The sequence below is a fragment of the Artemia franciscana genome, chromosome 7 (assembly GCF_032884065.1).
Source record: "Artemia franciscana chromosome 7, ASM3288406v1, whole genome shotgun sequence".
Taxonomy (NCBI): domain Eukaryota; kingdom Metazoa; phylum Arthropoda; class Branchiopoda; order Anostraca; family Artemiidae; genus Artemia; species Artemia franciscana.
Genome location: NC_088869.1, coordinates 19934776 through 20223133, shown reverse-complemented (window position 1 = coordinate 20223133; position 288358 = coordinate 19934776). Strand labels below are relative to the sequence as shown.

Sequence of the window (288358 nt, the reverse complement as noted above, 5' to 3'; positions counted from 1 at the left end):
TTTCGGTCACTTAAAAAAAGCACCTTAACTTTTAATTTTAGTTCGAATGAGCCCTCTCACGATATTCTAGGACCACTGGGTCGATACGATCACCCCTGGCAAAAAAAAAACAAACAAACAAATAAACACGCACCGTGATATTTATTCTTGCAGAAAATACAAAATTTCACATTTATTCACATAGGCGCTTAAAACTTCTATGACTTTTAGGGTGCGTTTTTCCCTTTTTTTAAAAATCGGGCAAATTTTCTCAGGGTTGTAGCCATTAATGGGTAAGATTAAACTTACTGAAAATTATATATTTGAAACCAGCCTAAAGTCCCGAATTTTTTTATTTATTTCTTGGAATCAAAATTCCGTTTTTTAGACTTTCGGTTACTATTGAGCCGGGTCGCTCCTTACTTACAGTTCGTTACCGCAAACTGTTAGATACCAAGCCTGATGTGTTATTGTCGTTGCCTCTTCAAAATAAATTGGTTCCATCCGCTTTTTTGTATATAATACCACATCCAGACAAGTACACGGGAAGGGATATGCCATGCCTCCCACCCTCCCCCCGGAATATCAAGACTTTCAAGAGTTATTTTGAATTTTCGAAACAGGTGTTGTTCACCTGATTATTGAGTACTTGAAGAGCTCATAAATACCCCTCTCCCCCACGAATGTGATTCCCCGTCCAATGAACATCTGTCTTACGACAATTACGATCTGTCTTCTGCCAGTGAAATCAACAACAACAAAAAAACTTGTTTTGTTTCTTTTTTGTCTGTTTTTAATTTTTTCTGTTTTTGTTCTTTGTTTGTGTTGTACGTCACGCTAGGGCCAGTGTGGTATCGGAATTTGTTTATAAGCTCCCATGTATATTCACGCACACCTTATTAAATTGAAGGAGTAACCCATTCTCTGGCGAATCAATAGTCAGGGGCATACACAGAAGGGAAATCCGACCCCTCCCACAAAATCAAAATTCTCTTGAATATCTGGCCAATTCTTATTCAACTTATCAAATAATATTTTTTTATTATTGCCTTCCCTTAAACTTTTTTTAAAATTGAGCCCTCAGAAAAAAGTTTACGTACGTACCTGGGTATTACTACTGCATTCCAGTACCTTCAATTGTGATATTGCCTGTTTAAGAGTATAATGATGTGAAAACGAAATCCATTGCCAATTTTTATACAAAAAATACAATCATGAAAATAATCGAGCAATTTAATCGTTGATTTTTGAATTAAAATAAGCTAGTTGTGGGCGTCAAGTCATGGCTAATTGTAAAAAAAGTCAAGACAGATAGTCCAATGGAGTGAGAAGCAAACCTGGCATTAATTGCACCCTTATTAGGATCGTATAAAAAGGAGGTTAGTTCCTCACCAAACAAAACTCAATAATATGATGATCTACTTTGCTGTAGCTCTTTATTAATATTTTTGTAAAACAGCTTTTCTAAGATAAAGGAGACCAGAGAGGGTACAGCACCCCAAATTCATAGAGGAAAGTAATTAAATAAGATATTTTAATTTCTATTTGAAAATAGTGAACGCAGAATGTTCGTTAATAGAAACATACTGAACATACAACAGTTCACAGATGTTCATCATGCACTTTGATTTACAAATTAGTAGGTCTCAACACGTTTCCAAAAACTTTTGCCAGAGTGTTTAGCGTGATTTTCGCAATACGAATGTTTGCGATGAACATTCACAATGTGAATGTTTGTGGTGGAAACGCAATTTCAAAATACTCTTTATTGATCAACGAACAACACGAACAAATGTGGTTTGTAGAGTTACCGAATGGGGCGCATTTTTTTTCACTTTTATGGTGACGCAACTTTAATCTATACATCTGAACACTGGTGCTTTCGTGTGCTGTATTCAACATGCTAATTTCATACATCGAATTCAATAATAAACACTATCTTCTGGAAGCTATAATATTTATGTAAAATATATTTATAATATTATAAAATATATTCGTATTTTACTATTCTGTAAATATATTTGTAATTAAAGATTGAAACTGTATATTTATGAAGAATTCAACAAGAACTTCAAGGAGCAAAAACTTTCGTATTCTTTTTTGGAGATGTTTGTGTGTGTTTCTGGTGGAGGAGATAGATATCAGCTATGGAGTAACAAAGTACTGCCCCGCAATAAGTAGAATTTGAATTTTGAGGAGGTATATTTGCCAAGTGGAAAAAGTCTTACTGGTTGAGAACTACAATTATTTTTGTAGGCTACGTATCAGGAATAAGCACAGAAAGGTTTGTGCTCGTTTCTTCTTGAGATTTAATGCTTTTTGTGATTTCCCCTCTAATTCCCATTGTGCTCCAAATAATTTGCCTGATATTTTTTTGTATTTTTTGGATGATCTTCTTTTCAACATTTAAATATGATTTTTTTTTTCTTTGCTGACTTTGAGGATTACATGAGCTTACAACCCTCAAATGAAGCTTCAGAATTACTTAAATTAATAAACTCTAGTGTTTCAAACGAAGTTTATGAGAGGCCTGGATTTGGAGCTATTCAATGGCATCAATTCCTAAAAATTTTGGAGGAGAGGCAAAATTTGCTTCTCAAAATCTGGGGGAGTCATCAGGGCCGTATCTAGAATTTTTTGGGGTGGGGGGAGGGATTTACACAAAGATTTTTCGGGGGGTACCCAAAAACCCTCAAAACGCATAAAAAATCGGTTTATATTCATTTTTTACGTTTTTACGAGTCAGAAAAACATTTCGGGTGGGGGGCTTCAAAACCCCTCCCCCCGTGGTTACGACTTTGGGAGTGGTAAATGTTTTATTTTATTTAGATTTCTCATTGAAAATAACAAACAAAATCATTTTTCAATGAAAATACCCAGAAATGGGCATCTTTCAATATCTATGGGAGGGTAAATCTTTGGGTGAATGTGCCTCTTTCTCCACAATTGATGTCAGTGGTACAATTGCTACAATTATCTTTCAGGATCAAAGGCTAATGCTCTTGATTTTTTCTACTAATTAGTCAAGCATCTTAAGGACCATTTGCTAATAATGTGAATGTTAGCGTGAGAAATAAATACAGAATAACAATTCTTTTTTTCTTTTTTTTTTGTCGTTTAAGCAGTCACATAAAAACTCTTTCCAGTTGTTTGTGCATATCTCTTGACTATCGATTCAAGGTTATGTTGACTATCGATTCAAGGTTATGTTTCATGCCATAATCTGTGTGTGAGTGTGTGGAGGGCAGGGGGTGGGGTTAAACGCAATGATGGTTCTGGCTTTACTTGCAACCCAGGCAAAATCTTGAGTCATGTCCCCACCCTCCTGTCTCCCAAAACTGTTCAGGCCAAACTTTAACATAAATTTTGTTTACTAGCCAAATTTGAATAAAAAATATCGCAAAAAACACAAAAATTAATTAAGTTCGGTCTAGTTACTTGTATTTTCAAGGAATGGTGATAAAGGTATGGGAAAAATGAAAATTTCGGATTCAATTTGCTTATACTTCCTGACAACTGCGTCCTCTACTTTATTTTAATAAAAATGAAATTTCAAAATTACAGAATAATTGCAACCATTAAACCATTTTTTTGAAATTTGGGCCCCTAAAATTTTTACAACCTGGGCTAGTGCCCCCTCTGTCCCTAAAACCGAGCTTGGGTTAACAGCTAATTAGCAAACAAGCACGGCCTTATTTTGGCAGAATTAAATTTATGAGAAAGTACATTGCTCGGCTGACAAACGTCGTACTTAATTAGTACTACAACTACTTTCGCAGGTTGTACCAGCCATGTATACATGAAGGGAAGGGGGATTTGGACCTATTTTTCCCTCAAATGTGAGACTTTGTGATCTTGCCGCTAATCTTCGATGTGTGTTACATGATTGGTCTATTTTTGCATTTTCGTATGGTATTTTTTTTTTAGCATTCGAATCTCCTTTTTCTTTTCCTTCGCTGTGAGTTTGAGGATTATACGAGTTAACAACCATAAAAGGCTAGTTTAAAATTACTTAAAAAAGCCAATACACTAATGTTTTTGATAAACTTAATGAAAGGCCTAAATTTTGTGCAATTTGGTCCAATTCCTGTAATCTTTTTTCAGGTTCAAAGGCTAATGTTGTAATTTTTTTTGCTAATTAGTCAAGCATTTTAATGACCATTTGCTAATAATGGGAATGTTAGTGTGAGAAATATTTACAGGATAATCATTCATTTTTTGTCGTTTAAGTACAGTCACATAAAAACTCTTCGAAGTTGTCTACGCGTCTCTCTTGTTAACTCTAGATTCAAGGCGGTGTTCCACGCGATTATCCCTTTTGTGAAAGATTTTAGTAATGCATATCTTGCCCGACAGATTCAATTAGTTTGATTTATTTCAAGGACAATTTTAAAAAGGATTTTACTTCGTGCTTTTTGTCCATTATTTATGGGCTGTAAACTGTAGTTGAAAGATATACGTTTAGAAATACCATAATCGTGTGTGTGGTAAAAATAAATGCATATTTAGTATTATTCCTGGACCTGCTCCTTTATTGTAAGTGCAACAGGCTTTACCCATAGGAAGAGGGGTAGGCCATAGTGTTTTTTTTTATATATATATATATATATATATATATATATATATATATATATATATATATATATAGAGAGAGAGAGAGAGAGAGAAGACGGATTCACAACACGAAAGACAGGTGAAATCATACTACCACTGCTACTACTACTAACAACTCACTGCAGCAGTAAACCACCTGAGACCAACAGAGAGATGCACGTTCCTTCTCAATCCCACTCTATTCAAAACCTCTGATTTACACCCTCCCAAGAAGTTTCCATTTCCCTTAAATTTTTCCTTATGATATCCCCCCCACCTCATTCGGGGACGATCTGTGTTTCGTTTGGCCCTAGACGGTTGGCTAACAAGGACTGTTTTGGTCAGTGCATCATTCTTCATTCGCAGAATGTGTCCTAGCTGTCTTGACCTTTTTCTCATTATAGCCTTAGAAAGCGGGAATGAACCAGGATTGCCACCCTTAGGGATTTATCACTATTTTTAGTAACTTTTTATATTGCTTAAACAAAAAAAACAAGAGCTAAGAGCTCATATGGCACTTGTGACGAGGCAAGAAGAGCTAAGAGCCAAGAGCTCATATGGTATGAGCTCTAACAAAATTCTAAGAATCAATAGATTGATTTAAAAGGAAAATCAGAGGCTTAATGCCGGTCAGGATTGAAAATAAGACCTTTGAGTCACGATTTCCTTCTAAATATCAACATTCATTACGATCCGATCACCCACTCGTAAGTTATAAATACCTAATTTTTTCTAATTTTTCCTCTCCCTTTAGCCCCCCAGATGGTCGAATCTGGGAAAACGACGTTATCAAGTCAATTTGTGCAGCTCCCTGACCCGCCTACCAATTTTCATCGTCCTAGCACGTCCAGAAGCACCAAACTCGCCAAATCACTGAACGCCTGCCCCCAACTCCCCCAAATAGAGCGAATCTGGTACGGTTACGTCAATCACGTATCAAGGACGTTTGCTTATTCTATCCACCAAGCTCCATCCCGATTCCTCTACTCCAAGTGTTTTCCAAGATTTCCCCCTCCAACTTCCCCCAATATCCAAAGATCCGGTCGGGATTTGAAATAAGAGCTCTGAGACATGAATTGCTTCTAAATATCAAATTTCATTAAGATCCGATCACCTGTTCGTAAGATAAAAATACCCCAATTTTCACGTTTTCCAAGAATTTCGGTTTCTCCCTCCAACTCCCTCCAATGTCACGGGATCTGGTCAGAATTTGAAATTAGAGCTTTAAAGCACAAGATCCTTCTAAATATCAAATTTCATTAAGATCTGGTCACCCTTTCGTAAGTTACAAATACCTCATTTTTCCAAATTACCCCCCCCCCAACTCCACCAAAGAGAGCATATGCGGTCCGGTTATGTCAGTCACATATCTTAGACAGGTTTTTATCCTTCCCATCCAGTTTCATCCTATTCTCTCCGCTTTAAATATTTTCTAAGATGTCCCCCCCCTACTGCCCCCCCAATGACGCTGGATCCGGTTGAAATTTAAGATAAGAGATCTGAGTTACGAGGTCCTTCTAAATATGAAGTTTCATGAAGATCCGATCACTCCTTCGTAAGTTAAAAATACGGCATTTTTTCTATTTTTTTCAGACCCCCCCCTAATAGAACAGATCCGTTCCAATTATGTAAATCATGTATCTAAGACTTCTTCTTGTTTTTCCCACCAAGTTTCATCCCTCCTATCTAAGCGTTTTCCATGATTTTAGGTTTAACCACCCCAAACTCCCCCCAGTGTCACCAGATCCGGTCGGGATTAAAATAAGAGCTTTGAGACACGATATCCTTCTAAATATCAAGTTTCATTGAGATCCAATCACCCGTTCGTAAGTTAAAAATACCTCATTTTTCTAATCTTTCAGAATTAACCCCCCCCCCCCACCTACCCCAAAGAGAGCGGATCTGTTCCGGTTATTTCAATCATGTATCTAGGACTTGTGCTTATTTTTCCCACCAAGTTTCATCCCGATCCCTCCACTCTAAGTGTTTTCCAAGATTTTAGGTTTCCCCTCCCAACTCTCCCCCCCCAATGTCACCAGATCCGGTCGGGATTTTAAATAACAGCTCTGAGATACGATATCCTTCCAAACATTAAATTTCATTAAGATCTGATCAACCGTTCGTAAGTTAAAAATACTTTATTTTTTCTATTTTTTCCAAATTAATGGGCCCCCACTCCCTCCAGATGGTCAAATTGAGAAAACGACTATTTCTAATTTAATCTTATCCGGTCCCTGATATGCCTGCCAAATTTCATCGTCCTAGCTTACCTGGAATAGCCTAAAGTAGCAAAACCGGGACCGACAGACCGATAGAATTTGCGATTGCTATATTTCATTTGGTTAATACCAAGTGCTATAAAAACACTATATTTGCACATAAGTCACTAGATTATTAAACAAAATCACTAAATGAACCAGAAAATTACTAAAATCTAGTGATTTTTTTGTCACTGGGTGGTAACCCTGGATTCAACAAGCGTTCGATTTTGTTACGAGCAAACGTTCGATTCTGTTGATAGACGAGCTTTGACGAAGATCTTGTCCTTGTATGGTATACCAGACAAATACATTGGAGTGATTAGTGTTGTGTACGAGAATAGCACTACTGCGGTTAAGGTAGAAAATGAGGTTAGCAGCTGGTTTCCTATTAAATTAGGAGTTAAGCAGGGTCGTGTTCTATCCCCCTTTAAATGGATTAAATAAATAAAAAAACAAGTTTTTTTAACTGCAAGTAAGGAGCTACATTAAAACTTGAAACGAACATCAATTGTTCCGTATATGAAAGGGGTTGTCCCCTCTTCAACGTCTCGCTCTTTACGCTAAAGTTTGATCTTTTGTCACAACTGCTTTTCAAAACAATAAAAAAAATTATTGCCGAGGGTTGCCAAAAAAATATAGGTTATTAAATCTGGACTAATGTGTTTTACCGTCAAAGTACCCGGTGCACTTTGCTGCTGCCCTGATTATTCACAGAAAAGTGAACTCAAAACAACACAGGAATTCCGTAGCCGCTAATAAACTACCAGATGTATCCCAAGAATGGCTGCTGAGAGCTCGGTATTAACTCTCTCTTGCAGTATTTTGGCTCATCACTCACCGGTTACCTTCTCTTCAGGGTTTCCACTATTCCCGAATTTTCAGGGATTTTCCCGTAAATTGCTTGGGCTTAGGGGTGCTAAAGATTTAAATCATGACATGGATATAGGAGCTTGAAACTTCTACAGTATGATTCTCCGATACGATGAATTTGGTGGTTTGATCTTCATTAAGATTCCTTAACTTTTAAGAAGAGTTTTCCCCCTTTTTCGAAAATCGGGCACATTTTCTCAGGCTCGTAGCCTTTGATGGGTAGCACTAAACTTGATGAATTTTTTATATTTAGAATATAATAAGCCGAATCTTTTGATGCTCCTATTGATATCAAAATTCGGCACTTTTTGGAATTCGGTTACTTTTGAGCCAAATCACTCTTCGCTTACAGTTCGTTACCACGAACTGTTTGATTTACTTTTCACCTGATACTTTTATTTTTCTCTTATGGCCTACTGAAGGAAGTGAAACAAAATTTGTGGAATACTAGATTAAAGCTGAAAATTACTAGTAAGACCAGTTTGGCCAATCATACCGAATGTGCTAAGATAAAAAAAAAAGCAGAAAAAAGTTAGGGCAATAACTGGAAAAAAGGGCATGAATTCGTATCGATCCGTCTTCAGTACACAAATAAAGAAAGAAAAAGAAGAGCTAAAAACGAAGACTAAAAACCTTCGGAGTTGAAAATCGAATCTAAAAAGCAAGATTGAGTTAAATATCCAAATGTTACTACGGTAATGTTCACAATGGCATTTAGAAGACGAAACTAATATGACGATGCCATTAGGGGAGAAGACATAGAGAAACCCAGGTTCAGGCATGCGTTTGGTTTGGGCCCCAGGTAGTAGTATCCCTCAAAGTCTTACGATGTGATTTTCTCATTTACACGCATTCTTACTAGCTTTTCTTTAGATCACCTGTTCTCCTTTTTCTGTGAATTTATCATTCCCTCTAAAACTACCCCCTCTAAGGCATCAGAGATCATTTAAACTTATGATAAATAAGAAAAACTTAGGAATATTAGAACATAAGGTTCCTGCAGTATTTTATCTCCTGAAAAATTCTAGACAGTCCTACCCCTCCCCTGCAAGGCCCGGCCTATTTCATTCCGAAAAATTTCCCTAAAATCCCTACCTACACAGAGCATTACCCCCGAAAAATTCCCCAGTGGAAAACAACCCCCTAGGAAATCCCCTTCTCAATTCTGAGGGGGGATTCTCCCTACAGGAAGATTCCCCTCACAATTCCTCCCTTAAAATTCTCCCCAGATGTTAAATTGAGCAGCCAAAGGGAAATTAAGACAAATAAAAGAAAAGAAAAAAGCGTATAATTATAGTCAGCTATTATGGAGGAGAGACGGTGGGTCAATTTGTAGGCGGTGGAGATGGCACATGCCTGAAAAAGTCCATGAACCAAAATTTTCTAAATGTCCATGAGCCTTAAGGTAAATATAGGAAGGGGTATAGGGAGGAGGGAATTAACCTCTCCCTTCATTTAGGATAAGCTTGAATGAGTGGACTGCGCGGTGACACCTCCCTTCTAATTGCATTAAAACGTTTCTGACATTTATGTTAATGCTAATTTTAGCTGAATTAATCTGTTCCATATCATAGACAGCGCAATATCGCTGCCTAAGTAAAGAGCAATGTGGGCACAATCTATTATTTATCTATTTTTTTTTAGATTTGTCGTAGAAACTTGAAAAAGAGGCCATTCGATTACAAATTGAGAGGACAGGTGCCTTTCTAATAGTCAAAAATGATTGCAGAGCAAATAGCCCCCCCTCACGCCGGTCATTTCCCCAAACACATCCAATCAAAATTTTGAGATAGCCATTTTGTTCAGCGTAGTTGAAAGGTCCGAAAATTCTATCTCCTCACAGCCATCAGGGCAAGGGTTGTAAGTTATGCCTTGGTGGCAGATAAGGCTCTTATAGAAAGGGTGGTCGTATTAACTTCGGAGGAGGCTCATTTCATTGGTAATTGGAAGTTTCAATGCCCTTTTTAATAGTCAAAGTTATCAGAGGGCAGATACCCTTTCCTTTTTAGTTTTAGACAAGGGAATTAACTGGCTCATTCGCCTGGAAATAGCAGCGTCTAATTCCCTTCTTAATAGTCGGAAATGGCTGGGGGCAAATATGCCCAATTTGTCCAATCAAAATTTTGATATACCCATTTTGCTCAGCGTAGTTGAAAGATCCAGTAATTATGTCTTTGAAGATGAATCCCCCCCACAGCCCTCAGGGCAAGAGTCTTAGGCTGTGCCACGGGGTCATACAAAGATTTCAAGGAAAGTATGGTCGTATAAACTTCAGAGGGGGCTCATCGTATTGGAAGTCATAAGTTCTAGTACCCTTTTAAGAGTCTGAGTGATTAAAGTGCAATTATCCCCCCGGGACGGTCCATTTTCCCTAAATGCATCTGATAGAAATTTTGAGATAGCCGTTTGTTCAAAACAGTCCAAAGATCATATAACAAGGTCTTTGGGGTTGAAAAATCCCCCGGAATCTGAGGCAAGGGTTGTAAGTTATGCTCTGAGGGTTTATAAGCTATGTATGGAACGACTGGTTGTGTGAACTTTAGAGGAGGCTCATTTGATTGGAAATTAGTTCTCTTTTACGAGTCAAAAGAGATAGAGGGCAACTAGAGAATGTTGAGGGGAATGTTGAACTAAAGCAGGCACGTTATTTGTATGGGGATTGTCAAAAGGGCGTAACTCATGAATTTCAGGGTATATTAATTTGGAATTTTCAGGAAATGATAAGGGAGGTGATCAAAACAAGAGTATTTGCATGCTGCCACTACTACTACTACTACCACTACTTCTACTGCTACCATCACTACTACTTCTACCACACCACTCCATTTACAATATTAAGGGAAAAAATGAATTAAATCAAAAGACGCTATGTGCATGCATATTGTCAAAAGAATGTATCTCTAGAATTGATTTGGTTATTAAGTTGGAACTTTCAGAGTAAAGGGGGGAAATCATCAGACCAAAGGGCAATAAGTGCACGCTACTGCTAATACTTCTATCACTGCTCATTTACTACCACTATTACTATTTCAACTACTACTTCTATTACAACTATCTGCAAAGGCAACATGTAGATTATACTGCTGCTGCTACTAGTACTATCGCTATTAGTATTAATACAACTACTAATACTATGACTACTATTACAACTATGCCTAAGAGTATATAAGGTGAAATTTTCATCGGATTTTCTTAAAGGGAGGTGAACATAATCACATTACGTCTGCTTAGGAACAATTTGGTGTGTGAAGCAGAACCTAACAGGGCTTGTTGCTGGGGATGTTGAACTAATCACAGGAAAAATATTTGTATCCTACTGCCACTGCTTCTACTCATACTGCTACTGTTATTACTACTTCTACTATTACTATTGCCACTAAAGCTAAGGATACTACTATCACTTCTACTGCTTCTGCTACTGCTACTGCTTCTACTAAAAGTAATGGTATTAAGGTTAAACATTGAGGAAATATTGAAACTGTACGGAACTAATTGAGGATTAGATTATCCTCCTGAGGGACACAATGGGATGGGGGGCTTGCCCCTCTAAAATCTATTTTTAGTTTCTTGACATGTCTTATTTGAATTATGCAACAATGCTTTTTTAATTGTCCCCCCCCCTCTCATCCCTAAGCATAAAATTCCAGTGTATGTGCCGGATCTTCGAATAAGAAAAAGTATTACCATACTTAAAAAGGATTCTATAAAAGTATTCCATATTGCTATATTACTATATTATTCTATATTGCTATGAATGTATTCAGTATTTTCTTCGTGGAAATTTTATCCATTATAATTTTCAAAGTAATGGCTTGTTCTTAGCATTGTGACACTAAAATCAGAAACTGTGATGGATATACGCCAATGATCTCTCACTAATTTGAGCTTTTAGTGCACAAAAAACCACATGTTCATTATATTTCTGCAAGTGGTTTGTAATTTTTTGTCATCCGCGCTTTTGCCAATGCCACAAATTACAACACTTATTTTTATCCTTATTATTATAACTATGTTTCAAGAAACTTGTCTTCAAAATATAATTTGACTCTTCTGTCAAATATAACATTTTTAAGTATGTTAATAACATCTATTTTTAAGCTGTCGTAAAAAATACTCAATTTAAGTTTTAATTTTCTTTTCTCTAAGTTATTATCCGGGATTTCCAGTTGGTTTCACCCTAGAACTTTGGCCAAATTTGGGATGTTACATTATATTTAAAAATTGTGAAGGTCTAGAATCGTAAACCTTACCATCGCAGGGATCAGGGGGTCAATTAACAAAAAGTGAAGAAGGGGAGGCAAAATGTACTTTTGAAAGTCTACGGCCGGGACAATTTTGTTGTTTTATCGATTTTATTCAATGAAATTGTAAAAAAGGGATATTTTTTAATGGGAATTCCAAAAAAAAGGTATTTTTAATTAAAATACCAAAAAAACAGTGTCTTCAAAATCTATGAAGCGATTAACCCCTTCCTAATTGACACACATGCCAGTAATTGAGGGAGAGGCACATTCAAACAAATTCAAAGTTTAAAGTTTTTCGCACAAGAGAATTTCAGTTGAAGAACCTTTTTGAATTTTGGTTCAAATCAGCCAAAATTTGCTCTTTACTAAGTTGTTATGATTATTTAGGAGCTTCATTTGACTAAATAGATTCGTTTAAGGCTTCATTAACCCATGCACATTGTTGCATTCTGGTACAAAGTTATTGTGGGGAAATCCAGTCAAGGGCCCCAGCTCGAAAAATGCAAGGTGGGGGAAGGATATGTCTCGTTATTTATATAAAGTTAAACAGTATTTTTGAAGTATAAGCGATAAGGGAAAGTTGGGAGGGCTCCCCCGAGCCCTCCCAACTTGTTGCTCCTGAAGTCAGTAGATCCTTCGTTTGATAGCAGGGGGAGAGTATTTCTTACCTTTCCATAAGAAGTCCTTCAGATTTTGTTTTTGCTGAAGATAAATATAAGAATCTTATTCGGATTGTATCCTTGAAAATTGGAAATTATTTATAGAATACAAAACTTTTTATCTTTAACATCAAAACAGAAACCTTTTCATAAATGACCTAGATTTGCAGGTATTTAAATACGTGAACAGTTACAATGTAACAGAACAGTAAAATATTCTTTTGAAGACATTCAATGAGCAAGAGTGTCCCCAGGATGTGGCTTCGGCCCAGAAAAAGCCAAATTCTATACACATTTTTCTATATGATTGAAAAGCCTCTTGCCAAAACTTTCAAAATTCTAGGGTAAAAGTATTGATAAAAAAAACAACAGTAATCCCAGTTCTGACTGAATAGTCAAGTTCGGAGAAAGATTTAAATTCAACCTAACATTTTAGTTCTTAATCTGAAAACTTTTAACTTGCCTGCAGCTCAAATCTTATGGTTTAGCTGTTGACAGTCCCAAGTCTGTAAAAGAGGAAGGTGGGCACTGGGCTTGCAATTCCCTTCCAGAACCAAGGGGGAAATTCCCTGGTTGAATTTAGTCTGCTAAAAAAATATCGAAGAAGAAAATAACCGAATTCCCTTTTTGATGACGAGCATTGCACTCACCAAACGTTCAAGATTTTTGAATGTGAAAACACCACTAAAAATTGGATTTAGGAACATTCGAACGCTAGCACAGCTGTCGAAGGCAGAACACCTGGAGAAGGAGACCACCCACTATCGAGTATACATCACAGTCCTCTCGTAAGTTTGATGGCTGGGAAGCAGAAAGCAACTGCTCAGCAGTCCAGACACCTTAGTCTTCAGTGGCTGTGAAATAAGACGTGACATTGGAGTGACCGTAGTCATTTTAAAACTTATTGCCAAATCACTGATTTTTTGGAAACTCGTGAGCAGCCGCATTATGATTGCATAATTCCATGGGAAGCCTGCCACGATAATCCTGGTTGGGTGCTATGCACCTACTAAGGAATTAACAGTTGACGGGAAAGACACGTTCTATAAAAACTGAACTATGTCCTCAAATACATACCCATACATGACATCCTCTGTATCACGGTGGATTTCAGTGCAAAGGTTGGAAATGATGGAGACTATTGTGTCAAGGTTCTAGAAAACCCTGGTATAGGAGATCTTACTGAAAATGGAGATTTGTTATAAGAAATTATTCAGTCCAATGTCTTGGTTCTTGGTGCCACAATTTTCACCCTCAAAGATATCCAAAAGTACTCCTGGATATCTTTCCAGTCACCTGACAGACAATCCAAGCTCTTGAACTAATGTATTCTGTGCTTTATAAGGCTATCAAGAAAAGCTTCCGTGCTGACAAGCGTCGTAGTCTTTAACTAAAAGCTGAGAAGACTGAAGAAGCTGCAAGATGGGGAGACTCTGGATCAGTACACCCTATCATCAAGAGGATAGTTTGAAAACATTCAAAAACAAATTGAACGTCAGGGATGAGACTATGTGGCTCCTTACTGATCCTTATAAAGTAAATGAAGCCTGGGTGACACGTTTCGAAAAGTTGCTAAGTAAACATCCGCCTAGTGATTCACCATATTTACCTGTTGCAGCATTTCTAAACCATTGACATTGAACCATCATCTGGTGGGGGGATACTACAGATGGCTAAAAAGCTAAATTCCGGCAAGCCCTTGGAGCTTGTTGGACCGGATCATGGCCGAAATTATCAAACGTTCTGTATCTGCATGTATTACCGTGTGGACAACGTTATCTCATTGACAATCTGGAGAACTGAAGAAATTCCTGGAAACTGGACGGAAAGCGCAATCATAAAAACATCCAAAAAGATTATGCTGCCAAGTGCAAAAATTGGAGATGTATGAGCATAGCTTCAATGCCTCGCAAACAATTAGTACATCCTCCTTAGTATGATTCAACTGCCACTAAATTAGCATCTTCGAAAGGAGCAGCATGAATTCCAGTCAAATTGTTCTTGCACTGACCACATATTCACTCTGAGAATGCTCTTAGAAGAAGCAAATGAATGGTGAAATAAGCTGTACTTCGTCTCCATAGACTTTTTTGATTGAAAAATTTTGACTCCATGAATTGCCAAACACTTTGGAAGGTCCTTCAATACAACGAGATCTCCAATAAGTTCGTCCAAATCAACAAAGCTTTCTACAAAGACATATAATGTTGCGTGAAGATAAATGATGGGAAGAGCAGTTACTTCCGTATTATGATAATGGTGAAGCAAGGTTGTGTACTATCAAATATTCCTATTTAGTACTATTCATTCTAATAGTTGACTATATTCTTCGGACTTGCAACGCCGTGGAGTCCAGTTAAGAAATAAGAGACTCTGAGATATCTACTTTGCTGATGATAGCAGTTTCCTAGAGACCTGAAAGGAAAAACTTCAGCAATACCTCAGCCAAGTGATAGACACAGCTTAACCTTTTGGCCTCAAAATCAATACCAACAAAACAAAATGTATGGCCTGGATCTCCGCTCATCCTACTCTGTGAAAACCAGACCATTGAGGGTGTCGTAGAATCAAAGTATGTAGGAAGCACCATCCACTACATCGGCTTTTGCTACAGAGAAGTCAAGCTCTAAATTGGTCAGGCGAACACATCTTTCAGGAAGCTGACTCGAATTTGGCAGAGCCAGCAGTACTCTCTCCAATCTAAGATGAGGCTGTTCAACAGCAACGATCACTCGACGGTTTGTTATGGTTCCGAAATCATGCGCTTGGAAAAACATCCTGAAAACAAACTCCTCGCGTTCAAAAATGTGTGTTTCAGATTTAAGGTGCATTCTAAATGTCCACTGGACCCAAAAAATAGCAAAGCTGGTGTACGACAGAAGATATCTCAGCCACTGATTATTGAAGTTATTAAATACCGGAAGTGGAGATACCCGGGCTTGTGTTTAGCATGACGGAAACTTGACAGCCATAGATCGTCCTCCAGTGGCAGCTATGCAGTATCAGAAGAGGAGAACGCCACAAAAACACTTTACGAAGCGCTACCGAGCCGACCTATCAAATCTCAGTACCTCGCTTCAACCTGAATGGGAAGATGTATGGGATGCTGCAGCGATGAGAGATGACTGGAGAATCTCCTTGGATGCCCTAAGCACCTCTGGAGGCACATGAGGATCTAAGGTCCCCCATTAACAAATATTAAAACTATGTACATTAAAGAACAAATAGATAATATTTGAAAGAAAACTTTGGCAGACGAAAAAAAATTCAAAGAAAATTAAAGAATGATACTAAAAGCCAAAACGAGCATTAATAGAATTATGTGATAAGTAAAACATAAAAAAAAACTTAAATTACAATTAATGCATAAATTAAATCTAAAATGAACATTTTAGAACATTAATTTAAACATTTTCAAATTAATATTTAGGTAGAATTTAACTTCGCCCTCTTTGGCATAAAGCTGTAGTTTTATGCCACAAAATGACAGAAAACGTCATTTTGCTGGGACACTACCTTTTAATGCTTAAAAAGGCGATCGAGATTTTCATTTTAATTGAATAAATCCTCTCCGGGCTTTCTAGGACTAATGGTTCAACACGATCACCCACGGGAAAAAAACAAACAAATAAACTCACATACGTGATCTCTTTCTCAAAAATGAAATGCAAGATTCGACATTTTTGTAGATACGAGTTTAAAACAACTGAAATGGGTTCTCTGATATGCTGAATCTGATGGTGTAACTGATGAAGGTCATTTGACTTTGATTAGTCGATCAAGGTCAAAGGATCAGTTGATCCTTGATCCCCCTTAAAATAGTTTTTTCTCCATTTTTCAAGAAGCAGGCAAATTTTTCAGGCTAGTAGCTTTTGATCAGTAACTTTAAACCTGATGAATTTTATATATTTGGAATCAAACAGTTCGTGGTAACGAACTGTAGTATGGAGCGATCCGGCTCAATAGTAACCGAAACTCTAAAAAACGGAATTTTGATACCAATAGTTACATCAAAAGAATCACATTTTAATGCTGATTTTAAATATCTAAGTTTCATTAAGTTTATTTTTACTCGTCAAAATTTTCGAGCCTGAAAAGTATGCCTTATTTTCGAAAAAAAGGGAAAACACCCCCTAAAAGTCATGGAAGAAAATCCCACCCATCAGATTCAATGCATCAGAGAACCTTACAATAGAAGTTTCATGCTCCTATCTACAAAAATGGGGAATTTTGTATTTTTTGCCAAAGACAGATCACGGATGCATGTTTATTTGTTTGTTTTTTTGTTGTTTCTTTTTCCCAGGAGTGATCGTATCGACCCAGTGGTCCTAGAATGTCGCAAGAGTGCTCATTCTAGCGGAAATTAAAAGTTCTAGTGCCTTTCTTAAGTGACCAAAAATTGAAGGCCACCTAGGCCCTCTCCCAGGCTCATTTTCCCCCAAAGTCACTGGATCAGAATTCTGAGATAGCCATCTTATCCAGCATAGTCAAAACACCTAATAACTATGTCTTTAGGGGTGACTTACTCCCCCACAGTCCCCGTGGGGGGGGCCTGCAAGTTACAAACTTTGACCAGTGTTTACACATAGTAATGGATATTGGGAAGTGTACAGACGCTGTCGGGGGATTTTTTGGCTGGAGGGGGAGGGCTTGAGGGGAGGGATTTATGCGGAGGGAACTTTCCATGGAGTAATTTTTCATGGGGGAAAAGAGTTTCCATCAAGGGGGTGCAAGATTTCTTAGCATTTCTTTAAAAAAACATTGAGAAAATAAATATGAAAAAGTTTTTTCAACTGAAAGTAAGGAGAAGCATTGAAACTTAAAACGAACAGAAATTATTACGCATATGAGGGGTTCACCTCCCCCTAATAAATCGCACTTTAATATAAAGTAATTTTATTAATTTCAACTATTTATTCTACGGCCTTTGTGATTCAGGGGTCATTCTTAAGGAACTGGGACAAAATTTAAGCTTTAGTGTAAAGAGCGAGGTATTGACGAGGGGGAGAACCCTCTCATATACATAATAAAAACATACGAATATAGAACTTCGTTACGTAAGTTAATTCGTAAGTTACGTATATTTTTAGTAATAAAAATGTTCGTAGAAAAAATTAAAGTTCTAGTTGCCTTTTTAAGTAACCAAAAAATTGGAGGGTAACTAAGCCTACTCCCCTGCTCCTTTTTTTCTCAAAATCGTCCGATCAAAACTATGAGCGACATTGAAACTTAAAACGAATAGAAATTACTAAGTATATGAATGGGGCTGTTCCTTCCTCGACGCCCCGCTCTTTACGCTAAAGTTTCTTACTGTTTTAAAATGTAGAGTTGAAAGAAAGAGTCAAACTTTGGCGTAAAGAGAGGGGCGTTGAGGAGGGAACAGTCCCTTTCATATACAGAGTAATTTCTGTTCGTTTTAAGTTTTAATGACGCTGCTTACTTGCAGTTAAAAACACTTGTTTTTTTTATTTAATCACATACAAAGCCAATTCTTTTTATGTATGCATTGCTATTAAAATTTCATTTTTGTGACTTTTGGTACCATGAACTATTTCAGTAACATTGCTCGTATATATCAGTCCCTTTCATAATTAAATAGAAAAAAACAAGTTTCTTCAACTGAAAGTAAGGAGCAATATTAAAACTCAAAACGAACAGAAATTATTCCGTATATGAAGGGGTCACCCTTCTCATCAATAATTTGATCTTAACGCTAAAGTTTTTAGTACTTAAAAACGGTTCTTATTCTAGTTAAACGGCCCTTGGATTTCAGGAGTCGTTCTTAAAAAAATCGGGACTAACAGTCAAACTTTAGCGTAAAGAGAAAGGTATTGAGGAGGGGGCAACCCCCTCACATACGGAACAATTTCTATTTGTTTAGAGTTCTAATATTACTCCTTAATTTCAGGTGAAAGAATCTTAATTAGCACCCTCTCCCCCCTCCTCCGTTCTCCCAAATAAAATTAGCCCAAATTTTAACGAAATTTTCATTTATAAAAAAATAATAAATTTAATAACAAATTTTTATTTATTTAAATTTGTCTTTCCTTAGTTTATATGGGAAAAAATATGGGGAAAATGAAAATTTCGGATTCAATTCGCTTATACCTACTGCCAATGGTGCCCTCTTATTTATTTTAGCAAAAATAAAATTTCTAGAGTTACATATTTATTATAAATGTTAGATTATTTGTTTGAAATTATGCACCCACAAAACTTTTGCGCCTGAGTAAAGTGCACCCTCTATCTCCTCTAAAACTACCTTTGGCATTAACCAACATATTTTACCCATTAGTCTTTAAATTACTGATACTTTAATAATAATTACAACGCGTATTAAGGCATTTGTTAATGCACCGTTCCAAGTCCGCAGTTAATCCGCATTAAATTTGAACTAAATCAGTGGCGTAACCTCCTCAAAATCCTGGGCGAATGAAGTAAAGTTGGAGCTGATTTTCCCAAGTCAAGTGAAAATGACTGTGAAAAATAAAAAATGAGCCATATAGTACCGCAAAGGTATACTAACGAAAACTGATCTGTTTCTGTGGATGTTTGAATTTTGTAGCCCTATCTTAGTTTTGACAATATTTTTGAAGACGCTAAATTTCAGCTTGGGGAGGGGGGAGAACTAGGGTCTGGGTGTGGCAGCTGCCCCCTGCGCCATAGTTAATTACGCTCCTGAACTAAATATGAATTAAATTGTAATTGCCATCAGGAATAAGCTCTATATCAACTTCAGTGGATAAACTTTTATGTACCCAAAGTTTTTCTGTGAAAAATTCAACTCATTTTGCAACTTGGTGTTACAACTTGGGTATTTGGTATATCTTGGGTATTACAGCATTGGGTATATCTAATCTACATGGCCGCAAACAAACTCTCCAGGTCACTGTCATACTAAAAATAAGGATTAAAACATATAATTATCTAACATAATGCATAATATTTATTCAAGAGCAATGAAAGTCAAAATAATAATAAACAAATTTCAGGGGAGGCCAGAAGCAGCTTTTATGGAATTTGAGACATTTCCGGTGGTAAAGGTCTTGTCAGTCATGATATCAAAATGACACATTTTATTCTCAGAAACGGGATTTTTCGATAGAGAAAAGATCCCTCTCACAGTCAACAAAACTGGATGATCCCTCTGCCCGAGCGATATCACTGAATTCGAAGTACCAAGAGCATCAAAATAAAAACTTATTTTGGACTCATAGGTATATTTTTACCAAAAAACCAAAATTTTCTAGGATTTTTCTTTGGTTGTTTCAACACAATGAGATTTTTAGGGCAGTTGTACGTTTTCATCAATGTTGCCTCGTTGAACCACGAAAAAATAGGCATAACACAGTAGGTGAGCTTGACAACGCATTTTGCTTGTAAAAAATTCGGTGCTTATGTGTTATAGCGAACCGACTCAAGAGGTGAAGTTAGGTTAATCCTAATGAAATATACCAAAGTATGATGGATATATAATACTTTAGAAGCAAATTTGGGCTATATATTTGCACATTAGGAGGTGGGGTGGGGGTAAAACATAACGGGTCTGCATCCGAAATCAGTTAGGTACAATTATTCTGAATACGTATAATGAAGTAAGAATTGTTTTCTAACTTCACACTGTCCAAGTAAGTTACCACCACCCCCCCTCCGAATGTGCAAGTATATAACCCAAAATTATATATTTCTCATCTATTCTGTCACTTGTCTTTGTCTTGTCTCACCTTAAGCTGAAAGAAACTAACGAAAGAAACTGGTTTTACAGAGCGTCTATTAATAAAGAACTTGAGTGGGGTCGCTATAACAGATAAGTACCAAAAACATTAAGAATGGGTTTATTCCCATAAGCAATTACACATTAGAAGGAAAAATAAAAGCTTCTTAATGAAATTAATGCTTCTATAACTTCTAAGCGGACACAGTACCCCCCCAACTCAAACATAAATAAAAAGCTCCAGGCCGCAATGTCCCTCCCCAGCTGTGGTAACTCCCTTAGAGCAGCCCTGATAATATTCATCAAAGTTGATATAAAACTAAATCTTCACACAGACTAAACTTTCAATGAAGTTAGAGTTGCTGAGACTATTTTCGTGTAAGAGTAGTAATAATAATATTGTATTTCGAAGCTTTTAAATCATGTACAAAAAAATGAAACGTGTAACACTAACAATGGAAGCAAAACATTAAAAAAAAAAAACATACTCGCTACAGAAATTCCACTTATGAAACTATGATTAAACTACTTTTGATAAAAAATATTGGAAACAAAGGGGTATTTTTCTTAAAAGAAAAAATAAATTTTGTAATACTAATTAAAAAAAAAAAAAATGGCAATAATAAGTTTTTTTCCAAGGCAAAAGGGATATCTAAACCTAAAACGAGTAGAATTAAATAATTAGGATTTGTAGAACATAAAAGTAACATAGTTTACTACAAATGAGTAAATGAAGCTTAAAAGATATCAAAATGAATAACAAGTCAATCGTAAAACGTGCAGAAATAATCGCTAATAAAAGCAGGTCTTTCACAATTTTAATTCAACTGTATGATTAGCGCTTAATAGCAAAAACGATAATGCATACTGTTCTGTGAAAAAAAGGAGAGAGTTTTTACCCTCCTTCCCCCAAATAGAAATTGTAGGCCCCTTACACCCCTCCCCAAAACATTTTTAGAGTTTCGACTCTATACACAGTCGTGAGGCAAGATGGTGTGTATTTATCAAACTACGGTAATAATGAAGCCTTTGAACGAAGCCTACAGACTGTGTGCAACATCTGCAACGATAAATTTTTGCGTGCAACATCTGCATTTGCGTGCAACATCAACATCTCTTTGGTTGTTGCACGCAATTTTTGCGTGCAGAATCCACAGAGTGTGTGCAACATCTGCAGCGATAAATTTTGCTTTCTTTTAGGCCTCGGCCACAAAAGAGTGAAAAACAAATACTCTCTTATGATGGTCAGAAATGAATTGGCTCTGAATTATAAAAGTGCTCCGGAAAAATACTGGCTGCAGCTAACCTTTGTGTAAACTTACGTTGTACCGCAATATCCGGATTCTGATTGTATATTCTTATTTCGCTAATCAACTACGGAAGAGTTTTACTTGTTTTTGTTTTTTGCAAAAACTGCCTGTGTCCTTTTTATCATAGCAGCTGCTTTGAATTTACCGTTTACGGTGATGGACTTTTTATTAATTAAATAAAAAAAAATAATTTTTTTAGCTGAAAGTAAGGAGCGACATTAAAACTTAAAACGAACAGAAATTACTCCGTATATGAAATGAGTTGTCCCCTCCGCAATCCCTCGCTCTTTACGCTAAAGCTTTTAATTTTTTTTAAAAAGTAGAATTGTGGCAAAGAGTCAAACTTTAGTGTAAAGAGCGAGGGATTGCGGAGGGGACAACTCATTTCATATACGGAGTAATTTCTGTTCGTTTTAAGTTTTAATGTCGCTCCTTACTTTCAGCTAAAAAAATTATTTTTTTTTATTTAATTTCTGAACGTTTTTGAATTAATGCATGTTTGGTTTTGGCTCTCCGCACATAAATTATTAAAATGAAATTTGTATAATAATTCTTTTTTCTTTGCTAAATGGCTTTCTCTTAGTTTTGATCAGACGATTTTGAGAAATAAGGGGTGGAGAAGGAGGCCTAGTTGCCCTCCAATTTTTCGGTTACTTAAAAAGGCAACTAGAACTTTTAATATTTAACGAACGTTTTTATTAGTAAAAAATATACGTAACTTAACAATTAACTTACGTAACAAACTTTCATAACCTTATATTTTTAATATGTATACGAGGGGGTTTGTACCCTCGTTAATACCTCGCTCTTTACACTAAATCGTAAGTTTTGTCCCAATTCTTTAAGAATGACCCCTGAATCAGAAAGGCCGTAGAATAAATAGTTTAAATTACTAAAAATACTTTAGCATAAAGAGCAAGGTATTTATCTCCTCCTAAATACCTCACTCTTTATGCTAAAGTATTTTTAGAACCCCTCATATGCGGAATAATCTCTGTTCGTTTTAAGTTTCAATGCTACTTCTTCCTTTCATTTGAAAAAACTTTTCATGTTTATTTTTCATTGTTTTCTTATAGTAATGCTTGAGAATCCTGCGCCCTTTTCATTGAATTTTTCTTTCCCCATGACAGATTCCTCCAAGGAAAGATCCTCCAACATAGCCCCCTCTCCTCAGCCCCACCCCTAAGCAAAATAAAATCCCCCTGAAAACGTCTGTACACTTCCCAATAACCATTACTATATGTAAACACTGGTCAAAGTTTGTAACTTGCAGCCCCTCCCCCAGGGATTGTGGGGGAGTAAGTCATCCCCAAAGACATAGTTTTTATGGTTTTCGACTATGTTGAACAAAATGACAATCTCAAAATTTTGATCCGTTGACTTTGGGAAAAAAATGAGCGTGGGAGGGGGCCTAGATGCCCTCCAATTTTTTTGGTCACTTAAAAAGGGCACTAGAACTTTTCATTTCCGTTAGAATGAGCCCTCTTGCAACATTCTAGGACCACTTGGTCGATACGATGACCCCTGGGGAAAAGAAAAAAAAAAAAAAAAAAAAAAACAAACAAATAAACACGCACCCGTGATTTGTCTTTTGGCAAAAAATAGAAAATTCCACATTTTTGTAGATAAGAGCTTGAAACTTCTACAGTAGGGTTCTCTGATACGCTGAATCTGATGGTGTCATTTTCGTTAAGATCCTACGACTTTTAGGGGGTGTTTCCCCCTATTTTCCTAAATAAGGCAAATTTTCTCAGGCTCGTAACTTTTGATGGGTAACACTAAACTTGTTAAAACTTATATATTTAAAATCAGCATTAAAATGCGATTCTTTTGATGTAGCTATTGATATCAAAATTCAATTTTTTAGAGTTTTGGTTACTATTGAGCCGGGTCGCTCCTTACTACAGTTCGTTACCACGAACTGTTTGATTGATGACTAAAGCAAAACTTAGATGTAAAAAAAAATGAAAAAGAAGAAAAAATCAAAGAGAGTCACCTCCTTCTTCCAATCAATCTTTCGTCGGCATTCTGCTTAACAACAAGTTCTCGATACGCCTATTAGCGCCATTACTAGAAAAACATGGGATATAGCGTTTCACTTTATTCGATCTCCAATTATATCTGTCCGTCAAAGATGACATTTCCTCCGGCGAGACGGTCTAACGATGAACTTGAAATTACACCCCTGTCATGTTATAGTCCCTGACATGCTGTCAAAAACTCTGTAGGTAATTCCACAGTACCGTGTCCTGTTATAGGTGTCCCAAGACGAGAGCAAATTAGGAACCAGTTGGAATTCAGCGTAATCATCATAATAAATCTGGAATGCTGAATTAAAGAACGCGTATAAATTATTTTTATCTAATTGCATGTTTAGACGTCCCATTCTTAAACATAAAGGTCATTCTTTCTAGCATGAAATAAAGTAAAATAAAATTTGGTTTCAAAATATAAGGTCTGTTTTTTGGTCATCAGATTATGCTTCATGGATGATAAAATTCCGTATATGAAACGGTTTATCCCCTCCTCAACACCCCACTTCTTACGCTAAAGTTTGACTATTTCTAACAACTCTACTTTTTAAACAATAAAAAAACTTTAGCGTAAAGAGCGAGGCATTGAGGAGGGGACAACCCCTTTCATATACGGCTATTCGTTTTAAGTTTTAATGACGCTCCTTACTTTCAGTTGAAAAAACTTGTTTTTTTTAATTTAATTTCTGAACGTTTGAAATCAAAGAATGTTTTGATTTTGGCCCACCGTACATGAATAACTAAAACGACATTTGTATATAATTTTTTTTGGCTAAATTGCTTTCTCATAGTTTTGATTGGACGATTTTGATAAAAAAAAAGGTGCGGGAGGAGGTCTAGTTGCCCTCCAATTTTTGGTTACTTAAAAAGGCAACTATAACTTTTTATTTTTTACGGACGTTTTTATTAGTAATAAATATACGTAACTTACGGATTAACTTGCTTAACGAACTTCTATATTTGTATATATTTTTTACGTATATGAGGAGGTTTGCCCCCCTCCGCAAATGCCCCGCTCTATAATTCTATAAGAATTATAGAATTATTAAGAATTATTAAGTCCCAATTCTATAAGAATAACCTCTGAATCACAAAGGCAGTAGAATAAATAGTTGAAATTACTAAAAATGCTTTAACGTAAAGAGCGAGGTATTGAGGAGGAGACGAACTCCCTTCTATACGTAATAATTTCTGTTCGTTTTATGTTTTAATGCTGCTCCTTACTTCCAGCTGAAAAACTTTTTTTTATTTTCTCATTTTTTGTTTGTTTAAATAATGCTAGAAAATCCTGCGCTCCCTTCATGAAAATTCTCTTTCCTTATGATAAACTCCTCCATGGAAAGATCCTCCCACGTAAATCCCCCATCCATGGAAATTTTTTCACGGAAATCCTCCCCCCTAATGAAAAGTTGGCCCCATGGAATATCCCTCCCTCCAGAAAAAATCACCCAAACAATTCCAACACCACTGAAAATTTTCCCTGAACCTTCCTTTAGAACATCCCCACATAAATTGAATCACCAAGAATAAAGTAAAACAAATATAGAGAATATATATTGGAATTCTCGCAAATTCCCCCTACGCAAAATTTTTCACGGAAGGTTCACCCCTGGAAACTTTCCTTTCCACAGAAAATTCTCTCCGTGGAAAATATACCCCGCATAAAATCCCCCCTCCCCCTGGAAAATATCTGTTTTCATCCCAATAACAAATCCTATTAAATTTCATAGCTTACAGTCCTTTCTCAAGAGGCTGTGGGAGTCATCTTATCCCCTCAAGCGCAATAATGGAACCTTTCAACTATATTGAAAAAAAAATGGCTATCTCAAAATTTTTATCAGATGACTTTGGGGAAAAAAGGGGCGTGGAAGGGGGATTGGTTGTCCTCCATTCTTTTGGCTTACTTAAAAAGGGCTCAATAGTTTTTGATTTCCGTTTGATTGAGCCCTTTCCCGATCCTTTAGGACCACTGGCTCGATACGATTACCACTGAGCAAAAAAATAAAGAAAATAAACACGCATCCGTAATCTTTCTTCGGGCCAAAAAAATGCTAAATTCCACATTTTCGCAGATGGGAGCTTGAAGCCTCTGCAGCAGGGTTCTCTGATATGCTGAATATGATGCAATTTTCGTTAAGATTTCTTCACTCTTTGGGGGTATTTTCCCCCTTCTTTGAAATTCACACAAATTTTGAACATCACGAAAAACGAAATCAGAGAAAATATGCATTTGATCGCAGACGTTAGTTTGTAGTAGTTGTATTTCCAAAACAGAATTCCAGTTTCCAGCAAATATAGAAGTAAAAGCATTTAAAAAAAAAAAAAACTCTTTTTCAAACAGTTCGTGGTAACGAACTGTAGTAAGGAGCGACCCGGCTCAATAGTAACCAAAACTCTAAAAAATTGAATTTTGATATCAATAGTTACATCAAAAGAATCGCATTTTAATGCTGATTTTAAATATATAAGTTTCATCAAGTTTAGTCTTACCCATCAAAAGTTACGAGCCTGAGAAAATTTGCCTTATTTAAGAAAATAGGGAGAAACACCCCCTAAGTGTCGTAGGATCTTAACGAAAATGACACCATCAGATTCAGCGTATCAGAGAACCCTACTGTAGAAGTTTCAAGCTCCTATCTACAAAAATGTGGAATTTTGTATTTTTTGCCAGAAGACAAATCACGGGTGCGTGTTTATTTTTTATTTTTTTTTTTTTTCTTTTCCCCAGGGGTCATCGTATCGACCAAGTTGTCCTAGAATGTCGCAAGAGGGCTCATTCTAACGGAAATGAAAAGTTCTAGTGCCCTTTTTAAGTGACCAAACAAATTGGAGGGCATCTAGGCCCCCTCCCACGCTCATTTTTTTCCCAAAGTCAATGGATCAAAATTTTGAGATAGCCATTTTGTTCAACATAGTCGAAAACCATAATAACTATGTCTTTGGGGATGACTTACTCCCCCACAATCCCTGGGAGAGGGGCTGCAAGTTACAAACTTTGACCAGTGTTTACAATTGGGAAGTGTACAGACGTTTTCAGGGGGATTCTATTTTGTTTGGGGGTGGAGCTGAGGAGAGGGGGCTATGTTGGAAGATCTTTCCTTGGAGGAATCTGTCATGGGGGAAGAAAAATTTAATGAAAAGGGCGCAGGATTCTCTAGCATTACTATAAGAAAACAATGAAAAAGAAACATGAAAACGTTTTTTCAAATGAAAGGAAGAAGTAGCATTGAAACTTAAAACGAACAGAGATAATTACGCATATGAGGGGTTCTAAAAATACTTTAGCATAAAGAGCGAGGTATTTAGGAGGAGATAAATACCTTGCTCTTTATGCTAAAGTATTTTTAGTAATTTCAACTATTTATTCTACGGCCTTTCTGATTCAGGGATCATTCTTAAAGAATTGGGACAAAACTTACGATTTAGTGTAAAGAGCGAGGTATTAACGAGGGTAAAAACCCCCTCGTATACATAATAAAAATATAAGGTTATGAAAGTTTGTTACGTAAGTTAATTCTTAAGTTACGTGTATTTCTTACTAATAAAAACGTTCATTAAAAATTAAAAGTTCTAGTTGCCTTTTTAAGTAACCAAAAAATTGGAGGGCAACTAGGCCTCCTTCTCCACCCCTTATTTCTCAAAATCGTCTGATCAAAACTAAGAGAAAGCCATTTAGCCAAAAAAAGAATTAATATACAAATTTCATTTTAATAATTTATGTGCGGAGAGCCAAAACCAAACATGCATTAATTCAAAAACGTTCAGAAATTAAATAAAAAAAAACTAATTTTTTTAGCTGAAAGTAAGGAGCGACATTAAAACTTAAAACGAACAGAAATTACTCCGTATATGAAATGGGTTGTCCCCTCCGCAATCCCTCGCTCTTTACGCTGAAGTTTGACTCTTTGCCACAATTCTACTTTTTAAAACAATTAAAAGCTTTAGCGTAAAGAGCGAGGGATTGCGGAGGGGACAACCCATTTCATATACGGAGTAATTTCTGTTCGTTTTAAGTTTTAATGTCGCTCCTTACTTTCAGCTAAAAAAATTAGTTTTTTTTTTATTTAATAAAACTATAAGATCTAAAGCCAAACTGGTCAGCCCTGATAAAGTTAAAAAATTAGAACATATAAGAAGTGAGACCTTAGACCCAAAAAAAAACACTTCAATAAAAGTTTTCAATTAGGCTAAATGAAAAATCAATTGCCTACAACTATGATGAATTTGCCAAGAAATTTGTATAGAATGGTAATATTTTGGCTTTCTAGTGTTTGCATAGTATTTGCATAGAAAGGCAATCTAGTGTAATAATCTTGACAGTAACGAAGCGGTTTTTTGGTGAAGAGTAAAGAGGTCATTTTTGCAGTTGAGATGTAAAAAACTAGGAGGAAAGAATTTTAGGCGAAAGGTCCGGTTCAATTGGGTCATTCAGTTATCTATTCTTTTGAATACAAATCTATTTGGCAAATAAGTATAATCTACTTGGCAACTCTGCTCTTCTAGATAGAATTATTGCTGTTAAGAGGAAGATCCGATGAAAAAATATCTCCCCTGCCCTGGAACCTGCTAAAGCCCTCCTTCTGCCTAGTATAAGGTCTGCCACTCTCGCGAAACAAAGCCTTGCCAATGGACCCAACTTCTGTCAACTCTGGCAGCATATGCAAGACGTCACACTATCTGAGTAGTTGTTGGGTAGTTTGAGTGGAGATGCTATTTGCAATGTTATGCACCTCTATAGTCAAGGTCGTAGAGATGAAGCCCCATAGTTCGAATCTCAAAAACATCCCATCGCTTGTAATAATGCCAGAATTAATGGAACTTCTCACCGTCAGGCAGAGCAGAACAACCCCATCGCTTGCATTAAAAATACACATTTTTGGACAGAACCTTTACATCAGTACAATTGATGGTTGAAATAAAAAAAAGAAAAAAATTAGAGGAAGGATGCTTTTTGACATGGATTCTTGCAAATTCACTAAAAAGAGTTTTACGGGGATTTCCCCATAATTTTTTCATGTTTTAATTCTTAAATTTAAAGTAGGTGTCCATCTTCAGTGATTAGCCTGCGTCTATTTAAGTTAGGAACATTTTATATGATTTATTATTTGATAAGTACGTATAATATGTTGCTCGTTGGAACTTATTTTGTTGCTTTCTCTATACCTCTCTAGTCCTCTCCCTCACTTCTCATTCTTCTCAGCTTCTAATCACAAGGAGTTCTTGCAAAAAATTTAAGAATCCAGATATTTCTGCACAACTTAAGTTTACACAACGGTTAACTGAAGCTAGTATTTCTCCGGAGTACTTTTATAATTTAGAGCCAATTAGTTTCTGACCATCAGAAGAGAGTATTTGTTTTTCACTCCTTTATTGCCGAGGCCTAAAAGCAAGCAAGAAGTTTATAGGCTTCACTCAAAGGCTATAAATTGTTAACGTAGTTTGATAAATACACACTATCTTGTCTCACGACTGTGTATCGAGTAAAACTTAAAAAATGTTTTTGGGGATGGTGGGTAAGGGGCCTACAATTTGCATTTGGAGGAAGGAGGGTAAAAAATTCCCTCCTGTTTTCAAAGAAAAGTATGCATTACTGTTTTTGCTATTAAGCGCTAATTATATTCTGGCCACTAATTGAATTAAAATTGTGAAAGACCTACTTCCGCATTCTTTCTTTGAATGATTTAATTTGCAGCGACTTAAGCCGGGCCATTTACTTATGTTCCCTATTAGAAGCGATTCCGATCGATCCACATGGATTCGAGGGTATGCAATGAATATTTAATTTCTGTGATTATTTACGCTCTGTACCGTGATCAAGGGGGGGAGTATCCCTAGGACATCTGAGGCCTTTGTGATTGACAAGAGCCACTCTGAGAGTTATGCATCGCCGCCCTTTCACTATCACTGTCAATCAAACTACACCGATTTGAATTAGCTAAAAGGACAATGGCTCCGATGAAAGAAATTAATAGAACATATATTTCTTATTAATTTTCTATGCAGAACGAATCATAACAAAGCTCGGTTCCCATTGGTTCACACAATTTTTGTTTTGGTTCCTATTCAAAAATTTTCATATAAGCATCCAGTTTTTTCTAAAGCTGGTGCTTGCGAAGCTTTAATTTTGACCTTTGAAATACATACAATTCTAATATAAAAATTTATCTTAGTAACACTAATCCATGAAAATGTAGGGGGAATGTATTTTTCCAAATCCTGGGGTGATTTCTTTTTCTCTTGATTTTTTAAAATAATAATGCCAAAAAACGTTTTGTTAGTGAAGAGACAAGTATTTTTCAATGTCTAGGGGGGGGGAGTAAATGACCCTCAATTGGATCCGAGGATACCTTTATCTAGAAAATGCAATTCATCTGGGTTATTTTCAGATAATTGAAAATAAATCACATAATTGTTAGTTTCTCCATACGTTTTTTGCCCAATTTGTAGAATACTGATTAGAATTGCAATATATTTTTGGTCAACAGATTCATTTAAATGTTAAGTGAGCCCAAATAATTTTTTTCAGTTTCACATGAAAGTGTAACAGTTCAAAATAGGGATGAAACCTTTTAATCGACAGTAAACAGATATAAAATTTTTAACTGGATATTTCAAACGTATATAGTGTTCATCAACAGTCCGAAATATCCAGTTCAGAATTTTATATCTATTCACTGTCGATTAAAAGGTTGCATCCTATTTTGAACTGTTATACTTTCGTCATGGAAAGGCAGTGTGGTCTTCGAAGTTATCTACATTCTATTTCACATATTTTTTACTTTATGTAAGTTTTGTTCAACCAGGCGGGAGACGTCCCCATCTACCTTTTCTAAAATTAGACAGAAAAAATTTTATTTCTGAAATATGTATTCTTTGTATTTAAATAACACCAGGATAGGGAACTGAAAATAGGGAACACTTTTTTCTAAAAATCATTGCGATATAATTTTGAAACAAAGCCCAAGGAAACATAGTTACCAGTCGAATTAAAACGCTGCTCTAGAGGGAGACTCTTTTCCTGTTTAAAATGAGTTAAATACACTTGTAGAAGGTAGTAGAAGTTTAGCTGGTGAAATGTCTTTTTCATCTTTATCTTTTTTTATTTTTATTTTCATCTCTCATAAATTGCATCCATTCTGTTGCTCTTTCGTCTTTGTTTATTATCGTCTTCACTTTGTTCAGCAACAGCGAGACAAAATAATTATCGGATGTAATAGTAATCACAGGAAATTAAACAATCACAGAGTGAGGGCTAAGAAACCTACTTAAAGATAAACGATTTGAATTTAAAATAATAATGTATATGTATATGAAAGTTTCCACTTAACTCAGTTAAACAATAAGATTTTCATTGTCCGTGGTACTTTGATCACTTGGTATTTTGGCCTTCAGATACATCCTTTTATTGAGAAATAAAAAAAGATACACTTATATCTTATATTTTGCAGCTTAACCTTCTATCCTCAAAGGGACTTTAAAACTCACCTTGGGAGGCATTCATTATACCCTCACATCCTTGTATATTGGTATGTCCATTAAACGCAGGAAAACCCGATTAAAAATTTTACAGATTCTGCATATTTCTTCTGCAAAACACTAGGAAAATATTAACCTGATTAATTTTAAATATTTAATCATTTGCACAATGTCATTTTGGGGGAAACCAAAATGGTATGTTCAGGATTTGATTTCTAGAACATTTTCTGCAATTATTTGGCCACAATTCGTGGCCAAATTTTTACAATTTTTTGTGAATTTGTGAATTTTCAATTTTTTGTGAATTTCGGAATTTGTGGCCAAATTCCAAAATTTCACAATTTTCTTCGGCACTAACTTTAAATTTTGAGTACTTAAGTTTTAATTCAGTGATCGTTTTCTTCTGTATATTTCATTTGAGTATACAGTCCAGACTAGCGTAACTGAGATGGTCAAACAGTTCGTGGTAACGAACTGTAGTAAGGAGCGACCCGGCTCAATAGTAACCAAAACTCTAAAAAATGGAATTTTGATACCAATAGCTACATCAAAAGAATCGCATTTTAATGCTGGTTTTAAATATATAAGTTTCATCAAGTTTAGTCTTACCCATCAAAGTTACGAGCCTGAGAAAATTTGCGTTATTTTAGAAAATAGGGGAAACGCCCCCTAAAAGTCCTAGAATCTTAACGAAAATCACACCATCAGATCAGCGTATCAGAGAACCCTACTGTAGAAGTTTTGAGCTCCTATCTACAAAAATGTGGAATTTTGCATTTTTTGCCAGAAGGCAGATCACGGATGCGTGTTTATTTGTTTTTTGTTTTTTTGTTTTTTTGTTTTTTTCCCCAGGGGTGATCGTATCGACCCAGTTGTCCTAGAATTTTGCAAGAGGGCTCATTCTAACGGAAATGAAAAGTTCTAGTGCCCTTTTTAAGTGACCAAAAAAATTGGAGGGCACCTAGGGCCCCCTCCCACGCTAATTATTTTCCCAAAGTCACCGATCAAAATTCTGAGATAGCCATTTTATTCAGCGTAGTCGAAAAACCTTATAACTATGTCTTTGGGGACGACTTACTCCCCCACAGTCCCCGTGGGAGGGGCAACAAGTTACAAACTTTGACCTGTGCTTACATATAGTAATGGTTATTGGGAAGTGTACAGGCGTTTTCAGGAGGATTTTTTGGTTTGGGGGAGGGTTGAGAAGAGGGGATATGCTGGGGGGAACTTTCCTTCGAGAATTTGTAATGGGAGAAGAAAATTTCCATGAAGGGAGAGCAGGATTTACTAGCATTATTTAAAAAAAAAAACAATTAAAAAATAAAAGTGAAAAAGCTTTTTCAGCTGGAAGTAAGGAACAGCAATAAAACTTAAAACAAACAGAAATTATTACCCATATGAGGGGCTCACCTCCTTCTAATACCTCGCTCTTTACGCTAAAGTATTTTCGGTAATTTCAACTACTTATTCTACGGCTTTTGTGATTCAGGGGGTATTTCTTAATGAATTGGGAAGTAAGGAACAGCAATAAAACTTAAAACAAACAGAAATTATTACCCATATGAGGGGCTCACCTCCTTCTAATACCTCGCTCTTTACGCTAAAGTATTTTCGGTAATTTCAACTACTTATTCTACGGCTTTTGTGATTCAGGGGGTATTTCTTAATGAATTGGGATAAAATTTAAGCTTTAGTGTAAAGAGCGAGGTACTGACGATGGGGCGAATCCCCTCATATATGTAATAAAACATGAGAATACAAAAGTTCTTACGTAAGCTAATTTATAAGTTACGTAAATCTTTTACCAATAAAAAGATTCGTAAAAAATTAAAAGTTCTAGTTGTCTTTTTAATTAACCAGAAAATCGGGGGGCAACTAGGCTTCGTCCCCCGCTCTTTTTTTCTCAAAATCATTCGATCAAAATTATGAGAAAGCCATTGAGCCAAAAAAAAAAAAATATGCAAATTTCGTTTTGATTATTCCTCTGCGGAGAGCCAAAATCAAAACATGCATTGATTCAAAAACGTTCAGAAATTAAATAAAAAAAACAAGTTTTTTCAACTGAAAGTAAGGAGTGACATCAAAACTTAAAACGCACAGAAATTACTTCGTATATGAAAGAGGCTGCTTCCTCATCAACGCCCCGCTCTTTACGCTAAAGTTTTTAACTGTTTTAGAAAGAAGAATTGAGAGAAAGAGTCAAACTTTAGCTTAAAGAGCGGGGCGTTGATGAGGAAGCAGCCTCTTTCATATACGAAGTAATTTCTGTGCGTTTTAAGTTTTGATGTCACTCCTTACTTTCAGTTGAAAAAACTTGTTTTTTTTTATTTAATAAAATAAAAATTCCAGACAATTGAATACCGTTATTTCTGCTAGACTTGTCAAAAAACTTTCTGTTAGCAAATTTTAGCTTAATAATACTGATTGTAAAACTCCTTATAGAAGAAATGATCTTAATTTGTAATGATGAATAATCCTGTACTGTGACCCTTGTGGCTCACTCTATTTTGATGATGCTGATGAAGAATAGCTTGGAATTATTAAGTTATGAAGATTCAACTTTTGCAAGATACACTACATTTAACGTTGCTATTTTAGCAAAATTCTCATTTAACGTTCAACGTTACATTTAACAAACACTATTTTGATGTCACAAAGCTCTCTAATATTCTCTAACAATACAATACCCTTGTTTTGGCTAGAAATATCAGGAAAAAACCTTGGTGCACGGATATAATTTGAAACGGACCCAACGAGAATCTTTGGCCAGCTGGACGTTCGGTTTTAAGAGTGTTGAATAGCTCCGTATGAGGGACCTTGATGGGGACAAGGAACTTCCGAAAGCTGGGATTTTTAAGGTTGGGTAGATATTCAATCATGAATAATAATGCCTTTAACATATTAGTAATAATATGCAAGGCAATTATAATTTGTCAATAATAAGACAATAATAATATGTCTTGTTATTGATTGGGTTATCAAAGAATTTCTCTGTTAATCCAGCTTGGAAACTTTTGTACCCTTCGGAAAAACACCCTCCCCCAAAAACGGTCCTTTATCTATGCTGCCTATACCTGAACGTCCCTTAGCCTTAATTTGCTTGCATAAATTAGATGCCGATCTACTTATTCTTATATATGATGATGAAAGGGGTGTTTAAGATACCGAAAAAACATCTGGGGGAAAATAAAGATGTAATTTGGAAGAATTAAGAGATCGGATACTCCTTAAATTTTAGGATGTTACTTCTAATTTTGCTCTTAGCTCAAGAATTTTTCTTTTTATTTTCCCTTTCTTTCTGTAAGAAAACTTTGAAAATTGTCTAAAGTCTTAAGATTTGTGATCATCTGGAGATTGAGAAAACTCATGCTCAATTTTGTTTTCTGACTCCATGCAAAGATGTATGGGTCCCAATAGTGAAATGGGAGATTAAATTCAACGTGAAACCAAAGGGTTCAGAAATACGAAAGCATGTTTATGTAATCACATAGAAAGCAACTAAACTTGGAGAAAATATTCTCTTGTGACTATCACCACCTAATGAGTTGGAGAAAAATTTCGACTATTAGCATTTAATGTATGACTTGAGACGAAAATTTACGCTTGTAAAAATCCTCAAATGAAATTATTCCGACGGTGAATTTTCTTCTGACTATATCCACTGCTGTTACCAAATAACATAAAGACCAACTTAGAATAGTGTCATGGACAGGAAGAGCAATTCATACAAATGTAGAGGGAGGCAAAATATACTCTTTCAAATCCAAAGGGAGGGATTTCGTAATTTTTTCAAGGAAAAAAACAAAAAATCTATTTTACGATGAAAATATTCAAAAACGTTGTTTTTTTCAAAATACAGGGGAAGGGGCAAAAAATCTAGGGACCAATTTGGACCCCAATTTGGCACCCCCTGCTATTGCATGCATAATGTACTTGTATACATTTTTTTATATACATTGTAAGATCCCATAGGCTGCAATCGTTTAAGAGACTGGCCTTGGTGAATGTCCATTCTTGGGGTCTGGTGAATGGGCATGGGCTAGTCCATTTTTCTTTTATGTGCCGGTGTCTAGCCTACTGCTGTTGTAATATTTTGAAAAAGTAAGGGGGGTGTTGGATATAACTAATTCAACAAGTAAAACAGCTTGTTCTCTTTGAAATTGTATTGTTATTTATTTTGAAGAATGAACAAGAAAACTCATTTGACTGCTTGAGTTTCCCATGACTGCTTCCTTTTTTGTTTATTTTTCTAACGAAAAATAAAATGAATAGTTGCTTTGATGTTTTCATTGATGTAACTCTAATAGCTTCTTTTCCTTACGTGGATCAGTAGCGACAATTGTATTTATTTTTGTTGGTGGTGGTTTTATTTATTTTTAGTTTAATGTTTTTTTATTTTTATCGTGTGCTGAGGACGCCTAGTTAAGATACAGGCGAAACATCCGCATTATTTTAGTCTTTCATCTCATTTCTCTCTACTCGCCGCAGTCTCGTTTAAGATTTTGTTTTTTTTTGTGGAGTTTTATCTCTTATTTTTTTTTTTTTTTTTTTTTTTTTGTTAATTTGCTTTGTTTGTTACGCGGACTGTCTTTTTCTTTATATGGTTTCCTTAACTATGTTTTATATGGTTGTATGGACTTTTAAAATGTTGTTTCTGTATGATAGGTATTTTTTTAATTGTTTAAAGGTAATTCCATTTATAAGGCTTAATGATGAGGTGCCGCAATTTAGCCTTTAAGGACTAAGTCAGGGACATAATTTATCATGGGAGTATGCCGAGGTCAGTACAAGAGCGGTTTGGACGGAAGCCATGCTGCTGCTCACGGAAGCTCATGCTGCTCTGTCAAGAAGAAGTTTCATTCTGTTGAGGATTATGAGAGCGAACAACTTTCCTGGGATTGAAAGGAGGCAGACACCACGCCAATTTTCACACTTTGTGGCATCTCCTTTTTAGTGAAAAGTTTTAACAGGGTGCTACTAGTCCAATCTTTAGGCACCCTTTTCGACTCCCACAATGTCTTGAAGAATTTGATCCACAAGGTCATGCAAGGAAAGACAGTCGTTTTAAGCATTTCTGGTGTGATTCTGTCTTTGCCTCGGGATCACCCATTTTTCAATCGTTTTACCGCCATACAAATCTCCATGGTACCTGGAGGGTCTATGTTGATTGGAAGGTTGAGTAGCGATACATCAGGGATCGTTGGTGGTTGTAGAGGGGGAGGACGGTTTAGAATCGTCTTAAAATGGTCTGTCCAGACTTTGCTCACATCTTTTGATCTGTTGCTAGACCTCCATTCATGTCTCGTACAGGAACTTCCATACTCTGACGTTTCCCACCAATTTCATTGGTTAAACGGTACATAGTCTTCGAGTCCCCTCTTCTTGCAGCTTCTTCAGTTAGTCCCGCTTTCTTCTCAATGTGGTTGTCATTCCCAGCAATCTTTTTCCCCATCTTTTCATGATACTGGTATGTCAGGTTGCTGAACACGTGATTCTTGGCACTGCAGTTAGGAAGAAGAAGTTTCACCTGCTTGCGTTTTTCAATATAGTCCCACGTTTCATCCGACAGCCATTGGTCTTTTGAAACCCCATTTTTGAAACGTCATTGGTCTTTTGGTTTTTTGAAACCAATGACTAACATTACGCGAATTTTCATATGCTATTAGCAAGTGATGAGGAAATTTTAATTGAATGAATTTTGCATATGTAAACTCAGCATAAACAATGGGTTCTATTGATGCAAGCATAAATCTTAGTGAAACTTGGCTTTTTTACAGTTTTTATTTCTGTTAACTAGGGTTGGTCTTTTCTTGCAATTGGTGACTACGAGTTACATGATCTAAGGCCCTCCCAAATGTGAGGAAGGCTAACAATCTCTCCTTCAAGTCTGTTTTTTGCATTAAAGTTTAATATTTGTATACCAATGTTTTGAAAAAGGATTATAATCCTGAAAAGTGTACCTAAAAAAAAATTCACAGGAAGAGGGGTCTGAAATATCAAAAATCAGTTTTAACTGAAATATCAAAAATCAGTCTTAGCGAAATTATTTTTACGGTTTCCAGGGATAATTGTTCAAAGAAACTTTTTGTCAAAGGAATGTTATCTTTGAACCTCCCACTTTGTGCAGGTCAGCTTAAGAAAGGAGTATCTTATGCTGTGCTTAAAATATTTCTGCAATGAAAAGGAGACCGGTCACCCCACATCACCCAAATAAAAAAACTTCGTCCAAATATATGCCTCAGAATGATATTCTAATAGGGTAGAAAATAGCCTCTCCCATAATTCTATATTTATATGTAGGCTCAGTGAGAGTTATAAAATTCTCACATTCAAATGTAGTTTTGAGGCATTAGCCTCCCTCTAATCATTGAAAGATTCATATTAGCTTATGCACAGTTTTATAGTGCCTCGAATGATTCAATAAAAATGAAGCTTCAGACAATTATCACCGTTAACTGTTTATTCTGAATAGACTTCTTGTATTGTTAAAAAAAGCACATGTAGCTTCTGAAATTGGGAAGCTCAGTATAAGGCTTTTGGGCAACTTGAAATCGATTCGGTTCTGGCCCTTTCAGACTCAAATATGGTAATAATAATAACCTCAGTATAAGGCTCAGTATAAGCCTTTTGGGCAACTATCAATCGATTTGGTTCTGGCCCTTTCAGGCCAGACAAAACAAGACTGGAGCCAACAGTTAGGACACAATATAAGATGAAAGACAATGAAATTTATTCTAGGGGTCTACATATGAATGATGTTTGAAAAGAGCAAAAAACAGATAATATAGCGGTACTATTTTATTAATTGTATTAATATTTAATGTAAAAAGAGGTCTGAAACCTATGTTATAAAGTTCTCTAAATAGCTGAATTTTACTACATGACTTCGAGTTCAATAGCAAAAATTTCCTTTTAAAAATAAACAATGCTGAAAATAGCAACCTTTTGCTCGTTTTGTTTGAAACTTTTTCTTCAAAAATTTATTACATTTCCTCAGGCTTGTAACTTTTGATAAGCAATTTTAATAATATGTTATACATAATCAGAGTCTCCATCAACAGGTAATCCTGTTGATTATACACACGCAAACACACACACACACACACACACACACATATATATATATATATATATATATATATATATATATATATATATATATATATATATATATATATATATATATATATATATTGCTAAAATAGTTTTTTTCAAACAGTTTGTGGTAACGAGCTGTAGTAAGAAGCGACCCGGCTCAATAGTAACCGAAACACTAAAGAACGGAATTTTGATACCAATAGATACATCAAAACGATGGGGTTTTAATGCTGATTTTAAATATATAAGTTTCATCAAGTTTAGTCTTATCCATCAAAAACTATGACCCTGAGAATATATGCCTTATTTTCGAAAAATGGGAAAAACATCCCCTAAAAGTCATAGAATCTGAATGAAAATCACACCATCAGATTCAGCACATCAGAGAACCCTAGTGTAGAATTTTCAAGCTCCTATCTACAAAAATGTGGAATTTTGTATTTTTGTTTATTTTTTTAAACCTCTACCTACCGTAGTGGTTTGAAGCTCCTATCTGCAAAGATGGGGAATTTGTTTTTTTTTTTTTTTTGCCAGAAGAAAGATCATGGATGCGTGTTAATTTGCTTATTTGTTTTTTTTTGTGAGTATTTTTCAGGGGTGATCGTATCGACCCAGTGGTCCTAGAATGTTGTGATAGGGCTCATTATAACGGAAAGTTCTAGTGTCCTTTTTAAGTGAGCAAAAAATCGGAGGGCAACTAGGCACCCTCCCACGCTCATTTTTTCCCAAAGTCACCGGATCATAATTTTGAGATAGCTATATTGCTCAGCATAGTCGAAAAATCTAACAACTATGTTATAGGGACGATTAATTCCCCACAGTCCTCGGGGGAAGGGCTGCATGTTATGAACTTTGCCCATTGTTTAGGCTACATGTAGTATTGGTTACTGGGAAGTATAGAGCCGTTTTCAGGGGGAGTGGTGATGGTGGGGTGAGGGGGAAAATGCTGGATTTTCCAGCATTATTTAAAAAATCAATGAGAAATCAGTAGAAAAAACAAGTTTTTTCTGCTGAAAGTAAAAAGCAACATTAAAACTTAAAACAGACAGAAATTATTACGTATATGAGGGGTTCTTCCCCTCCTCAATACCTTGCTATTTACGCTAAAGTATTTCTAGTAATTTCAAAAGAGCTATTTATTTTAATTAAACGGCCTTTGCGATTCAGGGGTCATTCTTAAAGAATTGGAACAAAATTCGAACTTTAGTGTAAAGAGTGAGCTACTGACTAGGGGGAAAACCCCCTCATATACGTAGTAAAACTATATAAATATAAAATTTCGTTACGTAAATTAATACGTAACCTACATATATTTATTACTAATAAAAACGTTTGTAAATAAAATTAAAAGTTATAGTGTCCTTTTTAAATAACTAATAACATTGAAGGGTAACTTTTTTTTTCTACTGTATGCTAGTGTTTATTCTTCCACATCTTCATTTCATATGTATTGTTTGATTTAGGGTATTATCTATGGCTCTTTTAGTACTTTATTATTGTGTTGTATGGCCCATAACAAGCAAAGCTTCTTGGGCCAAGTATTTTTTTTCTAATGTTTGTAATAATGTTTTAGTTTTAATAAAATGATTGATTGATTGAACTAGCCCCGCTTCCCCATCCCTTTTTTCTCAAAATCGTCCGATCAAAACTTTGAGAAAGCCATTTAGCCAAAAAAGCAAAAATTAATATGCAAATTTCGTTTTAATTATTCAAGAACGATGACCCAAAATTTGACTATTTGTTAAATTATGAATACTCAATTTATTGCAATTGTTTGCACTTACTTGGTAAATAAACCTTAGCTCAGCCCATTCAACCGATTTACCCATTAATAATCCTTTGGAACTGTCTTTTATAATAATTAAATAAATAAAAACAAGCTTTTTGAACTGAAAGTAAGGAGCGAGATTAAAACTTAAAACGAAAAGAAATCATTCCCTATATGAAAGGGTTGTCCCCTCCTCAACGTCCCGCTCTTTACGCTAAAGTTTGCTCTTTGTCGGAGTTTTACTTTTTAAAACAATAAAAAAGTTTATCGTAAAGAGCGGGGCGTTGAGGAGGGGACAACCCCTTTCATGTTTTAAGTCTTAATGTCGCTCCTTACTTTCAGTTAAAAAGCTTGTTTTTTATTTACAGTTCCAAAGGATTGTTAATGGGTAAATCGGTTAAAAGAGCCGAGCTAAGGTTTATTTACCAAGTAAGTGCAAACAATTGCAATAAACTGAGCATTTATAATTTGACAAATAGTTGTAGAATGATTATTATACTTAACTATATCAAACAAATAATAGATGAAATCACTGTTATTAATCTCTAATATCATTGTGTTTTTACTGCAGAAGCGAGGCGTATTTGGTAGCAAAATTTGAATTAATTTATGATTCAGTCATACCCAAAAACTGAAACCATTACTTCAAAGAAAATAAGTCAAAGATCAATGCAAAAGCGTATTATTTTCATGCTATGTAAGAAGTGTTTCTTTTTTTCATTTACTTTCTTTTTACTTACAAATTCAAGTTCTCCTAACACGCTATTATAGCATCCTTAATTATTATCTTCGATGCAGAAAACTCCTTTTTTCTTCTTCTTCTGGTATAAAATTAGCATTTCTTTCGCGCTTTAAGCTCTTGGATCAAGGGGAGTGTACCTCCTATAGGAGGTGTAAGTGAGCATGATTCATTGAAATATGTTCTGTTCTGCTGTCCCTGCTTCGTGTACCTCCGAGCAAAGAGAATTGGCGACTTATAAGGGTTATGTCTTTCGCAATTTAAACTAATTGTCCCACTAACATTGCACTCTGCACTGTTATTAAATAAAAAAACAAGTTTTTTTAAATGAAAGTAAGGAGCGACATTAAAACTTAAAACGAACAGAAATTACTCCGTATATGAAAGGGGCTATTCCTCTTCAACGCCTCGCTCTTTACGCTAAAGTCTGATTCTTTCTCTTAAATCTACTTCTTAAAACAGTAAAAAACTTTAGCGTAAAGAGCGGGGCGTTTTTTTTGGGGGGGGGGGGCAAAAACGTTCGAAACAGCAGATATAAAGTAGTACTTTTTTATTTAATAATGCAAAAAGCACGTATATCGGAAAATACAGATTAACTTTAATCTGTAGTATTGAAGCGGATTGGGGGAAGAAGACTGAAGCCTCAAAAGTACGTTTTAGGCTCAGGTTATGTCCATAGCGATTTAGAACCAATGATTAATCTATTATATCCCACTGAAAGGGAAATTTTAGGGTTGACAGTGTAATATGGGTGCTGTGGGGGGTAGTTCTTCTATTGCAAAAACGTAGATTTTAATGAAAAATGATAGTTTCCAAAATTGATCCATTGAAAGCTGTACTTTATCCATAAAAGGGGGGATAAACGCCCTCCCACGTAACACCTCCCCCACCTCAACTCTCCCTCCGAAACCAAAAAAAATCCCCCTGAAAACGTCCGTACACTTCCCAGTAACCAATACTATATGTAAACACAGGCCAAAGTTGGCCTGTGAATAAAATGGCTATCTCAGAATTTTGATCCGGTGACTTTGGGTAAAACATGAGCGTGGGAGGGGGCCTAGGTGCCCTCCAATTTTTTGGTCACTTAAAAAGGACAATAGAATTTTTAATTTCCGTTAGAATGAGCCCTCTCGCGACATTCTAGGACCACTGGGTCCATACGATCACCCCTGGAAAAAAAAACAACAAATAAACACGCATCCGTAATTTGTCTTCTGGCAAAAAATGCGAAATTCCACATTTTTGTAGATAGGAGCTTGAAACTCCTACAATAAAATTCTCTGATACGCTGAATCGGATGGCGTGATTGTGTTGCGAGAGCAACACTTTGGTTTTGTCGTGTTTTTTTTTTTTTTTTTTTTTTGTTCCTAGCACCCCGATTTCAGCTTATTCCTAGAAAGTGGTAAGGGTCTAACCTCTGCGGTTTTTACGGAAAGTGTGGACCTTAGGCCGGATTGATGAATATGACTTTACATTTTGGAAAGCTTCGTAGAACTCTTGCCTGGGGCCAAAAAGGATGGTTTTTGCTTGTCCTTGAGCCAGAGCCTATAGTGTGTGAAGTGAAGAGGAGTTGTATAGCCTATGTCAGAGAGGACTATCTGAAGTTATGCAGCCAAGCTTTCGTTTCATCAAACCATGTTTCTGCTTTCGAGTGGAAAGCTCCGTTCTAGCAGGCAAGCAGGCAGGCACCAGTTTCAAATTGAAGATGGACTAAAATCTATAAGTGTTAAATATATGCGATAGTTACCCTGCCCCACAGCCAATATATCTTCTTTGAGTGATAAATAGAAAAATTTAGAGAAGCAAAAAAACGGCATTTTCCCACGGGTCCGAAAGTGCTGCCATCTATTGTTTCTACCCATTTCTGTTCGTGGTTTCAGCTGAGTTTATCATTCGGTTTTTCGCACTTGGGATTGCGGTAGAGAAATGGTATCAGATGTACCTCTTAAACTTTAAAAGTTCTCTCATTGCTAAAGAAATTAGAGTTTATCCTTTGCTCCTTTCTAAGTGATGACGTTAGAAAGTTGGCCTACGGCAAAAAAGTCAACTTTTGAACTAAGACAGATAGATTTTTTTTTTCGACGGCAGTCGTAAGCTTTTGATGAGCTGATCAAAGTATATGTCATCCATTTTTTTGTACAAAAATTCCTTCATGAGATATACCAGTTTGAAAGTTTAAAGGGGTTGACAACTTCAGTAGTAAGGTACACACTGAAACCAAAAATAGGCCGATACCAATTGTGAGACATATAGGGGAGTTATAAGCAACAGTCGGCTGTTAGCTCATAATCATCCTCGGCAATGAGGGGTTCGCAACTCTTACTAGTTGGTGTACCTATTTTTTGTTTCCGTTGTATTTGATGGTAAGACCAATTTGGTTCCAGTGGTAAGACATGTAGGGGACTTGTAAGTAATAATCGGCTGTAAGGCTACAATCATCTTTAGCAATGAGGAGTTTGCAACTTTTGCGAGTTGGTGTACCTAGTATGTACTTTAGCATCCTTACAGATTAACAACTTCAGCGTTTAGTCGCAGCAAGGAAACAAAACCAAAGTGTTGCTCTCGCAATACTTTACTCGGCAAAGCCGAGCAAAGGTTGCCGCAACACCTCACGTTGCCCATGCAACGTAGATCTAGTTTTCGTTAAGATTGTATGACTTTTAGAGGGTGTTTTCCCCTATTTTCTAGAATGAGGTAAATTTTCTCAGTCTCGTAACTTATGATAGGTAAGACTAATCTTGATGAAAGATATATATTTAAAATCAGCATTAAAATGCGAGATTTTTGATGTAACTATTGGTATCAAAATTCTATTTTTTAGAGTTTCGGTTACTATTGAGCCGGGTCGCTCCTTACTACAGTTCATTACCACGAACTGTTTGATTGTCTTGTAACTTTATCAACAAAGTAGATAATTTGAAAGAAAATTGGGTATTTTATATGATTAATTCTTCGTAAATGATGAATAATCAGATTTTTTTTAGTTTCAAGAAATTATCAAGTCTATGTCTAGTTCGTGCGCAGTAGGCCTTGGATGGCTTGGGAAAATTTCGGCAAGTTAACTAGGCTAGTTGGCTTTAAGAAGGTAGACCTACTGGTGACGAGATTCTGCCTTCTCTACCCTCCACTGCATTTAAAAGGTACCAAAAAGACAAGTATCTAGCAGTTTGGGTAAGGAATGAGTACTTGTGTATTAAACGGCAAACACTCAAGTTTACTCTATGTGAAACTCGAGAACAAGTTGGTTCCTTTGTTAGTTTCTTTCAGCTTAGCGTGAGACAAGACAAAGACAAGTGACAAAATAGTTGGAAAATATATAATTTGGGCTATATATTTCTACATTAGGAGGGGTAGGGGTAAAATATGTGGTCAGTTTGAAATTAGAAACAATTCTTACTTCATGATACGCAGAATAATTGTGCTTAACACATTTTTCATGCAGACACGCTACACTTTACCCATATCCCCCCTATTGTGTAAACACATAGCCCAAATTTGTTTCTAAATTATTCTACTTTCATCACAATTTGTGATATTTCATTAGGACTTAGCGTCAAAGAAATAGGTTCTATTTAAATGAAGCACTTATGTGTTTGCCGTAACACAAGTAGCAACATGTTGCCAAATGATAGATGGCTTTGGCTAGTTTTCTGTCCGACTCTAGCGCCAGTTTCTACTCTTGCAAGTTATCCATATTCTTTGCCCCCGAGCCTATTTTGTAATCTGCATCTTGTTTCTGGACCTGGTCCCGTCTGGTGTATACGAAGTGGCTAAATGGGAGACCCCTCGCTCGCGTCATTATGGATGAAGATAGTTTTTTGTCCAAGCAGAGATTATGAGACTCGACCATCCATGAAATATGTGGTTTGTAATCCTGGTAGATTCAGTTGTACGATTATAAAGTCAAAATCTAAATTGTACCTTGTGGTGTACGTGTATCAAGTTTTTATCCATTAGCAAAAACGATTCAGAATGCAAAGAAGGAATTACAAATATGCTTTCGTTTCTGCTTGTCGGCTTGGGAAGAATATGCAGAAGGATTATACCTTCCCAAGTTTTTCATGGGGTTGTTTTTTTTTGTTTTTTTTTTTTTTAATCCTACCTCCTCTCCTCCAATAGAATTATATTTCAAAATTGTCGGTTTGAAACAAATATATAAAATTTAACTTTAAATGCCACTTATTCATATTTCTGCTTTAAATATTATCGCTTATTCAAATATCAAGTTAATTAGAATATTTATGGGATCGTCTTTACTCCCTGGTTATTATTTCTCCTGAAGATTTTTTTTTTCATTTTACTTCAGGCGTTTGTATAGGCTACATACTAAGCGGAACGGTACGTCGGGGAGTGGACAGTCGCTCCGGTCCCCTTAGAATATTTTGCGTGATTTACCACACAATTTTCTGTATTTTTCATATGCTGTGCTTTTTATGGACGTGAAGCTGAATATTCTTGGATTATCCTAACAAATCTACTAGAAGTTCTGAAATCGTCTATGACCAATTTTATCTTCAAATTGGCCATATTTCCAATTTTTCAAAATATATTAATCAAATATCCATTTTTTTTGCGGTATGTAAAGAACGTTGGTGTAGTCTATACGTCCACTATGTGATATTTCCTCTTGTTTCTTTCCTCGTACTTTTCTATGTTTGTTGAATATCGTATCTAGTTTTGATTTTTCTTAATTTAATTATTTTGAGTTTTTGTTTCTACTCGGTTTTTGTTTCTACTTACAAAATAAGTCAGAAGTAGAAAACATCTAGCGAAAAGTTTTTTCGACCTCTTCTTGTGTGGTATATATAAAAATAAAAATAAAGAAAGGATTATATATATGATAACCCTTTGTGGGAGGGGGGCAGCAATATTGTGGATTTAATGCTTAAAGTAAAATTATTTTAGTGTGAGTCGTAAGAGGGCAATCATCTTTAAAAGTATGTATTTACGGGGTATAAGGAAAATAAACAGTTCTGTTGATCAGCTGGGCTGCCATTTTTTCAAACAGCCATTACTAACAAATCACAGGCAAAGAGCGACTCGTGCCCAATAGTAAGTGAAACTCTAAAAACAAATCTTTAAAAATAATTTATTAAATAAAAGAAAGTGTTTTCAGTACTGATTCTAAGCATGTAAAACTCATCATTTTTAAATCCACCTATGAACAGTTATTAACGTAAAAAATGTTGCATTGTTTTATAACAAGGGGGAGTAAACATAAATTTTTTTTTATGAAATTCCCACCATTGAATTCCACATGTTCAACCCCTAAGGAGAGGTTTCAGGCATTTAAATACCAGATATTAAAATTATCACCGAGAAGGATGACCAGAGGTACGTGCTTTCTTTTTCTGTGCTTTCTCTTCTTCTTTCTTTCCCCAGGCTGGGTCTTGTCCAACCAGTGGTCAAGGAGTAATTTAGATGGAAATCGAAAGTTATAGCGCCATTTACTGCGATCTAGTCCCATTTTGCACGGCTAGCTAACAGTTTTGGCCAAGATGCTATCGAACAAAAATTCCGAGAAAGCCAATTGGCTTAATACCATTGAAGAGCTATTTTTAATAGCTTTCAGTCCCAGAAGGCCAGTTACCGTGTGGTGACTAATTTTCCACTAAACACGAAGGCTATATAAAATGAGCAGCTACTATAGACTGTTTACAGGGTGATACTATCGGGTATAAAGTATTCATAGTTGCACCCGCTGTTAGAGGGTTGTGAGCTCTTTGGAGGGGATAATTTTATTGTCTACTTATTATAGCATACTAGCTGGGGTGGCGCTTCGTGCCACCCCAACACCTAGTCGGTGGGGGCGCTTCGCACCCCCAAGCCCCCTCCCCCGCACGCGTAAGTCGTTACGCGCCATATTAGTCACGCGCCATTGTAGTTGTGTCCCTGTGTCCCACCTGTGAATATAGATAGATATATATATATATATATATATATATATATATATATATATATATATATATATATATATATATATATATATATATATATATATATATATATATATATATATATATATATATATATATATATATATATATATATATATATATATATGTTTTTAACTACGTAAAACTTGCGAATATACAACATTCTTCGCTGTCCCATTGTCTCTGCATATAAATAGATTGTCAGGTTTACTGACTCTTGAACATGCAACATATAATTGTTCATGGGAAAAGCAATCCGTATTCAGATCTATACCTCATTATTCTAATGCTTGCCCTTGAGCTTTGTTGATGGTGATTGCTAACCGAACATTCCCTATGTTCCCGTCGTCATTTATATATCCCCCTTTGCCCCCCGGCGTCCCCGTTGTAGTTGTGTCCCTGTGTCCCGGTCGTCATTTGTGTCCCGGTGTCCCGGTCTGTAATTTCATCAGTTTACAAACATGACGTCAGTCGACAAACAACTTCATGACGACATACAGCTCAATCCTTATAATGACGTCAGTCGACAAACATGACATCAGTCGACACACAAACATGACATCAGTCGATAGACACACAAACAAACAACTTATTTTTATATATATAGATTATGTCATATGGCTTACCTATATATTTATTATGATTCTTTTCATGGTAATTATCGGTTTTACTGTGAATTTTTGATTTTTATATACATATGTGTATACACTGCTAATAAACGAACTTGAACTAATTCATTAAAATTGGCTTTAAAATCGAAGTTGTAACAACATTCTTTCATGGATTCTTACCACAATAGAAATTTTTTATATTGACACTTTTTGGTCATAAAAGGATCCATTGGCTTTTTAACATGGCTGTGTTTTTCTACTGTTTAGTATCTTCATAACTTTTATGTTTTAATTTAAATAGAATAGATGTTGAAAATTGAAAAACATTTATTCTGATAAGAGATTTTAACCCAATGTGTAACTCACAGTTTTAAAGGCTAAATACTTTTCTTTAAAAAAAGCAATGGCCAGCATTTTTGAAATTTCCTTCAATTTATGAGTTTTTTTCCTTCTTTTTTTGTATTGAATATTTCCAAAACATGCCGTTATTCCACAATTTCAGAATGCTCAATTCAGGCTGAGGAGGACAGCTCTATAGTCAATAGAGCTTATAATTTAATAGAAAAGTAATATATCAATTAAGAATAATTATTAAATTTTAACCACACGTCATATTGGATCCAAATAAACTTCATTCATAATTGAAATCCGAACTATAATAAATTAAAATGAACTTCAATTTCATTTCCTTTTGAATGTTTGTTTGTATGTGCGAAATAGGGTCCTTGAAATTTGTAATGTCACTCATTGCTTAATACAATAATGTCACTTTTTTAGAATAATTATTCTAGGCTGAGGAGACAAGGCCACATCCGGGAGGGGTGTTAGGGGGTTTAACCCTCCCAAAATGTTTTTCCGACTCGTAAAAACGTAGCAAACATGAATTATTTTTTTTTGTAAAAAAAGGTTTTTTGTAGAACTCACCCGAAAAAACCTTTTGTACCCCCCCTCGAAACAAAATCCTGGATAAGGTCCTGTGAGGAGGGTAGCTTTGTAGTCATTGGATGATATTATATAATAGAAAACTTAAACATAACTTAGAAATAATCATTACCATTAATCAAGTGCAACATTGGTTCCAAATAAGCTTAAATCTTTAATAAAAATCCAAATTTTAATGAATTAGGATTAAGCTCATTTTTTAACTGTGAAAAGCGATCCTTAGAATTCTTAATGCGGGTTACTGCTTTTACCTATGGCTTTTATTGCACTCAGAATACTGAAATTCGAGCTCTACCGCCATTAAAAATTGGTCACAGCAGCATTCTTTCAGAGATTCTTACCATATTTTGGATCATCAATTATTTTAACTTATAGTGTTTTTTCCTCATTAAATCAGGCAATTACTTGGTTAGTAATTACTTCACCTTAGTAAATGAACCGTCGGAACGGCTTAAAACTGGCTGTCACCTTCCTTGTTTCGCAATTAATTTACTAACCTAACTAAATCACATTTTGCTTGAATTATAAGACGTGCCTAGAATTTGAAATATGGAAAGATAAGTAATGAATTAATTTCATATCTTTCCTTACGGAATGTAGGATTAAACGTAGTTCTTGGGATGGATCTCTTTCAAACATCTGAAAAACAGGAGGGGTATTTGGGACCTTTCCCTCATAATCTTGGGATCTTTATGACTTTCTCTATATTTTCCTGTATTTCCCAGGCCATTTGCCTATTTTTTTTTAAATTTGTGCTGCCTATCAAATAACTGCTGTCCCCTTGAAAATACCACCCCCCTCTGAAACTAGGAGCGATGGAAAAAAGAATCTCTCTGGGAGTGATATATATATATATATATATATATATATATATATATATATATATATATATATATATATATATATATATATATGTTTATATTATTTTTTGTCTATATTAATTATTTGTCTATATTATTTTTTCTATTGTTTGGTAAAAAAACTACTTATACTTATTGACGACATGACTGCCTGTCCATGGATTATTCTTTATGGTTGATTGTGTGTGGCTATGCTGTTTGACCTATGTGATTGTATGGATGAGTAGGGTTAAGGCCTCATTCAAGTGCTGGTCTATATTAATCACTAATTTAGGAAAACAGTCTTCCTTTTCTCCTTCTATCTCTCTTTTTTTTTGTGTGTTTGTGCTGTTGCCTTGGTGATTTCTCTTTTCATGATATATATATATATATATATATTTATATATATATATCTATATATATATATATATATATATATATATATATATATATATATATATATATATATATATATATATATATATATATATATATATATGTATATATATATATATATATATATATATATATATATATATATATATATATATATATATATATATATATATATATATATATATATATATATATATATATATATATATATATATATATATATAATGAAAAGAGAAATCACTAATGCTACAGGACAAACACAAAAAAAAAAAAAAAAGGAGACAGAAGGAGAAAAGGAAGACTGTTTTCCTAAATTAGTGATTAATATAGACCAGCACTTGAATGAGACCTTAACCCTACTCATCCATACAATCACATAGGTCAAACAGCATAGCCACACACAATCAACCATAAAGAACAATCCATGGACAGGCAGTCATGTCGTCAATAAGTATAAGTCGTCATTTACCAAACAATAGAAAAAATAATATAGACAAATAATTCAGAGGCAACACCCAACATAAGGGCTCATCAGGAGAATACACTGGCCTATATAGGGTTTCGCCACTCTAAATTCTCTACCCAGCACAGTGTTGTGGCTACCACAGAATATCCATGGCATCCCCGCGTCAGGTATCACCCCCAAAATACATGCCTATGGAAAAAAAACAGCAAATGTAAAACAACCAAGTAAAACCAAAAACAAGCTTATCCTGTTAATATATCCCTCCTTTTAGCAACAATAGGTAAACTAAATATTATAAATTTTACCAAATCACAAATATTAACACATTGCAAAAAACCTGAATTAACTAAACAATTATAGAATTCATCTTTACCATGTGGCTAATTTTTTAGAAAATCCGCTCAATTAGAAACACAATTCAAAATAAATGGCGCTGTGACAACATTTCTCGAACCTCCGAAATTAGTTAAAAATTTCTTTAAGTATTTCTAGATAATTCTTTTGATATTTATTTAAAAGTTCGTTATAATGAAAACTAAATTTTTTAAATTGCCAAGTTAATTTATTTGCAGAAAAACCTCTTGATATCAATTTTTGGCTTAAGATTTTACATCTATTTTTAAAATCAATATAATTACTACAAATCCTTGCATAACGAAGTAACTGTGAGAAAAACGCTGAATATGTGATATTTGAGTGTATATTACTTTCAGGGAATGGGAAACTAATCACTTCAAAATCAAAATAATCCGTTTTATTATACATTTTAAAACTTAATTTATTATTATCACAAATATTAATATTTAAATCTAAGAAACGATCTTCATGACCAGCGCCATGACTAGGCTCAAGAATAAGCTCTGATGGATATATATTTTTAGAAATATCAATGAAATCCTTACAATTTAAGACCAAAATATCATCTAAATACCTTTTATTATTTGACAAAGCATGTTTTAAATTAATTGGATTATTCTTATCCATCATATATTTATATTCTAGTTGACTTAAAAACAAGTCAGCTATTAATGGGCTGGCATTCCCCTCCATGGGAATTCCCATAATTTGCTTGTACAAATTACCCCCAAATCTTATATAAGTATTGTATAAAACAAATTCCAACAACTCAAAAATCATATCCAAGCTGTAACATCTCAAGTTAACTGTAGTATTAAAGCAGTTTGTCCATATAGCTTTTTTATTATAAATGTCTATTTTTAAGAACCTTTTACTAGATAGGAGGAAAGATTTCTTTATAACAGTTTTTAAATTATCAAACACTAAATTAAGTGATAAATTAGTATACATTGTCGCAAAATCGAAAGACTCAATTCTTTTAGCTGAAACCATTGTTAAAGAATCTATCACCTGCAGTGAATTATTAACACTCCAATATGGATTAAAATTCGAAAATTTTTTAATACCAGAACAATAGGTTTTAAGTTTATTTACAATTTCCTTTAAAATTAAAGAGAGGTCAGTAGCAGCAATGCGGGTTGGACATTTAGCTGCTCCAGCAATAAACCGTGGTTTAGGGGGATTCTTATGAAATTTTACAGTCCAATATAGGAAATGGAACTTTTTATCATTGTCATTTATTTTAATATTAAAATTTTTAAAAAGTATTTCTTCAGTCTTTTCAATTAAATTCTCATCCTCTATATTTACCTTTTCGTAAACATTAGTTGTGCATAACTCCCTTTTTAAGATATCACAATACAGCTTCTGACAAATTATGGCAAAATTATTATTAGCTTTATCCACTGGCACAATTACAAATTCATTCTTTAGATTAGCAATTGCTTGTTTAATCTTCGCATTATAAAATAATGATTTAGTGTTACTATTTTTTAAGTTAGAATATATTTTATTTCTTACTCTACTAATAATTAAATTCTTCCAACTTTGAAAACTCTCTTTATATTTATATTTTTTTTGGGGGGGGGGGGTGTTTGATAAAAACCCACACAAAATTCGGTATTTTTAGATGTAATTCAAGCTAGTAGTCATACCTAAATGTCTCATATACCGCTGGTTCCCTGCGTGTTGCCTAGAATTACCTTTAGAATTTCATACATTGGTTAAGTCCAGTGCCCCAACACAGGTATCAGCTAACAGGTATCAGAGTATAGGGATCTAAGCGCCAGAAAGGCCTGGAAACAAACCAACAAAAGTGATCAGTACTGTTAGTAGAAATCTGTCATTAACATATTATACAGTTTTTACTTTTCTTTTCTTCAAAGGTGTTTTTCCGGCTTCAATCATAAAATTGAAGAACATAGGAACCTTTTTTTTCGTGTTACTTGACCCTAACAGTGGCGTAGACAAAGGTTGGAGGTTTTGGGGCCTATGTTCCCCCACTAATTCGGGACATTTACTTGCAATGTCTTGTATTTTCTATATAGTACACCTATTTGTTGTGTCTTTTCGTACCTCCTTCTTCCCCCGCTAAATGTTGCCCTTACTCTGAAATTGATTTCAGTGACGTTTGCTGTTTAAATGGGTAATAGTTATTATCACTTGGAAAGCCGTCCCAATTTTCCAATTTTTGACAAATGTCTGTCTAAAGTGATGGAGATTTGCAAGACAACATACATATCAAACAATTCGTCGTAACGAACTGTAGTAAGGAGTGACCCGGCTCAATAGTAACCGAAACTCTAAAACACGGAAGTTTGTTACCAACAGTTCCATCAAAAGAATCACATTTTAATGCTTATTTTAAATGTATAGGTTTCATCAAGTTTAATCCTACCCATCAAAAGTTACGAGCCGGAGAAAATTTGCCTTATTTTAGAAAATAGGGAGAAACACCCCTTAAAAGTCACAGAGTCTTAATGAAAATAACACCATCAGATTAAACATATCAGAGAACCCTATAGTAGAAGTTTCAAGCTCATATCTATAAAAATGTGGAATTTTGTATTTTTGCCACAAGACAGATCACGGATGCGTTTTTATTTGTTTTTTTTCCCAGGGGTGATTTTATCGACCCAGTGGTCCTAGAATGTCGCAAGAGGGCTCGTTCTAACGAAAATTAAAAGTTCTAGTGCCCTTTTTAAGTTATCAAAAAAATTAGAGGGTACCCTTGCCCCTCCCACACTCATTTTTTCCCCAAGTCAACGGATCAAAATTTTTAGATAGCAATTTTATTCAGCATAGTCGAAAAACATAATAACTATGTCTTTGGGGAGGACTTACTCCCTCAGAGTGTCTTGGAGAGGGGCTGCAAGTTAGGAAATTTGACCAGTGTTTACATACAGTAATGGTTATTGGAAAGTGTACAGACGTTTTCAGGGGATTTTTTTTTTTGGTTGGGGATTTGAGGGAAGAGGGCTACGCGGGAGGATATTTTTTGGACTAATTTGTCATGGGGGAAGACTCCATGAAGAGCAATAGATTCTACCATTATCAAAAAAAAAAATAATAAATATGAAAAAGTTTTTTCAACTGAAAGTGAGGAGCAGCATCAAAACTTAAAAAGAACAGAGATTATCACACGTATGAGGGGTTCATCTCCTCCTTAATACCTCGCTTTTTATGCTGAAGTATTTTTAGTAATTTCGACTATTTATTCTACGGCCTTTGTGATTCAGGGGTCATTCTTAAAGAATTAGGATAAAATTTAAGCTTTAGTGTACAAAGCGAGGTATTAACGAGGGGGCAAACCCCTTCATATACATAATAAAAATATACGAATATAGAAGCTCGTTACGTAAGATAATTCGTGAGTTACGTATATTTTTTACTAATAAAAACGTTCGTTAAAAATTAAAAGTCCTAGTTGCCTTTTTAAGTAACCGAAAAATTGGAGGGCAGCTATGCCTCCTCTCCTGCCCCTTTTTTTCTCAAATCGTCAGATCAAAACTAAGAGAAAGCCATTTAGCCAAAAAAAAATTATATGCAACTTTCGTTTTTATTATATATGTGCGGAGCCAAAATCAAAACATGCATTTGTTCAAAAACGTTCAGAAATAAATAAAAAAAAACATTTTTTTTAACTGAAAGTAAGGTGCGACAGTAAAACTTAAAATGAACAGAAATTACTCCGTGTAAGAAAGAGGCTGTTCCCTTCTCAACGCCCCGCTGTTTTATAAACTTTTTACTGTTTTATAAAGTAGAATTGAGAGAAAGAGTCAAACTTTAGCGCACAGAGTGGGGCGCTGAGAAGGGAACAGCCCTTTCATACACGGAGTAATTTCTCTTCGTTTGAAGTTTTCATATCGCTCCTTACGTTCAGTTACAAAAAAATATTTTTTTTATTTAATCGAATATAGGTTCAACGGTATAGTGGTGTTTAAATAAAAATGGACTATGCAAGCCCATATCCAGGGGTAGGGGTTACAGGGTTTGACCCCCCCCCCAAAGAAAAAATGGTCAAAAGACAGAAGGAGAAAGGAAGACTGTTTTATTGCTTTAGTAATTAATATAGATTCCTCCGTAAGAAATTTTACGGGGGGGGGGGATTTTCAGCGAGAATAGAATTTTTTGGAGGGAATTTTTGGACGAAGTGGATATTTTGCATGGAAAAATACTTCAACCTAAAACTTTTTTTGGGGGGGCATGGAGGGGGTCAGGTTTCCCGGTATTATTTGAGAAAATATTAGAAATCAAAGAAAAAAATTTTCAGCTTAAAGTAAGGAGCAACTATTAAACGTAAAACGAACAGAAATCATTCCGCACGTGTGGGGGAGTGGTCCCCTCTTCAGTACCTTGTCTATTACTTTAAAGTTTAACTTGTTGTCACAAATCTTTAGAGAACGTTTGAAATGTATTTTGTTTTCAGTAAGGTGCAAATTATGTTCTGGTCCCGAGGAGTTGTAGGGGTTGTCAGCCATACTCGTATCAATTGTTGCTTGTTTTGAGTTTGAATCGGCTATTTATTGTAATTTTTGTTCGTTTTGGGTTTAATTTTTTTATTGGTGTTGATTTGTGGTAGTTTTACGCTTGGAAAATTGTTTGAATTTATTTTTACTCATTTTTGGCTTAACAATGCTCTTTACTATTCTTTGACAAACTTGTTTTGTATAAAAAGTTGTTTTTTTTTAATTAATTTGCGTTCATCTTTTACGAACATAGTCTTTTTCATAGAAAAAATTATTTTATACCTTTTTGTTTTTTGTTTTATATTAGACTTCATAGTTTTTAATTTGAAGATTATTTGACTTTATTTCTGCTCATTTTCGGTTTAATGAGGCTCTTTACTGAGCCTCATTGAGGTTCTTCAAAAAACTTGTTCCTTATGTTTCCGATTAAGAAATGCTATTTGTAAGTAATTAAATAAAAAAACCACAAGCTTTTCAACTGAAAGTAATTAGCAACCTCAAACCTTAAAATGAAAAGAAATTAATCCGTATAAGAAAGGGGTTGCCTCCTCCTCAAGACCTTGCTCTTTACGCTAGTTTTTTTTTATAGAATTTTAGAATAAAGCTTATTGTTTTAATTAAATGGCCACTGTGTTTCAGGAATCGTTCTTAAAGAAATACGGCAAAATCTCAAAACTTTAGCGTAAAGAGCAAGGTCTTGTGGAAGGGGCAACTGCTTTCATATGCGTAATAATTCCTGTTCGTTTTAAGTTTTGATGTCACTCCTTACTTTCAGTTGAAAAAGCTTGTTTTAAAAAAATTTAATTTCTGATCGTTTTTAAATAATACCGGGAAATTCGGCCCTCTCTCCATGAAAAATTTCAGCACTTTTGTATTATACGCCAATCACCCAAGTTTACGATGTGTAAAACTCGAGATCAAACCGGATTCTTCGTTAGTTTTTTCGTTACTTTAAAAGCAAATTTGGGCTATATATTTGCACTTTAGGGGGGAGGGTTAAACTAACGAAAGGGGAGAACCGGTTTGATCTAAAGTGTTACACAGCGTAAACTTGAGTCTGTGGCGTATAATACACAAGTACCAAAATCCCTTTCCCCTGTGGAAAAAAACTAAAACAAAATTCTCAAATTTGGAAATCCTTATTTTTCACTGGGGAAGGGGAATTTTCCGCGGGGGGTATTTTCCGAGTTAAAGGTTATTTTCCGGAAGACATTTTCCGAGGGGTAAATGTCTGGAGGGGGGGGGGTAAACGTCTGGAACCGTTACAACTACCCTGGGTAAAATACGAATTCTTTCTTAAAGTCTTAACCTTTTTAGATAGTTTTTGTGGTCAGTCATACTCGGTTTCTTGCTGTCGCTTGTAATTCTCACTGCCACTTATCTTCTAACTGCGCATTTCTTTGTTCTCGCAGTGGCATATCTTTTAGCCTTATATTTCATCGCTCTTCACTTTCATTTCTAATTCGTTCTACTCCTTGTTGTCACATGCGTTTTAACCGCATCTTTCTTTGATCTTCATATTTGTTTTGACTTATTTTAATTCTTGCTTCCGATTATCTTCGAATTGGATATTTCCCTGTACTTCCCTTTTTCTTCATTTTCGTTTATAATTAATTTAGACTTTTTTCAATACCCTTTACCTTAGCCTCTCAGATTGGTCAGATCCGGTCAGATAGGATTGGCCTTATCGCGTGTGATGGTCTAGGTTCTTCATTTGCCCTTTAAGCATTACAATTACTATCTTTACTTGCTCTATTTACTCCAGGCATTATGAAACTACTTAAAACGCCTTTTGTAAATAGACTAATTTCGCTTCGTGTTTTATACTTAGTTATGTTCCTTTTGTAATATCGTAAGCGTCATAGGTATAAAAACGATACGTTCACTCTTGGGGGGGGGGATAGAACTTAGCCTCTAGAAATGTACGTTTAAATATGACGTCAATATATAATTTTTCTTGTCAATTATTTATTTTTTGTGTAATTTTGCCTGCATCATAGACACTGAAAACGATAAAACCACTACTGGTGCAAATATGATGTGTTTATGCTTTTCAAATGCTTTCCTAAATATGACGTCACTTACATATATATCTTTTCCCGGAATGGAGGCCGAAATGAACCAATATGTGGCCGACTAATTTCTCCTTATTCTAATAAAGTATCCAAATACGAAAAATCCCTTCCTTATTCATAAGCAGAAAAATCGCAACTAACAAAATGAATCAAAACAAGTTCATTTCAGTTCAAGCTCAGTATCTTTGCACTCACTTACGCAATCACACACAGACAAAGACTTGACATGAAAAAGGATTTAGCTAGAAGTATATTTTGTGTAGGCGATTCATAACACCCCTCCCTTCCACAAGAGGATGGCAGAGACATTTTTAATCCAACTATCCAGTATCCTTAACCAAACAATATTACTTAGAACAGCCTTGAAATCAGCATTAACGTTTATTGATCCCGGTCGGCTTGTAAGGCCGACTTTAAACTGAAATTTTAGTAGATCCAGATGACCAGTTGACCAGAATGACCAGAGAGTCAAACGAGCTTTGCAACTTCGAGCAACATTAAGTCACTTCAGAGGGTTGTCGCCCGTGTCAACGAAGAAATGGCCTCCTCTTGGTGGCCTAGCATACAGGAGTTCGAAGGAGATAAAACCCAATTAAGACTAAACTGTCTCAAGATACGCGAACAAAATGTAGGGGATGTGCCGGTCCCATTCTTTTGGATTGTCCAATATATAGATTGGATTGTTCAATTTCTATTGAATTATCCAATATATATATATATATATATAAAAATAAGTTGTCTGTCTGTGGATGTGTGGATGGATGTGTGGATGGATGTGTCAGGTGACGTCACCTGAAAAAACTGGATTAGGTGACGTCAAAACTGAAAAAACTAAAAAAAGGCAAAAACTACAAAAAAAACTAAAAACTAATAAAAAAAATAAAAAAGCTAAAAAACTAAAAAAACTATAAAGGTAAAAACCAATAAAAAACTAAAAAAAAAACTGAAAAAACTAAAAAAAGGCAAAAACTACAAAAAAAAACTAAAAACTAATAAAAAAAGTAAAAAAGCTAAAAAACTAAAAAAACTAAAAAAACTAAAAAAAGGTAAAAAACTAAAAAAAATAAAAAATAAAAAAAAACTAAAAAAAAGGAAAAAACTGAAAAATAAGCTAAAATAAAGGTAAAAACCAATAAAAAACTAAAAAAAAAAGGAAAAAACTAATAAATGACGACACTCAAAGAGAAAGCGACCAGGACAAAAAACTAAAAAAAAAGGCAAAAACTACAAAAAAACTAAAAACTAATAAAAAAAAAAACTAAAAAATCTAAAAATCTAAATAAGCTAAAAAAGAAAAAAAAAGGAAAAAAATAAAGGTGAAAAACAAAACTAAAAAACGAATGTATATACAGACCGGGACACCGGGATACAAATGATGACCGGGACCCGGGACACAGGGAATATAAATGACGACCGGGACACAGGGACACAACTACAACGGGGACACCGGGGGAAACAGGGGGATAACCTGACAATCTATTTATATGCAAAGACAATGGGACAGCAAAGAATGTTGTATATTCGCAAGTTTTACGTAGTTAAAACCATATATATATATATATATCTATATTCACAGGTGGGACATAGGGACACAACTACAATGGCGCGTAACTATTATGGCGCGTAACGACTTACGCGCGCGGGGGGGCTTGGGGGGGGCGCGAAGCGCCCCCACCAACTAGGTGTTCATACTCTTGTTTTGCATTGAACGATCCTTAACTCTCGTTGTTTCAGTCAATGCTGTGTTGTTGTCTTTATATTACTGTTATGCTGTGGACTCGTATGTGGACACACCCTTTCCAGGATTTTGTTTTTGCCATCACGATAATTTGGACAAAAAAAATGTATTTAATCCTATTGTCTAGGTATGTTCATAAAAAAGGGTTTAGCTTGTCAGAACAATTTTTGTTAAGCCAGAAGTTGTGCTTTCTGGTATTCCAGGTGGGGCCAGACGAGAAACGAGACGTCCTCGAATAAGGAGAGGGGGTAAGAGGATAAAAGAAAAAACTAAAAAAAATGTTTACTTAAACCTAGATACTCCGCAGTTATGGTAAATAGACTTTTTAATTGATTAAAAGTATCAGCATCTTATGGTCCTGACTGTATACCTACCAAGGTAGTGAAATTCATATTTCCTTCAGTTATTTTTCCATTGAAAACAGTTGTAATTTTATCTATGGAGAACTATTTTTTTTTTCAGTTCACTTAAGCGATCTCCTGGGATTGTTTTGAGTTGGGCCTCGGCGGAATTCGACGGATATTATACCTCTCTGTAGTTAGCAAAATTTTTAGAAAAGCTTTTCTTTCTCCTCAAATTTCCTAGTCCAAAAAGGGCTTTTTCGGGAATTTATTTTTACTTTCCGAACAAAACACTCAATAGACATGCATTTGCTGTTCTATTAAATTTTCTACATTTGGGTCTTGACTCTGGTCTGATTTCCGCAGCTGCATTTTGGAAGCCCGAAAAGCTTTTAATTCCCCAACCCCTTAAATCTTATTCTCTAAATTATTTCGTTACGGTATGAGAGGGAAAGCTTGTGCTTGGTTTGCTATTTGTCTGGAAGGATTCAATCCTGGATCCTCTTTTCTGTTCACCGTCTAAAGCTATTTTGGTGCTCCAAAAGGTTCATCTATAGGGGCTGCTTCGTTCTTAATTTATGTTAATAACCATATAGTTTCCGTTGCGAGCGAAAACTAACAGAATGTTGGAACACCCACTACTGAAGATCTCACTACTACGATTACAAACAACTCAACACAGCACCAAGCCACCTTATGCCAATACAGCTACGCACACTCCTCCATCGCAATGTATTCAAAGCCTTCCTTTTCATACCCTCCCATAATGTTCCCATTTCCCTTAAATCTTTCTTTAGCTCAAGACGGTTGACCAAAAAGGACCATCTTCGGTAATCTGCTGTCCTTCCTCCGCAGAACGTGCCCGAACCATCATGTGTGCCTTTCGTTGTCTTCGATTACATTGTGATTCTCTTCATGGCCGTATCCAAGGGGGTACCCAGTTTAAACCCCCACTCCAAATTTTTTGTCCGACTTGTAAAAATACAGCAAGAGTACACATAAGCAAACTTTTGCTACGTTTTTAAAGTTTTTAGTAACCCCCAAACCAACCACCCGAACAAAATAGCCCTAAACATAATCTCAGAACTAGTCCATATCCTGTTTCCGATAATTCTACACACCAGCGTTCGAATTCCACTCAGTCCATCAGTCAGGTCATACTTCAACTGCTTCTCATACTGGCTGCAATACTCTGCCTGAGACAGCTAAAAAGTAGGTTATAAGGGAGACATGTGAGAGCATTTTTGAATTCTGAATATTATTTTTTTGTTTATTTTACTTTTCTTTTGTTGAATTGTTTTATATGCCCCCGTGCAGTTAATGCCTCCAGACCAAGCAGTAAATGTGTGTCGTTACTTTTTTACAGACGTATTAACATTACGTATGCAACATTACGTATTTGTTACATACGTATTATTTACTGCGTATGTCACTTTGCTCAGGCTTGGTTTGCCGTGAGTAGACAGCTGAGCGAGACTGCTTGTCATTTTTATTTTTAGTGCGTATGTTTTTTTTGTTTTCTTTTGCACTTTTTGGCCATATTTTTCCTTTATCCCTGCTTTCACGGCCAAACAGCCTGGCAGGGGGTATATTATAATGTATGTGTTCTTTTGTTTACTATTGTTTGTTGGTTTATTTGAATAAATATCTATCTGTTTGAAATTTCAAGGATATTTCGCTGCAGATTTTCTCTTAGATGTGACGGGAAGAATAAGTTTCCAGCAAATACTCTGTTAAAGACAGAACGGTTCTGGTTTAGCAGGATGTGACGTTTTAAGTTGCACGTTAGGAGAATATAGCCGTTGAAAACAGCAAATAGTACTGTAGACAAAATACATCCCTGTTGGACACCAGAGTACACCTTGACCGATTCGTAAGGTTCACGCCGTCAGTCTTCACAGCACATTGCTTGTCTTCTTATAATTTCACGATGAGATTGACAATCTATTCTGGGAAACCATAACATTGTAGGATTCTCCACAGCGAGTCTCTGTAGACTAAATGGAACACCTATAAAAGTTCAATGAAAGCAATAATAATCTCCGTTTGCCATTTGTTATTTTCATTAAGGTTCTTGTCTTTTAAACAGAACACACTCACGAATTACGCTGTGTAAGATCCGACAGAAACCGGTTTCCCTTCCTGTATCGGTTATGATTTGCTTATTTTGAGTGAGAAAACTACGATGCATATTTTTATTAAATATTTAATATATAGAGGTGGTTAGGGGTTAGGTTAAATGTTTAATTTAATTCGTTCATTATATTATCATCATGTTTTGGTATATTTCATTGGGATTAACCTAACTTCACTTATTGGGTGTATTCTGTTTAACAGACAAGTACCTTCATTAATTATCACTCTCAAACTGAATAATAAATCAGTAGAAGATCTACCCTAACTAAAACCATGTTGTTTATCCCTTTGTATTGCATCAATTTTCGACTGAACAGAGTTTAACAGTGCTATGCAGAGATTTTTACCTCCTACAGGCTGCAGAGCGATACCACGCCAATTATTGAAGCTATTTGCAACCAGCTGATCCATCCTTCTTAAGTGCATTTTAGTGAGACTTATTCATTATTTCATTCAAAGACCTGAGTAAGCCTGCACAATAGTGTTTCACAAAAAAAGAAACTATAATCAAGAGAAGGATTTTACAAAAAAAAAAAATTATTTTTTTCTGCAATTTTTGTATAATTTACATAATTTTGCTTTTTAACTAATTTGGCACCCATCTCGAAATACATTTCTATTCACGTGTCTAAAAGCATAATTTGGTGGCGTAGCTAGGGGGCAAAAGGAGACAACTGTCCCCTGGCGCAGTCTCTGTGGGGGAACGAAACTGATTTTTTTAAATTTATTTATATTGCTGACATTGTCCCTGGGCGCTGAAAACCCTAGTCACACCCCTGGAAAGACATTTTGCTGAAATATCGGTGAGACGTTGTCGCTGCATGGTGGCGGAGGATATTTTAGATGGCGTATATTTACAGATGATAGATAGCTTACTTCCACCAGACAATACGACTCCCTCGATATCTGGAATGTGACTTGGTTGTTTGGCGAGTCTTTCTTCAAATAAAATTCGTTTCATATTTCAATATATGATTCTAGGCAAAGGAGCATTCCCAAAGTCTCGGGAGTTCTGACAATATATGGCGTAGCTTGCAGAATTTCTTTCAACGTAGTACATTTTAGTAGCCGTTATATCGCCATTCTCTGAACAAGGAGGGTATTTTAAATGTTCCTAATTTCACAAGAATGAATAAAGTGGCTTTTAAATGCAAAGCAGTTTTAAGCGTTTTTGTAGCTGAGAAATGTGCCTTAACTTCGGTATACAGTACCGAAACAATTCCAAGTAATATGTCAGCTAGAAGTGGGCGAATTTGGGCATTTGAAACCGCACTAAGATTTAAAGTCGTTAAAAAATGTTTCAAAGTAAATTCTTAATTTATTTTCAACATGTCGTGATCTTTGAAAACAAAATTGCAGTTAAAATTTCCCATGTCGTTATTCAAATAGCAAACCACATGGGAAAAATGGATGAAAAACGTGAAATTGTAAAAAATTTAGATCAAAATCTGTAAAACTAGGATTAAAATAAAAGACTCCATTAAAGAAAATTCGATAAAGATATGTCGAGAATTCTAAAGTCAGAATTTGTCTGTTTTAGTAACTGTTTTGAACTCAGAAATAACCAAAATTAACTACTTGTCCTCCCCTTGCCGATCCGCTTACTTTTTGTGAAGTAAATATACTTCCGAAAATAAGGTCAAACGAAGAAGGTCTTAGAGGAATGTTTTCCGCTTTCTAACTCTTTTAGTTTCCAGCACAACCGCACATGCTTGTACATGAGAACCAAACTATTATAAAACATTTCGGTGATGGTATGATATACCCCCTACCGCCCAAGTTGTTCATGGATTGACGCACTGTAAACCAGTTTCTTTCATCTTAGTGTTAGAAAAGACAAAGAGAAGTGACAGAATAGATGGAAAGTATATAGTTTGGGCTATACATTTGCATATCAGGAGGGGGGTGGGGCAGATAAAGTATTTGGACAATGTGAAGTCAGAAAACAATTCTTACTTCATAATATGTAGAATAATTGTAACTAACAGATCTTATATGCAGATCCACTTTACTTTACCCCCCCCCCTTTCTGATGTGCCAATATATAGCCTAAATTTGTTTCTAAAGTATTATATTTTTATCATATCTAGATATATTTTAGTAGGATTAAATTAACTTCACTTCTTGAGTGGTAGTGGGTATATCGTAAAAGTACTAACGTGTCTTATGTTTTCACTATGACGCATCATCCTTTTCTGTTTCACTTTTCTATTTATACTTTTTACTTTTTTATTCATACTAATTGTAATATACTGATGCTGCTCCATAATAATAATCCATTTTACCTCAGGGGAACAGAGCGGGGGGAACGGGGATCATAGCAATGTTTCTCGTCAGGTTGAGACTCTTACCCTTGAAAACTAAATTCGTGATAAGTAGATTTCGATTATTGTATTAAAGTTTTCATTTTCAAAGTACAAATGGAAAACGGTTATCTAAGTTATCAAATTGATAACAGATTTCTGTCATTGGCACACATTGGCTTTTCATTACCTCATGGAAGAATGAATCAACAGATTGACTGACTTGATGCTCGTGCTTGCATCGTACTACCACCAAAAACTGCATAACTGTATATGGAACTCTTTTCCGTTAAAGATAGTATTTTCGTTTTTTCTCTATTTTTTAATGCACATGCAGTTGTATACGATTCCACTTAACCAATTCAATTAGATTTCATTCACTTCTCTTGGTACTTAAAAAATTTCAGGGCAACAACCTTCTTTAGGTCTCCCTGAGAATAGTGGGCACTAACATGGGGCTACTACTACTAAAATTAGTCACGGGCCAGTCACTGGCCGTCCTTTCCCAGGATATGATCATGAGGCAGAGTATTTTATGGAATTGCGCTGCGGTGGCAGTAATGGCTGCAAAGATCATGCCCAAGGGGTTCAATCACATGGGCATAAAAGCGCCAACCGTGGCACAAGAAAAGATACGATGAGGAGCAATCCGAGATAACAGAAAGAAGTTCTTTTGGTAGTGCCGGTTCTGAGGATCAACTGCTGCCTACTGCTGATAGCTAGCGAATTTTAGTGTTATTTTTCACCTATGTTTTTATCTTTTCCCCTTTTTTGGGTAATGGGCCTTTGGGTAATAGTCTCTAACAACTCTAGTATAATTACTGGATCTTTCAACGATGCTAAACAAAATAGCACTCTTGAATTTTTCCTCGGATGTGTTTTGGGGAATAATGAACTTGAAGGAGGCTGGTTGCCCAGCATGGTGTTGAGAGAAATCCAAATACCCCCCCCCCTCCCGTTTAAACAATGCCTGAAAATTATAAGTGATTTCTCTGAGCCAATGTCGATCATCAGATGGAACTAACCAGGTAAAACCCTCCGTCTGCAACTAGTTAAATCCGGCTGGTAGAAAATTGGGAGAGGGTTCAGATGATTACTACGTCCGATATTTCGTGGCTTTTTGGTCAGGAATATGCCAGAATGCACGGTAGGCCATTCTAGGCCAAAAAAACTGCTTAATTGCTAAAATCATTGATCAGAAAGTCTCTTGTCCTACGCTACTTTTTAATACCGTGGTGTCAATGCACTAGAAATTAGGGAAAGAGGGGGAAAATTTGTTATTATTTTTTTCAATTTTCAATAAAACTACCAAGAAATGCATTTTCAAAATCCAGGATACATAGACCCCCTTCCTCAACTGAAACCACTGTTTTAGTCTGCTGTGACAGATTAAATGTACTAGGAAACTTCAATTTATCGCGGTTTTCGTTTAATCTCATAGAAATTATCATGACAAGTTTTTTCTAGTTTATACGCACAGGAATAATTTTATACAGCATACAATTTAGAGGATTCAAATCATAGCGACTTAATAACATTATACATAAAAAAAAACAGTTTGCTTTAGAACATACATATTGACAACCTCAGAATATGTTAGAAACAATAAATATTCGCTAGATAATGAGCATAAAGCTACATGAACAACCAAACAAATTCTTGAATAAAGACACTTGTGTTTGCAGGTGTGATCTTCGTCGAACATACACAAATTAAATACAGACGGAATATTTGAGTGTTAGCCTGAAACTGACTATTTGATTAGTTGAAATGCTCGGAGTAAAACAAAATGAAATGCCCAACGGTGACTAAGTAAAATCCAGCGGATTTACAATAGTGGCTAAGTAAAACCCAGTTGGGATACAAACTCACTAAGCATGATAATCTAGAGGCGATGCCAATATGAGGGTTACCAATCATTATAAGACGTTTTTCAATTTTTTATGCCATCCTGTCTATATTTTATTCATTGGCGGTCTGAATATAGAAAGGCAAGTAACACCTTCAGTAACGATAGTACTTAAAATAGGAAAAGGAAAACAAATGTTTTTTGTAAAAAAGAAAATTACTCCAATTCTTCTAATCCAAAATAAAATACTAGTAATTAAAATACAATGTTAAAATTAAGAAAAAAAATACAAATTTGTAGTTTTACATATAATAAAAAGTACTTCAAACTGTTCTTACTTTAAACTTATGCACATTTGTATCAAAAATAGCTGTAAAACCAATTAAACTGAACCTAAAGCCAGTATTTTCCCAATTATTTACTTGCTTTTTCTATTATTTATTTACATTATTCATGTTACCAATATTATGGTTTTACTATTTTTAATTTCCTATTATTTTTTCTGTAAATTTCCATCCAAAGAAATCTCTCGGAGTTGGATTTGGGGCAATAGACCATAAAAAAGGACAAGTTATTTTCTTCTTCTTCTTCTGATACTGGTATTCAATTTATACTGGTTTTACGAGTTTTATTTCATACAAAAGCTGTTTTCGGGGGGGGGGCAGAGGAGGTATTTGCCCTGGGCGCAAAAATCTTAGGGATGAAAAATTTCATATAGATAATCTAATGCTGATAATCATTTTGTAATTTTTGAAATTGTATTTCGTTAAAATAAAGTTGAGGGCACAGGTAATAAATTAAAATAATTAATAAATAAAAATAATAAAAATAAAAATAATTAATAGCAATTAAAATAATAGAGCAATAAATTAAACAAATTAAAACATAAATCACTAATTAATCAGTAAATAATTGAAAAATAATTTTTTTAATAAATGATTTTTTTAAATGTTGCCCGAAAATTTTGTAGAAGGCAGGGAGGGAGGAGGGCACTAATCGAGATTTTTCCCCGGGCACAAGAATGGCAAGAACCGTTACTGACTTCATACTAAGTTAAGACTTAAAATATACTATCGAATAATATCCTTCCGTTTCCTGAAAAAATCCAAAGTCAAAGGCAAAAAACTGAAAAAATAGGTGATTTATACCGAAAGCATACGACATAATCTCGATATTTCAGGGGGTAGAGGACAGCGGCTTTGTTTCGGGGGAGGGGGGCAAGGGTGCAGTTCCCCCACCGCATTAATTTGGAGAAAAGTTATATGAAGTATTCCTCTTGACTATCCAAATGTAGACCCTTCTCACCCCCAATAAAAATGCCGGAGCTACGTCTCTGGCAGAGGGTCTGTCACAAGACCACATGCCTGATAAAAGGCTATCAGTTTTTTTTTTATATTTATGTGCCTATATGCATTGAAAGCGTCAAATTTTATGATCCTTCTTTATTTGTAATCTTTATAATATTTTGAAAGGTTTCGTGTTTATTTTCGGAAAAATATTTTTTGATGAACAGTCTTATTGTGGTTGCTCTCCTAATCCTTTAACGGGATATATTATAAAATTTAGAGTGTAGCTGGTTCAGAGCATTACGCATGAAGGACTGTAAACCTGTACAATCCTATTTTTAGATTATCATTAAACTATCTATACGTAGCACATACAAAAGAACGTGGGGATGGGACCCATACCTACCCAAACCTGAGGGGCTTAAACCATTTTTTGATAAATTCTAAAAATATATTATTTTTTTGTCGATTTTTTCCAATTTTGGCCTAACTCTAAAAAAGTTCCTGCATGGACGTCAGAACCGTGCAGTATTCCGTGCAGACTCATTCGCAGACTCCGTGTGCAATCAATTGGCAGTTTCATTTCAGGAAATACTTTCATAACCCTCCAAAATCAAAATACATTTTTTGTCACAACTTGGATTGGATGCACTACGCACACACACACGCACAAGCATAAAAAATAACCTCACATATATATATATATATATATATATATATATATATATATATATATATATATATATATATATATATATATATATATATATATTTTCTGAAACCAATGTATGTCTGACATTATATATATGTATATATATACACATGTATATTCTAGTAAATACAAATTTCACTGCTTAAACCTTGTTTTTTGCACTAAACATGTTTTGATTTTGGAAGGACAAAATATCCAAACTTCTGAATGGCGCCTTTAACCTCTATATAGGTCTAGTTACAAAAAGAAAAAAAAAGCATCCAAATAAAATATGAAAAACGTTTCTAACTATTCTAGGTTGTCATGGCAAGCCAGAGAAATACCGTGCGCTATGCTGAGCGACCTTGAGATAATACAATCAACAACAACAACAACAATAAAATTTACACACTTGAAAGCGCGCGCGGGTTTCACCGTGCGCACACTTTGCTTCTATAGCACACACGGCCAAAATACGGGTGGGGGTTTGGGGCGGGGATTGTCAAGCTCTTTGCAAAAAAAGGATCGACACAATTAGTAGCACCTGTAGAAGCACACAAAATTTTTAAGCTCCGGTACGGTTGTACTTGGTTTCCACAAAAACGTATACGTATTTCGGCTGAGGTACTCCGTGATCCTTTTTCTTAACATTGCGCATAGGCTGTTCGTTCTCTTGTAATAAAAGTATGCGTCTTTATAAGCGTGCTTTCAGTCAAGCTCGCAGTCACGTTCAGTTTGAATTAATATCCTCACTGTCTCCTCCCTCTTAGGTTTAACATCACAGATTTTGCATCCAGCATGGCCCAGGCTTAGGGATATGGAGACTGAGCATTTTCCAGGATGTCCCGGGCCATAACTGTAGCTAAGCTCATTTGTCCAAGTATGTACAGGATTCTCATTTACATGACTACTTCACCTGGAAAACAAAAAGCTTTTATTTATATTTTTTATTTTTTCTATTATTTTGTATTATTTTATATTATTTTTTATACTCACCCGGAAAAAGCTGCGATAATTTTTTCCTGCCTACCATCTTCTTCCCGGTATTTCCAAAAACTGAATTTCTAGGTAGTTTGAAATCCACGAAAAAAGTTGTAAGGGCCGGTGACAAATAATGTAAGTTATATCTGTTTTGTAATACTTATCTTTTTTCTTCCTTTCTTAAGTGTTTGTATGAGTTTCAAATTGATTTTTTCCTTTATTTTAGTCTTTTCTTTTTTACGTAGTTATGTAGTTTTATGTTTTTTATGTACTCTTATGACTTTGTTGAGCTTATTGAACTATCTAAAAGTAGGACCTTACTTGAGTAGCTTACTTGGTACTCTTGTGGCTTTATTGAGCTTCATAAACTATCTATATTGTAAAGTGACTAAAACTCGTTCTCCATTCGGCGAATTTGATATTTTCCCAATATGCCCATTTAACGTTTCTTACACTATCTTTATCAACTTGTAAGTGAGCTACTGTGATTATAAGCCATACAAATTTGACAATAAAAATTTTTCAGATCTTTCTTGTTCTAAAAAACACCAATTAAGTTTTAAAAAGGAAATAACAGAGATCGCTACAAAAAATTTGCGCCCGTAGGACTCGAACGCAAGGCAACTAGTATACTAGATGAGCAATTCCTGATTACTGGGTTTTGATGTACAGCATTTGTGTATAGTTTTCTCTTTGTCGCAAAAATTCCTTATTTCAGGCTCTTAAAGTATTTAATACAAAATAATTTGTAGTATAAATACTATCATAGTTTTAGCGAATATTATTTTTTAAGTCCAGGAATAAAAGAGGGACCTTTCTTAAAACAAACGTGGACCACTTTCTAAAACCGTAACAAGCCTTTGTAGCATACCTGTAAACTGAAATAGTAGAAAAGGAATATAAGGGAAGGTGATATTAAAAGAAGTCCTGGAAATGAAAATTGAAATTGAAATTTGAAATGAAAATGAAAAGCAGCGTGATTGTGTTAACCTAAAGCCTTTTGCTTTTTTTTTATCTTTTCGGGTAGAACAGCTACCCGATATAGCCTAAATTTTTTTTCTAAAATGACAAGGGTAACAATAAAAAATTGAGCTGGGTTCTTAAAAATGGAAATATTTTGCTAAGAAATTTACAACTCGGCTTTCACATCAAAGACCCATTCATTTTAAAGCAAGATGTGCCCTTAAAAAGCGGAATTTTGCTATGAAATTCTTCTTTTTCATCATACGAATTCATTATTCCATTTTAATTGAAGCTGCTGTATATTAAACAAGGGTTCCTAAGAAGTGTCTCTCTTCACAATTCGGCATTTACAAAGATCAATGTTAACTGAATAGGCGCAAAATGTAAAGAAAAAAACCTTATGATGCGCTGACACTTCCTCATCACTGGCTATTGTGAAGGCTATCGTGATTTTATGACAAGCTGGACAAAGGGGTACGACAGTGCATATTCGTTATCGTGATGCTATTCAAAAATTTCCTTCCATAAAGAGAGCCGTTGCTATTCAACTTTGACGGTGGGAGCCGTATCGCACCTGTTACTTGTGAAACTTTTTCGCCGCTTTTCATACTATTACAATTAGTATGCCCTTAAAAGGAGGCTTGGATCTTATATTAAGGGGCTTCTCATTCCAAATGCGCACGACATTAGGTAAATGACGTCTTTTAGTCATCAGTCTTGACTAAATAGATTTTGAGAACCAGCCTTGTGGGGTTTTCAGTTAAAGAAAAGGAAAACCGTTTTAATAAATCAAAGAAACATGGGAATCAAATATACTACAAGCTAATAAGAAAGCATATCCTGTTTAATTTAACATATACCATACCATATTAACAGACTATTACCTTTTTTCATAAGTGAAAAATTAAAATTACCATTATTTAAAGTTCAGACACCCAGTCTAGATACTATTCTGTGGCCATTTTCAGTACGAAAACAAATTTATTTCAGAAGATACTGAGAGACCTATATTTGGAAAGTAAGGACAAATATACGATAACTAGAAATACATTTTTCAATTCCTAAAGTCATTTGTTTTCTCTATTTACCGCGTAATATGTACTGAAAGTATCTAAATATTTAGGACTACTAGTACAAACAACTAAACCCAGCACTATGTCACCTAGGAAAAACCATGCTATCCATGTTCCTTCTCCAACCACCCTATACTATCGATCAATAAGAACGAATCAATACTATATTTTAAGACGTTAAGGTTTATTATTGCTAAAAGTTTCATTTATAGTTTTTTTTAATATTATTTGTATTTACATGTTTGTTTAGTTCATTATAATTATTATAACTGCTAACTATATTTGTATTTTTTATATATTCCGTTTACTGCTGAAAAAAACTGGCTTCTAAATGACTTTAGAATCATTTACTGACCCACTTAAAAGGTAGGATATTTTGCTATTTTTTCCTAGTTCGAAAAATATAAAAGAAATAAAATCTATGTATTCGATATTTCCATGATCTTATTAAAATATTTTACCGGTAAGAATTCTAATATAAGTTTAACGTGATAATAGTTTAAGCACTTTGAGCAGTCTATCTGGCTCGAAAAATTGAAATAATTTCGAAACAGGGTTGCCACTTCACTTTATGAAACTCACTACCTTAGTGGCAAAAAAGTACTGAAACATAAAATTAGTATCGTCTTGATAAGTTGTCTGGAACTTGCAAGAGGTCCCAAACTGACAAAGGGACATTAAATAAAGGTACAAGATTAAAGATTCTGTGAAATAGTTAGCTTTTTCCAAAAATAGTGACTTTAACAAAAAGTACTAATTGGTCCTATCTTCTTTAGAAGTACTCATCAGTTATAATTTTTGAAAAAAGTATAGCTAATAGTACAAATATACCACCTATGGCAACTCTGTTACAATTCCCATACCTGTATTCCTTCACACGTCCTAGTGCTTCAAAAATGCATGAAAGAGCGGACATAAGACACAAATGTATAATGTTTAGCAATTAGCGTAGAATATATTACAGCACTGTTATCATTATGAAGGTTTTAAGCGCTATTAAAATGTTTATTTTTTAATAGATTAATTTTGTCCTCAAGAAGCGCAAATCCTTAAATGTGTTCCCAAGATTTATGGGTTATAGCCATGGAAACTAGCAGGCATTGGAAGAAGGGCAATAAATTATAAGCTTTAATGAAATTAGTGTTATAAAACGTTAAATTAATGATAAAAAGTACCTTAAAACGGTGTGGACTACAAATGGTGTCCATAATACTGAGGCGGGTAATGGTACTCTGAATGAAAGGCAGCTTCTGGTGTTCGATGCATCATTGCGGCAGCTGCAGTACTATCCATCATATACCCCATTCCTGCTTCAGGACTATAGGCAGCACTTGGGCCAGCGGGGTATAATGCTGTAAGAAGAAAAAAATATGAATAAGATAACTACTACTACTACTAATAACTCACCGGAGCACCAAGCCACCTGAGGCCAACACAGCTATGCACGGTCCTCCTCCAACCTAATCTATTCAAGACCTCCCTCTTTACACCCTCCTAGGAAGTTCCATTTCATGTTTACAATGAAACAATGAATAAGATAAGCTGCTAAAAAATTATACAAAACAAGCTTAGTAAAACCTTGGTCTTGGCGAATATGTTTATCTAAGTGCTAAGACGTTAAAATGGAACTGTTGTGGGCATCAAGCCATGGCTAATTGTAGAAAAAAGCCAAGACAGATAGTCCAATTGAGTGAGAAGCAAACTTGGCATAAATTCCCCCTTATTAGGATTGTATAAAAAGGAGGTTAGGTTAGGCTAAGGGGCTGCTGTAACTTGGATTAGAGTTATTCACTATGCATAAAGTCTGTCAAAAAGATTACGGGTAGCTTACAAGAGAGGGAACTGGCGATAGTGTCAACCAAAAAAAGTACCAGCAATAGCGTTTAGAATGTCTTGGCATTTCTAGGCAATACACATTCAACATTATTGTTGAACGTCCCTTAGTTCTATGACTATCTACCTTAGTTCCGTCCTAGGATGGATGGATAGATGATAGTGTATCTATCAACAAGTGAAAATGACATCATTTTTATACAATCCTGAAAAGGCTTATGCCAGCTTTGCCTCACACTCATACTATCTGTCTTGGCTTTTTTTTCACTAAGCCATGGCGTGACGGCAACTTGATTCTAATTCAAGAATCAGCATTCAATAATAAGCAATAAACATTTCTTGGCAATAAGGCGAAATCAGTATAATTGGCGAAATTGACATGGTAATAAGTGTCTGATCTCAGCCCCTGACACTGCCGCTAGTCCCCTCTCTTATAAGTTCCTCTTACTCTTTGGTCCGTCATATAATAGCTTTCGCCTAGTATTTAGACAATCTTCATTTCTTGTATTTACCTCATAAAGTCTCTATATAAAGTTCTTTACATAATGTCTTTATAAACTTTGCAAATTCTTTATATAAAGTCTGTATACTTTAGTCATAACAAGCTTTACATTTTAAAGGCATTAAATTTCTAAAGTGGCCTTAGAAAGTTTGACACCTTACAATAAAATTTGCAAATTACTTTCTAAAAAAGAGACTTAAACCTATTCTATGCCCTCCAGGTATCTTCACATAGGGGAATCCGGGTCAGTCCCCATTCCCCGAGAATCTCGGTTGTTTACGATTTTCCCTGGTAATTCTTATTATTTCACTGATAATTCGCTTTTTTGCATTATTTTTTAAAACAAGCTATGGATATATAAAAATGGGCTTGAGTAAAAAATAGTTTATTTTTTCTTGACGGATGCATTCCTCAGCAGATGAAATATATCAACGCAGCCACTGAACTGCTGTGAACTTGCTGCAAAACGAATAAAATCTGACGTAAAACACAAAAAGGTTTTATGTTTCTAGCTGCATTTCTTCATCCAAAGAAGGGCAAACTGGGGTCTGGGGGAGAAACTGAGGTCTAGGAAGGTCTAAGAGGGCCGGGCCACTTTTCACAGTTGAAGGATGAAAGATTGCCAAAGATTTGTAACCATCTTTATTGGGACACAAAAACGAAACGAAAATGGGGTTGTCTCCAAACGGCAGAGTTTATAAGGAAGGACTTTCAGTACATTTGAAAGTTGTGACAGAGGGTAAAGAGTGAAGCTTTACATAGTTTAAGGTGGAGGAGGAGTTTTTGCAGCTGTTTACGGCCTCAAGCAGCTTGTTTTTGCAACGAGTTGCTAATAGCAGAGCTAGTGGTTACTCAATGTTTTACTCTGAAGATAGATCAGTAGTGTTGTGCGAATTTTTGATATGTATATACATCGGAGCAAATATTGATATCGACTATCGAAACTAAAACATCGATATTGAAAGTGATAACTAAATTTTTTGACTATTTCCTGCTTTATCCAACATAGAAAATTGTTTCGGAAATGGCCGAGAAGGAGAACAACGATGTATTTGCTTAGAACACACATGACTTAGATCATACTTCATCTGCACTTAATGAATATTTATACTTCTACTGACGATTTATTCCAGAGTACAATAGAGGGAGATACGGATTTGGTCTTTCTGGCTACCTAATCTTTAGCGACAGATGCAACTGCTGTGACATGCCTGGGATTCAGTGACGAGAGAGTCAAGCTAGTTTGCAGGAATTACATGACAATGTTGCAGCATTTACCGCTTTTGCGAAAAAAAGAAGCTACGTTGACCTAGGATTTGGCCTGTACTTCTGTTTTATTTGGGGTTTTTTCAGACTGCAACCTTTATTTAACAGTTTTTATTCATTTTTAGACATATTAGTCATTTTATTTTAGTCACCATATTAGTCATATTAATCATCATATTAGTCATATTAGTCATTTTATCATATTAGTCAAAGATATTTTATTCATTACCGAAAATCTAACAGAAATGATGCTATTTATTCACAGCCACGAAGATTTTTGTCAATGAACTCGTATGGCTATTCTTGCTTTTTGCCTTTAACAAAATTTAAGATTTAGCAAATCCTTATATCCATGCTCAATAGAAGCCAAAAAGTTCCAATTCTGAAATAAGTGGGTACGTTTCAATCAATTTATTGTTATCAACTTAAAGTCCGACAAAAAACGAAGAAAACCCGAGTCTTTTAGGGAGGCAATTGAAATTAAAAAATATACGAATAAAGATCTCACTTTAAATAGAGATACCAGGGTATTTTATAAATCCTATTTACGATAATTTAATAAAAAGAAATTCAGCTTTATTATTCAGCTTTATTATTTTTTATTATTTATATATTCAGCTTTATTCAGCTTCTCATTTTAAAACAACATCAATTTGCCGTCTTAATATAAATCAGATTAGTAGACTAAGCGTGGAAGTCGTTAGGGAAAGAATCCTTTACCCAACATGATTTTGAATGGTCTTTCATTTCTTTCGTTTATTCTTTCCGTCATTTCGCTGGTTCGGTTCAGTTTATCGCATAGGTATTTTTTCTTTTTTGTGTATACCATTTTGATTTCCCTTTTTTTTTGGAGCGCTGAGAACTGTTTAGCGGAAGTCTTTGTCGAAATATCTACATTGTTTTTCGTTTCTTTTTTTCATTGGCTGAAAAACCCCCTCGTTTGGCTTCTCAGCAATTTTCTCTTCATTTTTGTCAAATGCCATGTTTGGTCAGTTGTTTGGCCATGTATGGCCAGTCTTAGAACGTATTTACCACCTTAAACCCAAACCCAAAACTTCATATTTCAATTGGGGGGGGGGGAACCAGGAAACATATTTTTTATACTAAATAATTCTACACTTTCTAATTCTTTCAAAAAGTGATACAATATTTGAAGGCAAATTTAATTGACTTTACTTGGAATTGTGTTTTGCTCATTCTTAAGGAGGGTGATTTTTTTAACCCTTAGAATTTCTCTGGAAGGAACAACTTTAATTTACCGGAAACGGAGTTTTTGCTCATTTAGAATAGTCGCTGGAAATCTCGAGGAGAGGAGTTTCGAAGTACAAAAATAAAGGATATCCGCCTTGGAAAATAGACCAAAAGAAAGAAATCTTTAAAATGGGATAGGGATATTTTAAGGAAACAAAAACTGAATTCTTATTATAGACGATGCATAAAATATACAAGACATCCAACTTTTAAATTAAGAAGTTGAACGACTTTTTATTGAAACATGAACACTACTTATAAATTGTCAAACAATACATTAGAGAAAAAATGTGCTTTCGAAAGTAAAAATAGGTTAACTTTCAGAGAGTAACTAAAAGCTTAAGCAGCTTTAAATAAAAGGGCTTGAAAGATGGACAGAAAGCAAAAAAAAAAATCAATTCAGAAGTGGAATGACTGTTTATTAAATCGAGGAAAATGATAATAAACTATAAAAATAGCCCAGAGAAAAGACATAGAGTCTTAATGCAAGGCCGTATCCAGGGGGAAAGGATAAGGAGCTTTGAGCTCCCCCGAAACAATTGAACGACTCTGAAAAACATAGAAAAAATGAATATAACATATTTTTGATGCGTTTTTAAAGTTTTTTTTATATAACCTCCCCCCCCGAAAAAAATCATGGATATGTTCCTGCCTTAGTGTCTTAGCTTCCTAAAAAAAAGAAGTTAGCATTCAGCATTTAAAATCATGAGCAGCCTTAAACCAAGCCATTAATGCAAACTTGCTATTTAATATATCATTTAACTTAATTAACATTTAATTATTTGTTCTTATTCGGTTATAATGTACAAAACTATTAGACTTCCAATTAAGAAATTGAATGTATTTTTGTTAAATTAGGGAAAGTAATTATTGATTAAATTTAAAAAGCAAAGATAAAATAGTCAAACTTGGAAAAAATTATATTTAGCATAAGATAAAATTAAAGCCTTAGAAATTAGTAACTCTTAGCATCTTTCAGTCAAGTAAACTTCCCTTCACTAAAAAAATAATAATAAAGAGGAACTTTACAAACATTGTCATTTACATTGATAATTACAATAGCGGTACGATTGTTGACATAGGGTTTTTCAAGACAGAATTTAAGAGTAGTTATCTATTTATATTTTCAGCTTTTCTTTTTTTTAAACAAAATAACGAAAAAAAAAAAACAATGGGCAAATATCAAACAATAAGTTTAAACAAAAAGTTACGTTTAAACAATAAGTTTAAACTTTAAACTCGCGTTCAGCATGCTTTTCAATTTAGCTGATAATCCATCTTCTCAATTTACTTTGCTAAAGTTCAACTTTCACATCAAAACTTTTCTTTCCAAAAAAAAAATTAAAATTCCAAACATTCTTTCTAACACTTTTCACCACTTTACACGAGATTATCCGTTCAAACTATCATTAAGCATGATTTTAATCCTAAGTCCACAATATGAATTTACGTGTTCCTTAGACATTTACTGCTTCTTAAAAATCTCTTTTTCGAATCAAGCTAGGGAGGGGAAACCGATGGAAATGGCCGTTTCCCCACGCTAAGCTAACTGTCTTATAAGTCACGCGATTCTAAAACGCTAAGTGGCCTGCCATGCACTTTGACGAGAGAATTTGCTCCAGAATAAACGGAGAGTTACCATGCGAACATTAATTTTTTATGGCCATTCTGTAGCAGCTAGAATACTTGTTTAAATTTGTCATACATTTGCTGGAGCTCCTTAATGGAAAAAAAATAAAACAAATATAGGGAAATAAACTGTAGGCTTTTGAATAAAAAAAGAGCGCCCAGAGGTTGTTTATTGCAGTGTTGAAATGGATATCGATATGTCGGGCAAATATCGATATCCAGCGTACATATCGATACCACATATCATATTTGGGAATTTTTTACTATGGCTTTTCCCGCCATCTACTGGTAAACGACCACCAGTAAAGATCTTAACATAGAAAAAGCTCTCGTAGATGGTCAAGAGTAAGAAGAAGAATATATTAAATCTAATGAAACATACATATTGCGTGCAAATATGTCTGATCCGACTTACCGACCTAACGTTAAAAAGTGTGTTTATTATCGTTTATTTTCATGTTACTCGAAGTTTGAAAATAAAGAAGCAAAATCCTTTTTGAGAATTTGGCAAAACCAAGAGTGTTTCGACCCAAGAATGGATCCGAAATATCATATATATATATATATATATATATATATATATATATATATATATATTATTCGAAAGTAAACATATCGATATGTCAATTCAACGATCAATCAAAATATCGCCCAACACTAGTTTGTTGTCTTCCAGCTTATTTGAATGTTAAAAACTAAGAATAGAGAGAGAAAGAGAATGTAAAATTGCGTAAAACTTGGTATTGATGGGAGTCAGATTTCGTTCTGGCACCAGGACTTGAGGCCGCTCGATGAAAAAATGTCTTCGTGTCAGCGAATCGTTTGTTTCTGTTTCAGATCAGATCTGAAAAATTCGTTGGCCAGATGGTAAAATCGTCTTTGATGGTAAAAATCGTGTTATAATCAATTATTACCAGATTATTACCGTAATAATCGATTTTTACCAGATGGTAAAAATCGTGGTTTTGATGGGAGTCAGATTTCGTTCTTGCACCAGGATTTGAAGTTGCTCGATGAAAAAAAGATCTTCGTGTCAGCGAATCGTTTAGTTCTATTTCGGATCAGATCTGACAAACTCATTCACCAGATGGTAAAAGTATGTTTAAATTAATAAAAGTTGTCTATTCATGCACCAATAAAAATGCAAAATTAACATGGAAATCGTGGCATTGACAAAACTCGGTAAGACAGCAAATGTTTTAGAATAGCGGCACATCGTTTTGAGGTGCAATGTAAATATTTCTTTTTGGCCAAAAAATATAAAAATTTGTCTACAATTTACTCTGTGCTAGCACTATTATAACAACATGATTAAGAAAACAAAAGAACAAAAAGGTAAAATGATGGACTAGATACCGAGTAAAACCTCTTTCTAATTTAAAATTATGAATGCAACAATCATATCTCGGAAAAAATTCTAGAGTTACAAACAATATTGGCGAAAAATCTTGTTTAAATGAATAAATATTGTCTATTAACAAACTACTAAAAATCCAAAATATGTATTATTTCTTAGAAAAGTTCTTTTTTTTACAAAAGTATGCAAAGAAACTCAGAGAATTCCGCTTTCAGACATGCCAGCCTGAAGTCATATAACGGTGGCGTCTTCATTTGACAAAAAATGTGCCGTCTTCTATAAAAACCCATCTCAAATCCTGCTATTGATAAGAGAAGAGTCCAATAGAAAAAGGAGGGAGCAGACAATTGAAAACAAATCCAATGACCCCTTTTATCCAATCTTTGGTCGATAAAACATTGGTGTTGACCTGCCAAGTCATTTTGCCCCAAAATTCTTACAGAATTGCAAATTATTAATTTCAAATTTTAAGTATATTTCCAGTATGTCACGTCAAAGAAAATTGAATATAAAAAACAGCTCAATAAGATTAGACTGAACTTGACTAAATAGCGAATATTTATTACTACTTACTACTTACTCAGGGTTGCCAACTTTTCGGTCCATGAATATATCCCCTGAGTATCCAAAAATGTGTCATTTTTAGCTAAACCATGTCCATCTTGAAATCTCAAAAACTAGAGGTTATTTTTTGTAACAATTGCATTATTGACCAAAAGACGCTTTGTATACCTTTTAAAGCGGACAATTAGCATCTAATATGATGAAAACGAAAAAAAAAAATCCACAGAAGACATTCATACAAAATGACTTTGTGCGAAAGCACGAAATTTATATAAACATGTAAATCTCTTACATTAGAGAAAATCCATTACCTGCGCCATCTTTGGCAAAACCTGGATAAAAAAAATTATTTGGCGAAAAGTGATATTTTTTACCATATATATATATATATATATATATATATATATATATATATATATATATATATATATATATATATATATATATATATAATTGGGAAATGTTTCGTTTATGTCATAAATTTATAAAATGTCTCTTTTTAGCGCTTTTATATCCCAAATTTCAAAAACATGTTATTTATTCCCTTTTTTATGTCATTGCGTCCTTTTAAAATAAAATTTGTCCAATTGGCAACACTATACTTACTTTTACTACTTTCAACAGTGCCAGGCATTTTCCACCTCACCTGCAATCTGCAATTCAGACGGCATATAAGAACTTGTTTAACCGTAAGCTCCCCAGACTTTCCAACATTTAATGCAGCCAATTTATTTTCTAACAGATATAATTCCATGAAATTATGAATATTTCAGCCTGGATGATAGGAACGTCAAACCGATCCCCCTCAAACAAAGATATCGGGGTCCCCCTGAAGGTTTACGCCATGCACACCCATGATCTTAGGCGCATGAAAAAAAAATTATGAAAAAAGAAGACCAAGAAAGCGCATGAAAAAAAAATTATGAAAAAAGAGGACCAAGAAAGTAAAGGGATGCCAAAATGAAACCACATTAAAAAAAAGAAGACATTTTCGACTACTTTCATCCTCATGTCACGTTTAGTAGAAACCTAATATATCATATATCCATCTTTTAGGTTCCTTGCATCTGAGATTTTGTATTGTAAATCTACATTACAGAATGAGAGCATTTGGTAAACGTTATTGTTATTCTTAATATCCCTCACGATTCCCCGTAATAGTACTGTTGGTCCTGCCAAGCCACTGACCTTTCTTTTACTCTCCTTTGAATTTATATTATTTCATTGTCGCTCCATTTGGGAATCGTAAATACTTCAAAAGTCTTCGTAATTCTTTCAAATAGAAGCAGTGAACAGAAAAGCAATTTAAGCAGAAGGAATGTTTTTGCTTCCATGGATTGAAGCAATTCCCAGACATTTCTAACGTATTTTCCACTTTTTGTTTGAGCAGGAAATATACTCACTCCAACTTCCAAATTCGAAGTTTCTTGGAGAAACATTGGTTGAAATAGTGAAACTTTGCAACGAAAATAGTTTTTATTCATTGAAAGTTCGTGCTTGACTCAAACAACCAAAATAATATACATATTTCAATAAAACTAAAATAAACACTTGGAAAGTAAGGAGCATTTTTTTAAGGGGATAATGAGATGAAATTTTAGCATGAAAAAATCAGTTAAATTTTATAAAAGTTTTTCAATTTTATTGATTCCAAATTTCAGGAATGTGACGTCTTTCGGAGGCACACATGGTCAAAATATTAAATGGTTAAACAATATTTCTCTAAGGAAGAGGGGGTAAAGATAAAAAAATCGTTATAAGAATCCTTCTGGAGGGTCCTTTGATCAACCTTAGTGTGAATTCCCATCTTTTACTCCCTGGCATGCCGTCTGATTCTCTTACTTAGTTGTACCCCTGAGACAAGAAGAGTGAAAAATAGGTTCAAAGATCTTGAGCGTCAGAAGCGAATGACCTTTTTCTTGAGCTTCGAAGAGGAACCATTGCTTTGACCTTTTTCTTGGTGACTTTTAAATTTGAAGCTAAGAAACTTCATGGAACCATTCTTAGCTCCGTAAAGAAACGCTAGTCTACAGACTTTAAACGGTATGCGTAGGTTCAGTGCAAACACAGAGAGTATTAAGTATGCATACATAGCGTATGTCCGTCCCATTCTGGAATATGCGTGTCCTGTTTGGGTGCCTTCAGCACTGAGAACAGTGTATCTTTGTCAGGAGCTTGAATCGGTTCAGAAGCGAGCGGTATCGATCATCTTGGGCCGCCGTGACATCCCCTATGAAAAGGCTCTGGAAGTGCTAAGACTGCCGTCACTCCAAAACCGGTACGAAACTCTGATAATGAGTTTCGGAAAGTCCTTGCTTTCTAAATCTCAGCACTGTGACATTCTACCTGATCAACCTCTACCATCAAGAACGAGAAAGCAAGATAAGTTAGTTCCCGTTAAAGCAAGAACAAACCGATATGGTAATTCTTTCGTCGCGGTTTTCGTCAAAATGTATAATAAGAGTTAATATTTATAGTTTTATTTATATTTACAAGTGTAGCTTGATTTTGTATATGTTGTAAAAAAACACAAATCAGCGACAGCTGTCAAGTTTTTGCTATTAAACCTGTCTACTACTACTACTACTACATGCCCTTAAAAATTTTTTAGAAGGCCAAACTTGCAAGAACTCTTCCAAATGAAGGAGAGGATGATTTTAAAAAATAAGTGCTTTGTCAAGATACTGTTCGAATATTCATGAAATTCTTCGCTTTTAGAAATTTTGGTCTCCTAGCAAGGGAATGGAAAAGACTGTCTATGTTGTACCACTCCCCCTCCTGCGGGTGGACGTCAACCGTCCTTAAATCAGGACTTGATGTTCATAAATTGTGTCTGGTGATTACGATACAGAGCAGCAGTCTCAAAATCATTGAAAATCAAAATTATTCCCTTGTGAAAAGGGTTTACAAGACAAGTGGTAATTGCTCATTATCTAGGAATTACTACAGTTGTATCGATAGTTGAAGTCAGCTAAATTTCAAGATGACTCCTTTTTAATTTATCATTTTTAGGAAGGCTGCCATTATTAACATAGCCCCGTAACTTCAAAGAACAATTTCTCAAAACTTTTTTTTTGCAAGACAAGTGATTTTGATTTTAGACACCCTTTAGGTCTAGACATTGGTATGATCTTTGGGGTGGGGTGGGGGGTCAAAAAGGATAAACGGAGGAGTATAGAGGAACAAAAACAAAGTTTTTTAGGCGCAAATTATTAAAAGAAGTTTTTTCGACCAACCTTTCCCGGGGAAGTTTCTGTCCTACTCTCCGTTTTCAGGTATACTTGAATAACATAATTTTCTTTATAACATTATTTTACTTATTACTATATTTTATAAATTGCTATATAATTTCACCAGATTTGAGGAGAAGTAATTTCAAGCGATTTAATCTGATATTACATTTCAAATTGATGATCTAATTGATACTTAAAATCTTTATTATAATTCATGATCAATAGTTTCCTCATTGGAGCAAATCCATTTTCTTGTAAGCAAACAGTCTAAAGATAACATTAAAATTTAATCCAAACCAGGGAATTTCGTAGGCATTTGACCCATAATTCATCAAACTACACGTCCATCCAAGAAAAAAAGACTCAGGTCATGAGATAGGGACTGTTAATTTATAGCGACAGATATTCGGAATTGCATATCACTTGAGATTCCGAATATTCAAAGCGAAGCACTTTTTCCTGTTGACCATTGCCAGATATTCGTTTTTGCTTTTTGATTTAGTTTGTAATTTGGAATGACAAATATTTTTCTCGCCCTGTCAAACCAAGAAATGACTTTTTGTTATGGAATCTCTCAGCAATATGAAATTTTCTTTGGAGTGATCTTTAGCTGAAAAAAGAATGCTAAAAAAAGGATTACATTTTCCATTCATGGTAAAATACCATCCAAATAATATTTTATGATAATCGTGAAATTTCACATACGAATAAATACAAAATTTCATGATAAGAAAAGAAAAATATAGCTTTTACCAATGTTTCACAAGTAAATACTAGAAATATTAATCTATTCTTAAAAGATTATAGGGACGCAAGGGCGTATCCAGGATTCTTGTTCGGGCGAGGGGTAAAAAAAAGCTCTAAATTATCTTCAACATTGAAGATCAATATGTGACTTGAAGTATCTTAAGCGACCAATATTTACCGGGGAACATCAATTGCACATTACTATAAATTGCATTTGTAATCAATTAGTCCGTTTAAGCCCAAAGGTGTTCTCAGTAGTGCAATTCACGAAAATATAGAGGGGGTTGGGCAAAATATACTTTTCAAAATCTGGAGGTTGGGGGATTTTTTTTTAATTTTTCAATGAAAATGTCAAAAAAGAATTTTTCAAATTTTAGAGGAGGAGAAATTTTTCATTATTCTGCATATTTTGAAGTAAGAATAATTTCTAACTTCACAACGTCCAAATACTTTATCCCCATCCCTCTTAATGTGTAAATATATAGCCCAAATTGTATATTTTCCATCTATTCTGTCCCTTCTCCTTGTTTTGTCTCACGCTAAGATGAAAGAAACTAACGAAAAAAAAATGACTCTATAATGCGTCAATGAATGAACAACTAGAGCGGTAGGGGCTTTATCATACGAGTACCGAAGTTTCGTTTTATCAAGAGTAAACCATAGCCGAAAATACTATTGAATAATCATGCATGTTGACATCTTCAAATTCAACCCAGGGATGCCCATTAGGACAGCCGGAGGGTTGCCACTTAGATTTTTCGTATTTGATATCTACGTGTTGTGGCATTTTCACAAAAAATTCCCCCCTCCCATAGCTTTCAAAACATATCCTTTTCGGTAACTTGATTTTTAATAAATAAAAATAAATTCATACCCTCCCTCCGCATTTTCGGGAATTGGCGCCTCTAATTCACTCCTCTCATAACGCATTTCAACCTAGTTATTATACTCTCTACCATACACACAACACTTCGGAAAAACCTAAAATAGCAAGTCTATGAAAGCCACATCAATCTAAAAAATAAATTCTTACCCTCCCCCTACATTTCCAGAAATTGCTGCCTCTGATTCACCTCTCCCTTCTCTCACAACACATTTTAACCTAGCTATTATACTCTCCACCACGAATAACAGCATTTGCAGAAAAACATAAGCTTACAAGTCTATGAAAACTACGTCAATACAGAGCGAAAGTATTCAAAGAATTAAGACCAAACATTTCTGAATAGCGCCTAAGATAGAATATAACTGAGATTGGAGTATATACTATCATTAAAATATCATCAGAGATCAGAGCTATCATTCTAATGCTTTCTCCACCTTTCACATTAAAGTTCCTTAGTTAACAGATATAATTCTATAATTATAGGCCATCTGAATTTTTCAAGGCAGATCAATCTAATCTAGCACGTTCCTGTCAACCCTGTCCACTATTTGTCCTACACCAGGGCTGCCACTCGGAATCTAACAGGATCCGAAGAATCGCTTGCGGAAAATTTAAGTGTTTGAAAATAAATTTCAATATATATATATATATATATATATATATATATATATATATATATATATATATATATATATATATATATATATATATATAAATTTCATATATATATATATATATATATATATATATATATATATATATATATATATATATATATATATATATATATATATATATATATATATATATATATATCATGAAAAGAGAAATCACAAATGCAACAGCACAAACACAAAAAAAAAAAAGAGAGACAGAAGGAGAAAAGGAAGACTGTTTTCCTAAATTAGTGACTAATATAGACCAGCACTTGAATGAGGCCTTAACCCTACTCATCCATACAATCACATAGGTCAAACAGCATAGCCACACACAATCAACCATAAAGAATAATCCATGGACAGGCAGTCATGTCGTCAATAAGCACAAGTCGTCATTTACCAAACAATAGAAAAAATAATATAGACAAATAATTCAGAGGCAACACCCAACATAAGGGCTCATCAGGAGAATACACTGGCCTATATAGAGTTTCGCCACTCTAAATTCTCTACCCAGCTATCCGAAATCGACCTACGCCAGGACTTCGACTGAGAATCTTACGAAAGCCCAATAATTTTGCGAAAAATCTCAATTTCTAAAAATACATCCCAAAATCTTAAATCATGGCAATACATATATTAATATGATCTATTCTTTTTGAAAAAAATTGTATTTAATACAATTTAGAAACGTATAATACCGGAGGGTAAAACTTAATATAAACACTCTTCCGAGATTCCAGGTCCCTAGATCTTGAGAAACATCAAGTCCACATCAATTAGTTATCCTTTCTTTTTCATCCCTTTCTTAATATTCATTAAAAATTAATAACAGACCTTTATATTCAGTGCAATTAATAATTATTATAATTCAATTTAGTATTCGATTAATAATTGAATAACTCTTAACATTCAATCCTTCTTAAAGACTGAACAGACGTAATATTTTCTTCTAGTGTTTTAAGAGTGCTCAGTTACCAAGGACAAACTGTTTTTTTTTTTGTGTGTTTTTTTTTTTTTCTTAGGGAAAATACAGCATTTTCTTGAAAATATTAAGTTTTATTGGGTTAAACGGACTAAAATTCAAACTTAAATAATTCAGCGAAGGAAACGCTAAAACGAGCGTTTCTTTAGAGAATTTTTGGATGGAAATTTGCATAAAATAGAAATACATTGAATAAAAACGACTTTTTCAAATTGAAAAATCCAAACATTAATTTTTCAGATTGAAAATGCTAAATTTGCCTCTCCCTTTATAAATCAGAGTTTAGATACTTTTTCACCATGTAAAAACAATTTGACTGTTATTCTTTCCTTTGTTTTTATATCTTCGTAAACAAAATAACCGTTTTTATAAATTATTATTCATAAAATGTTTTTGTCAATTAAATCTTCGAACGAAAAAAGGGTTCTGACATTTGGAGAACTTCAAGTATGTATTTCAAAAGGAACAAAGGACGAAATCTCATATGAAAATTCGCAATATCTGAAACCTTATCCAGAGAGAAATAAATGACGTTTGACCCCCCCCCCCCCGAAATCTATTCGGTCTCGTGAAAACGTAACAAAACAAATTAAAAAAATAATGCGTTTTCAAAAGTTTTTTGTACCTCCCCCCCAACACACACAAAACGAAAAAACTGTATACACCTTGCCTATATAGTAGAATTTAACACACAAGTTTTTTTTTCGTACAGATTAAATTAAATTCCTGATTTTTTTTTAATTCCCGAACACCTCAAAGTCTCCCGAAGGCAAATTGAAATTCATCTTATTCCTTTTTAATAAAAGCTATTTATGATTTCAAAACTTGATAATAGAAGTTTTCACACCCAGTACAGAATAGATAATCAAATTTAAGAACGATCATAGAAAGGTTGGTATCAAAGTCTTCATTTAAGTACAAGTCCAGATTTTTTCATGAAAGTGGTGCCCCAGCATAGATGAAGTCCACATTTGTTAACACATTCATGAACAACCAAAGATATTACAGCAGCGGATATAGTACCCTGAGAGCATAAAATTTTCTTTCAATGAAGAAGTGAAATATATACACTTAACTTGGTGTTAGTTTACTGTTGAGTCAATTAAACTACTGAAATTTCAGTTTTGAAAACCAAATTTTCTGGACTTCGACCACTTTCATACTGAACCCTCCACTTCGAGATAACCATCATGGGAAACCGCAGAAATGTTTGTGAGCAACATATGAAATCTTACTAATTTTTCTCTTTTGCCTGCTAAGGCTAGGGGGTATATGCACGATTTGACCCCAACATGGCGCTGATATTCCCCTCACCCTTAGATAAGATAAACCTACTTCAAATAAAGTCGGCCAATCTGTTTGCCTTTTTTATCTACGCTCACCAACAAATTAGTTCAACCTTAGGTGACAATCTCTTTCTTTTTTAATTAGCACAAGTTCAGAACATGTCGCACTTTAACCTAGCTTGTTCTCACAGCAAGGGCAGGATTCTACCAGTAAAAAGACTCAGTCCATTCCTTGACAGAAATAATCAAGCTAAAGGATTTCATTTCCTCTAGAACAAGCACTGGGTCACTGAAAATGCTCAATATGTCAAATAAATATTGTTCGAAGAGGAAAAGAAGAAATACAAGGAGTTCCAACCTTAGACCAAAAACAATCAATTTCTTTTAGGGAATTGTTTTAGGGACTGATGTATTTACTGGGTGAGTTGAAATCCTAATATCATTAGGGATATAATATAGACTATATGCAAAGATACAGAGAGCAATAAAGATAAGTGGGTACGTGGGGCAGACACACTCATAGAAACCTTATAGGGGGGGGGTAGCAGATTTTTTGATAATTTGAATAAGAAGTGCCAAGAAATTCAAGAAATTTTAGGATTTCGGGGAGAGGGCCAGGTCTGGAACCCCCCATACCTTGAGTGAAAAGGAGAAAAGTAACACACCTGCTCGGTTTGACTGGTCTATCATAGGCTGCACAATCCTCCGTCTTGCATTGATAAACCTAGAAAAAAATTACAAATATAAATATATATATATATATATATATATATATATATATATATATATATATATATATATATATATATATATATATATATATATATATATATATATATGTATATATATATATATATAATATAATATATATACATATATATATATATATATATATATAATATAATATATATATATATATATATATATATATATATATATATATATATATATATATATATATATATATATATATATATATATATATATATATATATATATATATATATATATATATATATATATATATATATATATATATATATATATATATATATATATATATATATATGTATATATATATATATATATATATATATATATATATATTTATATATATATATATATATATATATACATATATATATATATATATATATATATATATATATATATATATATATATATATATATATATATATATATATATATATATATATATACGTGTGTGTGTGTGTATATGTATATAATCAATCTCACTTGCAATTAGGGTGCAATTGACAATAAAAAAACTTAAAATTTACAATTGTAAGGAGGTATATCTAGATAGATCGATAGATATATTAATTTAGAACAATCTGGCACATATATATTGACACATATATACTGACACACACACATATATATATATATATATATATATATATATATATATATATATATATATATATATATATATATATATATATATATATATATATATATATATATATATATATATATATATCTCACTTGCAATTAGGGTGCAATTGACAATAAAAAATACTAAAAATTTACAATTGTAAGGAGGTATACCTAGATAGATCGATAGATATATTAATTTAGAACAATCTGACACATACAGAATTTTCAACCCCTCTCCCAGAATTTTTGTCCGACTCATAAAAACAAATGTCCATAAGGAAATTTTGATGCGTTATGTAAAGTTTTTTTGTAAAACGCCCCCCGAAAAATGCCTCACCCTCGAATCAGAATCCCTGATACACCCTTGCTTTCAGTTGCTATAAATTTATAAGGCTTAAATAAGGATTTTATACTTTATAAGACTAAATTAAGCATCTACTACAATTTAGTGCATGTTACCCACCTTTAAAAACGGCTTTATATTTTAAACAGTTTTTTTTAGTGTTATAAATTCTTTTTTAGTCACATCTCTAAAAAGAAAGATTTCAAACTTATAAATTCGGGGAATAATGAAACTACTATGCAAATTAAAAAGACATATCTAACACAAAGGCTACTGTACTTATTGGCTTAAATGAACTTGTCCCGTGCTTATTTCTTTTTATCTTCAACAGGGGAATGTTCCGCAAAAAAATTGCGGATCTTTTTCCCCTTGCCGTTTCTTGGTGAGGTATTGCCGAATCAAAACCTTCCCAATGCCCTTTTTGGAGCCTAAATGTTGCCATTTTCAGCCTATAAAACGATAATAAAGTTCACATGGATAAGAGCTACTTTTATTTATGGGTGGGAAACAAAATAGAAAGACAAAAATGGCAAATTTCATAGAGGAAGAAGCAACAGTTTAACGAGGGAAGAGAAAGTAAAACTCAAATGATGAAAGGGTGATAGTTTTAAAGCAAAACTACCATAAAATACGGTGATACATAACAGACGCATCAAACTATTAATATGCAACACGGCCATAGGAAAATCGCTATCCTACTGAATGACATATGCTGAATGCAGGGTTGCAGGGTTTTAAAGCCTTTCGCCATTTTCTTTTGAACGCCAAACGCCTTTTTTTTAGTTTTCAGGAAATGGATTCTACGAGTACCAGTTTTCGGGCCAAGGTAGTAACGCAACGTGGTGGGTTCATCTTCTACATAGCGAAGTAATCGAAATAACTGTGAATTTACCAAATAATATTTCGTTTATGAATAAAAAAATGAACTATTTTATTTTCATACCGTCCTACCAAGGCCGTATTAAGGGAGGGGGTATCAGGCTTGAACTCCCTACGAAATGTGTCTGATTCGTAAAACGTAATAAAACGTATATAAACAAATTTTTGATGCGTTTGTGAAAGTATTTACCCCCACCCCCCACATGAAAAATTCCCCCTCCCATAAAAATCCTGAACACGCCTTTGCATCCTATACAAAGGAACATAAAACTATAATATATACCATGTCAAAACCATATATATAAATGAGATATCAAGCCATCAAATCTCAAGAGTTCAATTTGGGAAAGTAAGCCCTCACGCCTGGAAAATTGGGACAAAACAAATAGAGGGTTTATTTTCGAAACAAATACCCTCAAATGCATATGGATGAGCAGTAATCCTATGAATAGAAAAAAGTTCCAATATTCCCGGAAAATGACAATTTTTCTCTGACAGTAATCGAGGGAACAGCTGAGTTTGATCGCTTGATAATATCTGAGTACGATTGAGATCGAAAACTCCATGAGAAAGGGGGCAAGAGTGGTCATGAAAAACTGTAGGTTCAGCTGGTTAATAATAAACAAAGGGCTTTATTAATTTTTTGTCCCTACAGATTTAAACATAGCCCTTTTAAGATTGACGTTTTGTTTTACCTTAAAGAAATCTTACAAGCCGTATCAAAATGTTATATACATAGGCCTAGTGTTATATATATAACAGTAACTTTGTTGATATAGGCGAAAAGAAAAAGTCCACAGTTTCAAGTTATTCTATATTTTATTTTGTAAATTTGAATAAATCAGAAATATAAACCTAAGAAATAAGCCTTATTTAAATTTCCTAGACCGCATTCAAAATGCGGCATTAGGACATAATTTTTTTTTCAGGGGGCCGAATAACAAAAGAAATCGGAGATGGAAAACTAAAAAAAAACAATTTTATTTGATAATTTGGATGAAAAGCACCCAGCAATTCAAGAAATTTATGATTTACGGGAGGATTCAGATACCGAGCCCCCCCCCCCTGTTCTGCGTACGTCATTGTTCAAAATCCTATCCAAGCAATACAGTTCTTAAAATTTTTTTATGACTATCTGAAAAATAACCTTAAGACAATAATTTACTTATTTTTAACAGATCCAAAAGAAAGTCACAACAATATAGGGAACAACAGGATTTGAATTATCAGCAAGAAGATTTGTGTTTGACTAGGTGCAGTATTCATACCCAAATATCAGCTTTTAAAAATTGAATTCAAATTTTAAACTTGACATGAAAAGTTACATAATAAACACATTCTAAAGTGTTCACCTGTCTTTAGACTTCGAATTTGTTGTCTTTCTATGCATCTATCAAATTACTTTAGTAAAATTTATATCTATATAAACTTTATATAATATAAGACTATATTTCATAAACTTTTAAAATTTTATAAACTATATAATACTAGATATAGATACATGCATTATCTATTTATGATAGATAATGCGTATATCTATATCTAGTATTTATATCTATATAATTAATATAAATAATGAGAATAACTTATCTTTCCAAAAAAAAGACAACGAGGAATTTTGTGAAGAGAATTGACAATTGAATTTTGTAAAGAATTTTGTGAAGAAACATGTTAAGGCTATTTTTTTTTTAAATAATTCGATTTAATAATTTCAGTTGTAAGTTATGTTTGAATTGTGATTCTCGCAAAATATTTACTGTAAATTATGCCATAAGAATTAGACTTAAAGATTGTTATTTCACCATCATAACTTCTTTATTATTACTATATTATATGATCATCTATATAATTACTTCATTCTACCTTCTTTAGAAAAACGAACAATTCCAAGGCAAAAAAGAAAAAAGATACAATTGTTTTCTTTTATTGACGAAGCCGTATAAGACCCTCATAGGTCAGATCACACTGATTCTTTAATCTTTAATCTGAGCTACGGCCATGCACGACTTCAAAATTAACCGCCCAAAAACAGCAAAGAGTGCAATTTCATGTAAGCACAATGAATTCGCCATACTTCACAACTTTCCCGATGCGCCCCTATCCCAATCCTATTGAAAGTCATTGAAGCTTAAATCCCAACTTAAACCTTATTACCGGGATTAGAGAACGGTAATGAGATTCATTGTCAGATGTTAGACAAGTCAAGTTTACCTTTACCATTTTATTACACCCCCGCTTGAAAAGGCAGCTGTGATGCAGGGGGTCATAGGGGGCTAGAATAGCTTTCATTTATGCCCTCTTGAGAGTATTTTTAGGCTATTTAACACTAACAATAAACAGTTCAGGGTATCAATAATGGAAGATTTTGACAGACAAAAAGTTGGATTTAGTTTGATGATGTATGGTGGATTGCAGGTAATTTAAATTTAGGTTTAAACGACTTTCCAAAAATTATGAAATCCTTAATTCCTATTTTCAGACGTTATTATTTAAATATCGAAATTAAACCATGGTGCATTGCTTAGGCTAGAAAACTGTATAAGCTAGTGAGAAAAGCTCGAAAACCAATGTGTTTTGCTCTCAGCTGTCGTTTTTAGAAAGAAGAAATAAAGTTAGATGAAAGACAGAAAGTTATAATAAAAATGGAATAGATGGCCGTTGATTTCGGACAGCAGCTATTTTTCATTATTTGATTTCGTCTTTCAGACTTTAGAATTGGGATTTTACAGAGGAGTTTTCAAAAGGCAGTTTTAAGAACTTGTTTGACTGACCGCATATCCAACAAAAAGCTGTGGAAAAAACATTATTTAATATATTCAATATATGAATGACAAAAAAACGATTGCATGACATAATGCTAAGTGGCAAAAAATGGTGGATATTAACCCCTCTCCCATCGCCATTTAAAGCATCATGTTATCCACAAAACTCCTGTACTCCACTACAATTGTGGACTTTGTAGCTTTTCATATCCATTCCTGTGACTGCTGTCTCAACTATTATTATATATATTTTTTTAAATCGCCCTTCTGCATTGCCAGGGAGAATTGCGTTATTCCGGAGAAATCCTCTTAACAGAATAAAATCATCTACAAAAGGCTAAAAGCCTTTAATGAAGGGGTTAATACTACAATTAACAGAATTCACAGCTTACAGACAGAGACATCTACAAAAAGAAATCCACAAAAAAGAAACCTTAGTAAGAACTTCTTGGAACTACTGGGGTTTTTCTTTTACATTGCACTAATTAGGGGGGGGGGTGATCTGCCCCCTAGATTTTATTCCATCCTAGGATTTGAAAAATACATTTTTAGAAAATTCTCATAGAAAAAATTGAAAAAAAACAGTTAAATTGCCCCTCCCCTACATTTTGGAAGAATATATTCTCCCTTAATTTCGTGAATTAACGCCACCATTCTTTTAATTCAGATTTCCCTCTTTTTTTCCCCTTTCTTATATATTTTTATATATTTATATATTTATTATATTTTAAGTTTCTTTAACATAAACTTAGCACATGCTACATCTACGATACACATGCTTTATTTGTAATAAAGCTGAGAAAGGTAGAAATGAAAAACCAAAATGAACAAACGAAAAAAAAAACGAAAAAAAAATGGGAAACAATACGAACAAACAAAAACGAAAATACAAAAAAGTAACAAACGTAAAATAAACGTTGTCAACATCTTCAAATTACCATAATTGGTTTAATTAAACCATTAAACGAATAATTTAATTTCCGTTGATGGTCTTTGATGAGCAGATGTCAGTCAAATAGGGGGTTCAGCTTGCCATTTCCAGTCAGAGCCACCCCCTGATGAGGGGACAAAGGAACATCTCAGAGGGGGGTTAAAATGGTTTTGTGGGGAATGACATAGCAAAATCAAGTATCGGGGGTATAATCAAATAAGTTAGTGTTGTTATCGAAATATGAATGCTTTTATCCATCAAATTATGAAGATTGATTTTGCACAAGCATAAGGGAGCATGTGTTAATACAAAAAGAGACCAAAGATATATTATTATTGTTATTATATATATTATTATTAGGCACCCACCTCGTACTTTTTTTAAACGAAAAGCGAGATACGTCGACGCATACCAATGTCATTAACGAGTTTCTACTTATGAACAAGGTTTCTACTTATGAAACGTTTTATATTTATTTAGTATCATTTTTTTTTGCATACAGGCGAGGAGTCAAAATAGATAATGCTCCCTAATAACAGTTATAATATAGTTAGTCAAAATCGTGTAAACTTGAGACTATTTTAGTCAATATCATCTTTGCCTCGGCAATTTCTAACGGAGTCGCATTGTTCTTTCTTCTGCATTTTTTGGGAATACAAAACTCATGTTACCTAAAATTCTTTAAATTTGTGCGTACATATTCTATAAAATTTGGAAAAACGAACAAATGATATATTCTCGATATTTTTCTATTTTTACCTCGTAAAATAGTGTATATTAACGATGAATTCTGGCCGCAACATTTAGCAAAATATGACCACTAGCCTCTTTATCATTGTATCAACTACTACAACAAGCTTTTCAGAGCGCTAAGCCATCTGAGCAGGCACGTACCCAGGATATTTTTCAAGAAGGGGGGTAATATTTGATTTTTTAAAATATTTTTTCCAAAATATTTATATGATTTGTTGTTGTAAATAACTCATCTATCTCTGTCGTTTGGGCGACATTACTCCCTTATCAAAATAAGTAAATAAGTTTTACATATATTCCTAATTTTAAGTTACAAAATTGTATAGCCAGACTACTAGAAAAAAACAACAACTAATGACCCCCACTAAATAAGCTTCTCAGCTTCTCAATCTTAAATATCTTCATCAATAGAGAAATCCAAAAGATAGATTCTTGAAAGAAAAAAAAAATAGTCCCAAGCTGGACATTAGAAACCGTTGCCTTGGGTTACAGGACCATGATCATTCCATTACGGAAGCGTTTGCGACCCATTCAAATCTCCAAGGAGCGGTCGTCAAAACGTAATGGTTGAATGCTTTCTGCCAAAGCACGAGGGATAGACAAGGGGAAACAAATGTTTTTTTCTAATGAAAAGAACAGCAAAATACTCATAGCGATTTGATGGAGAAGACTACAAGGATTGTTCCATCTCTATACAATGTTAAAATTTTTATGCGATGGACCAAATACCTGCAGAAAGGTCAGGGGAGGCAGGATAAGTGATGCCAGGGGGGACGAAGAAGTGTGAAACATCCTTGCTGAAATTGGCCCGAATGATATTTCTTTCTCCCTAGAGAAGTTGAGACATGAAAGCGCTCTGTTCATATTTAGAAAGGCTGACTGACAATCGTTGTGGCTGCTGAAATGTTCTTCTTCTTCTGGTTCGTAGAGAAGCGAAAACAATCATAACGAATTGACGAAGAGGATTTTAAGATTTCTTTTTTTTCCTATTATTCCCCAAAAGCCACAAATATTCTTGTCTTTATTTTAAATATCGACTGTTCAAAATCTAGACAAAATAAATTATGATCTAAAATTTAATTTAAACGATTTAAAATTAAATAAAAAATTAACTATTTTGTATTATTAGAATTTTGAATTACTTAAAATTATTCTAAACTAAATCTTTTATTTACTACTAGCCACAGAGAATCTGTTATTTTATGAATTTTTAATATGAATTGCTAAAATTTTGATCAATATTCTTCATATAAAATATATCCATATTTATTTAAAATTAAAATTATTTACAATACCCAAACGCTTTTTAATACATTTGAAATGTAAACTTCAGGTGATCAGTAGAAAAATTTTATAAACCAGAAACCAATAAAGGCAAAGAATATTTTTGGCAAAAAATCAATTGAATGATACAAATTAGACCCCAAATTAAATAGCTTAATCTCGAAAAACAAGCATATATAGCAAATATTCCATTGAAAGCCGAATTTATATGCTCTTAAATGATAGCAAAACACCCCAATGTGCTTTTAAGAACGAATGAAAATCTAATTCCAAAAATGTATCACCAATGAAAACCGTCTGAATTCTTTAAAAAAGAAGTCAATAACCAGTTTAATGGCTAGAAGGATTCACCAATGTTGTTTCAAGGGAATCAAATATAGCACATCAATTTCCAAATATTTCGTAATGGGGGGGGGTAAACATTTTTTCAAAATCTGGGGGGGGGATTTTGTTTTACTTTTTCAATGAGAATACAGAAAACAAATTCAATGGAAAGACATAAAATATGTATTTTCCTCAAAACCTAGGGGGAGGTGTGCAAAAAATCTAGAGGGCACATGCCCAATCCCTTGTTGCTTCTTAGTCCTTCGACATCGAATTCATTTGTTTTCTAAAGAATACAAATGTATTTTTGTGGTTTTGTTTGTTGTTCTCTTATTGTTTTCTTTGACAGCGTGATGTTTTCAATTTAGTAGCACTCACCTAGGAGACTCTCAGACTTTAGATTCTACTAAACTGTCAGATTCCTTTCTTTTTTTTTTCTTTCCTTATTTCCTACAGCATAGTTGACAAAAACACTAAACGGATAAACTCTGACAATATCCACATACATCTATTTTTACTGGCGTCTTTGTGTTGAAAATCAAATTACAGATCGCTGACTTCTTTTTTTCGTATTTGGTGAAGTGTGCCAAACCTAAGGAGCTTGCAATCATAGTATGGCTCCATTGTGCTTGGATTATTACCTTTTTCCTCAGTTCTAATGGTACCGACTAGGTCATTGGCAATCGATTGTGATTTGCCCTAATGGCCATCCGGGATCCCTGCCAGGACTATAGAAACTCCCAGTAGGGGACTATGTACACACCGATGCTGGCATCAAGCTATCCTGATATTTGCCCATCATTTGTGTAATGTATCTTTCTGTCAGGGTCATAATGCTGATTTTGACTGAATCAAGAAATATCCGGAGCGGAAATGAAGCATAACCGGTGATATGGAACTATGGTCAACATGGATTCCATTGTCAAGGTGAAAATAAAAAGATATGCCAATATGATGGATTTGATTATTAAAAATGTATCTAATTTTTTTCTATAGAAAGGAAGATTGAATCATATAAAAGGAGCGTTTAAAGTCTAAAAATTAAGATTAAAGGATTTTTCGGATTTGAGAAAAGCTGAGAAATTTGTCAGCTATGGCAACAACGTGTTCTTAATCCAAGTTATGAAAAAAAAAGAAAAAAGAAAAAAAAAGGACACTGGACTTTACGGTCTCTAACGGCGGTGCTGGTCTCCGTTTCATGGCTCTTCAGTCAGGAAGTATAGGGGTTTAGTCATCCACCCTGTACTTTTGCACACCCTTCTTTTACCTTACCCAGATTTCTCCAGGTAAGGCGACCCCTTTAGATCTGGTTCAACTCTGTCTGAGCTTAAAGATTCACACCACTGACTCCCGTAACAAACCAAATAACCAGCGACACCATTACTCAAACCCTGTCCTCGCGGATAAAGGATTTCAGTTTTAGCAGGGTAGCCACTCGGCTAGGACAGCACTACAAAGAAAATAGCGCCTGCTAAACTGTTGCCGAGGGAAATCTTCTAACTGTAACGCGTAACAAAGTGCTGGTTATGCAAGTGCTTGACAATGAGAAATGTACAAACATAAAGCAAAAAATTGATATATTGAGGTCAAAAATTAGAAAATAAAGCCTATTATTCCCCTGATACTGTTTTATACTTTGTGGTTGAGAATGCCCAACCGGCCAGTGACGTTAAACACATTTTAGGATTGCAAAATTTAAAAGCAAATATTTCGAAACGATTGTTTTTGATTTAATAGGAAATTTAATCACAAATTATTTGCCGGTGTTTGACTAAACTTTCTCCATTCCAAGCTACTAGATCATTGAGCCTTTATCTGAAGACTAGGGTTTTCTAATTGCTGTATATTTATTATTATTATTCATGAGTACATAATTTATCTTAATAGCAGCGACGCTAGATGGCAGCAAATATTCATTTTCAAAACTTACATTCCAATTTACCATCTTTATTATTATTCTTTTTATTCGTGAGTACATAATGTATATTAATAGCGGCGACGCTAGATGTAAGTAAGAAAAGTAAGTAAGACGGCACTAGACCCTTAAGGTCCAAACCGGCGGTGCTGGTCTCCGTTTCACCGCTTCATCGTTTCATGGCGACGCTAGATGGCAGCAAATATTTCTTTTTTTAAATGAAATTTCACTTTACTATCTTATAACATATAAACTCTGAATACAACTCAACTAATGAAGGGCATTATACTAGAGTTCATGAGTAAATCTTTTTTTTTCGCCAAGAAGCTCAGTAGCTAATGTTTAAGTTGAAAGTTGAATGCCTAAAACAGCAGGCCTTAAGTGATAAATGAGCCAGTTTCGAGACGTCATAGAGCATGATAGCTTTCCGTTGAATTATTCAGCCTATGCCCAAAACAAAGCTTTCAACCAATGATAATATTGAAGATGAAAGAGCTACTGTTTCTTAGTGGGTGTGCCAATATTTTATTCCGAAGAATTTTCCGTGTTGCCCCCAGGAAGCCTGACTTGTATATTTAGTTAATTCATGTAGGTATAATGATCATGTCCATACAAAGGTCTGTTTATATTCATAAAACTTAATTTTATATGCTATTTCTGAGGCGTCCGCTATATTATATAAAGGGAATAAAATTATTGTCTGAATAGTCTGTCCCAATATTACAGTCTCTACGCCAGACTTCTTCGTCTGCTCTTAAATGATTGATTGGGGGAATTTTTCAAAAGAAGGCGAATTGTATAACCTTGATACTCGATATTTTAAACAAAATCATTTATTCTTCAGTCTTGATGTCGTTCAAGCGAAATAATTCCATGTTTTAATTCTGAAAATGTTTGAAGACTTATATATTTCAAACCTTTCAGGCAAAGTCCCTGATCCATAGCCAGGAAAACAACAATAATTTAACTGTTTTTGACTATTTGGGACATAGCCTATTTTGATTAATTATTAAAAGACATCGGGATTATGGTGCTAGTCGTGGATTTCTCCAAGATGTTGATCGATGCCAAAAGATTTTCCAAGACACTCCCAGTTGTAACAACATTGGAAAATACAAGAGGCATAAAAACTGAGTTTTTCTCTTACATTAAGTTTTTCTATAACAGCTTTTCTACATAACCTCCATCTAGGTCGATACGCTTCTACAGGCGTGCGCTTCCTCGCGACCGTTCTTGAAGAATTCTAGAGACCCCTTAATGAGCCATGTTTTCACAGCATCTTGTCTTCATCAGTGCAATTAAAATGGGCGCCTTTCAACTATTCTCTGAGTTTTGGGTGTAAAAAAAAAGATTCGACGGGGCTAAATCCAAAGTATAAGATGGATGTTGCAGATAGATTTTCACTGAGATTCTCTCAAATCTTCACGCGTGAAGGACATGCTGGCGCGGTGTCACGATGGAAGAGGATTCCACGATGGAGTTTTCCTGAACACTTTTTGCTCTCAATTTCCTCAAAATTTCTAGATTTATAGGATTCTGAGACTGTTTTTTGACCCTCTTAAGACCCCTACAATACAATTTCTTCATAGCTACAGAACACGGTTGCCAACACCTTGTTGAAAGAAATTCCGCGTGTTTTTTGAAAGATACTTGTAAATTCATCATATAATTTGGTTGTTAGTCCAATTTTTTCAGGACAAATAAAATCCACAATAAGCAGTCAATGTCCGTTTTCCTCCTGTATCCTTTTCTTTGTTAAAGCCTAATCCGTCAAAGTCACTTTTTAAACAGAATCCCTGCTCCATGACTACCAAAACAACAGTAATTAGGAGTAGTAAAAAGGCACTACGACCGTCATTGAACATTAAAAAAGAATCTTACGTCTAAAGTAAGTAATAAAAAACACGGCTGGAGATCGATTTTGGCTCACAATGAAACACCTTTAGGAACTCGCTTCAAATGAAAATTGAGGGCAGTAAAAATCCATGGATGACATTTAAAAGTTTTTAAATTACTATCCATATAACAAAGTTAGCATAGTACAAAACAATGTCTTCTGATTTAATTCGTAAAGGGATTCGGTTTTCAGTGATAAATGATATCAATAACGATATATGGGCAAATTATCAATATCGAACATCAGAACAAAAATATTGACAAACGATTGAATAAAAACAAACAAGTCCTCAACGCCCCACCCTTTACGCCAAAGTTTGACTTTTTCTCACAACTCTACTTAAAAAAAAACTTGTTTTTTTATTTAATTTCTGAACGTTTTTGAATTAATGCAGGTTTTGATTTTGGCGCACCGTGCATGAATAATTAAAACGAACTTTAATTAAAATTTATTAATTTTAAATTTTACTTTTTAATTTATTAATAAATTAATTTTATTTTAATTTTACTTTTAATTTATTAATTTTTTAATTTAAAAAAAAAAGTAAAATTTATTAATTTATTAATTTTACTTTTTTGGGGTAAATGGCTTTCTCGAAGTTTCGATCGGACCGTTTTGGGAAAAGGGGGCGGGGAGGGGGCCTAGTTGCCCTCCTTTTTTGGTTACTTAAAAAGGCCACTAGAACTTTTAATTATATTTACGAACGTTTTTATTAGTAATAAATATACGTAACTTACGAATTAACTTACGTAACGAACTTCTATATTCGTATATTTTTATTACGTATATGAGGCGGTTCACCTCCTCGTCAATACCTTACTCTTCACACTAAAGTTTCAATTTTGTTCCAATTCATTAAGAATACCCCTGAATAACAAAGGCCGTTTAATTAGAATAGATAGCTCTTTTGAATTTACTGAAAATACTTTAGCGTAAAGAGCGAGGTATTTTACCTCGCTTCAGCTTTAAAAATAACCCCTAAATCACCAAGTCCGTTTAATTAGAATAAATAGCTCTTTTGAAATTACTGAAAATACTTTAGTGTAAGGTAGTGTAACTTTTTTTCTAGTAGACAATGCTTGGAATGGCATTCGTAAGCATGCCTTTCGATTCAACTGTAAGAGGTCAGCAATCACAGAACTTAGAACTAATAGGGTTCATAAGTCACAGGAGCATAGGATAGCACATTAACAACTGTCTTTCTTTTCACTGTAGTCCCCTGCTACTTAATCTTGAAAAAGTGTTAGTTTCAAATTTAGATTTCCCAAATCGATAAAAGGATATTCAAAGGTATTCGAAGTATTAGCAATGATCATTTCCCAGTTAGGTTTCAATTTTGCTGGTATCATCACATACCACAAGGCAGAAATAAGACCGTAAACCTAGTAGTTAGCATTTGTACCTGTCAAGGGTTGAGCATAAATGCCAGTCAGAGACTGCCAATAAAATTTAGTGAAGAACCTTTTTAGTAGGTTGAAAAAACCTCTTTTGTCTCTGGACGACCAAATTTCTGTCAAGCGAAATAGTAACATGGCATAGGACACTGATCTCATCCTTTGATAAAATTACAAGCTAATAAGCTTAGCCAATAAGAAGGAGTAAAGGATCTAATTAATTTCTAAGTCAACAAAAACACCAGAGCTTTACAACTAGCAGGGTTTGCTGGCGATAGGATCTCAGACTCTTCGGACATATTGAACACATTCGAGATATAAGTCAAGGGTGGACACTGGGCAGAATTTACGTTTTTTTTAGTAGATACTGTATTTGCCAGCATCTTTTTTGACTCGATTGACCCTGTGCGAGGTTAACGCCACTGGCAGATTAGTTTGGATTTGTGCTCACATTTCTTCACAAAAATACCCCCCCCCCTCTCTGCCTTAAAAAAATCCGTGGTAAATATATTTTAACTAATGCCCTTAATATAATTTTTGAATTTATTCTGTATTAAACCCATAGTATAAATCTTCTGATTCTCCTAATCGACACCCAATTGGGAGTCTTTTCTACCCCCTTCCAATCTACTTTCGACAAATGGAAAAAAAGAAACTTGTGTAGTGTTTTGAAAAGGAAATGACACTTTTTGGCAAAATATTGATTTCCCAAACCTTGGTCGCCCCCTTTGGAAAATTTTTGACAGGCTTGTCCCCTACTTGAACCGTCTGGTCGAGTGGTTAGCACGCTAGACTTGAAATCCTTTGCCCATAAGGCTAGGGGTTCGAGTCCTGGAGTCCTGATTATTTGGCTCTTAGGATCTCTGGCTCTTAGGAAATGATGAATATATTTGGGATGCTAGACAAGGACTAAATTAGCGTTTTTCTAACAGACACTGCGTTTCTAGGCATCCCTTTCGACTCACTTGACCCTGTACAAGGTCAGCGTCACTAACGGATTAGTCTCGGTTAATGCTCACATTATTCACTATCAACTACTAAATTTTTTGATCTAAAGATACAAACGAAGAATTTGGGCTATTGAGAAGGAAACATGCTAAAATTCTTCCTTCATAATATGCAGAAAATTGTAGTTAAAATATTTTGAAGTTACTTCCCCTACGCTTTACCCAACCCCCCCCTAAATGTGCAAATATAGAGCCATTATTATACATTTCCCATGTATTTTGTCAGACATCACTGTTTGTTTCAACCCCTGTACCCGTAAATTGAATCAACGCAGACTAAATCAAGATATCATCCCTATTTTGAACTGTTTTACTTTTGAAAAAATCATATGGAAATTGTAAAATTTGGGCTATATATTTGAACATTAGGAAATTGGGGGGTTTGGGCTAAATCATAGGGGAAGTGCCCTGGGGGTAAAATGGAGCAAAAGTGCCTTCAAATAGTCTTCACTATAATTATGAAATAATTACAAAATATTATATTTCATAATTATATAATAATTATTATAATATAATTATATGATATATTTATATAATATAATTATGTTTATAATTATATAATATAATATAATATAACATAATTATATAATATAATTATATTATATTTACAAAATCGGAATTGTTTTCTTACTGTTTCGAACTCTAGGCTTATACCAAACTAAATTTAACATTCTTTGGCAAATAATAGCCAGAAATTCATGAATCAGGATTAGTCGTCATATTCTTTCCCTATAATCAGTAATTACAATATTTTACTTTTTAAGTGTTATCTTTGTTATATTACCAAGTTTTTAGCTAATAAGTATAACCAACAATATTGAGCAAAGGACCTAATTAATTTCTTAGTCAACAGAAACGTCAAATAACTTTAGAACTAACATGAGATAGGATATCTAGCTCTTAGGACACGTTGGAAGCCTTTGGGACATATGTCAAGGATGAATTCCAAGCATAGATTGGCGTTTTTTTTAGTAGACAATGCTTGGAATGGCATTCGTAAGCATGCCTTTTGATTCCACTGTAAGGGGTCACTAATCACAGAACTTTAGAACTAATAGGGTTTAAGAGTCATAGGATCTCAGACTCTTAGGATATGCTACACACATTTAGGATATAAAGTCAAGGATAGAAACTAGATGTAAATTGGCATTTTCTAACTAACACTACATAGATTGGCTTTTGTAGGCATGTCTTTTGACTCATTTCATCCTATACTACGTCAGCGCCATTGGTGGATAAATTTGAAATGTTGCTCAGATTTCTTCACTATTATCAGCAATTGCAAATTTCTAGGACACAATATCACCTTTTTGGCAAATATTGGCCAAAAATTTATTCTCTTTTAGAGAAAAGCCAATTTTTAAAGCATTACAAATAAATTTTCTTTGATTGCACGAATCAATAATAAAGGTTGTTTAAACTTTGATTATGATGATGGTGAAGGTTTGTTGCATTCAATTTTCAGGGTGGTACAGAACTGCAGAATGATCTACACGAGTTCAAATCTCGAGCAGGTTGAATTCCCAATTGTTTGAACTTTATAAAATTATTTCAGCTGTTTTTTCCAATTCTCTCCCAAGAGCCCACAGCAGAGTACATGAGAGCAATGTGAAAATATCAGTATCGTTTTAATATGAAATCCTAAAATTCTAAAATTAAAATGGTACTTGAGTATTATTCAGAACACACTCAATAAGTGAAGTTAGGTTCTTCCGTGAAACAAACTACGATGCAGGAGCCTTTTAATTAAATATTGTATATATAGAGGTGGTTAGGTTAAATATATTAGGATAAATATAATTGCCTCTTTTTCAGTCTTTGGGAAATCCCAAAACTTCATTTCAAAATCCATGTTCAGACACTATCTTCTATCACTATGCGTAGCAAACTAAATTGAGTTCTGTCTTTGTGGCTATGAAACCAGATTTTCGCATCGTAGTTTGTTTCACAAAAGAACCTAACTTCACTTATTAAGTATGTTCTGAATAATAAACAAGTACCATTAAAATTCTAAAATCCTAAAATATGAGCAAAAATTAGAATATTTAAAACTAAAAATTTACTTTCTTTGGAGCTTTGGACCCAGATTTATCCCTTTCCCCTCTTGTGCTCATGTAGCCTATGTAGAATTAATTATTTTTTAATGAATAATTAATGCTTCTGCTAATTCACGTGAGTGCCTGATCCGCAACAATGAAGATAAAACTAAAGAGAGTTGTACATGACATCATCCAGCAATCGGTTTAAAAGACCATCATGGACTTATAATATTTCCGAGCTTCCCAATTTATTCAAGGAAGAACGTGTATATGTGCCATTACAAATTCAAAACGTCACTCTGCTATTACATTCACCATCACACAAAGAAGCCGCAGCATTGCTAATCCAGAGTTAAATTTAAAAGTGTTTTTGTGGCCGAAGAAGGCAAAGCCCGGTTCTTGGCCGCATGATGATGGGTTGTTTCTGCCAAAATGGGCATTGATGAGAAGAAGGTTTCATTCACATTCCACAGATACCAAGCAATGATGCAGAATACCTGCGTTGAAGAGATTATGACATTTAAGAATAGTACTCAAGTTAAAATTAGGTATGTGGACTCTATATTTAATCAAATCAATGTTGAGAAATGCTTTATTGGTAATCTAGAAGTCCCGTTGCGATAAAAATATTTTTGATTGTTAATTTCTAAATGACTCTCTATAATATTCAAAAACTACTGCACTAATCAAACCATCCAGTTATGATGAACGATTAAAATATGCAGTTCAAAGTTTAACATAAGCTTAAAAAACTTATAACAGAAAAAACTTTAATGTGTATACAAATTAAGCATTTGTACAGTAAGGAAAGTCGCTCCTCTTCATTTACTCTTATGTAGCTTAACTAAGTTTTTCATCCTAATACCGCTGTACAAACAAAATTCCTTAGTAAGATCATCATAGTCTTAGGGAGGAGCCGAAATTAAGGGGTGTCAAAGCCACCAGAAACGAAAAAATAAACGAATCGTATGATCACACAAGAAAATACAGGAAAGATTGTAAAACTCTTGCTGTTCCAGAGGAAGGGCAATGCCTACCCTAGCTACACCCCAGGGCGTACTCCTGCAGCAGGGCACCCGTATATACGTGCCTGGCTACAATCTTGTACCCGCGAATATAACCATCACCTTTAAATCGATTTAATCCTTCTTAGACCAATTAGATGTCGCCTTACTTACGAAATCTACTGAATCACGCACAAAGCCAGTGAGGGAGAACACCTCCACTTGAACCCAGTCAAAGTTATTCTTTACAATGTTTCTATGTTTCCCAATAGTTTTCCTGTGATCCTCATGTCTCCTCCCTTCTAGAGGGGGATGAGACCCTTCCCTGCCATCCAGAATTTATTTTCAAGTTTATCCTGTGACGAGTAAACAAAGAAAAGAGCGGGTAATTCAAATTGAACTACGAAGCATAGTTTGACTTGGATCCAGGAAATGAAATCTAGGATTTAGAAATGCAATTTTTCATTCACGGTCCATATATCACAAACCAACAAGAAAGAGCCCATGGTATTGAAACATGGCATAACCTTTGAACTTAAAGATGCTTGAGTTGTCCATTAGTGAAATTGAGACCTTAAAAATGCTCGATAAAGACGTCTTAATACTGTATCCATCATAGTTCATATTCGTCATTAACTTCTCAACTAGTCACTAGGAGTCTAAGTTTTCTGCCCTTTTGGGAATGACAGAGTGGTTTATCATTTAATATGCCTTTCAAATCCCGCGGACTTGGGCGTCATTGATCAATGAGACTTCTTACATGTCAGAAAAGTAGTAACATCGCCAGGGGTTGAACCTCAACTATCATAGAATTTACACCACAAAACAAGTAACATCATTTGTCAGCACTCTATCAATGTCATTCTTTACATTAAAGGGACTTGATTACCATCAAACCCACAATAAATTTCATATAAGGAAAACAAATAAACTACTAATGCTGTTTCTTTGCAAGAATTTTTAGCTAAAAACTCAGAATACAACTACCCTCAATGAACAAAAATCTCTTAGAATAATTACATTTGTGACTTTCAGTCTAATTTTACTATCTAAAAGGAAGCGTTTCAAAACTTTTCCGTCTGATTTTGTTTAACTCATTTATCTTTCAAATGCATACCATCAGAATATTCTGATGGTAGTCTGACTACCATCAGAATATTCAGCTACACAGTATATTCAATAAAAAGAGCATATAGAAAAAATGTTCAGCTACAAAATCAGAATTCAATTACTCTCGATGAATAAGAACACCTAATTTCTTGGATAATTTACAAAATATTTATTTCAGTTATATTTTCCACGTTTACATACACATGGTTTCATTTGTCATTATATTTTTTTTCAGTATATACTAGTGATGAAGTTGGAGGCTAATTTCTACATTTTTTTTTAAATTTCAGTAGTCAAGCTTCTAAAAAATACATGTTTATATATTTATGTATTTATTTATCTTTTAAACCCAAGCAATTAATTTTATATATATTTTTTATTATTTTTTATGTTTAATATATACTAGTGATAAAGTTGAGGGCTGATTTCTGCATCTTTTTTTTAAAATTTCAGTTGTCAAATATACATTTATCTATGTAGCGCTTGGAAGACATCATTGTTTATACCCCTTTTTAAGAGAGGAAACCCGAAGGCTCATGAAAATTATCGTTTAATAGCACTTGTCCCTGCTTTAAGTAAAGTTTTGGAGAAAATATTAGATACCAGGCTTTCCAATTGGTTAAATAAAAATAATTTACTACATGAGGAACAAGGAGGTTTCAGGACAGGGTATGGGACGACAGATAGTGTGTTTATTTTAAAGGCATTAATAGATAAATATGGAAAGGGTAAAACTTGTCTTTATGTGGGATTTCTGGATCTCCATAAGGTTTTTGATAGTGTCGACAGAGAGTTATTGAAGGATGCCATGCTAAATATTGGCCTTCCCCATTCATTTGTTAGATTGATAATGAGCATGTATACTTGTGTGAGTGGAATCATTCAAGTTGGTAATAGGTTTTCGAAGCTTATTGATATTAAGCGGGGAGTAAAACAGGGCAGCACCCTTTCACCTAAGTTGTTTAATATTTTTATTAATGATGTTGTTAATTTTCTAGAGAATAGATGGGCTCCGAAAGTTAGCCTAGGGATTCAAAAACTATCTCTCTTATTATTTGCAGATGATATTGCTTTGGTGGCTAATAAACCGCAAGATCTACAGACTCTTTTGAATCTCATAGAAGAATATTTGCATATAAAAAATTTAAGGCTGAATGCTGAAGAGAGCGAAGTTGTTATTTTTAAAAAAAGGAAGGTTGGGGACGATGAAAAATACACATTTAAATTTAATAATAAGGCACTATTTATAAGTAAAAGAATAAAATATTTAGGCTTTATCTTATCGGAAAATGGAAGCCTAAGGAGTCATGTTGATGAAATAATTAAGAGAGGTAGGGTGGCCATGTCAGCTATATTTAGAGACCCGACGATAATGGGGATCAAAAACCTAAAAATGCATAAAAGAATATTTAACACAAAAATTTTACCCGTGATAGAATATAGAGCAGAGATATGGGGTGGAGAAACGGTGCAGCAACTGGAGTCCCTTCAGCTTCAGTATTATAAAAGAGTGTTTGGTCTACATCAGACAACTCATTCACAGATTCTGAAAGGTGATATGGGCCTGTTTTCTTTAAAGCTACGTAGGTATATTTTAATGCTTAGATTCTGGTTGAAGTTAACTAAGAGTAATGAAGATAGACTAGTAAGAGTGGCATATGAAGAGATGTTGAAATGTGGTTTAAAAACCTCGTGGCCATCCCAAATTAAATCGTTACTAGAAAAAGTAGGAATGCCTTATTTATGGAATAATGGTCTTTGCTCTCGTGATGTACCAACAAATTTAGAAAGCCAGGTACGATTTATATTAGAGAGTCAGGAAATTCAGCATTGGCAAGGGCTGGTTTTTGATTCTACAACCCTACAACATTATAATCAGGCAAAACCTAGTTTTGGGGAGGAAGTTTATTTAAATTTAATTTACCGGCTATGATTCTACGTCGTTGGATTCAGCTTAGGGCAAATTGTCTTCCAATCCAGAACAGGCAAAAAACGTTCGACAAAAATAAAATGATAGTTGGTCCTGATAGGCGGTATGTTTGTCCCCTTTGTAAAGATGATGATGAAGACTTGGATCATTTTCTCCGGAAATGCCCGGTGCTCTTGGATTTACGGGAATTTTATTTGCATGGGATTAATTTGATGCTTCCGGGTATTCTACAAAATAGTAACCCAACCACAATATTTCGAGTGGGAGTATATATAGATAAATCTTTAATAAGAAGAAAAAGTTTTGTATGATTAATTTCTTTTGTAGTTAGATTAGTACTTTTGGCGTTGAATTCTGTTTTTTTTTTTTTGTGCGTGTTCGTACTGTTGTTAATTTCCTTGCTTGTTTGTTATTTATTTGTATTTTTGTGTGTATATGGCCCACGGGTTTTTGAAATACACCTATCTATCTATCTATCTATACATGTATCTATGTGTGTATGCAGTTATCTTTAAGACTTTATATCCTCCTGTGCCGCCAGAGGCACCCAGGCCATCCACGAAGAGCCGCCAGTCATCTCGCATATGCGCCGCCGCTAAAACATCTTCCCGCTGGAGTTGCATCATTGTGTGAATGTTGGACAGGCCCTATCTATATCTGCGACGCAGTGTTTTTTGGTCAACCCCTCCTGCGGTTTCCCTGAGGTTGCCATTCAAAGATCTGTCATGGGATCCTATCGTCCTTCATACGGATCACGTGCCCAAAGTATTGCCACTTTCGTTGCCAAATGATGTCCGTAACAATAGGCTGGCCTGAAATAGACCGAACTTTCTGGTCTGTGACGTCATCTCTCCCTATTTGCATCTTTAACTAGCCCGTTTGCGATTTGGCATTTCCCCACGATTTCACTGGTAATCTTATATACGGCTCATGAGACACCGCGTTTCGCCACTTCCTCCGCCATGGCAACTTCTTTATCTAAATGACTACGTTTATCCCCCTTGTGCTCCTTTTGACTTGTTGACCAACAAGATTGGAGGGCAACTAGACCCCGCCCCCCCCCCGTTTCTACCAAAATCGTCTGATCAAAATTTTGAGATAGACATTTTATTTGGCATATTCAAAAGGCTCAATAAATATTCCTTTGGATATAAGATGGCCCCCCGCAGCCCCATGGGAAAGGTCTTTAAGTCATAAAATTTGCCCATTGTTTACGCACAGTTTTTGTAATTGGAAAGTATACGTACATTTTTGGGTGGGAGTGGGGGGGGGGGTAAATTTTCTACTATAGGAGAGAGGGATGTCCATTGGGGAATTTTGCAGGGGTTGAATTTTTTTGCCGAAATTTCACACTGGGGGACTTTACCCGGAAATTATATTTATATTTCTTGCGATCTTTTTTCAATCTCAATATTACACGTGGAGATGTAAAATTTTCACTGGGATTGAACTGTCTAAAGGATATTTCTGTGGAAGGGGAATTTCTCCGTGGACGTAGAGTTCTACTTCCTTGTATTATTCAAAGAAACGATTAGAAATTAAAATAAAAAACAAGTCTTTTCAACTGTAAGTAAGGAACAACATTAAAACTCAACGAACAGTTGCCCCCTCCTCAACACCTCGTTCTTTATGCTAAAGTTTGAATTTTGTCCCAATTGCTTAAGAGCGACTCCTGAAACACAAGGGTCGTTTAATTAGAATAGTAAGAAGCTTTTTTTTAAAGTACTAAAAAACTTAGCGTAAAAAGCGGGGAGCAACCCCTTTCACATAAAAAATAATTTCTAATCGTTTTTAAGTTTTAAGGTTGCTCCTTACTTAAAGTTGAAAAAATTGTTTTTTTTTTTTTTATTTAACCATTTTGAAGATACAGTTTTTATGAAGATAAATACCATAAAATCTAGAAGTCAGCCATTTTTTACATGTCTAAAAAAGTCCGAAGAAATTTTTCGAAAATGTTTGTAGATTATAGGCTTTAGGCGTTTGTGTCGCTGTCCAATTGTTAATTAGCAATGTTAGCTCAGAATTGTCAGATGTGGCGCAATTGCGCCAATTAGGTGCTTTTTTGAGGTGATATTGCGTTGAATTTCTCAAGTCACCGCATTTTCACTTTTATGGCGTTACAAATTTAAACCAGATATCTGGCAACACTGTGTTAGCTAAAAATGTTCTATTAAATCAGGAAAAAAGAAGAGATAGCCAAAAATTCTAAGAAACGAATTAATTGGACGGGAAATACAAATTTAAACAAAATTAAAAAAAATTTAAGCTTTTAAAACAAAATCCGCATTGATTATGAAGCTAGATTATGTCTGAAGACATTTGTTGGAAACCAAAAAATAAACTGCTTACTGAAAAAATATTTGCAGAAATTGGTTTTTTATCAACGTTTATTGCATATAGACTAGTAATTCCTACTTACCTGCATTATAAATTTATAAATATTGTGCTTCAGAGTCTCCAAAAATGATTCGATTTATTAGAGAAATTCGTTAACAATGTTAGCAAACAATTTTTCGTGAGCTCGCGGGAATCGTAATCGTAAACAAACAATATTTGCTAGGACGACGGAAAAACAGCTTCTAATGGAATTCGACATAGCTTAAATGCCCTCTGGAGTTACACAAAACGAATAAAAGTTATCGACCCCTGAGCATGTTGTTTACCCTAGTATCGCCGTCATGCACATTCCATTCACCAGAACATGGAGTCCTCTCTCAAGGAAGATACCTTTGGTATGCTCATAACGAGTCCCACAGGTGTGATGGGAGAGGTTCATCCTCTCTCTAGAAGCATCTCGAGCGAAACGGTCGATCATCCGTGACAGACAAAAAACAGAAAGTTCAGCCCATTTGCTCATTGCCACAACTAAAGTAGAATGCCATCGCAAATGAAAACAACAGACTATATTCTTGGTTAAGCCATTCGAAGACTTAATCCATGTCATTAGAATGAAACAATTCCACGCAAAACGACTTTTAATCCTTTCCACTATAGCCATCATTAAATAATAAGTGAACATCGACTTTCAATTTAGAAATAGTGCTTGTTGAAAGTGGCTTTTTCATTTGTTGTCGTATATTGTCTGTAACAAGATTCATAAAGTCTGTTTATACGTCTTTAAAGGAGCTTCTAAATGTGCTTCTCAATGAAAAAAGGAGCAGGGTCTTTGAACTAGCACCAGGCACGTAGGTGAGATTTTTTAGAGGGGGGGGGGTGTGAGAGAGTAAACAACAGATCTAAAATAACCCAAAATAGACGAAATAAGATATTTTGGAAAAACCATAAGATCAGGATATTATCAGTGAGCACAGTCCCAAACCACCCTCTCTTCTGGGTACACGCCTGTCTCTTTATTCAGAGGGACAATAAAAAAGTTACTATTCGTGTAACTTAGAAAATGTTGAAAAACTGCAAAAGTGTAAGTTCCAAGGCTTAAAAGCCCACAAGGAAGGGAGAAGGGGTAGAATATTTTTTCAGAAGTGTCCGGTCTAGACAGTACATTTTTTTTTTTTACCTAAAATACACAAATTTTGTTAGTTTCGAAGTATTTAAGTAATTTTGTCTTTGGTGAGAAAGAGTTGTATCAAGATGCACCACTGACAACCATGGATAAATCCAAAAACGACTAATTAACCACAGTATCATATTCATTCACTTCGTGACTCCTTAGAGCATCGAATTGATAGATAATAAGATTCCTGTTGTTCGCCTTATGTGTTTATATGATTTAATATTTCATTCTACAAAGAATTAAATTAAGCAGGTATTGCTACTTCATTTTATGCTCTGTAATAAACATTAAAGGAAAAATTGAGAGACGACTTAATTGCGCACGGAAGGTAAATGTATATGGAAGGCCTGTGGCTCATTGTGTAGTGGGGGGTATGAGGCTGATGTGTCGAAAACTGCACTTTTATGCCTATATGCATTCATAGCTTAACCGAACTTAATAATTGAGGTTATAAACAGTGATGGGGATTATCATCAGAACCCAGAGCTCTACATTCAACATGCGGACCTGAACATATTCCAGCTCAGTCCTGCATTGTGTAGTATTTTTAGCCCCCCCCCCTCCCCTGTCACTACTATTACTTAATAAACTTTCATTGCTGATTAATACTTACAAATATACATTTCATGTGAAATAGAACCCTGAGTACGCTCGTGGTTGTGTAAATCGTTAATAACCCAAATTAAAAATCTTTTAGTGGGATGTATGACCTAAATCAGAGGGCCAGTGGCAAATTATTTGAAAACATAGGGAATAATAGGCAAACTAGTACAAATTTAAATGTTTAAGGTGTGGGACGCCGGCCCACCCCGCTCTTTTTCGTACGCGCCTGTTACTATTACTTATATATATATATATATATATATATATATATATATATATATATATATATATATATATATATATATATATATGTACTAGATGATCATATTCCATAAGTTATTCAAAATAGAAATAATACTAACATTGAACAAGGGAAGTATAACCCATTTTTATTAATCAAAACATGCAAAGTATCATCATATCATTCGCAATTTACTTTTATGACAGGGATTGGGGCTAAAATTCTTTATTTCTGGTAATCTCTATCTGGTAAAATTCTAGTCACTAAAAGCTGACAGATTTTGTAAAATGCTTCCAACCCATTTTTGTGGTGAGGGAGGTGTGCGTGATAATAAGGAGATACAAGCCAAATGTTCTAATGGGCTCAATTTCTTCGAGAAACTTTATATTTTGACAGAGAATACATACAGAGGAGAAGAATTGAACTGTTTCAAGGATGTCATCCCTCCTAGACTAATATGGTAGCTCTTTGAGGAGAAGCTATAAGAAGTAACATTTTGAAGAAAGTCTAACATCCAAGCCCCCCTCCCCGGGGTTTACACCAATGGCATGCGCTCACTTTAAGTTAGGCTAATAAAAGCGACCAAGTGACAATTTTCTCATTGGCCACAAAATGTCCTATCAGATCGGAACGACATAATATCCTCCACTTTCAGACGACTTGTCATCCACTATATCAATATAGTCAGCCAGTCGTTTTACTTAGCACTTGCAAATAACAGGAGCCACCACTTATTAATCCCCAAGCGCTTTGATGTCATGTCACTGTAAATTTATCACAATTTAACTACCGGGATAGTTTCCTATCGGTATATTATGGCACTCTCAGGAGGTAATATGTTCTTCTACTGACAAGGGGGTGACAGAAACGGAGTATCTTCTAGCTCAAGACAGCTAGACTAACTTAACGGACAGGTTATACACATTTTCTGTCTAACAGACAAATGGTTAAGCTTCTAACGAATGAACGAGAAATTTATTGACATTAACGAATTATTCATTTTCTTCTATGACAGGGTCAAGTGCAAGCCCGAAAAGGACGACAGAATGTAAACAATGCCGTGAAATTTACGAAGTGAACTTCTGAATGAGTCATTATGGCAAATTCACAGGTAAAAGAAATTGTATCTTTACGGCTATTCAGGTTTGAGAAGAAGAAGATTATTATGAAGATAAGTTTTGACTGATGGTAAATATACGCTAGAAGACTTTCAACAAAATAGCGACATAGAATAAGTAATGAAAAATACTAGTCATTTTTTTAGATGTATATTCGATTTATGCCTGTCATAACAGAGAACACGGAAGAAAAACATACCAGTTGTGATTATAAAATTAAAACAGATAATTTAAAATTAAAACAGTAAACATATTCTCCGAAAAGTACTAACCATGGAACGTACAGGATTTGTTTCTAGAATCGGAGCTCAAGTTCATAAGAAGTACATGAAAACAGGGAATTCTTTGAGACATACATAGAAACTATAGAAAAAATCACAGAAATCTCGGAATTTGAGAAATCAGAGGGCCAGAGCCTTCTCTCATATGGAAGTTTCTTATTCACCCGGCCGCATTTCCCTGAGGCAAAAGTATTCACGCAAGAGAGAAAGAGAGATTTCTGATGGGATCCATTTGAGGTAGGGGGAGGGGGCAAATTTCAATAAAGTATAAGAACTAACTAATTGTATGAAATTATGAAGATAACCATATAAGTCTCGCGATTTTTTTTACACACTGGAGCTCATGTTTAAGCAATATTGTCAAAACATTCAAAAAAAAATCTGTTACACACAAACGATTGAAAAGCTTTGTCCGAAAGGACAGTGGTTCGAGTCCTGGTATCACTGATTATTTGGTTAGAACGGGGGTCAGTGGCGTGACACTGTAAGCTCAGCCAGATTGTACCCAGCTCTAAATGGGTACCTGGAGAAATATGGGGAAGGTAGACAGGTAGGGTGTGCAGAAGCACAGAATGGCTGCCCCCCCCCTTTGAACTTCCTGGCTGAAGGGGCATGAAACAGAGATCAGCCCTGCTAGCAGGGAATATAAAGTCCAATACCGTGTTCTTTACCTTTTACAAACGGTAAAAGCCAGAAATGGAATTGGGTGAAAAGAACAACAAAATATAAAAAGAAATAGCCCTAAATTCACAAGAGAGTTCAGATATGATTTGCCACATTAGGAAACAGGAGAGTTTCTTTAAAAAAAGATTTGATAGGTCTCGAACTTCCATTTCCTGATAAAAATACAGTGATCTTCTGTGATATCGGATAAAATACACACACAGAGAATATTAATGATGGAAGAACACCTGAAATATACCACGAAGCACACACACTTTTTTATGACAACTGGAACCATTTGAAGAGTGTGATACAATGCATTGGTAGGCTAATCTACTATGGAGGCCAGAGACCTGACATTAACTACAGTTAGCATTAAAGTTTAGCTATGAACTGGAATATTTTTCAATCCTTTTCTGGCTAGGAAGTAGTAATAGAAAGCATAAAATCAACAAAATAAATAATTGAGCCGAAAGCAGAAACTTAGCACTAGAAGCATTGTTTGACTATAATCAAAATCTTCCTTGGCATGCTTTATAAAACTTAATTTTGTAGAAAGAAAAAAGAACCACTAATTTAAAAATAAAAATATATTCATATTTAATAAATTCATAAATCTTTTGCTAAGAAGGAAAGATATTTGTCTGAAAATCAGCTAAAAATAAGGGTTTTCTGTGGTATTGCCCCTTTTCAGAAAGAATACACACCATAAATCTAAAGCCATTTGAGAAATTTTACATAATTAAATATTCATATATCTTATGCGGAAAAGAGACATGTTTTTTAGGTTTTGGTTATAAATAGGGATTTTTATTAAGTTTTGCCTTGTATGAAGAAATAAATAATAACCAATCCAAAAAGAACTTCGGCATAATAAAATGGAATACTAAAAACACAGGTAAAGCCTGAAAATGGGTAAGATAACGCGTCTTCTATAGTATTCCCTACAAGGTAGTGTCCAGGGGGGAGTAGGGGTTTGAACCTTTCCCGCAATGTTTTTCCAACTCGTAAAAACGTAACAAAAATGCATAAACAAATATTTGATGTGGTTTTTAAAGTTTTTTTTTTTAAATCCCCCCTCGGAAAAATTTTGAATACGACCCTGATTTCATAGTTTTCTTGGTTCTTAGCTTCGATTAAATTATATATAAAAAAAAACATGACGGAGAGGAGGACATAGAAGCAGAAACTTCATCTAAAAATCCCTCGCTTATTAAATTTGAGGAAAACACATAAAAATGGATTCAGTCCAAGCACAGGTTTAAACCCATTTTAAAAACTAGTATATCCCTCCTGTCCCCAAAATGCCATCTTAATCTTAAAAGTTCAGGCTCTTTGCATCTATACCATTTATTTACCCCTACCCCCAGATATATTCCTTGGATTTTTATTTGAAGGAAGAGAAAAAGGACTGATTAATTTAATACAGAAAACAGTGCTTTGCATTGCTAATAAGGCAAAGGAATTTCTTTGCATGTTGGATATCATGCAATCATAACAGAACGTAGCGGCATAAAAGTTCATTATCACCAAATCCGAACATAAAGGGTCAAATGATTTTTCATTAATGAGCAATTTGATCCTATAGACTTGCACCTCACGCTCACGTGCTATCACAAGACAAAAGTGCTAATCTCAAATATCATAATGGCTGAAAGTACTATTTACTATAATGACAAATCCAGATGCTGTACAACAATTTAAAAAGTTGACTTCAATTAGTGTTAATTGGAATGTACGGTACAAATATGATCGAAAAAATTATTACAATCATAGAAGGTAACGGGACTTTTGACTGGCTATTAGATTATATTGCATCAGATTTGTATCATGGAAACAAATCTGTACCAACTGCAGTTAAAGAACGAACTACAGCTCATAGAAACCAAAAAACTAAAATGGCTTAAAAGAAAATCTGTCTAATGAGAAAAAACTGCCATTTTCAGCTGATTCAGAAATGGTAGCTGTTGTTTAGATTAGTGTTAATATTAAAATGTTATTTTGAAACCAAATTTAAGAGAATTGAAAAAAAAATGGTCTTGAAAAAAAAAACAGGGCCGTATCCAGGACTATTTAATTTTTTTGTGGGGGGAAGAGGGGGAGTTTACGACACAAGATTTTTCAAAAAAATTTGAAAATAGTCTTCTATCAACAACTTTTAATGAATAACCTTTAAATTAATGCATGTCGCCGCAGATTAAAAATCAGTATTAGAATCATAGCTCCCTAGTTGTTATCCGTTTATGCTTTGTAAAATATATAATAACAACAATCATAAGCTAATTGATCACAAAACCATCCCACAGGACTCTATAAAGTCACATATCTGCAAATCAGTATGACTGATTTTTCCCTCTTAAAAGCGACAAATTACCTTTAAAGAAAAAATACATCGAAACTGAAAGTTAATTTTTATACTTTCTTGATTTCTCTGATCAATTGCCAAAGAACGCATCCTTGCCATGAATAATTCGATTAAACCATATCGGAATACTACATTAAAGCGGAAGCCGACAAAGTAGCCGAGTACAGCACCGCAAAACCGAAGAAGGTCCCGTGACATATTCATACAATTAAAAATACCATTATTATGTAAAGCTTGCACACGTTACCTCGGCGGTACCCAGTGTTCGTGATTCATAATGAAAGCAACTTTGTTGTGAGTGCCTTAGACAACAGCAACCGCAGGTGCAACATATCGAACCGATAGAACGTCCGTCGGCCAACGTGCCTTTGGCAGGTTCTATACAGTAGGTGTCAGAAACAGTTCCGCTCTGGGAAAGGGAATGCTTTGTTCTATGTTTCCCCAATCTTAGAACTCCCGTGGCAAACATGGGGAAGGAAAACGTAATTTGTCAAAAACATGGATTAAGATGGAAAAGGATTTTTTTCTTGGTTGAGTCATTACTTACTTTTCATATTCACCGCACTATTAAATTTTGTTTGAAAGCAAGAAAATCACTATAGAAAATGCATTAGGCTCGCACGAGAAAAAAACGTCGGAGAATAGTTTTTATATGATGTTGGATTATTTCAGTGCTTCCATAATCATGTAAGTTATGGGTCCAAATTGGTTAAAACAGTAATAATTACTAAAATCAAAAACATCAATACAGTCTTTTTTCCTAAAAATTTAACTCCCAATTTTTTCTACTTTATCAAGATACATATGGTCGTTTAAGTTTCCATAAGTTCCCATTCAACCAAATAAAAAATAATCAAACTTCATTTCACTGTCCTTGGTACTTAATCAGCCACAATAAATATATATGTTCGCTTAAGTTTCCATTCAACCAATCAAAAGAAATCAGGGTACTTGCGTACAAAACGGTACACACTCGAGAAATGAAGTTAGGTTAATCCTAATGAAATATACAAAACGATGATAAAAATAGAATACTTTAGAACCAAACTTGGACTATATATTTGCACGTTAGGGAGGGGGGAGTCTCAATGCGAAATGTGTTAGCTACAGTTTTTCTGCATATTAAGGAGTAAGAATTATTTTCTAACTTCACGCTACTCAAATACTTTATCCCCCCTGATGTGCAAATAATATGGCCCAAATTATTTAAGTCCTATGTATTCTGTCACCCCTCACTTATATTCCATTGAGCGTAAGCTAATTGACAGATAAAACTGGTTTTATCTCGAGTGTGTGTTCCATTATGTACCCAAGTACAGAATTCAAATTTCATTTCACTGTCTTTGGTACTTTATTAGCCAGAATAGCCAAGGTACAAAAACGGGTAAAAGTAGTAATTATAGGCATTGTCTTCAAAAGTTTTCGCTTAAAGTCACTTTAATCAAAATTTTACACAATGGTAAAAGCAAAACGAACATTAAAGATGGTTATGATAGTTTACTAACTAAATTACTTTTACTAGGTACATGTTCATTACTGAATTTGTCCAAACATTATGATTATAAAGCTATAGTCATATACTTTTGTTACCTTCGCCACAAATCAACCAGGCTTAGGCCATCAATCATTAGAGGGTTGCCTTATCGGGATAACTAACTGGCGGGTTCAATTTCCATCAACGAAAAGGTCTACGATTATCGGAAAAATTTCATTTGAAACTAATTGTGCCCCGCCCCAATCATATGAGAATCCGAATCCGGAAAGACCCGAAACTTGATTGTAAAATATAATTGAAAATGCACTTATAAAAACATTGAACCATTGTTATTGCTACATTGTCTTATTATGAGAAGATTAAAATGATAATTTTTTCTTCATATTTTTCAGATAGTTTAAATGAAGACAAAAGTTTTGAATTATGCTTGCAAACGAAAATTAGCTCTTGTAGTTGTTTAATAGCGTATAAGTTGGATATTTTCTGAGGAGTGGGAATTAAAAAACACTAAATCCTATGAATGTAGGAAATTATGGGGAAAATCTCAATTTAATCTTTGGGGAGAAGCTTGGGTGGAAATACTGCCCCCTAAATTGATATTAGCATGTTTCTCCGGATATAAAGATTTATGAAGCCATTGAGGCTTTATGTTCCGAGATTTAACTTTTATTTTCTAAATAAGAAGTACATAAATAGAAACAAGAATACCTAAATAAGAGTATAAAATAGATAAATACCTAAATAAGAATAGGAAAAGATGGTAAGTAACATTATTATCCGTTTCAATTTTCAAAAGCTGTTAATTAAATAACAACTTTCAGAAAGACAATATTGTTTCAGGAACAAAAATGAACGTTTATTAGAAAGCCAATTGCAGTGTTACAACTCTCACACGGTAAATTTTCGCACGAACCACAATATTTTCACACCATTTTCTCTTTATTTTGTGCTTAAGTCTTCTTAGATCAAAGGAGTTCTTGATTGACCAGTCGTCAGAAGGAGGTTTTCAAGCCTGACGCATGTACAAGGAGACAACACGCATCTCAGAATTAATAATTTACTGAAAAAACGACGCAAAAATTTGACTAAAAATCCGCACTAAACTTACAAATATTTGTTGTAAATTTACAAGTTTCACCAAACTGTATTGAATTTACCAAATTATTGCTTGTAAATTTATTAATTTTATCAATTTTTTCTACCTTAATTTCAATTTCATAAAGAAACTTCGGTAAATTTATACATCTAAAATCGAAAACATTATATATTTATGCAAGCGGTTACATTGCCCATAATCAATGATTAATATAATTATACAAATTATTTATATTATAAATATTTATTATCAAATAATTATTTATATAAAGGGATTCAAAGCGGTAATATTCTTAACGGTGGAACGATTGAGAGTCATCAATTCCTGGCACCACCAAAATTTGGCAACAATGATGACATTTTCCGACCACAGGAAGCTGAAATACCTTGGAAATATACATGCTCCCCCAAGATTTCCTACTCTTGAAATAGAAAACAGCTGTTTGTTCAAGTGAAAACAACACACCTCTCCGGCATAGGTTGGAAAGCTGTCAAAGAGACGAATGTCTAGAGAAGACGCTGATTAATTTCCAAAAGGTTAATCAATGTCAAATTTTTTAAATATCAAATTCTAAGCTTAGAAAAAAGAAATCGTAGAATTCTTTTGACGCCCCTTGTTTACTTTCCAAGCTGATTCTTCTGATACTTCTTTTTCTTAGAATTAGTCGTATTTTTATTCGATTTGGAGTTAAGTCGAGTAAGAATTTCACATACTTTTTGGATTGCAATTTCATGATTTTGTGGAGGGATTAATTTGATAATCTCATTTTGAAATCTGTAACAATTTTACACTATATTGTTGTTTAAATCAGGTAAAAACTCAAAGGAAAGATATTCGTTGGAATTTAAATGCCCCCCAGAGCTTATTGAGGTCAGTGTCAAACCATTTTATCTATATCCCTCGGCAATATTCCTTAAATTATATCCATAAAGAATAATATTAATTTGTGGTCTAGATTTAAATGATAAATGATATTAAAATGGTGTTAATTTAGTATTATTATTTTAATAATATTAAATTATTTTATACTTAACTATTTTACTTTATTAAACTAATTTATTGTTTTAATACGAAAACTATTTTGACAACAATATTATTAAAATAATTTAGATTATAATTTTGCGGTTTGGATACTTCTTTCAAACAGAAATCTCATTTTTTGGGGTTGGAATATTTTTAAACTTGTATCCCAGTAAAAGAAATGCCCTAAGGTAGACACATACTCACTTTGGTGAGGTTCTTTGGGCCCTACCCCCTAATAAAATTTTTTCATGTTTTCCATTTAACTCGCCTGTCTTTTTCTTTTTACAAGTTAAGACTTTCCCTTTTAAGATTAACCCTTGCGTAATCGCCCTTGCTAAGAGTACTTAAGTAATTGTATGCTAAAACTAAAGTAAAAAATAAGGTAAAACTCTAAAGGATAAAAGTTAAACTATAGTATATATTTTAAAGAATGGAAAATAGGATTAAAAACTATGGCTGTCGCCACTCGGTCGCCTTCGTTTGTCTGTGATTTTAATGATAGATATATTTTACTAATTTTTAATTTAACTTTCGTATCTTGAAACGCTGTTTTAAGTTCATTTAATGCTCGTATGTATTTGATAGCTATCCAACTTTAATCTCGAATTTTTTTTAACACACCAGGCGGTCGGGCATAAAATTAAGTTCAATAGAGTCTTGCTTGATTAAGCTCATCATAGTTTTGCCTTTGACGGAACCGTTCACAATCAACTCTACTAAATGTATTTTTTTTTTCTTTTTGCGCCGATCATGATAGATATTAGAAAATTGACATGCCAACTGGCAAGTACTGTCGTAAGACTTACAATAAAATAATTGAGTAATTCTTGTGTGGAAGTACACTCAGATTTTATGGCTATGATTGCCATATTTTAATTACCAAGGACAGTGAAAATTAAAACTGACTTACTGAATTGGTTGAGAGGAAACTTAAAGAACCACATGAATCTTAAACTTTGAAGGTGTAGTACCCTTGGGAATCAGCACATTGTTTACGCATGAATTCTTACAACGAAAAACATTATCAAATTTAGCTATTTAGCTCTGCCTACTTATTTTACGGTTCGATGTGGCAACACTGACGAAAATATGGTACTGCCCAAAAAACTTCATAATTTTGAAGCGACTGGAAAACAAATCCGTAAAATCTCGGTTTTCGCGCATGAAATCGTTCAAATTCCAGGCATAATATTTTTGACCCCCTCTTTCCTTCTCTCCTGTTTTTACCGCTCCTGGTGTAGTGATTATTTTATTAATTTTTGGATATTGTATTTGTAAGTTAGTTTTTACTAAGCTAATCCGGGTCCAGAATTTTTTTTTCTATCCTTAGAACTTTAAATATTAATTTACCAAATAGGCGTAACAACTTAATTCTCTTTTCGGGGTGGGATCTGATCAGTGTAAACGCCTTGGGTTTTTATTCTCTGCAGAACTTAGAACCGTTCTGTTTATGAAAAACTACACTAAGTGAAAATTTTAAAGCTTTTAAGTTCAGCGATGGTCCTGGAAATAACATGTCTGTAGCCTGGTAAATCCTAGTAATCTTATCGCCTTCTAGCAATTTCTACAAACTTTTCTGCGACTTATTCTGATTACTTTTATCATATTTCAATTATCTCCCTATTCTAAATTAAAATAGAGAAAACAAAATAAAGATAAATTATCTGCTATCATAAAATATTGTTTTCTTCTTACAGTATCTTTTTTCTTCCATCTTCTCTTAATAACCAATACCAGATTTTGCACAGAGCGAAAGAAAGGACATTACAGCTAATCCCTAGATTCTCAATATTGACTATTTCATTTCTAATTTTGAACCACCCCAATCTTTGTCTCTAATACTTCATTTCAACCGTATTACTAAAACTGCCCTTACTTTATTTCCTTTCATTAAGAACAGGGCTTTCCTTTAATGCGTCAGGTCCTATAATGAGTCCCAAAGGTATCCTAGGGATCGTTAATGGCAATTGGAAATGGACAGTATAAAAAATATCATTCTAAATTTATCTAAGATGAATACATAGCGTGCTGGGGCACATTTTGGTTTCTGTTTATCAAGATTTAATCTTAACCCGAATTTGTGTGATCAATTTCGTCAAGAATTTTTTTTCTTAAAGTAAATCATTTTTTCACCCCATAAACTTCCTTCCAATTTTATAAATTACTATCTTATCTTAGCCTATACTCCAGTAATGGGTTTCAAAATCATGTCTACATACGTATATTAGAAATGTCCCCATATCTGTTCAAAGGCCCTCCTAATGACAACTTTGACGAAAGAACTGTAAACAATGACACAAATATTATACTTTTTGATGTAATAAAAAATCCCAGGGACAAAAGTCCAGGGATGGGTTGAGAAATTATTTTTTCTCGAAGTTCAAAACTGAATTTATTCTACATAAATATAGAATATCATCCCCAGTAAGAAAAGAAGAAATAGAATAAAAACATCAGTATACAATTGTGTTTTGTGTGTTTTATTTTGTGTTATGTGTTTTTTCATTTATTTTTTTCGACTTTTATCAAACTCATTTATCTGTTCTGAATTACTTTTTCTTAAGTCATATTTAGTCAGTGTGGCAATGGAAATTTATTATTTTTGACAATGGTTATAACTTGATTAGAACCAGGTGCGTAGCTCCAGCATTTTTAATGGGGGGGGGGGGCAAAAGGGGTCCATATCTGTATAATCAAGGGGCATGGACTTATGATAATTTTTCTCCGAATTATTGGGGTGCAAATACAGCGCCCTTAACCCCCCCCACCGAAATGACGCTCCTGATTGGAGCACCAAGGACATAGAAGATTAATCTTATGATTTAAATTGGTTGAATGGAAACTTATACGACCATATTAATCTTTAAATTTTTTTGAAAAATCTGGAATTCAATTTTGCAGCTATGCAGGTTTTGGCAGGGAGCGAGTGCTAAATAAAAAAAAGAAGGAAAGTGAACAAACATTCAGCGAAACATCAACAAAAAAATCAGCTAAAAATACATAGCACCAAACAGATTCAGAAGGCAAAAACATGTTTCACCTTCAGATTGAACAATCAACAGATTGTTCACGTTTAAATGTTTATGAACAAAACGTGCTGTCAAAAATAATTAACTACTTTTGTTTATTTATTTTCATGATTCAATGTGGCAACACTTACTCAAATTTGATAAACCTACTTCCTTAGAAATTTCATAATTTTTAAACAACACAAACCAAAAAAAAAAAAAAAAAAAAAAAAAGGGAAAAACAGGGTTTCAAACAGGAATAAGATGAATCCATATATATATATATATATATATTTTCCATATCACTGGTACCTTAAGGGTTTATTTTTAGATTTCCCAGTCCTAACCAAACATGGAAAAAACAAAAAAGTATATATTGTTTAAGTTAATCAAATATTCTCAAATAAAAAAATGACTACTAAGCATGTACATTGTATTAAAGCCAAGTCCCCGGATGACATTAGGGAGGTACAATGTATCGTTTTCTTCAAATTGATTGTCCTGTATTTTATATCTCTTCCTTCTTGCAAGACAGTTCAAAGGTTGCAATTATTTACATCCCGAGTTTACTCATAAACTTATCTTTTAATACGATAAAGTCTTTAATTTTGACTATTTTCCCCTTGTTTAAATCAAAATATTTGATAAGGAAATATTGCTTATTAACAACCTTTAATTTTGGTCTGAATGTTTTCTTATTATAGAGATTAATTTCGCTTCTTTTAATTAATAAGCAATGTTGAAACTTAGCTGGGTTACAATTCCCCCCCCCCACTCATGAAAAAAAAATCATACCTTTATGGTAATAGCTAGAGAAATTTGAAATAATATTTTTTTAGTTAAGCTCATAAAGTACTCCATGAAAATACGAAGGACATTATTTCAAGGAGAGAGGGGGGTCCTAAATACAAAAAAGAGGTGGATTATACATGAATAACAAACATCCCAAAAATCTTAACATTTCAAGGGCCATTGGTGCAGACGTCCTACATCCATTCCTCCACCCTATCAAGTTCTGGGTCTGTGTCTTCAGCCCCTGTTAACTGTTTTTTGAAATCGTATTGTGAAATACCAGAAAGTACAATTTCTGTCTAAAATTTTTAGTCATCCAGGAGATCCTTTGTGCTTAGCTTGAGGGAGTGATCTTATCGCCGGGTATGCCTATATGATTGTACCAACTTTAGTGTGCTTTCAGTAACGTCAATTTATGAAAATTAGTGAAGGGGACAAAATGAATTTTTCAATATTTATGAGGGAGTAATATTGTTGTTTTTTTTAATTTTCCCAACGAAAATACTGAAAACATAATTTTTCAATGATAATACCAAAAAAAGATAATTCTTCGAAATCTAGGGATAGAACACCCTCCCCCTCCCCAATTGACGCCTTTTTCAGCTTTAAAATACTAACTCCTGTCCCTATTCATTTTATTCGAAATGTTATTCACGTTTAATTGAGGAATTTATAAATCTGCAATATTTTCCTCCATTAATTCGTCACTCAATAGTGAAAAAAAGACCTCTAATACGCCCTATCAATCCACCATCCCTAAGAACCGCGGCAATAACTTTTTTTCCCAAGACATAACACAAATTCACTTTTAATATCATAGTTCTGTGTCATTTAATGGCTAATCATCACCTATACGTTGCCAGGCTGCTATTGAGTTGAATTGATGATATTTTAAATACAGGGCACTAAGTTATTCGATCATGTCATTTCAAATTTACAACATAGGGTTTTTCTTATCTAGATTTGTGAGTCCGTGGAAAAGACAAAATAAATTGCGGAAATGAGTAATTGCCTCTGGTAAAAATGACAAATAGGAACACACCAAGTCAAAAGGGCAGCGGTTTTAAATCGCTTTACACGTGACATTGTCTTTCAAAGCTTTCGAATAGATACAATGCCAGAGATCTCTATTTATAGCAAGGAAAATAACTAGTTATTAGTTTTTCAGGCCGAAAAGTGATAATAAAAAAAAAATCACAGTATTCTATTCGTTCTAAAAAATTCTATTTTTTAGATTTTAGATACTTTTTAGATAATTTTTTTAGATATTAAAATTAAAATTCTATTTTTTTAGATAAAAAATTCTATTTTTGGATATATTTCTATTCTATTGTAAAAAAATACTATACATACTCAATCACCCGAGAAATTTTTAGGCATTTGGAAAAATAACTGCACCTGCTCGCTATCTGTCACCGAAAAGTACAGAAGTCGAAGCAGTTTGTTTTCCTTTAGAATGATATTTTTTCAAATATTTCCCCGGACGGTGAAATACGAAGTTCTCAAAAATGAATCTTTCAAAAACGCGGATTTTTTTTTTTCGAAACCAATTGTGTCCAGCATTAGATTCAACTAGACAAGCAACAATCAAGGTTGCAACCCCTTATATTAAAGTGTCGATAAGTAGAAAATAAAAAAAGTAATAATAATAAAAACAGACCAGGTACATGGGCAGGGGGGAGGGCGATGAACTTTGAGTCCGTTAGCTTCAGTGCTATTTTTCCAAGAATTGATTGTTCTTTATATTCCCCCCTCCCCCACAATAAGTGAATAATTGCACACATACCTGAAAATTCTTCCAACTAAGGCAATATTTTGATTTTCTAAAAGATGGTTTTTCCGGATTGTGGCGAATGTAATACATTGTAGTAAAACCTAGCGTATTGCCTTTTGTATATAAGTGTTTTTTTGTCTCAGTTGTATATGTTACCAGGAAAAAAGCAAGATTCTTCAAACATTGAACAAGGCCTTAACAAAACATCACGGAAATTTCGGTAGCGATTAATTTCACAGCACAATCTCTTTTTATATATCATATATAGTATAAACTAATAAAACTATTTATCACCCACTTGCGGGTTATCAAATTTTAAATGAAATTAAAAGTACTTACCAGTTATTCACTTGTAATATCGTCAACCCAGTATCTTGAGCTAATTGTTTCTTTTGGTCTTCTGAGGGGTAAGGGTGCTAAAAGAGGGAAAAAATCAACAAGTGACGGGAAAGTAAGTGATCTAACTATACGTGTACAGTAATTAAAAGTATATAATAAACTAAAAACAAACGGTAAAATGTTATGGTAAAATGGCAAATCTAATTAAATGGTAAAATAACAAAACTGACTCCATATCCAAACGCAAAAGAACTTCCGTAAAATTAAAAAAAAATAAAGAAAATTTTAAATTTATAAAACGTGATTCGTATTAAAATTTTTAATTTATAAATTTTTTATTAATGTTTTTAAATTTATTTGAAATTTTTAAGAATTTTTTAAAGAAATTTTTCAAAATTAAAAAATTAAGAAATTCATACATTTAGTAAATGTATGAAAAAGGCTTCAAAATATAAAATTAAAAACTTATCATGAAAACCTCATGATTAAGTATTTTGATTTTGGACACTAAGGAACAATCTAAGTTTCGATGATAAAAATTAATTTCTTAGACAAAAAAAAAATATAACAACAAATATGGTGCAGCTAATACTATGATAGATGTAAAAACTATTTTAATTTAATTTTAATTTTAATTAAAATAAAATTAACTAAATAGTTAATTAATTTTATTTTAAATAAAATGAATAAAATAAAATTTTAAATTTTAAATATTTTAATCTTAATTTTGAAGGATCACAGATCAACTAATTATATAAGTTCGACAGACAAAATTTACTTTTTCTGACGTCATCATTCGGTATTGCAAGGTCGCTGATATTCCAAACATGGTGCATCTATAACTCAAAATCAGACACCGATTTCCGATATTTCACGACCGACTTATCGACGACTAATTTAGGTTTAACCGACTAAAAACATTTTTTCATACGTTACATGTCGGCTCAGTGGGGTCAATAGCAGGAAATGGTGTAAAAATCCCAAACCAAGATAAATGTGCGTAATATATTTTAATTTTACACGGCCGACTTATCAACGACTCATAAAAGCTTAACAAATGAAAGAAAAAAAAAACTCCGATGTCATCGGGCTATATAACAGGCTCATTCACCAAATATGGTATATCTAGCTTAAACTTATACAAATATTCACGAAATTCAGATTTTGGACGGCCGACGTATACACGACTCATTTACGTCTGACCAATGACAAACACTCAACGTTATTCTAATATTAGAAATAGCTGGACAGGTTCGTTTGGAGAATGATTAATATTGCATGCATCATTGCGGCAAAAGCCGAACCAGCAGTTAACGTCAAACGTAAGCATCCTATGACAGTGTTTTGACAGTAACATTCTGTTAACGACTGTAGAGACAAACAGTTTTCGCCCTACGTGAGAGCCGATCATTTATTTCAGCACGGAGTTCAATTGTTTGACATTGGCTACATTGGAACCCAGGGCTATAATAGTGTCCCCTGCCATGAATAACGCAATAAAATTCATTTTATTCCATATTTTTAGCTGATTCATAATGCTAGATCAATAAAAGTTGTTAAAGCGGAAGAATTGCACGCTCTTGGTGTGAAAATAAGTGAAATTAAATTTAACGAGAAGAAACAAAGACAAGAAAATATTTTGTGTAAACGAAACTCTTCATAGCAGAGAGTGTCAACTGGGGACGTACCTGGGAGGGGCGTCGAGGTTGACAAACTACCGAAATCCTAATTTTTCCTGAATTTTTGGGCATTTCTTATTCAGATTCCCATTTTTATCCTCCCCCTCCCAGATTTCTTATTACTGGGCACCCTCGAAAAGTAGACTACTGGTCACGTTCCTGCTATCAGCTCCAAAATAAAAACAACAAAATCAGAAGAAAACTCATCCGTTTTTAACCGCTATATTAAAATCTCCCCCGCGATAACGATAGCATTCTTTAATATTCAATTTTATATTTAATTTCGATGTTCCTTTACCGTTATTTATGTTCTAATCGTTTATCTAATGTTTTCTTCATTTCTTATTTTATTTTGCTTGTTAAGAACAGGGCTGTCACTGAGAATTTAATACTGTCCCGGGATTCACCCGCAAGAAAAAATATGAGGGCACGAAAAAACAGAAAGCTGCTATAATCCATCGACTGCAACTAGTGCTGCTTGGAATACGTTACCTGAGACAGCTAAAAAGTGCCACTCGTTTTGTGTCTACAGAAATGTTGTAAAAACGTTTCTGATTTCTAAATAATAAAAAAATTGTCAGTATTTACATATTCATTTATTATTCTTTGTTCATTTATTCATTTTTCTTGTTATTAATCCCGTGCGGTTGGTGTCTCTGGGCCAAGCTGAGCATACAAGCTTGCATTGTTTATTGCGCACGGCACGTCGCTCTGGCGACATGCCGTAATTATTTTTTCTCTTTTCTCCCTCCTTGCATTCCCAAGAACCTTGCGGGGGGAGAGAGGGTATGATGATATGTGTTACTTTTGGTGCACGGCACGTCACGCTGGTGAAGTTTCGTGTGTTGTTTTATGTTATTATTTTTTCTTTTTTTTCCCCTCCTTGCATTCCTGGGAACTTTATGAGTGGGAGCAGAGGGTATGATGATATATTAGGTTTTATCGCTTGAATTTATTTTTGAACTGTTCAGTAAACCTATTTATCTATCTGTCATTGTATCTATCTATTTATCTATATGCCTATACTAAGCTTAGGACCAAAATACAAAGAACTCGGGAAAATCTCGAGAAATAACATCTCTGGTTGGCATTGAACGTGAATATCAGGTTATTGTGAGTACCACACTTATTGGTTTAAACAAATCCTGCACTTACGGTAACACAGTTCAGCTCCATATACGTATGTAAATCGATTTAACATGTATTTATCTATTTACTCAAGCTATTTTTGAGAACACTAAATATTTAGTACGTTAGTCAAGGCCACATCCTGTGGGGGGCAGGATTCGAGTACCCCCCCCCAAAAAAAAATATTTGACACTTAAAACGTAACAAACATGAATATAGAGAAATTTTCAATGCATTTTTAAATTTTTTACCCCCTCTCCCCCTAAAAAAATGTTGGATACGCCCTAGACACTAATCAATAAAGGTAATCATAAATCAAGTAGATCAATAGATATTTATAATAGAGTTACTAAAATAGTTACTAAAATAGATATTCAATAGAGTTATTAAAGTTGCTTTATAAAAGTGTAGCCTACACATCATTTTGTTAAATAAAGATGCAAAAAGAGATATTTTTGATAGTCTAAGAGGGGAGAGGTTTCATTTTTTAATGAAATACAAAAAAAAGTATTTTTCAAGTCTAGAGGGCGACCCCCCCCCCATTGTCATTCCCGGTACACAAACGAGACCTCTATAAAGAGGAATTTCCAGGAGGGGGCTTTAGCCTATTGTACCAGTCGTCACGAGGGAGGACTCTGATACAAAGAGAGGTAGAATTTCCAACAAAGTTATGCTAAAGATTCTTTTACTTTCTTTTAATTTCTTTTAAAGATTCGTGAAAGCTTAAAAGATATAATTTAGCCTTTTATCACCCTATAACACTGTAATGAATTTAAAAGGACAAAAAACATATTGACATTGAATAGCTATTTTGTAGGCTATTATCAAAAGATCTCACTAAATTTAGCTTTAACCCACCCCCTGTTTGTATACAAGATGCAATCTGCCCTATTACTAGGTCCCACAGTTCGACGTGACCCAGTCATGCGTAACCAAATCCATCGTGACGGACAGAAAAATGCCATTACCGTAGGAGGGGGAAATGTAATAACAAAAGCTTCGTCATAATATCTCCCAATAGACTTTATACATTCATGTTTTCATGAAATAACCAAGGGGCTAAAAGATTATCCGAAATTGCTGTAAGTGTTCTAAGCAAAGTATTACTTTCTGACAAAGCTTTTGTTCCGGTACCAGCTATACGATATAAACAGTATAAAAAAAAGAGGGAATTTCAAAAAATAAAATAGAAACAAAATGACTTTATCATTAAGATTATTAACGTGCTTTAAGAAGGATATACAAAGATACACGACAAATTCCTTTGTTTGAATTTAGTCTTGGAATAAAGGCCATATCCAGGGGTAGATTTCAGGGTTCCCCCCTCCAAAAAATACCACTTAACAAAACTCCTGGATGCAACCTTGTTTGGAATATGATTTATTTTAAATGGATAAACCGATTTTCGGTAAGTTTGCAACGCAAAATTTAAAAACATTACCTGCAAAAAAGGTGTTTTGACTTGGTCTTTGTATATTTAGGCAACGGTCCTTTTTAAGTAGATAGGATACAGCTGCGATACAGATTTTGCTAACATTTTCCGTGCATTCTAGTACATTCATCTATCAAATATGCAAAGAGCCGATGATCAATGAGGCTCATAGGCTCTTCTCGGATTCTAGTTTTGATTAAATAAAAAAAAGTTTTTTTTTTAACTGAGAGTAAGGAGCTACATTTCAACTTAAAGGAACAGAAATCATTCCGTATATAAAAGGGACTGTCCCCTCCTCAACACCCTATTCTTTAGGCTAAAGTTTTTATTGTTTTAATAAGTAAGGTTGTGAGAAATAGTCAAAGTTTAGCATAATGAATGGGACGTTGAGGAAGGGACAGCCCCTTTCAAACACGGAATAATTTCTGTTCGTTGCTAGGGGGTGTTTCACCCTTTTTTCGAAAATAACGAAAATTTTCTCAGTCTCGTAACTTTTGATGGGTAAAACCAAACATGATAAAACTTATACATTTAAAATAAGCATAAAAATCCAATTATTTTGATGTATATATTGGTATCAAAAATCCCGTGTTTAGAGTCTCGGTTACTACCGAAACTCTAATAATAAGAAGAATTTTTCTTACCGTTAAGTGCTGAAATAACCACGCTCTTAAAATATTTGTGGCTACTTTTGGGAAAATTCCTCTTTTCTTCTGATTCTTTTTACTATCTGTGTCATCATCATCCCCTGTTCCATCTCCGCTTCCTATACTGGCGTTGCTGGCGTCCCCTAAAAGAAAAGAAGTAGAAATGAATAAACGGAGACGAAAAACTTGGTGATAAGCGAAGAGGAGGATAATCAAGGCCACATACAGGGGGGACGTGGTTGACCCACCCCCTCTAAAAATTTTGTCCGCCTCGTAAAAACGTAGCAAAAATGCAAATAAACACATTTTTGACGCGATTTTAAAGTTTTATATTGTAAAACCTCACACGAACAAAGATCCTGGATTCAGCCTTGAGAAAAATGTAAGAATTTTAATAAGAATGAGTTATATCTTAAAACCATACTATGGTTTTAAAATTTCAATGGATTTTCATTTTACCTATTTTTTTTAGAAGAATGGTGAGATCTTAGAACGCATAGTCACATATTTCCAAAACTTGATAGACATTAGTAGACTGGGTCGTTTCCGTAGGGTTACTTTCATTGCAGTAGCTTTGCTTAATATGAACATTCTCTTTAATATATCTTTTATTTATCTATTATTTATATGACATATTTCTGCAACTTTTATTCTTTCTTCTTGAACACTATACTTACTTTTTATCACATTTTGGAATAAATAAGTTTTGGAATGTATACATTGGAATAATTGGTTAACCTAATAAATTTATTTATGTCTTAAATAACATATTTCTGCATCTTTTCTTCTTCTACTTGAAGGTTGCACTCAATTGTTATCACATATTGGAATAAATTGGTTCTAAACTCCGTATTTGAATAACAGTTAAGGCAACTTCAGTAATCAGGCATGAAATAAAAATCAGCTATCTTTTGCAATAATTGTTTATATTTAGGAACCAGAGTTACTAAAGAGGCCACAATTCCAATTCCGAGAGCACTGCGCATTTGGGAGAGTCAAACTCAACTTAGTCATTAGCTGAACATGGACAACTCCGGATAAGTCAAGCCAGTCAGCTCAAAGAATTAAACCCAGCTCAGAAAACTTAACAGAGGCAACTCAATAGACAGAAATCAAATCCAGTAAGCTATCAATAGGGACTACTACTACTAATAACTCACCCCAGCACCAAAACAACGCAGCTACGCACGCTCCTATTCCAAACCAACCTATTTAAGGCTCCCCTCTTTCCACCCTCCCAGGAAGTTCCCATTTCCTTTAAATCTTTATTTATGACATCCTCCCACCCCAGACGAGGACGACCTACTTTCGGTTTATCCCCAACTAGGTAATTTCTATCGAACAGTGTTTATCTATGTACAATTTTGCATATTTCAAGGCAGGGGTCTAACTCTCGAGAGTACCTCTCAAGTTACACTGCTGAGAAGTAAGAAAAAGAGATGAAGAAGTGGAGGACAAAAAATGAATTAAAAGCAAGTAAGAAAATAAAATTGAGATGTATTTCTAGAGCAATAAATTTCACATCAAAAAAATAAACGGCACTAAAGGAAGAAATTTAATCATAAATAATTAAGGAAACATTTTCCATCTCCCCGTAGAGGGTCTTTCCTTAATTATACTGCTGTTATATTGATTTTTATGGTCTCTTATTCCTAAACAGACGCCATTTTATTCACCACTCGAGACTACTTTCCTGATATTCCTCTGTAAGGAATATCTTTCCCATCTCTAATTTCCGAGAAACGAGAATACATAAGTAGAGAGAGGGGGGATGGTCTATCAGAAATAAAAGGATACAAGGCGGAGAATTGAGAAAGCAACAGATACTGGTCATCCGCCGGAGATTGAAAATGTCATGGAATAAGTAGCGCTCTCTTTAACTCGACAATGTCAAACAGTAAAGACCGACTGTCGGCCAAGACGAACGACTTCCCAGCAAATGCTCCCGATTATGGAGTTTGATAAAACTCCAAACTCATTCTAGAGTTAAGGTAAGTTTCATCACTAAGATAGTGGCACCAACTAGGGGGAGGGGCACTTTCTACCCCAAGATCCCCAATTTTTTTACATATTTTGATTGACGGATGACTTTTTTTTATATTTTCATGAAAAAAAATTGCCCCCCCATATTTAGAAGAATACACTACCCCCTAGATTTGGAAAAATGCATTTTACCCCCTTCCTAAGTTCACAAATTAACGCCACGGGCCAAAGGGTTTTCTCAGCGCGTTTCCCTTTCTGGCGAGAAAGCTTAGTTATTTTGTTCCTTTTAAAAGTTTTGATGAATTTATCAGTATTTCTTAATAAATAGCATTATCAAACAAATTTAAGAGTTTTTTGAAGATGAAAAGTAGATGATTTAATTTGAAAAAATTGCAACATTTTACTATCAGCAAAATAATTTCCAATTCGCTAATCCTCCATCTTATAGCTTTGGAGTAGCAGTATTCTGAGCTGATTAGAAACAAGTGAAAAACATCAACAAAACCATTAAAAAATGGCATTATAGAAAAAGTGCCATTAATGACAATAATGACAACGCTAGAGTTCATTCCTAACCTCATTACAAATATAAAATTCAGTTTTCCTAACTTTCATTCAAAAAGGGTAAATAGGGTCTCTGAATGCGGAAATGACCAAGCTATCTCTTTCCCTGTTCGATAATGGTTTTCAGCATTTTCAAAAAGTTTTCGCCCTCCGGCGTCATTTGCTTAACGTCAATGACGGCTGTCTGACAATAGCTCGCCTTAGGCAACTTCCGACAGAATAATAAATGATCTTACATACACATACAGAAGGGAGTTTTGAGTCAATGCTTGCTGAGACTAAACTATTTTCCTTGAAAATTCATATCCTGAAATAGGTTTCGGAATCGATTTGTAGATTGGCAAGAAGAAAAAAAAGTTCTATGGAATTTATACTCAGTTTTCCTTTTGAAATCTTTTCCATCTCTTTATTTTTAATCCTAGTTTAAGGTACATGAGGAGCAGAGTAGTAGGCACAGATAGAGGCATACTCGTGCTAATTTTAGCCGTCTTGCTAGCAGGGTCGGGAGACGCTGCTAAGTTCGGATGGATTCAACCCAGCAATAGCTGCCAAAATCATAAGGGAAGGGGTTTGTCAATACTCCAGGATATAAGTGCCGACCCTGGTTTAAGGAAGGATCCCTTAAGGAGCAATCTGAGATGAGAGACAGAAGATGTCCTGCTAATACTGTTTCTGGGAATCAAATGACACTTCTCACCAACGGCTGGCGAGTGGTAGGTAACTCTCCGCTTTCTTTAGGGGGACAAATTTTGTCTGTCCAGGGCGGTCTCAAGTAGGTGGGTAATATTCTCGGGACGGGGGAAACAATGGTGACCACCTGCCATAGAGGGCTCTTCTGCGAAGGGGATAAAAACACACATTTAAATATAAACTTACAAGTTTATTAATTTTGAACTCGTTTGTATTCCTCACAAGACCAAAACGTCAAGAAGTTTTTTTGTTTTTTATGTTCTTTAATTTAAGGTTCGACTGGAACTGCTTTAATTAGAACCCAAGAGTTCTACAAAACTCAGGAGATTTTTTATTTAGGAAAAGGATCCAAACGGACAGAAATAAGTTACCTTTTTAATCCCCTAACTAAAAATATAGCCTGGCCAGCTAGCACTATAACCTAAATCGTTTGTATATACAGGGTGTTGTACCAACAGCTGTGTTCGTGCAATGTAACTATTATTGTCAAATGACAATAATCGTTTTTTCAGCAGATGAATACCTTGAACAGCGCATTATATGTTCAAGCGAAATATGAAGGCAGGAGATGATAGAGTCGTGCTGATACTATTTTCGGCTAATGTTATATTTAAATCCTTGGATTTTATTACTCGAGGTAAATGCACGTTGTTAATGGAAACCCTAATTATGGCTTTCAATACAGTCTCTATGGCAAGTCTTTAATGTCATCTGCATCCATATTATTATAGTCCTGATTAAGAATTACGACACCACAGGTGACAGTTTTAAAGTCTTTGGGCGGGAATTTTCACAAAAATCGACACATGTTTATTTCAACATCTAAGATTCACATAATTTAATAGCCCTATTATCTTTTGATGTTGGTTGGTAGGCTTTGATGGGAAAAGGCAGTACACTAATTTGTACCGCTACCGTTGAATTGTGACATGTCCGTGTGAAACGCAGAGGTGGTAATCGTCCCTAAATTACAGAGGAAATCATTTGGGCGGGATTAGATATTAGGATCACTTTCCAATGAAATATTCGGGATCCAGTATCAACCCAAACACATGATCATTCCTCCATCTTTTCTACCAATTTGTGAAATGCGAGCAGATACGGTGGTTAACAGTAACCGCAATTCAAAATGGCTCCAACACCATTATTCCACATTGTGAAATTAAAGCATAATGGTTTCACACTTTTACTTCATTATTTTATAGGGAACTTTTAAGAACATTTAATTCATGGTACACTTCACATGTCTGCATTAAATGACAAAATAAATGATAAACTACACTAGTTAATTACCTCTACTTTTTTCTTATTTTGAATTAAACAGCTCTTTTTAGAAAGTGCTTCAAACGTCTCAAACCAGGGAACTAATTAGGGTAGGATTTGAAAAAAAGAATATGGAAAAAATTATGAAGTATTTTCATTAAATTAAAAAAAGCCCCTTTCCCATACTCCCTCCTACATTTCTTGAATTTTTGCCCCTTCTCTTTAATAGGGAATAACACTCACAAAGACTGAGGTATGTAAAAGGCCGTATCAAGAGGGGAAGGGGGGTTCCGGGTTTGACCCCTCAGAACGTTGTCCAGCTCGTGAAAACATAATATAGTACATATAAACAAATTTTGATGGGTATTTTAATTATTTTCGTAAAACCCTAAAAAAAAAAATCCCCACCCAAGAAGGATATGTCCCTAGAGAAATTTTGTGAAAACCCTCTAACATTATATGGACCTACAAAGCAAATTTTGTGGAATAACAAAAACTCGTTCCTTCATCAATAGTTTCACATTATCCCTCCAAATTCGAAAGAATTTGCAAAGGTTTTTTTTTAGAAAATAAGGGGAATTATGCATATAACCAATAGAAATCCCAAAGAATAGGACAATAGTGGAGGAAGACTCATAATATTATTTGAATTTTAAAATTAGATGTGTTAACTCACTAGAAATTTAGGAACATTGCTCCCATTAGAGAAGGGGCTGGCCCCTATTTACTGCTAAAGAAGTCGGAGTAATTAGAAATTAGCCCCACTAAGTGAATATAATATTTTCGCTCCAGCTTTTGTTTGTGTTATCGATTGATAAATAAATTTTCGACCAACAAAACGACCTCAAACTGTTCAGTTATTTTAAAAAAATTATGGGTTAGGAGTTTTGGCCATCTTAATTCAAGAATAGGAAACAACGAAAATAAATTAAGTCTGGCTCGGGCAGCTTTACAAACTTTAATATCAAATTCTTCGGGGTTATTACTTCATTTTGAAATTCGTCCTGTCAGTGTGAGCATTCCGCCTATACATTTTGACATTTTGACATTTTCTTGACATTTTGGACTCACACAGATCAACTTCAAAAAATCACGTACACAAGGTGAATCGTGCAAGGCATGTTAAGAGTGTGCCATACCGAATAGAACTGTGTCAAGAATCAGAGGGACAATGCCACGAATGGCAGAACGGTGCCACACTTGGTGAAACTATGTGGAACTCAAAGCTGTAGGCCACACCAGATGGTGGAAAGTGGGTGATCCCACAGAAATGCAATTATAACTTTGTGATTTGAAGAAGTAGCTTACCTTCGACAGGGTCGTGTTCAAGAATTTTTTTGGGAGGGGGGAGTGTAAAAAACTTTTAAAAACGCAGCAAAAATTTTTTATATTCATTTTTGGAGGTTCAAACACCGTAACCCCTCCCCTTCTTCCCCTGGATACGACCTTGACCTTCGAATATTAAATTTTGAAGTAGTCAGATTTTGCCTTCAACAGTCGAAGGAGCCAGATCCAGAGTAGAAAAACACCGAAATTCTACCAGTCGGTGTCAGTATCCAGAATGTACTCGCTTCCAGATCATTTTAAATACTGACGCGAATTGGCCTGGCTCCTGAGGCATATTATCATGGACTGAAGCAACAGCAATTTTTTTTTTTTTTTTTTTTTTTTTTTTTTTTTTTTTTTTTTTTTTTTTTTTTAGGGGTGAAGGACAATTTATAAAAGCAAATACAAGAAAACGGTAGAGTATATTGTAAAAGCCTCCAGCTATTTGTGAAATCATGCCCCACACTGATTTTTTGCAACGGAATTTTCCTAGATGAAATAACTTTTGTAACTGCTTCAACGCTTCCTGTCAAAAATCTTTATTTCATAATCAGGAGGGGCAAATAAGAGTTAAAATCGAAAGAGAGGCAAAAAATCTTTCAAATTATTTGTCAAAATTATATTTTCGTCGTGAAAATTTAGAATATCAACTTGCTTTATTATTTATCATTCTAATGGATTCATATTCAGGTTTCATCTCCAGCTTCACAGTTTCTCCGGCCGAGAAACAAATCCCTTGTAAGAGATTCAACATTGTTCAACATTTTCAAATTTTCAAGTTTTCAATTTTCATTTTCAACACGTGAATTTTTTTTATCAAGTTTCGTTTATGAAATAAATTCTAGCGGATGCAAAAATAAAGATATCACAGGGGTGGTTGTAATGGTCTCAAACTCGGTTTTTCATTCAGTTGTAATAAGTCAACTCAGTAAGAGTTGAATCAAACATGAAGAGAAGGAGCTTGGTGTCATTGTAAACTGAAAATTTCACAGTCACATCCATCATGTTGCATCTTGTAGTGAATTCACATGTTTGTTCAAATGTGCTTTGAACAATGTTGAATTTGAAAATGAAAATTGAAAATTGAAATTTGAAAATGTTGAAAAATGAAGAACAATGTTGGCTTTCAAAATTATATTTTCGTCGTGAAAATTTAGGGTATTTGTATATTATTCAAAACACACTGAATAAGAGAAGTTAGGTTCTTTCGTGATACAAACTACGATGCAGGTACATTTTAATTAAATATTTGGTACTTATTCATTATCCAATTGATTCAACTCAATTCAGAACACACTCAAGAATTTTCCTGAGAAAATCCGGTTTCATAACCACAAGACAAAACTCAATTTAGTTTTCTACGCACAGTGATAGAAGATAGTGTCTGAGCATGGATTTTGAAATGAAGATTTAGGATTTGTCAAAGACTGAAAAAGAGGCAATTACATTTTTCCAGGATAAGGGATTGTTACCCACAGCAAAACAGTGCGTCAATGACCTCAACATGACTTTATAAACTAACCTGACATCGTAGTTTGTTTCACGAAAGAACCTAACTTCACTTATTGAGTGTGTTCCGAATAATACACAAGTACCCAGTTTAGAATATCAGCTTGCTTTATTATTATTATTCTGATGGATTCATATTAAGGTTTCATCTCCAGCTTCACTGTTTCTCCAGCCGAGAAACAATTCCCTTGTAGGAGATTAAAAATTGTTCTTTTTAATAACTTTCTACTACTACTTTGAACATCCTTGTATGTTTTTCTATAAAATTACAAACAATTTTTTTTTCCAAAACATAAATCTGGAAAATAAGTTAAAAAGATCTTAGTTGCTAACAAACATCAGCACCTGCATAAGGTATTGTCATTAGCATTGAGTTAAAACAAATATTGTTATTCTCACATAGCTACAACATAGCAAACACCTTAGCCAGCTAAATTATCTTTAAAGATCGTATGAACGAAGTAATGACTTCTATTTCGATCTGACAGTTTTACTGGTCTGTTTCCGACGGCCGTTCTGATCAAGACCCATAGAGAGAAAGGAGAATAAATGGGATACGAATGCATTCTATTAACCGAAACTTTTGCGCAGTGACCAACAGCCCCCCACAAACAATAATGAAGAACAAAGTTAAATTCTTTTACAGAGTTTTATGTTTGGTACTTAAATATTATAGTTTCAAATATTAAATATTATAAATATTATACTTTCCACAATTCCCTGTTGTAGTTTCCATAATTTTGTTTGTAAAGTATTATATTTTCATCATGTTTTGTATATTTCATTATGATTTAACTTGACTTCATTTCTTGGGTGTAATCGCAATAATACGCAAGTAACTCAAGTCTATTTGCAACCATGCGATAAAATTCGGCATAGGAGTAGGCTACCTGTTGGAAAATTATGCATCAATACATTTTTTTTTTTTACATTTTATGTTTGGAAATGAAAGAGATATAAAATGCATCGAAATTGGAGCAGCAATAGTCAAGAGACATCACTTAAATTTAATAAAATATTATCATTTTACTCTTTTTCAGTAAGCGCTGAGCTTCCTTAGTCTTTTGCAACAAACGCGCATAGTCAGGCTTCTGAAATTAGAATTAGTATTGACAACTTTTTCTTTGAGTTGCAAAATGAAGTTGAATAGGGCCTTAAATCTTTATTGTCGAAGGAACCATGCTACTACCGTTCCCGTTAGTCAACTTACCGCGAAATTTTCGTTTTAAACGACATGAGGTCTCGTCAAGATCAGCGCTTAGCCCCAAGTACCGCATGTTAGATTCGAACTATTTCCCATAATAATGAGTCTCCCGCAGGTGAAAGGGACTGGTTTCCCTCTGCGTGACGCCTGATCAGGATCAGTCAGTGAGACACTGCCTTTTCTATAGAAGACACTACCAAGTTCAAGACGACTTTTTCACTCGTTCTCACATGGTGGTCGATTTAAGAAATCGTGGGGTTTCGCAACCAAATGGAGTGTTCATATTCCCGCCAACCAAATCTGAAATATCAAGAAAAAAGAAGCTATCACCAGAACAAATCAATGGACGTCCAAGTAGTTGTGTCTTTCTATTCCTTCTGTTCTTGTTGATATTATCAAAAGGTTTTCAAGTAAAAACTGAACTTTTCTACTTTCGAATGGAACTGCCACCCGTGAATGAACTCTTCTGATCTGCTATCTCTTAAGAAGTCAGAGCTATAATGACTCCCAGGCCAGTCTCTCTTCTGTTACCATTGACAAAAGTTAACTTTTAATGCAAAGATGAAATTCATTTTCTTCCGGAATAGACTTGTTAAGATAATACGTTCTCAAATATCAGATTACTTTAAAGATTCGAGATAATTATTTTCCACATTCCTAAGGATAAATGGGGTTCTTTTCCTCGAAAAATACACCTTTAAGAAATGCAGTGAAGCACAGTGACCCAATGCTGAACGCCGCTGAAAAAGCAGGAGCAAGTAGTTGCAGCAATTCGCTGGACATCGTGCAAGCCTTTTAACTGCTCCCTATCTTCAATTGCCTGTCAATTTTTCAGTTAAATTCTGGTAAGCAGGGACACATACAGGAATTTACTTTGGGGTTGAGGCAAATTCCAAGAAACGCAAAGACAGGTAAATTATATACAAAGTACACAATATGCTTGGGAAATCTAGAGATCTTGAGGAGGATGGACCAGAACCTCTCCCACGTATGTACTAGCCTCTAGGGATTTATTTTTATTTCGTTTTAGTTTGCCTAAGACGTCCGTTCTTACCATTAAAACAGGCACACACGGACGAATTTGTTTCGGTGTTCGTCAAGTGCTCGGAAGGGGGGGGGGAACGAAATAGAAAACACCGAAAAACCTGATTATACAGGAAATACAATCCCATTTTCAACCTGCCCTGCCCTTCAATACGCGCGTCCCTGCTGGCGAGTGAAGTCAGCATATTCGTTTTCAAAATTTCGTAATGCTCAATTTCCAAGTCTAGTTCTATATGAAGGGTGGACGTACGTTGGACCGCATTAAAATTTAGCAGATTATTTATTATAGCCATGTAGGCAGAGGGGAGATAGAGGAGGATACGGGTCTGTCCCCCCACCTTTAAAAATTAAATTTTCATGAGTTTTCTATTTCTTTTTGTATTTCCCATGTAATTCGTCCATTTTTGGCGTTTCTTTTATGCCCCTTCCCCTACAACTAAAACAAAATGAAACTAACATGCCTGGCGAAGTTCTGATTTAGCTGTATCAGTGGCTATTTTTTTTAATGAAATATAAATTTTTTTATGATATTAACACGAGCGCGTTACTAAATGGAATTCTACAAACTATTGAAAGATAAAAAACAGCAAAAGTCACGATTCACAATTCATTTCATGCGTGATGAAACCTTTTTTCTCGGCGTTAGTGCAGAAGCGGGCATTTATGAATGCACAATTTCCACTCAAGCCCAGCTCCACACTTGAATATGGGGGAAATATGCAAGGACATCGCTGCGTGCGGTCTTCATTTGATAGGTGCCGACTTTTTGATCTGTCGAGGGTATAAATGTTTCAAGTCGTTTGTAAGTTATGGGTTTGCCAAGACTGAGAATATGCACGCTCATGCTTTTCACCTTCCTTCATTATACTGTTGTATCTTCCATAGGAATACTGAAGACTTCAGAAAAATAGTTGACCACCAGTCATCCGTCATGAGTGTTTTATCTTTGCATCTTATTTTAATCCTACTGCAAGGAAGAGTCAAGAATTCTGTTGCTCAATCTAATCCGTACAGAGATGGAATTAAAGACAATAAAATGTAAATTTGTTGTTTTTTCATTAGTTTCATAAAATATTTAAAGCTTCTAATGTTGGCATACTATCCAAGTGCTACCATCTAGACTACGACTGTAAAGTACTGTTATCATTCTTGACAGAAATAAGTTTCACAAAGTCAAAGCTACTTGCGGTGTTCCAACCACAGACTCGTAAAAACTGTGAATATAATTCAAGCATTTAGCAAATGCTTCAATAAAACAGAGGCAAACAGTTTTTCCAAGAAAAAAGTTAAAACGATGTCCATTTAAGAAACAATTAATATAGAGGGGGGAAGGAGGGACCCCGGTCCTCCACACCAAGATTTTTCTGACACCCCCCTTCCCTGTTATTTTTCCTTTTTTTTCAACCTTTTTTTTAAAAAAAAATTTGTCAATTTGGTCAATTATTGGCAAATTTGTCACATTGTCCCTCCCCAAAATTTTGCTTATTGGTGCCCTTGTCACACTGGGCCTTCCCCAAGATGTTGTTTTAGATCCCTCCTGCTATTTGAGTCCCCGGCCCTCTTTACCTGCGATTTAAATTACAGACAGAGGACTTTAGACGACTGGGCTTATCTTATAAGACTCAACCCCACATTTTTAGCCCAATTTGAGTGAGGCAACAATGGAATTCCAACTCCCAAGTTATGCCATGTACAATCTAAGGTGTTCTCCATTAAGTATTAACCAACACTGTAGGCGATAGGGCTTCTTGTGGCATTCAAAATTCTAGCATTCGAATCAGATTAGCGGAAAGATTATTAGTTAACAAGAGGCTTATAATGTCAAAAACAAAATATTAGAAAAAACATGGGAAACAAAAGATTGTATAAATAAAATAATTGCTTCAAATATTGCATGTTGACATTGCATGTTCTGGCAAACCCAACCATATCATCAGTGGAGGTTTTACTAGTGTCGACTAAATGCCATTATCGTATAGGTAATACCCAATAACTATAGCTGTAGGTTGGCTGTCAATCAACTGTCATCCAGGGAATGGCCTTGCTTGCCACACATCATAGAATCTAACCATGAATATTGTAATTAACAATATCTTGCATCAAAAAGTTGATTGACAGAATTTCAATTCCAACCAAATAATGAATGCTTGATAAAATTTTGCATTTCCTTTGGTTTTGTTTTCAACCAAAATTCTCCGGGCAAAGAATTTAAATCTTCTTTAGTGAGAGAATATTTTTCTACCTTAGGTGAACCATGGTAGGAATACAGCCAAAACCCTATTTTGGAGGGTCCCAATTCATTATAGAGGGGGAGATTCCAAAACAAGAATTGGTTTCTTTGTAGCGACTATGTGAAACATTTCATCAAAACCTATATTTAATCATCATTTTTTGCTGCGAAAAGTATTGACTTGCTAAGCAGGAAATCATTGCCCCTCTCTCTGGCTGCATGACAAAATTTGTTGATCTAACTAAAATTTTGACTTAAAATTTTGACTAAAAAAAATGACTAAAATGACTAAGATTCTGTCGATCTAAATTTGGTTGATTTGTTAATAAACTTTACCTACATAATTTCCCTGGAAAAAGATAAATTAAACTGAGTGGCCGTGGAACTTACACAGTTGCAGCGAGCTGGGTAAAGATTTGTCCCTCTGACCCGTACCTCCAAACTTGCTGAATCGCTCCCTCTTTATGAACAAATAAGTGTCCTAATTATCTCTCATCGTGGTTGTCTTGGTGTTTTAAGTCTTAATAGCTGCAAAATAGTCTTTTACTATTATTCTCAAACACAGCTTGAAATATAATGTCCAGAAAAATTGACTGAAGACCACCTAATTTCGAGGTCCAAATATCCGCAGATTCCATTTTTGAGTTAAAATGCCAGCAGATGTGGAAGTGGCGTGAAATAAAAGAAACCAAAAACACCGTTGTTGCAATAAATTTGGACGGATGTCTGCTAACGCTGCTGGACGTCTGCATGTCCAAAACGCTAAAGACGCTCTACTGTTATTTAAACCAGATAGAATGAAACAATAGTCTATGAAACGATAACTGCCGAATTTGACAGAAATATGACCAACATGTTCCTTGTTAAAGCGGAATTGAATGATGAGATTATCTTCTCCATTTTGAAGTAACGAGAGAGCATATCCGTGGCAATAGCGATGGCTGTAGCTAAATATGTCTCAAGCCCGGACTCTAAAACCAAAGAGGAAGACATACTAGATATTTTTCATAGATTTTGCGACATGTCCTAAAAAATGTCGCAAAAGCATGATTCTGAAGAAAGAAGAGGAAGGACACTAACTAATTACAAAGATTCTTCGATGCATCCTTGAATATGTCACAGAAGCATGGACTATATAGAAAAAGAGGAAGACATGATAAATGATTTCCAAGGATTTTACGACATATCCTTCAATATGTCGCAAAAGAACGGAGTTTAAATAAAGAAGATGATGACATTCTAACGGTTTTTAAAAGATTGTGTGATACATCCTTGAATATACCACAGAAGAGTGGACTCTAAAGAAAACAAGAGGAAGACAAGCGAACTGTTTCTCGAAGACGTTGTTTAACCATAGTATTATAAGTAAAGCTCGGTGAGGAGATAACAAACATGACTCCTTATGGATTGAGTGGCTAGACCTTACTCAACATGTTTATCATGAAATAATGACTTTGGTGGTGTGAGCATTACCTTTGAATGGACAGAGGTAGCTGTACCTAGTGCTTCCGTATGGTCCATAAACAAGCGAGTGAAATTCTGGTCACCACATGTTAGGCTAGGTAACATAAGCCACACCAAATATTTGTGGATCTCTTGATAGATAGTGACAGCAGAAGCTTTGAATAAGGTGGAACGGGGGCGTAAGTTTTACCAGTATTTTATGATTGGGGGAGCTAGCGCTGCAATGAGGTTCTGTTATTAGTAGCGGTAGCATCATATGCAACTAAAAACTCACACGTTGGATTTAATTTAAAAATCAAAGTATATGGTTTGCTTAAAATTAGGTTAGAGAAAAATAAAGCAATAATAGGATGGAAGACGAAAAGGTAGCAATCCAAATGAGATTCAATAACAACAAATTTTTTTCATATTTCGAAATAGATTTGTGACCAGAAACACTTTGAAACCCTATTTTTATCATCATTTCTGAAATCGTTCCATGTATTAATTTGTTATTTCTCAAAAGGGTCACAAAAAACCCCACTAAAAACTTGATAAAGCATGGAACGGACGTTTCATCGTTTCATTATGGTTGTCACATACTCTTATATTGAGCTTTTAGTCAGAGTTAGACACTGTCAATTCGTATCCATCTGATGCGCCAAAGCACAGAGGCTAAACAGGGGATGGGTTCAATTCTAAATACAGGCTCTATGGTAGAACTGAGGCACTAGGTGGCAAACATTCGTGTATCTGTGATATGCATAGTCCACCCCTTTGACTCCAGTAAAATTAAGGAAAGATGAGACGTCCGGGAAAAGCCACGGTTGAATCTTGAAAGGTTGAAAAATAGGATTTTCACGCCTTGTAGAGTTCTCACCTTGGTGGCCATTGTATAACGGTCCTTGACGCCTTTGTTCTCGTCCAGGGTGGCCTATTGTCTTTAGTATCCTTTAGTTGAAGTTGTCATTGTTGAAAAAATCTTTTCACGAAGAATGAAAGGAATCATCCTGGAAAATTTTACGGTAATTTCTGAATGAATAGCGACGATTTGCAATAGACACCTTTAGGCGGAACTTAAAAAATGCCTATTGAGGTAAAGAACATTCTTAATGATATTTCAGCAGTGTATGTTATAGTATTCACAACCTGCTAATTCTTCTTGTTTATATATTCCCCTTTTAAGAGTAATAAGAGATTGGAGGGCAAACAACCCTTCCCTCAAGCCCTTTCATTTTCCAATCGCATCCAGTCAAAATTTTGAGAGAGCCATTTTGTTCAGCATAGTAGAACGGTCGAGCAACCATTTCCTTGGGGATATTAGTCATGTCAACCCCCCACAATTTGCAATTGACCCATCATGCTTGAAAACTAAATGTTGCTTTAAAATAAATCAAAATGGTTACCAATAAGACACATCGGCAATATATTGAAAAAGACTGGGGATAATAAGTTGAAACATTTTGAGGATACCATTATTACTACTTCTGCTCTTACAATTTAAATAGATAGAAAGAGTGTAAATGTATCCAGGTTGTCAAAGAGCACAGATAGAATCTTTCAGGAGTGATATTAAGTTTTATTTTTTCAGGTCAACTTCAGAAGCTATCAATTGAATCAAAATATACTATTTGTGTCAGGATAAACAATTGTTTAAAAAGTTTCTCCAACGTACAAATAGCAACCCATATTATGGATTCTTATAGAAAAAACTGAAAATTTGTACTTTTCTGGAAACGAAATACGTTTGAAATATTTTCAGTTTTCTTACTTTCATAAATAAAAGTTATCAAAAGTTTTAAGGAATAAATATCAGTATATGTTAATTAAACAGACAATCCATGCTCATTTTGTTGTTGTTGTTGTTTTATTTTTTTTTCATTAAAGTGCAAATTGTTTTTCTGATCTTGAGAAGGCTTGGGAGTTATCAGTCCTACTCATGTTAATTTTTGCTCGTTTAGAGTTTGACTTAGCTATTTATTGTAATTTCCGTTTGTTTTGAGTTTCATTTACTTATTGATATTGATTTGTGGTAGTTTTACGCTTGGAAGGTTATTTGACTTTATTTTTCCTCATTCTTGACTTAATGAAGCTCTTTTACTTTTCTTTGAAAGAATTTTTTTCGTGGAAAAAGTGTTTTAAATTATCATAGAGAATGGTCAAAACTGGCTTAAAAAAGGAAATTTTTTACTAATTCCCCTTGTTCCTGAAATTTTTTCAGCGTGTCTTCCGATTAAAAAACAAAAGTTAGCATACACAGCAAATTTCAAAAATATATTTGGATATATGGACAAATCATAATGTCAGGTGTTTAGATAGTAAAATTGACGTCCTTATGCTGAAACTTTGAAACCATAGAACAACAGAGAAATAACATACTTTACCACAGCCCCCCCTCTTATGAACAGCTTTCTAAATAAGGTTAAATTTAAACAATTTTTCAGAATATACTTTCAAAATAAGTAAAATTTGGAGGCGGTACAATAATTATAAACAGGAGTTTAAATGAAAAACTATCTAGTTCTGTTCCAGACGCTCTGTTGAGGCCATGAGTTTCGGTGAAATTCCGTGTTTTGAAAGAACTCCGAATACGAGTCCTTTGATGCCATGCATATTTCATTCCTTTTTAATTGAAGCATAACTTAAAACCCTCTTTCCTCATAAAAGGCTATGCCATCCTTCCAAGCTTTGCAATGCGAAGTAAGGATAGCTGTACTCAACCGGTCAGGGGAAAAGTAGAGCTCCTAAGCCATGAAGACTATAAAAAATTAAATAAATCTTACCACCCATCCAAGGCGAAGGCGGTTGCTTTTCTACTGAATTCGTGGAATGGTGACTTCTCTTTCCTGAAAAATAAAATTCGGTCAAAAGAAAGGCTAAGACACGTGATTAGTTAAAGTAAGCCCATTTGAAAGAATCCTGGTAATTCTGTTTAAGCATACAGTTTACGATAGTACATTTTCAAGTTAATAAACAGGACCATGCAAAAATGCATTATTTTGTGTAAGTTATATAAGCCGTTCCAGCTCAAAATGTATCACACTGTTACCCAGTTGCCATGTGCCTCATACTATCAGCCATAAAATTCATTAATGGCTAGTATCTGGCCATGAACATAAAAACTGCAGAAAATCATGAGGTTGATAGAATGTTTTTTAAAAGGCGAGTAGGAGGCCTTGTGTTGGAGGGGATTGACGAACAAAAAATTACAAAACGCAACGAAAATTAATTTAAATGTATTTTACTACTTTTGTGTAAATTGAAAAAAATTACGGGAGAGAAGGGTTCAAACCAAGTACCCACCGTGGATACGGCCTTATTGGTGGGAATGGGAGGGAATCCTCTTATTTTACATACATACCTGTCTGAATTCTCAATTATATATGTCTTAAATCACTAAATGTCCTTTTTTTTAATTTTTCTTTGTTTAAAACAGAGCACATACAATGATTGTTTCGATCTAAGGTCGTAATTTCGAATACCCAGAACCAGTTACTGCACTTGTTCTGTTTCGGTTCTGGAAAATGAGTAAGTCACGACTTCGACAAGACTTGATAGATAACAGAGTATGTATTATAGAATTTATTGGGAGGTTCTGGGAAATTCATTGAAGTAGCATTAAAGAGGGGAGGGGGATTCATAAAAAATCGCAAAACATCGAAGTTACGAAGGGAATTAACATAACAGAGCCCTTTCCTCCTACATCTTAGAACCACTCGATATCTTCGTTTCTCTCTGTTCAAAACGCAGCATAAACAAAAATAGTTTCGGTTTAAACTTGTAATTTCGAATGCCCAGAACAATTTTGAACTTGTTCTGTTTCTATTCTGGAAGACCAGTAAGTCACGGTTTCGACAAGAGTTGACAAATAAGAGAGTACGCATTATGGAACTTATTTGGGAGGATATGGCAAATTCATCGAAGTGGCATTAAAATATATGGAAAGTTATCAAAAAATCACAAAATATTAACTTTTCAAAGGGAGTTAGCTTGCTGGAGCCCTTTCCTCCTCCATAGGCGTCTGGCTGCACTTGTCACGCGGAATTTTGTCAACCAGTGCAAGCGCATTTTTTTTTAATAGGGAGTGGTGAGGTATATGCTGCACTTTTCACGTGAAATGTTGTCAAGCAGTGTAAGCGCATTGTTTTTAAATAGGAAGTGATGAGGTGTCTGGCTGCACTTGTCACGTGAAATTTTCTCATCCAGTGCAAGCGCATTTTTTAATAGGGGATGGTAAGGTATATGCTTCACTTGTCACGTGAAATGTTGTCAAGCAGTTTAAGCGCATTGTTTTCAAATAGGAAGCGATGAGGTGTCTGGCTGCATCTGTCACGTGAAATTTTCTCATCCAGTGCAAGGGCATTGTTTTTAAATAAGGAGTGGTGAATATATCACCCTTCCACTGTAACTGAAGAAAATACTGTCTAGAATATCGGACCTTTTCTAACGCAAAAGAAAATCTGATTCTTGCATTAAACATCATACAAGACTGAAACATACCATTTACCATCTTCTTTCAGCCATATCTGCTATACAATTAACCAATAGGGAATACCTTTGGGAGGTGCTTCTCAAATATACCATGTACCATGTGAGGACTTAAAAAGTAATTGCACTTACGGACTTTAATAGATCTTGCATATTAAACGAAGTGCTTAAAGCAATAAGCAGATATCCTTTGGATGAAGAAGAAGTTTGTTCTTTAGATTGGATGCGACTTGAAACTATGATGGCAGATATACCCAAAGCGCTAAAGAAGTTATTATTCAAAAACCAGATACTTTAGGTTTTTTGTCTGAGCGTTTCATAATAAAAAAAAGTTTAATTTGTATCTAAATAACCTAATTACTGGTATCTTCCCCAGGGGTGTAACTTCGTCAAAATCTTAAGGGGGGGGGCAAATTGGAGACGATTTTCCCAAGTCAAGTGAAAAATGAGCCGTATAATACCTTAAAGTCATAAATATACTAAAGAAAGGAGATTTGTTTCTGTGGATGCTTCAATTATGTAGGCCTATCTTAGTTTTGACAAGATTTTTTAGACGCTAAATTTCAGAAGGGGAGAGGGCAAACTGGGGTTGGGTGGGCAGTTGCTCGGCCCGCCCCATATCAAATTACGACCCTGGTCTTGGCAGGATGTAGTTCCGATTTCTTTTAAAATCCTCAACCAAGACTTGACAAGGAATCAGCTAACTACACGAAAAGACCCTCCCCCCACTCATAACTCGAATCCTTCGTTTAATTTAACTGGCTTATCCTTTTAATTACCATTCTAACGCACAAAACGCGTGATTAAATATATACAGCTTAACGAAAAGTTATATTAAACTAGATATTTGTATGAATAACACGGTTAATGTGATTGATTTTGCATGGCTTAGTTGTGTCTGTAAATATACTATGTTGTGACTATAAATACAAAAATTGAACGTTTTATTCATACATATCTTCAAAGCAAGCTTTGAAGCTGAAATCAAGGCTCTTCTTCCCACAGTCAAACGACACTGGCAACTGCCAGCACGAAAGACAGTTCATAACAAAAATTGGCTACTCTAAGACTGGCTCAATTGGATTCTGTCAGTATATTTTTGGCAACAGCAGGCAAAGTATAAAAAATTTGCTACTACCAGCACGAAAGACAGTCTATTACAAAGAAAGACTGCTACAAAATTGGCTGAACCGGATACTGCTGGCATGTTTTCGGATACAGACGGCACAATATTACGGAATTTTCTACCATCAACATGAAAGACAGTTTATTATAAAAATTGGCTAAATTGGCTACTGTCAGAATATTTGTCGACTACCGCCGGTACAGCATTGCAGAATCTGCCTTTGTCAGGACGAAAGACAGTTTATTACAAAAAATAAACTAAATTTGCTACTGTCAGAATAGTTTTTGGCTACAATCGGTACGGTATTGCAGAATCTGCTGTTGTCAGGATGAAAGACAGTTTATTACAGAAAATGGCTAAATTGGTTACTGTCAGAATATTTGCCGGCTACAGCCAGTACGGTATGGCAGAATCTGCTGTTGTCAGGATGAAAGACAGTTTATTACAAAATATAAACCAAATTGGCTGCTGCCAGAATATTTTTGGGTACAATAGGTATGGTATTGCAGAATCTGCTGCTGTCAGGATGAAAGACAGTTTATTACAAAAAATGGATAAATTTGGAAGCACTAGAATGTTATTTGTTGTTTTTTTTCTGCAACAGCCGGTGAAATATTATAAAGTCTGCTACTGTCAGCATGACGTACAGTTTATTACAAAAATTTGTTAGATCGGCTACTGTCATATTTTTTTTTTAGAAATAAAAAAAAAATACAAGGGGGGTATAGAAGAGAATCCCCCTTCAACTCATTTGTTGAAATTTGAAAAAAAATTGGCCTAAACTTGATCTTTTTTTTCAGTTTCAGCCCCTCTCCCTAGGATCATTTCTTAAGCTTCCTAAAATTAAACATGCATATTTTCAAAAAAGACACCTTCTTCACATAAGACTAGCGTTGCAAAAAAAGCCAAAAATACTGCGGAAAAACTTTCTTAGAAACTAGTATTTGAAGAAAAGATAAAAAAAAACTATTAAGGGCCATTGTAACTCAGGTGATAACACTGTTCAGAGCTTAAAATTATTAATTTGCACCTCTGTTAAACGCGTTTCGAAATAGAATTATGAACTACATAATATTTGAAACTGCATAATTTCAAAATGAAGCTAAAGCATGGAATTAATTTCTATGCTATTAATTTAATTTCATTGAAAAAAATGACTGCTCCTTTCCGAAGATTTTTTTTTAATATCAGGAAAACACACTTAAAGTATAATCATTCAAAGAAATATAAAGTAGAGATACAGATTTTCTACCATCTGATCGAATTTCATTCAGCGCTATGAACACAAATTTTCTCTTGACCGTACTTTCTGCTGAAGTTTCCTATTTCTTAATACTATTCCACTTCTTACTAAGGTATTTCTAAGAAAAGACTACTTCCAATCTTTCACAATAACTTTCTTCTTAGACTGACTTACGACGTCATATTTCTACCACTCGGAACAATTTCTAATATCTATAGAAATAACTTTCCAAAAGGATTAGCGTAGAAATTTTCAGGGCACGAAACTGGGAGGTGTTAGTTTTTGTCTGGTGGAAAATAGGGCGAGATATATTAAAGTCCTGGGAAAACAGGAAATTAGGAAATACAACTTTAGAAATGATACTAAATGTAAAAGTTGCCGACTAAGCTTATTGAGAACCACAATAACTCAGGTAAATGGTAAATGAACTTGCGCTTATATGAAAACTTAAGTAAGGAAGAACTCGTGTAAATAAAAGGAAAACGACCCAGAAGAAAATACCGTTTAATTTTTAAGATGTTCCACGTAAATACTATACATACCCCAAAAAGAAGAGAAAATAACCTACACCAAAAACTAAGTTTCAGAGCTTATTCACAACTAGGTGTCCTTCCGCTTAACCTTAAAATTCACACTGACTTAACAAACATCGAACTAAGCCATCTTGTTCATGGGTCGTCACCAGGGACATATCAAGGACTATTTTTTGGAGGGGGGTTAAAAGAATTTTTCGGGGGATTACTAAAAAAAACTTCAAAAACGCATCAAAACTGGTTTATATCCATTTTTGCTAAGTTTTTACGAATCGGACAAACATTTGGAGGGGGAGGGTTCAAACCCCTTAATCCCCTTGGATACGGGCCTGGTACATATTAGATCCCTTGAAAAACTTTTCATGGTTTTCTGGTCCTTTTCTAGTCTCTCATTAGCAAGAAAACCTAATATCCTTAGAGGAAGAACAAGCCTTGGAGGAAGAAGTATTAAAGAGGGTTTTGCCTCTATCATGTCTAGTCTTTCCCACGTCCTATGTAATAAAATATACATCTACAGATGCAACCACTGAACAAAAATCGGACTATCAGCCTTTCCAACTCATTTTCGAGAAAAGAAAGACACATACCCGTTGATTTTGGGCATACCCTTCGGTCTCGGTTTGGGCAAAACATCATGACAACCCCGTTCGTCACAGCTTTATTCCGTTAGGGTTTGCTTACGTTGGATACATGTAGGCTGAAATCCTCAAGGGGGGCTGTCAATGGATTTGAATCCATATGTTAATTTGACAGGTTCCGGGCCCCAAACTTAAATTCAAGTCCTTCAGAAAAGTTGTACTTTCGATGAATTTTTGAAATCAAAATAACATCCCTACCAATAAGAGTGAATGCCCCAAATTAATTTTGACAAGCTTCAAAATTTCAAGCTTATCTTCTTTCTTTCTTTTCTTCTTATTCTTATATTTTCTTTTTTATATTTTTCTTATTCTTATATTTCCTTTCTTATTCTTCTTTCTTTTTTATAATTCTTTCATAAGAAGTGGACTTCCCTTGACTTTTTGAAAAATAATTAACTAAAATTCCTGCCAATAAAAAATAAATCCCTAGGCTATTTTTGAGAAGGTTCAGTTTACAGCTTAACATCCTATTCATTATAATAATTTAAGAAAAAAGCGTTCTTCCGTCGAATTCTTGAAAAATATCAAATAACATCCCCATCAATATGACGCCCCCGCCCCCTAAAAAATTTATGCAAAGTAACCTCTCACTTCAAAACGTTTTGTCAACTAATGGTCATTTTCCCAAACGAGTTAATTTAAATAAACACGTGTTTTTTGTTCGACTTCCCTGCTTAGGTAGTTATTTAGAACCCAAAACTCTATATGGAGACTCGAACCATTTTAAGTAATGTTTTGAATAATTTCTTTTCTTTCAGCCAAATTTATGGGACGCTTATGCTTTTTGTTAGCATGAGAAGCTCCTTTTCCCATAGAGAGCTGAATCAATTTAAGGCTATTTATACAGTTCGATGGATAAAATATGGTTTATATATTTTATAATAGGTAGTGCTACATGTCGGTAAAAATTGACATAATCAAATAATCATAACTCACTGAAACGGAATTCAACTATGGTTTGGTGGACATTTTAAATTGCTACCAAAGAATATTATGGTCTGGTGTTTTTTAACATGGTGTGAGCACGCTTTTTCTTTGGACTGTGGTTTATCCATTTTTTTTTAACATATTTAAGGTTTTGAAGTGATAATCTTGGCTTTCAAAATTAGTACAATCATTTTAATCTTCTTTTTCTGATTAAAGGGGAATTACCAGTTTTTGACATACCCGTAGTGAATATTATCTATAAGTACTTTTATTGTCTCAAAATTGCTACCAAACATAGTAGGATCAAGAGTTTTTTTTTAAGAAGTAGAAGAAATTCGCTTTTTATTTTATTATCACGGTTTTTCTTATGTTTAACAGGTTTGAAATTTTAACGGAGACATATATAGTAACTTTAATAATTAGAAAGATAAAAATTAACATTATATTAAAAAAACTTTTGTTCAGCATTTCAAATATACCTTTTTCTATATATATATATATATATATATATATATATATATATATATATATATATATATATATATATATATATATATATATATATAGTTATTAGTAGTAGTAGTAGTAGTAGTATATATGTATCCTAGAGATTTTGAGCCATTAATTCTTGTTTCCCTACCAAATATATGCAGTCCGCTATTTATGTTTAAAGAAAAAATTCATTCTGGTGGTAAAACAAAAACAAATCCTAAGTTTTTCTTTTTAAGTTCTTCCAAGATCCTTCGACATAAAAAGACAATTTTGTTATCATTCAACAGCTGAAATTCAGCTTTATGCGTCCATCCAACTACATTTTTGAACTTCGAATGACAATATACTGAAAAATGCACGAAAAACATTCCAAATTAGGAAATTCTCGTATTTTTTAAGCAAATTTATATCTTTGTCTAAGAAAAAGTGTAAGCAATATCATACTTCTGACAAAACGAACCGATAAATACAAAATTTGCGAACTGAATGATTAGGTTAAATTTACAGCTGTAGGTGTGTTGGAAAGTCTTAAATTTCAAAGTCAACACAAATATTAAGGTACCAAGATCAGTGAAAATGAAATCTGATAGTTCAGTTGAAACTTGCGCAAACACAGAGTACAAAGTATATACAGAGTATAAAGTATACTATACATATAGAGTGTAGAGTGTGTTCTATAAACAGTATACATAAATATAGGATATAAAGTACCAAGGACAGTGATAATGAAATATGATAGTTCAGTGGAAACTTGCACATACACAGAGTACAAAGTATATACAGAGTATAAAGTATACTCTACATATAGAGTATAGAGTGTGTTCTATATATACACTATACATAAATATAGGATATAAAGTACCAAGGACAGTTATAATGAAATATGATAGTTCAGTGGAAACTTGCACATACACAGAGTACAAAGTATATACAGAGTAGAAAGTATACTCTACATATAGAGTATAGAGTGTGTTCTATATATACAGTATACATAAATATAGGGTATAAAGTACCCCGGACAGTGAAAATGAAATATGATAGTTCAGTGGAAACTTGAACATACACAGAGCACAAAGTATATGCAGAGTATAAAGTATACTCTACATACAGAGTATAGAGTATGTTCTATAAATAGAGTATATCTATATATAATATATATAATAGGACAGTGAAAATGAAACATGATATTTTGAACTGGTTAATAAGAAATTGCGTGGCCATTTCCATCGTAAGAAATGAAGACAAGTCGACAATTCTATTTCCTAATAAAAGAACAACCTTATACAAATCGACCAAAAATAAGCCAAAAACATACGAGACCAATTAGCATAAGAAGATGCAGCTTTCCTTCAAAGGCTCAGTTGTCTTTGGGAATCAACATATTCTCAATGTTTGAATACTTAGGGCTGAAAAGCGTTGCCAAATTTAGCTAATAAGTTTGCCTTATTTATTCTCATTGTTCAACTTGACAACCCTAAAGAAAATGTGGTGCTGCCCTAAAAACTTCATAATTTTGAAATAGCCATAAGAACTCAGATAATCGTCGTTAGACTTAAGGTGGTCCAGGGGGAATAAAGGCTCTATTTTAATGTCCTTAGTAGTTTAAGGCCCCCTCCTCTGTTCCTTTCAGTCAGTAGTTTGTCTCATTAAAAAGCTGTAGAAATCATTACTAAAGCAAAATCAACTTTTAACATATATTCGAGTGCAAGGTTTTCGTTGCAAACCTTGGAAAAAACAGAAGACCTAAACTGGCGGGAGGGGGGTCAATAGAATGTAATTGTATTAGCTAAATTCGATTTTTAAACTAAATTAATATGTATTAGATAAAATCAAAAAGATGGTCATAGACATAGAATTAGTCCGTTGGTTTGGAAAACATATTGGTATATTATTTCATAAGAGCTTATTTTACCTCATTTGTCAATTTTTCCTTCAAATACCATGCTTAGGCCTAGCTTTTTGAGCGGAATACACAATCTTTTATAGATAAGAAGTTTATTTGTTTGAATACAAAGCAACCCCATACGAAAACAAAAAGGCGAAACTACAGTAGATCTTATATTATATATACTATTTCCAAAAAACAAACATTTGGCAAAAAAAAATAATCACGTCTTAAAAAAAAAAACATCAAACTGACAACAAAGTAAAACCTGCTTTGTGCGCTAAGAAGTATTTAATTGTAAATAAAAAATTCACTGAAAGAGAGCTGAATTGTCAAAAACTGAACAATAAACTCTTACAATTGTGCGGACAATTACAGACAAGACAGGAAATAAAAAATTGTATCAAGTAAAGACACAAAATAATTCAAGAGCTTTCTACTCCCTATCCCATTGAAAGCAAGTGCTTTCTATTCTCTTTTTAAATTTGACGAGAACCGAATATCTACATTATTTTTTGAATATATTCACAATTCTTTAGCAACTTGAAACCTGACAGAATTGTCGACGCCCACCTATGCATTCTTCGTCACCCTCCCCAAATAAGCTTTCAATATACCTTCCAATTACTTTCTATTTAGTTATTATTATGTGTTTCTATACACCTAATACGGTTAAAAAGGATATTCTTTTTGTGTATACAAAAGATTTAACATTAGAGATCCAGCTGTGAGGGCAATACGAGGGCGTTCTTGAAATATAATATAAAAATATAGATTAAATTTTTTAACAAAAGCTTAAAAAAATGGCTGTAAATTCTGAAAAGACTATTTGGGCACCATAGACATACGTAGATTTTTGTTTTCAGGGTGGAAGGTACAAAAAAATAAATAATAAAAAAAACAGGCGGATTACATGAGATATATGGAAAGTTTTCGACATTGAAACTAAAATATTTAAAAAAATAAATTTATAATTAGCTTTCGGGTCATTCACAAAATAATGAACTTCCGGGTCGTTCTCTACATTTTTTTTTGTATAAATATGTTAGTTTCAATTTTAATACTGTAGTGTTTCTACTGATGATGTTCGCTGTATATGTGATCGAAATACCTAGACTTTTGTACCTGTTTTCACTGTTTAGATAATAGATGTATCCTCTTTTGAACGTTTATATGTTCGATATGGAAAGTTGGGAAAAGGGGAGGGGGCTAAAAATCTTGGAATTATAGTAAAAGTGACAGCCTCTAAGCAGGCACGTACACAGAAATTTTCCGTAGGAGGGGGACAATACAAGAACAAAAAATTTATAATTTGAATAGGAAGTGCCAGAAAATACCAAAAAATTTAGGACATGAGGGGGGCCCTTCGTACATGACTGTCTCGAAAGCTCCTCACGTACAAGCCTAGTTGCATATTTCAAGAACCAGAAAGAAGGGCCAAAAATGAGTTTTTAGCAATGGAAGTCAAGTTATAGGAGTGCGTTTTTGGAAGGTAAGACAAAGATTTGGATTAATCATTAATCTTTCAGTCCAATTTTTTCTTCAGTTTCGTAGTTTCTATATAACTTCGCCTATATATGAAGATTTTTCAAATTTCCGTCACCCACTTTGAAGCAATTTCATGCATACTTGTCTGGACCGAACAAATAGACTCATTTTATTACGAAAGCCGGACAATGAATCTCAGAACTAAACTCCTTTTGATGACCCAGCAAATTATGCCCCATTACAAAGGTTTACGTACTCAAGGCATCATTGGAATCACAAATTTGTGTACATCGGACGTGCATCTACGTCAAACAGTGCGCAATCCATTATCTTCCATTATAAGCCATAAATTATGTGAATATTAATATCAGCCCCTAGCAACCTTGTGGTATAAGCAAAAAAGCTGACTTAATCCTTTTTATTTTAATAAAATAGCGAAATTTCTTGATACTGGGCGTAATAATACTGATGTGCCAAAAAATCAAAAATGACTTTGGTTTGTAAGGCAATAATGGCGAAACTTCGAATATCCTGTCACTCAAACCAGTTATCCAAAAAAAAGGGGGGGGGGTGGATCAAATAACAAATTATCCACTTTCAAGCCACAATTTTTCTTGTTTGTATATTCCTATCCCAAACGATCACTGATTATTTCATTTCCCATTGAGGAACATCTTGATAACAGTCGATTTTAATTATACACCACTCCCCCTTTTCCAAACACTTTTCATAGCAACGCGACGGTATTAGTTATTTTTCCAATTTTTATTTATGTGCCAATTATTTTATTATATTTCAAGCCTTTTCTTATTAGTGACAATAGTTAATAATTTATTGACCATTGCCTATTTATTGATTAATTTATTGACTAATTCTTATTATTGAAAATAACTATGTGAATGCATTTGCCAGCTCTTATCAGTCTTGCGGTATCAGCGAAAAAAAAGTCAATCTGACCCTTTTTTATTCTCTACAAATAAGCTGAGTTTCTCGCTACACATTTGAGCGTAATAGTACCTACACCAAAAGTGTCAAAAATAAGGTTGGTTTGAAGAACAATAATTGCTGAATCCCAAATAATTCCTCATAAATCAATCCCGATTCAAATCTTTATAACGACATTTTGAAATTATAGAGCTACTTGAGCGAGTGTATAACATCAGTAATGATCAAAGGCACGGGACCTAGGCCTGAAGGGTTTAATGTCTTGTCCGCTAAGGAATTTTAATGTATATTTTCGAACCAAAAATGTTGTCGAACGACTGGACCCTCAAAGAGATTAAGCGGAAGGGTCTAATCCTAAAACCCGATAACGTAAGTGACATGCTTTGAAAATTAAAAAAAAAGTCTTGATTTATAGTAATAAAAAGAAAAACACAGGAAAAGTTATAAGAAAAACTATTATTGTTTAAAATCAAGCACGTCCACTGAAAAAAGGAGGTTATTATTCCCACCACCCCCTAAAGATCTTGAAATTCTTACGAATCCCCCATTCCTAAATACTCATATAATTCACCTTTTGGATCTTTTTGTTTATCAGTATCAATATTTAAATTGTATGTTTAGTCGTTCACGAGTATTTTAGTTGAAACAATAGCGATGCAGGGCAAAATGCATAGAAAACATATAACTTGGGCTATATATTTGCACAATAAGGAGGGCTGAGGGCAAAGTAAAGGGAATCACCTTTAGGAATGATATAGGTATTTTAGGACCTTTAGGGTTACTTGTACCATTCCTAATAGTACTTCCCTTTAACATTGCCCCCCAAATATGCAAATATATAGGCCAAAATATGTGCTTCCCATGCATTTTGCCATACGTCACTCTTTTGTTTCAACTTAATACCCGTAAATTGAAGCAACATAATATACGAGTGAATAATAGTATAGGTACAACAGAAGAGATCCCATAGTCTTTTTAATTTACCCCCCCCCCCTCTATCAAATTTGAATAAATTTTAGAAGCTAAGATTATGCCTAAGATCCCAGCGAAATTCAGTTTGAGTCTAACACTTTACTTTTCAAGTTTTTGTCTCTTCTTTTTCTTTTTTTAGAAAGAAACAATAAAGCTACAATACCTGCTTGAAACAACCTGCTTGAAACAGGGAGTAAGATCGGGAGATTTTCCTGAAAAAATTACAAAATATGGAATTTTCTGCTTAGAATGTAAGATCTTCATCCTTAGATTTTCTCAACTAAAAATCTTTTGATCCCCCACCCCCTTCCCAGTTCTTTGCCATATGTGTGCATGCTTTAAAATGGGTGTAGTAGGGCAATAAAACAGAAGAATTTATAAGAAAATATATTTTACTCTGATGATCAAATAAGCGAAAAGCAAAATATGCGGTTTCTTTCACATCCGTTATATGCTCATTTTACAATTTTTCATGATCTTCTAAACTTCAGGGAGCAAAAAAAACTCGTCACACATCGTTACACCGCTCAAAAATTCAAATGAAGACATTTGGTTTTGACATATGGCACGTCGGATGAGCCCTTGGTTGTGGGCAATTTTTCTGGCAACCCCGTTCTTTTCACACGACAGTTGGAGACAAGGAAAAATTACAGCTCTCAATCTCTCACTAAGGGGTTAAGCAGCGAAATCACTCAAATGTCAAAAACGAAAAGGGATGGGTTATAAGAAAATTCTCCAAATTGAGTGAATTAAATTGCTCTCTACGGAAAAACAAATTGATTTTTGGAATCAGTGTTTTGGTTTCACTACGAAAATAATTTTTAATAGAATTGTAAGTAAGATTTATTGCGCTAAAAGCCTCAGGGCCATGGTAATACAAAACCCTAAAAGTAAACTCACTTTTAAATAATTGCCATTACACAAACATTGCATAACATAAACAAAGAAAAACACAAATAACAAATATCTCCTTTGTGCTCCATTGCCAGCCCGAGAAAACGTCCAAAATTTTTAACACTTGCATCCCTCCTTCCATTCACCAGCCATCTCTCAACTCACTCAATTCTACACACACAAATTACACAACCCATACTCCTGTCCATACTTCCATACATCGAGCAAAAGTAAGTACCATCTTGCCCTCTCGTCCTCCTCAACTCACTCAATTCTACACTCACAAATCACATGACCCACACTTTTGTCCATACTTCCATACATCGGGCAAAGTAAGGACAATCCTGCTCTCTCCTCTTTAAATACTTCAATAGTTGAAAAGGTTTTTATATATCGATAGTTAAAAGCTTTGGTAAAGGTCTAGAGATAGGCCTCTTCAGACAAAGAAATGCTAGAACAAAAAAGATACATTTTTAGATTGCTAATTTAATGCTTATTTTCATGGTTTGGTTCGTGCTTTTGAAAATTCATCCCCTACCCACTCAAACGACCTGATGTAGCCTTAGGTCAAGTAGAGAAAAGTAACGTAATGATTGATGAAAACTGATCCAATACAAATAAAAATGGGGAAACACAAGGAATTATGGTTCATTGATACTTGCATGAAATTAGTTTAGTAACTGGTTTTGTATTAAATCAGGAGTTAAAAAGGGCTGTGTTTTATCCCCCTTTATATGGATCATTTTGTTAGACCTTGTCTCAAGGAGCGCAGGAAAAGCAATGGGAGACCGCGAAATCAAATGGGGATTCAAAACCTTTGGATTCCCCCAAAAGCTTAGCAGCTTTTTTTTTTATTTATTTAATCAAGAGTTAAAAAGGGCTGTATTCTATCCCCTTTTTAATGGATCATTTTGTTGAACTTTGTCTTAAAGAGGACAGGAAAGGCAATGGGAGACCACGGAATCAAATGGGAAGGAAAAACTCTCCTGGACTTGGGTTATGCTTATGATTTTAGCATCTTTGATGAAAGTGTGAGCCGAATGAATGCACCTTTATAGGTTTTGTGAGTTCAGGGTGCTAGAATAGGTTTGAAAATTAATGTTAAGAAGACTAGTTCACTAAGGCTAGGAATAAGTGAAGATGAAAAGGTGACGTTGGGTAACGAAAAGATTGATCAGGTGGGCAGCTTCACTTACTGTGATAGTATTATTAGTAAAGACGATGGGAGCAGTGAAGGTGATAAAAGTCGAATAGCTAAGGCTCAGGGTGTTTTTTTGCAGTTAAAAAAAAGTTTGGAATAATGTGATGATAAGTCTACAAAATCAAGATTAGAATATTAGAAACTACAGTGACTACAGCTGTCAAATACGGCTCTGAAGCATGGGCGCTCCGAAAAGCGGATGTAAATTTGCTAGATGTTTTCCAGAGAAATTGCCTACGGATTGTTCTGGGTACCCGGCTGACTGACCGTATTTCAAACAGTAGGCTGTACGAAAAATGTGGTTCAATCTCGCTTTCTAGGACTATAACAAAAGAAAGGTTGAGATGGGTAGGGAAAGTTGTACGGGTGAAGGATGACAGATTGCCTAGGTTTGTTCTTTTTGGCCGGCCGTCTAGGGCTAAACGGAAAGCAGGTCGTACTCGTCTTGGGCGGGAAGAAGTCATAAAGAAAGATTTAAAGGAAATTGGAACTTTCTGGGCGGGTGTAAAAAGGGAGGCTTTGAATATATTGGGATGGAGGAGGAGTGTACGTAACTGTGTTGGCCTTAGGCGGCTCGGTGCTGCAGTGAGTTGTTAGTAGTAGTAGTAGTTGTAGTAGTAGACACTTACTGCATATTATAAAGTAAGAATTCTATTATTTTTTGGTTGGTTTCTTTACATAGCCTAGGGACATATACGACCATTAGAGGGGGGTGGGGATGAAGTTTTCAAAGCTCGAATCAAACCGTGGAAATAAGTGTAAAACTAGAAATCTAAAAATATGTTTCTTTTTGTTCTAGCATGTCTCCTTCTGAACAGGCCCAATGCTAGATTTTCACCAAAGTTTTTTTTTAATGAATCAACTAATATTATTACTTAGTTACAGGCGCGTGCGCAATGACTTTTTGGGGGAATAATGATAAAGAAAAACAAATTTTATATAATAATTTGAGCAAGAAGCGCACAGACTTTGGGGAAAATTTATTATTTCAGGTACTGGGTCCTATGGCTCCCCAGCGTATGCCTCTGATTCGTTTTGTTCTTGATGCTTTTCAATATCACAAAATCAGTTTCACGAAGACCACTGAACATATTTAAACATACATATATACAAATTGTACATTTAGGAATCCATAAGAATTAGGACACAAAATGTCAGTATTCAATAAAATTGCTATTAAGTTGTCAAAATTATCGTTATACGACCATTTTATGACACTAAAAAATAGTCAAAAAAAGTCGTCTTCATGATAGAAATTGTAAAACGACAATAATTAAAAAATAAGATAAATTTAAGAATGACAAATTTACGTGAATATATGCTTCCTTAATAATTAATTAAAAATATTTCTTGCAAAAAGTACTTCTATAATGTGAAAAAAGCGATAACGTATAATTTCCCCAAAAAATTTATATACCAAGTTGCTGTCTAATTTATGTCTTTAAATAGAGGATTTCACGTATAAGCGAAAATAATTTTTTAAACAGCTCTACATTTTTTTAAACTTATGCACAATGAACTTTAAAATATAAAAAAATCACAGCCATGTACGCCAGCAAGACCGCCAGACCCATCCTTATCAAATTCACACAGTTAACCAGCATTGTGCTGGCGAACACTATATTTTAAACAATATACTTTATTGCAACTTTAATAATAAACACTTTTCCATTCCTTTCTTTATAATACCAATCCTTGCTTGAGATATACATATTATAGGTTCGAACTTTTTCCTCGAAGATTTTGATATAAAAAATAAAGGTAAATATTTTTCAAAACCCCTACTCCATTTTTAAATTCATAACCCATAACAAAATCCTTTTCTTAACATTCTCGAAGGATCACCAAGAAATCGACGAACCTTGCCATAATCTTCCCACCTTCAACTAGGTTTATAGCTTATAAACTTCACAATTAGAATCAATGATAGTGCCACAAAACTCGATGATTTCGTTTGCCACATTTTTCCCAAGGATAAAACCCCTATAAAACTCTCTGTAGTGCTCGTAAACTGTACGAAATGGCTTTATTGCTGAAGAAGGAAACTTTGATGTTTTGAATATTTGATAGATGGTGCTGGGGGTCCTTAGAACCACAAAACTGGGTCCTTGCAATTTATGTTCCTTTCTAAAATGGTGTAAATAGCGGCTTACCGCATGGAGGGGGAATAGGTATTTTTCTGGAGGATGGATGATATTTCAGAGAATCTTCCTTTTCTACATTGTTTTTTAAGACCCATAAAATAATTTCGCCCTTTTTTTGTAAACATTTTTGACATTTTGAGCTCTATGAAGATAGGAGGAGGGGCTGCCCCCACTGCAGGGGCGTTATTTAATATAAGGCAGGGGGCAACTCCCCTCTCCAGACCCAAATTTTTCCCCCAGGACCTTAGTTCCCACCCCCCTGTAAAAAATTCTTGTCAAAACTAGGATAAGCGTGCATAATTCAAGTATCTAGATAAACAGGTCAGGTCAGTCTAGATAAACAGGTCATCTTTGCCCTTATGGTAATATATGGATCACTTTTCAGTTTTCACTGTCATTGTCACTTGATTTGGGAACATCAGCTCCAAGTTTGCCCCCCCCAGGATTTTGACAAAATTACACCACTGTCTCACTGGCTCCAAAAATGACAAAGTAAGGGTTTCTTTTTATTATAAGTTCAGGACAAGTTTCGTTAAACAAAGGTAATGGCAGGGATTTAGATGTTTTGCTTTCAAACTTACAGAGAAAATAGCTAATAAGACTAGTTAATAGGCGATAAAAACGACTCAATTAATAGATTTTCTCCCCCACCTATCACAAAACGTTCCATGGATCCCTCGGGGGAGGGGGGAGGCAAAATCTACACAATACAGACCTAACCTACATTCAAACAACCACTATCACCTGGCCTTGCCGAATAAAATAAGGAGAACCAAAAATATGCATAAAAAAAAAACATTTAAATCAGAAATAGGTCCGACGATGCCTTGAAGCCCAGTCAGAGGGGATATAACACAAATGTTCCTCTTTTATCTATCATTTGTTATTATTTGAACCAAGGGGTCACCGACTTTGAAAGATAATGTACACCAGCAGCTGGCGCGTGCCAAGTTAGGCGAAAGTGGACCAAGCACAGCGAAACTGTGCCAAGCGTTGTAAAGACTGTACCACACGTTGTTGAACTGCGAAACATGCGTGGTGCTCCGAAATGTATACTAGACAGGGGTAAGTGGGCAATCCCTCAATTTGAACCTCTCAGGCAGAAAAGGGTAGAAAAATATAAAATTGGGCACTTTTTTTAATTTATTCAAATAAAAAAAAGTTTTTCAACTGAAAGTAAGAAGCAACATTAAAACTTAGAACGAAAAGAAATTATTACGTATAAGAGGGGGTTCATTCCCTTGTCAATACCTCGCTCTTTCCGCTAAAGTTCGAATTTTGTTCCAATTCTTTGAGAATGACCCCTGAATCACAAAGGTCGTTTAATTAGAATAAATAGCTCTTTTGAAAGTACTAAAAAACTTCAGAGCAAAGAGCGAGGTATTGACGATGGGGCAAACCCCCTCAACAGTTCGTTACCACAAACTATTTGATTTTTGAATCAAACCAACCGATTCTCTCTACACTGTTCTTTACAGTTTGTTTTTTACACAAATTTATCGTGAATTAGAAATATTCCATCCCTGTGTCCCTATACTGATACAAGAGCCCATGAACACATCCAGGATTTTTTCGGGGGGGGGGGGGTACAGGAAAAAAGAAACACATCAAAATTGGTTTATATTCATTTTTGTTACGTTTTTACGAGTCGAACAGACTGTTTGAGGGGGGGTTCACCCCCTAATCCCTTCTGGATACGGCCTTGCATGAACCTCATTATAGCTGCTGCATTGTGGTCATCATAACACATGACTTCCATTTCGCATGACATAAGCAACGTTTACTAATATAATAAGACCAATTGCTCGAATCAATAGAAGCCAATGATGAAAAAGAAGCAAAAAAGAGACATAAGGCTTTCAAGATTATTGCTTATTTCATTTCAATCTATCCCTGTTCAGCGTCATTTCATGGGAGGTTCACGCCATTGGCACCCCATATGGGAATTTACGTAGCACAAAACGAGGAAGCGAAGGACATTGATTGATTGCCAGGGCCCATTTTCAAAATTGCTTTTACACCCGATTGAAAAGAGCGAATGGGGCAAAGCTATGGCCAAATTAAAAGACATTATCTCTGTTTCACAGGTACGGTATGGGGTGAAAAAAAAAAAAAAAAAATGCCAAAATAACATACTATATCGGAATTGGGAAATCGAGCGAAGAATGATAGAACAAAAATAAAAGTATAATATCTTAGAGAACAGAAAGATAAAAACTAAAAAATATATTAACATTGATAGGAATTTTCCTTGCTGGGAGCGGAGGTTGGAGTAGCACACAATTCTTCCGACTTTAAGAAAAGTTCCAATCGTGCCTCATTATTATGAGTTGCAGCTTTAGTCATCTTTTAAAACCCACAGCAAGGACGTATCAAGAATTTTCTTGGGGGGATATTTTTTCGAATGGAGGGGGTTTACAAAAAACTTACAAAATGCATAAAAAATTACAAGGAGGGTACAAACCCGATAGCCCCCTCCCTGTCATGCTTCATGTTTATGAGTTGCTGTTTTAGTCATATTTTAAAACCACAGCAACGGCGTATACAGGCTTTTTATTGGGGGTGGGTGTATTTGTTTCAAAGGAAGGGGAGTTCACAAATGAAAACAAACACGGAAAATATATGAAAAATTTGTTTATATGCATTTTTGTTGCGTTTCTACAAGTCAGACAAAGATTACAAGGGAGCACAACCCCAGAAACCCCCTCCCTGGATATAGCCTTGATCCCCAGCCATCAACAGGGAACACGGCAGAGTCTTAAAAGAGGTTTTGAGGGGGCACAGGGTTTTTCCGAGGAACATTGGTATTTGCAAAGAGGAAGACTATAGACTTGTCTTCTCGTTCGAAAATGTCAAATTTTATAAACGAAGTCAACTTTAAATACTATTTTAGGGTAAAAAGGGAAGTAAAAGGCTAAAGCCCCAATATCCTAGGTATGGCTAGTTCCCATACACATAAAAAAACTCATTGATACAGGGGTACTCCCAGCTATCTCGATTTTTTGGGGTTGAGAGATCTGAACTACTACTACTACTACTACTACTAATACTACTAATATCTCACTGCAGCACCAAGCCACCTCAGGCCAACACAGCTACGCACGCTCCTCCTCCAACCTAATCTATTTAAAGCCTCCCTCTTTACACCCTCCCAGGAAGCTCCCATTTCCTTTAAATCTTTATTTATGAAATCCTCCCAACCCAGACAAGGACGACCTGCTTTCCGTGTAGCCCCAGACCCCCTTCCCAATTCGTTATTCTGGCTGTACCATAGCATCCAATTGTAAATATGACTCTTTAATAGCCAACCACTGGCATTGTGAAAGGTCTTCTATATAGAATTTGTTTATTATAGTCTTACTTTAATTTGAGAAGATATAGAAGAAAATGAAAGACCAAATACAAATGTTGATCAACGTAACTAAAGCATGTTTCTGCGTGTTCCCTGGCATCAACAATCATTACGCTTGTAATTACAAAGAAGAAGAAGAAGAAAAAAACAAAGCGGCAAATAAGCTTTTAAAAGCAATTCAATCTACAGCCAATTTTCAAATTGTGAGCTAATGCCTAAAGACTTTGAAATTTGCATTTTAAGCAGTGTTCATGATGACTTCCACGTTCATCACACACCTGCCAAGTATGGCGGCCCAATGGTTAAATTATGAGAGCAGTCTGGCATACAACATAGCAATCCCTTAATTAACTCTGAAACCTAAGTTTTAAAAGACTCCGTTTGATAAGTGTCGAAAAAGGATAACAAAAAATAGAAAAGGCATTTTAACTAGTACACGCCGTGAGTGTAGATCGGAATCATCAAAATGGAAAAACAAGGTTCTTAAGAAATCACTCGAGTCGCCAAGCAGTCTAGCTGGAATGAGTAATTTTGAAAATTGAAATTTTGATGGTTGTTCAAGGAGTGTCTCAATTGGAGGGCGGTTTCAAAGTATGAAAAATCAAATGTATGAGGCGTTAATACAAGTGTATGTTCGGTAATTCTTTGAATTATTTACCTTCCTAAAATACACTATAAATACCTGAACAACATAGAAGATGATCGCTCGCAGGGATATACATAGAAATTTCGTTCGGGGTTGGGTGACACTACTAGGATGGAAGGTATAAATTGCAGAAACATTGAGTTAAGAATCAGGCCCGAATTTCCTTCCTTTACCTACATATACGCCTGTTCGTTGGAGTAGTGATTTTAAACTATTCAGTTTATCCCACACGTTAAAACGTATCAAAAATAAATATAATCAAATTTTGATGCGTTTTCTTTAAGTTTTTCTTTGTAAACCGAAAAGAGAATCCTCTTGTAAATCCCCTCCCCAAAAAAATACTGGATACGACCCTGATATATATATATATATATATATATATATATATATATATATATATATATATATATATATATATATATATATATATATATATATATATATATATATATATATATATATATATATATATATATATATATATATATATATATATATATATATATGCACGTATATAGAAGAAACCCGGAAAATGTGCTGAAAAACAACTAAAATTATTACTTTCCCCAAAATATAAAATCAAAGTTTTGGGAAGAATATCCCAACGTAGGTTGCTGTATTATACACGTAGACGCACCTAGGGGCTGTTTATCCGATATCTCATTACATTTTCCATAGTTTCACATAATGCGAGTTTTACCTGCCGTAGTTACAAATCCACCTCCCCCCGTAAATAAAATATGTGCGCATACTGTCATTAAAGACACTTTGACACTTTCTGCTGTTAATGCTCCGAAATCATAAGTTTAAAATTATCCACTAGTAAGTCTCACCTACAGGGAGTTCTATAAACAAAACATCATTAGCAAGAAAACGACAAAATAAAGAGCCTTGTTTCCCAATATTGTTTGAAAATCGTGGCGATGATTGAGCATTCGACACCTCTAGGCTCATATCCTGTTTATAGCATGCATTCCACCATCTGTTCCTCTTAACTCACGAGCAGATTTATGTTGAATTGGTTGGTTATTTGCATCAAACCCACTTAAAAGTATTTATAATATAATAATAATTATCATGTATAAAAACTACAATAAGTAATACTTTGACAGGCCTTATAATTACTCGTCTTGGATTGATTACTTGATAAATCAACATTTTCTTCCTTTGAAAATAAAGACCTTCGCTTCATAGGGAAGAATGCACCAGTGACATAAAGTTTTTGATGTAATGTTTTTCACTATTAAAGTATTACTAATAAAATATTTCACTATTAAAGTATAAGGGGATCTAATGGCTTTTTCCAGAGGACACATTTTTTGTGTGTGAGGGAGGAGAGGGTCTGGTACAACTTGCTGGGCCAACCTGAAACAGTTGCTCCGAACTTGTTTTCAGAAAGGGGGCAAAGTAAAAGTAAAAAAAAAGGTGAATTAAATGACACGTGTAGGAAATTACGGGGGAAATTAAACGGCTTGGAATTTCGAAAGATAATGGCCCCATATCACACTTCCTGCCTATACGTCTGTTTAGTATATCCGGGTTTGCATATTAAAATCCTTTCCAAAATTCTCGGGTGGGGGGGGGAATTCAGACAGTACTTCATGGTTTTTCATGTTCTTGTGCATAGGCCTACATATGTTAATTTGGATTAAAACCAATTTCCGTTTTCTAAGGCTACCAAACTTAATATCAACAAATTCAATTTTTCTATATTAAATGCTCCTAAGACTGCTTTTGGTGGATCCTTTCGTTGCCAGTAAAGAAAGCTTTTGGAAAACAGCTCAAATTCTACATGAGTTTATTTGATCTCTATGATTTGGCCACGACCTTTCTTTAATGAGTTCATGAGAGTTTTTGTTTTTTTATTAGACAATGTCACTTGCCATCTGTCATAAAAACTAACCGACTTCCTTCAAGTAACAACATTTAAAATTGGAGTAAAAAATGCGGAGTTGTTTTGGACTTTACGAGTAAGAAAAGAGTTGATAATATACCCTTAGGACTCCGCTTTTGGCTTAGCCGAACTCTGAAATGTAATCATGAAGCTCAAGAGATAATAGCTGTAATTTGATGTTGAGACACAGGTCCACTATAAAGCCTCGTCGGTGAATTAATGTCGGCCAAGTTATTATCGCACACGTATCATGATGCATAAAGGTTAAAACAAAATAATCAGTTTCGCTCAACTATTTAAATGTATTTAAAACTAAAGAATCATCAAGGCCTTATTCAGAGAAGGGGTTAAGCGTTTGAGTCATTCCCCCGAAATGTTTGTCCGACTTGTAAAAACGTAATAAAAATGCGTAAAATACGTTTTCGATGTTTTATATCCCCCCCCAAAAAAAAAACATGGATATGGCCGAGGATTCATGAAAAAAATTATAAGAGATTTCCTTATTTGGTTCTTGAATTTTCAAATATAAATAATGGAAAGAAGGCGGCCTTGGAAATTTTTTTTGAAAAGTTGGACTTTCATCCCACTCATTCAAACAAACTAAGTGACAAACTAACTGTTACTAACAAGTCATTGCAGCACTGCAACCGCCTGAGACAAACGCAGCTACGCATGCCCCTCCTCCACCTTAATCTATTCAAAGTCTCTATCCTTACGGCCTTCAGAGAAGTTCCAGTTTCCCTTAAATCCTTCTTTGGGATCACCTCCCATCCCATTCGGGGACGACCTGCTTTTCGTTTGGCCATAGGTGGTTGGTCAAAAACAACGATCTTTGGCAATCCGTCATCCTTCATCCGAAGAACTTGTCCTAGCCATTTCAACCTTTATCTCATTATAGCCCTAGAAAGAGGTAGACAATTCCTCTGGAAAAAGCCTAACTAACCATCCTTCGTCTTTCAGAACGTCCACGTTTCAGAACCATACTTAACCACTGTCGCCACTGTTTTACTGACAGAAATAGTTAGAAATTGGAACAGTTGATACCGAAATTGTTTTTTATCCCTTTTTTGAAATGTTACAGGTAAGGAGGAGGTGGCTCCCACCTAAAATTAGTTCACAGGAATCTCGAGCAGGGATGTTTGAGAAGCACTAGAAAAACCAAAAATTCAAAATCAAAAATATAATTTTTAAAGCACCAGACTCCCCTTTTGCTCCAAGAAAACAAACCCTAGTGTACACTCTTTTGTGAACACTGGAAAAAATACATTTCATTCCTGTTCCCCCAACACAAAATTTAAAGTCCCCTTACCACCTCTATACTAAAAAGTTTTTTGAGTTTCAACTTGATTCCCTGAAAAATAGTAAACCTACTAGTTCTGCATATATAATTCATTTCCATTTAAATTAAACCTAATGACTGTGCGCAGAATGAGAAATACTTGCTTGGCTTCAGGCTTCAAGTACCTTTTGTATTAGGTCATACCATTGTTTTCACAGCTGAAGATTAGCGATTGGCCAGAAGTTACGTGCACTCATCAATTATATAGGTATATATATATATATATATATATATATATATATATATATATATATATATATATATATATATATATATATATATGTATGTATATAAGGTAAAGGATACGACATTAGACTTTACAGTCCCTACTCGCGGTGCTGATTTCCGTTTCTTGGCCCTTCAGCCAGGAAGTGCAATGGGGGGTTGGGGGCCAGCCATCCTGTGCTTTCGCACACCCTTCCTGTTTACCTTCCCCAGATTTCTCCAGGTACCCATTTAGAGCTGGGTCGACTCTAGCTAAGCTTACAGAGTCATGCCACTGATCCCCGTCCCAAACTGAAGAATTGGATACACTGGGGTTCGAACCCCATTGTGCATTTCAGACAGTCTTTCATACAATATTTTGATGAAAAACTTGGACAGTATTAATAGCGCTCGACTTATAGTATTCACCAGGTATCAATTATAAACTAAGCACAGAGCAAAGATATAACAAATATTTTTCGTGTAATTAAGTTGGCATAATGCAAAAATTACAACAAACGTAAAATTTTTGCAAGACAAATAAAGAAAAAGGAAAATATCACTCTTGTTTCGACTGCAGTTACGAGAAAGAACCATGCGTGAACATACACAACTCTGATGGTCTTCTTATATTGAATAAAGGTAAATAGTAAACCAAATCATTTTAAAGCGTAATACTTTTTCTTACAATCATTCACTTTGAATACCCATGTCGAATGAGGTACTCATCGTACAAGGGGGCTCCGAACCCCCTTTTTTCTCAGATTTATGGAGCCCACACATCACGAAAAGTGCGAAAAAGTGTCCCGGCTGACTGAACTGAGTGTTCTACTATTGAAAACCACAGCAATAAATTGAGAGGGATCCTTAGTGGGTGGTCTAGAGAATCGGACAACCGAGCCATATTGCACGTTTCATTAGCATACGGACAAATGAACGATGTTTTATGGACGCACCATACACGTCAAATGGACATTAATTTGCGTCACAGTTGAAAGCAACATTGCACAGAGATTATGCGAGCTTTTAAAGCGCTTCAATTTTTGAGGAGTGGGGAAGTTTGGGTGAATAAGACAAATGGCTCGCTCTGATTTATCTGTGAGAGGAAACATCTAGGAAGAACACTAGCAAATATACTAAGTCCGGATTTAGCAAATCTTCTTGTAAACCTTTACCTAAGGAGCTTTTCCATCAGAGCCATCTGTCAACTCCTCCAAGGAAATGTAAAAAAAAAATAATATATATATACAAAACCTACTGAAGAATAGTGGGATTTTAGAAGCCAATTATGTGGCTTGTACCACGAAGTGTGCTATGAAAAAAGCACCACAGTTTAAAACCGAAAAAAACTTATAGAACAAAATATTGCACAATTTTATTTGTATCAAATTAATCAAATAATTCATAATTAATCCTTTACCTTCAAAGACAATTTGCTTTAAATTAATATTCTAGAATATTATTTCGTTCTAGAATAGGTTTCGTACACAGGAATTAAAATTCCCGAACTTCCAACAAGGGGTCATCCAAAAGCGGTGTTAATCCACTGAAATTCAGGGGGGAGGGCAAAATGAATTTTTAAATGTCTGAAAGGGTTCAAATTTGTCACTTATTTCAGTTTTTTCAAGAAGCAAAAAAAAACACATTTCACAGCACAAATACCCCAAAAGAGAAAATTCCGAGGGAGGGGGCTAGAATATAAGGGGTACCTCCCCTATCCACCATACTGTCATCCAATCTTTTGGTTCAGGCACGTTGTTTCCTCTATGCAAAATATGTCAGTGCTTGTGAACGAACACATGTTTCCTCAGAAAATAATATATTTTATAAAAATTTACATGGAACGTTGTATATTTTATAAACATATATTTTTAAAATATTTTATATTTTATAAACGTTATTTTATAAACATTTACATGTTCCATTACATGGAACATGGAAATATGTCAGTGTTTGGAAACACTATAATTTATAAACATTTTACATGGAACGTTTTTTTTTTCTTCCTTTTCTAAATCAAGCCCCATTCAATTACCTTATAAATAATATTTTTCTTTGAATTACATTAATGATGCATATTTTTCTTTTTAGATTAGTCACATATTTTCCTTTTAGTAATCTCACGCAAATATTCAGAATGTATTGAAAAAAAGTTAAGATGAATTCAAAATTTTCAACGTGTCATCGTTGGATTCTTGTCAATTTCATTTTGATGCAATTGAACCGAATTTCCAATTGTTAAATTAAATCAAGAAGAATATGGGCGCTTCCACTTGTAATACTTAGAAATTTGCGCTGTCACCGTTCGGCAACTTAAAAAGAAATGGTCATAATAGATGATGATCACAGAAAACTGCATAAAAAAAACTTAGTTGAAAAGCTTTCCCAGAAGCAAAGGTACATAAATTTGAGTGTATGGGCGATTGGGGGGGGGGGGAACAGTTACGTAGGCAGGATTTTTTATGGGGGGGATATATTTGATAATCTGAATAGGAAGCACCAACAAATTCGTAAAGTTAAAATTTCGGAAGGGGGATGAGCCCAGACCCTCCTGTGTATGTACTTGGGGAGGAATGGTACAAAAAGATGAAAACGTAAAAAACCGGCACATTATATGAAAACTGATTTTTTTTTTCAACCCAAGGCTGTTCCAGAAGTAAATGGACAAACATTTATTATGAAGGGAGTGCAGCAGGTACGTAAGTAGGAGTATTTTTAGGGAAGAGGTAAATAGAACCGGAAATTCTATTTGATAATCTGAATAAAAAGCGCCCAGGAAAAAATTTGGAAAGTTAAAATTTTGCAAGGGGGTCAGCCCCCGACCCCTCCTGTGTACCTGCTTGGGGAGAAGTGGTACAAAAGAAAAAAAACATAAAACACAGGCACATTATATGGAAGTTAAAGGAAACTGAAAAAAAATTCAGCCAGCCTAAGGCTCTTCCAGAAGCAAATATACATGATTTTATTAAGAAGGCGGTGGAGCAGGTACGCATGTATGAGTTCTTTAAGGGGAGGCAAGTAAAAAAAGGCAATTCTATTTCATATTCTGAATAAGAAGCGCCCAGAAATTCAGAAAGTTACAATTTCGGAAGGGGGTCCGGCCCAAGCATGTCCCATTTACGTACTTTCCCTCGCGTAGTGATTTAAACCTGTAATATTTTATATTTTATTATGTTAAGTAAAAAGTTATGTTAAATAAAGGCAAGTACTTGGAGGGGTGGAGACGCACAGATAAAACAAGTAGCAAATAGGTCCATTATATGGAAATGAAAAAATTCATGTTTCCAGATTTTTAGGATGATATCGACCTGTAATATTCTGGAAATATAGAGATTTTCGGAGATAGGCCTCAGGATGAATTAATGCAAATTCAGCAAAGAGAACGAATGTCTTGTGCCCCTTTTCCGAAAAAACAAATTCCACGAATATGCACGGGCCCTTCTCCACGAAACAGTGTTTTATCCATGCTCAATAATCAATCAATTTGCTTATTCCGATATTTAAGATGTGATAGGTATTGTCAAACCATTTCGGGGGATGAGTATGGGTCCAACTATGAAAATAATCTTATAGCCCTATAATTATATGCAATTTCTCACATTTCAGGGGGGCTTAAACGTAGTAAACTCTCCCTGTACGATGCGTAGATCTCAAGCTATCGCCAATGTCCTTTCAAATGTTTGTTTTATATACCGCGTAACATAATATAACTTATTTTTTTAACCCACTTCGGAGCATGATATTCAATAAAAGAGTAAGCTATCCGTTGATTTTCTTAGGCAGTCAAGATTGATTTAACATTCTATCATAACTTATTGAATTCTGGAAAGTTTTGAGTGGCAAAAAAACTTAAAATATTTATTCAAGGAGGAAAGGGGAAATCAATTTCCTATAAGGACGTCCTAAAGTTGTCCTTCATTTTTTGTTCATTTGCTTCTGTGACGTATTGGGCCAATTATATTATCCATTGAAGAAATGTAGTTTCTAGAGAGGTATACAACCACGCTCTTTTGAGATCTGATTGGTCCTTTGGTGTTAAATTTTAATCCTATAAAACAATGAAAAGGTCTGAACCACGAGATCTGTTTACAAGTAGTCCCGCTGTTTCTCTGTGGTTTAATCTTAAATAGTGAGAGCTACATTTTAGGGTCCATTCTAATTAGGAGCTTAATTATTCATTTACCAATTATATTGAAATGGAGCTACCAAGTTTCTGCAGATACTTTAATGAAGCCGCGCCCGATTTAATAGTGTCCAAAACTAATGTCGTAAATTCAAGTACGCATGCGCCTCAGCCCATGTAAAATTTAAGTCTTACGTATTAAAAGCCCTGTTACATGTATGGAAAATTTACAGTTAAATACAACACACGCTGAGCATCCAAGCTTATTGAGTTAATAGCAGACACTTTTAATGACGCATATTAAAGTTTATGATGGAATTCATGTATATTCTGCTTAATGCGGTGCCTCATCTAGCTTGGTCTATAATTAAATGTTAAAAGGATATAAGACAAGGAATGCCACTACAAACAGGACGGCCAATTCTGTACTTACGCTATAAAAGGAAACTTATTTTTTTATTACTGATAATAAAGTTTTCGATAAAGAGTTTGCTTTCGTTAATTGCTATATAAATTGTGTCTTACCTGGGTTTTGGCCTTCTAAGAACCTGTCCATCATATAACTGTGTCCATTTGTTCTACCAGCTACTCGACTTTTGACTGAAAAATGAATAAGATGGGGTAAGATTTTTTTGCATCAGAATAGATTGGGATGGAGGAGGATCGTGCGTAGCTCTGCTGGTCTCAGGGAACTTAGTGCTGCAGTGAGTTGTTAGTAGTAGTAGTACTGTAGGAAAATCAGCTAATTAGTTTCTCTAACAGCCGCGTACTCCAGAATTTTCTTGAGGTTAGAGTCACATTTTGGGGAGAGAGAAGCCTAATTCGTTAAACCATCAAAAATAGGCAAGAAATATGAAAAACATAGAAGTATCAGAATAAATCGTGGAAATTGTGGAATTTCAGGGGAGTAGGCCCCCTGAACCATGCATATCTAAACTCTATTTCGTGCTATTCCTTCTATTAGAAATGCCGACTTCCGTAAAAATCGTAGTTTTAAGTTTTGGTCAAAGTGGGTTCTAAGCTAAAAATGTATTATTTTTTTTTGTTGAACATTAGGGATTACCGATCCTTGATGAGCCACGTAGACAAAAAATATTCATGTTTAAAAGCGCTTATCATTAAATTAAATGGCTTAAAATTTAACCAAATAAAAGTATAAATTAATTATTTGGCAAACAAATTGTTTCGACGTTCTTAAGAGAGTTTTCTTATAACAACATTTCAGCACATATTTCGGCACATTTCGGCACATATGCGTAGAACGAGTGTTCTACGCAAACAGTGCTACTGAGACTACCTCAATAATATAAGCAATCTCTACGGCCCTATGGGGCATTGAAATTTCGATTTAATCACAGACATTCCAAATCAGACCTGATGGAGGGAGAAAACCCCCTAAAATTCTTCTCATTATTCAGATACTTCAATCTTGGCTTAGTTTCCACTTATAATTAAGAGTAGTTAAAAGAAATAAGAGCATATGGTAAAAATTTTCACAAGCTATGCACACACTACACGATAAATATTCTTGCAAATAAAAGGGAGAAAAAAAAAGTGTTTCTCTTAAAAGTTACGAGCAATCAACATTTCTGGTCCAGTCATTCAACTAAATAATTACAGCCAGATGCTCCGACTCAAAAGGCTGCAGGATGCGAATCAGAACAAAAACACTTAATGAGACATAACAAAACCGCAAAATAGCATTGTCGAACGCCTTTTAAACAGTAACCTCGACTATAACTGGAAGCATTATTAGCCTGCATGTCACTGACGACGAGGTGAAGACTAAAAGTTGTACTTTACAGCTCTACATCACGCAAAATTTTTGCACAGCAAATCTTTGCTATCGTCCACGACAAAGCTGCTTGTCATGAAACAACAAGTACGACAAATCGAATTTTCAGAGGCCAATTTAATCGTGTCCGTAAGAAAAATGGCGGAACGCTAGCGTTTCGTCGTCAATAACGACGAGGAGAAGACTAAAAGTTGTAGTTTACAGTTCTACATCACGGAAAATTTTTGCACAGCAAATTTTTGCTATCGTCCACGAGAAAGCGAAGTACGACGAACCGAACTTTCAGAGGTCAATTTAATCAAGTCCGTAAGAAAAATAGGGTGGAACTTGAAGATTTTTATTGAATATAGTACACAAGACCAAGGTCGTATCGAGGATTTTTGTTGGGCTGGGTGTTTCTTTCGGGGGAGGTGGATTGCTCAACAAATTTTAAATATTACCTTGTTTCTGTAGCTATGAAACAGGTTTTCTGAGATGTAGCCTAAGCGTAATTCTTGAATGTGTTTCCAATAAACGACAAGTACCATGTTTGTCAGTTATCGGAAACACACCCAAAACGTGTAGTTAGGTTAACCCTAATAATACAAAAAAATATGTTGATAAAATAATACCTCAGAAACAAATTATGAAACCTAACATTTTTTTTTTTTAGAACTTGTTTCCTCCTTTCGAAAATAAATTCGGCGTACAGGTCACTTCTTGAGATTTTACGGATCATGTATGGATCTGTCCTAAACCCAAGCAGCTGGGACAGGGCACCTATTGGTTCCTCTGAGGGAGGAGGGGCATGACCAAATTACAACTTAAAAGATTCAACAGGACTTATTTTGTCCACAAGAATTACAGACAAGATCATTAATAGTAAAGAAAATATTTTATTAGTCACTTTAATTCTTTTGAAGCTTATTTGAGAAAAGGCAAACTCTTTCTAAGGAACAAAAAAGATAATACAAAGCCATTAATCAAAGTCAACCTGACAAACCATACAGATTTAACTGACAAAATAAAAACATGAAAAGCGTCCACAGTATTAAACAGGTTTTGGCAGCCAAAACTTATGATCCAACACCGAGAAACGATTATATCAACCCTATTAAACGTTTCGGCCATTCATTGCCAATGGATAGTTTCTTTTAGATATGTCATGGTTAGCCTTATCAGTTACCTGAGTTATAGCGGAACATTTTTTTCTCAAACAAAACAGAACTTCAACGTCCAGAAAGCCATCGAATTGAATTCTTTTCATCGAAGCTAAAAAGATATAAATCTGTCGCTTTTTGAATACGCTGTGTTTGAAGCTTTTCAAATGTTTTCAGGTCATTATTTCATTATTTTCAGGTTCACTATTCAGGTCATTATTGTTGAAGCATTTGAAAATATTTTTAGAATTTTCTCACTGTGGCTACTGACGAATTTAAACCATGGACGGCATTTATTCCGAGAAGGAGGGGGCAAGTTCAAAAACAAAAAAGAAGCAGGCAAAATATGTCTAAATAATATTTTTTGGAACACTTTAATATCTTGAAATTTCCTGTAGCTCCGGTCTGAATCCCCATCCTTAAGCCTACTTAATGAAAAGGTGCAAAGACACAGGGTCCCTTCCTGATTTTCAAACAAAATACTAGGCCATCTTTGAAAAAAAAAACCTGATGAGAAACAAGGATCTCAACGGTCCAAAAATTTATCTGTTAAAAAAATCCCCCCCCCCTTAAAGAAGCTTCTGTATACATATCCGATCCTTGTCCTGGATTCTTTGTGAAATAACAGCAGAAGGGTCAGTGGAGAAAAAAAAAAAAAAAGAACGAGTTTGGTTATATTCCCTTCATTCTGAGAAAGCCTAGGCCCTTCGGAAAAATCACATTTCTTTCCACGGATCTGACAAAACTTCGTAAGTAACTTCGAACGTGTCTTGCGGTAGAACTGAGCTTTTCAAACCTCAGACTTCCAAGAGACATTCTAGTTCCACCAATGTCTTGACTATTTGTATCTCCCCACGGACAAATCCCCTCGAACAAGGTTACATTTGGTACAGATTTTTTTTACAGCGATTTCAAAATCTAAAGTAGAGCTAGACCTTTTTTGTTCAAAAACATCGACATCCGTTGTCAGGAACAATTATCAAAAGGTGACAAACACTTCTCTCTGTCAAAGCTTTATTGTACAACTTGGTGGATACTTCCTAAGTGACAGAACTCTTCTGAAGACCTGTTTATATACTTTGAAGAAGATAAATTATGTACACTAAGATTTGTTCTATTGACAGGGGCAACATCAAGCGGACAATCTTACACTCTATAAAAACAATTAAGATATCCATTTAAAAAGAAAAATATGTTTGGGATCAGCGCATAATTTCGTCAAAATCTCGGAGGCGGGGGGAGGGGAGATTGGAGCCATTTTTTCCAAATCAGGTGAAAATGACATTGAAAACTGAAAAATGAGCCATATAGTGTCATAAAGGGATATACCTAGGGAAACCGACCGGTTTCTATGGATGCTTGAATTATGCAGGCTTATCTTAGTTTTGAAGAGATTTTTGAAAAAAAAACAGGTTTCAGCTGGGGGGACAAACTGGTGTCGAGAAGGGTGAGTCGAGGTCTGGGAGGGGCAGTGGCCCGCCTTCCCCACTGCAAATTACACCCCTGTTTGGGAACTTTTTACGTATGCCTGGGTGATCACAAGGGGATGGGAGGCACTTGCCCTCCACACCTGCCTTGATGAATATAAGTTTAAAAATACTAAATTTGAGGAAAAAGGTATATCGAAAAATTTTTCACAGAAATAAGACAATCCTGACAAAATAAAAAAAGAAAAATTGTGAGCTTTCACCAGCTTTAATTTATTTTTTCAGGATTGCCATTAGATTAAAAAAATAATTATCAGTAGAATGCTTCGAGTTAACTAAATGTCAAGCGATGTATACCTTCTCATTATTACTTGAAAATACTGTAGCGTTTCAAACAAAAAATACACAGATTCCGCAAAACAAATGCATAAACTGTTCCAGCTTCGACAAAGGCTTTAAAAATATCAATGGATCAGCCAGGGCTCAATCGGTTCTAGGCGAACCGTTCTCAATATCATTATTTTCCATTGGTTTTGATAGATCTTTATTAATAAACATAATTTATCGTTTCAAATAATATATTTATATCCTTTAACCGCCATCCACTTCGGAAATTCCTACATATACCCTTTCATAAAAAGGTCCGGCATTCGTCCCTCCTGGTTCAATTGTAATGTACCCATCCCGTTTTGCACAATCAGGCACATACTCAGAAGGGGTCGAGAGAATGCCCCGCTCATCAAAATATCAATATTTTCTCGACTGGTACGTACGTGTTATAGTGACCACACTTTGTTCTTAATTTGTAGTGAAACCGGTTTTCTGTTTCCACTCGGAGATAATCAGCTTAGCCTGAGCGAGATAAACAGTAACTGCAGGTATATTTTAATTAAATATTTAATATATAGAGGTGGTTGGGTATTTTAATATAATTCATTCTTGGTGGCCTGCTTTCCATAATTCTCTGTTTTAGTTTCCATAGTTTTCTTACTAAAGTACTATATTTTCATCATATTTTGGTATATTTTATTAGGATTAACCTAACTTCATTTCTTTAGTGTGGTCGCTATAACACATAGGTAGCCTATCTCCCGACTTACTCTATAATTTATTGCATAATCCATTTGATTTGTCTATCTTTTTTTAACTCGGGCCCACACTGAAATGAATGCCCTTACACGTAAATATGTCTGATATAAAGTTTAGGCCCACTCTAAGGTTTCTATTGCGTCTACCTTGAATTGTAGGCACGCTTCAAGGTCAATTTGGAGGTTTATTATTTATTATAAATGTGAAAAAAGAATAATTTAGATTCCTCTATAACTGATCAAGTATTAAAACATGATGTAAGGCCCATATAAGCTTTATGAAATATGAACCTCGGGCGAGTGTGGTTTTTAGTCGGCATAAGACAGATTGCTTGTTATTTGATATACTTTATGAGAAAACAAGGTTTCAACAAAGGAGCATCTGTTGACCCGCTTAGAAAAAAAAATCGAATTTCATTTTGAGCTTTTCAAAAACATTCCAAACTTTTTTGCAATAAATATAACGCCCACAATAAATCAAGGAATGTTGGAAACTTGAGTGCTCAAATTCTTACACGACAAAAAAGTGTATGCGGTCTCAAGTCACAATCGCAAAAAAACGAATGAATTCTTACCGTGGTAAGTAGATGCAGCAATTTACACGTAACAAGCATAGAAACGAATTAATTCGATTAATGTGCTTAAACCTGATAGATTGTGAATGTTCAACCCCTTTTTTTCGTTGTATTTAGTGGAGAATGAAGCCTAGTAAAATATATGTCACATATAAAAACAGAGAAAACATGCAAACGAAAACACTAACGAAGAGTGTTTTCCATTGACGCAAATTTGGGTTATAGATTCACCAAAATCTTCAAAATTAAGAGAAAATTTTCCCACAAATTCCCAGATTTGTCATACATTTTTTTCTAACTCTCCCCACTGAAAATTATGGGCCGCAAAATTTTTTTACGTGTGCGACTGGTTCTCTGTAATAGATTTCAATAAATTACAATACTTTTATAGTTATAGTTTTTTTATGTACACGTGTTTATTTTATATGGTATAATACATTTAGTTATTTGGGAGGCTTGTAAAGGCAGAGCAAGCATGCACAACTTTTGGTAAAGAGGGAAGAACAAGAGGTTTACAATGTTTCTTATCAAATAGTAATGATTTTGTTTGCTATTTTTTGTAAAGGTTATGACTTCTTATATAATTCCTACCATCTATGGGTGGGGAAGAATTATGTCCCCCATTGGGATTACCAGAGCAATGTCCAACGACAAGGGTTGTAACATGACGATAATGTGAACGCTAGGACGTTTCTGATGCCTTTTACATAAGCTATCACCGATAACAGACCCACTTGAACCTTAAGTTAACGTGTTTTTTTTTTTTTTTTTTTTTTTTTGTTCTTGGGCAAAATATAGGTACTGTACATTTTTGAAGCTCTGTGACCTCAACGTTACAATTTCAGACGACTTATTAACTACCATTCGGTAGCTGCGATTCAGTTTTATCCATTAACTGAATTTTAAGTTTATTTCGCTATTTTCTCAGAATGAAAGATACGCTAAAAATTGGATAAAAGTCGCTGAAAATAGAACCTTTTTTCAATTTTTAAGCATGTTTGGAAAAATTTTTAAGAAAAAATAGAGGCAATATCATAATTTTGGCTCGATGAATGGATACGATACGATGCTTTATTAAAAAAAACAATTTAACTCTTTACATTACAGATCTACTGCACCGATGGAAAAACATACGCTTTTGTTGGCGTGCAGTTATTGCAATATCCATTTTCTAAACACACCAAAAAATAAATTATTAAATAGCTAACAAAAAACGAAAAAAAAAACATACCAAAAAAGGAAAAAAGATCAATATCCTCCTTCACAATATCGGTCTAAAACTAATGAAACCAATGATAAAAGTATCTTGTCCTTTCGATACAAGTTACAGCTGTAGGTTTTATCGCAAAATCGCATGTTTCAAAGAGAACAAAAAACTTAACAAACAATTTTTCAGCTTAACTTAACAAACTTAACAAAGAATAATTAAATTTACACGTCGTGCGAAAAATGAACAAGTAAAATTGTGCATCTAAGTTAAAGTTTTTTTGTCATCATCTTTGTTTATTTTTATGTGACTAAATTACCGACGAAATGATTTAAAAATTGAGAATATTGATAGTAGTTTATAATGCAATAGCTTTTGTTAATCCTACATTTCAGCATCCAAAAATATTGCCAAAATTCTGCTTCATTTGAAAAATCGATCGTTGAAAATTGAATTTTAAAAAAGAGAACCGTCTGTGAGACCGTTGTTTTATTTTGATAGACAGACGTACGTAATAGATGACGCGTAACTTAACAAAACTTAACTAAGAATTTTCATTTAAGAAACTTGAAGAATCAAAAATTTTCAACACTTTTTAAATTTAAATCCACAATAGTGGCAAACCTTAATAAAAAGAATTCCCAAGAATACTTTGCAACAAGTTAAGAACTCATTCATAATCTAAACCCCCTATTTCCTAATCATTGACAAAGAAACAAGAGAGACTCGGCTCCCTTTGTTATTCAAAATAACCCTAATTTGATGAGACACCAGAATCCCTGTCCTATGCAGGATGGATCCCTTTTATTCCCTCAGAGAACTGGACAGCCTCCTGACGGATGGCACTTGGTCATGCTGATTGCCAAGCCTTCTGCAGAAATTGGAAGGAAGGCCAAGCCAACGTCCTTTTATATAACTGGAACCTCACGAATATTTCATCCTCAAATTTGGACATCTGGATAAAATTGAACTTTTGACGATCGATTTGTGAAAATAAAACAGAATTTTGGCAATATTTTTGGGTGCTGAAATGGAGGACTAACAAAAGCTATTGCATTATGAACTACTATCAATCTTAAATGCAACTCCAGTGAGGCAGTCTAGTTTTAAATATGATAACTTCATAATTTTGTTATAAGGAAGACCATTCAAACGTTTGCATTTTTTTTTCATGGCTTAAATTCAGCTGGAAGAAAATATATAAGTACGGTTTTAGTTTTACAGTTTAATTTTATCGACGCTATTCATTGAGTCAATTAGTTTTTCTCTTTATTTGTTTTATATCTTACGTTGCTGGTGACGGCTGTTGCATAGCCGAAATATTCGCTTATGTTGTATTCACTGTGCTATTCACGATCTTCTCTTGTTTTGTATGATGAAAGGGTAGTGTGGTCTCCGTCTGTATTCAAGTTGAAAAATAACGATTAGCTTTGCTAATTTTGATGTACAATCATATTTTGTTTTCTAAAAAAATAATTGTTCTAGAAGCTCAATAAATTCACCAGGAAATTCCTTTTTTAATGCAGTCCTTCGAAATTAAGTTTCTTGGATGATTATCTTGGACGGTGACATTATATAAAAAAAGACTGGTCTTGACAAATCAGAAAAAAAAAAAAAAAAAAAAACAGTTCAAGCAAAGACATTGTGAAGCTGAAATGGCAAGGACTTATTCACAGGGAATTTCTTATAAACAGAATCGCTCCCGTTTCTGCAAGTTCAGTGAAGCAATGAAGCGAGTAATATGTGCCAGGCCATATGTCTGTACAGTGGCGCGCATCCGTCACGCCAACCTAAAACCGCTCTAATTTTGCTTTTTTTTCTAAAGGACCCACATGGGCGCCAGTCCAGACAAGGATTGTCATTTGATATTCTCAAACATGAGGGTTGCTCTGGAATTTACAAAGACATACCAATTTTCGAACATTTTTAAAAATAGTTTTTGTTGGAAAAACAGTAAATGAAATATACAAGTAGATTATAAGAAATTAAAGATATTCTTTTCAGTGCTACTGACTTAGTTCAGTAGTTCTCGTTTTGGTCTTTTTATACAAAATTATTTTATATTGGTAGGAAAAGGATTGTTTCTTTTCTTTCTTTTTCTGCATGCTCTGTTTTACATGTTTTGTCCATCTATCTCTTTTAACTATTTTTGTGTTTCAGGTTAGACTATTTATTTTAATAAAATATGATTTTATTTATTTTAATAAAACCTGATTCTTCATTTTGATAAAATATTTGTTTTTTACTTTTTCTCTGCTCGTAAAGTCGGCCATTTTTCTTTTCTTTCTTACTTTGGTCTGTGATCGTATCCAAAAACTGTATTGTCTATGTAGTTATTGCCTCATTTTTTGTCCCGTCAGGCCAACTCCTTTATTTTCAATTTTCTGGAAACGAAGGATTTAAAAAAAACCTATTTACTTTTCTTAGGTCTTCTGTGTGAGGGTTCATAACAGACGCTAAAATATTCATCAAAATTGATTATATCATCCAAATAATATCCCACCATAAACCATTAAGAGCCACTTGATATTGCATGTTCTGACAGTTTGGAGCCTTACCAATGTACAGACTCCAACTTGTAGGGATTCGACCAGATGATGTCAAGAGCACTTGGGATTGAATCAATTCGAGAAGCGTCAAATGAAATGTTGACATGACAGCGTTTAAATGGAAAATTATTTTTCGTTTTTTTTTTGGCAGAATTAAAAAATTAGCCTCAATAGGACACTTTTTTTATGAAACAGTCATGTAAAATACTTAATGTCACATTGTTTCTATTATGTGACATCAAAATAAGAAACTTTTTGAATCGAGCTATCAGATAACTATTGGACAAGCACTCTAGATAAAAAAAGAGCCAAAATAATTGCAGAGAAAATGAAATGTTGACATGACAGCGTTTCAATCGAAAATTATTTTCATTTTTTGGCAGAATTAAAAATTAGCTTCGATGGGAATTTTTTTTTTATGAAAAAGTCAGGTAAAATACTTAATGTCACATTTTTTCTATTATGTGACATCAAAATAAGAAACTTTTTGAATCGAGCTATTGGACAAACACTATTGGACATAGATAACTATTGGACAAGCACTCTATATAAAAAAAGACAAACAATTCCAGTAATTGATTTGGATTAGGGACAGTTCTTGACGATAAAGATCCTTGCGTGGGCCGTGCAGCGTGTTACTATAACCGGGTTATCCGTCTGGGTCCCGTATTACAAAGCTAAGGTTAAACCTACTGCACCACCACAGGATTGTTTGGCAGTAATGTTGTAGAGTAGTAATCTAGATGATTATTTGAAATTATTTAGTGTCTAGCGTGATAGAGTTTCAACAGAAAATTTTCCTTATTTTTTCGTAGCACAATGAAACATTTTTTTTCTTAGCTTCAAAGAAACATGTTTTCTTCTTTCTTTAGGATAAAAATTTCTTACAAGTGAATGAAACGAGACTAGAAGACTGGTTTGATGTTAATATTTGATATTTATGCCTGATTGTTGCCTTTGATTGTAGCATTTATTAGTTTTATTTATTCTATTGTTTTTGTTCTTTGTAGTGTTAGTTAGTAGACATTTAGCAGTGAAATACTTGTAAAGGATTAATCATTTAATAAAATCATCATCATCATCATGGCGGCACTTACTACCATTTAGATCTGAAGGCATTGTCCCCCTTCCCCTGTGGGGCAAGCAAGAGCTAAGCACAGCATTAAAACATATTTTGTCTTAATACGCTTTTTTCATTTCAAATCATCTCAATTCTTTTAATAAATCAAAGTTTCATCTATATAGTGGTGTTAACCTTTATTCGCATCAAAAACTAGACGGGAGCCCGTAACGCCATCATCTGCTCTATTTATATTCTAGTTTATGTTTTAAATATAGCTTTAAAAAATAAGTGATTAAGGTTTCTTTTCAAATCGAACTTTGTTTAAATTGCACTTCTTAAAACAGAGAATGATTATACATCCAGCCAACGACTTGGCAAACTGACCTTTAGAGAAAACACTTAATAGTTATGTCCGGCTTCTCAGTCGGTGGTCATCCGTCAAGGGGGAGCCCACAGTCCCTTTCAGTTCATTTTTCCAAGGCTGTTAAATCATTAGAAACAGATCTAGTAGAGAAACTGGTTTCAAATTACAAGAAGAAGAGGGCCTTCTACTCTGCCATTCCGGCATGTGATTGAAGTCATATGTCTAAGTCGACTCGATAAGAAGACAGCATATGGCAATCTTATGTTTTTCTTTCACTGGGAAACTGTCACCACACCGTTGGGTTTGACTTTTCATGAATTTACATCAACATTCGGATTTATTCACAAATTTCTCTAATTCTTATCAAATAGAGAGGGGTATTTTTGCCATTAATGATTTAAATTGTCACTGGCACGTGAAGATTGCAGCTTTCCAAAAATGAAATACAGGGACTCGGGTGAACACATATAATTATTATTCAGGAAGGCGGGAGGGGGTTGGTCCTTTTAGTAGTGCATTTAACAATCCGTTTTAGAAAAGAGGATCGAAATACATGTACATCTGGAATATGGACAAAAATGCTAACAGCTAGTGAATATACCCGACGAATAACTCCATCAAAATCTTAAGATTTTCGTTATTCTCGCATAATTTTATTTTGCAATGAACATTCACTTCGCCAGTTTTTTTAACATTTTTTAACATGCAGACCCTTAGTAATTTCCGTATAAACCACCAAAGTTTTTTTTTCGTACAAAAATACCCGCTCCCCCGATAAACCCATTATGGGAACAGATATCGGACCAATCAGGGTTAATGAAAAAAACATGGATTAAAAAAATATAGTTGATTTTTTTAATTTAGTCTTATCTTCTCACCATACTCACACCTTCGGTGAAATTAATAAGGCTTAATTATAAAAGAACGCAAAAAGGCCTTTGAGCAATAGCAATTCCAGGATTTAGGTTTGGGGGTGGGGGTACGAAAAAACACTGCTAAACACATAAAAATTTGTTTATATGTATTTTTTTTTTATTTTTTAAGAGTCGAACGAAAATTTCAGGGAGGAGGGTTCAAACCCAGTACCCCTTCCTTTCTGACACGACCTTGCCATTGAGATTCATGAAATCCACCGTTCAAAAAACATTCACATTTTTGCTAAAATGAAAGTGATAAATCCTTTCCCTTTTTTATTTAATGTATCTTGTTTCAACATTTGCAAATATGCAATTCTAGGAAGAATCAAATGGTCCCAAATAGGCAATGAAGACGGTCTGACGACCTCAAGTTCTTACTCTTGAGAGGGGAAATGGTACATTTGCGAACAGAGAGGTTTTCCAACATCCTTTTGCCCAACAAGTGTTCTCCCGACAATGGGCTTCTGGGATCACTTCATTACTATTGGTATTGAGTGGGTCTGATGCCAAATATATTAAAACAATAAAATCGACATCGTTAAATGCTGCGAAAAATGATATTAATCTAGCATTTGCTAGATTTTAGAGGTGGGATCTGATTCATAAAAAGCATTTTAGGTCAGAATATCAGAAGTATTACTTCATTTAACTCATTTTTTATTTACAAAATTTTAGTTGAAGAATTCCCAAGACTATGGAATCTCTCAGAGAGATTCTCCTATCCTTCCCTTGCGACTCGTACAAACACTTTATTAATATACACAATACTTATATTTGTTTCATACAAGCATATTTCTTTCTTTTTTTATGTACTCGGCGAAATCCTATACATCGTATCCAGAATTTTTTTTTTTGGAGGGGGTGGTACAAAAGGATTTTTCGGGGGTTATAAAAAAAACTTTAAAAAACGCATACAAATGTATTTATATTCTTTCTTGTTACGGTTTTACAAGTTGGACAAACAGTTCAGGGTGGAGGGGGTTCAAAAATCCTAGCCCCCTGGATATGGCCTTGTATACGTCTGAAACAATTTAAGTTTTTATGGTAAAGAGAGAACTAACAACTAAGGATTTCTCTGGGGGAACAAAGACATCAAAATTGCTGTTTGTGCATCATTTTTTTTTTTACTTTCTACAAAAAAATTTACGAATTATTTAGACTATATAGACATGTAGTCCAGGGATGGGAATAAGGGGCTTCAGGGTCCACCTCCCCTCAAATCCTAAATTTTCTTGAATTTCTGGGCATTTCTTATTCAATTTATCAAATAAGCTATGTTTTTGTGTTGTTGCCCCCTCCCCAAATTTTTGTTGCCCCCTCAGATTTTTATGTGTAGCTACTTCTCATATCCCACACCTCGTTCATTCCAAGAGTATCTGGGGAAAGTATCCTCGTACAAGGCTTCAGGCGAAAATTGAAATGAAATCAAGCAATTGAATTATAATATTTTCCCTTCGCGGCACAAACCATTAAAGGCAAATAGTTTTAAAAACTACAAAGTTAAAACATTTCGATTTTCTGATTAAAGTATTCATTATTTCTCCTATCGGCTTCGAACGTGCAATCATGGAAACTGGAATCCAAAAATATTCTGACTTGGAGGGGAAAGTCGAAACACGATGAAAAGATTTGGAAGTAATCAAATTAAGTAACCAGCACTGTTGCAACTAAATCTAATAGTGCCGAGATAAGTGTTCCTGATGGGAAGTAAATCATGTAAACGAAATTTTCAACTCTCCCTTATCGGAAATAATGTAAATCCAATTTTAGACTGCACATTTGAGTGACACATTTCCCTGTAGCGTTTTAACGAATCAAATTTCAACAGCGCTTAACCAATTTTCGTAAAAGATTTGATTTTTCCGCTCCGGTACTGAAGTGTTCTCAGGAAGTGAGGAATTTTGACCAGCTTCTAATTATGGAAATTAAACTATAGCCACTTACTTCGATTAAAAGGTATTGTATTGACTGGGAGGTACTGCTCTTAAAGTTTAGGATAGATAGACTTTTAGTACTTATCGGTTATCTAGTAAACACTCGGGAAGTGAAGTTCGATTAATGCCAGTGAAATCAAACAAAATAGGATGAAAATGTAATCGTTTAGTAACAAATTATGGATATATATTTACAGATTAGGGGGAGGGGGTAAAGCATAGCATATGTTATATTCGTGACCTAACCTAACTAAACCAAAATACTAACTAAATACTTAATTAAGATATAGCTACAAGTTATTTTCCAGCCAAGCCAAAGCTAATAGTGTGGTATAAAGAGGTTGCTTGACCAGTTTCTTGTGCCATGTTCGCATCATCCGTGATCGGAATTCTACAGTGTTTATTATATAGCCGACAAGTATTAGACTTTGTTAAGGGGACAACAGAAAACTATAAGAGATAGTACTTGTTAAATATCCCGACCCCACTCAAGAATTTTTATCTGTAAGATCTGAGAAATACCAGTTTTTCTCTCTATAGTAGGTTGTATTAGCTTAGTCTAATTGAAAAAACTGCGATGTAGGTATATTCTTACTAAAAATTTAACATATAGAGATAGTTAGGTTAGGTATTTAACATAATACGTTCTGTACGGCCTTCTTTCGATAGTTTCCTTTTGTTGCTCCATAATTTTGTTTCTAAAGTATTATATTTTAGTAATATATTGGTATATTTCATTAGGATTAACCTAACTTCATTTCTTGGGTAGAGTCGGGATATTGAATAAGTACATAAGAGATTATTGATTCGGGGGATGACTATAAGATTTTAGAAGATTATCAGCCCTTGAATACTGGAGGATGCAAGGAGGCTGGGGGACCATGGGCTCCTCCCAAGATTTTTCTGACACCCTCTTATCCTATTTTGTTTTTGTTTTTTACTCTTTTCTCAAGAATAAATTTGTCAATTATCGGCACCATTATCACATTGATCCCCCTACCCAAGATTTTGTTCATTGACACCCTTGTCACATTGGGCCTCTCCTAAGATTTTACTCTAGATATACCCGTGCCCATGGATCCCCTCCCTTGCACGTATACTTGGTTGGTGAAACACGATATTATGTCTCTTTTCGTAGTGAACATAAATGCATCGAGGTTCAACCTAAAGGGGGATCTTGTTAAATACTCGCATAGCTATCTCAAAATATATTATTTAAATTATTTTAAATTATATATTTTATTAAATTGAATACTTGTATGCAGGCTACTTAGATAAATTGTATTTAAAATCTTACCTGCATCGCTGTTAACATCTAAACTTTGCTGTGACTGAGGTGCATTGTTTAAAGGTCCGGGAGTCCCTGATCCAGGGGACCTTGACTCGTCATGACCAGGGGCATAAGATAATGACGAGGAAGGTGGACGCTAAAAATATATAGATTCATGTTAGATTAACAGAATATAGATTAATATTAGGTTAACAGAAAAGGTTTGCAGGAAAACAAACACAAATAATAACACATTTATTTATGCCTATAAATATAGTTTCCCTTAAATCTACGGCAAGATCAAATTTCTAATATGATAAATTCTTTTTTGACCAACTGTCAAATTTGAATCGATTCGATATTAAACTTCAAGCAAATTCTGATCTAATAGGGAATCCGTTCTCTAATTTATCTATATTTCATGAAGAACAAAGCAAATGAAGTGTTTTAAATTGGTGGGTATAACAATGCTTGCTGACCCTTGGCTGGCACGTAAGCAGCAGGGGCCTCTGCCCCCCCCCGAAATCTCACGTCTTTTTACTTTCTCATAATTAGCCTATCTGATACTTTTCATAGAATAAGGGATTTGAAGGATTTGCCCCCCCCCGAAACAAATTCCTGCGTACTAGCCTAACCCTCGATGTAAATGTTTTCTTCAAAATAGGCAGATATATTAGGGCGTACAGAATTGATAATAATTTTAAATCTTTAATTTTAAAATCGTAATTCGTCAATGCAAAATTTTCATCCTGAAATACTTTCATTTCTCCTAAAAACATGGGGAAATATAAGGGGCATGCAGAACTCAAATTGATTCTGAGATGAAGTCATATATATTCCAGCAAAAATATCACCCTGTTTGCTTCATTTTCTTCTTCAAAATAGGGAAATATTAGGGCATAAAAAAAAATGATTTTGAAATGAAACCAAAAATTTTTCCTTGTAAAATATTTCACGCTGAATTTTCTTCAGTTTCTTCTTCTAAAAAATGAGAAATCTATCAAGTCAGTGATATAGTTAATTCTTGTAAAAACAGCCAAATTCGACTACAATGCTTTCCAAACAGAAGAATAAGAGCAAACCGGGATCAGCATTGTTCGCCCAAACTGTAATGCTCAATTCCCGGTTCCATAAACCTATTCACCTAAGTAACCAGTGCATTCATACAACGCAAGAAGACATTCCACAGAGGTCTTTTGATATCTAATCGCTTGTGTAAAGGGATCAACCTTCGCTCGCAACCTGGACGTTGAACAATGGGAAAAGGTCTTGTAAGATATTGGATTACTGCTTGCAACTATTTGAACAGCTAAGCCTATTGAAAAGTCAAAGCATAAGAAAAAATAAAACACTATTCAATGAAACCACTCTTACCTAATTTGACCATCCTAGATCAGAACATTCATATGCAATGGCAGTAATTGGGAGGGGGAGGAGGCAATAAATCCTAACTAGATTTGGAAAAAAATGTCCTCTTGATATTTTCGTTATAAAATTGACAAAAAGACAAAAGTAACCCCCCCCCAAGAAACGATAAAATCCTCCCCCTAAATTTTCTTGAATTGGCATCCTGTGTTTGAGTGCAGGAAACAACGTTCACAACAAGAATATGAAAACTATCGTCATATAGAATTTAGATTCGCCGTTTCAATTTCTCTTGAAAAGGAAGGGAGGGGAGAAAGCCCGTATCTTGGGAAATTACTAGGTTTGTATAGCATCCTCCCCGAAATATTTCTGTGACACGTAAATTGGCCTTAAAAATGCTGGTAAAAAGACTGTTTCTCTTAAAAAATCAACAAAAAATTCTTCGCCCCTTAAATTGACCTTAAAAATGCAGATAAAAACCCTTACGCCCTCTCAGGAAAAAAATTTTCGTAAACCACTCCCCAGCCCCCGCCGGACAGAAATTATTTTGTAAGCCCTCCTATCCCCCACCAAAACAATCTTATCAAATCTACCCTAACAAAATTCTGGATACAGCCCTGGAGGGGGGAACGAATTTATCTCAGGAGGTCGAAGTTAAACGTGGCAATAAGTGGCGCTGTTTGGGTGTCCTTTTTAAGTGAGGGCCAAGAATTTTCACAGAGGAGCCAGAACTGAAGGGAGATCCATTTTTACCCATAATAGTTTAATTACTCCCCTTTTTAGGATACGTTTTTTCGACATTTTTAACATGAGTACATACGGTGACTAATTGCATCAACTGCTCATGATACATTTGAGAAGTCAAAATTAGGGAAAAAACATTGCATTTAAAAGCTGGAGTTAATTTTGCCCATATATAATTTAGGTGTATAATCCATATAGATATATAGAATATATATACAAATATAAATTTATATAGTATGCAATACTAGTGTGAACTACAATAACTATAGCCTGATATTCTATTTGTAACCCGAAGCAAGATTCGGCCTTAACCACCTGAAACATTAAAATACCTCAAATACCTTGCTTAGCACTATGGGTAAGCTAAAGGTAGATAATGAAAACAAAAGTGATCTCCTTTTTGACGCCTTTAAGTAAATCGGTGGTATAAAGCCTGAATACAATACTGACTTTTTAACAATAGAACGAAAGAAGATGCCAATCCCAAAAATCTTAGTCGCACCCCTGCAAACCGAAGTTTCTGGCACCAACTGCGAACTTGAATACTCTCTGAAAAAGTTATGCGTAATATAATTTGCAAAAATAAAGATTTATCATCTATGGGTTATGGGTAAGCTGAATGTGCATGGAATCTGCAATATCCCTGAACATGATACCTGCTAGGTCTCTTAGAATAAAAAGTATTATTAATATAAAAAGTCTCTTAATATCGGTATGGCCTTTTATTTTACGTACCTAACTTTCTCCATTCCAGAAAGTTATATTTTATACTTACTTTCCATATTTCCTTATCAAAACATTTACATTAGAACTCCGGGTTCCATCAGACAAAATATTCTGATTCAAACTTTCTTTTTTTGGGTGATTGGTAGGATTCACATTCTACCAAGTTCGGCCGTTTATTCTAAGTCTCCTATTTTTCCTCTTTCAAATTTTTTTTTCAAAAATTATCGATTTTTAAAGAGTTTTATATAGTTATATTTTCCCCAACATTTTCCTTAGATTTTCTTTCAAGAATCATATTGAAAATCCACATTTCACCAGATACGGCATTTTGATTTTTTTTTTTTTCCCTGGTTGAATTTCCTTTTTTCCAAATACAATCTTTTGGTTCAGAGCCTCCAACTTTTTTCCCTTAAAAGAGTTATATTTTGTTTTGTTGGAATATTTTTATTATATTTCCTTTCAAAGATTTACAATGGAAATCTGAGTTTCCCCACACACGTTATTTTGATTAGATTTTTTTTCCCTTGGCTCATTTATAGAAGCCAAATTTTTACCAGACACGGCCTTTTATTCTAAGCCTCCACTCTTATCCTTTCCAAAGAGATATATTTTATGTTTGCTTTAGATATTTCATTTATATTTCCTTCTAAAGGCTTACACTGGAAATCTGAGTTTCCCCAGACACGTTGTTTTGATTCAAAGTTTCATTTTTCACCTTGGTTCATTTATAGGTCAAATTTTAACGGGCACGGCCTTTTATTCTAAGCCTTCAGTTTCCTTCTTTCAAAGAGATATATTTTATATTTGCTTTAAAGGTTTCCTTCCAAAGATTTACATTGAAAATCTGAGTTTCCCCATACACATTATTTTGATTCAAACTCTTTTTTCCCTCGTTTCATTTATATAAGTCAAATTTACCAGATACGACCTTTTATTCGAACCTTTCAATTTTTTCCCTTCCATAGATATATATTTTGTATTTCCTTCGATATTTCCCTTAAATTTCCTTTCAATATTTCCCTTGCATTTCCTTTCAAAGAGATCTATTGGACTTCCAAGTTTCACAAGATATGGTATTTTGATTGAAACCATCTTTATTTGCTAACTGATAAACTTCAAACTTAAACAGATACGGTCTTTTTGATTCTGATCCTGCAATTTTCTTCCTTTCAAAGAGTTATATTTATTTTTAACGCTATTCCCGTCATTAAGTTTCCCATAAAATGACGTACCATGACGTAGAAGAATACATAACTTTCATGACAGGTTATTGGCACAACAAGATGGAGGGTACGAGGAACACGTCATAGTGTTTACAAATTGTCAGCCTGGATGAAATACTGTCTTAAATATGGCGATCACATAAAACATGCGATAAAACATTCTTAACGACCAACAATGGAAAAATTGCTACAGGAAAGTATAGACTTTAAAGAAAAACAAAGCATACAATTATTGCAATTCTAGTCATCGTGAAAGAATTATGAAATGGTCATTGATACAATGAAAGTGATGAAAGAAGCCCAAACTTGGGCGAATGAGTATGCAAATTTATCGACGACTGAATTCTTCGGCATTCAAGGCAGAAACACTGAAACAATTGAGCCGTGGGCTTATATATCAGAATTCAATAGTTTGCAGCTGGCTGGAGCTTAAAATTCTTTTCGGCGAGGACCGAGGCCGTATTCAGGGAGGAGTTAGGGGATTTGACCCCCCTGAAATGTTATTCGACCCGTAAAAATGTAATAAAAAGTATAAAGACACATTTTGATGATTTTTATAAAGTCCCCCCCCCCGAATAAAATCCCTTCCTTTCGAAGGGAGGAGTTAATTTATATTTTGGGATATTTGTCCCAGTAGACTAGCCCCCCCCTGGACCACACTGCAAAAATATCCTAATGCTTTATAGAATTCCATACAAATTCCGAATAGTACGTTCATCTTTCGCCAGGGGCGTTGTTTGTGGGGGGGCATTCTCCCAATAATTTGGAGAAAAAATATTATATAGCCCACGCCCCTTGAGTGTTCAGATATGGACCCCTTTTACTCCCCCCCCCCAATAAAAATGCTTGAAATTTGCCCCTGTCTTTCGCTGTCTTGACGATTCAATACAAATAGCGAACTCTGTGTAATTTTAGAGAATTGTTTCTACCTATTTACTCTTTCAAAAGAAAATTCAACAATTATCTAAAACGTCGATAAAAGACTAGTGTCGAATCCCATATTTAATTACACCTGACGCCACGAATTTAGGAATAAAAAAGGTGCAAATTCACCTTCATGAGTTTGAAAAGTATATATTTGTGATCTTGTCTTTAGGAGGGAGGTCTAGGCCTCCAGAATTTCTCTTACTACCATGCTGAATTTTAAGTAAGATATTTTTCTAAAACGTGCCGATAAACTGATGAGAAAAGGGCTACCCCCTTAGCACCAAGTAAAATGAAAAAAGCACCTAGCTATTGTTCACAGATTTTACTTCAAGGGGACAAAACCTGGGGGTCCCAAACCATGAAAAGCACAGCTTATAACTGACTTTAGGGCATGACCCCCCGTCGCACTCATACCCGGAGTCAAGAAAATGAACCCCCTACTGAGTTCATCTGCGTCGACTGGTTTGATTTTTCAAGTCGTGTAGAAGAATATAAAATTCAGCAAAAACCTGTTCTAGTAAAGTCTTCATCGCCTTGCATATCTAATGAGTTTTCTTTTGTGTTGTAATTAAAATCTTTTTATTATGGAGACTAAATTCGTATATAAGATAGGATGTGAGTTTTAGATTGTAAATGCATTCGCTAGTAGAAAAACTTGCATGGACAATAGATTCCTGTTAATACTCAGTCAAAGTAACATTTAAATAAAAAACAAATTCATATTATCTTCGGTGTTCGAGGAGCGTAGCTCCAGAATTTTTATTGAGCGGCAAGAGGGGTCCACATTCAGAGAGTCCAGGGGCATGGGCTATATAATGATTTTTTTCTTCGAATTATTACGAGGGGCAACTGCGGGTTCAAATGCTTACGACACGAAAAATGGTTCTGCTTAAACAAATGCATTATTATATAGGAGAGCTTAACCCCAATCTTTTGTGCGGAGTAGTACTTACTGAGTTCAAATATACTGTTTCTGCTTTTCTCTGATGAGATCGAGATTACGATAGTCCCACATTTTTTCTGATTTTTCAAGAAAGTTTCTTCCTTTGGGTTTGTATTTCACGGGTTTTTGTCCGAAGGGTCACATGGCCCCTACATAAAATAGCGTTTCTGGTGTTTTTAATGACCTTTTCCAAAATTGCGCCATGCACATTTCGTACTCCTTAAAAGACTTCTTTACACAATACTGTCTCTTTCATATAAACCAAAGAGTGGAAACTAGCGATGGTGTCAACAACAAAAAAATCAACGCCATCTAGCGTCTGGTGACACTTTGCATTTTCTCAAGCTTTGTAATTGTTCTTCTGTCAGGAACTGACATCTGTAAATAACGACGAAGACCACACTGCCTTTCCACCACAAACACCAAAAACAAGAAGAACAATAGGGAATTTCTCAAGACAGTGGGAAACAAATTAGAATGAATATTTTGGCCCTATGTCCAAGGGCCGTCCGCAGCAATATAAATAAAAAAAAAAATTACAAGAGGATAAAATCAATGTTAATTTTAGTTTTATTGATTTTAGCCTCTTATAAGTTGTTTTTTCGTATTTATATTGCTGAGGACGGCCCTTGGACATAGGGCCGAAATATTCATTCTAATTTGTTTCCCACTGTCTTGAGAAATTCCCTATTGTTCTTCTTGTTTTTGGTGTTCAGAACTGAAATCTGAGATTTATTACTACCCTAATTCTACCCATAACACTTATCAAATTAGTTATTCTTATTATAACACTGAAAAAATGTCAAGTGTCGCCAAATGCTAGATGGCATTGATAGTCCTTTTATATTGATAGCGCCAGTTCCCACTCTTATAAGTTAATCCTACTTTTTGAAATAGACTTTCTGATTTTGCGGAAGTTCATAACTTCTGAATAAGAGTCAATTATGATATCTCACTTAGAATCTAAACAATAATGAAGACCAAAGGTTGGCCTGATGGTCATCGGGATGGTGGGCTATCTTCAGAAAATCCCATAAAAAGTGTTTTTTCCCTGACAATTTTCATGTCCTTCTTGCGATTTTCCCATTAAAGCGAAAATCTTGCAACTCACCAGACCCAATTGGGGTTATTTCTTGTCTGAAAAAGGGTTTGGGGTTATCTGTGATAATATCGAAAAGTTGATTGCCTGAGCAGTCGTCCAGTGGCCCCAAATCAGATCCTTATCTAGTCGTAAGTAATGGTGGGAATTCAGAGGCATTCAGAGATTGTAAAAGGATCATACAAGCCTTCAGTACTGGCCAGACTATGTGGGAATGTAGAGAATGATTTTAATTTTATTGCATAAATCGACCCTTACGAGGCAATAACTGTTTGACAGCATCAATAATTGTACGATTTGTATTTGCATATTTATATCTGATATTTTCATGGCGTTGAAGGAAACAACGTTTAAACTTTACAATTGGTCTAATTATGAAAGCTTTGTTCGAGCGGTGTATGTAGGAATTCATTTCAATGAGAGGGCCAAGCTGGTCGCATAAACAAAATGGATGAATTATACAAAACTAGCGGTGAAGTCTGGCGGCCGACAGGCATAAAAGATCTATCAGATAAGTTTCGCTACATCACCTCAGCACAAAATCACCTCAACCACTTGATCCCCCACCCGTGACACAAAACAGGAGACTCCAAAACCACAATTTTTTTGAAAGCTCATTTCCGAAGAGGAAAGATATCCCTCCACTTTGACCAAATCCTCTATACATTTGAGCATCTAATATGATTTTGTTTCTCCGCACATATAACTTTGCCCAGGAACGTTTATATCCACAATATTTTATTTTTTATTGGCAGAAAAAAGCATGAAATGGGGCGCAAACCAGTGACCACGAGACTGAGTGTCTGGTGATCTACCCGACCTTTCCCTATAATCAGGTTTTCCCTAGAGCTAACAGTTATCAATTATACAAGAAATATGTGGTGAATGTATATGGTGAATGAACAGATATGTTCAGGGGAAGGGTGCAAATCTTTAAGGTCTTCAATTCTCCGTGAATGGTCTCTATTTGAAAAGCATGTTAGTCTTCTGTTGATATCTATGGTAAATTTCAAGATGAGGACTTCCCAGTTTTGGTATGTATTTTATAAATCTGAAGATTCAGGGGCCTCGCCCCAACTGGCATCCTTTATTATTCTATTTTAAATTTTATTTGAAAACAAACAACAGGGTAGAAAGTCCCTATGTTCGTTGAAGAATGGCAGCGATGGGATCTCCGACTCGACATCCGTCAAACAATCCAGTCCAGACACTTTGGAATCACAGAAAGAATGTGGAACACGGCCAAATGTTTTTCAGCTAAAAGGAAATTCTCACAAAAGCTGACGAGGGAAAACTTAGAAAGACCATTCCATATCTTCGCAACTTTTCTACTGCGGCTCAGTGAACTCGAATGCATTCAAGCTTAGAAAACATCTTACTAATGGCCTTGATGGACCTTTTCCCTTGAAAGAGAACTTTGAGAACACAAGACGTGATTTATTAAATTTTTATATATAACTTTCATTTAAGAAATTAAATTGAACAGAGGGAGGATAACTGAATGGTACGATTTTAAATGATTAAATCAAACGAGCTCAAATTTCAGAAATTAGAGCAAATAAAGCATTGACAATTGAATGAAACAGTTTAGTAAGCCCAACAGATTCAATTTAAAAAAATCAAAGTAAAAAAAAAAAACATATAAAACTTTGACTGCCAATGAAATTGAGCACAAATTTCCAAATGTATTCAAGTACAGGACAATTTTTCACGGAGGAGGGGGCACTAACAAAAGGCAAAATCCAGAAATTTATGTGAAGAACTCAAGAAGTTAGAGAGGAAGTCATAAGAGTCCTGCGATTTGGAAGGAGTGGCAGAGCTTCATATCCACAGGTGTAGGGTAGTTGCAAAGATTATACTCCATCAAAAATGCATTCAATAGACGTGTAGGCTCTAAATTGGCATTGGCATTTTGTCAAGGTATTAAATCAACCAAAATTACAACCCCTACTTATAGAGCATGTAAAGATACTTCTATCCCCCTCTCGCTTGTCTGTGTTTCTATGCTATTCATCTTATATGTGCGTCAACGTAATATATTAGTGTTTGCTCTTAATCAAGTGCCACATTGTGTACCAGGCATTTAACATTACCCATTGAGAGCCCTTCTACGTTTTGCTGGTTGCTAATTTTTTCTTTTTCATTAATAAACTAAATTGAACTTCAATGGCATCTTAATAAACTACCATACTTACAGAGCAGCTTTATTAATTTTTTTTGGAGGGGGCTTATCATGTAAAATGTATCCTAGGGTACATATTTGGAAAAAATGTTTTTCCAGAAAAGTGTCTAATTATTTCTAAAATTCCTACAACTTTAGACATAAATTTGGTTTCCTTGGTACAGCAGGTTTCTTGTTTTCCCCACTTCAGGGGTGCCCCTGTTGTAGGACAACAAGTGACTGAACATTTAACATGACGATATGGGTTTGAACTGAAAAATCGACTAGGCTTTTAGAGGTCAAGTCCCTTTGGAAAGAGGGTCAGGATATTTTCCTATGAGAAAGGATTTAAGTCTTTACAAACTTTTCAGGCCCACATATCTCGAATTCTATGCCTTTTACGATGTTTTTCATAAGAATCCAGGTTTTTTTGGAAGGTTCTTGCGGGATTTTTCCTCCTGTACTCTTCAGTGTATATAACTAGTTTCCTCCGTGTCTCCCCATAGCTTTTGCTATCAATTAATCACTATCATTATCTGCTCGATACTCCTTTATTTGGGTTAAACCACAATTTTTATTGTGAGGATGTCATTCGACAATAACTAATTGGAACTATGAGCCCCTCCCCCCATAAACGAAACCCCATGTAAATATTTACTATGAACAACTATTGAAAAATACCATTCCTTTAGTTTGTATCCCCCTCCCCCCAGAAATCAGTTTGAGTTTTTATCAAAATATGATTTGAGCCCCCCCCCCCTAAAATATACTACCAGGTGGTGCTACTTAAGTTTTTTCTCAGGATTTGATGGTTGTAAATGGTTTCCCGAGAAAGGAATAGAACCAGATACTTAAACGCATTCACCCAGTTTGAGGAAGATTAGCATTTCCTTCATATCTGCGCAGGCCTTTCTATCACCTTCTTTTTAGAAATCGTTAAGATTCAAAAAGCCGGCTCTGTCAATGGTGATTTAGGTTCGTGGGCTGAGCGATAGACAGTATCCAACATTGATGCAGTATTGATCTGAAGTGCCAGCTATCTGTCATTGGTTCCAGAACGTCATTATCGAAATGCTAGTTCCTGCGCTGAAGACCCGGCACTTGTCCTGAATTATTAAGAGCCAAAGTGACGGACTGGAAGGGAACTTTCCTTTTTAATGACCAATGGGGATTCAATCAAGCTCAAATATTCATCAAGCTGAATATCCAAGTTGCTACAAACTGTCAACTAACACCTTTATAATGCATATTTTTACAACTAAAAAGGACCAAAAATGTGTTTCCGGAAGTTCAATTTTAATGTCGCAACAAGATGAGATTAAGGTGGAACAACTCCTGCCCTTTGTAGAACATAACTGCATAATAGAAGTAGCTAGAGAAAGAGTGGGCAGCTTCCCCTTAGATATCCTCAAAAGTAAGTTCAAAGCAAACTTCTGATAGAATAAGGTAAACTAACCCCCTCCCTCCGCCTGAAAAAATCTAGCTGTGCCAATTATCATATTCTAATAAATCCTATTTTTCTCTCTCTTGAAGGGAGTAGTGCTTTTCCTATGAAGAAAAAAATCCATTGGAATTAACGTATTACGTCCTCTCTCGTAAAAACCATATTCATCAGAAAATCCGTAGGCAAGAATATTTAGCAAGAAATTTTATACAGCGCACAGTTGCCGCGTGGGTGTGGTACGCTCCCAAGCAGACTTAATACCAAAAGGGGTTTTAACCGAACAAAAATGTCGCTTCAAGACACTTGAAGCGATATGATTTGACCAGGCACTTTGATAGAAATTATTTCACAGAAAGGGGTAAGTTGGCCACCTTCCTCGCACTAACAAAACCGACGAAATGGCAAAACATACAGGGAAACATAGGGAAACCCCGTAGAGATGTTTATATTTCAAGCAAGGGGTAGGACTTGGAAACGCACCCAAAAGTGCGTGCGTTTCTAATTGCTAAAGGGAAAACAAAAGCACAAAATAATATATAATTATGCTATAAATAATATATAAATTATTTATAATATAAATAATATACGAATTGCTAAGGGGAAAACAAAAGTACAAAACAAAATAACCCCAATCTCAGGTTCAGGCCCCAAAAATCCTAATTCTCCCCAAACTTCAAAGCACTTCATATTCAAATTACAATCCTTTTATTGTTCCCCCTCCCCCTAAACACAGCCACGTATATCCCTGTGTACAGTGTCAAGGACACTTGCCCACAACCCTCTGTCATTAACTGTTTTTTTTTTAACAAAAAGTCATAAAAAAAAGAAACATTGTCATATCATGCTTGTTGTGAGATATGACTATCAAAGGAGATTATACTATTGTTGAGTTTTATCAACTAAGAGAGTCATAAAAATTTAATGCATAATTATGACGCCTGCCTGATTTTCATCTGGGCATTAAAAAGTGCATTAGCTCTTAAACTGATAGTGCGCGTTAACAATTGCAGCAGATCATGAGACAATCACAGTATCAAACATGCTTTCCACAATGTGGTATTCCACCCAGGCACGGACACAGAATTTTGCTTTTGGGGAAACGGGCACAAATACCGTAAAGATACGAAAAATATATAAAAAAGTAGAGGGAAAGTCATTAGACGTTGAGATTCAGGGAATCCCAGGAGCTTCAAGGCTCCCTTACCCTGCATGCACTCCCGATTTTGACTTTATTGCAGACCTCGAGTTACTTCATTTCAGTAAAACAGCAGAGGAAGTAGGATAGAAAAGATGCTCTGAGATAAGGGCATATCCAGGATTTTTGCTCGGGGGAGAGTGTACAATAAAAACTTTAAAAAACTCATTAAAAACTTGTTTATATGCATTTATGTTGCGTTTTTACGAGTCAAAAAAAGTCCGGGGGGGGGGGAATAAAAACAAGTAGCCGCCCCCCATTCCTGAATACGACCTGGCTCTGAAGTAGTGTTGGAAGTATAGCATTTGAGCAAAATACACCAAGCCAAACTTCGTCTTCATCACCAATAAATAAGTAGCCTATGACCTTTCTTTCGCAACATTTGCAGGATTCGAAATTGAGGAAACTCCACGATATGCGGCTAGGCAATCTTGCCTTTGTCGTATCAAACGATAGAAATTCTTTTTAAACGAGTTTAGTGACGGAAAGTTATTCCAATTACTGGATAGTTATATCTACTGAGAGGATATTCCAGATAGCGGCTAAAAGTTTCAACAAACTCTCGAGTAAAATTCTGCCATGATGAGTTTAGAGTGCATGATCCTTTTCCGTGGTCTCTAATGCAATAAAAATGCACAAAACATAAAATTTTGAAAATCAAAATAGCTTTACCCAGGGCCGTATCAAGGTTTTCTTTCGAAGAGGCGTTAAAAAAATTAATAAAACGCATCAAAATGCGGCTTATACATTTTTATTACGTTTTTACGAGTCAGACAAGCATTTCAAGGAAGGGGTCAAACCCCTAGCCCCTCTCCTGAATACAGTCAAATACACACTGAGCACGAAGACAAACACTTAAAAAACAAGAACATCTTAACTACAGGGCTAATACCGATGACCAGGGATGGTTCAACTTCGGCAAATATATTATATTATTAAAATTATTATTATGTTATATTTTATATTATAATTATATTATATTATATATATTATTAAATATATATTCGGCAAATGATTATGACCATGTATGTCTGCGCTAACGATGTATTAGTATTTATTTATAATTATAAGTAATTACGCTTTCCAGAAATTTTTAGTTTACGAACTCGGTCTTTTAGTTTGATTTCTACAAAGTTGTCAGGGACATGGGAGTGTTTTATTTATTCAAATTCGCCTTATCTTATATAAGATTCGTTGTTCCAGTAATAAAGAGGATGTGACGCTAGTCTTCTTTGTTAGAACCAGAAAAAGAAAATTTGGAAAGATTTAAAATTCTATATAAAAAACTGGTAAACACTAAATAAAAGATTTCCAAAATTTTGAATTAATTAGTAAGAAAATATGGCAATTCCTACCTCTTAGCCTCCATTCTTTAAACAGAATTATCTTATACATACGTCTAAAAGATAATTTACTTATTATCCAAGACGAAAAAGGTTAGTTTATGTCGTAAATAAGCATGTCATCATTAAGCCTTATATCAATATCAACTTCATATGAGCATGCCAATAAACAGGGAGTTGGAGAGAGAGGGATGTCTTTTAGCCCTGTTTGCCCCTCCCAAGAGTGTTGATGTTTTTGCAAGTTTTCCTTTAATTTCATTAATTTTTTAAATAATCCATATTTTGAATTTTCTTATACCTTTTAGCCTCCAGTATTTAAACAGAAATATCTTATAGTTATGTTACAAAGATAATTGGTTTATTATCCAAGACGAAAAAGTTAGTTTCTGTCGTAAATAAGCATGTCATCATTAAGTCTTGTATCAATATTAACTTCATATGATCACGCCAGTAAATAGGGAGTGGGAGAGAGAGGGGTGTATTTTGGTCCTGTTTGCCCCTCCTAAGAATGTTGAGACTTTTGCGAGTTTCCCTATATTTTTTTTTTATTTTCAAAATAATCCGTATTTTGGATTTTCTTTTGTGCCTCTCCAAAATAAATGCATGCGCACGCATTTTACCCAAATCACTCAGTCATGTTCTCTTTAACTTATAAACACTATCCAAAATCAAACCCAGCAAAAAAGAACACTTGCTTTCACTTACTTTGTTTAACATGTTAACGTGCTTAAGTAATTTGATACTATTATGAAATTAATACACCATTAAACAAATTCTTATTGGCATTTAATTTTCCTTATTGCTTTTTTATGTTAGAATTACCATTCCGACGTATGAATCAATTGATAGAGGGACTTGTTCGTATAATGGAACTACGGAAAAAACCTCTAATAAATAATTATTAGTACAAGGAATCAGTTGATGATTTTTCTTTTTGAAACTATCTTTTACTAGGTCAAAAGAGTTATTTTAGAGAAGCAAGACAACTTTTCTCTTCTGTTCTTTTTTTATTTTTTCACAAACCTATTAACCTTTGGCCTTAAATTAGTCGTTTTTATGGTCAGACCTTATTTATTTTAAAGAAAAATACAGGTACTTTAGATTCAGATCTTTTTCAAACAAAAAGAAGATTATGTAAACGTTAAATATTAGCCATCCAATCAAATACATCTAACAGGGAGGGCAATAAGGTTAGATCCCCCTGAAAGGATACAAAGCGAAAATTTTGCGAAAAACGAGGTTTTTGTTAAATGGCCAAACCTCTGTATCCCTCTGAAAAAATTTCCACGGACAGGCCTTCCCCACTATTTCAGTTAACCTTGCCACAAATTATGAGCCACCAACATATTACTCTCGAAAAACAAAACACACTAAGTACGTGAAACTTGTGAGCCACTTTAGTCTAGAAGGTAAAAAAAAAAAAAAACATAATTTCATATTTTTAAATTAGAATTCAATTAAGTTCATAATGATGAGCCTTAGCTTTTTGGAAAAATATAAAAAAATATAAAAAATATAAAATATAAAAAAGTGCCCATACTCAGGATGCCTTTTGGCAAGGGAGCAGATTTCAAAGAGAAGCAAAGTTTCAATGAATATGTGTGATTGCAATGAATTAAAGCATCTTAAGTGCGATAATAGGTAATAGTATTTTCATAAACGACAAGGAATTCGTTTCAAAAAGACCGAGGAAGATAGGAGAAGGCAAATGCATGGAAGCCTTGGTATGAAAGGGAATTTTCAACTAATTCCATACCAATAACAACTTATGGTACTTGTAGGATAAACGCTCTACCTAATGTTGTTCATTCATTGACACACTATAGAACCGTTTTTTTCGTTAGTTTCTCTCAGCTTAGCGTGAGACAAGACGAAGAGAAGTGACACATTAGATGGAAAATATATAATTTGGGCTATATATTTGCTCATAAGAGGGGGGGGGGAGCAAGCACTTGGACAGTGTCACCCTACCTAGTATTGTTCATTCATTGACACATTATAGAACCGTTTTCCTTCGTTAGTTTATCTCAGCTTAGAGTGAGACAAGACAAAGAGAAGTGACAAAATAGATGGAAAATATATAATTTGGGCTATATATTTGCAGGTAAGGGGGGAGGGATACCCCAAATTTGTTTCGAAAGTATTATATTTTTATCTTACTTTGGTATGTTTCATTAGTATTGAGCGTCAGAGAAATATATTAGAAGAACATTAGGTAGGGCGTATATCATACTAGTACCTAACTTCTATTAATAAAATGTATATTGCCCTTTACTATTCCAATGAACATTTGCTTAAGGCATTGTGTTTTTCCAGGGATCTTCCTTCAAGCTCTTTGTGATTTACTGTTCCTGTCAACGATCTACTCTCCTTGTTCCTGTCTCATTCTGGACGTCTTAGAATTTTTTTTTGCCAGTCTTAGCTTCGTCTCTCCCGTCTAACTCGTTCATTTTCATTTCTCCTCGCCTTGGCAGGACATATTCCATTTTTTGTGTGTGTTTGGTTCAATTCTGTTGAATAGAAATGAAGAAGGATCCTGCATAGAAGATTGTTCTCTGATCTCTTTGATCGAGTTTTTGCTGTTGCTCTGAGTCAAGAAGTCGAAGGTTCTAAGAGAATTCATTTAAAGAGATGGAAGCAACGTTTTAAGAATTGTTTCTCTTCGTATATACAGAATGTCTCATGGCAAAAAGTCGTTCTATTACAGCTATCGCTGTTATTTCGAAAAAAGAGTTTTGGCAAACATTCTTATACTGTAAATAAGAGGAAACAGTTAAAACAATTGCTGCCTTAAATAATGGCTTAAGCAAACTAACCTTGCTGAGGGAAAAATAGAGCAAGGCAAGTGGTATAGAATCATGAAGTTTTTAAATAATCCAGAACTTTTCAGACACTATCTGTGAATTAAGAAAGGGCCATTGACATCCTTAGAAGGCATCCTTGCGGAACTCCCAGTTGAATCTTACACTATTTTAACATTACATTCCGCATTAATTTGTAACTGCAAACATTTAGAGTTGTATTGCATCATTACAATAAATCACAGCAACCTTTAAAACTCAATTTTGCAAGTTTTACCAAAAGGTCAGAAAATTGGCATGCTTTAGACTTTCATTCCTCCTTATGAATTGTTACAATTCAACCGACGACCAATAAGGATTTAGAATCAAAAGTGAGACCATCTATTATTGTTGCCTCAAAGCATTTAAACTGTGACACCAGGCCGAAGTCTCTTAGTCTATAGACTAAACGAAACATAATAAAATTAGCCCAAATAACAAAAAGTCAGTAGCAAAATGACAGACAATCTCTTAAGTAACTGTCAAACAATGGACTTCCTAGAATTCTTATTTGAAATCCCTACAGACCCTGTCTCTATCTAGTTACACAGACGAATGTTTCCCATTTCTTTGGCGTAGAAAGACTCCTGCAGTCTACTTGACAGTAAACACATATTTGATAATAATGGGCAGAGGGGGGGGGGCAATTAAAATAGTTTATTCCTCTAATCCCATTTATTTGTTTCGCAATGCTGCTTGAAGATTAAGTCAGTCTGCAACAAATAATAGGCCTTCATTTTTGCTAAAACTGAAACTATCCCTCACTAGTAATATGACTAAAATTACCAATCACTTGGCTAAAAGTAACTTGCTAAAAATTGACCCGACAACCAGGGTTGAAACCGATTTAACTTATTTATTTATGTCATTTATAATACGGATGCTTTTCTTAACACCATATTAAAATCAAGCTTTAATAAGAAATGTTTCTTTTGACTCATAATTTCGCCATAGGCTTAAAAAATCCATTTTTATTTTAGCATATATTAGAATACCCTTTAACTTAAGACCGAGACGTTAACAATAATCCATCAACTATATTACTGTCGATAGTATTACTTGCTTATCAGATACTAAGGAAGATTAAATAAAAAAACAAGTTTTTTTAACTGAAAGTAAGGAGCGACATTAAAACTTAAAACGAACAGAAATTACCCCGTATATGAAAGGGGCTGCTCCTTCTTCAACGCCCTGCTCTTTACGCTAAAGTTTGACTCTTTCTCTCAACTCTACTTTTTGAAAACAGTAAGTGATCCGACTACTTTGGAAAAAAATGAGGGTGGGAGGGGGCCTAGGTACCCTCCGATTTTTTGGTCACTTAAAAAGGGCACTAGAAATTTTCATTTCCGTTCAAATGAGCCCTCTCGCAAAATTCTAGGACCACTGAGTCGATACGATCACCCCTGGGAAAAAGAAAAACAAAAAAAAAAAAACAAAAAAAAAAACAAACAAATAAACACGCATCCGTGATATGTCTTCTGGCAAAAAATACAAAATTCCACATTTTTGTAGATAGGATCTTGGAACTTGTACAATAGGGTTCTCTGATACGCTGAATCTGATGGTGTGATTTTTATTAAGATTCTATGACTTTTAGGGGATGTTTCACCCTATTTTCTAAAATAGGGCAGATTTTTCCAGGCTAGTAACTTTTGATCGGTAAGACTAAACTTGATGAAACGTATATATTTAAAATCAGCATTAAAATGCGATTCATTTGATGTAACTATTGGTATGAAAATTCCGTTTTTATAGAGTTTTGGTTACTATTGAGCCGGGTAGCTCCTTACTACAGTTCGTTACCACGAACTGTTTGATAGTAAGATCTTATCGAATTTCAAATTATTAGATTAAAGAAAAGATTCATAAACGAATTCATCTTATCATTTTCAGAAGTACCGAATATCTAAAATAAAAATGCCAATGTACTATCTTACACGCTTGTATACTTATATATATATATATATATATATATATATATATATATATATATATATATATATATATATATATATATATATATATATATCCCTTATATATATATATATATATATATATATATATATATATATATATATATATATAAAGAAAATTAGCCAAATTTAATATTCTTCTATTTTGAAAAGCTCTTGCGACACAGGATTATAAGTATACTCTTAGGAAGGGCATCCTTCTAAAGATTCACCCGAGGAGTTCTTTCCCAAGAAAATTTGCAATAAAAAGTGCTAAAATGCAAAAAAAAATCATACATAGCCTATGCATATATAAACTCGAACGCGAACCCTATTCTCTCGGAAAAATCCCTAAGCCCCACAAGTTTATGCGAGCATGTACCGATACATACTTATGTTCGTCGTAAGAGGGGCAAGATAAGCTTGACGCTCCTTCTATAAAAGAAAATTTAGACTAGGTAATATGACTTTTTCATAGCTTTTCTCAATGTAAAAATTATATGCCCAAACCCAGATAAGTACGAATTGACTTGTGAGTCCCGAAATTTTGAGAACACCAGCTTCAGGAAAATGTTCTGATTTAGGAGAGGGAGAAGACCCAGAAACTACCTGCCTGCCTAAGCCCTTAGAACCCGTTGCTTCTAACCCCTCATTCAAGTTTAGAATATAGCCTAAAGCCACCTGAAGACACTATTATTAATCCACTGTCGGATAAACATTGACAGTAACAAGAGTTTTGGTCAATATTGACACCCCCTTGACGATAATGAAAATGGAATCATTATACTGGTCTGACCACCTCTGACAGAAGTGTAGCTTGTGTCCGGCAGGGTCGAGTGTCATACAAACAACTGAGGTGTGAACTGGAAACATATTATGTTGGCAGATGACAAACTGTCATTAGAATAGTGGTATTATATATAAACAAACACACCATTTGATTTATTCCTTACAGAAGGGGGGCCTAGAGTCATACAATTTATGGGGGGGGGTGACTGTGGTAAACACATAATTCTTGCTCTATTTTAAGGAAAGTTTCTCACCTGATATATCCTATTTCCAGTACTTCCTGTGACATTTATAATTTATATAATATTCTCTTTTTTGTTCTTTTTAACGACTTAAGTCAACTTACCCGAATGAACCTGTTACATTTTTTTTTTTTTTTTTGCAATAGAACCCATTTTAATGAGAAAGCCTAAATAAACATACAAAAATCAAAATAACAAAATATAGAAAGATCCTTTCCAGCCTACTTATAGACAAGACGCACAGAGGGGATTCCCCCAGGATTGGTTACATTAAAAGAAAAAAAAATCAAACATAAATCCAAAGACTAACAAGATATTTTTTATAGCATCCTGTCGAGGTATATGCTTAGGGGAGAGGGTATTTGGGGGTAGAAACCCCCACTCAGAAGCTCCGGGTTGTAAACAAGTTCCCTAAATGCTATAAAAAAGGTTGTTTCGCTAATTACAACAGTATTTTTTTTCTTTAAGAAATGAAATTGAAAAAAATTACTAATTAGGGAAAACAATCGGTTTCTGGATGAACTTATTATGACGTCTTAAAGATAATAGTTGATTAGCCGAAATAAAAACTTCCAGTATCTAGTTTTGAATTCAATTACGGAGGCCTGGTGAAGTTTCATCCTTCACACCAACTACTTTCCCTAAAACTTTAAAGAAACATAAGCAGAAAGTGTTTTTTGCCATATAATCTATTTCCAAATGTGTTTTTATTGTCATGACTTTGTTCTTTTCAAAAAATCCAAATAAATACAACAAAAGTAAGCAAAACCCCTCCCTTGCCCACAAATCAAATAGTGGGTCTTAGCCCCCCCTTAAAGCAAATTGTTGGGTACCCTCCTCATCACATTTTCAGGATTAATGTTCTAAAAGATCTTACTCTACATTAACTTCCACTAAATAACCCCTTTAATGGGCATCTTGATATAAAGTCAGAATTGAGTTTTCTGCCCTTGTTAATTTAGCACTAAAAATTTTCTTTCTTTAAAGAAAGATGGCCAAATTCATTAAAACTCTATGAGCTATTGGATTTTATGAGGGAAGATACTTACTCTTGGCAAGTATGTTGGTACTAAATATAGGACGAAAAGAGACAGGCTCAAAGGAGCTCTAGAATCGAGTGCCAACATGATAAATGTATTCGGACTAAATTTTGACGCCAGAATTTACAAGAACATTGGAATATTCAGACACAAAGCCGCGCAAAATATTTTTTATTTATTTTCTTTATTTAGTACGAAAAATGGATTATCACTATTATACATATATTACAGAGATATCTTTGTTGCTATAACTTATGAAAGTCGAAATTCTTCAAAATTTGGAGGGAAAAAAGCGTCAAAAATTTGAAATTTAGCTAAATAATCGAAAATTTAGAGAAAAAAAAGCTAGATTTTAAGAACGGAATAAACCTGAGTAGTTCCCTCATTTTTTCTCATTTTTTACATCGGAAAATGTCAGCTACAAAACCTTGGAAAACATTTTTGTGTAAAAAATTGATGATTATTATAATGCATAAATAAGATATGTCTTTTTTATCATATTTTAGGAAAGTCAACATCCCTCAAAAAACAGGGAAAAAAAGAACTAAAATTTTTAAATTAGTAAAAATGCACAGTTCTATAGTAAAAAAACGAACAAGACAAAATCTGTAATAGGTAGATGAATAGTTTTTTTTTCTTGGTGGATTATTGGGTAGTATTTGCACCCCCAGACTATTTGCTCCCCTTTTGACAATTATTAGCGCCTCCTACAAACTAATTATATACTAAGGTATATAATATTACAATTTTATTATAATATTACAACTTACAGTATTATAATATTACATTTTTTTCTAATTTTGACGCTTACACATTTTTTTAAAAGCTTTTCCGTCTATTTAAATAAGTTTTACTGAGCCTACGTGATAATCCTACATACGAAATAAAAGTTACCAAAATATTTTTAGACGACACTCACAATTTTTTCTCCAGTTCCATTTTCTTGGCTTCGAGTCAAATCTTTTAAATCAATTTTGACAACTAATTGAGTGTCTTCCATCCTGAGATCAATAAATTTAGGAATTATTATTCCATCTCTGAAAACGCTGGAAATAGGGATGGTCCACGAATATTTCAGAATGGGAAAGTTAGACTCCTTGGCAAAAATGGAAAGATCATTAACCTTAAGTACCTGGATTCAAGCCAAGCCATTACAAATAGCGTAAATCATAAACCACTTTTTACGCGTTACTAAAAAACATATAGAACGCGTAAAATATCAGCTAAACAGAGAAGAGAAACTGAGGGGGCGAAAAGACCTTCTAATCCCGAAAGGGCCTTCCCATCTAAGAAAAACATTAGAAAATTTGCAAAAGCGCAAATATTCAGACTTAAACATATTATTTTTTTCAGTCACTATATCCCTTGCAAGCAAAATATTGGTAAAACTTTGCTAAACAGTAAATAGAACATAAAACCACGAAGAAAAGAAGAAAACAAGGACAATAAACAGCCAGTGAAAAATTCGGAAAATTATGCAAATATTTCGGTCAAGACCTCCGCTTGACCGTCCTCAGTGCAGAATGAAACTAATAAAAATATAAAAAACCAAACCAAAGGGTAACCTTTCACCGTTACTTTCACCGTAACATCATATTTTAGTTTTGTGTTTTGTTTTAAGGTTTGGTTTTTATATTTTTATTAGTTTTATTCTGCACCGAGGACGGTCAAGCGGAGGTCTTGACCGAAATATTTGCATAAATTTTCAACTTTTTCACTGGCTGTTTATTGTCCTCGCTTTCTTCTTTTCTTCGTGATTTTATGTTTTATCATGATTAGCCAGTGTGGTCTCAAATATTATTTATACAAACAGTAAATATTCGGTCCTAAGCATATCATTGCTTTTCAAGCACCAAAATATGCCACGTACGTAGGGGGACACCAGTCCCCTAAATCGTAAATTTTTCAACAATTTTGGGCACTTATTTCAAATTATGAATTAAAAATTGCGTTTTATAACCGTACCTTGAACCGAAAGATTCTAGCGTACGGGCCTGACCAGAACCTGAAGTCTTCAAGCACCATCTTCTCAGACACCCTCTATTATTTTTTTAACCTAGTCTATCTACACAAAACAATTTACTATTGTACTAATTGACATAGGAAAAGTATTTGAGGTCATGGATTTTTTTATTTTTTTTATCAAAATTTGCACGTAGAATGTAAATTTATACATATATATATATATATATATATATATATATATATATATATATATATATATATATATATATATATATATATATATATATATATATATATATATATAAAAGCCCATTTAAAAAATTTCTCCAATGTGAGAAACAATTAAAGCAACATATCAGGAACCTAAGACATCCCGACAGGTATATCTCATAGATATTTTGTACAGCTTGGGACGAATGAAACTAAGCAATATCAATTATGGGCTTTTTAGAAGTAAATATTATTTTTCTTCAGGGCTTTCCTTTTTTAATTAATCTTAAATTTTGTATTGAATAAAAGTTAAGAAGGCTTTCATTTATTTAAGGAAGCTTTATCAAACAAAAGTTGAAATTTTGACATAGGGAATTCCCCACCCTATCACCCCTGGATGTATCATGACACGTAGCTTAGTTTTAAAACTTGGTATTAAGACTTTATATGTTCCCTTGACATGGTTGTTTAATGGACAATTTTATACCAAGTTGCCATATGTTGTCTTTTCTGGACTTCAAAGACATAATGAGAGGATTCCTTCTCAGTGTTTTTGTTTATCACTGATTGTCCTAGTGGTGGAACTTTAAACATTTCCAATGTTTATTTTTTCTCTCCTTCTGATTCCACTGTAGATCTAAGCAATTAGCTTTACTAGAAAAGCTGGTGGGATATATAATCCGCTTAAAGTGCTTTCTACATTGTAAATTCATAGGAGAGGGAGGACTTTAATCCGATTTTCTCAATTTGTCAATTTTTCTGGTCATTCTACAGTAGAACAATATCTCTGGTTACCATTCTTTGGGGATGTGGTGGCTTCTTTCGTTTAGAAAATAAGAGCAAAGCCTTTTTTACATATATGGGAATGATCTAATTCCATTTAAATTAAAATTGATGGTTTAAAAAATGATTCAAAAGACAATTCAAAAGCATAACGCGTAACAAATCAGTGGGCATAATCAGTGGGCATAAATAGGTGCATAACCCAGCGATCTTCGGTCAAAGGAGCCATTAAAATCCTAGATTTTTTACGATTATCTGAAAATTCCCATGCTTTTCATATAAATCACATTTTAAACACCTTTCATCAAATCCCCCCTTCAGAAACAAGTTTCTGCGCTTTTATTTGAACATAAGTGAGCAAGGAATCGTACTGTAATAGAAATAAAAAATAGAAATGTAATATGTAATAGAAATAAAAAATAGAAAAATAAAAAGAACTGTAATAGAAATAATAAAAGCATTAATTTAAGACTTAAAAAGGAAGAAGCTTAGAACACTAAATTAATTTTTCTAACACTTTTTAGAATAAAGAAAAATTACGAATATCGAATTATAACTGGTGAAGATAATTTAGTAACTCAAGACAACACATAAAACCAAAAAGGTGTTCCAAATAAACAGTATTTGCATCAACTGGAGCAGGGGGCATTGGAGGGGCACTTGACTCCCTAGATTTTGACAAACATTTTATTGAGGGGGGATTTATTTTTCATAAAAAACTTTTTTCATTCAAAAATTGAAAAAAACGAGTCCCCCCTTATGTTTAAAAAATACGTCCCCCTCCCTCTATTTTCGTAACTGAAGCCAAAGCTTTATAGAAGGATTTTAGAACATTTAAATTACAAAATAGAGAATCCCTAGAGGATCGGCAATTAGGATACCAAACATAAACTATAATAGAAAATTAATCGCACTTTAAGTCTGTGTACGGTAAAGCACTTTACAGTTTTCAGTTCATTCTTTAAATTTTTTAATTCGAGGGATCCCAGCTTATTGAGTAGCAACAGCCTACGTTAGATATAGGGCCTTAAGGGAAAGTCTAATTATTAAATATAACTACACTACTAGAAAGGACTGCCTAAGTTGCTTTTTTCCTGGAGTGCAAATGGGGGGAGGGAATAAAATTGCCTCTATACATTCCTCATCACTAACTAAAATCATCAAACAGTCCTAAATTATTAACAATACATCATCATAAATTTTGGGAAATTACTTATCTTTACTCTAGTGTCCAAATTTGTAGATAAGGCCTAGACAAATAGATAATACATTAAAACAATGAATTTGAAACCATCAAAGTAGCTTGAAGATTTTGGAATTTTTGACTAGATTGTCTTTTTCAGTTACAAAAAAGAGAAAAAAACTCAAACCAAAAAGCTAAACTCTGCAGGAGGCCGAGCAATATATTATTTTTCAAGGTTTGGGGGGGGGGACATCCAAATACCATTCCATAAACCTACCGAGTAAAAAAGAAGAAAACAAAAAATGGTAATCCAAATTTCCAGTACTCGTTCCTTCCCAAGGTTCTAGATCCAACACTACCTGCCAGCTGCCCCCCCCCCAAAAAAAGAAGAAAAAATCCAGCGAAGGTACCGCACCTAAAGATAAATCATGAATCAAACTTTTTAAGTTAAAGGTATTGCAAGTTTGTGTTGTGGGACTTTTATATCAAGGTAATGTAAATTCTATAATTTAAAAGTTGGGATGGGGTCTTTGTATCTTTCCCCTTCCATGTGCAGTACAAACACTATGGGAAAAGCTGTTAATATTTTGCGCCTTCCTTGCTTTCACTGTGTCAAGCAAAATGAGTTTATGACTAAGTTTGTTTTGACAATTTTCGTGTTCCCAAGTACACTTGGGAAAGTATCTCTAGGAAAAACAGAGACAAGTTATGTCCTGCAAATGTCATTTCCCGAAGTTCATCATCTTTTGACAGACACTCGTAAACTGAGCATTCTTAGTTTTTCACGTATTCTTTGTGACCTAGTACGAGTCGAAATAAATGAGTGAAAAGTGGTTTTGATTTTCTGATATCCTTAATGACAGTCATGTCAGGAATAATGTCCTTCTAAAGTAGATAATAAAAACAAAACACCAAGGTCATTACGGTTAACTCATGACACGCAGAAATGCCACAAACGACGTAAAACCGGTAAAAATGCCATAACAAAATAAATATTTTTATTTATATAGCATATTTTTATGGGTTAGATACAAGGATGTATTATGGGAAGGGGAATACCACGTTTAACCCCCCCCCCTCCCTCTCCACCGAAATATCTATCTCGTGTGGTAAAAATGCAGGTAAAAAAACAATTCTAAAGACTAAAAAGAAACTCAGCAAATTCTCTTGGAAAATCCCCGAACAAAATTTGTGCTAAATCCCCCCCCTTTCCCGTACAAAACTTCTTTTGGAAAACCCTCACAAAACAAAAATCCTGGATATGGCCGTACTTATGTGTAACTCTGGGCAAAAGGTACCCAAAGCCCTTGACATTTAGGAGATTTTTAAGAGGTGAGTCGGGTGACTCAAGCCCTCTTAATGTCCAAATAATAAAAATGTACAAGGATTTCCCCTAGACCAGGCACACACACTCAGGAAGAGCGGACGTAGGGCCCACACAGCCTCGAGATTTTATGGTATGTCCTGTGGTTTCTAAAATTTTCCATAAAATTGGATTTTTAAGTTGCCTTCCCCCCTCAGAATTGTATAATTTCTATTAGCCAAACTTCGTTGAGGAGCGTATCAAGGCCGTTTAATGAGCGTAAAACTTATTAACGAAGGTAATACATTTTAAAGTGTCGCCCAATTTTGGAGCCATTTCTTGCTTTTGCTCACTTTATTGTGTTTTTTCAGAAGAAATTTTTTTGGGGGGAGGCCATCTAGATGTCAATAGGGCGTGTCCCCACTCCCTGTGTACACAAATGTACGTGAATATACCCTGGTGGTTTAGTACGTGTATCTGTGTGCGTTTCTTTTAAATTCTTCATTTGTTTAATATGTGGTTTAAAAACAACTATAAGGCTTCTAAGAGCTAAATAATAATTTTAGTGAATTTCTGAAATAGACTACAGCCAAGACGAAAAATGAAAACGATATCTAGCCTACATAAGAGCTTTAAACATCCATTATCACTTTAATTCTTAAGCGATGGAGTGGATAAACTGATAAATTCTTCATGGAAAATTTTACTGTTTTAATGTAACTTTGCCGTTCATAATAATAAAGTGAAATAAACTTAAGGAATAGGAATTTTAGCAATATAAAGAACACTATTGCCAAAAGACATTTGCCGCGTTCAAGGTCGCAGGCTCGACTCCTCTTGACGGCTTATTTTTTTCAGTAAACGCTAATTAATTATTCAGAAAAGCAACAGCATCTATCTGAGTAGCCTAAGCGTTTCTACCAAATCCTAAAAGACTTTCAAACACCTTTGTGATACCCAGATATGGTTCTTTGGGAGTCTCCGTTATTTGAACCCTACGTCCCGTTTATTTTTACGACAGGATGGTCCACTATAAGGTTTTTTTTTTTTTCGTTCTTCCTCTTTTTTTCTTTTTTGCATACATGCCAACATTCTCAGCGCTTACCATCAAAATTGTCATTGGTAAAATATATATACTTTGGGTAATGATCAGTTACTAACAAGGCTTAGCATCAGGAAAATCATAGCTTATACATTTCTGGACAAGCTTAATATGATAGAGTTCTTGTTAAGCACGCACAGAAACGATAATCTGACCCTGGTGAACAAATCGCATGAAGATATTGTGGTTAGTTTTTAGTCGTACCAACTGAGTAACTATTTAAATTAAAATTGACACGCAAACTAAATTTTTAGCCTTAAAATTTGGCTTGTTTCACACCATTTTATGACCCTTCCTCCACTCCGTTACTTGTGATAATTAGAAGCATAGATTTTTTACAGATGTCAAAGGTAGGATTCATTTTCTTCAGAAATCAAAGCATTAAGATACGCACGCAAAAAGGTGTGTGTGCAAGGAAGGATATATATATATATATATATATATATATATATATATATATATATATATATATATATATATATATATATATATATATATATATATATATATATATATATATATATATATATATATATATATATATATATATATATATATATATATATATATATATATATATATATATATATATATATATATATATATATATATATATATATATATATATGTATGTATGTATATATATGTATACTCATATGTATAACTGTATATGTGTTCGAAATATCCTGTTAAATAATTTTATATCTATTCACTGTCGATAAAAGGTTTCATCCCTATTTTGAACTGTTTTACTTTCATTATTGGTATTATTATTATCTTAACTGTGCAAAAATACGGAATAGAATAGAATAAGGGGTGATAGCGACGAATCGTCTTGATTATTTTCTCAGGGGCACCAATTCACGAAAATGCTAGGGAGGAGGATGAATAGTTTTTATTTCTTAAAAATAAGGATATTAAAAAGGTACTTTTCCGAATCTATCAGGAAAACCTTGTTTTTTTTCAATTTTTTCAACTATAACACCATAAAGGGTACTTTTCGAAATATAAGGAAGGGAAGTAAAATAAATTATTATTATTGTAATTATTTCAAGTCTTAAGCCATGGCATCGACGAATTGTCGTTAAAAAAACAAAACTGCATAGTCTCTTTGGTTTAATAAAGAAGAATTTCATTGTGTGTTTTTTTTTTACATTTCTCTAATCATTTAGACTCGTCAAAAGTTTTCACTTGACCGGACCTCTCCCCTAATCTCCAAACTTCCGAGTCTCGCTGAGTCTGCTTACATCGTACATCACCAGGAAATGACTGATGACTGGATCCTTGTAATTGTGCAAATAGACGCGCCAGGATATCCCTAGAGCTTTATCCCTTCTTACTTATCGGGAATGAGATCCGAGAATATGGAAAAACTTTCTACAAACAATGGATGATGGGAAAATGGGGAAAAAAAATCCATGGGCTAAGCATGCCAGAAATATAAAGCGTAGTCTTGATTATTTACTTGTCGGTATTAGGTTACACTACTTTGATCCTAATGTTTACTTAATATTGTCTTTATCAATTGTAAAGGTAATAATTAACTATCATGCTGATTAGTTTTTGATCAAAGAAAAAAAATCCTAAGGATAGGATCTAAGATATATCAACGATTGAAATCGCCAAAAAATCAGATCTAGCTGAATTCGATCTGTTTATTGAGGAGAATTTGCGTGCAAGCTTTTTTGTACTTATCGGTTATATAGTAAACACTCCGGAAGTGAAGTTCGATTAATGCTAATGAAAACAAACAAAATATGATGAAAATATAATAGTTTAGAAACAAATTTCGGCTATATATTTGAACATTAGGGAGGGTGTAGATAAAGCATAGCATATATTATACTAGCCTAACCAAACCAAAATACCGCCTAAATACTTAAATAAGCTACAATTTATTTTCCAACCAAGCCAAAGTTAATTGTGTGGTATAAAGAAGTTGCTTGACCAGTTTCTTGTGTCAACTTCGCATCATCCGCGATCGAAATTCTGGTGTTTATTATATAACCAGTAAGTACGGCTTGTTTTCTAAAAAAATTACCAATATACTTTATGGCATATGCTGAACATCTGCTTGGGCGTTGTTGGGTTGATGGACTGATGGAAAAATTCTCAATTTTTCATTTTTTTATTTTCTCTTATACTTTATCGTGTGATGGCGTTAAATGTTCAAGCGGTCACTTAATTATTTTTTTCTCCATTTAACGCACTAGAGTTTGCTTCTCTACTAGGGTCTTTTTTTCATTTATTTGATACTGAGAGAGCCTGACCCCAAGCCATAATCCTATCCCTCTATAGAAAACTTCTGAACGCGCATTAATTATAAGCATAGGTGCACAAAGGTCAGACCCTCAGGAAAGAAGGGAATAGGGATCAGAGTAACTCTTCTATAGGGTTGAGTAAAATGAAAAATTATGCATTTTTTACATTTACGCATATATAATTTTACTATTTCTCCATTATTTTCGATGAAGCGGATACTTAACGTGGATTTCAGTAGGGAGGGAATCCCACGCCCCTCTGTGCGGGTGTGCCTACCTATATCTCAATTATTCTCCATTAGCCAATATATTATACATTTTTCAAACAATTTGCGTTTTCTTGAATTCGGCACCCCTAGGACAAATTATTGCCAACGTAGCTAACTCCAAGCCCCCAAACGATTCCTGAACAGAGTACAGCGCCTCTTCAGATTCCGGGTCGAAATATTATCGTCACGCGTAAATTTATTTTTCCAGATGGATTCTTTCCGAAAATAATTTTAAAAGAAAGATTTATCTATAGAAGCAGGATTCTGGACTTTTTATGGTAAGTATCTGGAAGTAGACTTCTTAGAGATCTTCTAAAATAGACTTTTTACTCTGCAAAGGACTTTTGGTTTCTTTGTGGTTTTGAACGAGTGTTTATATAATATATTTACCCCTCCCCCCATTTCTATCAGCCATGAAGGCTTTGTGGGAAATAGCGTCTCGTCTTTTTTTATGTATATTTATGAACATATCACCGTCTATGTCATTTTATGTTCGTTTTTCTTTTTAATTTCCGAATATTTGCAGATTTTCAAAAGAAGCAGGGAGCTCGTCTCAATTCCACTTTTACTTGTTTTTATCTTCTTTGACTGTTCTTATCCACGGTGTTAAGATCTAATTTGAAAATTAATTCGATATTAATAATTCAGATCGTTCATTATTTTCTAAATTTCAATGAGAAGATTCTTTGTTAGGTATTTGCTTATCTGAAAAATAACAAACACTTGTAGATTTCAAAAAAAGAAGTGAGTTCTAAAAAATAACAAAAAATTTCTATATATATATATATATATATATATATATATATATATATATATATATATATATATATATAACAAAATAACAAACACTTTTCTAGAACTCTTCTAAAAAATAACAAACACTTGTAGATTTCAAAAGAAGTTGTGAATTCGTGTCAATTCAACTTTTGCTCCCTTCCTTTGAAATTACCTTCCTGATCTCATTTGCAATTTGCACTGGATTTTATGGCTCTGGTGAGTGAGTCTGTTTGGTTTCTGAAAGTGCAATTTGGAGTTCCAAGTCATGAAATGAAAGTGATCCCAGCTGTAAAGTTCCAGTCTATTCGCAATTCGCAAGGACTTTTTTCCGGAAAGAACTTTTTGAACATGTTACACGAGCATAGCTAAGGAATTTCTCTATGAGAGGAGATTTGGTCAGTTAGGGGTGGAGGTGGAACTCACTTATCTTATATCAGAACTTGGCTCTGAGTCACTTTGAGGATTGTTCTAGGGGTAGAGGGACAATTTAAGTTATCTATCTTCAAAAATTAAACGTAAGCAATAAATCATCTTGGAGGCAGTTTAATCAGTTTATCAACTAGGGGATATCGCGCTTGAGATCAAGTAATAATTATCCACCAACTTAGATACTGAGGGGAGGGGTAGTAGGGCCAGAGTTAAAGGATTCAGCTATATTAATATCGAACGTTTTTTACAGATTCTAGATTTGACTTTTCCAGGTAGGATTTTTTTTCCTGACAAGAGGGGCTAAGATCTTTCTGCCGTATATATGTGAAGCCAGTGATCAGGCACCAGTGAATGTATTTGTGTACGGCTAATTTAATCAGAAGTACATTATTAAAACGAGGGGGCAAAAAAAAGAGCAACATCATTTCAAGGTGCTTAGTCCCAGAGTTTCCTTCTTACTCCATGGGTACCTGTAGTGAAATAGGATTAGGTGCAGAGAGTTTAGGTGGATATCTGGAATATTTACAAATCTGACAACATCCCCTTCCAAATATCGATATGTTAATGAACTTTTCCATAGTTTAATAATTTCTATATAATTCTTTTAGCCTACTGTTTACTGTTTTCTCCTAGTGTCTGTTTAAGTGCGCGAACTTCCCCAAATTCTTACTTTAATGACATTCTTGACTTTTATTTTACATATGTCAGACAAATAATTTTCTGAACACTTTTTTATGAAATGTTTTACCTCCACACTAACCCCTTTACCCTGGAAAACCTTTTTTATTTGGTCTAGCTAGTTATTTCTATTCCCTTTTCTGTCTGTGATTATTAATCTCTTTCACCCCTCTCTTAGCCTTCTCCTAAAACAAACTAGTTATAACTGTATATTACGTCACATAACAGTATAATTATAGTAATACAACTAGGTTTCACAGCAAATTTCATTAAAACATAAATACTTAGCCTAAATATGTTTAGGAACGAAAATTCTAGGAACGCACTGGCAAAAATCTGCCTGCCTCATCTCATTCCAGTGCAGAGATAAACACTATCCTTTGCTAAGTATCCCCAGAATAGTCTGCTTCAGAAATTGACCTTTCCAAAACACCACTTGGGCGTGTGAAAATCCCTACTTGATTGCGTTCCCTTTGGAACAAGATATCCCCGGGTGGCGCCAAGAGGGATGCTTCCCCACAAAGGGGGGTTGTAATAAGAAATAAGTATAGCAAATAGTAATGACCTTTCGCCAAGGGAATCAGCTCAGTGAAAACACAGCATCTCACAGAACATAAAATAACAACATATTAGAGAAGATTCTCTCTCACATACCGTTATTTGCTGGTTAAAAATAAACGAGAAAACATGGAAAATGGCAAAATAATATAAAAAAAGAAAGGAAAGCAAGAAAGAAGAGAAAGAAAGGAAAACATTGACCATCATGTTAGGCTATCCAAATTGGCAATGCTATATTACACTTGGGCTTAAAAATGTCAAAAACATATACTTTCAATGGAAAGGTCAAAAATAGAATTTTCAAATTTAGGGGGCAATTACCCCCCCACCCTCTTGACTGACATCCTAACTGATGACCTGACTTTAAGGGCTACATTTAAAAATCAAAAACGAGGTGCAAATGGAAAACATGAACTTATAACTAGTCGAGGGGACAGGGGGGAGGTCTACCGACAATTTTACCTAAGCAACAGTTTTACTTCAGTATTGATATCATATAAAATTGTTGGCTCCTGCCATGAGTGTACGTTACATATGAGTGAAATAGCGTTCATGACACATTCAAACCTCGAATGGGTAGAAATGCACAAGAAAACATACACTTCTGGCTAAATAATATTTTCCTCGGTCAGAACCAAGGTCGTTTCCAGGGGGTGGGGGAGAGCGTTTGATCCCGCCCCCAAATTTTTGTCTTACTCGCAAAAACGTAACAAAATGTACAGAAACAAAATTGTGATATTTTTTTTTTCAAGTTTATGGGTAGCCCCCCCCCTCGAACAAAAATCCTGGATATGGCCCTGATCAAAACCATTGAAAATGTGCACTGAGCGATACGCCTTAGGGTAAGGGACATTTTTCTGCTAAATAGACAATGCTGTCAAATTCCGGAAAAAAATTCAATAGTCTTATGGAATCTATATCACGAAACTACAGTTTAACATTGTTTAAGATACCTGAAACTTTTTACACGGCACGCACAAAGAGGTTTGCCTGATAAAAGAAGTCAAATATCAACAGAGGTATATAAAATTTTTCAACTCCCCTTGCCCTCCCAAGAATTTTAAATAAAAAGAAAAGGGATGATTAGAAAGATTAGAGAAATCTCACCATCTCGGGGGTTTTGGTTGGAAGGTTGAAGGCCCAAGTCCTATGTATGCATGCTTTTGATCCACTCCTGGCATTCCAAGTGCCTAATGTCGCTTTTTTCTTTTTTTCCTCTACGCTAACTTGTTTTTATTAGATAGAAATCATGAGCAAAATATGTTCAAAATGGCCCAAAAATGGCTCTGGATGGAACTATTTGTCATAAAGACTGCCCCTAATGTAAGTCTTGCTGAATCCAAGCACAAATCACCAATCAGGTAATGTGAAGGAATTCCTAAAAAAAAATCCCGCATATTGAAGTTATCTTCTGCCAAGAAAAAAGTTTCAATAATAGGAAGGAACAGCAAAAAATGTCAAGCTCCCAATCACTATGGAAACTGAAAATGGGGGGAGTGGACCCATAACTCACCAGACAAGCGCGAAAGGGGAAATTCTTTCTGACACAATATAAGAGGAAACGAAGATCTTGTTCAAATCAGCTTGGTTCTCTAAAATGAAAACTCTAAGAGAAAACTTTTCCACTGGAATCTAAAGACGCAGACACCAAGCTAGTATTTCTTATTAAGTCAATAAGCAGGGAAAGCAATATTTTCCCATATTATTCAACTTCTTTGAGTTTAATTGGTATACACGTCAAGGGCCAAAAGGCTGAAGGGCCAAGAAACGGGGATCAGCACCGCCGGTAGGGACTGTAAAGTCTAACGCCGTATCCTTTACCCTTTTTTATTCAGTTATAAACGAGTTATCCTCCGTTATCCTCAGTTATCCTCCGTTAAATAGGATTCTGCGCGTTTTTTATTTTATGGTTCGGTTTGATACCGAACCATAAAAGTAAACAAATTTAAGTAAAAAAAATTTAAAAAAAAATAAAAAAAATAAAAGTTTACATTAAAGTAAACCAAATTTGACGTTTTTTCTATGCCTGAAACACAAACGGGAAAACTTGAAACCACTAGTTGTTGTTTCTTTCTTTGGGGACGGTGGGTACTATTTTTGCGGTTGGCCGAGAAAAAAAAACCTTGTAAACAAGCCTGGAAAAGTATAAAATTCTTTAATATATCGAAAATAGTGACGAAGACCACACTGCCTTTCCATAACAAACAAACATAAAGTAGAAACAATAGGGAAAATTTTTTCAAGACAGTGGAAATCAAATCTGTGAATATTTCGGCCCTATGTCCAAGGGCCGTCTTTAGCACAATACGAGAAAGAATATATATATATATATATATATATATATATATATATATATATATATATATATATATATATATATATATATATATATATATATATATATATATATATCTTTCTCGTATCGTATTGCGCTGAAGACGGCCCTTGGGCAAAGGGCCGAAATATCCACTGATTTGATTTCCACTGTCTTGAAAAGATTTTCCCTATTGTTTCTACTTCGTGTTTCTTTATTATATCCATCCTGAAAGTAGATAACTTTACCTTACCCCTCCCCCCTGATATGCAAATATATAGCCCAAATTATATAGACTTCATTAATTTTCCATTTGCCATCACTTCTTTAAATTAATTTAACGGCAAACTAGTAACGTCAACTGCAACCAGCGACAAGAAATTAATAGAGTGTATGTAAATTGTGTTATATATTTGCTCGTTAGGGGGGTGAAGGTGGTGGTAAAGTAACGTGATATACATTTAGGAGTGATATGAGTAAGTATTTTAGATTTTCTAAAGTAGTTTCCAAAATTTTATAGCGTTTCACTCTGGAGGGACCAACCACTAATCTATACCGGAAGATTCTTAGCATTTTAGTTAGCTTTAGCTTGTAGTTGTAATAAAATTAAATTGAAATAATTGATTTGAAAAATTTCAAATAGCAGGAAAATTTAAAACAGCAGGAAATTTAAAATAGAAGGAAATTAGACATAGGCTACACATTATTTTTTTTTCAGAAGCCAATTTAATCAACTCGCTAACCTTTTTTCAGAAGCTTCTTCTACAGTGTATTGCCAAGTCCCGAAAATTTAGAAGAAGGCAAAGATTTTTCATTTCTTGGGTGCAACAATATTTCAGAACCTAGATGAACAATTGTAACCCCCCCCCAGCCAACTGGCGTACTTGTTTCTCTACATTAAAAGTAAAAAAAAATTTGAACATATATTCCACTAGACAATTAATATTAGATAATAAATACCATCGACATATCTTCTCTGTCACCTTCCCCACATTTATCTTTTTTATTGGGTTAATCCATTTGGCAACTGGATTGCTCAAATGGAAAACAAATTACGTACCAAGTCTAATATGCTGTATCCGTCTGTGCGAGGTCCCTCTCCTAAGCACGATCATGTACCAGTGTTATTATTATTTGAATCGCACATGTCTGGTTTTGAACTATCATGTTCACAGGATTAATAGGGGCAACAGGGACAAATAGGGTAAACTTATTCGGCAATTGAGTTGCTCAAATCAGAAGCAAGAGACTTTCCAGCGTGATCTACTAGATCCGTCTGAGTGATATCGCTACCTTAAGAGACTCATGTCCCATTATAATTATTATTTGAATGAGCCACTGTTATTATTATTTGTATCACTCAAGTCTGGTTTTGAATTATCATGTTCACATGATTAATAGGGGCAACAGAGACGAATAGGGTAGAACGGATTTGGCAACTGAGTTGCTCAAATCAAAAGAAAGAGACTTCCCAGGCTTGATGTACTAGATCCGTCTGTGAGATGTCCCTCTCCTATTGAGGGATGCTCCTAACATTATTTGAATCAACCGAGTCCAATTTTAAATCATTGCGTTCTTAGGGTTAATAGGGGCAACAGGGACAAATAGGGTAAACTAATTTGGCAATTGAGCTGCTCAAAGCAAAAGCAAGAGACTTACCACGTCTGGTGTACTAGATCCGTCTGTGTGGTGTCCATCCCCTGTTGAGGCTCTTGCACCACTATTATTATTTGAATCACCTAAGTCCGGTTTTGAACTATCACGTTCATCTATCACTAAGTCTATTGGCATTTTACCTTTTAGGCAGCTTATATATCTGTGGCAAAAATTGTCACATAATTCATGAACCTAAAAAGAAAACAGTGAAAAATAGAAAATGGTAACGTGGAAAAATAATAAAAATTATAACGTATGATGATAACATAAAATTGAGAAAAATGCTAAAATATGAGAGTAAAACAATATAAAAAATACAAAATAAAGCAAAAGTAAAGATGCTCAATAAAATTAACTAGAATTGAAAACAATTAAAAGATGACTGTTTGTTTGCGTCTTAAGACATTATTTCTTTGAGTTATTCCACAAAATACGACTGAATTCGAAGGGTAATAGAGTTGAATCCTTTTCTATCAAATTTTTCCTCTCAGATAAAACATACAGATTGGTACTACTATTTAAATTATTTTCTAAGTATTTTTCATTGCAAAGCTCTGTGAGAGCCTTTAATAGAAACATCCATTTAATAAAAACCTGGACTGAAAATATAAAGGTGGAACAGATGAAAAAACGGTCTGGTGTGAACTTAAAAAAACAACAATTCTACTTTGGTTCTTTTATCGGCTTGACAGATTAAGTCGTCCCTTTTTTGTTTATTTTGTTTCATCCCTCTTTTATTTGCGTGTGGTCTAGGGCGGTCACTGAGCACATCGGATCTTTGGACCCAGGACCCTCTGAAATCTCAAGATCTTTACGATTTTCTTACGTCATTATTCATAATTATTCCGTTTTCAATATTTTTTCATCGAACCCCCCCCCCCACCCTCTCCCAGTAAAAGCTATTTTCTTTTCCTGGGTGAAACCAGTGGTATCAATCAACGGCGGACCTAGAGCAAAATCTTGGGAAGCCCAATGTGGTGCCAATGAGCATAATCTTGGGGGGATGTGATAAAGGTGCCAATAATTGACCAAATTGACAAATTTATTCTAAAAAAGAGTAAAAAAAGCAAAAACAGGGAAAGAGGGCGCCAGAAAAAATCTTGGGGCCCTCCCCCTAGATCTGTCGGTAGTATCAATTTACGAAAATCTAGAAGGAGAAGCAAAATTAAGTCTCATGGTCTAGGAATTGGTCGTTTTTTTTTTCATTTTCTTAATGAAAATATAAAAAAAAGGAATTTTCAATGAAAATATCCCCGAAAAGTTTTTTTCAAAATCAAAGAGAGTCAAGCAATTCTAGGGGAACGCCCCTCCATTGCCCCTCCTCTTAATTGACACCACTGGGCAAATTACAACAAATTAAGCACTTTTTCAGCCATCTTTGTATTTACTATTAAAAGATGTTAAGTTTTGTATATTAAATTTTAATGTGTCAAATTTTTAGTCAGTAAAAAGAACGTAAAACCTTATTTTCTTTTTAGAAATTTCAAAAAAGCAAAGTGAATGAAAAGTCTTCGAAATAACATTCTTTACAGGCAAATTCTTCAATTCTTCGTGTTTTCATCACATCCCATGAACGATTCTTTTATGCGCAAAGACTTAATGAAGAACTGCTGGGGATAGTTGAATTCAATTTAATTTTTTTCCAATCAGTTCTGTAAGGGACCTAGGCTCAAGCTATTTTCGTTTTCGTTTAATTACGAATTCCCTATAGGCGAAATGCTACAAATTGCGTCTTGAGCTGTGTCAGGTAATCCAGCTGTTATAAGCGGAACAGTGATTAATGACCTTAATCTCTACAAAGAAGATTGTCTGGTTAAAAAGATGCTTGCGGTCTTAGGCCCTTAATTCTCTCTTTTTTCTAGGGGTTAGTCACCGATGTTAGGAAAAATACTAGATAAACAATTTCCTTCGAGGTTAAAAATAGGACCAATATGAAATATTCACAAGCAGTTAATTACTGGCTGCTTTTTAATTAGTTTTTTCTTCAAATTACAAGAAGAGGCAGACACAAAACCTTTAGAAAGAAGTTTATTCCGGGGTAGGGGTCAAACACTTAGAAAAATCGAAAAGAATATTTATTATATTAAAATTCAACCAAAATTATATGAATAATCGCGGAAATTCTGGTATTTGAAAGCGGAGGGCACTAAGAACTTTTTATAGATGCATGGCAAGTCAGTTCAATTCCTTTAAACTAGCAAAATTAGGAGCTTTTCCTGACAATAGGATAAAATATCAGATTTTTTGCCATCTTCTACCCCCCCCCCCCTCCCTCCGTAAGAATTACTTCCCCTCGCCCACCCCCAGAAAAGAAAAACGAGCAAGGTGTCCCTAATTTCACATAGACGTGTAGAATTTTAGCGGAACAATCTGAGGATTAAAAAAAGTATTTTAAGATCCAGACGTTGAAATTTTTCATAGTTTAGCTTGTTTGTAAAAAAAAATCCAAGAATTTATGATCTATGTCTTTGTGTAATTGATGCACATTAGATTGCAGTTCCTTCAACATAAAAAAATCGTCAATTCTTCTCTTTTACTTTGTTTTTTTCATTTTGATAATATTTAATTACCCCTTTATCTTTTATTTATTTATATTGCTTCCAAAAAATTATTAATCCACAATCTCTTCTTAATATTTGTTGCTTTTCAAGAGACCTCAATGTCAATTCAAAATATATTGTTAAAAGAAAATATTGAAATTACATGAACTTAATGAAAATACATGAAATGTTAAAAGTACAAATGGAAATATTGAACTTACATGGTATTACAAGAAAGTACCTGTTAAATATTTTGAGACAATTCTTCAAATCAACTCAAGACATTTCAATCCCACCTGATCTGTGAATTACACAAAAACCTCTACGAATCACGTAGACTACGAGGTATCCAGTTACTTAAAATTGTATCATAATATAATCATTTTTTAATGTTATACTTAATGCTAATACTACTTATATTTTATGTAAATACATATATTTTTACTAATAAATTTATTCACGGAGTTTTTAATAAGTATTTGTAGATGTTTCCAGGATTAAGAAATTTTTCATTTCTTTAGCAATAAAAAATCAAATTTTTTTTATTCAATTTTAAATTACGTTGTAAGTTTCATCACCATTGTTTCAGTGTCTAAAATAATTATTTTTCAATGTTTAAATGCAATTGTCAATCCACAATGCCTTGTCGAATTCCTTAGTTATGTTTAAAATGAAAAAAAAAGTAAAAACTTTCTCTTTAATCCTAAATTCATTAAAGCATCGACAAAAACAGAGCTGACACAGATAAAACAAAATTATTCTGAGATTTATTGAAATAAATAAGCTGAAATAAATTTTTCAAAAATTTAAAAAAATTGTCAAAATTTAAAAAAATTGTCAAAAAAAATTGTCAAAATCTTTCTTCATTCAATACAAAATACTTCAATGCATGGATAAGACCAAAACTGAAATGAATCAGGGCATTTCTTTGATGAAGTTAAAAACTAAACAAATTAACTAAAATAAATCTTAAATAAAAGCGAAAGGTTTTAAACAAGGCAGAGAAAAATGGTATAAGCTAAACATCCGTTGTTTAAATGTATGGCTAAAGGCGCAGACTTGATCTAATTTTCAACTTCCCCCTTTCACTAAGTTTATTTCAAGTGATTCTTAAGCATTCTGTAAAGCATGCCGAATGGGAAATTGAATCTTTTCTTCTCCATTATCTACTCCCATAATCTGTTCAAGATTGCTATAAGCGACCCCCTGCAATACGTGATCAGTTTTTTTTCTTTTTTCTCTGAAGTTTTATAAAAAGAGTTTCCAACAGGTTTTAATCGATTTTTTTCTAGAAAAAAAATGGTTAAATAACTTACTTTTTCTAATTCCAATAAGTGAAACCTCAAAACTTGAATAGCCTGAACCATCTGAAACGGGAAATATAAAGATTTAATAATTATATGATGATGTTAATTTCTTTGGTATGGATAGTAAACACTTACCAGTTCAGAGTGGGGCTAGGAACTTGCTGCTCCAGAACGTAACAATACAATTTTCAATAGTTTGAATATGCAACCGTACTCAGAATATTTTCGTCTGGGCTTCTACTTTTACTGTTCAAATATCAAAAAGCACTTATTTCCCCTATTTCAAGGAGGAACAACCTCCAAACCATAGGCATGACCTTGCAATAAAGCAAAAAGCAAAAACTTCAGACTTAAGATAACAGGGTGAGTAGGGTTAGAGGGCCACTCTCCGTGTTTACGCTTATGTTACTACCCCTGCAAAAAAAGAAGAAGAAACAAGTTCAGTGTTTATTTAGGGTTAGAACTCTAGAGAAGTGCATGCACAGGGGACGGGCCTTTAGGACAATGCTTCCCTTGAAATCATAAGATTTTTACGATTATTCCTATAATTTCTTATATTTTCTATTGTCCCCATCAATTTGCTGCATTTTTCGGCATAGTCCCTTTTCTAAAACAATTTTTGGGTACCTGCCTAGTTCTCGACCTCCGTAACAATTCCTATAAACAAGACAAGTAAAATAAGTTTTTAACTGTCTTCAATTCATACCCTGGCAATGTGTTTTTAATAAACTGTTTGTTCTATCATTTATCCAACTAATGGCAAAATAGTAAAGGTGTGATTACATCATCTCCCACCCCGTCTAAAAATCGAAACTGCATTATTTTACAAACAGCTTCCATCATTTCCTATATAACTAGTGGATTTTTTACTTTTTTAAATGTACCTCCCCCAATGTTGGTCCCTCTAAAAAGATTCCTCCGTATGAGTATGAATATGGTATATTTTACTTTTTAAAGTTTTTGTATTGTTTTTTTCTGCCTTTCAAATTGTTTTAAGAATAAAACAAAGCAAAATCCGAAAATGTACTCAAGTTTTTACAAGATCCTTATCAATTATAAAAATAGCTTGAAAAAGTGAACTTTTTCTTCTTCAGTTCACACAGGAGCGACATTCATGTAAGTGCCATAACGGTACTCGTATGAAATGTCCCCTATCTAAAATTCTTTTTATATATTTCTCTGACGCCCAATCCACATGAATTATACCTAAGTAAGATTAAAAAATATCACTTTGGAAACAAATTTAGGCTATGTATGCACATTAGGGAGGCGGGGGTAAAGTATAGCGGGTCTGTTTTTCTGACGCTCAATCCTAATGAAGTATTAAAAAATATGATGAAAATATAATACTTTTTTAGCCAAACTATGGAAACTATGGATACTTTACCCCCCCCCCCTAATATGCAAATACATAGCTCAAATTGGTTTGTAAAAAAACATCGACAAAAAAAGGTTATACTTAGGTTCTACTGATTTGAAGAATATTAGGTAGGGGGTATTTCATACAACTACCTAAATAACTAATCTCTCTAATTTATTTGATCAAATTAATATTTTTGAAATCCAAATATTCAAATTGAAATTTTAATCAAGTATGTAAATGTTAAAAATTAAATATTTATTTATCAACATTTCAGTCAATTCATCTACCATATTCGACCTGAAAGAATTGTTTCACCAGGCGTGATAAAAATCTTTATAAACGTCAAATAACAAGTATCTGTATCAATAAATCTGGACTACATGACCCTTTAAAGATTTCATTTAACAAACATTGAGGACTCTACTGCATTTGACAGATTTCACACGAAGCTACTAGAATGAAGCCGTTGTAGTATTTGACATAGTAATTTTTAAGCCGGATTAGGCCTTGCATTTGCCCAAGCTTAAAATATTTGATAGGATTGACGTTCATAAAATGACCAATTCCATATTGTTGTCTTGAATAGTCTTTATTTCCCTTTCAAAACTTTATAATTGTCGGCTGTACAAAACAAAATAAGTTTAAAACTTGAACTCGATCACCAAACTGCACCGAAGTGCAGTTGCAGTGCAGTGTGTAGAACTGCACTTCTTACCTTTGGAACGAGTTGTAGGACAACTGATTTTTCCCAAGTCTGATGTATTTGGAATTGCTTGACAGTATACCAGGTACGTACACACGAATCTTTTTCGGAGGGGCGGATGGAAATAATAAAAAATGGGTGGGGGTGGTAATGATAACACAAATTTTATATGATAAACTGAATAAGCAGTATCCAGCAATTCAATAAATTTTAGGATTGTGGAGGAGCTCACCACTTGGGTAAATTCCTGGAGTACATAACTATCAGTTTGTCATCATTTGGCTAATTTGCCTTTAAGCCATTATGTACTAGTGAATTTCTGAAAACATCATTTTTTTAAACAAAATTTGGCGACGATAGTTGTCCCTATGGCGTGAAGTATGTTCTACTTAATAGTGCAAACAGATGGTCTTTTTGCAGTTTTGACTCATTGGAGTAGAGAAATAGAAAAATGAGAAAAAAGCTGAAAATGAGAGAAAGCGTCCAGGCTTAAGCATGGGCGCATCTTCTAGAACATTGGCAACGAACAATTTGGGGCTGTATTGTACACCTCAACAAGACACATGCGGCAACCCTGGCCGTGAACTATTGCAGCTACAAGCTTAAGAATACTGGTCGTTCTGTCTTTTTAAGTGACAAAATGAGAAGTATATTTATTTGTCAGACGGCAATAATTTATATATTGGCAAAGATGACCATCTAAATGAAATTCAAGTAACCAATGAAATGCTTGTAACATCAAGCAAATAGGCCACAGGACTTCTGATATGACCGCATGAAAATCTTCCTCTTTTCATAATTAGCAAAAATTTAAATTCTCTTTAACGCATATTTTTGTAGTTATTTTAAGAGATGCGCCCCCTGTCACCAACCGTGTCAGTGTGTGGGCTTGAGTGAAGGGATATTGTTTTAATTAGTCATTAGTTGTTTTAATCTATTTTAGATAGTCTGTTTATTCCATACGACTTAAATACTATTTTTCATCGCAAACAGCTATTTAGTTTTAAAAAACTTAATTGCGACAAGATGATAAATGCCAAATAATAAGATTAATAAAATAAAAATGATAATAACAAGATCTATTTTAAACTTGCAATAGCATGTTGAATCTATGTCGTAAATAACCTATTTGTGTAATGTTAAATAAGTAACCGATCACATTTAAATTTAATTTCGTTATTTATATAAGCTTGGAAAAAACTGTGTAGCCTCCGTTAAATAGTTTGAACTACCCATGAAAAAAGTCCCTGGGTACGAGCTTCATCTTACTGATTTACAAATTTCCCTCAACTCTATGTTAACAGAAGTAACGACAAAATAAAACAAATAAATGATACAGATAAGTTAATAAATTATTTTTTAAAATTAAAACTAATAAATAAATTAAATAAGCAAAACCGTAAAGCATGAACAAACTCCCCGTTTAAATACAGCAGAAAAATCTAAATACTTCAATAATTCGACCCAAAATTGATGTCACTGCAGTTTCCACACATCGCATAAACATCTCCCCCAGCGTTTCTGAATATAAAACACTGAATATATCTGCAGTTAATTACGGCTTTGCATTCCTCGACTTTGTCTGACCACGACCCTATTTTCAAGTCCCGGATGCTGAACCCTAATGACCTGACTTGGGGTGGATTCTCTTTCAAACGAGACAGCTGTTCGTCAAATACTGGCTTCGAAAAATAAGGGTTCTACGGTGTTATAATCCTCACAAATGGTAATTACAAAAATAGATTTAAACATAGAAATTCATTTTAAGTTTTTACAGGTGTTAGAACAAGGAATAGGAATTTAACAACAGTCCTACGTTTCAAATTACTGATTCATCGAGTTATTACATGTAAAGGGGCGTATCCTGATGTCACATAGGAGGGGATCCAGCTCATTTAAAGGGAGTAGAGGAAAGGGCTGCATCCAGGAGGGTCAACTGGCTTGAGCCCCCCCCCCAAAAAAAGTGCCAGATTCGTCTATAAGTAACAAATACATATAGGCAAATTTTTGTGGCATTTTTTTGTACACTCACCCCCTTGAAAAATAAATCCTGGATACAGTCCGGAAGGGGTAATCCCACTAAAAAAGTCAATATTTTTTAGAGGAAATAGTTACATGTAATTTCAATTTTTTTAAATTCAATAATTTGGTAAACCAGAAAAGCAAAAAGGACAATATAATTTTCTCACTATTTCTCTTTTTTGCATATTTGGACCACTAATGTGGTTTCAACCATAGGCGTCATCCCTTACTTCGCCTAAGAGAACGTAGAGCTCTGCTTTCGCCTTCTACAAAAGCTAAAACTTGCCATCAGGAAAATTCAGGACAACTTAAAGAGCGTTTGAAATTATATATTTATGCCGAAAATAAAAGAAAAATAAAAGAAAGAAAGAAAAAGAAAAAAGTATACTGACCAGACTATCAACTTCGGGGTCCGCCAAATAATATGGTTTTTCTTGCCTAATCTGAAAATAAAAATATACAAATGAAGGAAAGTGATTAAATACTGCTAGATCATCATCACAATGACCAACACGACAAATAAAAGACTGAAATATTGTATTAAGACTATTACTAAGACAATAATAAAGAAACTTAAAACCCTTTCCCTTTCAAAAACCATGCTCAACCAATTGCAGCTTAAAGCAAGTAGCATGGGCATCAAGTGGCGTAGGAGAACACACTGTGGGCAATCACATCTCTAGATATTTTAATCCTTATCCCCTCGATTTTGAAAAACATTTTGTTTCTGTATTTTCATTAAAAAAAATACATAATTTCAGTATTCCTTTGAAAAAACGATAATAAAAAATACAACCCCTCCCCCATATTTTGAAAATAAATTTTGCCTTCCCCCTACCCACTCCGTATTTTCAAGAATTGGTATCACTGGAAACCAAGAAGAAATGGTGGAATACCATGGCACATAAAATTTTGAACAATAATATATCGAGATGAACACATCTGCAAATTTCGAAACATTACCAATAGAAACAGGGGGCCAGAAAGCTCATACAGTTCATGCATCGCAATAACCATGGGTATCAACAGAGGGGGGCCAGTATCCCTCCTGTCCCCTCGAAGCACAGCTCCCACTCCTTGGGACCATTCTCAAGATTTTGGGATATCAGTCCTGAGCTTATGATGTTACTAGAAGTATTTCTGTAAAACATAACCCTTAAAAAAAATGAATTTAATATTCTGGGATTCTTTTTCAAATCTTAAGATTTTCGGCCAGCAAGCTTGGGACATTGAAAAATTATCAATGACAACCATGTAAAGACCAAAATTTAACAAAGATAGGGTTCCAATTCACAAAAACATATGGAGGGAAAGTTTTTTTTTACTATTTTTAGTGAAAATATGTTAAAGTGTTTTTCAAATTCTTAGGGGCTATTCCCCCTCCCCCTTCCACTTGATGCCCCTGAAAAAGGAGTAGAAGATTTTGTACTGTAGACACTTTTACGGAAGAAAAAAACATTGCTTAAGCTTTTGCAATCCCCTTTGAAACTGAATGCAGGCTCCTGAAATCTTTTGAGCCCCGAAGCTTAAATCTGAAGAGTAGCCTATACATAGTGTCTTTTGATTTTGGACAACCAACATTTTCTGAACCGTTCTTCTCTGAAGTTCCTTTTTTCTGCTGCTGAAAACACAACTTCCTCGAGGCAGTTGAGGACGTTAGCTGATTCAAATGAGTGCCATAAGAATTTATCGTTTTATGGACCTCCTTTACGTCTTGTTATAAAGATTTATGGTGTCTTGGCACTGAGTTTTGCAGATCAAAATCGACCAAAAAACACATCTTGACGAAAGCACAGTAAAGAAATTAAGAATGACCAACGGAGAATTTTAAAGGGGGATGGATATTTTAGATTTATTCTGAAAACAACTTGCTGATGTAGACACAAGAATTGCCCTGTTGTTTGAATTCGGTGGACCAAAATAAATTCTTTTTTGTCGGCCACAACTGCTTTCCTTCAATTCTTTGGTCGAATGGGGGAGGGGGGTTGGATAACTAATGAATATTCCAGAAACTGGTAGACAGTGTTGCCCAATACTGTCTATGAATCAAGTTATGTGCTGTTCATTAATACGGACAAACGATGATTATATGGTTGTAATTTATATCTGAATTTCCTTTTTCGTGCATTTTTTGCTGTTTTTTATTATCAAATAAACAAATCTTAGCTTTAAAAAAATTATTCCTACAAATTAACAGATCTATTGAATTGGTAAAATACATGGTTGACACAGACAAGATAGTCAAATAATAGTTATATTTGTGATTCTTTAAACTTCATCAATCTTATCTTTATTTCTAAATATTTGTATTTGATTTCTCTAGCATGTGTGCTCAACTATCAAATTCCAGTTTGCTGGCTGGGCTTTCCTTAAAGGAGAAAATAGATTACAAAAAATATTTCAAATTAGGACTTAGTTTCAATTTTCTGACGAAAAAATTGAAAAAAATGAGAAAGGCATAAAATAGTTATCTAAGACAACGAAAAACTTAAAGTTGGAACCCTTTTCATATCTTTTTGAATTTTTTGAAAACGATGCCGATTATTTTATTTTATATCTTGCATTTATTTCAAGGGATGGAGGACTTAAATTTCTTTGATCTTCCGGTTAATACTATTTTAAACTGAAAATTTTAATGCTTCTTCATATACGTTTTCTGATTGCGATACAAGACAAGATTTGTGCATGACGTTATTTATATTAATAAATAATTGAAAAAACAAAATCAGTCAAGGAAGCTTGGCACAGTCTTTCATAATTTTTTAGTTACCTTAGGTTTTAAGCAGGAGCCAGCTATTTCGTTTGGATTGCATCAGACAACCAGAATTTTTCGCACCAGAATTTTTTTTTTAAGCTACATCAGGTTTTAAGCAGCCGCCAGCTACTTCGTTTGGATTGCACCAGACAACCAGAATTTTTGCACCAGAATTTTTTAAAGCTACATTAGGTTTTATGCAGCAGCCAGCTACTTCGTTTGGATTGCACCAGACAACCCGAATTTTTTGCACCAGACAACCCGAATTTTTTGCACCAGAATTTTTTTTAGCTACATTAGGTTTTAAGCAACAGCCAGCTATTTCGCTTGGATTGCACCAGACAACCAGATTTTTTTTTTAGTACATTAGGTTTTAAGCAGCAGCCAGCTACTTCGTTTGGATTGCACCAGACAACCGGAATTTTTTGCAGTATATATATATTTTTTAGCTACATTAGGTTTTAAGCAACAGCCAGCTATTTCGCTTGGGTTGCACCAGACAACTCCCGCTTATTTGTTAACTAAAAAAAAAAACAATTTTTCTGTAGCTTTTCTTTAAGTGTTCAAATTCTTTTATTTTCAAAATAAACAAAACTTTTATATCAGTTTTAACGATCAGCGGCACTGCAGCAGGCGCTGCTATAGGTCAGGGGCCATCTGCTCCCCAGACCCGATTCCGCACCCCAGCTGAAATTTAGCACCTTCAAAAATCTTGTCAAAACTAAGATGTGCCTACATAATTCAAGCATCCACAGAACATATCGATATTTTAGTATATCTTTGCCTTTATGGTCCTATATGGCTCATTTTCCTTTTTTACTGCCATTTTCACTTGACAAGGGATAATTGACTCCAAATCTGCCCCCCCCCCACCTAGGATTTCGCGAAATAACGTCAATGCACTGCAGCAGCACTCTTAATCAGAGTCAATGTAATTAAATATGAATTGCTTAGCTGATAAGTCAAATAGTTTGAGTTACAAAAAAATGGTGTCTAGTGTAAGAACAGTACACTCCTAAGGGAATGGGGGTTGTTTTGCAACAAAACTTTTAAGAATACAACAAAAATTTGTTTATATATATCTTTGTTACTTTTTTGCGAGTCAACAAAATTTCAGAGGGAGGGAGGTTCAAGCACGGTAGCTCCCCCCCTCCTCATACAGCCTTGGCTCTAGGGTATATCAAACACATTTTAGCGTTATCAATATGGATGCATATGGGTTCGACTCAAAGGAGGGGGGGTGTCAGAAGATGCTTCCCGGGGAGTAAAGAAACATTTTTAGGACACAATTTTTCAATTTTACCGCAAAATCCTCCCGGGCAATCTTGAAGGAAGCAGAGGGATTTTTGTACATGTGGGATTGAGAGGATATCCTTAAAGAAAACAGCAATTAACTCAACTACTAATAAACTTGATTTAAGAGAGAAAATTCATGCAAATTCGTAACCAAAGGGACAGTTTATTTGGGCAATTTCTTGAAAACCATTACGCTAGACTACAGGTAGCAGATCAACAGGCAGGTCCGTAAACCCCCCGAGGTCTGTCTAGTTGTAAAATATTTCGAAGTTAAAAAATTAAACCTAGGTGACTACAGGGGGGCTTCTAAGGTATAACTTTCAAAGTAAAGTCCTTGGTAATTGAAAGAGACAGAACAATGGACCATTTTTAGTGGAATTCAGGTGGAATTTATACCAAAGAGGATTCTCAGGTGAAAAGAGATTTTCCCTAAACGCGGTGGGCTGCACCAGGGGTCTCTAACGGGTGGCGACTCTTGAGGGTAGTCATAAGCCTACCCAAAAAGCGAAAAAGAAAATTTGACTCCATAGTTTACAAGAAATAATTTTCGAGGATATGACAAGAATGGTAAACAAATTATTGGAGTAAGCACCAGAACATGACGATAATACGCATTGAATCGTAATATACAACATAAGAGTCAAGAGGTTGTCCAACCTCCAGTATCTGGTACAAATCTCAGAGGAGCATTTTATCCTCCAGACGGGACACACTTCCACGCCGCCCTGTCTCTTTGCGCCACGTGTGGTATGCTTCTGCTATGTGGTATGCGCGCCACTTGTTGTGCACAGTCTTTCAAAGTGAGGAGCCGCTCAATGAAATTAGCAAAGGCAATGATACTGTAAAAGAAGGTCCCTCCAGTGGCGTAGCCTCTAGGATATGAAGAATTTAGCGACTTTCCTCCAAATAAAACAAACGTCAAAAGAAAATGTTTACTTCATTGGTTCTGCACTGGATATATAAAACCATGTTCCATAACCGGTAACCCCCCATCCAAATCCTGAAAATCAGCTTCTTCGCGTACACACAGGACCCTTCAGGTGTGGGTCTTTCAGGAAGTTTCCAGTTTCTAAAAATTCAAAACATATTCCAATAATGCTTCTACATTTTTCAGTTTTTCTTTGGAAGGAGGGGGATCAAGAGCTTTAAATCCCTCATGATTATTGGCTTCTTTAACACTTCTATATACATATATATATATATATATATATATATATATATATATATATATATATATATATATATATATATATATATATATATATATATATATATATATATATATATATATATATATATATATATATGTGTGTGTGTGTGTGTGTGTGTGTGTGTGTGTTACCGTGAATGTCCGCAAATTGGTGAATGTAGCTTTTTTTTCTCCTTGGATTTAGTCAGCGTTGCCAGTCAACTTTTTCAATAAATGCAAGGTTTGATGATGACAGGTTAGATTAGAATAAATTAGGTTTGGTTAGGTGAGGTCAAGTTGGGTCAGCTTAGGTCAGGTTTTCAACCCATTTCTGATATTTAGAATCAAATTCAGCCTAACCTATCCTAAACTAACATAATCCAAGGTAACTAACTTTAAATTTTACCATCATAGCTTGCAAAAGACTTAAAAACCTGATTTTTAAAGCTAATTGAATCCAAACAGATAAAAGAGAATTTCGAACATTCACCGGTAAATGTCAACATTAACAAGATTTCGAATAATCACAGTAACACATATATATTACGGCTAAATTAGATATAAAATGGAAGCTTGAAAGTATTGACCTTATGGAAGCTGTTAGACATTCTATCTGCCATAAGTAAGGCTACTTACTAGAGAGTATGCAACTTAATACTAGACTGTTCACCTCCAGTGTGTTCTTAGAATAGCACCATTATACAGACATCGCATTCCTCCCGGGATAAAATGCATGTGATATTTTTCACTTCCACTTCTGCATGGGAAATTTAAAGAAATTTCAAAGACATTATCATTTCCAGATGTCAAGCGGGAAGAAAAATCACCGTCATATACTAATTTTTTTTTTACTCAAGGGGTCTAAAACGATTTAAGGGTGTTTCTTAAATTACAGGGCTTTGTCTCAGCGTCAATTTTTCCGAGTAGATCCTAACCAAAGTTCTAATAAGGAACTGACAACGGGGTGATCTGGCGTATTTTGTTGCTTGGTTATCAATTCTGTAGGTTCATGATTTGCTTACTGTAATTTAAACGGTGTTGAAATACATTTTTGAAAAAGCTCAGATTTATACCACTGGATAGCTTGTTCAAACGTTTTCAGTATTAGTTTGGTTATAAGGATAGAAGTATTTATTCTAAAATGCGATACATCTCTTTTTCCTCAATGTGGTATTAGTATCTTGGAGGCTAAAGAAGAATCTTTCTCGTTTAAAAGACAATCCAGTAAAAAGATAAAATAAAAACTAAAATGTTTTATGAGTAATATCTACCGCACCTGTGGCTTTTTTATATGGGTCTCCATCACATATATTTGCTATTAATTTTACTTAGCTCTAAGTTGTAGTTTGAGAGATAAACATAGAGCACAGCTTTCTAATGAGGACCCCCACTCCCAACGCATATTTTGCATAAACACATTAAAATATCTGCAATTAGGATATTCAAACAGTTTTTCTTTCGCAGCAATACCGCCGTCCCCATTACATTAGAATTCAGCAACCCATACCCCCCCAAGCCATACCCCCCTCGTTCCACGTCATATATTTTGAGAAGATCTATTAAACCTTATAGTTTAAAATTTCCGAAGCAGGAGTGAAAATGGAAAATATCACATGCATTTGCCATAAGGAAGAATGCGATGACTGTAACGATGCTATTCTAAAAAAGATAATAAGAAAATTACGATATTTCAAGAAAAATTCACACGTATAGGAACATTGCCCACATCTATAAACTAAAATCAGTAGCCCATAAGCCCCTTGAACTGAAAATTTCCCTCTCCATCGCTTGTGTTCATCATTTTTTTTGGCTCTTGAAGATTATGACAGGGATTTCAGCAGTCTCTTGAGAACCAACCCTATCCCCATCTCAAGACAATTTGCACAAATCCAGTAAAAAGTGTGAACAATTAGAACACTTAGACAGTGATTAAGTTTGCATAGCAATATCCTCCCATACATAAACCAAAATTCCAAACCAGGAGTTATTTTCGTGGGAAGGGGATACTAAAAAAATATTTTCTTGAACTAACGCAAAAAAATACAAATTTTAATTGATAGTTTTATCAAGACGCGCAGAGAATTTCGAGGAATTTATGATTTTGGGGGGGTGGGGGCTCAGGCACTGATTCCCCCAGGGTACATACCAGGTACAAACCCCGTAATTAGTGATTTTATTTTGCAGCTTTTGAAATCTAACAGTTGAACCTAAAAATTTTCATATTTTTATCATCTCAGGAGACCATCATTTTCATTTCAAAGAGCCAAGAGTGAATATGGCAGCTTTTCCAAACAAAAATGCGTAAAACCTAAAATGTACTGTCACTATTTTCTCTATAACCTTCAAAACCCATGCTGCTCCCTAGAAAAGTTTCTACCGGGATCCTTGAAAATTGGTGCTACTAAATATTTGTTAGGCATTTGTTTCCATCCCTTTTCCTAATTCCCAAGTTCGTATAAGCCGGATATACTTAGGGATAGTCATTCCCCTCCAAGGAAAATGTTTCTACTATTGTGATTAAGAGAATGGAGTTTATGTGGTGAGAAATACGAATTCTATTCAATGCAGTAGGTTCAATTTTCATTCTTTTCAAGCCATTAGACGCATCGATTTGAAATGAGCAACGACTAGGCAAGCGATAAAAATCGACACACTTCCATCGCATCAGTGTACCCGTCAAAAGCACAATTCTAGAGCCTGGACATTTCTAAGATAGATGGAATTATACAAAAGAAGAATTTTCGGGAGCGGGGGGGGTGTGGTGGTCAAAACGGCATAGTATCAGTTTTTTGTGATAATCTTTAGGGGTAGCCTCGGGGAGGCTCTCGCATCTCCCCTCGCGCGTGGGTTCAACAGGTGTGAGTGAAATGACTAATAAAATTCTTTTAATGTACTATTTTTTATATTTTTTAATTGAGATTTTATACGGGTATTTAAAGGCTGTAAAAAAACTATTGCTACTATTCTATAAAACAATAATCATAATAAAATAATATTAATAATAGAGTATTGGTACCAATACCCAGAAAACATCTTAAATTTTGACCATAGCTTATTTCCATAAGTTTTATTTAAGGAGACTCGTAGGGCTATTTTCTTCCTTTCTGGCTTCTATTTTTCTACAAAAATTTATTCGTAATATTCAACTTTTACGAAAATATTTGGAATTCAGACAAACATTGCAGTTAGGAATATCTCATAAAAATGGATCTTGAACATTCTTATCTTCACATTGTTTTCACTTAAGAAATTGGCAAGTACAAATATTTATTTTTCAATGATAATCAACTCTGTTTATCTGAACAGTTTCTATTACCATCCAAATAATTTCACTAGATGATTTATAATGAATTAAGCTATTTGAAGATACGACTTTTAATAAAATTGAGAGAAAAAAACTAAAGGCTTATGTTTACAAAGCAAACGGACACTCAGGAAATTTTCATAGACGAAGGGGCACTGGCTTCCCGCCTCTCGGAACACCACGAGTGCCCCACAGTTTCGCCACGCTTGGCCCGACCCCCCGAAATGCTTGGCATACTTCCTAAAAGCTTTGCATAGTCCCGCCGCACTTGGCACACGCTACCTGGTGTACATGATTTCTAAGAGACAGTGACCCCTCGGTCATTTATGTCCAAAGATTGTATCTGATAGTTTCATACTTTATAGGTAATTGCAAAAACAATATGCTAAGCTGTTCTCAAAGGGAAAATCATCAGACCAGTGTATGTTCAATGCTACTTTGACCTACTAACCTTCCCTTATAAAATATCTTAGCAAAGGGTTTTTAGCAATTATTTGAAAAGTGTGAGTCAAATAGGGCCTTTAGGCTTGGTACCGACAACATTTATTTTCTCTGTATGCAAGTATTCAAACACATATATATATCGTTTCTTATGGTAGGGTAAATTTGGGGGTTCGAATTTGTCAAAACAACAAAAAAATAAGCAAATTGTGGAAAAATTGAGGACACAAAATTCGCAAAAATCATTGTTCAAGGGCCTCCTATGAAAATTAATGGCTCCTATCTCTTGCAAATGGCATTTGAACTTGCATCCCCCTGTTAAATAGTAAGAAACGGGATATATTCCCATTAATAACAAGATATACCTTTACACAACTTAACGAGCCACCCCAACCCTTGGATAGCATTTTAGACTTCTAATCTGACCAAAGTATCACATAAACAGAATGTTAGCTTTCGAATACAGTTTAGAATTTACCACAATTCGTCAAATTGATCTTTCCTTTCCTTCATTTTCATTTTTACATTCCACTTAAACGGATTGGGAGCAATGATTAAAACAGTTATTTCAACTATTAAAATTTCTTTCGAGTTATAGCTCATGAATTTGAGTGGATTGGTGTGCTGGATTTAGGATCCTTTGTCCGAGAGGGCGAGGGTTCGAATCCTAGTGTACCCAATTATTTGGTTTGGGACGGGGTCAGTGGTGTGACTCTGTAACCTCAGCCAGAGTCAACCCAGCTCTAAATGGGTATTGGAGAGATCTGGGGAAGGTAAACAGGAAGGGTGTGCAAAAGCACAGAATGGCTGGCCCTCATCCTCCCATTGCACTTCCTGGATGACGGAGCCTTGAGACGGAGATCAGCACCACCGGTTCGGACCTTAAGGGTCAAGAGCCGCAATCCTTTACCTTTTATACCTTTTTTATAACTCACGGAAAGTAAAGAAAATAAGATATTAAAATGTATTTTGTGTAAAAAAATAAATAAATAATAACTGTATTTTAAAATTTGTTTCGAGTAATTAGTTACCAGAAGTTGCATGGGCACCAATAAGCTGAATTTTAGAGGGAAGAGGGGCTTGCCTCGTCTAATCGGACTTGCAATGTTGTGTAATAGAAATCTCAAAGAAAAAAAAATTATAAGGAACAGTAAGTCAGCCAGGGGGGCTGACGGCCCCCTGCCGCCCCTTATGAGCGCCCATGAGAATTTGTAACTAAAAAAGCAGGCAATGTAACCTTTCATAACAACAATAGTAAAATTGTATTTCAAAGCTTATAAGCCATATACAAAAAAATATATGAGTATACAAGTAAAGCCGGTACGAAACATAGCCTACATGTAAACAAAATCAGTATTCAGATTTATTAGAAAAATTCTAGAAACTAAATTGCAACCAGAATTAATAAAATGAATCATGTAGTCTTTTTATGAAATGAGCAAACGCTTCTATAGTTGGGATAAGCTGATATTGAAATAAGTAAAAGATCTCCCCCCCCTGAAAAAACTTATCCCTGGATAAGCAGATTATATATATATATATATATATATATATATATATATATATATATAGAATCCCTAGAAAACTAGTAATTTTTTCGTTTACAAGCATAGGAGTTAATTGATTATTTTCTTGCAGATTAAGGACGGATGAAATTTATGTTTATTTTTATTATGTTTTTATGAGTTGGACAAACATTTCGGGGGTGGTTCAAACACCCTATCCCCCTGGATACGGCCTTAGTGCCCAGACATTTTGGAATTTTGTGTTGGCCGGGCCCCGAGTCCCCCCTGTATATGCCCCTGCTTCTTTTGGCTAACAAGACTAAAATAAAATCCTTATAGCTAGATACTTACATAGGTTCTTTAATTAACAAGCTATACCATTTGACCAAGAAACTGTCCTTAATCTTTTTACATGGGTAAAAGTTCAGTACCAACCTAGTAATTTTGTCGTTTACGAGCTCTGTGGGTGCTTCTTGCTTTAAGTTATTCTGTCCCTCAGAATGGCTCATAAATATATCAATGGACCCTAAGCTTCAAACAATGATGGCTCTACCGTTTAGGGATATAAATGGTCTGAACTTTATTGCATTTCAGCTCGTTTTTTGTGTCTGAATATGATACGCTAAGGACTTTTAAGGGTTTATTAGTTAACTTGTAAAATTTTCAATGGGTTGAAATATGGAACCGTATGGCGATGGTGTCTCAGTAAATGCGCGTTGAAATTTGGTAATGAATTTGTTAAGATTTTCACAAAACTGGGTGGTCAAAAGAAAGCAATATGTCAAAAAAGTTAGTGCGATTGCGATTCGGTCGTAATGCTGTCTTGGTGGCGAACGTCTATTTCGCGCCAAAGACTCGCAACTTTTTTAAATGAATGGTTTTTTATATGAATGAATGATTTTTTTTTTAATGAATGGTCATTTTGAAATGGCTCATTGAGATTTCAATTTATGTAACGAATTAGATTTATTTGGATTTCCATTGAAGAATGTCTTTTTGGGTATCTTCGTTAAAGAAAATTAAATAAAAATCTTTAAAAAACGACGAATTTGTCATACTCCTAGATTTTGAAAATAATTTTGACTCCTCTCATCAAATTTTTCTAAATCAACCGAACTGTTCTAAAGACAAACCTAAAACCAAAAATTCAGGGTTAACTATAAATATTGCTGGCCATGTTTATTATCGTTTTATTAACGTTGTCCAATTGGTTTTTCTTTTATTTTGCAGGCGGAGTAGGGGCACAAACAGGATTTTTTTTTTCGGGGGCTGAAAAGTCTTGAAAGACACTTTAGGGAGAACTATTGAAGAAACAAAATTGCAAATTTTACGAAGAATATAGAACGAAATTTAAGCTAGTACATAAAAATTCCTGTGCACAACAATAAGAGTTCAAAATGTTTCGACATCCCTTGTGTTCTAGCGATTTTTATGATCCCCCGACAATTGCTTCTATTCTAAATGTGATTTGCTGATTTTGTCGTCTTACGAAATTATACCCCTCCTCTCTGTGAAAGAAACTTCGTACGTTTTTGGGAAGTAGGCCTAACATTCAAGAATTGAAAATGTATTTGTCCTACAAAATGGAAGAATTTTAAAATAGTGCTCTATAAGTGAATAGTTCAGCATCAGAGCCTCCTCGGGGTTATGGCATCAGCCTACACCCCTAAAAATTTTGGAGCAAACATTAATAAATGATGAATATATATTTCCTTTTCTAAGATAACGGCCTTATTCCAGACTATGGCTTCATCTTTTCCATATTTAAAACAATATTAATAAATACTGGATATTGGGCAATTTCCTTCTCCAAGATAATTCATCCATTCCCACCGGTGGATGTTTGTTTGAATTTTGTTATTAAGAATCACCACGAGGCTTTAGCAGACACCTGGAGTATATCTCCCGTCTTGAGCATGTCCTGTGGGCGCAGAGTTTATTTTTACTGGGGTCTGACCAACTTAAACGTTAGAATGGCTCTCTTGACAGGTTGGAAAGCTTACTTTTCGTCACAATTGTCATAGAAGGTTGATTACTGAGATATAATGACTTAACGGAACAAATACTGCAGAAAGCGTCAACGTGATGAAGGCTTGGGACTAAAAAGAAAATTTAGACAAATTGGATATTTCTTTACAACGTCCGCAAGGATTCCTCTGTGCATAAATGAACAAATGAAACAAACACAGTTTTTTTGTGGGGGAACTGGAAAACAAAAAATTACATTATGGGAAATTGTATAAAATTATGGGAAAAATAGAAACTTCAAAATATGAATTATTTGAAGGAGATCCCACGACCAGTGGCGTTAATTCACAGAAATTTAGAGCCATGATTTCTAACGCGGGGCACAGGCCCGACTGATGGGGCATGACAAAATTTTGGTGGGTCCTGGGCAGGGAGTGGCCTTCGGCTAACTAAACTATAGAGCTTTAAAATGTGAATGATGTCCCATTTATATGCATTTAAAGAGCCATAAAGATATATGACAGCATGGCAATGACACAATACGAAGTATAAAAGGTATTGTATTCAGATATTATTTTTCAGTAGTATAAAATTTTCCTATACCAAATTTAAATATCGACAGGGGGATCAGGATTTTAGAAATGCTTGGTGGGCATGGCCCAAAATCGGTTAGGAACCACTGGTTTAGAGGGAGGGTCGAAATATATTTTTCAAAACCTTGTGGGGGTAAATCTGTCAGTTCTTTTCAGTAAACATGCAAAACAGGCATTTTTCAAAGAAAATAGCCCATAAACAAGGGATTTTCCAAAATCTAGGGGATTAAAAGACCTGGCAGAGCAGATACCCTCCCCAATTGAATAGTGACAATAGGTTCACTCTGGTAAAATTTTAGAGGTACCTTCAATGGTAATCCAAGGGAGCTACAAAAGAAAATACTCTTTTCTGAACCATCTTTATTTTCACATAGTTAACGTCTTCACACCGTTTTTTAAGACGTAACCTCCGAGCGATCGTTGGAGGGGCAGGGGAGGGACCAAATTTCTCTTATCCACTCTATGTGCAAAAATGCAAAACCTATCGATTAATTAACTTATATTATCAATGAACTATAATAGATGGGCTATACACGGAGAGGGAGGGGAAATTTCTCCGAAGATCAGCCCAAAGGATCCAAAATAGAGCTGAAAATTTGGGCCTAAAAACGAACCTTAGAGGTTCTGTCCTTCTTCACGTTTCCACATATACAAAAAGGTGCAAAATGTAATTTTCAAAAAAAAATCTAACAGTTTTCTAGACAAAAGTCTATTCCATCAAACCTTAGGCCTCTCTTCTAGAATTTTTTCTTCCGCTCCCAACCCCCTCGAGAATTCACACATGATAGAGGTTATAATAAGGCCCTTTATTTTCAGCATTTTCCTTTTATGGTACTAAATTAAGCCCATCCACTAGAAAATAATCCCTCCACCCCATCGAAGATTTCATACGGGCACTAATGATAGAGACTACCATAGTTTCGCTTTGCAGTTTCTCTTATTTTCAACACGTTCATTTTATAGTACAAAATTGCATTAATGCTAACACAGTTATTGACGCCTTTTGTTGTTCTTTTTCTGAAGTTTGGCAAATTTTTTTTTCCGACGCATTGTTGTTAAGTCAGTATTTATAAGATAAGAATCTCTCTTGCATTAGGACGCTGTCTGTCTTTATTATGTAAATGAGGATGCCTTCATTGTTTCCTATCGCTAGAACATAACAATGCGATTTGAATTTTTCATCAGTTTCCTTTCAAATAGCTTTTGGCTTTTAAAATGAGCCAATACCTTCCAAAAATTTCAAAGCCTTAAAATGAGGTTTCAGCTTTTAAAATCAGCTGATACCTTAAAAAATTCTTGAAGGAGCTTGTATAATGGCTTGACCTGCGAGGGGTTAGCTAATTTGTAAATCTGAACCCAATGCGCCACCAGCATTTTTTTTTCTGGAAGTATGAACTTATGCATAGGGCCATATCCAGGGTGGAACTTTGAGGCCCCCACCCCCGAAAAATTTCTCCGACTCTTGAATTGGGCGTGAAAATGAAGGTAAACAAACTATTTCTTATAAGAAACTAAACGCTTATTTGAGATTGTAAGACAAATTCCATGGGAAGTAAACTGCTTCCCCAACCCCAAAACAAAGATTCCCTTGGTATCTCCCCTCCGAATTAAAATCCAGGGTACGGTCCTGCCTACACTATTTTTTTTTAAGTAGAAGGTTGAAACAAAATCGTTTTGTCAGTAAGGTGAGATCTTCTTATATCTTGTTATATTATAAAAAAAATTGCACTTCATATAAATCGTTAATTTTCCAGGGGCGGAGGAGCCAATCAGTGCTTTCGTCTGTGGTTATACTTCCTTTATACTTGTGTGTGTGTGTTTTTAGTGTGTTCTTTTTTCCCTGCATTACCAACCATATCACCTTGCAAGGGGAATATGAGGGCGTATTTTTCTTTTATTGTTGTTAATTCTTGAATAAATCCATCCATTTAATCATGAATGTAGATAGAGTGAATTGGAGAGGGATCACCCTTATTTATAGAATCCGAATAAGGGGAAGGTCATTATTGAGCCCTTGGGCCCGATGCCAAATAGTCGCATATGTATGCAACTTTTGAGATTCTGGAGAGGGTTTGGACCCTCTTAAAATTTGGCTATGTTATTTTATTGTTCGTCGATCTTAATGCATGTCGTCAAACTTGGTACCCCCAAAAAGCAACTAGAAAATACTTGGCGAAAAAAGAAGAGGTAAACGACAAGATGGCGAAAAACCTTTCGCCAGGGCGAAAAAAAAAAGATAAACAACAAGATCATGCATATAGCATGATTTTTTTTTTCTTGAGGGGGGGGGTAATTTGACGAAACATAACTTTGATAAAACCGCAAAAAAGTCAACGAATTATACGAACAAACTTGAAATATATGAACAGAAAGAGAGGAGCATGAATCAAAAGCCCCCCTCCACTCCAACCTACTTGTATGCCTGAAAAATATTAATCGATAGGGAGAGAGTAAGTTATTACACATTCTAGATGGATTTAATTTATGCTTGCTATGAGGAAAAAACAACAAACAAATTCTCAAATATGTACTTACCTGTTTAGAAAATACTGCAATATCCTCGTTGAAAGACTCTGAAGAGCAAACATCACCCCCCGCAACGCCAGGGTCACGCGGCGTACATGTTGCTAATTCACACTTCTCAAATATTAGGGCCAGGAGAGGAAATAAGGGATGGCTGAAAATAAAGGATACTACTGTTTAGTCTACAATTTGCTACGATTTTGTAAGACTGAACTTTATTCATCACTTCTTTTCAAATCCAAACTTTAAAGTCTAAGTTTCGAACAAAGAAAATACGTAATTCCTTGGCAAAATTGTGCTCCAATTCCGTTGGTTTACATCTGTGACGTAGTTTTATAAGATGATCGTTATATTCCTTAAGCCTATACCAGAGAGCAAGGATAATAACCCCGCCCTTTTTTAAACCTGATTATTTTCTGTGTGAAGTTTTAAGCCTATAAAAAGAAGAAAAACGTATATTGCATCTGCTCGTTCTGCTGAGTGAAATTTTAAACCAGAGAAGTTACGAATAATTTGTAATTTACATTATTTTTTTCATGTAAATTCTCTGTGGTTCGACTATTCAAAATTTTTTTTTTATTTTTTTATTTTTTTTTTGTAAATTAGTTGCTTTTAGTCGTTCTGAAATAGTTTAAAACTTTTTAATCTAGATTTATACGCATGAATAAATACTGACTCGAGTACTTATTTTGGTCAAAAGAAAAATAATCTGATTTGCACGACTAAATTTGCAAATGTCTTTTGGCATACTGAGTAGTAGAGACGATAGTTGTTTTTTCATAGCTATAGTGTTATTGTGCTATTATAACACTGGAAGAATGACTAGTAGTTGAACAGAGCCTTACGGAAAAAGACTTGAATGTTGACAGGAATCATGGACATCATTCGGGGGTATGAGGCATGACTTACCTCTCAAAATTCCAAATTAGTAAAACATAGACCAGAGAGGAGACATTTTCTAAGAAATTCATGAAAATACTTTTCTTTAGTTCATATCAAAAGGATTGACAACCGCTCCCCGATACAAAGTTCACACCATTAGTATAAAACATAAGAAATTGAAGATTGTCTCAAAACAAGTTTATTGATTTTCAGTCTAAGCTATGTTGCAGGTAAAATGTTACAAAGAAACGAAAAAACATTCCAAACTGATTTTTTTTTATAAACTGATTTTTTTATAATTAATTTTTTTATATATATATATATATATATATATATATATATATATATATATATATATATATATATATATATATATATATATATATAATGTTTTTTTTGCTCATATATTCAATACTTCCAGCCTTTGCAGCTATACATGGTTTAAATATACATTTTTTTTTTTGCAGCGAAAAATTCAAATGACAAACAAATATGCTTTGCTTGGGTTTGTTCCTATTCTTCGAATAACAAAATCATATAAATATGGAGTGAAGCTAAAAAAAAAATAAAAAATAACACATACACAAAAAAAGAGAGCCTTTGATCCTGCACAGATTCTCCTCAATTCCCTATGTGGAGGTATGTTTAACCCCGCAGTTGTCTTTCTCTTAGAATAATTTTCAAGCAGTTGCCTCATTCTTCTAACTTTTAAAATACAAAAACAATAACTTCGCATCTAATTCAAAAGGAAATAACTCCATAAATTTCCCCATATTACGACAAGTAACATTTTTCCATAAGGCTAAATTCCCCATCTTTGACAGTGTTCAATATCATTTCTATGCGTAGATTTAATATGTCCAAAATTCACGGATAAAGATAATAAGAAAATTCTTATTAGGGGGGGGGGTCTAAACGGGCGTTTGTCTGAGAAAAGGGATCTTTCACATTATTTTTTTTTATGGACATTCCATACTCCTCTCAGTTGGTACATATTTCAACCATTAACCTTATCCTTTTTACCTTTTAAATATTTTTTTCTTGTCACCCTTTTCCCCTTCCCTTTTTCCTATTTTCACCTTTTAGACAGTTTATAAAAACCATATATTAAAATTACCAGCTCCTTTACGACTGTTTTCAAACATTTCCCCGTTTTCTCTTCCCTAGGTATGACAAGAGAATTATTTTTGTTCCCTTTAGATTTTTCCCTGGCATATACTGCCTGAAGGCCCTCCAGAAAGTGCCAAAGATGGTTGTAAACTTGGATTTACAGTCTTGAATCACTCAGATGATGCTTTAAGGACTAAGCTTGGGACATAGCATTTCTGAACTGAGACAAAATGAAGGGTATAAAACAGAAAAAGTATCTTTTAAGGTAGGACTAATATAGAGCATTCAGAGTATAAAAATAAAAAAGAATTATGAATATGATGCACAGAATTTTCGGTATTGACCAGCAGAAGAAAAAATATCGATTTAAATTTCAGGTTTTGAATGGATTTAGCCCCATCTATAACAAAGGGCAAAATTATAGCCGTGTTACATAGTCATTGTAAAACAGTTAGACAGTATATAATCAAAGAGCATTATTTCCGAAAATGTATTTAAGACAGAATTGACCAATTATGCTAAATAACAAATATCTGAGATTTTGAAGTAAATTTCTGATTTTGAAGTAAATTTCAACTGGATAACTTCTTGCGCTCTCATATGAGCTTAGAGAATTTATTTTACCCTCTTCCGTGAAAATTACCATAATTAAATGGATTGTAATTCTCTGAGCGTCTCTATTAACCACACGATCTGAAATATGTTTTTTTGTAATTTCTCAAAAATTCAACATTCTCTGAAATTATAAATATTTTTCAGATCGAACAAGATGATGGGGTTTAGCACTTGACACCAAGTGGGGGCCAGGGAGAGCTAAGGCAAACCCCGAAAATAAAAGGGCAATAGAAATCTTTACTTTGAAAATAAGTCGGCATAAATTTGCTCCTTCCCCTTGTATTCAAGTATTTTTTAAAACCAAGTTATTTTTAGCAAAGATATTACTACTTCTTAAAAAGTTTAAAGTTCCTTAATTTATTACCATCACACTGATTCATTAGAACATTCTGCCTCTCCTCCCTAACAAAATTTCCTAGCTATGTTCTTGGGTTATACCAAATATCCTATTATAGAGCACATGAAAAAGGTTCCAGTTCATAACTTTTACTGAGAGTCGTATTCCCTTTTATTTTGTGTTAAAGTTATTTTGTGTCCTTTCTGTTAGTTGTTGAAACGTACGGTCTCTCTTAAAGTTACTACATGAACACAGGATTCTAGAGACTTCGGTATGGTTACTTTTGGATATTAGTTCAAAAACAGGCCTTGGCCAAAATGTATCTTTGATAGTGCTCCAGACGTATCAATAGGTGACACCTACGGAATCTCTAGATGTAGGGTATTTATGTACTGAAAAAAGATAGACAGAATAAAAATCAAAAGAGGTAAAAATTCACGTTTTTAGTAGAAACAGTGTTTCCTTTTGTGCAACTCAAGCGATATTCGATAGCTTTTAATAAGAATTTGGTTGTTTCGTGTTTTTGATTGGGTTAGATTTATATGAAAAAAAGTATTTAAATAGATGACGCTTCGCTAGCATCGGGCGGATGTCAGGCAGATCAGGCTTCACATTTGCTCTTAGACAGGGTGAAGCTTAAATTTGTAGCCATGTAAAACTAATCGGTGAACAGCATGAGGACCACACAAAGATCTGGTCATATCCATTCAGATCTCGTCATATTCTGGTCAGATCTGGTCATGCCCGTTGTGAATTTATGTGAAACAAACTAGGAGACAATCTCAGGCATGGGTTAAATGGTCCACCCCCTCGTGACGTCCATAGTCTCAGCACTGACACAATAAATACCGACAGTAGGCACATGTTTGGAGAGATTGAGACGGTCATTAAAAGAAAAAAAAGCCGTACCCGTATATTGCATCTTTGTCCCGTTTGAGCACATCAGGTACAGATGATCCCATCACATGATTACTAACAGAGTTCACATGGTTTGTAGCCGAGGCCACCGCTGCCTGGTAGGCAGGGTGAAGCATCCCGTGTGAAGCATGATGGTGGAGCTGCTGTGTAATTGATCTATGAGCAGCATGAGGATCATACATTGAACCAGCCACGTCCATTGCACCATAATGTGCTAATCCTGACTCGTCATACTAAATAAAATAAATTAGATAAATAAATAAAAAAGGCAAATTTAAATAAAGAAATGAAAAGTAATAAAATACAAAAACCAGTAGTTGTAAGCATGAAACAAAATTAAATCGCATCATTATTCACTGGTTCGAAATATTAAATTATAACGCATTTTCAGTGCTTGCTCCTTTTATAATTTCTTAACTGTAACAAAATGACAACAGGATATTACGCATTTATTTATAAATGCGTAATGCACACAGCTTCTTTCTAAAACGACACTTTTAAGTTCCAAAAAAGTGCTTGGAGGACCCAGTTTCTAGACGCATTTGTCTCGTCACTTTTTCACTATAGACAGTCAATACAAAAACCAGTAGTTGTAAGCATGAAACAAAAATTAAGTCGCATGATTATCCACTGGTTCGAAATACTAAATTATAACGCATTTTCAGTGCTTGCTCCTTTTATAATTTCTTAACTGAAACAAAATGACAACAGGATATTACGCATTTATTCATAAATGTGTAATACACACAGCTTCTTTCTAAAAAGACACTTTTAAGTTCCAAAAAAGTGCTTGGAGGACCCAGTTTCAAGACGCATTTGTCTCGTCGCTTTTTCACTATAGACAGTCAATTTTAAATAGGCCCTTTCTAATTCAAGAATTCCTATCGCTCTTAAAAACAGAAATAACCTAGATAGCGCCACTAAATACGTTAATAGTAAAGTCTGAGCTAGAAAAAGAACTATAACATTTAAACTATAACTTCCGAAACTGGCCTCTTATAATATACCTTTTAAGACACTGTCCTGGGTTCCTCTAGCCTATATAATCTTTTAGCAGTTCAACTTTACTGATATAAAACGAAACAAATTACAGAGTAAAAGGTTCGCTCTGTGCAATTTTAGCAGAAGTACTTTCAGGTTATCCCATTGAAATTTCCTTATCCTACAGCGTATGAATTAAAGTTTCTGCTCCTTTCATTTGAGCTTTAGCTAAATTTGTTCCAGGATATCAATTTTTAATTTGTCTCATTGATAGCTTAAAAACAGCTCAATTATCTTGTTATCTTAATTATCTAAAGATTTGCGCTTTTCAAGATTCACGACAATCAAAAATTCATAAAATCACCTTCTAAGATGCTGTGCTGAATTCCTGCAGTCTGTGAAGTCTGTTGGTAGTAGATATTATAGAACTGATAGCTTAAAACCTCAAAAACGTTCGATTCATGACGCTTAATTTAGGGACAGGGGCAAAATAATAGTTTTCATATGTAAGGGGGAGGGTTAAGTTTGTCGTTTTTTGTTATATTTTTCAATGGAGGTATAATAAGGCATTTTTCAAAGAAAATACACCCAAAAAATTATCTTTCAAAACCTAGGGGAAAAGCACCTGGGCGGAGAAGAATCCCCCCCTAATTGCCGTCACTGTGAAATCTCCACCCTACATCTTATTTAAGAAATTCATTCAAGATCTGCAATTATTGGCATTCAAGGATATCACAATTTCACAGAATTACCCACACTATGAAAGCGTTAAACTGGTTTCTTACACCATACTTTTAAGATATTACAATGGATCCCATAGATTTCCAAGATCTTTTGGGAAGAGGTCATTAACACTACCTGACTCATTACTAACAAAAAACACCCTAAATGTCTTATTCAAGAGTTTCACTAAAGATCTACACTTACAGGAATTCACAAACAGGACAACTTTTCGCACAGAAATATGATGAAAATCATTTATGCAAGAAAACACAAAAATTGTTTCTTATGCCATACCTTTTGTGATACTACACTTAATTGACAGCTTATAAACCACTGCAAACACTCTATTTAATAGTTTCATTAAATATATACTCTTATAGGGATTCACAAACGACACAACTCCACACAAAAGTACGATAAAAATCATCAACGAAAATAAAAACCGAAAATGGTTTCTCATACCATATCTTTTATGACACTGTAATTAATAGCCTTTAATTGATTGCTTAAAAAAAACTAAAGACAATATTTAATAGTTTCATTCAATATATAAACTTGTAGGGATTAACAATCGGAACAAGTTTTCATATAAAAATACGATGAAAATCATTCACACAAAGAAACACGAAATGGTTTCTTATAACATACCTTTTATGATATTGCACAAGAATTGCTAAATTGACTGCTTAAAAACAACCCAAAATAGTTTCATTCAACATATACACTTATAAGGATTCACAAATGGCACAACTTTTCACATAAAAATATGATGAAAATCATTCACACAAGAAACCATAGGCGCTCCTATCCAAAACCCTACGAAGAAAAAAACCCTAGGGATTGAAGCACTTTAAATGCCATACTACAGTCATGTTTCGTGTACCATAATAGCCATTAACGCTTAAATGTTCGGACAAGGATGTAACTCGGAGCTGAGAATAGCCGCATTCTGGCCGCAAAACATTTGATGCATTTAAATTTGAATATTTCCTTCCAAAGAACAACTCCGCTTGGCATCTTTACAGAGATACATTGCATGAATATCTTCTTGAAGGGCTCTAGACAAGAAGAAATGGTGACATTTCAAAATAGCCACCGTGACATCCCAATAAATAGGAACAGAAAAATTAAAAGGTATGATGGATCTTTAAAAAAGGCTTGCATCTCACTGAATTGTCAAATTAAAAAAAAAAAAAAAAAAAAAAAAAAATCCCCAGGCCACCTGGCATGACAAGAAATGGTAAAAAAAACTTGAGTGGGGCTCAATCGATCGGAAATTGAAACAGAGAGCTTAAAAGGTATAAAGGATCTTTAAAAAAAGGCTCGCATCTCACTGAATTGTCAAAAAAAAATGCATTTCATAAAAAAAAAAGAAAAAGAAAGAAAAAAATGGAAAATCTTAGAACCTAGCAGTCATATCCACATGAATTTATTGTAGTAAGGATAGGGAGCGATTTGAAAAAAACACATATAATGGCCAATTATATAGAAACATCTCATAATAGCGACTGAGCTGTTAATATCCCAGTAAATGGGGATGGGGAAACTGAAGGGCATGAGAACGATGGATCATAGTAAATAGTCATGTGTCTTCAAAAGATTATTATTTTTTCTCGAGGCCACCTGGCATGGCTAGAAATGGTCAAAGAAACTTGGGCGGGGCTCATTCGATCGGAAATTGAAATTTCTTGTACCTTTTTAAGAGTGGAAAGTGACTGATGGGCAGCCAGTCCTTCTCCCGTGCCTGTTTCTGCTTCCTACCCCCAATAATCCCCTATGATATTGAATCAAGATTTTGGGACAGCCATTTTGTTCAAAATAGTCGAAAAATTTTTCCCCTACTGCCCACCTAAACATCTCTCCATTATTATAAGCATCTATAGCAGCAGTCCTCAAAATTTGGTACGCGTATCCCTTGGGGGTGCATACAAATTTTTAGGGGGATACGCGGCCGGCCCAAAAAAAATAGCCCTTTATCTCTAGGACAGGCAATTTTATTTATATTTTAACAATAGTTTACTTAGTACCGGTAACTGAGAAAGGGTACCTAAAATGTTTTGTAGGTAAAAAGGGGTACAGGGTCTAAATAGGTTTGAGAGCCCCTGCTCTATAGGAATACTAATCTATAAACAGTTAAGCAGCGATATAGATCAACAGACAATATGTGTTTCCATGGGATTGAAACAGCGTATCTACAATATCCTAAGAGGGAAGGGGTATAATTTTTTTTTTGCTTGGATCTTTTTTTTTAATCTTAACTTGGGAGAAGGTAATTGCAATCTAGGTATGCAATCTGTTTAAACATTTTTACATATTGAATCTACCTAAAAAGACCAAATAGGAATCTACCCCTCATGAACATGCAATGTAGATCGAAAGGCATTACTTGTGCCCAGTTGTGAGGGGCAGAGGTAAGTAGAAAAAAACTCGGTATTATATCCGTAGCAACTAAGTAAAGATTTTCAGGAATCGATCTGAAGCTTTCAAAGTATTATGGAGGGAAAGGAGAGAGGCGCATCTTTTTATTTGGATTTAGAGAGAGGGGTGAGGGGGTTAAAAAATGTGTGTGTCCAAATAACCTAAAAACATTGTCATTATAAGCCCCAGAGGATCTTTAGATCTATTCATGATGTAGCAGTTAGGTAAATCGAAAGACAATATATGCAGTGAGGCTATGAAAATAGTGCACCAGTAATATCTCGGACGACTTGGGGGGGATCAAGTTAGAACTTACAGGGAGTGTTTGACAAGGGTTAAGGGGCCTCAAATAATGTGCTTACGTAAAGATATAAATGGTCAAAACATTTTTGTCTCTTAAATATTAATTTGCCTAAAAAAAAGTCGAGATATTTTTCCGAAAAAAAGGCTAGAAATTAACAACTGCTTCGACAAACAACCGTATGATATTTAAATAGTAAAAACGTTTGAGCTAAGACAGTAAAGCTGCTATATACCATATCCAAGTTATTGATTTCTTTTTTACAGCATGGAAACTAACAACACTATTTAAACCAGTGTGGACACCTTAGACCAATATGGAAACTAAGGACACAACTTAGAACAATTGCGTTGGAATATTCAAAACAACGTGGAAACCAATGGGAGTATTACGCCATCATCTCTTTATTTCTTACATTGTATTTGCACTTATTTTGTCAAAATTAAAATATTAAACAACGTCAGGAGCAAATATAGGAGGGGGATATATTTAAAAAATTCTACGGGAATTTCGTTTTTTTTCAATTTTTTAATGAAAAACAAATTCATTTTGTTTTTTAAAAAGATACACAAAAAGGGACTTTTCAATGATTAACCAATAAAATGTGTTTAAAGATCTAGAGAGAGCAAAAAATCTCGGGACACATTGTCTCCACTGTCCCTTCAATTGGCACTCCTGGTTGCTTCGGAATATTTAAAAAAAAAAAAATAATAGGAACATTGCACTGTCATTTCTTTGCTTTTGGTAACATATTTGCACTTCATTTTGTCATAAATAAAATATTGGATTGGTCTTCCAGCACCATAAATATTTCAATAACATTGCAAATGGTAGCATGTCTAAGCCCAAGCTTATTTCGGTGATGAACCGGTCACATGAAGAGAACAAAACACTTATTTGATAATAATAAGATTTATTTAAATAAACTTTTTTATATGCTGGACGCCTCCGCTTAACCACCCCTTTTCCATGAGGAGTTTAGAACCCCATCAAATTTAAACCAACTGTGTATTTTAAAAATGCATAATAAATAATCTATACCAGTCATACTACCCCCCCCCCCTAAATACGGTCTTGTTACTTCATAAATCGTCGAAATTACTAGCAGATTTGAGTAAAGAGCAAAGCTGGGTAGGCCCCGATAGGATACGCCAAATGGCAAGTGCTGGCTATAGGCATTTATTCCTCCTTCCTCCATTATACATTTCAATAGCAGACAAGTAATAGATTAAGTTGGGCCGAGCTTGACTGGTGAAACTTGGCTACGCTTTAACTTGTCTATTTTCAAAATGGCTATTAATGACAAGTTAAATTAACCGAAATTCCCCTTTTTGGGTAATGAAGACAGCGAACCGGTTGTCGTACTTTTCAAATACATATGAATAAACATTATACCAACAACAAAAAACTAAATTAAAAAAAAAACTAGGAAAAAATGTCATCTCATGTTATCGATTATCCCTACAAAATCCTATATTATATCAAGTAGTCCACCCACTTTTTGCGTTTCTTGGATTGCGTCTCAATTAGTACCCCATCCACTGCCCCAACTAGATTTCAGAATACGTTCTTAAATCGGGGCACTTATACTGAGAGTCAACTATTATAAACTTGTGCAATTGGCAAACAATTTAACCAAGTAAATAATAAATACAGATTTTAATCAAGGGAGGTAGCTAATTCCACCTACGACGTCCAAGTGCCTTGGTGTTGCAGATAACAATCCAGAAGGAGTCGAGTGAAGTGTTTAAACTTCACTCAAGAGAATTCGATATACATCAGTCTCAGCATAGGGGTCTTTATCAATATGCCAAAAACTGACTGGCTACATCAAGTCCAATTCTCGTGGGATTTGGCCCACAATTCATAGGAGATCTTTGATATCTACTGATCTTCTCTTGAAAAACTTCCAGTGTTTATGTTTAAAGTTCCATTAATTATTATAATTTAGCTGATCTAGTTCAAGTTTATCCATCACGTATAGTTAAAGGCTGTCTATCAGATTTAGCTATAGCTTACTTCCGCAAGTTATAATCAGTGCATACTTTTTTTTTCAACTCAGAATTCCCGAACAAGGACATCCACAAAGCTAATATTAAATCGACCAATCTGGGGATTAAGACTTATAGGGGCACCAACTGGAGGAGGGCGATCGCCACCTGCATTTAAAAATTCCCTTTCTTTTAGTGTTTTCGTCGAAAAACATTGGCAACACTAAATTTCGAGAAAAAAACCTTTTTGCATCTTCAAAACGAAATTGAAGAACAATCCTTACCCCCACTACATTTTCATGAAATGGCTCGCCTTAAGACTTAGAATACTAAATCAGTGACAACGAGTCACCCACTCTCCATACATGGTGCACATCTCCGTGCACCACTTATTTAGCCAGATATGGCACAATTCCATCACATCACAGTTTTTTTGCCACGCGTAGCAAAATTCATGACTCTCTCAAATAAATATATGTACAACCCCCCATTGGCGGTCATAATCCCTCCACGTTATTTCAAAAATCACTTCGCATTTCATATTAGAAACCCTTTAATATATAACATTTTCAAAGAAAAGCACAACTATATTTCAGATTGGTTTTAAACCGAAAACATCAGAAGAGTTTACCGCCAAATCAATTAATTTTTTGAAAATTTTCAGGTTTATTATCTGTTTAGTACTATATCTGCCACATTAAAGAGACATCATTCTTTGTTTCTGAAATTTAACTATACATGCCAATACAGGTACATCCAAGAATCACGTCTTCATTTAAATGACAAGGCATAACATATTAATAAAATATTCAAAAGATTTATAGATAATACAGGTACGTACACATGATTTTTTTAAGGGGCGGAGAAAATTTTTATATAATAATCCGAACAAGAAGCACCAAGAAACTCAAGAAAATGTAGATTTTGGAAGGAGTCTGGGCCCCGAGGTTCATCTCCTCTACACAGATCCCTGGGATAATGCATTGATAAATCTATACCAGATTTTGCAGCTCCCGTGTCAATTTTTAAACTTGTTTCTCTAATAATGATGGGTTCGCTTATATAGGGACCACGTCAGTATTATCTTTCTTTGCGTTATTAGTACGCCCAGTGGAATTAGTAAACCACCACTGGACATCAGCTGTGTTTCAATCGGTCAATCTCTATCAAGATTTCAAAGTTTAAATATATTTTACTGGTTTCAGAGTGATTGTCAATGGGTTTACTTTATTATATATGGTATACATTGACAGAAAGACCAACAAATATAATGTATGAATGTCAAAAAATCGAGCGCCACAAGGGAGTTCAATAGTCAAAATTATAATTATACTTTTTATAATTATACAAAATGAAAATTATACTTTTTAATGTATTTACAACCTAATCTGGAAACGTCTGGTGAAACTATTATAAGGATAAACTTAACCATGAATAATTCTTGTCTTTGATTTCAATTTTATTGGTTAAACTAGATAAGAAGATATATAAGAAAGATACAGCATTTTTTAATTTAAAAATGTTTTTTTTTTTACTAAACAACATTTTTGAGAAAGAACCACATGTCGAATAGGAAGTCTTTGAAGTAGGCAAAAATGGTTCTGAACACAGCATGTGGCCAGTTGGAAACGGTTCGGTAAACCTACTTTAGACAATTAAAACTATTTTTACAGAAAAGTCAATTCACAATGGATTTAGTTAGACAAATAGCCGAACAGTTATACCACTGGCAAGTGAGAAGCGCACGCTAGAATAACGCAGTCTTTGTTTTGTATTTTTAACAAATAACAACAAAAATAGACCATATTTATAAGAAAAATATGAATAAAACCGAAATACTAAAGAGATATCGGAAAGGCGAAGGACCGAGCCGATCCCGGAGTTACGTTCCCCCTAGATATGTGAACCGTTGTCCTCTAAATTCCATTCAAATTGCCCATTTCCATCTAACATACCCCCCTCCCTTAATGAATTCCAACACAATTCTCTAAGACACTGAATTGTGCTCATAAAGGGTATTTACCCTCCATCCCTGGTAACCCCTTTGCAAACACAAATTTTGGATTTTAAGAGGTTTATTATTTTCATTTCACAATGTAATTTTGAAGAATCCTCACGCCTTCACAATTTTAATCAATACAGTCGTTGCTGATACTGGTCTAACATACCCCCTCCTTCCTCCCTCAATGAAGTCCTACATAATTCTCTAAGACGCTGAATTATGCTCATACTCTCCATCCCTTGTAACCCCTTTGCAAACTCAAATTTTACATTTTAAGAGGTCTATTATTTTCATTTCACAATGTAATTTTGAAGAATCCTCACGCCTTCATAATTTTAATCAATATAGCCGTTGCTGATACTGGAGTCACCGTAAGACTTGAAGCAAAGCTGTGCTTTTTGCAATGCTTTTATCAACAATAAAACCCGTATTTCCCCCTACGGAGCCTCTATTGTTCGGGGTATGAATAGATGCGTTCTGTGTACTAGCGACCGACGGGGTGCTACTGTAACAGTCACACAAACATCATGGGGAAAGAAAATCCCGTTCAATGTTTCTCATAACATTTGAACAACACGAAGAAAAAATTGCATTTGATATTGATAACAATAAATATCTTGGTAAAGATTTTTTCTGATTTAATTTTGTTAATTCTGACTAATTTTATTTTCATGAATAAGTGTATTGGAGCATGAGGTTTTAGACAGGAGATTTTCTTGGGGTGCAAGGGGCCCTTTGGGTATGTGTGCGGGCACACATACATCGATTTTCAAAATCATATTTTACAATAAAATATGTTTGAATAATAGGCATCCTATCATTTAAAATGTATGTTTGCAAATACATAAGCAGGGATTATGGAAGAGGCCTCTACAGTTTACGGACCCTGTGATCTATTACTTGGTAGCTTGGTATGTATAATATTATATTTTTGTGTTTGTATCAATAGCCTAATTTCATAATCCCGAAAATTTTGATTTTTTGCACACTTTTTAAGTTGTACCCATCCCCCGAAACGAAATCCAACGGAAGTGCCTGAGCAACAGGATCACTGTTGAAAGTATCGCTAACCAAGACCATCGCTATGTGGCAAGCGTGTCAAAACTATCTTACAAGTTATCGCTTTCTACTTCTTGCAATCTTCGTTTTAAAACAAGGTTATTATGGCCAATAAAGCCTTACATAGCTAGTAAATTACCAAAAATGATCCAGGGTTGTCTTGGCTCCTAAAAAGTTCACTAGAAAAAAAGCATCAAAACGTAACTGCTAGTTGAAGTTTATTAGTCAACCCATGAAATCGAAGATGAGGGGGGCACCCAGTGAACTTATCCTAGTTAGTCATTACCTACATGGTAGCTATTCGAACCATTTACAAACTTTTCACTCCTCATGGATTCTAAAGCGCGCACTGCGATCAAATTGTTTCATTAAACTTAATTTTTCAATTATGTTTATCACTTGCTATGGCGTCTGAAAAACCTTATTGTTTTTAGATTGTTAGTAGCTTTCGTATTTAATGTTTAAGAATAGTTTTTCCTTTCATTTATTTACTCCATTGTTGGATTTTTTTTGTAAAAATGAATAATAAACTACAAATCTATTTAAAAAGGAATGCTTTGCATATACTCAAAGGTCTTTTTGTTAGTAAAGCTTGAAGATCGTTGTTATAGGTGTAGTTTCTGGATGACACTAATAACACATAATTCAGTAACTCTAAGTATAGGACAAGCTGACACACACAGGAGAGGGGTCTAATAACCCCTGGATTTTTTTTTTTGAATTTCCGGCACTGAGTGTTCAAACAAAGAAATATTATTGCTAACAACCCCCCCACCCAAAAAAGACATACGTGCTTGAGCAGGAGTAATATTTTAATGGGTATAAGGGCAAAACTTAATCTGTTATTTGCTAACCCTTGAATTAGATGACTTTAACCTAACCATGTTTCTGTGTTATCACCTACAAGCCCAGTATTTTGAATCTTTATTCATTTCAGTCGCCACCCCCTTTCCCGGACACAAACAGAAAACCCTTTCAGTAGTCCAGCTTAATTTATTTTAAAAATTCTTATTCAACAATTTTAGTAATAAATTTTAAATTGTGTCCAAGATTACAGAAGGATATATTATCTTTACAGATGCTATCTCTAAATTTTATGATAATGGCCGAAGAGTCAATATTTAGAATAAATTTCCCGAAACTGTCCATTTTATCTGCCATTATTAAACTGGATTTCAGAAAAGTTTTAGACATCGATTGGAAGTTAGCTTAGAAGCTATTTAACAAATTTTTAGGTGTTTCGGATTATAATACAAGACTTAGAAAAAACTTGAAATTTTGATTTACCGACGGAACAGACGCTTGTAGCACGCATATGCTCAGAGGATTAAATATCAAACAGGTTTTACCTTTATCAATATTTTCATTGAATAAATCGAAAAATATACGAAACTGCCCCCTCCCACTTTGATTTTCTATATAGGCTATTCTGTATCGTAATTTTGAAAAATAAATAAAAAATACTTGCCCCCCCCTACATTACCGTGAATTGGTGCCCTTTTGATTAAAAATCAGTATTTAACATAATTTTGATATTGTAGAGATGACTTAGAGAATTTCATGCTTTCTTAAAGATTCAAATATGGTACTTGGGGATGATGTTCTTTCCATAGAATCATAGCAAAAATTTAGCAAGTTAAAATAAATTGATAATAAGGCTCAATCCTCTTTAACTACCTTCTATAAGGGTTAATAAGAAATACTTTTAATACACAAATCTGGAGTCTAAACCACAGGTATTTTTTCAGTATTAACGACTGAATGGAAGTGCCAATGTTGCATGAGTATGAATAAAAGGTACTTTAGACAAGGAAAAACATACTTCATATTTTAGCATACAAGTTACTTTTATTTATTTTTCCGACGGCATTTGGACCGACGGAAAATTTTTATAGGCTGTTTCATTCTTGCTAACAAAAACCAGTACGATTCAAAATCAGAGCTTCCGTTATAATCATATTTAGATATTTGGATTTTACCGACATATTTAGATTTACCGACGACATGATTATCCGACGGGAAATATTCAATTGATTAAAGATTATCAAAATTAAAAAGAAATTAGACACTAGGTAAATAACATACGAATTATATTATTAACATGTTTTGTTATTTTTTTCCTAATTCAAAATTTAATAAACAATATATTTTTAGAACTCTAAGCAAATGACGAATCCTTAGTTTGATTCCTGTACTAAGGTCAAAATTAATAATTACATACCCTTGGTTGTGCCATATTTATAATCCAAGATAATCCTAAAGAGTTTTTTTTCTAATTATTACACAATTTTCTATTCACTTATCATCATTATATTCCACAAAAAAAATTATCACTTTCAATCAAAACCCGAGGAAACACTTATTCTTTTTAATCCTTCTATATGCTATCACTGACAAGTAAATGACATAAAATGAATGATAGTACCCAAACGTGCAACCTTTACTGACTAACTGTCAATCATTTTCAAAAGAAATTTCTTAGCCACAACGCGTCGCTACTATCCAAATCTGCGACAGATGGGCGGAGCCTATAAGAAAATAGGCGGTGCTAAGGTGGAGTTTGAAAAATACAACTGGAATTTGCAAGATTTTATGAGTCAAACAGACATCCAATCGGTTAGAGGTATATGATGTAAAAGGAAACTTTTAACTTTTTTTTGCGAAAGTGTTTCAGAAACAGTTGGAATGTAGAACTGTTAAAAGCCAAACAGAGCTTATGTGAAATTCCTTGGAATAATTGTCTTTTCGGGGATTTGATTTAATTAGAATTATTATTTGTACACAAATATTAGCCTAGCTCCAATTCAATATCTACTTACTTGAAAATAAAGATTCGAACTATAATAGTTGTTAAAAATAAAAACAGTTTTTAATAGATGTTTGAATATTCTGTGCTAGAGGTGTTTAATCACCAACAGTGGTTTTTGTTCAGGAGAGGGGCTAAAATGCACTTTCAAATCTAGGGGGAAATTTTGTTGTTTTCAATGAAAGCACCAAAAGTCATTTTTTCAGTACTGGAAAAGGTATTTTTCACAACCTAGGGGGAAAAGTTTGAGAGGTCAATTACCCCCCCCCCCCTCCCAACCGACTTCAAGTTCAGTATTATCAAACATTACTTTAACTAAGGATTAACTATAATTTGGTAAGATTGTAGGTTGGCGGTCTTTTTTCTAACTTTAAAAACTGTTGAGCTAGGTGAATCAAATTACTATTATCACGTATTATATTTTCATCAGATTTTATTTTATTTTATTACCATTAACAAAACTTCACTTTTCAACAGAATTTTAGTGTTGTGGCTACACGACACAAGTACCAAACTATTTTGTGGACTTCAGTTAAAAAAAAACCTCTGGCCCGTCAAAATCAGGGGGAGGAGTGTCTGCCATAATCTAATTTACATTTGCGTAGGTAGGCTGGATATTTTGATATATTCCTGTCAGACCAAGCTATAGTAGTGATGCTACGTTTAAAATGTCTATTTTCATATATATATATATATATATATATATATATATATATATATATATATATATATATATATATAAAATATATTCTAACTTAAAAAATAGTAACACTAAATCATTATTTTATAATGCGAAGATTAAACAAGCAATTGCTAATCTAAAGAATGAATTTGTAATTGTGCCAGTGGATAAAGCTAATAATAATTTTGCCATAATTTGTCAGAAGCTGTATTGTGATATCTTAAAAAGGGAGTTAGGCACAACTAATGTTTATGAAAAGGTAAATATAGAGGATGAGAATTTAATTGAAAAGACTGAAGAAATACTTTTTAAAAATTTTAATATTAAAATAAATGACAATGATAAAAAGTTCCCTTTCCTATATTGGACTGTAAAATTTCATAAGAATCCCCCTAAACCACGGTTTATTGCTGGAGCAGCTAAATGTCCAACCCGCATTGCTGCTACTGACCTCTCTTTAATTTTAAAGGAAATTGTAAATAAACTTAAAACCTATTGTTCTGGTATTAAAAAATTTTCGAATTTTAATCCATATTGGAGTGTTAATAATTCACTGCAGGTGATAGATTCTTTAACAATGGTTTCAGCTAAAAGAATTGAGTCTTTCGATTTTGCGACAATGTATACTAATTTATCACTCAATTTAGTGTTAGATAATTTAAAAACTGTTATAAAGAAATCTTTCCTCTTATCTAGTAAAAGGTTCTTAAAAATAGACAGTTATAATAAAAAAGCCATATGGACAAACTGCTTTAATACTACAGTTAACTTGAGATGTTACAGCTTGGATATGATTTTTGAGTTATTGGAATTTGTTTTATACAATACTTATATAAGATTTGGGGGTGATTTGTACAAGCAAATTATGGGAATTCCCATGGGGGGGAATGCCAGCCCATTTATAGCTGACTTGTTTTTAAGTCAACTAGAATATAAATATATGATGGATAAGAATAATCCAATTAATTTAAAACATGCTTTGTCAAATAATAAAAGATATTTAGATGATATTTTGGTCTTAAATTGTAAGGATTTCATTGATATTTCTAAAAATATATATCCATCAGAGCTTATTCTTGAGCCTAGTCATGGCGCTGGTCATGAAGATCATTTCTTAGATTTAAATATTAATATTTGTGATAATAATAAATTAAGTTTTAAAATGTATAATAAAACGGATGATTTTGATTTTGAAGTGATTAGTTTCCCATTCCCTGAAAGTAATATACACTCAAATATCACATATTCAGCGTTTTTCTCACAGTTACTTCGTTATGCAAGGATTTGTAGTAATTATATTGATTTTAAAAATAGATGTAAAATCTTAAGCCAAAAATTGATATCAAGAGGTTTTTCTGCAAATAAATTAACTTGGCAATTTAAAAAATTTAGTTTTCATTATAACGAACTTTTAAATAAATATCAAAAGAATTATCTAGAAATACTTAAAGAAATTTTTTGACTAATTTCGGAGGTTCGAGAAATGTTGTCACAGCGCCATTTATTTTGAATTGTGTTTCTATTTGAGCGGAATTTTTAAAAAATTAGCCACATGGTAAAGATGAATTATATAATTGTTTAGTTCATTCAGGTTTTTTGCAATGTGTTAATATTTGTGATTTGGTAAAATTTTTAATATTTAGTTTACCTATTGTTGCTAAAGGGAGGGATATATTAACAGGATAAGCTTGTTTTGGTTTTACTTGGTTGTTTTACATTTGCTGTTTTTTTTTCATAGACATGTATTTTGGGGGTGATACCTGACGCGGGGATGCCATGGATATTCTGTGGTAGCCACAACACTGTGCTGGGTAGAGAATTTAGAGTGGCGAAACCCTATATAGGCCAGTGTATTCTCCTGATGAGCCCTTATGTTGGGTGTTGCCTCTGAATTATTTGTCTATATTATTTTTTCTATGGTTTGGTAAATGACGACTTATACTTATTGACGACATGACTGCCTGTCCATGGATTATTCTTTATGGTTGATTGTGTGTGGCTATGCTGTTTGACCTATGTGATTGTATGGATGAGTAGGGTTAAGGCCTCATTCAAGTGCTGGTCTATATTAATCACTAATTTAGGAAAACAGTCTTCCTTTTCTCCTTCTGTCTCCTTTTTTTTTTTTTTTTTTTTTTTTTTTTTTTTTTTTGTGTTTGTGCTGTAGCATTGGTGATTTCTCTTTTCATGATATATATATATGTATATATATATATATATATATATATATATATATATATATATATATATATATATATATATATATATATATATATATATTGAGTTTCCGCGTTCCTAGAGTTTGATGGTGCCCAGGGAAAAATTAATTAGAGCACTCCCTCTTGACTCAAATTTAAGCAGAAAAAAACGAATCAAAGTGAAAAATTTGATTAAAGTAGGCAATTCCTCAGCCAAGCCCCTACCCCACCCCCACACTGCGGCACCTGGGGAGCTAACTCGGTTGCACCCATTACGAACAACTTTGTCTCCAGCACTGTACAATTTTATAGCCCCCTCTTTGGCCATCATATTTGTTTGTGGATTCTTTCCGGAGTTAGAAAATGTGGACAACAGAGAGTAACGCTTAGTCGTTATCTGAAGAAGGAAGCTGTACTGTCGAGGTCATTTCTGGAAAATCTGTTGTCCGAAGCACTGGAAAGGTCGTAATAGAGAACTACTGTCGTCACCTTATGTGCCAGTTAGTGCTGGAAGTGCTAAATTGTAAATAACTAAGCCCTCTCCTTCAATAGAGCATGCTGTAGTGATATACTGAAGTAACTATGGAAAAACCCTGAATTTAGATCTTTACCAAGTGTAATTTTGCATATTTATATTTTTAAGGGTCGTAATTGGGACACCTTACTTTGCATTGGAAGATTCCTGGGCATCCTCCCTACATGCAACAAGATGTTGAATCTAGGTTACATTTTCTGGGGTACGAGATTTTAAAACCTGCAGCCCGTTTTGCATGCATCTATTCTATTTGAAAGGATAGCGTGAGTTGGCCTCTCAAAATTAGAGACCATTTGCTAAAGCACCTACTTCCTATAGGCTAACTCCCTGTTGCTTGCAACATTGTATTTTCTTCTCTATTTTATTTTACTATGATCACCCATTTGATAATATAATTTGCGTTTACCTTCTTGGTACACCTTTAAAGAACAGCTTATCTTTTTAAGCTGCTTAGTGCCATATTTTTTTTGCCTTTTCGACTGATTTTTCATCCGTGTTTCTTTTTGTTTAGTTTTGCACAAGCTACTACCAAAAACTGCTAAACTCCATATTTTAGAATAGTGTCACATTTTCGTCAGTGTTGCCACGTTGACCCGTGAAAGTAAACAAGCAAAACTAATTAGCTGAATTTGGAAATGATTTTCGTCTGTAAAAATTTTAGCGTTAACAGTCTTTTAATTCCCATGCGAACTATACCTTCAAAGAAAAGCTATATGTTTTTGAGCTTTTTAGCGCCATGTGTTTTTTGCCTTTTTTGGGTGATTTTTCATCCATATTTCTTTTCATTTACTTTAGCATCAGCTACAGTATTGTCAACACTTCGGAAGAAAAAGTACCGTAAAACACCCTAAAATTGTACTAATGATCAAAAAATATATTCTTTTAAAGATATGCGGGAGGCCTCCTTTCCCCTGCAGAGACCATTTTGGTATCGCTCCTCCAAATAGCTGCTCACCTATTTTGTACTTACCCTACAGATGGCTGTGCTGCTTCACGCTATATTATGACCGCAAGAGGCCAGCAACAGGCCCTTAAATAATTGTGTAAAGGGAAACTTAAAACTCTAAAAGAGAAAACAAGTAAAAACTAAAATTCCCTCCATTTCCTGCGTCCTGACGCCCAGTCAAATCTTATTGTACGGGGGGGCCCGTTAATTCAGAAAAAATATTGAAGTATTTTTAACTTACGAACGGTTGATCAGATCTTAATGAAATTTGATGTTTGGTAGGATATAGCGTCTCAGAGCTGTTATTTTAAATCCCGACCGGATCTGGTGATATTGAGGAGAGTTGGGGCTGGGGGCCTAAGATCTTGGAAAACACTTAGAGTGGAGGGATCGGGATGAAACTTGGTGGGAAAAATAATCACAAGTCCTAGATACATGATTTACATAACCGGAACGGATCCGCTCTCTTTGGGGTAGTTGGGGGGGGGGGAGTAATTCTGAAAAATTAAAAAAATGAGGTATTTTTAACTTACGGACGGGTGATCGGATCTCAATGAAATTTGATATTTAGAAGGACCTTGTAACTCACATCTCTTAATTTAAATCTCAACCCGATCCAGCGTAATTGGGGGGGGGTAGTTGGGGGGAGCCGGGAATCTTAGGAAATACTTAAAGCGGTGAGATCAGGATGAAACTGGATGGGAAGAATAAAAACCTGTCTAAGATACATGACTGACATAACCGGATCTGCTCTCTTTTGGGTAGTTGGGGGGGGATTAATTCTGAAAAATTACAAAAATGAGGTATTTTTAACTTACGAAAGTGTGATCGGATCTCAATGAAATTTGATATTTAGAAGGATATCGTGTCTCAAAGCTCCTATTTTAAGTCGCGACCGGATCTGGTGACATTGGGGGGAGTTTGGGATGGGGGAACCTAAAATGGTGGAAAACGCTTAGATTGGAGGGATCGGGATGAAACTTGGTGGGAAAAATAAGCAGAAGTCCTGGATACATGATTGACATAACCGGAACGGATCCGCTCTCTTTGGGGTAGTTGTGGGGGATTAATTCTGAAAAATTACAAAAATGAGGTATTTTTAACTTACGAACGGGTGATCGGATCTCAATGAAATTTGATATTTAGAAGGATGTCGTGTCTCAAAGCTCCTATTTTAAGTCGCGACCGGATCTGGAGACATTGGGGGGAGTTTGGGATGGGGGAACCTAAAATGGTGGAAAACGCTTAGATTGGAGAGATCGGGATGAAACTTGGTGGGAAAAATAAGCAGAAGTCTTAGATACGTGATTTACATAATTGGAACGTATCCGCTCTATTGGGGGGGCGTTAATTCTGAAATATTAGAAAAAATGACGTATTTTCAACTTACGAAGGAGTTATCGGATCTTGATGAAATTTCATATTTAGAAGGACCTCGTAACTCAGAGCTCTTATTTTAAATCTCAACCGGATCCAGCGTAATTGGGGGGGGGGGGGGCAGTTGGGGGTACCGGAAATCTTTGAAAATACTTAAAGCGGTGAGATCAGGATAAAACTGGATGGGAAGAATAAAAACCTGTCTAAGATACGTGACTGACATAACCGGGCCGGATCTGCTCTCTTTGGTGGAGTTGGGGGGGGGGGTAATTTTGAAAATTGAGGTATTTGTAACTTACGAAAGGGTGACCAAATGTTAATGAAATTTGATATTTAGAAGGATCTTGTGCTTTAAAGCTCTAATTTTAAATTCTGACCAGATCCTGTAACATTGGGGGGGATTGGAGGGGGAAACCGGAATTCTTGGAAAACGTGACAATTGGGGTGTTTTTATCTCACAAATAGGGGATCGGATCTTAATGAAATTTGATATTTAGAAGGAATTCATGTCTCAGAGCTCTTATTTCAAATCCCGACCAGATATTTTGACATTTTTTTGAAAACACTTTAAGCGGAGGAATCGGGATGAAGCTTGGTGGATAGAATAACCAAATGTCCTTGATACGTGATTGACGGAACCGTACTGGATTCACCCTCCTTGGGGGAGTTGGGGGGAGGGGTTCGGTGCTATTGGACGTGCTAGGACGATGAAAATTTGTAGGCGTGTCAGGGAGCTGTACAAATTGACTTGATAAAGTCGTTTTCCCAGATTCGACCATCTGGGGGGCTAAAGGAAGAGGAAAAATTAGAAAAAATTAGGTATTTATAACTTACGAGTGGGTGATCGGATCTTAATGAATTTTGATATTTAGAAGGACATCGTGACTCAGAGCTCTTATTTTAAATCCTGACCGGTATTAAGCCTCTGATTTTCCTTTAAATTAATCTATTGATTCATAGAATTTTGTTAGAGCTCATACCATATGCTCTTAGCTCTTTATGCCTCGTCACAAGTGCCATATGAGCTCTTAGCTCTTGTTTATAAATATATATGGTTGTAAAAGTTCCCATTAAACCAATTAAAAAAATCAGATTTTATTTTCAATGTCCATGGTACTTTAAGCCTTATCATTATATCAGTGATGCCGTTAGGGGAAGGCGATGGGGACCATACTTGTATTGAAAACTTGTCGCAGCGCACAGTTTTCTGACATTAAAATGACTGTGGAGGTTTCTGATCTACCCCCCCCCCATCTATAGAGAGCAATGATCTCTGCTTTCTATAAGAACTTCGCAAATTCCATAAATCTTTTCCCATAAACTCTTTTAATTCTTTTCGAAAAAGAATGGCAGGGTTGTCATCCGGTGAAAAAAAAATCACTAGCTTTTAGCGGTTTTTTGATTGATTTGAAGATTTTCTTGAATAATCTCGTAATTTATCTTCTGATTATTTTTAGGGAGTATAAAAACACTAGAAATAGTGATAAATAACTTGGTTTGGCAACTCTGATAATGGTTTCTAGCTGGCGTTCGATGGATTTCGACTGTAAAACCGAACTGGACATGCACGCATGAATTTATTTGGGGAAGATATTCAATGAAGAGGAGGGGGATAGTTCAAATAATCGTTGTGATTTAATATGGAAATTGTAATAAACTATAGTTAAAGCTGCAAGAAATGAATTTTAGGTGAGGGAAATAAGGTCAAAATACTTTAAAATTTACGGCCAGCTACTGCGAAATTAAAAAGTTCAAATGAAAATTAATTTTAACACTAAAAATTTCAGAACTATTATAAAAGTATAATTCAAAGTGATATAGCAAAAAGTTTGTTCTCAATTCTACATTATATTCTGAATCAAGACATTTGCAGCATTAGGCCACTTTATTTTTTTTTTAGAAAATTGCACCCAAAATCATGGATTTATTTGAGAACTACACTAATAATTGTGATTAACAGTTTTTTGTTAGCTCAAGGAAACATATTTAGTAATATTCCCGGGAACAAATTTTTGTCAAGACAGCGGAAATCCGTCAAAAACGCACTAAGATACCGCTCCTGGTTCTCAGAAAAATACTCCTATTCAACCAAACTTTTTTTCAGCCTCAGAAAAACAAAAAGGGTACCGTACAGTTCTAAAATCCGGAACAAACATACCAAAAAGAAAGAAAAATTTTCTGGAATAAGGCAAAGCTGTTTTTAACAATTAATTCTCTGGTTAAAGTTTTAATAGTATTTGGTACTTATTTGTTAGCCAGTACACACTCGAGAATTTGGACCATTTTAGATGGCAGACACTAGAAATCACGTGACCAGAGCCAGGTACGGATCCCCCCAAGATCTTTTTGACACCCTCATTTTGCCTTTACTCTTTTTTAAAATAAACTTGCCAATTTAGTTAATTAATGGCACCCTTTTCACATTCCCCCCCCCCAGATTTTACTCTAGATCCGCCTTTGACCATAACACTCATGACACTTTGTTGTCGATGCATCACATTTCCAGCCTTGAAGACACTGTTTTGGTACTTTTTCTTTGGCCATGATGAAACAGACAGTTTTTTGGTGGTGATTAAATAAAAAAACAAGTTTTTTTACCTGAAAGAATGGAGCAACATTAAAACTTAAAACGAACAGAAATTACCCCGTATATGAAAGGGGCTGTTCCCTCTTCAACCCCCTGCTCTTTACACTAAAGCTTTTACTGTTTTAAAAATTAGAGTTGAGAGAAAGAGTCAAACTTTAGCGCAAAGAGCAGGGCTTTGAAGAGGGAACAGCCCCTTTTTTGCCGTAGCAAAAAACGTGTTTTTTGCCGTAGCAAAACACAGCAAATTTGCAGTCTCCGGTATTCGTCGTCATTACCTCTAGGATTCGAATTGGCCAGAGGGGATAGCCGGCAGATTTGGCTAGGAATAAATCACCGATTTTAATGTTCGCAGGATTCATGCCTAGTAAATGAAAGATTATAAAGTGAAAGAAGCTTATCTTTTCGTGAGAGCCGAGCCTCACTAAGGTATCCAAGTGAACAATCAGTCCAAACTTTGCGAGGTCGGCCCAACTGCTAATCCTTCTCGACACTAAAAAGTGTAAAAAACGCGCAGGCAAATTATATCCAATTTTCTCTACACACCACACTTGGCTATCGTATCTAATTTTCTCAATTCAAAACGCCAAAAATCTGATTGTGTGATAAATTCAAGTATCAGATTGCACAATTTCTGCAGTCACTGAATTAATTCATGGCTAGGGAATCAAGCTCAAACAATTCAAAAGTTCAAACAGGCGTAATCCCTTTGAGAGCTAGTTCAATACTGCAGCATATCAGTATACTGCAGGCATCTTCTTTGAATTAAATTCATTTTTTTCGGTAATCTCTGTTATAACATTTTTTTCTGATATTATGAGAAATAGAAACATTCAGATCGGAATAAAGATATTTAATTTTATGAATGGCTTAAGAATATTAAGTGGAAAATTTCATGGCATGATGAGAGGGATGTACAACTGACGAAAAGGCAATATGCGCATACTTCCTTATATGAAATTACTCCGTATATGAAAGGGGCTTTTCCTCTTCAACACCCCGCTCTTTATGCTGAAGTGTGACTATTTCTCTTAACTCTACCTCTTAAAACAGTAAAAACCTTTGAGGTTTTTACTGTTGAACCTTTGAGGTTGTAGAGGGCTATCCCCTCTGGCCAATTCGAATCCTAGAGGTAATGACGACGAATACCGGAGACTGCAAATTTGCTGTGCTTTGCTACGGCAAAAAACACGTTTTTTGCTACGGCAAAAAAAGGGGCTGTTCCCTCTTCAAAGCCCTACTCTTTGCGCTAAAGTTTGACTCTTTCTCTTAACTCTACCTCTTTAAACAGTAAAAACCTTTAGCGTAAAGAGCGGGGCGTTGAAGAGGAAAAGCCGCTTTCATATACGGAGTACTTTCATTTAAGGAAGTACAATTTGACAGTAAAAATTTTAGCGTAAAGAGCAGGGCGTTGAAGAGGGAACAGCCCCTTTTATATACGGGGTAATTTCTGTTCGTTTTAAGTTTTAATGTTGCTCCTTACGTTCAGTTAAGAAAACTTGTTTTTTTTATTTAATTTCTTAACGTTTTTTAGTTAATCCATGTTTTGATTTCAGGTCTCCGCAGATGAATAGTTAAAGCGAAATTTGCATATTTATTTATTTGGCTAAATGGCTTTTCCATAGTTTTGATCGGATGATTTTGAGAAAAAAGGAGGGGGAGGAGGCCCAGTTGCCCTCCAATTTTTTGGGTACTTAAAAAGGCAACTAGAACTTTTAGTTTTTTACGAACGTTTTCATTAGTAAAAGATATAGGTAACTTACGAATTAGCTTGCGTAACAAACTTCTATATTCGTACGTTTTTATTATGTATATGAGAGGGTTCACCCACTCGTCAATACCTTACTTTTTACACTAAAGCTTAAATTTTGTCCCCTGAATCACAAAAACCGTAGAATAAATAGTTGAAATTACTAAAAATGCCTTAGCGTAAAGACTGAGGTATTAGGAGGAAGGTATCATTGTACCTTATATCATTATGAGATATCATGAACCCCTTACATGCGTAATATTTTCTGTTCGTTTTAATTTTTAATGCTACTCCTTACTTTCAGTTGAAAAAAAATTTTTGCATATTTATTTTTTCGTTGTTTTTTCAAATAATCCTAGAAAATGATGCGCCCCCTTTATGGAAATCTTCTTCCCCCATGACAAATTCCTCCATAGAAAGTATCCCCCACAATAACCCCCTCTTCTCAACCCCCCTCCTAACCAAAAAATCCCCCTGAAAACGTCTGTACACTCCCCAAAAACCATTACTATATGCAAACACTGGTCAAAATTTGTAATATGCAGCCCCTCCCATGGGGACTGTGGGGGAGTAAGTCGTCCCCAAAGACATAGTTATAAGGCTTTTTTACTATGCTGAATAAAACGACTTTGGGAAAAAATGAGCGTGGGAGGGGGGCTAAGTGCCCTCCAATTTTTTGGTCACTTAAGAAGGGCACTAGAACTTTTCATTTCCGTTCGAATGAGCCCTCTCGCAAAATTCTAGGACCACTGGGTCGATACGATCACCCCTGGGAAAAAAAAAACAAAAAAAAAACATACAAATAAACAAGCATCCGTGATTTGTCTTTTGGCAAAAAATACAAAATTCCACATTTTGTAGATGGGAGCTTGGAACTTGTATAGTAGGGTTCTCTGATACGCTGAATCTAATGGTGTGATTTTTGTTAAGATTCTATGACTTTTAGGGGTTTTTTCCCCTATTTTCTAAAATAGGGCAAATTTTCTCAGGCTCGTAACTTCTGATGGAAGGACTAAACTTGATGAAACTTATATATTTGAAATCAACATTAAAGTGCGATTCTTTTGATGCAACTATTGGCATCAAAATTCCGTTTTTTAGAGTTTTGGTTACTATTGAGCCGGGTCGCTCCTTACCTTGATTTTGTCTCTTTATTAGATATAATCGCTATTGACCATTCACATATGACTATTAATTGATCACTTTTATTGAAATTTCAGAAGATGTTATTCTAATGCTGATGCAAAGGTTGTTTTAGGGGAGGAAGCCCTTGTCCCGAGCGGATAAATTTTTGGGGCCCAAATACATTCTCATATAAAGTAAATTAAAAAAAAAGTCAGATTTAAATCAATGAAACATTTTGTTCACAAATAAAAATTTGGTTTAAATTTGGCGTGAAAATTTCGGTAGACAAGGGGGGTCTTATCAAGATCTTGTCTTGGTTGTAATAGAGGCGAGAACTGCTACTGAGCCTAGGCTATATGTAAACGTGGCAAGGGCATAATGAATTGGCTGTTATTCTCTATTGTGCTTCAACTTAGTTGTAGGGTCGTTTTACTGGTCATTTCTTTCTAAGCGAGCTTATCTTACAGATGTCATGGTTAAACAACAACCACTTAAAAAGTTCTTTTCACTTCAAATATTTAGTCTCATGTTCATCAGCAAAAAAAAAAGAGCGTAGAAGTGAAATATATGATAACACTTGCTTGTATTTACTCATTCAATATTTAATCAGCTTCAAATTCAGCCTCAAAACGCCAAAATTTTTTGAAAGAGCTCTAGCGGAATAATTTCCGAAATCGGCACTTATTTCTGGTTAGTTAATAATATATTATCTTCTATAGCCACTTGTTTGAGGTTGATCCCTTTTATCAAAGGTTTCCTTGATTAATAGCATGTATCAATATTTTGGAAATAATAATTTTCGTTCAGATTCCAAAGAAAAATAATTTGTAATTGCAAGAACAGATTTTTAGAATTTCGACAAGGAGATGGAAAGTCCTAAAAAGTGGTGTCAAATCAAAATATAGAGCCTATCATCAAAGTCACCATAGTCAAAAATTCCTTACAGAATATTTAAAGTACCTACCTTGAACAACAAGAATTTTGAGATATCCCCAAAAGTGGCGTCAAATCAAAATACAGAGTACGTCATCAAAGAAAGAGGCAACAGGGACAAGGGTGCCGGAAGAAAATTTTACAGGGGGAAGATGCCAAAATAGCAGTGGGGGCTGGGTGACAGGGAATATATTTCAAGATATTTTTTCGTAAGAATAAGTTTATTTTTAAATTCTTTTAGGAAAAAACTCTCAAATAAAAAGGGCAATGAAATTGCATGCAAATTGAAACAAAATACAGTAAACTTTGAGTGACAATAATTCCTGGGGAAGGGATCAATTTACTTAGTCAATAATATATTTAACTACTATGCATTTAATATTAAAAGAAAATCAAACTGAAACCAAAATTATTAAAAGATTTATTGCTTTGTTAGGTTATAACGGATGTAGAATTGTCTTACCACGTTTTGATTTTATAACGGCCATGTAAAATGTATCTCTTTCGTTAGAGGATGATTTTCCTCCTTGAGCTTAAGTCCAAAATAACTCCCCCTCGAAATAGTGAAAGAAAAACAAAATTTGAACTTAACTATCCAGGTGTCAAATCAACCCTCTTTCTTTTTATTTTCCTATTCAACTAAATAAAATGAACAGGTTCAGACAAAATCTGGTCACAAGAAAATCTTGTCAAATAGTTTGTGATAAAAAAAAACTGAAAGTAAAAAGTGACTTTTCGCCTATATTCACCAAAACTAAAAATGGAATTCTTATTGCTGAACCAGCAGTATTCGCTTTTTATGTTTATCCTAAATATATAAAAGTTCTTTTAGTTTATTAATTACCCACCACCAAGCGATCTTATAGAAATTAGTTTTATTAGATACATTAAAGCAGATAACCCTTACCGTAGAGGTTTCAAGCTCCAATTTTCAAATAATGAATTTAAAGTTTTTTCGGAAGAAACATCGTCTATGCATATTTTTTTTTCTCAGGGGTGATAAAATCATCCCTGAGAACCGAAGGCCCAAGATAATTGGTAAGGAGCTTATTCAAATGTAAATTTAAAGATCTTTTTTAAGTGACCACACAGATTAGGCCAGGGGAAAGCCTTGTTTTCTGCCATTTCAGGGCACCAAAAAATTTTATCCCAAAGAGAAGGAATCTACAATCAATTTAAAATTCTGAGAAGCTAATTGATTTAAAAGTATCAATGGGTATATTTTAGGCTATCAAGTTACAAAAGAAGTAATGCCACACGGTAGCAGTACTGAGTTCAACCTAGTCGATTCGCTTTATTTGTAATGAAATTAGGCTACGTTTGATGATCTGTAATTGCGTATCAGCTATAATGAGGGGGTGAGTCATTGATTAGGTGTGTGTAGGGTAGATTCCAAAAAAGTACATTTTGATGGACAAACTGTTTACTCTTCGTGAGGCTTCAGATAAATCTTGAATGAGGTAGGCGGGAGTAGGAAAAAATTAAAATGTTTCTCAATAAGGCTAAAATGTTACATTCACATATCTACCAGCACAGAGGTGGAAAAGGCAAGAAAGGCCATCATCAACCCCGCCAAGAAACTTCTTTGGTGTGTCAAATACTGCTAGAAACCTGGTTTTCATTTTAAATGGTAATATTTTTTTCTATTTATATGAAGTACTTCAATGTATTTAAATAAATGTATTTAATGTATTTATCGCTAAGAAAATACTATTGTAGGGGCTGTGATCGCTTCAGTTATGAAGAAGATCAAAAGTCTCAGAGAATTTCAATCCATACAAACAATAATACTCCTTTTTTTCCAGCCAAAATTCTTTAGTAGTAATATTAACAAGGACTTTTTACCAAAATTGCTAGTCCTCGCCAATTTTTTAGATATATTCAAATTTTATCCAAAACTATAATTGTAAATCTAAACATAGGACGCTACTAATCGAAGTACAATTTACAAGTTTTGAAAAGTACGATTTGAAAAGTTTGAAAAGTACGTTTTGAAAAGTGCGAAAAGTACGATTTAAACGTTTTGGAAGTAGTTGACCAGCGATTTAAGGGACCGGTACATCAAATTATATTTTGGTTTAGCAGGGGTATGATTGTAAAACGATCAGATTAACTAAAAACAGAAGCTTTTCTACTGAAAGCAAGGAACAGATTTGAAACCTATTTGAATTGGTTATTCATTATATGATGGAAGCTGTCTCCTCCTTAGCTCCTTGCTTTTCACTGTGAAGTTTGGATTTTGTCCAAATTTCTTAATAACAATTTTCATTTAGAAAAAAAGATTTTTCAAAGTGCTAAAAACCGTTCGTTTAATGAGCAAGATGTTTAGAAAGGGGCAGTCCCTCTTACATACAGAATAATTTCAATTTGTCTTAAGATTTAAACTTCCTCCTTACTTTATTTGAAAAACCTTTTCTATTTGTTTAATTACATTTTATGAAACTGCAAAGTTTTATGACTACAATGCTTTTGGAAACACAGAAAAACGATCAATATTTCAATGATCTCGGTTTTGACTTTGATGGGTAATCAAACAGTTTATGGTAACGAACTGTAAGTAAGGAGCGACCCGGCTCGATAGTAACCGAAACTTCAAAAACAGGAATTTTGATACCAATAGACGCATCAAAAGAATTGGCTTATTATACTGATCCTAAATATCTTAAATAAAAAAACAAGTTTTTTTTAACTGAAAGTAAAGAGCAATATTAAAACTTAAAACGAACAGAAATTACTCCGTATATGAAAGGGGCTGTTCCCTCCTGAACGCCCCATCCTTTACGCTAAAGTTTGTCTCTTTCTCTCAACTCTACTTTTTAAAACAGTAAAAAACTTTTAGCGGGGTGTTGAGGAGGGAAGAGCCCCTTTCATATAGGGAATAATTTCTGTTCGTTTTAAGTTTTAATATTGCTCCTTGCTTTCAGTTAAAAAATTTTTTTTATTTAATTTCTGAACGTTTTTGAATTACTGCAAGTTTTGATTTTGGCTCTCCGTACATGAATAATTCAAACGAAATTTGCATATTAATTTATTTTTATGGCTAAATGGCTTTCTCATAGTTTTGACCACATGATTTTGAGAAAAAGGAGTGGGGGAGTAGGCCTAGTTACCCTCCAATTTTTCGATTATTTAAAAAGGAAACTAGTACTTTTAATTTTTTCACGAACGTTTTTATTAGTAAAAAAAATACGTAACTTACGAATTAACTTACGTAACGAGCTTCTATATTCGTATGCTTTTATTACGTACATGAGGGGGTTCACCCCCTCGTCAGTACCTCGCTTTTTACAATAAAGCTTAAATTTTGTCCCAATCCCTTAAGAATGATCCTTGAATTACAAAGGCCGTAGTTTAAATAGTTGAAATAAATAAAATTACTTTAGCGTAAAGAGCGAGGTATTAGGAGGAAGTGAACCCCTCATATGCGTAATAATTTCTGTTCGTTTTAAGTTTTAATGCTGCTCCTTACTTTCAGCTGAAAAAAATTCATATTTATTTTTTCATTGTTTTTTAAAATAATGCTAGAAAATCTTGCGCCCCCTTCATTGAAATTCTCTTCCCCCATGTAAGGACGAGTAAGTCGTCCCCAAAGACATAGTAATTAGGTTTTTCGACTATGCTGAATAAAATGGCTATTTCATAATTTTTATCCGGTGACTTTGGGGAAAAAATGAGCGTGGGAGGGTGCCTAAGTGCCCTCCAATTTTGTTGGTCACTGAAAATGGGCACTAGAACTTTTAATTTCCGTTAGTTTTTAATTAGCCGATCTTTAAAGATCACCCCTGGGAAAAAAACAAAACAAAAAACATACAAATAAACACGCATCCGTGATCTGCCGTGTGGCAAAATTAAATAAAAAATAATTTTTTTTAACTGAAAGTAAGGAGCAACATTAAAACTTAAAACGAACAGAAATTACTTCGTATATGAAAGGGGCTGCTTCCTCATCAACGCCCCGCTCTTTACGCTAAAGTTTGACTCTTTCTCTCAACTCTACTTTTTAAAACACTAAAAAAAACTTTAGCGTAAAGAGCGGGGCGTTAATGAGGAAGCAGCCTCTTTCATATACGAAGTAATTTCTGTTCGTTTTAAGATTTAATGTTGCTCCTTACTTTCAGTTAAAAAAAAACTTGTGTTTTTTTTTTATTTAATCTCTGAACATTTTTGAATCAATGCATGTTTTGATTTTGGCTCTCCGCAGATGAATAATTAAAACGAAATTTGCATATTTATTTTTTGGCTAAATGGCTTTCTCATAGTTTTGATCGAATGATTTTGAGAAAAAAAGAGCGGGGCAAGAGGCCTAGTTGCCCTCCGGTTTCTTGGCTACTTAAAAAGGCAACTAGAACTTTTAATTTTTTAAGAATGTTTTTATTAGTAAAAGATATACGTAACTTACCAATTAGCCAACGTAACAAACTTTTGTATTCTCATGTTTTTATTTCGTATATGAGGGGGTTCATCCCTTGGTCAGTACCTCGCTCTTTACACTAAAGCTTAAATTTTGTCCCAATTATTTAAAAATGACCCCTGAATCACAAAAGCCGCAGAATAAATAGTTGAAATTACTTAAAATAATTTAGCGTAAAGAGCGAGTTATTTGGAGGAGGTGAGACCCTCATATGCGTAATAATTTCTGTTCGTTTTAAGTTTTAATGCTGCTCCTTACTTCCAGTTGAAAAAACTTTTTCATATTGATTTTTTCATTGTTTTTTTAATAATGCTAGAAAATCCTGCGCTCCCTTCATGGGAATTTTCTTCCCCAATGACAAATTCCTCAATGGAAAGCTCCCATAACATATCCCCCTCTTCTCAACCCCTCCCCAAACCAAAAAATCCCCTTGAAAACGTTCACACACTTCACCATAACCATTACTATATGTAACCACTGGTCAAAGTTTGTAACTTGTAGCCCCTCCCACGGGGACTGTGGGGGAGTAAGTCGTCCCCAAAGACATAGTTATAAAGTTTTTCAACTATGCTGAATAAAATGGCTATCTCAGAATTTTGATCCGGTGACTTTGGGAAAATAGTTAGCGTGGGAGGGGACCTAGGTGCCCTCCAATTTTTTGATCACTTAAAAAGAGCACTAGAACTTTTCATTTCCGTTAGAATGAGCCCTCTCGCAACATTCTAGGGCCACTGGGTCGATACGATTACCCCTGGGGAAAAAACAAACAAAAAAACAAAACAAAAACAAACAAACCAACAAACAAATAAACACGCATTCGTGATATGCCTTCCTGGCCAATAACACAAAATTCCACATTTTAGTAGGTCAGAGCTTGAATATTCTCTAATAGGGTTCTCCTATATGCTGAATCTGATGGTGTGATTTTTGTTAAGATTCTATGACTTTTAGGGGGTATTTCCCATATTTTCCAAAATAAGGCACATTTCCTCAGGCTCGTAACTTTTGATGGGTAAGACTAAACTTGATGAAACTTATATATTTGAAATCAGCATTAAAATGAAATTCTTTTGACGTAGCTATTGGTATCAAAATTCCATTTTTTAGAGTTTTGGTTACTATTGAGCCGGGTCGCTCCTTACTACAGTTCGTTACCACGAACTGTTTGAAAATGCAAAATTCCACATTTTTGTTGATAGGAGCCTGAAACTTCTACTGTAGGGTTCTCTGATATGCTGAATTTGATGGTGTGATTTTCGTTAAGATTCTATGACTTTTATTTGGTGTTCCCCCCTATTTTCTAAATAATGCAAATTTTCTCAGGCTTGTAACTTTTGATGGGTAAGTCTAAACTTAATGAAATTTATATATTTAAAACCAGCATTAAAATTTGATTCTTTTTATGTAACTATTGTTATAAAAATTCGATTTTTTAGAGTTTCGGTTACTATTGAGCCGGGTCACTCCTTACTACTGTTCGTTGTCACGAACTGTTTGATAAGTTTTATTAAGATTATAGTTTTACCCAGTAAAGGCTACGAGCCTGAAAAAATTTGTTTGATTTTCAAAAAAAGGAGGAAGACCCCCTAGAAGTCATACAATTTTAATGAAAATCACAGCATCTAATTCAGCGTATCAAAAAACCCCACTATAGAGGCTTCAAGCTCATATCTGCAAATTGTAGAATTTTGTTATTTTTGCCACAAGCAAGATGCATGTTTATCTGTTTTTTTTTTTGTTTTTTTTTTCTCAGGGGTGATCATATTAACCCAATAGGTCTAGAATGTCGGGGAAGAACTCATTCTTAACGAAATCAAAAGTTCTAATGGCCTTTTTAAGTGATAAAGAAAACTGGAGGGTAGCTAGGCTCCCTCCCGCGTCACATTTTTCCCAAAATTACCCGATCAAAATTTTGAGATTATTATTTTGCTCAGCATAGTGGAAAGGCCCAATAACTATATATTTGGAGACAAAAAAAATCGCCTATAGCCCCCAGGGAGAGGTTTTTTAAGTTGTTTAAGCGTCGCATTTGTTATTAGGAAATATGTAGACATTTTTCAGTGGGGAGGAGAGGATGAGCTTTCTGCTGGGAGGAGTTTGTATAGGGAGTGTTTTCCATGGAGGGGGAAGTTTCCAGGAGATGAACAAGGGGACAACACACATTTTTTCAGTCGGTCACAAATTACAACTTATATTTTCCTAATTAAGGGTCAAAATCTATTGGCAGGCAGCCAACGATGGGGCAGCACATTTTTTCCCGTGGGTTTTTCCCTATTCTGCTCTCTTTTCTTCGGTTTCCTTATAATTGCTTTATAATCCCAAATTTCCGAGGGGGCGTGCCACCTACCGGCGCCCACGAGCAAGAAGTCCTCAAAAGCGGCGTCAAATCAAAAATCAGACTACGTCATCAAAGTCACCCCAGTCGAAACTTCCTTACAGAATATTTTAAGTACCTACCTTGAACAATAAGAATTTTCACGTATTTGAAGTGCTGAATGGGCGACGCTTACCAGGGAGTGATCGTATTGAACCATCGGTCAAAGAACATCATGAGAAGAATAGTTTTGATTAAGAAGATCTAGCGCTATTTTTTGGGTAACATAGCAAATTTTTCCACTTTCTTGCCATTTTTGGCCACAAACATCAATTTTTTACCAAATAGGACCAAAAACCAGAGCATATAAAGTCTAAGATAACCAACTGATTTATTATTGTGAACTGATTTGTTACTAGTTCAGTACTGAACTAGTTTTCAAGGTTACAACATATCAACTAATCGGATTATCTTTTTACATTGTTCATGATCTGAGCTAGCTACTGCCTTGAATGAGATGTACTGTTACGAAGTAACTTGCAATTAGTGAAATAAGTTTTGCATATTGGAATTGAAATTTTTTGGAGGATTATTTATTTGTGGAATTGGCAAATTATAGACCCTCTTTGGGAAAGTGCACTGCTCAGTGGTACGCAGGAAAGTCTTTTAGGTCGACTTTACACAGGTGGGATTGGAATCCACTTGGATGCAATAGGCAAGTTCCCACATTTTTGTAGATAGGAGCTTGAAACTTCTCTAATAGGGTTCTCATATACGCTGAATCTGATGGTGTGATTTTCGTTCAGATTATATGACTTTTAGGGGGTATTTCCCCCTATTTTCTAAAATAAGGCAAATTTTCTCAGGCTCGTAACTTTTGATAGGTAAGACTAAACTTGATGAAACTTATATATTTGAAATCAGCATTAAAATGAAATTCTTTTGACGTAGCTATTGGTGTCAAAATTCCATTTTTAGAGTTTCGGTTACTATTGAGCCAGGTCGCTCCTTACTACAGTTCGTTACCACAAAGTGTTTGATAAGTTTCATTAAGATTATAGTCTTACCCAGTAAAGGCTATGAGCCAGAAAAAATTCGTATGATTTTCAAAAAAAAGGAGGAAGACCCCCTAGAAGTCATAAAAATTTAATGAAAATCACAGCATCTAATTCAGCGTATCAAAAAAACCCACTATAGAGGCTTCAAGCTCGTATCTGCAAAATGTAGAATTTTGTTATTTTTGCCACAAGCAAGATCCGTGTTTATCTGTTTTTTTTTTTGTTTTTTTTTCTCAGGGGTGATCGTATCGACCCAATAGATCTAGAACGTCGGGGAAGAACTCATTCTAAAGGAAATCAAAAGTTCTAATGTCATTTTTAAGTGATAAAGAAAACTGGAGGGCAACTAGGCTCCCTCCCACGTCTCATTTTCCCCAAAATCACCCGATCAAAATTTTTAAATTGTTACTTCGCTCAGCATAATGGAAAGGCCCAATAACTATATATTTGGAGATAAGAAAATCGCCTATAGCCCCTAGGGAGAGGTTTTTTAAGCTGTTTAAGCGTCACATTTGTTATTAGGAAATATGTATACATTTTTCAGTGGGAAGGAGAGGATGAACTTTCTGCTGGAGGAGTTTGTATAGGGAGTGTTTTCCACGGAGGGGGAAGTTTACAGGAGGTGAACAAGGGGACAACGCACATTTTTTTTAGTCAGTCACAAATTACAACTTATATTTTCCTTATTAAGGGTCAAAATCTATTGGCAGGCAGCCAACGATGGGGCAGCACACATTTTTTCCCGTGGGGTTTTCCCTATTCTGCTCTCTTTTCTTCGGTTTCCTTATAATTGCTTTATAATCCCAAATTTCCGAGGGGGCGTGCCCCCTACCGGCGCCCACGAGCAAGAAGTCCTCAAAAGCGGCTTCAAATCAAAAATCAGACTACGTCATCAAAGTCAACCCAGTCGAAAATTCCTTACAGAATATTTTAAGTACCTACCTTGAACAGCAAGAATTTTCACGTATTTGAAGTGCTGAATGGGCGACGCTTACCAGGGAGTGATCGTATTGAACCATCGGTCAAAGAACATCATGAGAAGAATAGTTTTGAGAAGATCTAGTTTTGAGAAGATCTTAAGAAGATCTAGCGCTATTTTTGGGTAACATGGTAAATTTTTCCACTTTCTTGCCATTTTTGGCCACAAACATCAATTTTACCTAATAGGACCAAAAACCAGGGCATATAAAGTCTAAGATAACCAACTGATTTTTTATTGTGAACTAATTCGTTACTAGTTCAGTACTGAACTAGTTTTCAAGGTTACAACATATAAACTATTCGGATTATCTTTTTACATTGTTCATGATCTGAGCTAGCTTTTGCCTTGAATGAAATGTACTGTTACGAAGTAACTTGCAATTAATGAAATAAGTTTTGCAAATTGGAATTGAAATTTTTTGGAGGACTATTTATTTGTGGAATTGGCAAATTGTAGACCCTCTTTGGGAAAGTGCACTGCTCAGTGATACGCAGGAAAGTCTTTTAGGTCGACTTTACACAGGTGGGATTGGAATCCACTTGGATGCAATAGGGAGGTTCGGCCCTCACTTAAAAATAAGTCTTTTTGCTCTGTTTATTGACTTCTAAAAATAAGATACTATTAATGATGCAGCGTTTCAAGCAGTTTGATGTTGCGCTAGCTAAATTAAAGAATTACTCCCTATGGCCTGTGAGAATTATGCAAATAGGAAAGGATTCGCACGGAAAGCCCACTTATCTGGTCTTTTGTTACGGTAGTCACGATGAATTTAGGTTAATAGATGCGAATCTTCAAGAATTCAACCCCAAAACGATAGATTCATCCAAGCCTGCTGTTGAAAAAGCAATTGTTGAACTTGATAATACCCCTGAGATTTATGAAACTCTTTCTAAAACTTTTTTAGCCCTGAAAGCAAGTGATAAATTAGGGTCTAACTCAGTTTCTTCAAGTATCGCCCCAATTTACAACAAATTAGTTGTAAAGATGAAAGACGTTCTCATCATAGGCGGTGACTTCAATGCCAGAATCGGTTGGAAGCAGAACAGTTCTAAATTCTCTACTAGAACCCATGGGTATGGCGACCGATCTCCTAATGATGCAGCGCTGCTCACTTTGGCTATGTGCAGACCCATGAACCTATGTGCAACCCATGGGTATAGCGACCGATCTCCTAATGATGCAGCGCTGCTTACTTTGGCTATGCAGAATAAGTTTGCAGTTGCAAACACCCATCTCAAGTACAAAACTTACATGTACAATAAAATAGAGTTCAGGAGATGGATGAGTGAAAGGTCAGCTAGATTGCTTCCTGATACCAAGACGGAAGAGATCAAGAGTATCAGACTTAAGCGTTTTCAGATGTGCCACCAAAGCCTCCAAATCTTACTTTAAGTCCATAGCACCTCATCTTAAGGTTACGGCACTATCAAAGGCTCCCCCCTCCAAACGAACAGCTCAAAGCTTGCGCTTAATTAAATTGCTATGCCATTTATTCTAGCCCAAACATACTCTTCTGCAACCTTAGCTGACCTCATTGATGATGAACCACCGCTCCTGACAGTTGAGCCTCAAAGGTCTCGCTTTAAAGAAAAGGTTGAAACTACAGCCAAAGAGGCACCTTATTGAACAAACCGAAAAAATGGGTTTGTTCAATGAGGGGCAATTTCACCTCAGTATTGAAAAACGCTTCATGACAGACATGAAATCGTCAGTCTATAAGCAACTACCCAAAGCATGTGAAAATTAATAAATGAAAATGAGTCGGTGAAAATGAATGAACTCAAGTCTTAGAATGGAGTTACTACCCCACCCCAAAATTCCCAAATTTTTTGGTGATAATGTGTCGGCATGCCCATTGCTTGCCAGGAATTTCGTAACAGAACTTGAAGCCATAATTTTGATGTCACAATAATTCTCAAATGCTTCTTGGGACTCTGGTTGACGGCAATGACCCCAATCCTACGGCCCCCTCAATACGTTTTCGCCGCTCTACCTCTCCACTACAGTGAGTCCGTGTTGTCCAATCTCTCATTGCTGAATTGAGACGGAGATGGGTCTTAGCTCCTGATGGGGACTACGAGTTCCCGTACTCTTGGCAGCGATGGGCGTAGAACACAAATCGTAGTAATCATAGTAGTTGTTGCCATACAAACCATAGCATTAATAAACTTATCACAGATGACTCTTTTTTACTATTTGAAGAACCAGCAAATGGTGACGTTTTCCCAGGTCAGGACATCCCCATATTTTTTTTATCCATAGACTCTTAATACTTTAGTTTTATGTAACCATACTATCTGTGGTGTCAAGTAGTGGAGGGGGTCATTCGGCCTATAACCCTCCCGCCAGATTTTGATTTCTTTTCCGGGAGAAAGTATTTTTCTTGAATTATGCCTTCTATCTGTTTTCATTTAAGAAACTGAAAAAACAACAAATTTACCCCCTCCCCCCAAAGGATATCGAAAAATATCGCTGCCCCCTAAGTTTTCGTGAATTGACGCAACAGCATGTTAATACTTCTTACAGGCCGGAAACATGGCTTTCCAGTGTCTCTTGACTCACAACCACTAATCATGTTACCCCTAACTTGAAACTGAAAAATTTGTAGAA

General features: G+C 34.6%; 1 protein-coding gene across 2 annotated transcripts; it reads right to left on the bottom strand.

Moving 5' to 3' along the window:
• Positions 1-64765: 64765 nt before the first annotated feature.
• Positions 64766-264506, bottom strand: LOC136028960 (homeobox protein homothorax-like). 2 transcript variants are annotated; one of them, XM_065706955.1, is made up of 14 exons: positions 264269-264506; positions 252564-252805; positions 248723-248864; positions 233529-233579; positions 229058-229108; positions 225205-225393; positions 189708-189837; positions 174878-174952; positions 146602-146664; positions 130560-130705; positions 125677-125753; positions 87060-87118; positions 71372-71548; positions 64766-68095 (listed from the first exon to the last, which is right to left on the bottom strand). In XM_065706955.1, the coding sequence occupies exons 1-13, from the start codon at positions 264281-264283 to the stop codon at positions 71388-71390; spliced, it is 1401 nt and encodes a 466-aa protein (XP_065563027.1). In that variant the 5' UTR covers positions 264284-264506; the 3' UTR covers positions 64766-68095; positions 71372-71387. The 2 variants fall into 2 exon arrangements, with proteins under 2 accessions (XP_065563027.1, XP_065563028.1); XM_065706956.1 differs by lacking the exon at positions 264269-264506 and adding an exon at positions 254925-255073.
• Between the last annotated feature and the right edge of the window lie 23852 nt (positions 264507-288358).

Coding starts and splice junctions, on each gene's coding strand:
- LOC136028960 (XM_065706955.1), bottom strand. Junction 248,865..252,563: donor GACAAAGATGCAATATACGG/GTACGGCTTTTT, acceptor CTTTATTTTCAG/CCATCCCTTATTTCCTCTCC. Junction 174,953..189,707: donor AGATGTTAACAGCGATGCAG/GTAAGATTTTAA, acceptor TTCATTTTTCAG/TCAAAAGTCGAGTAGCTGGT.